The sequence below is a fragment of the Elephas maximus genome, chromosome 13 (genome assembly GCF_024166365.1).
Source record: "Elephas maximus indicus isolate mEleMax1 chromosome 13, mEleMax1 primary haplotype, whole genome shotgun sequence".
NCBI lineage: Eukaryota > Metazoa > Chordata > Mammalia > Proboscidea > Elephantidae > Elephas > Elephas maximus.
This window is the reverse complement of record NC_064831.1, coordinates 57,100,878-57,389,235: the sequence shown is the minus strand read 5'-3', so window position 1 is coordinate 57,389,235 and position 288,358 is coordinate 57,100,878. Positions and strand designations below refer to the sequence as shown.

At 44.7% G+C, this 288,358-nt stretch overlaps 3 protein-coding genes across 15 annotated transcripts in view; 1 reads left to right on the top strand and 2 right to left on the bottom strand.

Moving 5' to 3' along the window:
* The window catches only part of IQCH (IQ motif containing H), a 256,643-nt gene extending 205,652 nt beyond the window's left edge, over window positions 1-50,991 (bottom strand). For all 10 annotated transcript variants that reach the window (XR_007519882.1, XM_049905656.1, XM_049905654.1 and 7 more), the window contains exons 1-4: window positions 50,872-50,991; window positions 42,871-42,993; window positions 41,683-41,777; window positions 10,485-10,602 (exon numbers count right to left, since the gene is read on the bottom strand). Coding sequence is in view for 9 of the 10 variants with exons in the window: in XM_049905656.1 (XP_049761613.1) it covers window positions 10,485-10,602; window positions 41,683-41,777; window positions 42,871-42,993; window positions 50,872-50,964 (429 nt within the window). In the remaining variant the exon portion in view is untranslated. The remainder of the gene's footprint in view (window positions 1-10,484; window positions 10,603-41,682; window positions 41,778-42,870; window positions 42,994-50,871) is intronic.
* AAGAB (alpha and gamma adaptin binding protein) lies at window positions 50,877-103,121 on the top strand. 4 transcript variants are annotated; one of them, XM_049905666.1, is made up of 10 exons: window positions 50,882-51,266; window positions 67,603-67,793; window positions 67,927-68,023; window positions 68,364-68,453; window positions 69,871-69,954; window positions 95,360-95,442; window positions 96,384-96,480; window positions 100,573-100,677; window positions 101,140-101,189; window positions 101,992-103,121. In XM_049905666.1, exons 1-10 carry the CDS (start codon window positions 51,005-51,007, stop codon window positions 102,067-102,069), a joined length of 1,137 nt encoding a protein of 378 aa, XP_049761623.1. In that variant the 5' UTR covers window positions 50,882-51,004; the 3' UTR covers window positions 102,070-103,121. The 4 variants fall into 4 exon arrangements, with proteins under 4 accessions (XP_049761625.1, XP_049761623.1, XP_049761622.1 ...); XM_049905665.1 differs by having other exon boundaries at window positions 50,884-51,266; window positions 96,381-96,480; XM_049905669.1 differs by lacking the exon at window positions 101,140-101,189 and having other exon boundaries at window positions 50,884-51,266; window positions 96,381-96,480.
* A 12,359-nt stretch (window positions 103,122-115,480) lies between these two features.
* On the bottom strand, window positions 115,481-249,046 carry SMAD3 (SMAD family member 3). The gene is made up of 9 exons (XM_049852779.1): window positions 248,323-249,046; window positions 140,781-140,974; window positions 140,485-140,616; window positions 138,295-138,369; window positions 134,209-134,259; window positions 124,083-124,295; window positions 120,451-120,588; window positions 118,140-118,284; window positions 115,481-115,631 (listed from the first exon to the last, which is right to left on the bottom strand). Exons 1-9 carry the CDS (start codon window positions 248,526-248,528, stop codon window positions 115,508-115,510), a joined length of 1,278 nt encoding a protein of 425 aa, XP_049708736.1. The 5' UTR covers window positions 248,529-249,046; the 3' UTR covers window positions 115,481-115,507.
* Window positions 249,047-288,358: the final 39,312 nt, after the last annotated feature.

Sequence of the window (288,358 nt, the reverse complement as noted above, 5' to 3'; positions counted from 1 at the left end):
GAGTTCCTGCCCACATGAACCTTACATTCTTGAAGGAATGTGAAGAATCAGACAATAAACATGTAAACATACATATAAATTTCAGACTGTTGTAAGTGTTCATAAATAAAATAACTAGCGCAATGGGGCAGAGAATGATAGGAGGCTACTTTAGGTGGGGTGGTCAAGGACAGCCTCTCTGTGGAGATAACAGCTGTATTGAGACTTGTGTGAAGAAACTGAAGGAGTCGTGTAAGATCCGGGAATGATACAGGAGCGAGAAATCGATGATGAATGAGAGGGGATAATGGTAGGAGCAAAGGCCTTAAGAGGCTAGCTTTAATAGCAGGATACTTCTTCCATTATGACAAAGGAGAAAACATAGACTATAAATCCAGACATAGAGAAGCTGATGGTTTTGGTGATAGTCAGGTTAGCACGCGACTGAGAACTGGAAGACTATTGCTTAAACAAGATAGAATATATTTCCCTCACGCATATGAAATACAGGGGTAGGCTTTCCAGGATTGGTGTGGTGGTCCATAAAATTGTTAGGGACCAGACTCCTTCCAACTCAGCAAGATGGCTGCTAGAGTTCCAGCCATCGCGGCCTCATTCCAGACAGAGATTAGAAGAAGGGGAAGAAAACACTCAAAAGACACCGGCCAGATATCTTTTAAGAAAGTTTCCTAAAAACTGCTCTCAACACTTTTCCTTGCATCTCATTAACCAGTTGTTGTTGTTAGGTGCCACTGAGTCAATTCCAACTCATAGCAACCCTATGTACAACAGAATGAAACACTGCCCAGTCCTGCGTCATCCTCACAATCGTTTCTATGCTTGAGCCCATTGTTGCAGCCACTGTATCAATCCATCTTGCTGAGGGTCTTCTTTTTCTCTGACCCTCTACCTTACCAAGCATGATGTCCTTCTCCAGGGACTGATCCCTCCTGATAACATGTCCAAAGTGCAAGAGACAAAGTCTTGCCATCCTTGCTTCCAAGGAACACTCTGGGATTAATCAGTACTTAGTCAAACAGTATGTTAACCATCTGCACCATCCCTGCAGTTGTAATGGCTTAACGTTTCTGGAAAAGTAGCTATGGGTGAAAAATACGTAGCAAATTGAATCTTCTCATAGAAGTAATGTTATTAATGGACATAGCCCATAGGGCCCATGTTTGACGCTCATGTTTTAATAGAAACAACTCCATATAAAAAAAAAAACCCACTGCCATCAAGTCGATTACGACTCACAGCAACCCTATAGGACAGAGTAGAACTGCCTGATAGTTTCCAAGGAGTGCCTGGCAGATTCAAACTGATGGCCTCTTGGTGTGCAGCCATAGCACTTAACCACTACGCCACCAGGGTTTCTGAAACAACCCCATATACCATATTTAATCATCTGTTCCATTAGCATGCCTTATGTACACTGTAAAGTATAAACCCCACTAAAGCATATATGTAAGCTAACTGAATGGTAGCCAATTGTGGTAAAACAATATTGCATATGATACATTAGCATAATATATTACATGTGATTCTAATGTGACTTTGTAATTGCCGCCTTTGTATTACTGCAACAAGTCAGAAAGTCACAAGGCCACCTTTAGTCAGGGGCATTGGACTGAGAAGTTTCTTTGGGAAGATTTAGAGAGACATATCTGAAGAAAATTCTGGGGATAGTTAGGAATTTACACAAAATCAGGATTTATTCTGCTGCTTCACCGCCCCCCCCCCAATTATAAATTTCCCTGTGGCAAATACAGGCAGGAGCTCCAGTTTTTATACTTTTAACAGTGGTCAGGAAAAGGCAGATCTTTGAGGGCAAATAGAACTGAGTTTGAATTCCAGCTCTTCCTTTCTTAGCTTTAAATTACTATTGTCTCTCAGTCTCATTTTCCTCATCTGTAAACTGGTGATAGTAATGCTCCCCTCCCTCAAAGTGTTGTGAGGATGAGATAAGATATTACAGGCGTGGCTAGCACAGGCTCCTCGATGTTCTCCCTGCTTCTGCTTTTTGCCCCTCCACATCATATTCGCCACATGGCTGCTGGAGTGACCGTTCAAATCGCCAATCAGTCCTCTATGGGAAGGCCTCCCATGGATTCCCATCTTGCTCGGGGCAATACCCACAGTCCTCACGCTGGCCTGCAAGATCTGGCCCCCTATTATTTTTCCTCTCTCTCTCTCACCCTTGCACACTTCTCTCCAGCTTCCTTGCTGTTCATATTTCTAATTCAGGGTCTTTACATATGTTGTTTCCTCTGCTTGGAATGCTCTCCCCCCAAATACCCAGGTGACTTGCTCCCTACTTCTATCATGTTTCTGCTTAAATGTCACCTTACAAGTGAGGCCATCCCAACACTCCCTATGTTTCTTCCTCAGCGCTAGGGCTCACCAATGAAAACACTACATATTTACTTTTCAATATGTTTACTGTCTCTTTCCCTAATATCTATTCCACCCCACTGAAAGGTAAGGGCCATGAGAGCAGAAAAATTTGACTGATGCCTAAAATAGTGTCCAGCACTTATTAGGTACCTGATAGAGGTTGATTAGTATTTATCAACAAGTAATAAGAACTAATGTTTATACAGTGCTCACCATGTACTGGACACGGTTTTAATATATGTATTCAGTTATCCTTACAACAGCCCTATAAGGTAGGTTCTATTATTATGGTCCCCATGAGTCAGAATCGACTCAATGGCAACTAACAATAACAACATTATTATACCCATTTTGCAGATGAGGAACTTAGGCAAAGAGAGGTCAAGTGACTTGCCAAAGTTGTAGCTAATAAGCGGTGGAGGCAGGATGTGAACCTATGGTTCTATCCCCTATGCTGTCAACCACTGGAGTCTACTCCAGGCCTACTATGTAGGGCACTTGTTATAGCAATGAAGTAAAGAGTCCCTCTGCTTTAGATTAATAGAAACTTAAGAAACAGGATAACCAAATGCAATGGATAAATCACAATATATCCTGGTTGGATAAAAGAGAAGTAAAAGTCATTTTGAGGATAAATGAGGCAATCTCTTCTCTTCACCCTACTCTCTACCATCTGGGTGCCGTCTCATCAGCAGAATTTTCCATCTGATATTAAGCGAGGTACAACTGCAGTGGAAATCTCTGAGGCAACCCTTACTTGCTCAGATTTTTTGCTTCTTTTATCTCCCACCTCATTATTCCTCATAATGTCAAAAATCTTCAAAACTCTAGCTTTGGCCAAATTTGAAAATCACTTTCCCAAGTAGATCTAAATCCACACAATTAAAGATCCTTCCCATCTTAGCCACAAATGTTGCACACTGCTTTTCATACTACATCACAATATATTTTTTATGTCTGTTTGATTGTTAAAGCATCCATTTTAAGGAATTAACATAGGGAATAACTCTCAAATAATGAGGAATTGACTTGACGGCAGTGGGTTTTGATTATCTTCCCTGCCCCACAAACTTACCAAATTATTGTGCTTCAAAATAGGTCCTTTGATCTAAACAGTTTAGGAATTTCTATTTTGAAATTGCCTTCAGACTTAACTTGCCAGACACAACAAGAAAATCAAATACTCTCTTGGCTTATAAACTTTTCCTCCCTCCTCCTTATCTTCTGTTGTTTTTATTTCCAATCTCTTCCTTGACGATTGTGAGTACACGAAAGCCTAAAGCCCAAGGTGCCTAAAGAGGAGTCGGGCTGGTGTTGATTTAGAGCTATGATAGACTATTAAGAAAAGCCATCAGAATGTGGGGTGGCAAAGAGCAAAATGAGAAGCAAAGGACTGATGTGGCAGCTTGGTAGAGTCACAAGGCCACTGGACTAAGAGTCAAGAACCAGGGCTCAAGTCCAACTCTGTCATAACTATCTAGCTGACCTTGGACAAATCACTTCCAATATCAGGGCCAAGGTTTCCTAGTCCATAAAATAAGGGAGCTGAATCAGCTGTATCTAAGATTCCATACAGCCCTAAGAATCTTAAGTTTTTAGGGACAAGTCCCAGTGAGTCTGAGAAGGACAAGTCCCAGTGAGTCTGAGAGGCACAAGTCTCAGTGAATCTGAGGGGGAGGCACATCTGAATAGATATATTTGGGGGCCTAGTTCTATGATCTAAGACAAGTACAGATTATCCCTCCTGTGATTAGAAGTACCCACTGGCTCCTTAACAATGAGTCTAAAAGCTTTCCAGGTCTGAAAAGTACAGAGTGAAACTAGCTATCTCTAGTGACAGTTCTCTGTCACTAGAAATAACTAAAATGAAGCTGATGACTACTTATTGAAGATGAGGCTGAAGGGAGTCAAGTATTAGATACTAGGATGAATTAGATAACTGTTGAGATCCCATCTAAATCTAACGTTCTAAGAGATTCTAGAGTTAGGTAAAGAATAATAGCCAAAGTTGAACACTATTATATGCCAGGTATGGTGCTATCTAGGAAACTATGCATTTACTCCAATTCTGGGGACTCGGCTTTTGGAACTGCTATCAGGGCCTACATCACATTCTTTGGAGTAACTTCACTCTTTTGTTTATGCAAAAAGTTATTCTGAGCTATATCCAGTGAACAAGGTAGATATTCAAGCTGAGCAACAGGTATCGTCTAGACTGAGACAGTGGTGGCACAATGTCTCTTCCATGGTAGCTGGTGTTGGTGTGAATAATGATTGTGCCTGTTTTCTGCAAACATACTGTAGATACTAGGAATATTTTGAGGTGTACAGTTCTTCACTGTGCAGAAAGTCCCCTCATTGTATACCCCACTCCCATTGCATGTCTCACTTGCAGAATGTTCCACTCTCTGCAGAAAGTTTAACATCATGGCCCTGACCCACTGAAGGCCAGCAGTGTCCCTCAAGCATTGTGATCCCCTCCCCCCCCCACCCATTTTCCACTCCATTAAATTCCATGTGGAGAGGAATCGTGCCTGTATCAGGCATCTGTGCATCCCAGAGCCTGTGACAGTGACTGACACTTAACTGGCACTGGGTATTGTTAAATAAATGGAATCAATGTCTCACAAACTGCCTGTGAAGGCAATTAGAAAAGAAAAACTCTGAGAATATTTTCAACACTTAAATTGTTAGATTAAGTGTAAAGCCTCTTTATGATATTTGCTGCATTTCTTCTATTCAGAAACAAACGTTTTCAGGTGAGGGAACAGACACAGTGTAAGACTGGAGAGACATTCAGGGGTAAAGTCAGTAATATCTGAGGGTAAGGGGAGAAAGAAGTCAAGGATAATGCTAAGATTTTGGCTCAAGCAACTGGGCGTGGTGGTGCTAGGGAACAGGGGATGTACAATAATCATGTTTATATTTCAGCTTATTTCTATATGAAATCATCAAGTTTGGGGAAATTAGGTTCTTCACATAAACAATTAAGTCTTGGCCATGAATTACATGGGGTATTAGGTTTCGGCAAGAAATAGATGGTTCAAATTAGGTAATTTGAGGAGAATTTCATAAAAGACCTGTTTCCCAGGGTAAGAGCAGGATGTTGAGAAATAGAGTGTGCAGAATCTTTGGGACTAGCCGTAACAGGACACAAACAATCCAAGGCTGGAAGGGTCAAGGAGAGGGGATGTTGTCAGTGGCCACAGTGGGTGACACTGTCAGAAGGGGAGACATCAAAATGGCTGTCTATAAATTTTTTGTGCAGTGTTTCAGCAGAGATTTATTATTTTTATTAAAATATCCCTGTAGTTAGTTATAACAACAAAACCATTAAAAAAATTTTTTTTTTCCAGCTTACATGTATCAATACACTTACAAGGCTAAAACTCTATGCTGATATATTTTTTGAACCTTCAGACGCTCTCCCGTCAGAGCCGTCATTCTTACCTAGTTACAATGACGTTTCAAATCACGCGGTTTCATCAGCGCATGCTATAAGCAGGCACTGTTGTTTCTGTTGCAGCCAGTGTTTTTATAGTCGCTGATTTTGTCAAAGAAGCCCTGGTGGCTCAGTGGTTAAGCACTTGGCTCCTAACTGAAAGGTCGGTGGTTTGAACCCACCAGTGGCTCCACAGGAGAACAATGTAGCAGTCTGCTTTTGTGAAGATTTACAGCTTTGGAAACCCTGTGGGGCAGTTCTACTCTGTCCTACAGGGTTGCTATGAGTCAGAATTAACTCCACGGCAGTGAGTTTGGCTTGGGTTTTGTCAAATTTTCTGGTGTTTTAGCTAAAATATTGTGGTAATTAGTATTTGTGAACCTATAGCTTTTTTGAGAATGAAGTAGTAATTAAAGGAAAAGAAGGAGTAATATACAGGAATCATGATTTACGCGGAACATTAGTACAAAAAACATTACTCATGGTGTGAAATGGGCGGAGGCCTGGGGGAGAGGGGTGACACCATGAGTTACTGCACTGGATGACACCAACCCTGGGGACACCAATGGATGGTGTAGTGGATGCATCCATGAGTTACTGCACTGGGTGACACCAACCCTCATGACACCCATGGGTGGTAGAGTGGATGTATAATGTGCTGCCCAGATTTCTCATTCAAGACTGAAGCACTCATTCCCCCAACTGCCAGGAATGCTAGCTACTGCTGGCTCACAGCTGAGTCGTTCCCTGGGATCTGCACTGTGCCAAAGAGAATTGCCCAGTCCAAGATTACTCTTCTCCCCAGGGACAGCCACGTCTCATGACTGGTTGATATAACTTTGCCTCAATTTGGGACAAGTCTAAGGGCCATCCCAGCTCCAAGGCTCCCCACTGGATTGGCTGATGACTTAGTTGAGATGAAATCTGTTTCAGTGAAAAGAAAAAAATTCATAACCAACCAAAACCCTATATATCTGCATATGTACTCAGACCATATATATATTATGAACAATGAGAAATATATGGAGCAACACAAACCACGATGTTAACATTGGCTATCTCATGGGATTGGACAGTTGGTAGTAGATGAGGGTAAAATGATTAGCTTTGCCTTTTACATCTTCATACTTTGTCAAGAAGACAAAGTAAAGTATTATGATGACATGTGCAAAGAGCTGGAGGTAGAAAACCAAAAGGGTAGAACAAGTTCAGTGTTTCTTGAGCTGAAAGAACTGAGGAAAAAATTCAAGCCTCGAGTCACAATAGTGAAGGATTCTATGGAGAAAATATTAAACAACACAGGAAGCATCAAAAGAAGATGGAAGGAATATACAGAGTCATTATACCAAAAAGAATTAGTCAATGTTCAACCATTTCAAGAGGTAGCATATGATCAGGAACCGATGGTACTGAAGGAAGAAGTACAAGCTGCTCTGAAGGCATTAGTGAAAAACAAAACTTCAGGAATTGATGGAATATCAATTGAGATATTTCAACAAACGGAGGCAGCGTTGGTGGTGCTCACTCGTCTATGCTAAGAAACTGAGAAGACAGCTTCCTGGCCAACTGACTGGAAGAGATCCGTATTTATGCCTATTCCCAAGAAAGGTGATCCACCTGAACGTGGAAATTATAGAACAATATCATTAATATCATACATAAGCAAAACTTTGCTGAAGATCATTCAAAAATGGCTGCAGCAGTATATCGACATGGAACTGCTGGAAATTCAGGCTGGTTTCAGAAGAGGATGTGGAATCAGGGATATCATTGCTGATGTCAGATGGATCCTGGCTGAAAGCAGAGAATACCAGAAGGATGTTTACCTGTGTTTTATTGGCTATGCAAAGGCATTCGACTGTGTGGATCATAATAAATTATGGATAACTTTGCAAAGAATGGGAATTCCAGAACACTTAATTGTGCTCATGAGGAACCTTTAAATAGGTTAAGAGGCAGTTGTTTGGACAGAACAAGGGGATGCTGATTGGTTTAAAGTCAGGAAAGGTGTGCATCAGGGTTGTATCCTGAGCAATCTGTATGCTGAGCAAATAATCCGAGCAGCTGGACTATATGAAGAAGAACGGGGCATCAGGATTGGAGGAAGGCTCATTAACAACCTGCGTTATGCAGATGACACAATCTTGCTTGCTGAAAGTGAAGAGGACTTGAAGCACTTACTAATGAAGATCCAAGACCACAGCCTTCAGTATGGATTGCACCTCAACATAAAGAAACAAAAATCCTCACAACTGGACCAATGAGCAATGTCATGATAAACAGAGATAAGATTGAAGTTGTCAAGGATTTCATTTTATTTGGATCCACAATCAACAGCCATGGAAGCAGCAGTCAAGAAATCAAAGGATACATTGCATTGGGTAAATCTGCTGCAAGGGACCTCTTTAAAGTGTTGAAAAGCAAAGATGTCACCTTGAAGACTAAGGTGTGCTTGACCCAAGCCGTGGTATTTTCAATCGCATCATATGCATGTGAAAGGTGGACAATGAATAAGGAAGACTGAAGAAGAATTGATGCCTCTGAATTGTGGTGTTGGTGAAGAATGTTGAACATATCACGGACTGGCAAAAGAATGAACTAATCTGTCTGGGAAGAAGTACAACCAGAATGCTCCTTAGAAGCAAGGATGGCAAGACTGTGTCTTACATACTTTGGACATGTTGTCAGGAGGGATCAGTCCCTGGAGAAGGACATCATGCTTGGCAGAGTACAGGGTCAGTGGAAAAGAAGAAGACCCTCAACGAGGTGGATTGACACAGTGGCTGCAACAATGAGCTCAAGCATAACAACGATTGTAAGGATGGCTCAGGACCAGGCAGTGTTTCGTTCTGTTGTGCAGAGGGTTGCTATGAGTCAGAACCGACTCGACGGCATCTAACAACAACAACATTATAAGCCCTGGTGGTGCAGTGGTTAAGCTCTCAGCTGCTAACCAAAAGTTTGAACTCACTCAGGGCTCCATGGGAGAAAGACCTGGTAATCTACTCCCGTAAAGATCACAGCCTAGAAAACCCTACGGGGCAGTTCTACTCTGTCACATGGGGTCACTGTGCCTCGAAGTTGACTTGACAGCACCTAACAACAACAATACAACAAGAATATGGGAGACTTTACATTCCAATTCTATCTTACAATAGTTCACCACTAATTCCTTTTTTTTTTTTAATAAGGAAACCCTTAGAAAGTGAAAGATTAGTGGAAACATTTTTTTAAAATCATAAATGTTTACAAATGTAAAATAAGCTTCATAAACAATTCTTAATTATGATTCTTAATTACAATTGAGCAACTCCTAATTGTTGGTCATTTAACCTTTTTGGTGTGAAATGGAATTCCAAAAGCAGCCATTCACTTGTGGGGAAAGAGAGTTTAAAGAAACAACTGGGGTTTACCTAGTTTAGAAGGTCGGAAGTAGACAATTAAAGGTGGCAATATCACAGTTGGATCTCACGACTGCTTAATAATACAAGCTTTTATGTCGGTGTACTAGGCAAGCGGAGCAGCTGGCAAAACAGTACTGTTTGTCATTGACTTTACAATGCAAAATTAGGGCTATCTCTTGTGTCTGCGGATATGCATTTTTAAGCAGATGTCACCAATATTAGAAATAAAACAACAACAGGGATTCCCGCCCTGGAGGTAAAGTCAGGGTGGGAAACGCTCCATGCCCCTTTCTAAAGGAAGCATGCGGGTTCTCACAGCATTTAAAAGAACTCGAGGTTATACTCAGCACATAAGAGCCTCATCTTTATGATCATTTGCCAGGAATCAAAACTCTTTTGGGTAAATAAATTTCTGCATAGTTTTATTTTTTATGGAACAATTATATCAACTACACACTCTACAGTTGTCCTAATTTCTGGTATTTTATTTCATTGTCTAGATAAACCAGAGACTTCCAGCCTTCCACTTGCAGGCCAACCGTGGCCCTCCTGAGATTCTTGGCAAAAATATAAAATTTTAACTTGAATAACTAGTTAATAATAAGGAAGATGGGACATTTAATCCCCCTTAATCTCAGTATTGTTTTATTTTCATCAAAAACCCACCATCGTCGAGTCAATTCCGACTCACAGCGACCCTATAGGACAGAGAACTGCGCCATAGAGTTTCCAAGGCAGATTTGAACTGCTGACCTTTTGGTTAGCAGCCATAGCACTTAACCACTACACCGCCAGGGTTTCCTCCATTCTAGGGCTCTGTTCAAAAATTTGAAGGCATTATGTTGTTTTATTTTGCTTTCTGAAGAAAGCTCTTTGTCCTGCTGACCATGCCGTGAGCGTCTCTGACACGATTACCGGAGATTATACAAACAGGCCTATCTATCCGCATGCATTTTCTTCTTCATTTAGAAAAAAGAAACAACAAATTTCCTACCTTTACCCTTTAAGAAAAAATTTTTATAACAGCTTTATTGAGATATAATTCACATACCATAAAATTCACCCTTTTAAAGTGTACCATTCAATGGTTTTTAGCACTTTCCCAGAGTTGTGTAAACATCACTACCATCTAACGTTGGAACATTTTCATCATTCCAAAAAGAAGCCTGATACCAATTAGCAGTTATCCCTGTTACCCCCTCTTCCTAGGCCCTGGTAACCATACACCCATTTTCTGTCCTTATGAATACCTGTATTCTTACCTTTACTCTTGGAAAGGTATGTGGAATTGAGCTGTGCTGTTTTTGGGGCCGCCAAAGTTTATCCCCAGATTCCAGAGGGAAAATAAATGATTTCTGATCAATTACTGCTGGAAGCAACCTAAGTAAAATTAAACATAATTTAAAATACAAATTTGCTATTCTTAAAGGGTTCTCAAATTGTAATTTTTGAAACAACACTTTCTAGTTAAGATTACATTTGATAGGAAATATTCTATCGGTAATTACAATAAATTAGACCAATCTTTAGCATTTTTACCACTATAAAACTGCAGTTGTTTTATTAAACATAAGAATTTCCAAGTCTGATAAAGACTGTTGCAGCATGAATAAAAAGCTCTATCTCTGGCTGTGTTTATATGACTAACAACTGACAGAATTACTACACTATAAAACATTTCTTGGTTAAGAAAAACACAGAATGCTGTATTTTGTTTAATAAAATCAAATCCAATATATTCAGAATGATGGTCCCTAAACAGTTCATACTTACATTGTTTAAACCTTTGTTATTTTATATAATTGCAAAGACGTAAGGATCAAAGGTAGTTAAAGGTCTTCCTTATAAAGCAACGGACAGACAGTTCCATAGGGAGGGCAATGTAAAAACAAAACAAAGCTGTAAGAATGAGTGTGTGTACACAATGTTATATCTAAAAAATCCAATTTGCAAGTAGGTTCCAGTTCTTTAAAATGATCAACAGAAGTAAAAGCAAATAAAACTCAACCACCAGTAACTCAACCCCTTATTCTACTATGATGTCAACTTTTATAAAATTGTCATTAAAAACCAAATATCACAGCCTACCGACTTGTGTGATGCACAGGTGCTTCAGTGGGAGAGCCTTCTCCTTCCATTCCCAGCTAGTATACCTCATACGCACCCACCACCCACCTATTAGTGGTGGCTTATGTGTTGCTATGATGCTGAACAGGCTTCAGTAGAGCTTCTAGACTAAGGCAGGCTAGGAAGAAAGGCCTGGCAATCTACCTCCAAAAATCAGCCAGCGAAAACTCTATGGATAACGACGTTCTGATCAGCAACCAATCATGGCAACGATGCAGGACTAGGTACCGTTTCATTCTGTTGTGCATGGGGCTACCATGAGTCAGGGGCCCACCTGACAGCAGGTAACAACAACACTGACTTGCATGTGTGTGTATTTCTCACATTATCATATGTCCTGTATGTGTGTGTGTGTACCCAACATTATCATATGTTAGATACCCTGGTTGGGGTTCTCTTGAATTATGTTTTTTTTTTTTTCTTTATCTTTCTATCGACTAGCCCAGCTAACTTTTAATAACATCTTTTTATTATAAAAGTAAAACTTGTATTCTGTAAATAATTTAGAAAATAACAGAAAATTTTAAAGGAAAAAAAAAATCACCTCTAGTGCCATCGAGGACCAGTCCCTAGAGAAGGATATCATGCTTGGTAGAGTGTCAGCAGAAGAGAGGGAGATGCTCAACAAGATGGACTGACATAGTGGCTGCAACAATGGGGCTCAAACACAGCAATGATTGCAAGGAGGGCGCGGAAGTGGGCAGTGTTTTGTTCAGTTGTACATAGGGTTGCTATAAGTCAGAACCGACTCGACCGCACCTAACAACAGTCCCACCACTCAGACACAATCCCTATTAATAGAATTGGTGCTTTGCCTTGCAAATACAATGACGGAACAGTTGCATTTTGTTAATTTGAATTAGGAAAATTTAAAATACTGATTTAAATATTAATAAAGCATGCTTAGCACACAAGATGTGGAATAATGTAAATTTTTTGTAATTTAAGCCAGAAAAAAAACGAAACCCAGTGCCATCGAGTTGATTTCGTTAGGACAGAGTGGAACTGCCCCATAGAGTTTCCAAGGAGTGCCTGGTGGATTTGAACTGCCCACCCTTTGGTTAGCAGCCATAGCACTTAACCACTATGCCACCAGGGTTTCCATAATTTAAACATTTGCCCTAAATCACTTAATTTCAAAGTTGGCAAACTGAGCAATTTGCAAACAATTGCTTATGCTATTGTCTCGTGGTGATACCCCTTCTGCTGGAAAACAGAAACCTCAGCCAGCCTTCGTCAGGACGTATCGTGTATTATGCAAGTTTTAAACTATACCAGGTATACACGGATGCATCTTTTACTTATGACGCAAATTTCCTGTGTGTATGAGTGCCAGCGGGTTCACGTGTTTGTGTATGTGTATATGGATATGAGTATATGTGCAGATGAGAGTGTCTGTATATGTATGTGAGTGTGGGGAAGAGTATGTGGGTGTGTGTGGGTCGGTATATGTGTATGAGAAGGAGAGTGAATGTGTGTGTGTATGTGTGTTTACAGATATACATAAACTATCCCTTTGGCAAAGCCTCAGTCAAACACAATTTCTAGGTATTTGATTATTTTTTCCTCACTCTTTTGGGGACCGGATAGTATTTTGAAAAATGTAGCACCACGAAAATCATAGATATTGTAGAAAAAACATACAATGTTTGCAAAAGTCTGTCAAACTTCTTCTTGTCCAGAAATTGCTTGCTTGATATTTGATATTTGTGTTAGAGAATATAAAAGGGCTTGACTGTTGAACCTGTCATAAGTGAAGTAACAGAAATAATGACCATACATCACCATGACCCACCATGGCAGCCCCAAATACAGTAAGAAAAGGAGTCAAAACATTGAAGTAACTTTAAAAAGCAAGGGAGTGTCAAAACACACCTAAAACTGCCCTCTGCCAGTATCCACACAGCTTGGCTTTGGGTTGTTAGTAAAATCCTAAGGAAAAGTGAGCCTTGTCAGCTTAGGGGTTCCAGAGTGCTTAAACAAATAAAAGAAACCCTAACTTTGGTTGGTGCCCAGAAACTGTGGGTAATATTTGACATTCGCTAAGAATTATTTGCGAAAGGGAATAAAAGGACAGTAAAAACAAATAAGTAGCATAATCACAGCAGCACAACCTGGGGGTGTACCTACACAGTTTCACCCATTTTTCTTCTTTTATTGTGAAATATAACATATATACGGACCAGTGGGTAAGGCAGATATTCATATTTTGAATAACAATGAAGTACACACCTTGTAACCACCACTCGAGCTAAGCAGCAGCCCATTTCCAGCACCCTAGCAGTAACCGTGCCCCGTTCCCTTCTCCAGAATAAACGCTCCCTCCCCACCAGAGTTAAGCAGTATCCTAACTTTTGTGAAAATAATTTCCTTGTTTATCCATCCCTATATAATACAGTTTTGCTTGTTTTGTCGATTCTATGTGAATTAAAAAGTTGTTACACTGTGTATTCTTTCATGTCTTAAGTCTTTCATTCAGCATTATCTTTATGAGATTTACCTAAGTTGTGTGAAGTTTGTTTATATGCACTGATGTATGCTAATATGCTAACCCACTCACTCTGAGTCAATTCTGACTCACAGTGACCCTATAGGACAGAGCAGAATTGCCCCATAGGGTTTCCAAGGCTTCAATATTTACAGGAGCAAATTGCCAGGTCTTTCTCCCACAGAGCGGCTGGTGGGTTTGAACCACCAACCTTTAGATTAGCAGCTGGGTGATTAACCACTGCGCCACCAGGGCTCCTACTAATATACTATATGATGTATATTAATTGCTGTTGTGCCAATATATTACATGAATAGACCCAATTTATGTATCCATTCTACTCAAGACGGATGTTTGGGTTGTTTCCTATTTTTTATCATAAAAAAATAATGCTGCCATGAACAATCCGGTATTTATGTCCTGGTGTACGTGTGCATGTGTTTATCTAGGGTTGTTCTGTCTAACTCAGTAGCCACTGCCACATGTGCCTATTTAAATTTAAATCCAAATAAACTAAGATTAAAAAAAATTAAAACTCGTTTCCTTAGTCATGCTAGCTAGCTGCATTTCAAGTGCTCAATAGCCCCTGTAGAGATACAGAACATCTCCATGACTGCAGAAAGTTCTACTGGACAATGTTGCTCTAAGGAATACACCTAGGAGTGGAATTGCTGGACCAACAAACATGCACCTTCAGTTTTACTATATCATGGTACACATGTTTCCAAATTGGGTATGCCAATGACACTCCCACCATTACTCCAAATCTCCTCCAACATTTGGTATTGTCAAACTGTTTAATCTTTTCCAATTAGGTGGGTATGTGATTTTTTGGTTTCTTTTTTCACTTGTGAACTTGGGCTAAACCCTGCACCTTTAAGAGTGTAAATTTGTTGAAACCAAACCCGTTGCCAACCTTCCTCCCATTCACATACTTTCCAAAGAATATATTTGATCATTTCAATGCATAACACATTTTATTTCTCTAATATGGAATGTATCAGTATCACATAAAGTTGTCGTTTTAGTTGCCTTTGAGTGACATAAAGTAGTCACAAAATAATTGTGCTATTTCTTGATACAAAAATTTTAATAACATGAACTATAAGTAGGTACTATAGGTTCATAGTTAAGAGTACTGGGTTTGAATCCCAGTTCCACCATTTTTTAGCTATTCAACCTTGGGAAAGTCATTTAATTTTTAAAATCTGTGATAGATGTTGAATTTTATTAAATGCCTATTAGCCACTGAGATAATTACATGGTTTTTCTACTTCAACTTACTAATATGGCAAATTATATTAACACAGTTCTTAGCAGACCATTGTATATTCATGAAATAAACCCCTCTTGGTTTTTGTGCATTATTCTATTAATGTGCTGCTGAATTCTTCCTACTAATCTACACGACCTCAACTGCAGAATTAATAAGAAGAATTGATCTGCAGTTATTTTTGGTGCTTTCTTTATCAGATGTAAACATTAATTATTCAATAAATTTTTATTGAGCACTTGCTATACACCAGGTAATGTGCTAATGCTGAGTAGAGAATGATAAAAATCAAAAAATCAAGCAAAACAACACAAAAAAGACAAGATGACTACCTTCTTGGAATTTACAACTTAGTAAGGGAGACAAACATTAAACAAATACAACTCTCAACTAAATTTATCATTTTACACAGTTACAAGTTGCTAAGAAGTCCTGAGTGCCCTAAGAGATACAGGAGGCGGGAGTCAGGGAACGTGTTTCTGGAGAGGTGACATTTATGGTTAAGGATAAAAGAAAGTAGAGAGTAATGATGAAGGAAGCAAAACAAGTGGTGAGAATAGAGTGTTATGAACAACAGATACACTGTCCAAAGTGTTTGGGAAGGGGATCTCATTTGACTCTATTTATCTCCACGGCCTTGAAAATAAAGCAAAACCCATCATTTGGAGGTAGGTAATCTCTGAAGTATTCTGCAAAAAGACCCTTAGCCCAGGGGTCTGGGGACCAGGGTTAGGGGGACATCTAAGTCAATTGACATAATAAAATCTATTAACAAAACATTCTGTATCCCACTTTGAAGAGTGGTATCTGGGGTCTTAAATGCTAGCAAGCAGCCATCTAAGATGCATCAATTGGTCTCAACCCACCTGGAGCAAAGGAGAATGAAGAACACCAAGGACACAAGGCAATTACGAGCCCAAGAGACAGAAAGGGCCACATGAAACAGAGACTACATCATCCTGAGACCAGAAGAACTAGATGGTGCCCGGCTACAACTGATGACAGCCCTGACAGGGAACACAACAAAGAACCCCCAAGGGAGCAGGAGAACATTGGGATGCAGACCCCAAATTCTCATAAGGCCGGACTTAATGGTCTGACTGAGACTGGAAGAACCCCGGTGGTCATGGCCCCCAAACCTTCTGTTGGCTCAGGACAGGAACCATTCCCGAAGCCAACTCTTCAGACATGGATTGGACTGGACAATGGGTTCAAGAGGGATGCTGGTGAGAAGTGAGCTTCTTGGATCAGGTGGACACTTGAGACTACGTTGGCATCTCCTGCCTGGAGGGGAGATGAGAGGGTGGAGGGGGTCAGAAGCTGGCGAAAAGGACACGAAAAGAGAGTGGAGGGAGGGAGCAGACTGTTTCATTAGGGGGAGAGTAATTGGGAGTGTGTAGCAAGGTGTATATGGGTTTTTGTGTGAGAGAAGACTGAGTTGATTTGTAAACTTTCACTTAAAGCACAATAAAAATTATTAAAAAAAAAAAAAAAGCCTTAGCCATAAATGTTTACTTCATCGCCTCCTGGAATAAAAGCATCATATCCACAAAAGATTTGTTGTTCTTTAGAAAGTTGCCTTGTTTTGCCAAAGCAGACAGGATTCTCAACGATTGGACATGGTGTGTATACTTTAAGGATGAAATTTCATGTTAAGAAAACCTCGCTTAGAGGAGGGGCTCAGTTCCTCACGAGCTGTACGTTCTCTTCCGTAAAAACTCTATCAGGCAGGCAAGGAGTGTAAAGCAGTAAAACTTTCAGCAACGCCCATGGGAAGCTTTCCATACAGCTGCGTGTGCCCTCAACCCAGGAGAAACTTGCTTTGTTTTTCTTGAAAAACCTCGCTTCACTTTTCTTGAAAATATGTTTTTTATTTTCCATTTTAAAGCTTTAGTTTCATAGCTTTAAACTTTAATAAAACCTTGTACAAATCAACCCCTGCCCCATCCTCTGTGGTTAATTTGAGACTTGGAATTCAAGGATCTCATAATTTGTGCAAAAGACCTCTTTAAAGTGTTCAAAAGCAAAGATGTCACCTTGAGGACTAAGGTGCGCCTGACCCAAGCCATGGTATTTTCAATCACCACATATGCATGTGAAAGTTGGACAATGAATAAGGAAGACCGAAGAAGAACTGACGCCTTTGAGTTATGGTGTTGGCGAACAATATTGAATATACCATGGGCTGCCAGAAGAAAGAACAAATCTGTCTTTGAAGAAGTACAGCCAGAATGCTCCTTAGAAGCAAGGATGGTGACACTTTATCTCATGTACTTTGGACATGTTATCAGGAGGGACCAGGCCCTGGAGAAGGATATCATGCTTGGTAAAGAAGAGCGTCAGTGAAAAAGAGGAAGATCCTCAATGAAATGGATTGACACAGTGGCTGCAACAATGAGCTCAAGCATAGTAAGAATCGTGAGGATGGTGCAAGATCGGCCAGTGTTTTGTTCTGTTGTACACAGGGTGGTGCAGTGGTTATGTGTTTGGCTGCTAACCAAAAGGTCAGCAGTTTAAATCTACCAGCCGCTCCTTGGAAACCCTACAGGGTGGTTTTACTCTGTCCTATATGGTCGCTATGAGTCAGAATTGACTGGATGGCAACTGGCTTGGTTTTGGTTTTTTTGTACATAGGGTCACAGTGAGTCGGAACTGACTTGCTGGCACCTAACAACAAGAAAAACAACATAATTTATGCACACATTTATACGTGAATGACACAAATTGTAGGTGGAACAGGAACAATCTGGAAATGCAATTTAATAGCAAACTTTAGGAACTTTAACCAATACAATTGTGCACAGTCTATCATTTTTATAAACCTAATAGATTTTTTTTCCTTGCTCCTGTCATAGTTATTGAGTCCTCCAAAGGGGCCTCAAGGGCCCCTTTCTGGTAGCAATGCCACAGAGGAGGTACTTCCTCCAAGGTTACCATATAATGGCTGAATAGTATCACAGAAAAATTTTAAGGGCCAGGCCTGGAAGTGGCTTATATCACTTTTACCCACATTTTATAGGCTAGAGGGCCTGTGGGCACATGATACCCAAACTAACTTCTAGGGAGGCTGAGAAATATAGCCTTCCCAAGTGCCCAAGACGAGGAAATGGTGAAGTGAACACTTAATATTGCCTCTGTTACATTTCTCAAACATGCTTTGCCAGTTTCTGCCCTGTGCCTTGCTTTTGCTTGTGTTGGCCTGTCACCTGTCCATTTTTCAAAATTGAGATAAAATTTACATAAAGTGAAATGCAAAGCTCTTAAGTGTATAACGTAATGAGATACACAGCATTTTCATCACCCTCAGAAAATTCAACCATGACCATTTCTAGTCTCCCCATCGCATAGGTAACCATTCTTCAGATTTTTATCAGCATAGATTAGTTTTGTCAACTTTTTTTTTAACTTTTGTATTTTGACATAATTTCAGACTTAGAAAAAAGAAGTTGCAAGAATAGTACAAAAATTCCTGTGCCGTTCAACCAAATTTCAACATTTTACATTTGCTTTACCGTTTTCATTCTCTATAGGGTTGCTATGAGTCAGAATCAACTCGATGGCAACGGGTTTTCTTTCTTTCTCTTTCTCTCTCAATATGTATAAGTATTATATGCATTTTTGAACTGTTTGAAAACAGTACTAGTATCCCTTTGGATGATATGCCACAAATTATTTATCCATTCAATTATTGTTATTTGTTTTTTCCCCATTTTTTACTTACCATGAATAAAGCTATTAACATTATCGTACAAGTCTTTTTGTGGAATTGCTGGGCCATATAATAGTCATATGATTAACTTTATAAAAAACTGTCCACACTTAACACTGTAAAACTGTCTATTCTACCAAAAGCTATCTATAGATACAATGCAATTCTGATCCAAATTTCAACCACATTTTTTAATGAGATGGAGAAACAAATCACCAACTTCTTATGGAAGGGAAAGAGGCCTCGGATAAGAAAAGCATTACTGAAAAAGAATAACAAAGTGGGAGGCCTCACTCTACCTGATTTTAAAACCTATTATACCGCCACAGTAGTCAAAACAGCCTGGTGCTGGTACAACAACAGATACATAGACCCATGGAACAGAATTGAGAACCTAGACATAAATCCATCCATATATGAGCAGCTGATATTTGACAAAGGCCCAAAGTCAGTTAAACGGGGAAAAGACAGTCTCTTTAACAAATGGTGCTGGCATAACTGGCTATCCATCTGCAAAAAAATGAAACAAGACCCATACCTCACACCATGCACAAAAACGAACTCAAAATGGATCAGAGACCTAAACATAAAATCGAAAACGATAAAGATCATGGTAGAAAAAATAGGGACAATGTTAGGAACCCTAATACAAGGCATGAACAGTATATAAAACATTACTAACAATGCAGAAGAGAAACTAGATAACTGGGAGCTCCTAAAAATCAAATACCTATGCTCATCCAAAGACTTCACCAAAAAAGTAAAAAGACTACCTACAGACTGGGAAAAAGTTTTTCGCTATGACATTTCCGATCAGCATCTGATCTCTAAAATCTACATGATACTGCAAAAACTCAACAACAAAAGGACAAATAACCCAATTAAAACATGGGCAAAGGATATGAACAGGCACTTCACTAAAGAAGACCTTCAGGTAGCTAACAGATACACGAGGAAATGTTCACGGTCATTAGCCATCAGAGAAACGCAAATCAAAACTACAATGAGATTCCATCTCACTCCAACAAGGCTGGCTGGAGAGGTTGTGGAGAGACTGGAACACTTATACACTGCTGGTGGGAAATGGTACAACCACTTTAGACATCAATTTGGTGCTTCCTTAAAAAGCCAGAAATAGAAGTACCATAAGATCCAGCAATCCCACTCCTTGGAATATATCCTAGAGAAATAAGAGCCTTTACACGAACAGATATATGCACACCCATGTTCACTGCAGCATTGTTTATGATAGCAAAAAGATGGAGGCAACCAAGGTGCCCATCAACACATGAATTATGGTATATTCACACAATGGAATACTATGCATCGATGAAGAACAATGGTGAATCCGTGAAACATTTCATAACATGGAGGAATCTAGAAGGCATTATGCTGAGTGAAATTAGTTAGCTGCAAAAGGACAAATACTGTATGAGACCATTATTATAAGAACTTGAAAAACAGTTTAGACAGAGAAGAAAATATTCTTTGATGGTTACAAGAGTGGGGAGGGAGGGAGGGAGGGAGAGGGGTTTTCACTAATTAGATAGTAGATAGGAACTATTTTAGGTGAAGGGAAAGACAACACACAATACAGAAGAGGTCAACACAACTGGACTAAACCAAAAGCAAAGAAGTTTCCTGAATAAACTGAATGCTTTGAAGGCCAGTGTAGCAGGGGCAGGGGTTTGGGGACCATGGTTTCAGGGGACATCTAAGTCAATTGGCATATAAAATCTATTAAGAAAACATTCTGCATCCCGCTTTGGAGAGTGCCGTCTGGAGTTTTAAATGCTAGCAAGTGGCCATCTAAGATGCATCAATTGGTTCTCAACCCACCTGGAGCAAAGGAGAATGAAGAATGCCAAAGACACAAGGTAACTATGAGACCAAGAGACAGAAAGGGCCACATAAACCAGAGACTATATCAGCCTGAGATCAGAAGAACTAGATGGTACCAGGCTACAACTGATGACTGCCCTGACAGGGAACACAACAGAGAACCCCTGAGGGAACAGGAGAGCAGTGGGATGCAGACCTCAAATTCTCGTAAAAAGACCAGACTTAATGGTCTGACTGACACTAGAAGGACCCCAGAGGTTATGGTCCCCAGACCTTCTGTTAGCCCAAGACAGGATCCATTCCCAAAGCCAACTCTTCAGACAGGGATTGGACTGGACTATGGGATAGAAAATGATACTGGTGAAGACTGAGCTTCCTGGATCAAGCAGACACATGAGACTATGTGGGAGGCTCCTGTCTGGAGAAGAGATGAGAGGGCAAAGGGGGTCAGAAGCTGGCCAAATAGACACAAAAACAGAGAGTGGAGGGAAGGAGTGTGCTGTCTCATTGGAAGGAGAGAAACCAGGAGTATATAGCAAGGTGTATATAAGTTTTTGTATGAGAGACTGACTTGGTTTGTAAACTTTCACTTAAAGCACAGTAAAAATTAAAAAAAAAAACTGTCTACAAAATGGTTGTCCCACTTTTTAGTGGGTTTTACACATCCATTAGCGACATATGAGCATTCCAGTTGCTCCACATACATACATGCCAGCATTTGCTGTGTGGTCAATCTTTTTAATTTTTAGTCATCGTAGTGAATGTGAAATCATGTCTCACTGTGGTTTTAATTTGCATCTCCTGACATTTAATGCTGTTGAACATCTTTTCATAGCACATGGTTTATTGATCATTAAATGAATAATTTATTTTGTAAGGATCACCACAAAGCTGGTTCCTGTGAGGTGGAAGTCAAAGATGTCCCAAATGTCCAACTTTTTCAAATTGCTGTACCATTTCATCATCTCTAACATCAACTACTCCCCGTCTCTTCGTTGGGTCTGGTAATTCGCTGCAATGTCTCACTTACAGTTAAGCGGCTTATTAGGGAAGTAATGGGGTACAACTTGAGATCGGAATTAACTTGAAAGTAACAGGAACAACTCAGGACCCAGTTCCTAGATCAGGACAGCTTCTTTTTGCCCTCTGCCGTTGAGCCTTGCTGGGGCCTTGCTGCTGCTAGGCCCTGCCCGGGGCCTTTTCAGGCAAGTGTTACAACTCTCTTATCTCTTGGGTCAACAAGCCCCACCGCTGCCATCTCGCGCCGTCTCCTGGTTTCTGCTGTCTTGCCCACTACCGCTCTTGCTACTGTTGCACCGCCATTTCTTGTTGTTTTCCGTGTTACAGCTCCAATCGCTCTCTCTTGCTCCACGTTTCCCTTTAGGCCTAGCAGGATGGCAAAACTGACCAATCCCCTTGATAGGGTTCCATACACCATATTTGCATGGTCCCACCCCCACGAGGGTGCCATACATTTTATTTACATTATTAGCAAGCTATTCAATCCCCCTGGTGGGTGTCTTGGACATCTAGTGCTGCTATAGCAGAAATACCTACCACAAGTGGGTGGCTTTAAGGAAGAGAAGTTTATTCTCTCACAGTTCAGTAGGCTAGAAGTCTGAATTCAGGGTGCTGGCTCCAGGGAAGGCTCTCCTTCTCTGTCAGCTCTGGAGGAAGGTCCTTGTTATCAGTCTTCCCTTGGCCTGGGAGCATCTCAGTGCAGGAACCTCAGGTCCAAAGGACGTGCTTTGGTCCTGGTGGTGCTTTCTTGGTGCTCTGAGGTCCCCAACTCTCTGCTTGTTTCCCTTTCCTTTTTATCTCTTGAGAGACAAAAGGTGGTGCAGGCCACACCTCAGGAAAACTTCCTTTACATTGGATCAGGGATGTGACCTGGGTAAGGGTGTCACAATCCCATCCTGATCCTCTTTATCATAAAATTACAATCACAAAATGGAGGACACCATACAATACCGGCTGTCATGGCCCAGCCAAATTGAAACACACAGTTTCGGGGGACATAATTCAATCCACGGGCCACAAGCACCTCATCTGCATAGTCCACCCAGTCATTTGGTGGGAGTTACAAAGACTATGGCTAGAAAGGTCATGTTAAATAATTCTCTGCACCCCAATCATTCATATATTTTCTCTTGTAAAGTGTCTAGTCTTCTGCTCATCTCCTTATTGAGCTCCCTTTTTATTATTGCTTTGTCAAAGTTATTTACTCTGGGAGTGGGACCACAGTTTTTTCTGTAGTATTTGGCTGGGTTACAATGGTTATTGTGTAAAAGTTTTCTGTCTCATTAGGCTGCACCTTTTTTGGTTATTTGGGTAGGAAGAGCAACCTTTTCTTGGGGCTTTTTTTGTCTTACCTCCTGGCATTTCTGGGTTGCTGGCTTCTTCAACTCCAAGTCTGGGATGTATGAGGCAAAATGGAAACCCAGGGAACTCACCTCTGTGTCATTCCTCATGTCCTAAGGTGCCTAGATGGCCTCCCTTCTTCTCTCAACCTTTTAGAGTCTTCTTATGTTTGTTTTATACATAATGCTCAGGGTTTTTAGGTGTACTTAGCAGGAGGCATAGGTAAAAGTATGGCTGCTCCGTCTTCCCAGAAAAGGAAGTCTCCTGGTGTATTTCTTTTCAATTTTCTTACCTCCAAGGATTATATGTTTAGACCTGAATCTAGACACACAGGTAAAGAATTGCAATATAACTTTATATCCTCTTGTTTTTCCCACTCAACATATATGTTTTAGTCATCTAGTGCTGCTGTAACAGAAAGACCACAAGTGGATAGCTTCAACAAAGAGAAGTTTATTCTCTCACAGTGTAGTAGGCTAGAAGTCCAAATTCAGGGTGTCAGCTCCAGGGGAAGGCTTTCTTTCACTGTTGGCTCTAGAGGAAGGCCCTTGTCATCAATCTCCCCCTGGACTAGGCGCTTCTCAGCCCAGGGACCCCGGGCCCAAAGGACACGCTATTTTCCTGGCTCTTGTTTCTTGGTGGTATGAGGTCCCCATGTCTCTCTGCTCACTTCTCTCTTTTATATCTCAAAAGAGATTGGTGAGGCGGAGCCAAGATGGCGGACTAGGCAGACGCTACCTTGGATCCCTCTTACCACAAAGACACGGAAAAACAAGTGAATCGATCACATACATAACAATCTACGAACCCTGAACAACAAACACAGATTTAGAGACGGAGAACGAATACGGGGAAGCAGTGATTGTTTCCAGAGCCTGGAGCCAGCATACCAGTCAGGTATGGCACAAGCACAGAGACCTGCTCCACCCTCCTGAACTAACCCTGGGAGGGGGACCAGCCGGTTCCACGGGCGGCGTGGGACGCAGCCGGTAGGAGAAGTCCCCGGGAGGCAGTGACTGGTCTTGGAGCAGAAAGAGCAGCATCCGAGCCGGGGAACCGTCCCGCAGGGATTTGGACTGGACGCAGGTACGCCATAAACACGGAGAGTTGCTCCATCCCCCTGAACTAACCCCGGGAAGGGGACCAGCCAGGTCGCGCGGGCGGCGTGGGACGCAGCCGGTAGGAGAAGTCCCCGGGAGGCAGCGACTGGTATTGGAGTGGGGAGAACAGCGTCCCAGCCGGGACACTCGGTCACGGCACAAGCACGGGGACCTGCTCCACCCATCTGAACTAACCCCCGGAGGAGGCCCAACTGGTTCTCGGGGGCGGCACGGCCACGCGGCTGGACGGACGAGAAGTCCCCGGGAGGCAGCGACTGATTTTGGAGTCGAGAGTGCACCGTCCCAGTAGGGGAGCCTTGACGCTGGGCGTGGGGCTGGAAGCGGAGGATCTGACCGTGACTCCAGCGGGCCAGACCCCCCGGGGGCAATCTCCACACAGCCAGCACACATAGGCGACGCGCCCGCGGGAATCTCAGATATAATAGTCATTCCAAGCAAGACAAGCAACTCTGGCTATATTCTGAGGTGCTACTCTCCTATCTCTCTGTTCCCTCCCCCACCCTCCCCAGGCGGCTTCATTAACATCTGAATAGCCTGAGCCAGAGGGAGAACCCTGATAGGGATCTGACTGCATTTTTTTTTTAGCGGATTTTCTGGAAAAACTAGTTTCCCAGAGATGGCTCGGAGACAACAATCCATATCAAACCACTTAAAGAAGCAGACCGTGACAGCTTCTCCAACCCCCCAAACAAAAGAATCAAAACCTTTCCCAAATGAAGATACAATCTTGGAATTATCAGATACAGAATATAAAAAACTAATTTACAGAATGCTTAATGATATCACAAATGAAATTAGGATAATTGCAGAAAAAGCCAAGGAACATACTGATAAAACTGTTGAAGAACTCAAAAAGATTATTCAAGAACATACTGGAAAAATTAATAAGTTGCAAGAATCCATAGAGAGACAACATGTAGAAATCCAAAAGATTAACAATAAAATAACAGAATTAGACAACGCACTAGGAAGTCAGAGGAGCAGACTCGAGCAATTAGAATGCAGACTGGGACATCTGGAGGACCAGGGAATCGACACCAACATAGCTGAAAAAAAATCGGATAAAAGAATTAAAAAAAATGAAGAAACCCTAAGAATTATGTGGGACTCTGTCAAGAAGGATAACCTGCGGGTGATTGGAGTCCCAGAACAGGGAGGGGGGACAGAAAACACAGAGAAAATAGTTGAAGAACTCCTGACAGAAAACTTCCCTGACATCATGAAAGACGAAAGGATAGCTATCCAAGATGCTCATCGAACCCCATTTAAGATTGATACAAAAAGAAAAACACCAAGACATATTATCATCAAACTCACCAAAACCAAAGATAAACAGAAAATTTTAAAAGCAGCCAGGGAGAAAAGAAAGGTTTCCTTCAAGGGAGAATCAATAAGAATATGTTCTGACTGCTCAGCAGAAACCATGCAGGCAAGAAGGGAATGGGACGACATATACAGAACACTGAAGGAGAAAAACTGCCAGCCAAGGATCATATATCCAGCAAAACTCTCTCTGAAATATGAAGGCGAAATTAAGATATTTACAGACAAACACAAGTTTAGAGAATTTGCAAAAACCAAACCAAAGCTACAAGAAATACTAAAGGATATTGTTTGGTCAGAGAACCAATAATATCAGATATCAGCACAACACAAGGTCACAAAACAGAACGTCCTGATATCAACTCAAATAGGGAAATCACAAAAACAAACAAATTAAGATTAATTAAAAAAAAATAAATAAAAATACACATAACAGGGAATCATGGAAGGCAATAGGTAAAAGATCACAATAATCAAAAAGAGGGACTAAATACAGGAGACATTGAACTGTCATATGGAGAGTGATACAAGGCGATATAGAACAATACAAGTTAGGTTTTTACTTAGAAAAATAGGGGTAAATAATAAGGTAACCACAAAAAGGTATAACAACTCTATAACTCAAGATAAAAACCAAGAAAAACGTAACGACTCAACTAACATAAAGTCAAGCACTTTGAAAATGAGGATCTGACAATTTACTAAGAAAAACGCCTCAGCACAAAAAAGTATGTGGAAAAATGAAATTGTCAACAACACACATAAAAAGGCATCAAAATGACAGCACTAAAAACTTATTTATCTATAATTACCCTGAATGTAAATGGACTAAATGCACCAATAAAGAGACAGAGAGTCACAGACTGGATAAAGAAACACGATCCGTCTATATGCTGCCTACAAGAGACACACCTTAGACTTAGAGACACAAACAAACTAAAATTCAAAGGATGGAAAAAAGTATATCAAGCAAACAATAAGCAAAAAAGAAGAGGAGTAGCAATATTAATTTCTGACAAAATAGACTTTAGACTTAAATCCACCACAAAGGATAAAGAAGGACACTATATAATGATAAAAGGGACAATTGATCAGGAAGACATAACCATATTAAATATTTACGCACCCAATGACAGGGCTGCAAGATACATAAATCAAATTTTAACAGAATTGAAAAGCGAGATAGATACCTCCACAATTATAGTAGGAGACTTCAACACACCACTTTCGGAGAAGGACAGGACATCCAGTAAGAAGCTCAACAGAGACACGGAAGATCTAATTACAACAATCAACCAACTTGACCTCATTGACTTATTCAGAGCTCTCCACCCAACTGCTGCAAAATATACTTTTTTTTCTAGCGCACATGGAACATTCTCTAAAATAGGCCACATATTAGGTCATAAAACAAACCTTTGCAGAGTCCAAAACATCGAAATATTACAAAGCATCTTCTCAAACCACAAGGCAATAAAACTAGAGATCAATAACAGAAAAACTAGGGAAAAGAAATCAAATACTTGGAAAATGAACAATACCCTCCTGAAAAAAGACTGGGTTATAGAAGACATCAAGGAGGGAATAAGGAAATTTATAGAAAGCAACGAGAATGAAAATACTTCCTATCAAAACCTCTGGGACACAGCAAAAGCAGTGCTCAGAGGCCAATTTATATCAATAAATGCACACATACAAAAAGAAGAAAGAGCCAAAATCAGAGAACTGTCACTACAACTTGAACAAATAGAAAGTGAGCAACAAAAGAATCCATCAGGCACCAGAAGAAAACAAATAATAAAAATTAGAGCTGAACTAAATGAATTAGAGAACAGAAAAACAATCGAAAGAATTAACAAAGCCAAAAGCTGGTTCTTTGAAAAAATTAACAAAATTGATAAACCATTGGCTAGACTGACTAAAGAAATACAGGAAAGGAAACAAATAACCCGAATAAGAAATGAGAAGGACCACATCACAACAGAACCAAATGAAATTAAAAGAATCATTTCAGATTATTATGAAAAATTGTACTCTAACAAATTTGAAAACCTAGAAGAAATGGATGAATTCCTGGAAAAACACTACCTACCTAAACTAACACATTCAGAAGTAGAACAACTAAATAGACCCATAACAAAAAAAGAGATTGAAACGGTAATCAAAAAACTCCCAACAAAAAAAAGCCCTGGCCCGGACGGCTTCACTGCAGAGTTCTACCAAACTTTCAGAGAAGAGTTAACACCACGACTACTAAAGGTATTCCAAAGCATAGAAAATGACGGAATACTACCCAACTCATTCTATGAAGCCACCATCTCCCTGATACCAAAACCAGGTAAAGACATTACAAAAAAAGAAAATTATAGACCTATATCCCTCATGAACATTGATGCAAAAATCCTCAACAAAATTCTAGCCAATAGAATCCAACAACACATCAAAAAAATAATTCACCCTGATCAAGTGGGATTTATACCAGGTATGCAAGGCTGGTTTAATATCAGAAAAACCATTAATGTAATCCATCACATAAATAAAACAAAAGACAAAAACCACATGATCTTATCAATTGATGCAGAAAAGGCATTTGACAAAGTCCAACACCCATTTATGATAAAAACTCTTACCAAAATAGGAATTGAAGGAAAATTCCTCAACATAATAAAGGGCATCTATGCAAAGCCAACAGCCAATATCACTCTAAATGGAGAGAACCTGAAAGCATTTCCCTTGAGAACGGGAACCAGACAAGGATGCCCTTTATCACCGCTCTTATTCAACATCGTGTTGGAAGTCTTAGCCAGGGCAATTAGGCTAGACAAAGAAATAAAAGGTATCCGGATTGGCAAGGAAGAAGTAAAGTTATCACTATTTGCAGATGGCATGATTATATACACAGAAAACCCTAAGGAATCCTCCAGAAAACTACTGAAACTAATAGAAGAGTTTGGCAGAGTCTCAGGTTATAAAATAAACATACAAAAATCACTTGGATTCCTCTACATCAACAAAAAGAACACCGAAGAGGAAATAACCAAATCAATACCATTCACAGTAGCCCCCAAGAAGATAAGATACTTAGGAATAAATCTTACCAAAGATGTAAAAGACCTATACAAAGAAAACTACAAAGCTCTACTACAAGAAATTCAAAAGGACATACTTAAGTGGAAAAACATACCTTGCTCATGGATAGGAAGACAACATAGTAAAAATGTCTATTCTACCAAAAGCCATCTATACATTTAACGCACTTCCGATCCAAATTCCAATGTCATATTTTAAGGGGATAGAGAAACAAATCACCAATTTCATATGGAAGGGAAAGAAGCCCCAGATAAGCAAAGCACTACTGAAAAAGAAGAAGAAAGTGGGAGGCCTCACCTTACCTGACTTCAGAAGCTATTATACAGCCACAGTAGTCAAAACAGCCTGGTATTGGTACAACAACAGACACATAGACCAATGGAACAGAATGGAGAACCCAGACATAGATCCATCCATGTATGAGCAGCTGATATTTGACAAAGGACCAGTGTCAATTAACTGGGGAAAAGATAGCCTTTTTAACAAATGGTGCTGGCATAACTGGATATCCATTTGCAAAAAAATGAAACAGGACCCATACCTCACACCATGCACAAAAACTAACTCCACGTGGATCAAAGACCTAAACATAAAGACTAAAACGATAAAGATCATGGAAGAAAAAATTGGGACAACCCTAGGAGCCCTAATACAAGGTATAAACAGAATACAAAACATTACCAAAAATGATGAAGAGAAACCCGATAACTGGGAGCTCCTAAAAATCAAACACCTATGCTCATCTAAAGACTTCACCAAAAGAGTAAAAAGACCACCTACAGATTGGGAAAGAATTTTCAGTTATGACATCTCCGACCAGCGCCTGATCTCTAAAATCTACATGATTTTGTCAAAACTCAACCACAAAAAGACAAACAACCCAATCAAGAAGTGGGCAAAGGATATGAACACACATTTCACTAAAGAAGATATTCAGGCAGCCAACAGATACATGAGAAAATGCTCTCAATCATTAGCCGTTAAAGAAATGCAAATTAAAACTACGATGAGATTCCATCTCACACCAGCAAGGCTGGCATTAATCCAAAACACACAAAATAATAAATGTTGGAGAGGCTGCGGAGAGATTGGAACTCTCATACACTGCTGGTGGGAATGTAAAATGGTACAACCACTTTGGAAATCTATTTGGCGTTATCTTAAACAGTTAGAAATAGAACTACCATACAACCCAGAAATCCCACTCCTAGGAATATACCCTAAAGATACAAGAGCATTCATACAAACAGATATATGCACACCCATGTTTATTGCAGCTCTGTTTACAATAGCAAAAAGTTGGAAGCAACCAAGGTGTCCATCAACGGATGAATGGGTAAATAAATTGTGGTATATTCACACAATGGAATACTACGCATCAATAAAGAACAGTGACGAATCTCTGAAACATTTCATGACATGGAGGAACCTGGAAGGCATTATGCTGAGTGAAATTAGTCAGAGGCAAAAGGACAAATATTGTATAAGACCACTATTATAAGATCTTGAGAAATAGTAAACCTGAGAAGAACACATACTTTTGTGGTTACGAGAGGGGTAGGGAGGGAGGGTGGGAGAGGGTTTTTTATTGATTAATCAGTAGATAAGAACTGCTTTAGGTGAAGGGAAAGACAACACTCAATACATGGAAGGTCAGCTCAATTGGACTGGACCAAAAGCAAAGAAGTTTCCGGGATAAAATGAATGCTTCAAAGGTCAGCGGAGCAAGCGCGGGGGTCTGGGGAACATGGTTTGCGGGGACTTCTAAGTCAATTGGCAAAATAATTCTATTATGAAATCATTCTGCATCCCACTTTGAAATGTGGTGTCTGGGGTCTTAAATGCTAACAAGCGGCCATCTAAGATGCAGCAATTGGTCTCAACCCACCTGGAGCAAAGGAAAATGAAGAACACCAAGGCCACACGATAACTAAGAGCCCAAGAGACAGAAAGGGCCACATGAACCACAGACCTACATCATCCTGAGACCAGAAGAACTAGTTGGTGCCCGGCCACAATCGATGACTGCCCTGACAGGGAGCACAGCAGAGGAACCCTGAGGGAGCAGGAGATCAGTGGGATGCAGACCCCAAATTCTCATAAAAAGACCAAACTTAATGGTCTGACTGAGACTGGAGGAATCCCAGCGGCCGTGCTCCCCAGACCTTCTGTTGACACAGGACAGGAACCATCCCCGAAGACAACTCATCAGACATGAAAGGGACTGGTCAGCGGGTGGGAGAGAGACGCTGATGAAGAGTGAGCTAATTATATCAGGTGGACACTTGAGATTGTGTTGGCAACTCTTGTCTGGAGGGGGGATGGGAGGATAGAGAGAGAGGGAAGCAGGCAAAATTGTCAAGAAAGGAGAGACTGAAAGGGCTGACTCAAGAGGGGGAGAGTAAGTGGGAGTAGGGAGTGAGATGTATGTAAACTTATATGTGACAGACTGATTGGATTTGTAAACGTTCACTTGAAGTTTAATAAAAGTTATTAAAAAAAAAAAAGAGATTGGTTTAAGACATAATCTAATCTTGTAGATTGAGTTCTGCCTCATTAACATAATGGCCAGTAATCCCACCTCATTAACATCATAGAGATAGGATTTATAACACACAGGAAAATCACATCACATGACAAAATGGTGGACATTCACACAATACTGGGAATCATGGCCTAGTCAAATTGATACACATATTTTTGGGGGACACAATTCAATCCAGGACAATATACTCTGAGAATTTTTCCATGCCATCAAAATTTTTTCAAGAATATCAGTTTTAATAGCTACATAATATTCTATCATATAAAAAAAATTTTTTTTTCTTTTTTTTTATATAGATATGTTATAATGGGTTTTATTGTTGATATTTAAGATGTTTTTAATTTTTTGCTATTATAATATAATGCTGAAATGAACATCTTTATACACAAAATCATTTATATCTTTGCTTATTTCCTAAGGGTAGATTCTTGAAGATACAACTACTAAATAAAATAATAATTTTTGAGATATTCTTAACACATTGAAAATTGCCTTTAACAAGCCAATTTACACCTCACCAGTAGAGTAAAACTATGCCCACCTCACTGCGCCCTCATCAGCATTGAGTATTATAGCAGTTTGAATTATTTTTTGATAATTTCTAAAGCAAAAACACAGTGCTGTATTGCTTACTTTGCATTTGTCTGATGTGCCAGTGAGGTTAAGCAGTTTTCTGCAGTTCATTTGTATTTCATCAGTTATATGACGCATTCTTCACATGGTTACCGGTTATTTGCACTTCTATCTCCATGAATAGTTTGTCGATGTCCTTTTGTCTATGTCAAGCTTTTTTTTCTATTAGTTGGCAAGAGCTCTTTGTATTTAAGAATACTAGCCGTTTTTGTCTTATATCTGTTATAAATGTTGCTTTCAGTTTGCTGTTTCCCTTTTTATTTTACAATGCATTCTTTTTATTAACCATTTCTACACAGCTTGTTCGATGACACTGGTTACAGTCTTCATATTGCATTAGCATTCTTATTATTTCCATTCTGGTTGTTCCATTTCCATTAGCCTACTTTCTCTGCCCCTGGCCCCCACATTCTCATCTTTGTTTTAAAGTAATTGTTGACAGCTTTCTCTGTCCCTGGCCCCCCACATTCTCATCTTTGTTTTAAAGTAATTGTTGACAGTTTGGTACCATATAGTCTTTTTTTGTTTAAAGTAGTACAGTACAGTGATAGTCTTTATTTTGTGAGCCAATCTGTTATTTAGCTAAAAGGTGACCTCAGGGGCTAGTTTCAGTTCTAGGTTTAAAAGAATATCTCAGGGCAATAGTCTTGGGAAGTCCTCCAGTCTCAACCAACCCAGTAAGTCTGTTCTTTTTTTTTTTCCCAAAGAATTTCAAGTTTTGTTTCACATTTTTTTCCCATTCTATTAGGATCCATCTATGGTGGCCCTGATCAGAATGATATGTAGTGGTAGCTGGGCACCATCTAGTTCTCCTGGTCTGAGGGTGGATGAGGCCACGGTTTATGTAGACTCTTAGTCCATGGGAGCCCTGGTGGCACAGTAGTTAAGAGCCTGGCTGCTAATCAAAAGGCCAACAGTTCGAATCCACCAGTCACTCCTTGGAAACCATATGGGGCAGTTCTACTTTGTCCTGTAGAGTCACTATGAGTGGGAGTAACTCTACGGCAATGGGTTTGGTTTTTTATTAGTCCTGTAAACTAGTCACTTCTTTGAGTCTTTGGTTTCCTTCTTTCTCTTTTGCTCCAGAGGAACAGAGACCAATACTTGTATCTTAGATAGTTATGATGTGTTTTTAAAATTCTTTGCTTGAAAAGAATTCAAACCCACAGAAAAATTCAAAGAACAGAGAGCATCCAAATACCCCTTACTTAGACTACCAAATGTTAACCTGTTGTTACCTGTGCTTTGCCCCCTCTCTCCTTGTGATTAGAGTAGATCATATTTTACATAAATTTGGATTTGTGTACTGCATTGGAACAATCCAGGATAGATTGAGTTCAAGGTGCTTCAATAATTAAGTAAAAATATACCGTGAAATGTCTACTCTTCATTTAAGAGAAACCTCTTCTTTCCTGCGCACTGTTTCTTACTGTTATCTATTTGCTTTGTTCCTACTTGTTTTTTTTTTTTTTTTTTCCTCAAATACTAGAACAACAAAGTATAAATGAAGATGTCTGTGCAGTTCTGATAGTGCTGGTACAGATGGCAGTCACCCTCCTAGTGTCAACAAGCAAAGCATGGTCATTAAGAACAGTGTGAGCAGATATCACAAGCAATAAAACCTGTGAAAGCCAGCAATGACAGAGGAAGAACCACACTTTGACACTGGAGAAGAATCATTGCCAAGTGGGGATAATAATATCTACACTACTTGACTTCACAAACCTATTTTGAAAACAATGTGAAAGCACTTTGAGCTCTGTGGAGAAAATATGCCATTTTGATAACGTCATTATCATTGTTTTGTGAATGACTGCTAGGAAAAACCTTGCACTTGCAGGCATCCATTATCATCACTTGTGTACCTACTGGGCTTTTGTCTCTACTAGACAAAGCTACCAGATTTTCCCTTGAGCAAATACTTGCTAAAAAGGAAAACCATCTTTTGTGAAAAGCAGGCTTTTTTTTTTATGGAGTAGAGTACAAGATTATAGACATCTGACCTGAACTTGAATCAGGGCTTCACCACTGACTACCTGTGTGACCTACGACTGGTTTACTTAACCTCTCTGAGCCTTAGTTTCCACACCTGTAAAAGGCAAAGGGTAGGTACTTCATAGGTTTAAAAAAAGTCCTTTGCAAACTGTTGTGTTATCAAGAAATTGACGATGATGATGAACAGCATGATAACAATGACAATGAGGATGATGAGTACTGCATATTTGTTCTAAATAATTTCTAAGGTATACCAGGGGTAGTACTCATTTGGGATGAATAATTCTGAGTCCCTGGGTTTCCGTAATGTGAATCCCCATATATCTGAACAAAGTTGAGTCTTGGTTACTCATAGGAGGTCCACATTTCTTATCGCATGCCTCCCTGCTCAGAAAAAGTTGCTCTTCTGGGACTTTTGGCCTGCGATACTCCATCAGCCCCACAGTTTGTGCAGATATTGGAAATTATTGCCAGTGTGATTGCTAGGTCCCACTCCCGGCTCAATCCCAGTGCAAGATGCTTACTCTGATTCCAGTACTAAGCTTCTGATCATACAGAAGGCCCTCTATGTGGTCAAAAGAATATTGAGTCCAGAAAGCCATGCTTGTTCCAGAGATTCCAAGCACGGATAACCTGCATAAGAAATACCCAGGACCCCATCTGGGAGTCAGTAAAAAGAGAACTGCAAACCAAAGCTTGAGAACCTTTACTCTAGACCTGTGGTCTCTCAAATAGGGAGCCCACACCCCAGGTAATATATGATAATACTCTTTGGTGTGTGAAGAAAGTATAAGAACTTCTATTTACATAAAATAACAAATACACCAAACAAGAAATAAATAATAACAAATTACACTACTATTTAATATGAAAGGAGCCTTGGTGGTACAATGGTTAAGTGTTCGGCTGTTAACCGAAGAACTGGCGATTTGAATCCACCTGCTCCCATAAAGATTACAGTCTAGGAGACGTTATGGGGCAGCTCTGCTCTGTCATATAGGGTCACTATGAGTTGGAATCGACTTGACAGCATACAACAACTATTTAACACGGTGATGGTCACTGGATCCCTCACATGGTCATGTCACCTGCAGTTCTGGAGGAATCCTCAGAGTGGGAGCTCCATACCACAAAGGGGTGAACAGTAGGGCCAACACTGGTACATTTGCTTTGAGAGAACTAAAACATACTGCAGTTTACATGTGTCTAAGAGTGGGTTTACGGATTATATTTAGTTTTAACAAAATTAAACCTGGAAAAATAGGCAAGTGTCTTAATAAGATTCCTGCAAAAACAAATGAGCTGTATTTTGAAGATAATGATAACAAGCACAAGTGAACAACAAAAAAATGGCAGAGCTGACACTTTTACTCCTGGCATGTCTCGCCCACTAGACTCTAAGGTCCTTGAGTTAAGGACCTGCTTTTGAATTCCACAGAGCACCAGACATGTGCTAGAAGACAGTACAAACTAAAACTTTCTGATTTGAATTAAACGGGTTGAAAAGACGATGTAATTCAGGATGTCAAAGTAAGGACTAAAGGAGGAGAGGATGGCCTTTTAGATTCACGGTCTTATCAGAAGTTGGTGGAGCTCTGAAGAGTCAGTGTGCCGACACCATAAAAAAATAAGGATGACAGATACTCTTCCTGCATCATAATATTTATACTATGTGGGTGTGCCTAGACCGTCTTGCTCTTCCAGGTTCACAGGTCAAGATCAGCACTCTGGAATGACTTTTCACCAATTCGCTAAGTAATGCACCTCTTCTGATCACATACCAATAATTTTCCAGGAAGCAGAGGTTAGTTACTTATAATTCTCTCCAACTTTCTAAGAGAGATGAAGGTATTAAATCACAGAGAACATACTCATATCTTCTGAACCTCAAATACAAAACACACAGGTCTAATATGCTGAGTTTGGTTAATTATTCTAATATGTATAAAAAAGATTTCAATTAGTGAAAAGAACATTGGGAGCTGGGGAATCTAGGTTCTAGTTGGGCTCTATTTACCAACTCTAAGTCTTTGGTCAAGTCCTTTAAGCTCTATAATCTCATGTACACATTTATAAAACAGGTATGGTTATTTTAAGGATCAAATGATATAATATATAGATAACATATAGATAAATCTTCATACCCTATGCATAGAACGGATAAAGTATTATCACCAAGAGCAAACAATTATAGAGCCCCTACCACATGCAAGACACTATGGTAAACTGAGTCTACTGTAAAGTATGAGACTTGGTCACTGCCCTTGTTGTTGTTGTTAGGTGCCATCGAATCAGTTCCAACTCACAGCAACCTTATGTACAAAAGAAAGAAACACTGCCCAGTTCTTTCTCATCCTCAAAATTGTTGCAGCCACTGTGTCAGTACCACAAGCAAGACACTATGGTAAACTGAGTCTACTGTAAAGTATGAGACTTGGTCACTGCCCTTGTTGTTGTTGTTAGGTGCCATCGAGTCATTTCCAACTCACAGCAACCTTATGTACAAAAGAAAGAAACACTGCCCAGTTCTTTCTCATCATCAAAATTGTTGCAGCCACTGTGTCAGTACATCTCCTTGAGGGTCTTCGTCTTTTTCGCTGACCTGCTTTACCACGCATAATGTCCTTCTCCAAGGACTGGTCCCTCCTGATAACATGTCCAAAGTACATAAGACAAAGTCTCACCATCCTCGCTTCTAAGGAGCATTCTGGCTGTACTTCTGAGACGACAGATTTGTTAGTTCTCCTGGCAGTCCATGGTACAGTCAAGACTCTTTGCCAACACCATAATTCAAATGCATCAATTCTTCTTTGGTCTTCCTTATTCATTGTCCAGCTTTTGCATGCATATGAGGAAACTGAAAAGGCCACGGCTTGGGTCAGGTGCACCTTAGTTCCTAAAGTGACATCTTTACTTTTGAACACTTTCAGGAGCTCTTTTGCAGCAGATTCGCTCAATGCAATAAACCAAAAAACCAAACCCAGTGCTGTCGAGTCGATTCCGACTCATAGTGACCCTATAGGACAGAGTAGAACTGCCCTATAGAGTTTCCAAGGAGCGCCTGGCAGATTCAAACTGCTGACCCTTTAATTAGCAGCCGTCGCACTTAAGCACTATGCCACCAGGGTTTCTGCTCAATGCAATACATTGTTTTATTTCTTTACTGCTACTTCCATGGGTGCTGATTGTGGATCCAAGTAAAAAGAAATCCTTGACAACTTCAATATTTTCTCCATTTATTATGATGCTGCTTATTGGTCCAGTTGTGAAGATTTTTGTTTTACATTGAGGTGTAATCCATACTGAGGGCTGTAGTTTTTTTGATCTTCATCAGTAAATGCTTCAAGTCCTCTTCACTTTCAGCAAGTAAGAGTGTGTCACCTGCATATTGCAGGTTGTTAATGAGTCTTCCCCCAATCCTCATGCTGAGTTCTTCTGCACATAGTCCAGTTTTTCCAATTATCTGCTTAGCATACAGATTGAGTAAGTGTGTTGAAAGGACACAGACCTGATGTACACCTTTCCTGATTTTCAACCATGCAGTATCCCCTTGTTCTAGTCAAATGACTGCCTCTTGGTCTATGTACAAGTTCCTCATGAGCACAATTAAATGTTCTGGAATTCCCATTCTTTGCAATGTTATCCATGATTTGTTATGATCCACACAATCAAATGTCTTTGCACACTCAATAAAACACAGGCAAACATCTTTCTAGCATTCTCTGCTTTCAGACAAGATCTGTCTGACATCAGCAATGATATCCCTCTTTCCATGTCCTCTCCTGAATCTGGCTTGAATTTCTGGCCGTTTCCAGTTGATGTACTGCTGCAACCATTTTTTAATTATCTTCAGCAAAATTTTACTTGCGTATGATATCAATGCCATTGTTCGATAATTTCTGCATTCTGTTTGGTCACTTTTTTTTGGAATTGGCACAAATATGGATCTCTTCCAGTCGGCTGGCCAGGTAGCTATCTTCTAGATTTCTTGGCATAGACGAATGAGCGAGTGGTTTCAGCACTGCATCCATTTGTTGAAACATCTCAACTGGTATTCCATCAATTCCTGGAGCCTTGTTTTTTGCCAATACCTTTAGTGCAGCTTAGACTTCTTCCTTCGATGCCATCAGCTCTTGCTCATATGCTACCTCCTGAAATGGCTGAATGTCGACCAATTCTTTTTGGTATAGTGACTCTGTATTCCTTCCATCTTCTTTTGATGCTTCCTGCGTCATTCAGTATTTTGCTCGTAGAATCCTTCAGTATTGCAACTCAAGGCCTGAATTTTTTCTTCAGTTCTTTCAGCTTGAAGACTGCCAAGTATGTTCTTCCCTCTTGGTTTTCTAACTTCAGGTCTTTGCACATTTCATTATAATATTTTATTTAGTTCAGCTCTTTTACTTCATCAATTCTTCCTTTTGCTTTAGCTACTTGACTTTCTACAGCAAGTCTCAGAGTCTATCTGACATCTATTTCGGTCTTTTTTTTCTTTCCTGTCTTTTTAATGACCTTTTGCTTTCTTCACATATGATGTCCTTGATGTTATCCTACAACTTGTCTGGTCTTCGGTCATTAGTATTCAATGAGTCAAATGTGTTCTTGAGATGGTCTCTAAATTTAGGTGGGACATACTCAAGGTCATGTTTCAGCTCTCACGGACTTGTTTAATTTTCTTCAGCTTCAACTTGAACTAGCATATGAGAAATTGATGGTCCCTTCTACAGCTGGCCCCTGGCCTTGTTCTGCCTGATGATATTGAGCATATCCATTGTCTCTTTTCACAGATATAGTTGATTTGATTCCTGTGTATTCCATCTGGTAAGGTCTATGTGTATAAGCCACATAGAGTCGATTCTGACTCATAGCGGCCCTGTAGAACAGAGTAGAACTGCCCCATAGAGTTTCCAAGGAGCACCTGGTGGATTCAAACTGCTGACTTTTTGGTTAGCAGCCATAGCACTTAAATCACTTAACCACCAGGGTTTCCTCTATGTGTACAATTACCTTTTAAGTTATTGAAAAAAGTATTTACAATGAATAGATTGTTAGTGTTGCAAAAATTCTGTCATGTGATCTCCCATGTCATTTCTATCACCAAGGCCATATTTTCCAACTGCTGATCCTTCTTCATTTCCAACTTTCATATTCCAATCAACAGTAATTATCAGTGCATCTTGATTGCGTGTTTGTTCAATTTCTGACTACAGAAGGTGGTAAAAATCTTCAATTTTTTTCATCTTTGGCATTAGCAGCTAGTGACTAAACTAGTTAGTTATATTAACTGGTCTTCTTTGTAGGTGTATAAATACTATCCCATCACTGAAAAATTGTACTTTAGGACAGATCTTGAAATGTACTTTCTGACAATGAATTCCTCTTCAATTTGTCATTCCCAGCATAGCATGCAATATGATTGTCCAATTCAAAATGGCAAATATCAGTCCATTTCAGCTATCAATGTTCAAGCATTCCATTTCATTTTTGACAACTTCCAATTTTCCCAGATTCATACTTCGTAATTCCATGTTCTGATTATTAGCAGATGTTTGTAGCTGTTTCTTCTCATTTTGAGTCATGTCACATCAGCAAAAAAAGGTCCCAAAAGTTTTACTCCAGCCACGCCATTAAAGTCAACTCTACTTTGAGGAGGCAGTTCTTCCCCACTGTATTTTGAGTATCTTCCAACCTGAGGGGTTCATCTTCCAGCACTCTATCAGACAATGTTCCAATGCTATTCGTAAGGTTTTCGCTGGCCAATTTTTAAAGAAGTAGATAGCCAGGTCCTTCGTCCTTCTCTGTCTTAGTCTGGAAGCTCTGCTGAAACCTGTCGACCGTGGGTGAAATACCGGTGGCACAGCTTCCAGCATCACAGCCATACACAAGCTACCATACCTAGTATGACAAACTGACAGGTGAGTGGTGACACTGCCCTTAAGGACAATTTATAAGGAATCACCAACATAAGGCAGTAAATGATGTATGAAAAAGAAGTTGTATAGATAGTGAATGCTATGCAAATTTAGAAATGGCTTGAAGATGGTTTAAAACTGGACCCTGGCTGGACCATGAAGGTAAGTGGACGAGTGCTGGGGTAGCAGCCTCCAAGATGGCCCCCAAAGATCTCTATCCCCTGGTATTCACACCTTTGTGTAATCCCTTCCACTTGAATGTGGGCTGCACCTGGTGACTTCTAACAAATACAATACAGCAGAAGTAATGCGGTATCATTTCTGAGATTAGGTTAAAAACAGACGTGGCTTCCATCTTGGGGACTCCCCTTCACACTCTGAGTTTCTCTTAGATCACTAGCTGCCATGTTGTGAAGATATTCAGGCAGCTTAAGAGAGACCCATATGGTGAGAAACTAAGGGTTACCAGTATCATGTGAGTGGGTTCTCCCTCCCCCAGCTGAACTTTTAGATGAGACTGCCCCAGCCAACACTTAGACTGAAGCCTTGTGAGAGATCTGAACTAGAGGCACTTAGCTAAACCACGCCTGGATTCCTGACCCACAGAAACTGTAAGAACATGAATGTTTGCTGTTCTAAGTTTTGGGTAATTTGTTTAACAGCAATAGATAACTAATAAAAGTACCTTCTAGGCAGTAGGAATGGAACTGTGATGAGTGGAGAGTAGCCTGAGAGACAGAGGTTTATGTCTACAGAGAAGCCCAGGTAGACATGGGGAAAATTGTCTCTAACAAGGGATGATGGACATTTGTGGCACTGCCTTCATGTAGCGGGAAGGGAGACAGGCATGATGTATGCCCAAGACTCTGCTCCCCACTACCAAGCGCTGGAAGAGTAGAGCTTTCCATGATTCCTTGTATATACTCTTACCTCCTTTTTGAACATTTTATTGTAGTTTAAGTGCAAGTTTACAGAGCAAATTGGTTTCCCAATCAAAAATTTACACATATGTTGCGTACTATTTCTGAAACTTGGCTTCACTGTTGGCTATTATTCACTTTCACCGGGAATGTATATGTAATCACAAATAAGGATCAATGGCTTTTTAAGCTTAGTTATGAGCTTTATCTATATTCACTCAAATTCATGAGGCCTCTATATTAGAAGGTACAAGGTGAGGCAAGGTCACTTCTTTCTGACTCAATTCTAATTTTAATAAATCATCTGTTAGGACATATAGCGAAACCTGTGACAGCCAGAATTTGACAGGACTGCCTTATTTTTCCAGGTCTCGCACAATTTCCACCTTTGACAGGATGTAGTCTTACCACTTTTCTACCACTTCTTTTAGCGGAAAATATGTTAGTTTCCCTTCTCTGACATGTTTCTGCCTTACACAGCTTCCAGCTTTTACATGTTTTACTGTATTACATGAAGAATATTTCAAGCAAGTTTTATTATTTTTATGTTTTGTTTATACTGGATACTAAAATCATCTTTACAGTAAAGCACATATGACACTCTAAAAACTAAATAAAGTACCATGTGGTCTGAATTGTAAAGTGATGGGCTGCTAACCGAAATGTTGGTGGTTCGAAACCGCTAGCGGTTCCTTGGGAGAAAGACGTGGCAGTCTGCTTCCATAAAGGTTTACAACCTTGGAAACTCTATGGGGTCACTTTGAGTCAGAAACGATTTGACAGCAGTGGGTTTGGTTTTTTTGGGGTTGGATCTAAATTGTATAAACTGATGTACATTAAAATCTTTCTATTGAGGGAAAAAAAAGTAGCTTCAAATCCAGGACCCTGAAAAAATTATCATAGTTGTAAAGCATTAGAACTTGCTAGAAGCAACCCAGAATAAACTTCATTAAAATCCAAATTCTGCCATTAACTTCTTCCGTAAAATGTCCACTGAAATTAGTAGAACAGATGTGAACAAAGCCAAGAAAATTTTGCCTTTACAATCATCTCACCTGAGTGAGGGAAAAAAAATTTTTTTTATAGTATTTACTTTGGGATCTAAAAATGGCTATTTTACTTACCATTTGGAAGCCTCAGGAGAATACAAGTTCTCATCAGTAACAGGAGTCGTTAACACATGTTGGTTTACAACACTTAAATACTTCTCAATGTGAATCTGTTACAGAAAAGTCAAAGTTTAGACCATTAGAGTGGACCTAAGTTATTCAGCTAATTTACTCCATCCCATTAGGTTAACACTCTGAATCATGTAATTAAGCCAAAAGATACAACATGCTATGTGTTTATTACATGCCTAAGGTATCATTAGGCATCTCAAGGCCAAATTACTTTAACTATCCCAAAAAGCACAATAAACAACTGCGACCCAAAGCTTGGATGACCTGTAGCACTCTTCACAAATGAAACTGTGTGTGTACAGTAGTCAGTAAATTGCTCAGCCAGGTAAATTTAATAGGCAATACCGACATGGAGTAATGTCTTTCTCTTACAGGGACTTCATGCAACATCAGAGTAAAGAATCTGGCCTTTAGGTAACAGATTCTTTGAAATGGCTAATCCAAAGACTCTAGCTGGGTCCAGTCCTCTCACCATTAGGTAATATAGGACAATGAAGTATTAGGCTAATGAGGCTACAAAATACCCTGCATTTCTCACAGCCTCAGAGATAACATGGTAGACTGAAAGTCTGAAGCAAGAGCAAAATGCTGACAATAAGAGGCCTAGCAGGTGGAGATGGGACCTTATTTGGAAGATGGACCCCGTAATCTAATGCATTCTTGTTTCATAAATTGTTATTATCCAGTTCTTAGAAGTGGATTCTCCACAGCCTTTAGATCCATTATGACCAAGTCCCTAGATTATCTACCTGATTTCTCTGGTCCAAAATTGGTGTCTTTAGTTTTACCCACGATTATAATATTATAAAAACATATAATCTCAAAATATTTAAGCTATTAGGGAAAAGTCAACTCTTATATTTTTAAAATCACGTTTTAGGGATTGTCACTATGTAATTTTACATAATCACCATGTCCTTAAATTCTTTGTGGAACAAGATTAGATGTAAATCAATCAATCAGTTAACAATCAGCATGACCATTAATAAATGAACAGAATGAAAATGCTGATGGCCACCCCAAGTCCATATCTGTTACAAAATTACAAAATGTCCTACGAGAACCACAATTCTTTTAGAGAAATCTCTATTTCCTTCCAGAATTTTATTTAATATCCAATGTTCTACTTACTCTTAACCCCATTTCTGTCCTTTCGATTGCTGTTTCAAGATTCTGAATGTCTAGAGTCTTTCCTTCTCCCTCAAGTGGGAATTTTGTTAATTTATTCCTTAATTGATAAAGATCTTTATGAACCTGTAGTCATAAAAAAACATAAACTATTAAAAGAATACATATATAGCCCACCTATAACATCTATTTAAAAGGTTTGCAATGTGCTTGAATTACTAGAGACAGTAAAGTTGATTTTATGACATTCATTGACAAGGACTACTTCTATTGTTTGAAGGTATTCTTAATTTATAATATTCCACTCTATCTCTCAGAATTTTGGAAACCTAAGCTGCTATACAATTTTCTCTTTTCCTTCCTCCCATTAGAAGTTGATCCAAGATAAAACTGCAACTCAAATGGCTGCTGCTTTCTCAAGTGGTAAAGCGGTTGAGACAGAGGTAAGAAGTTTGTGCCAGACTCCAATCTCTAAAAATTGGTCAAGAGATAAGAAAACAGAAAACTTCCAACAAAGAGAAGTTCTAGTGGAACCAGTGCTTTTCAAAAGAGTATTCTCTATATGTTGATTGGACCTGTTGGTCTCGTGTGCCACCTCAATCTTGCCCATTTACTCTTCTGAAGAAGCAGGCCTTGTTTTTGTTTATGTAGTTAGAAATGAAAATGATCCACAAAGAAAAAGCAACATATGTTATTATTTTAACATTTTCCTTCAGTTAGTATTTTCCTTGGAAATGATGAACATCTTCTCTCCAATGTCAAGCACCCTGAGAATAAAATGGGCACTACGAAATTAGACAGCAAAAGATTCTTTGCATTCATATTAGAAACCAAACTTCAACAGATAAATATAGATGGTACCAATTATTGTATGGGCTGCTGCCACAGGAAAAAATATTTTGTTTTGCAAATTTAGGAACCGAACACCTGTGTCAGCAATAGTCACACCAATAACAATCTGCAGACTGGGTTGCTAAAGGTACTTTGAAACAGTTACCTTTTGTCTATATCTGGACTCACACATTGATCTAGCCTACGTTATTGATTACTCTCGAATGTTCTCACAGAGCCAAGTATTCAAAAGACCAGAATTTTCATCTTTTCAGTGATGGGCATCACAGACCGGCAGACACATCTGGTCATTTGTACTCTGTACAAATTGTCATGTAAAGCCTTGAGAGCTCACAGATTGAGTCTGAATACACGTACTGCTCGCTTGTAGACACTAAGGATGAAGATGCACTCCTTTCAATTGTTTTGTCCGAATTACTGCTGCAAATGGATTGACCAGAAATTGTCTAAAGGCATTTGGAAAGTACAAAGAGGCAGTTCCAGGTTAAGCCCCTGTCTTAGTCATCTAGTGATGCTATAACAGAAATACCACAAGTGGATGGCTTTAACAGACAGAAGTTTATTGTCTAGTAGGCTAGAAGTCCAAATTCAGGGCGTCAGCTTTGGGGGAAGGCTTTCTCTGTCGGCTCTGGAGGAAGGTCCTTGTCATCAATCTTCCCCTGGACTAGGAGCTTCTGCGTGCAGGAACCCTGGATCCAAAGGATGCACTCTGCTCCTGGCACTGCTTTCTTCGTGATATGAGGTCCCTGTGTCTCTCTGCTCACCTGTCTCTTTTGTATCTCAAAAGAGATTGGCTCAAGACACAATCCAATCTTGTAGATTGAGTCCTGACTCATTAATATAACTGCTGCCCATCCCACCTCATTAACATCATAGAGGTAGGATCTATAACACACAGGAAAACCACGTCAGATAACAAAACAGTAGACAATCACACAACACTGGGAATCATGGCCCAGCCAAATACATACACGTATTTTTGGGGGACACAACTCAATCGATGACAGCCCTACTTGTAGGCCCATGTATTTTTTGTTCTTCCTCTGAATGCACTGACTTTCCCTTCTCTAATATTTGTAGCTCTGTGTGTCATTCTGTAATTATGCCTGTCAGCTGCTGTGGGAATGAAAACTGCATTGGTGTACTTATCGGGGCACTAAAGGTTTGGTTTCTTCATTTGTCTTGTGTGGACAACAATACTTCATAGAGTTTTGAGGCAATATGTGATAGGCCTGGTACATAGGAAGAACTCAAAAAAAGGCGGCTGAAAATAATTCCTACCTCTACAACTTACTAGTTACATGATCTCCATGTCTGTCATCCAAATTTTCTGAACCTCTAGTTTCTTCAAGAGAAAAAAAAAAAAAAAAATACCCTACCCCTCGACGGCACCTAACAACAAGCCCTACCTCTTAGAATTGGAAATCCTGGTGGCATAGTGGCTAAGTGCTATGGCTGCTAACTAAAAGGTCAGCAGTTCAAATCCACCAGGCACTCCTTGGAAACCATATGGGGCAGTTTCACCGTGTCCTATAGGAGTCAGAATCGACTCAACAGCAACGGGTTTGGTCTTAGAATTTTTGAATGAAAATGAGGTAATGTGGGAAAAAATGAATGAATATAGGCTTTGGAGCCAGACAGATACGAACTGAAGTCTTGCTTCTTTCTTTACTAAAATGAGGATAGTCAATAACTACCTCTCAGAATGGTGGTATGAATAAAATGAGTTAAGGTATGTAAAGTGTTTTGGACAGTGCTAGCCTCATAGGAGGGCACCCCAGAATGCTATTTCTCCTCTACTGAATTGTAAAACCTAGTATGCTCCTTATGTATAACTGGTACTTGGTAAAATGTTCATTGAATTGAATTGCTTCCTTAATCCTTCTGAAAAGCTTTTTACTTTACTTGCCGGATATTTTCTTACCCCCTTTTAATAACCACCCATCTGTCTGTATAATTGCAACAGAGGCAAGTACTGTAGGAAATGTTTCACCAGACCTGGGTAGGAAAAAGAGATTGTTAAACTCTAAATCTGTACTTTCGTCAGATAGATCCAATCTACCATATTGAAATTTTACATGTCACCTATCATCTCTGTGATCATCAAATGCATTGCTTTCCACACATTTCCTACTTTGAAGAAGATTCGCACTTAGACAATTTGGGGACAGGGCTGCTTAATAAGGAAGGGGAAAGATTTAATTCTGCAAAACATTTGCTCTAGAATTTAAAACAGCCATGAAACTAGATTCTATATTGTCAGAAGCAGTTTCATAATTCATTTTATTTATTTCTGCTAAAGACAGAGTTTGGCTGAGTCTCTCTCATCAATTTTCTTTATCTTTAATTTCATTTGTTTTTATATTATTTGCATCTGGAAAATGAGACAGACGGATTGATAAGAAAGATAGTGATAATATCTAACTAAGCTGTCAATTAGCTCCAATATTTCCAAGGTTGGAATTAACCTACAACTGTTGGATTTTTGAAATATGATTTCCAAAATTAATTAAAAAGCTAATTTTGATTGCATCAAGCACTAATAAAGACATATTAAAAAGATATCACATTATTATTAATGAAGTACAAAAATAAAGCTTCTAAGAGTCACTAACAAAGAAAACATCTAGGAAACTTCCAGAGAACACCACAATACTTTTTCAAGGTTGTTTCTCAAACATGTCATAATCTGTTCAGGGATCAATATACACTGGTTGTATAACCTTGGGCAAGTTATTTTGCCTCTTTGTACCTTAGTTTCTTCTTCTGTAAATTGGGACTAAAAATTAACAACCACCTAATAGAGTTGTTGCTAAGACCTGATAAAATAATCTAAAGTTCTCAATACAGTGCCGGACTCTCAAGAAATGTTGGCTATTTTAACTATCCCAGAACCAGTGCTGTTGAGTCGATTTTAGTGATGATTATTATGGAAACGCTGGTGGCATAGTGGTTAAGAGTTTGGCTGCTAACCAGAAGGTTGGCAGTTCAAATCTACCAGGCGCTCCTTGGAAAGCCTATGGGGCGGTTCTACTCTGTCCTATATGGTCACTATGAGTTAGAATCGACTTGAGGGCAACAGGTTTGGTGTTTTTTATTTTTTATTATCACTATAGAAAAACCACACTATTCTGGTTAGTTGAGGAAAGATCCATATAAAATCATAAAAAGCCTGAATTATAGGCTTGGGAGACTTGAAAGTGATAAGATATTAAGTAGTTAACAAAATGCTGCCTAGTAGAACTCTATGTAGAAATGGAAATCATATTTCCTGAATTATAAATGAAAATATGTAGTACTTTGATACACGATCTGACAGTAGAACAGAATATGCACCATCAGAACTATCCCAGAAATCTAAACATACAAGGAATATATTTTCAAAATGAGTCACACAAAGAGTTTATTTGTACACAATTTGCAGACATTTTCTCAAAGTATTGCTTTCACTATTAATTTGTACCATCTAAATAAAAAAATATTTTTTTAATTAAAAAAAGGTTTTTCTAAATAATGGTAAATGTTAGTCCAATTCCATTCATTTTTGAGCAGAACAGAAATGACTGGAGACTGAATTAAGGAGCAGATCATTATCCAGTCATCTAGTGTCTATGGGCCCACTCCTGAGCTAGGGATAATCAGATATTCAAAACCCAGCTTGTAATAGGGAGACAAGGCATACCTTGTTGGCCAAATAGCAACACCCATACGTAGAGTTCCAATTAAGAATGGAGTAATTCTGGCTAAAAAGGCAAGTTAAAATAAATTCTTCCTCATCTTCTAGGGACTTAAGAGTAAAAAGCAGCCTAAACTTGAAAAGACACAGAAATGTACCTACACAAAACTAAATAATACAAAAGGGCAAGAGGTCAGATCTACTAATTACGCATATTTATGTGTTTAACATTTATGAATGTTATACTTTACAAGACTCCTATGAGGAAGTTAATATTATCTCCATTTTATACATGAGGGAATCTGAGGTTTAAAGAGGTTAAGTAACCCATGCAAGGTAACACAGCTGGTTAATTGGTGGAACTATTCAAATCGAGGCAGTCTGATTCCAGAGCCTTCATGCTTAACCATTATGCTATCTCTCAGAATAAAGATGTATTAATAAGCATCTGATGTACAAAGTTAAGGAGCCCTAGTGGGAGAACGGTTAGGCACTTGGCTGCTAACCAAAAGGTTGGTGATTTGAACCCACCAGCCTTGGAAGCTCTATGGGGCTTTTCTATTCTGTCATATAGGGTTGGTTTTAGTCAGATCTACTTGATGGCACACAACAACAACATACACAAAGTTAAACCCAAATCAAACCCACTGCCGTCGAGTCAACCACAGTGGGTTTCCAAGGCTATAAATCTCTATAGAAGCAGACTGTCACATCTTTCTCCTGTGGAGCCACTGGTGGTTTTGAACTACTGACCTTTCAGTTGGCAGTGAATTGCTTTAACCATTGCGCCAACAGGGCTCCTTTTTAAAGTCAAAGGCTGGTGAAAATGTAGTGGAAAAGGCAGGCTTTAGCTATTTAGAGGACTGAAAAGGGGCAAGTGAAGACTTTCTTTTTATGCCAAGAATGATGGATTTAAAAAGTTTGAGAAGAATGCTTGTATTTTTTATGCATACGGGGTGACCCACATTACTCACAAACGGCAGGATAGTGTAACGGAGCTTTCTGCCTAGGGTCAATCTCCACCATTTATTAGCTGTGTTACCTTGAACAAATAACAACTCTGGTCAGTTTCCTTTTCATAACATGGGAATGATAATAATAGTACATAGCTGACAAGGTTGTTGTAGGGGTTAAAGGAGTTAAAATACAGTATTTACAGCACTTAAAATACTGCATGATACACGGTTTAAGTACTTTGTTAGCTTTGATTACTGCAATTTTCCTTTGAAATTATATTACAGTTTATATTTTACAATGCCATCTAAAGTAGTGGTTCTCAAACTTGAGTGTGCATCAGAATTATCTGAAGAGCATGTACAGATTCCTGGGTCCCACTCCCAGAGTTCCTGATTCCACAGGTCTGGGGTGGGGCCTGAGAATCTGCATTTCCCACAAGTTCCTAGCTGGTGTGGATGATACTGGTGCTGGAACCACATCTGGAGAACCACTGGTCTAAAGAGTTATTTAACTGAAACACAGACCTAATAAACCATATTAGGGTGAAGCAAGTGGAGATTTAAAGTACCTGTGATTTACAATTATTTGTATATATAAAGAATGCTGGTGACACAATAGTTAAGTGCTTGGCTCCTAACCAAAAGTCGGTGGTTCAAACCCACCCAGTGGCTTCACAGGAAAAAAGACTTGGCAATCTGCTCCCATAACAATTACAGCCTAGGAAACCCTATGGGCCATTTTACTCTGTCATGTAGGGCCCTTATGAGTCGAAATTGACTTGATGGCATACAACAACTTGTATATATACATTTGCCAGAAACAATTTGACTGCCTAGGTTAATGGTAAAGGAAGCCCGTTTTATAGCTTTGGAGAAATTGGGTCAATTTAGAGTAAGAAATGAGTCTAATCCAAGCTATGTATCCTACAGAAAAGGAAATTGAGGCCTACCCAGCTGCGGAGTGCCAGAGCCAGGGGTCTAACCTTAGTACTCTGACTCCCAAACAAGCACACTTTCCACTAGAACTACTGCTTGTTGTCAGCCTGCTTGAAGGAAATCAATTACAGCTCCAGGTAGAAGTGTAATCTGCCCCTTCTGAGAGTGATGCGGTATGCTCACAAAAACTCAGGATTCCTTGGGAGGGTAGGGGAAAGTCTTCCAATATTTTCTCATTATACACATTCTATGTATTACCAGAAAGAATTCTACACTGTATGCAGAGATCAGCCTCAATTAATCAGGCTAACACATAGGCTCTCTTTCTTTACATGGGCCTTCACTTTCCAAGTCCTGAGTAACCTTTTTACGTAAGTGGGGGCACTGAGCCACATGGACGTGACTATTCTTACTTAGCTCCTCTGTTGCATTTTACAATTCAGTGTCAACAGACATTGATTACTGTAATGTATCCTGGGCTGACCAAACAGCTCCCTCTGGATTCCATTCTGAAGTGAAAAGGCTTCTGGCTTTTCAGCTAGAGCACTCTTGTACACAATACCAAACCACAAGGGGAGCAGCCCTGGGAAATACAATTATCTCAAGGGAAGCTGTGAAACTGGCCTGCAGAAGGTCTGGAAGATTCTCCCCCAGATTCTTGTCTCTTTTTTAGAGATGTTCTAGGCCTGGAGGAATAGAGGAAACTAAAGAGAAAGTTAATTGTTCCTGTAGTCAACATGAAGTATACTTCATGGGGAAGAACTGGCTGTTTCTGGACAAGAGTTTCCATTAGTGTTTCAACTGTTTGGAGTCTGTAAAAATGGGGACCGGGTTTATAGGGGATGTTGGGTGAAAGAGAGGATGATAAGAGTGAGGTAAGAGAATTTGGGCATGATTCACAATCGGGAAGTCTATGAAATGGTTGAGTCCCAAGGCTCGTACTTTGGAAAAGGTGAATTTAGGAAAGTTTCTCCCAGATGGGAGGTAAGAGACCAAAATCCTGCCTGGAAGAACAAGTAAACCCGTTGAAGATCTGAGAATCCTGATAGAATGATCGTAGGCAAATCACTTCAAGCCTTATTCAAATGGAGCTAAATCTAAGAGTTAAAAATCGTTATGCATGTGGATGCATTTTAGAACTGGGATAGGTAAATGTGAAAAACGAACAAACAAACAATAAAATGCCTTAACCATTTCAGAAAATTCTGAAATTTGACGTCATGGCTTCAAATTTTTCAGAACATAATACTTGTAAACGGTGTCTCAGTGCAAGATGGATTTTTTTTTTTGCTGTAAACGTTCCGGGTGAGGTGATCTACAGTGTACGGCCTTGGGGTTTTACCAGGAGCAGAGTTTGTGGAACGCGACCTCCAGTGTATGGCACGGGGCTGAGGGGTGGTGCTGGGCTCCTGGACGAGGTCTGGGTGGGCATATTTGGGAGTTCTCTCAGGGGCTGAGGCCCTCGAGGACTGAAGGCAGTCTGGGAGCGGCGCCCCAAACGAGTGGACGCGCGCGAAGCGGCGCTGCTGGGCCTCGCTCCCAGGTGTCTTAGCTGGGCGGGGCCGGGAGAGGCCCATTTCCCACCTGGATTAAGATGGATCCAATGGGGTCGTAGTTTTCAGTCTCCTGAGCCATGGTCAGGGCCGGGGAGAGTAACCTCCCCCCCGGAGGCGCCATCTCCAGGCGCTGAAACCTTCGGCCAGGGGCGTGTGTCCCCATGGCAACGCTATGCGCGGCCCGGCCTATTCTACCGCGGGAGCGGAAGAGGGGAGCGAGGAAGGAGCCGGGGCGGCCTATCCGTTCCGAGATGGCGCCCTTCCTTGAGTGTCTCCCCCGCACGGCGGCGGCTGTGGTACAGCCCAAGGCGGAAGCGGCTCCTGGACGGAACCGGCTCCAGAGCGCAGCCATGGCCGCGGGCGTCCCCTGTGCGCTGGTCACCAGCTGCTCCTCCACCTTTACCGGGGACCGTCTGGTCCAACGTGAGTAGCGAGGCGGCTGGGCCGGCCTTCAACCCCTCAAGCCTCGGTGGGCAACAGGACCAGGGCCTCAACCTGGACCTTGTCGCCGCCGCAGGTCCTCGGCGGTGGCCTGAGGCTCTCCAGGTTCTTCTCAGTTTCTGTCGAGGTCCCTACCCACGCCCCCAGGTGTCAACCCTGTAACTCTTAAACTCATTGCTTTTCTGCCTGCCCGGTGCACTACTGCGTTACTTCCAGCATCTGTAAAGTGGGACTGATCCCTGCCCAGCCCACCTCACGGGCTGTTGGGAGGATTCAGTGAGATGAAGACCATAAAAGACGCTCTGGAAACTGTATTGAGCTACACGAGTATAAGGTGCAGAGACTGTTGATACAGTTGTGGCTTTTATTGCTGTCCCGGCTCCTGAGGTAGGGAGTATGTTTCCTCTGACTTTCGTGTGTGTTCAATTACTAGGTTAACCCTTGATGTATGCAAGACTTGTTCTTGTACTCTTTACTATGTGGTTAGTCCCTGCTTTGCCTTCTGAGGTTCTCCACCAATATTAGTTTTAGAGTATTTCTGAGCCTAGTCCCTTCGCCTCTGGACCCTCATATTGGTTGTCAGATTAAGTAAGTCTTAAACCCTAAGTGAAGAGACCATTGTGTTGGAGAGAGCACAGCACGGATCATAGGCTCAACTCTGCCGCTGAAGGGCCCTGTGAAGTTGGCTGTAACTCAAGACACCTTTTTCACATCCATGGCGTGGTGTCAGAGCACTGACTCTTAGCTGTATGATTGTGGGTAGGTCACTTAACCTCTGCCTTTCAGTCTTCTCATCTATAAAATGGGCACAATTAATCCATCATTTACAAGATTGTTGGGCTTCATTTAGACCTGGGTTCAATTTCCTGCCGCTTCACCTCCAGTGCAGCCACTGCCCATCTGTCCTGGAGGTTTAACGGGTTCCTGTGATGCTGAATAGGTTTCAGCGGAGCTTTCAGACTGAGACAGACTAGGAAGAAAGGCTTGGCAACCTACTTCCAAAAAATCAGCCAATGAAAGCCCCGTGAATCATAGCGGCCTGACCCCATTGTGCATGGGGAATTGATGGCATTTTTAACAACAGCAGTGTTGTTATTAAAGCATATTATCTCAGTGACCCTCAGTTTTCTAAACTTTAAAATGTACTTATTTAGCAGGGTTATCTGAAAGAAAGGTGAGGTGACATTTGGGAAAGCACTTTGTAAGCTGTATAAAGCATCCTACAATTTTATTTTTTTTTTACACCTACCAAATGTTAGAATCAGGCAGATGTCCCTCCAGCACAGATTTTCTATGACTTAGTTATCGTTTGTGATCACTTAGAATGTTCCTTGCTAGGGTAAAATTTTAATTATAGCACTTATTAAATGGCAACTAACTGCCATTTCCTTACCTCTTAGAAGTGCTCCTTCCCATTGTTTTTTTTTTAACGTAATGTTTCTTTGTAAAAGTAGTGGATTCTCATTAAGTACAATTTAGCATATGGAGAAAAGAAAATGTCATAGTCTCATCACCCAAACACAAACACTGCTAACATTTCAGTGCATTTCCTTCCAGTTTTTCTTCTAATGCATACTTGTTTTTAAATAATTCAAATTATATTTCATATGTAATTTTTATGCTGACTTTTTCACTTCATAAAATTAATTTCCATCACAAATTACATCTAGCAAACATGTCATACTTTGTTCAAGATTCTTAAGCCTCTTGGTATATTTAAATTTCCAAAAAATGTATATCCGTTTTAATTCTCATCACTGAACTATGAAAGTCCTTACGGCCAGCCTCAGAAACCTGTGCTAAGTATTCTGATGGCCATGGTGCTGTATATATCGTATGCTTTAAGGAGCAAAAATTTTTATTTCTTTTTGCTACTCATAGGCCTGGGACTCAGAGGCCTTATTTGCAGTATTCTAGGTGGATGTCTGCCATTATATAAAAGGGGCATTACTGATTTCCGTTGTAGGCTTTTAAAGGGAAATGAAGGCTCAGGAGCCTGAGGGACTTTTAGAAGGCTATCTATAACATGAGAGTAAGTCTCAGGGCCAGAACGCTTTCCACCTCACATATGATTTTAACTTTTATTCTGGAAATATTTATTAAGCACAGAGCTAGTCTCTTTGCCAGTTACTGCCGCTACAGTGTTGGCTAAGATACTATCCCTGTCCTCGAGAAGGATGTAGTGAAAACAGGTGTATGCTCCACTTGTGAAGATACTGAAACGTAGATACTTAAGTTTTAACATCTTACTCTGGTTCCCTAGAAGGAACTTTAGATGGAAAAGTTCCTGGAGACTTGTTCAGATTTAAAGTATATAATGCCAACTCAGCAACCATAAGCCATTCGGTTTCTACTGCTAAACATTTGGAGCAAAATTTGTTCTTTTAGTGAAATGTGGGAATTTGAAGATGTTATAATCATAGCAGGCATTTATATGCATATCCTTTTTTTTTTTTTTTTTTTACTGTTCTCAAGCATGTTTTTACATCATTTAATTTGGTACTTGTATCCCTATGAGGGGAGCCCTGGTGGTGCAGTGGTTAAGAGCTCTGCTGCTGACCAAAAGATCGACAGTTTGAATCTACCAGCTGTTCCTTGGAAACCCCGTGGGGCAGTTCCACTCTGTCCTTTAAGGTCGCTACCAGTTGGAATTTACTGTACGGCAACAGATTTGGTTTGTTTTTTTAATCTCTGTGAAGGTAGTTTATTTCCATATGACAGATGAAGAAATTGTAGCTTGGAAATACGAGGTGACTTGCCAAAGTGCTCACCCAGCACGCGCTGGTGCTAGTGTTCATACTCAGGATTTGTATGTATGTGAATGAAATGTATTGGAATTCCATAGCAATCAGGACTTTAAGATGGTGGCATTGGTATAAGAAAATGATAGAGAAGATTAACTCCTAAAAGAAGGTTTTGAAATACGCTGACATTTCCATTTCAGAATGGTTAATATCTTAATTTTGAATGGGGGGGGGAAGAAAAGCTCTGCTTAGAAGACTTATCTTTGAAAAGATCATTATGCATGCTTGATAGTCTGCGGTGTCTGGATTGTTCTTTTCTCCAGTGAGTGAACTTGGAGTAGAGACAGTATATATTAGTCCCTTCTACTTATTTTTAACTTCCAACATTGTAACTCTGCAAGAAAAGAAAAAAAAAATACATCAAACGGTAAAAACAAAAGGTCGTTCCAGGTCATCTCTAACATCCGATTCTGTGGTATAAGGTTAATTACTTAGTTTTATGTTGAGTTCGTAATGGTTCTTCACGTGATGTGGCATTATTAAATTTTTCTCTGTGTTTATTTTTTGAAAATTGAAGAATCAAGCCTCAATTTAAAATTGCAGCAGACACCTCACTTGTGGAGTGGAGAATTTGACTTTTTTGTGTTTAAAATTCAGATGCATTTATCCACAGAAACAATCCGCTGGTAGTCAGATTTCTAATACTGTGGTACTAGATAGCTCACTTTTACGATGAGTAAAATAGGCTTAAGGAGTCCTGGGGCCGCAGTGGTTAAAGCTCTTGGCTGTTGGAACCCACCAGCCACTCTGCAGGAGAAAGATGTGGCAGTACACTTCCGTAAAGATTTACAGCTTTAGAAATTCAATGGGGCAGTTCTGTGATGTCCTACAGGGTCTCTATGAGTTGGAATCTACTCGAGGCGACGCGTTTGGTTTTGAGTTTTTAAAGTGGGCTTTGGGGAATTACACAGGCAAAGCCAACCATCGTTTATACCTCTGTTTCTTTGGGAAAAACACTTCCTTCTGCAAGACTGGGAGTTTTTTCCTAGGCCTATCAGGCTCTTATACTTACAAATGAATTTTAAAATATTTTACTAAGGAGAACATTCTTGTTTCAAAGGTTGTTGCTGTGGTTTTTGGATGCTGTTGAGTCAGCCCCAGATGCATAGCGGCCCCATGCTCAACAGGATTGGACCGTTGTGATCCATAGGGTTTTCACTGGCTGATTTTTCTGACATAGATCACCAGCCCTTTCTTCCCAGTCTGGAAGCTCCACCAAAACCTATTTAGCATCATAGCCACTTGCCAGCCTCCACTGACAGATGGGTGATAGCTATGCTTGAGATAAATTGGCTGGGAACTGAACCCAGGTCTCCCAGCATGGAAGGCAAGACTTCTACCATTGGACCGCCACTGCCCCCGCTTCAAAGGTAGGGCTGTAATACAGCTTAGCCAACATAGGCTGGCAACAGAGTAGAGATAAGAGCTTGGGTCTTCTAATTTGCCTTTTTCTGCAGCTGCTTGAGGTATTCTGAGTGGAGCCTTTGGTTTATTTACTGTGAGCATAAGTAATAATTTTTGCTTAAGCAGAGTTGCTTATTTTGTTGTGGTAGGAGGACTCTGCCTTTGATTGGATTGGGAATTTCCAAGTCTTTATTTTCTTCAAAGAGTGAAAGATTGGGCTAGCAAGGTTTACCACAAAGGCCTTCAGTTGTCATCACAGAGTGATTCAGTAGATGGTCAGACTAAAGCAGTGATTTTAGCGGGTAGTGGGGTAGGAACTGACTTTGATTTGTGTTTAGCTAAGTAATTTAAAAAATTTTTTCAATTAACATTTAAAGGGACTCGACGGCACTGGGTTTAAAGGGCGCCTAAGATTTTATGTTCATTAAAGAAAGGATGTTAAGTCATCGACCTAAAGCAGAGAGAAAGCTTAGATACAAGTTCATATTCTCTGTAGACCCAAGGGGACTTAAAAAAGTCTATGTTACGTTCCAGGGTGTGTGTGTGTGTGAGAGAGAGAGAGAAACAGAAATGAAAGCTCAGTGAAGTTGCGATTTCACAGCTCATAAAAGTTGGTGAGCCAAGATTGCATTCTAGTTCTTCTGTATGTGTGAATTATGGTGAACTTCTGGCAATCCGAGCTGTGTGTATTCAAAGTGGAGGTAGGTATAGGGGTAGGACAAATTACGGTAGAAGATTTGACTGCTAAAATGAGAACTTTAAGAGCTCTCAAAGTATGCTTGCACTTTTTCTTTTGGGATAGTTGGAGCCTTAATAGATGAGCCATAATAAATATTAAATGAAATCACCTCTAATAGTACTCAGTTTGTGTCCTTACTTGTGGAGTAGAAAATTTGACTTTTTGTGTGAAATTTAAGGCTAATCTTTTAATATTATTGATGAGTGACATAATTATAAAATATTTGTCTTTCCAATAAATGGCATTCTTTGGGGGAGGTACAGAGTAGGAAGAGAAATATCCGTTGGACAGTGTTATGCATCAGCCCACGTTGCACAAAACCATTTACGATACGTGGAGTATTGTATCATTCTGGAAGACCCTGAGCAAGTCTATGCTTGGGCCTTTATTTCTGGGCCATCTAACTTGTTTTTGTGTAGCAAAAGGTAAAAACATCTTGAAAGTACTCAGTGGTCATTTGATTTAAACAGCTTGCCACATTTTGCCCTGTATAATTCTTTAGCAGGTAATTATATTCAGTAAATAATGAAATCTAATATAAACCCATTTTTTTTAAAAGGTTAGCATATGAAAATTATTTTAAGTTTGCCTGGCAAGAATTATAATCTGGACACGATGTTATATTTATGTTGGAGCCAGTGCAATAAGATATCATAGGCACATCTCTAATAATTACTTATCCAGGAAGTTAGATTGACGTAGGTTCAACAGATGAGGACAGTTGTGAAACTCTTAAAGAGCCTTTGTGATGTTTTAGGTACAGTAACCAATAACTTGTTTGGGGTTTAATTTTCCACACAGACCTGAAGACTGGTTCTCCAGAAAGGTGGGGAGACATATTGTCATGCTTGGATCAAAGTCAGTATGCTCAGAGTGGGAAAGTGTGATCATTTGGTAATAAATAGAGCGTGCACTGTGATGCTGACCGAGGAGAGTTGCCATGTCTATCTGAATTCCTCCAGGGTTGTTCAGGATTTTTGTGAGGAAAAAATTTTGGATTTAGCACTGAATTCTACCCTCTCACTAGTTAATTTTTCATTCACAAATGTTTACCAAGTATCTTAATATGTGCCACCCATTGTTCTAAGTAGGAGTCCCTGGATAGCATAATTGGTTAGGTGCTCGACTACTACCTTGGTAGTATTTGAACCCACCCAGAGGCACCTCAGAAGAAAGGCCTGACAGTCTACTTCTGAAATGTCACAGCTTTAAAAACCCTTTGGAGTGTTGTTCTGCTCTGCACACACAGGATCACCATGATTTGTGCCTCAGTCACCTACCTCATCAACAAAACAAGAGGATCATCTTCCAGCTTCCATGATTTTTTTTTTTAACAGCATTATTGAGGCATAGCTTACATTCTTTAAAATTCACCTGTTCTAAGTATACAATTCAGTGATTTTTAACATATTATGGAGTCGTCCAATTATTACCACAATATCATTTTTGAACATTTCCGTCACCCCAGAAGGAATCCGTGTGTCCATTGGCAGTCACTTCTCATTCCCTCCTCCAGCTCTAGGCAACTACTAATCTACTTTCTGTCTCTATACATTTGCCCTCTTTGGACATTTCATATAAACAGAATCAAGTAACAGGTAGCCTTTTGTATCTAGATACAACATTATGCCCCTTTCATTTAGCATAATGTTTTTGAGATTTCATCCATGTTTTGACATAGACTTTGTATTCCATTATATGGATAAACCAGATTTTATTTACCCATTCATTAGTTGATGGACATTTGGAATGTTTCCACTTTTTGAATGTTACAGTAATACTATGAACATTCTTATACAAGTTTTTGTGTGAACATATATTTTCATTTCTCTTGGGTAGGTACCTAAGTGTGGGTTTGCTGGCTCATACGGTAAGTTTCTGTTTAATATTTTAAGAAACTGCCAAGACTGTTTTCCTAAGTGGTTGCACCATTTTGCATTTTCACCAGCTATGTATGAAGTTTCCAATTTCTCCACTTCTTTGACAGCACTTAGTATTGTCTATATTTTTTACTTTAGTCAGGGGCCACCTCAAGGGCAGCTAACAGTGGTGTGAAATAGTATTTCATTGTGGCTTTGATTTGCATTTCACGATGACATTGAGAATACTTTCATGTGCATTAGCCATTCGTATATCTACCTTGGTGGAAAAAAAAAAAAAAAACCACCAAACGCATTGCTGTCAAATTGAATCCAACTCAAAATGTCTATTCAAGTCTTTTGCCCATTTTCGAATTATTTGTCTTATTGAATTGTATGAGTTCTTTATATATTATGGCTACAAGTCTCTTACCAAATATATGATTTGCAACAATTCTTACCATTCTGTGGCTTGTCTTTCAGCTTTTTTTATGCCATCAACTTTCTTTTTTTTATTGAACTTTAGATGAAGATTTGCAGAACAAACTAGTTTCTCATCACACAGTATACACATTGTTGTATGACATTGGTTAACAACCCCACGACGTGTCAACACTCTACCTTCTCAACCCTGGGCTCCCTATTTCCAGCTGTCCTGTTCCCTCCTACCTTCCAGTCCCTGCCCCAGGGCTGGTGTGCCCTTTTAGTCTGGTTTTGTTCCATGGGCCTGTTCAGTCTTTGACTGGAGGGTGAACCTCAGGAGTGACCTCATTACTTAGCTGAAAGAGTATCCGGGGACCATACTCTCAGGCTTTCTCCAGTCTCTGTCAGGCCAACAATCTTGGTCTTTCTTTTTGAGTTAGAATTTTGTTCTATGTTTTTCTCCAGCTCTGTTGGGGACCCTCTATTGTGATCCCTGTCAGAGCAGTCAGTGGTGGTAGCCAGGCACCATCTAGTTGTACTGGACTCAGTCTGGTGGAGCCCATGGTAGATGTGGTCCATTGGTCCTTTGGACTTGTCTTTTCCTTATGTCTTTAATTTTCTTCATTCTTGCTTGCTCCCGAAGGGGTGAGACCAGTGGGGTATCCTAGATGGCCGCTCACAGGCTTTTAAGACCGCAGACGCTACTCACCAAAGTAGAATGTAGAACATTTTCTTTATAAGCTATGTTATGCCATCGGAGCTAGGTGTTCCCTGAGACCATGGTCCCCACAGCCCTCAGCCCAGCAGTTCGGTCCCTCAGGAAGTTTGGATGTGTCTATATGGAGCTACCATGACCCTCCCTTGTACAAGTTGTGCTGGCTTTCCCAGTATTGTGTACTGTCTTACCCTTCACCAAAATCTTTAAGCTTTCTTGATGGTGTCTTTAGAAGTGCAAAAGTTTTTCTAATTTTGATGAAGTCTAATTTATGTTTTTTTTTTTTTTCTTATGGTCTTTTGACTGTGTGTTGTCCCATGGTGATTTTATCCTCTTGAAAGATTTTTTGGATTCTGGGGTACTGGATCTGTTAGCTTTATGACACCTTCCAGTGGGCCAAGCTTATTGTCAATATTTGAATACACAGGCTATAGAATATATGTTATCCATTAAACATATTTTTTTTTGGAAAATTTTTTTGGACTTGTTTACCTTTTTTCCAGAATAAATTAGCAGCTGATACAGATAATGTGATCCTGAGCAGATATTGCTATTTCTTGTAAGACTTTATTTGGTTGCTTCTTTGTTTATGAAAAATCACAATTTGAATATAAAAAATTATTTTCATCTCATGATTGTCCTGTTAAGGTTTGTGCGTTATTTCTTCCAGAGAACTACCATTCATTCACCAATTATTTTTAAAGCATCTGAGATTAATTCCCAAATGTTTTTTGTAGTTAAAATAATCAAAGAAGAGCTTGAGATAGCTTTTATCAGGGTGTGCATTCTAGAACTTTTGTGAATACAGTGAAATCAATTCTACCAAGTTCCTTTGCTTTAGATCAGAGTTTCTCAATACCGTTGCCATTTTGGGCCAGATAATTCTTTGCTTTGTAGGACTGTCCTGTGTATTGTAGGGTGTTTAGCGGCATCCTTTGCCTCTATCCACTGGATCCAGTAGTACCTCCCCACTTGTGACAACTAAAAATGCCTCCAGATGTTGACAGAGGATAAAATCTCCTCCCAATTGGGAGCCATGCTTTTGAAGTGTGTTTAGAATTGTGGTTTTAAGTAAATAAGTAATAATAATAGAATTCATAGATGGTCCGTCCCCACAAAATACGGATAGGAATTGTCCATCAGCTGTGCCAATGGGATTGATATAATGGCCTTTGCATTGAGCTCATAGAACTTAGCGGCTGATGGTTCCCACTTGGTCCTCCTAAAACATTTTTCCGTATTCTTTCTCCCCTTCCTCCCAGTATCTTTATGTTCTTCTCTGTCCATGTTTGTTTCTCACTGCCTTGTGAGGTCTTCTAAGGGCAGGCAGAAACTATGCCTCTCTCTACCCTCCCCGTGCCCAATTATTTTAAGAGTAAGCTGTGGCGACCAATTCCAGATGGCTGTTGGGAGAAAGTAAACTTGAGGAAAAGGAGGAGGACTGGGATAGATTTCCTCTGCTTCAACTTTTAAAAGTTTTCCACTCTGATATAAAAAGCCCAAGAGCATGTGGAAATGTGAATTTAAAGTGTGACCAGAGAGAAGGGTGTGTGAGGGAAAGGTAATTAAGTGTCGTAAGCAAACCAGAATCATTGTTAAAGCAGTGGTGTGTTACTTTAACTCAATCCAGTTATTCTTCCTTGGGCAACTTAGTAGTGCTGCAGTGATTGATCTATCACATGGACTGAAACAAATCCTTGCCCCAGGAGGCCCAGTTATGATTACTCAGGGAATCACAGATAGGAATTTCTCGACATTTGTCTGGGTAAAGCCCCAGCTACACCATTGCACTGTTTTACCATTTCAGTGCCACGCAGCCTGCAGAGGCCCCTTACATTACACCATTATGATCTATTCCTAGTCCTTGGGGAATAATCTGAGAGGTCCTAACTGCTACAGAGTATTTGACCAAGTGGAACCCACCTGAATGACATTCTCATCAAGTTGTGGCTATGAAATTGTAACCGGTTGCAACTATATGGACCCATTATAATTTTTAAAGGTTTCTCTTTACCTTTCCTTGCCAGCTAATGAACATTCTGGGTTTTGTATTTTTCCCCAATCACATTTTGCTGAATGCTTTCCTTTCATAATGGCTACTTTCCTCTTCAATTGACGTCAGACTTTGCTGCCTGTAATTTTCCCAATTGCTTTTTCTTCTTCTCAGTATGTGCCGTAACAATGGAAAAAAATTTTTTTGAGAAGGCATATTTTGGGGTAGAGGTCAGAAGTGGAGGGGATGAGCCAGAGCAGCTTAAACCACCCTCCTCCAAAAAAAAAATAAACTCATTTTCATTGAGTCAGTTCCAACTCATGGTGACCCATGTGCTACAGAATAGAACTGCTCCATAGGGCTTTCTTAGCTGTGATTTTTACCAAAGCAGGTCACCAAGCCTTTCTTCCAAGGCGCCACTGGGTGGGCTTGAACCTCCAACCTTTAGGTTAGTAGCCCAGCGCAAACCATTTGCACCAGCCAGGAACCTGAGCAGGTTAAAGGAGGCGGCTCTTTCTTCAGTGTTTCTCTAACCTCCCCTTGTCAGGAGTTCTGTCTTCTGTGCAAAAAATTGAGCTGGAAAAAAGGAAACATTTCCTGAAGGCCTACTCTGAGCCCAGTCCCTATGCTTTCTTATACATTGTTTCATTTAATCTTCAAGAAACTGTTTGAGGAGTGACTTTGTACCCGCTTGCAAGTGAGAAAAAGGAGACACAGAGAGGCTAATATGGCCAAATTCTCACAGAGGGCCAGCATTCAAACACAGGCCTGTCTGACCCCAGACCTGTGCTGTTTCTGTTACACTTGACCTTTTCTGTTCTGACCAACACTGGTGGCGCAAAGGGAAAGCAGAGGCACTTTGGGCCCCCAGCTGACTGGTGGCACAAAGGGAAAGCAGAGGCACTTTGGGCCCCAGCCGAGTGGATACCATGAAAGAGATTCATATCTGAGGTGGGAGGCTATAATGCCTGTTATAAAGACCAATTTCATTTTTAAGAGAAAAAAATAAAACCAATTTTGCATTATCAGAAGAGTTCCGGTTTCTGGAAGGATCATCTTTTTTTTTTTTTTTTTTAATTGTACTTTAGATGAAGGTTTACAGAACAAGCTGGTTTCTCACCAAACAGTACACATTGTCGTATGACATTGGTTAACAACCCCATGACATGTCAACACTCTCCTTTCTCAACCCTGGCTTCCCTGTTACCAGCTGTCCTGTTCCTTCCTACTTTCCAGTCCCTGCCCCAGGCTGGTGCGCCTCGTTAGTCTTGTTTTGTTCCACGGGACTGTTCAGTCTTTGGCTGAAGGATGAACCTCAGGAGTGACTTCATTACTGAGCTGAGAGGGTGTCTGAGGGCCATACTCTCAGGGTTTCTCCAGCCTGTCAGGCCAGCAATTCTGGTCTTTCTTTTTGAGCTGGAATTTTGTTCTATGTTTTTCTCTAGCTCTGTTGGGGACCCTCTATTGTGATCCCTGTCAGAGCAGCCAGTGGTGGTAGCCAGGCATCATCTAGTTGTACTGGACTCAGTCTGGTGGAGGCCGTGGTAGATGTGGTCCATTAGCCCTTTGAACTAATCTTTCCCTTATGTCTTTAGATTTCTTCGTTCTTGCATGATCCCGAAGGGGTGAAACCAGTGGGGTATCCTAGATGGCCGCTCGCAGGCTTTTAAGACCCCAGGCATTACTCACCAAAGTAGAATGTAGAACATATTCTTTATGAACTCTGTATGCCAATTGACCTAGATGTTCCCTGAGACCAGGGTCCCGACACCCTGAGCCTAGCAATTCGGTCCCTCAGGTCCATGTGTCTATGGAGCTACCATGGGTTTGCCTTGTACAGGTTGTACTTGTTGGAAGGATCATCTTTTGACTTGAGGTTGCAGCTGTCACTTTCTTCAGAGTGTAGAAAATATGATTTAACTACAAAGCAACTTCTCTTCCCAAAGAGTGTCATTATTGAAAACCAAACAAGAACAGCAACCAAAAATAAACCAAACCCTTTGAGTCGATTCCTACTCGTAGCGACCCTAGAGGACCAAGTAGAACTGCCCCATATGGTTTCCAAGGAGAGGCTGGTGGATTCAAACTGCCGACCTTTTGGTTAGCAGCTCAGCTCTTAACCACTGTGCCACCAGGGCACCTTTACCTCTGAGAGAAGGAACATTAGGATAGATAGCAGAACAAAGCTGGGCAGGAGAAAAGAGGGCGATGTTGGATTGCTGAACTGAAATGCTGCCTCGGCATACAGCTTTCTTCAAGCCTTTTGAACCCTTCATTTCAGGTACTTGACATGGGATTATAGGAGAAATAAATTTACTAAGGAAGTGAGAGAGCAAATAGTTGTGCAGAACTTGGTCATTATGTACAACAGTTTCTCCTCAAGCAGGGAACCTAGAACTGGGGAAAAGGTTTATACTTGCTACCTGAACTGGATTAAGAGTTAATTTCTCATCTGAAGGCACTACACATTAGCTATTTTAAGCTGTGAAATCAAATTTGCAGTAACAGACTTGGCAATTAATCACCTAGTATTTGTGTCTTTAAAAATGATATATAGCCCAGCACCAGTAGACGGCTGCCAACAATCTGAGTGAGGCAGGCTGAGATCCACCAGGTGGAGGTGAAGCTGCTCTTGGTTTTATTTGTGTATATCCGAGCTGACCACATCAACACTCATTTTTTTGTTGTTAGGTGCCGTTGAGTGGATTCCAGCTCATAGTGACCCTATGTACAACAGAACGAAACACTGCCCAGTCCTGCGCCATTCACACAATCATTGTTATGCTTGAGCCCATTGTTTCAGCCACTGTGTCGGTGCATCTCCTGGAGGGTCTTCCTCTTTTTCACTGATCCTCTACCAAGCATGATGTCTTTCTCCAGGGCCTGGTCCCTTCTGATAACATGTACAAAGTACATGAGACAAAGTCTCGCCATCCTCACTTCTAAGGAGCATTCTGGCTGTACTTCTTCCAAGACGGATGTGCTCGTTCTTCTAGCAGTCCGTGGTATATTCAATTTTCTTTGCCAGCACCATAATTCGAAGGCATCAATTCTTCTTCGGTCTTCCTTATTCATTGTCCAGCTTTCACATGCATAGGAAACAATTGAAAACAGCATGGCTTGGGTCGGGCGCACTTGATGTCCTCAAGGTGACATCTTTGGTTTTTGACACTTAAAGAGGTCTTTTGCGGCCAGACCTCTGTTTAGTGACAAGCAGAGAAGGGAGACCATTGCATGTTTTTCTAAGAAGTCTGGCAAAAACAAACAAACAACAACAACAACAAAAAACCAAACCTTCAAAATCACCATGACTTACCTTTGACATATAAATTACCTGAAACCTATAGACAGTTTTCTGATGGGTAATTGTGCTTAAGGTTCGTACATTCTGGTATCCTTGTTCTGGCCATTACTTTTGGTGTTCATAAAAAAGCAGAGGATACCGTAGGCCCATAGGTCAGTTTTGGCTTACTGCACTTGCTTGTGAGCTAGCTCAGTACTCTAACATGTGATATATATCCATGGTGTAGTGGGAAAAAATGCTGGTGGCCTGAATTCCGTTTTAGGGGCTCTTTTTAGGCAAGTGGCTTCTTTTTTCTGGCCCTCAGCTTTCTTATCTGTGAAATGAGTGAATTATACTAACTGATCTCTAGAAACTCTTTACCATGTGTACAAGTGTTTGGGTGATTGTTTTTTTAATTTGGAAAAGAATAAATTTGTTGTTAAACATTTGAAACCAAACCAAGGAGATGAAGGAGGAAAGCGATATTTAGCATAGACATTTACATTTGTTAAATTAAACTCCACATGATGATATTGATGGTGAGAACTGGAATGAGACAGTCTTCACTATTCTTCCCTGGCTCTAATATAGCACAGATGTGATAATGAAGTCCATATGTCGCCTCGCAGAAACTATCCGATTAGACGTAAAATGTTAAAACAAAAAATCTGATAACTCAACTGAGCTATCAACTTGTTTTAGGCAGCACAGAGAATAATAATAAAAACAACACAAAATGCAGCTACTAAAACAAGTGAAATATGAAATGCTTTTTCCCAATTTATGGGTTCTAGTCCCACCTAGGTTTAGAAAAAGAAAAAGAAAGAAATAGCTCCTTTCTGTGTGTTAAGTAAAATTTTAATCATTTTCAAATCAAAGGCAGTACAGAAATGAAATGTGAAGAGCTCTGAGTAACAAGCATTGGTTTGTTCTCTTGTATTCTAAATTCTAAACATGGTTTGATAACATGAGCCAGCCTTAGTGGATCTAAATATTCTAAATTATAATTAGCAAGTATATGACATTTTAATTGATTTTTTTTATGTTAGTCGAAGAAGCTGATTTAAAAGAAAGCATAAACCAAATTTGATTCCAGCTTTTAACTATACAGCTAGCTTAGGAAATATCAAGAACCGATTGTGGAGATTGTAGGAGTGTTACTCCCATGTTCCTGGTATTTCCCTCCTTTAAAAAAGAATGAATTCATTATTTAAAAAAATTACCCATGATGAGGACAGATTTCATATGGTGACTCCTCCCACCCATTAAAAAAATCAGTATGTACATTCATTGGCACTCTCCTTGGTTTGCTTTGCCTTCTTCCATATGTGTTTTTATTGTTATATTAAGGTATGTGCGTTAGCTGTGCAGTAGTGAGCTCTTGGAAACACAGCCACATATTGCTGTGCCACCTGCCTGAAGTTTTGAAAATTAGCTCTGAATGCAATGTAGTCTTTGATGCAGGATTTTTCTTTCCTGAGACATTTACATGAAAGCAGAATCCTTGATTTTAATAACTCACCTATTCCTCAGGCTTATTTCCCACTGAACTTGTCATATTGCTCATGAGGGACATTGCAGCTGGTTGCTGTGGAACTGGTGGACACTACATATAAGGTTGTGACTTCAGGTAGAAATTTAACAGAAGGAACTGCCAATTTCTTAAAGAAACAGTATAAACTCAGTTTTTTGAATATGGGTGCAGACCTTCTGTTAATAATTTAACAGTAACAGTTCTGGTTTTGGTGAAAAAATGTTTAAAAAGTTAGTTTCACAATGTGCCTTATATCAAGAGCGTACATTTATTTTAAATTCTAGTTTTTCCTTAAAAAAGAAACAAAAAACTTTTCATTTTTTAGAAGACCAGTTCTTCCTAATAACCGCCTAGTAAAAGTTTACCTATAAAATGAACACACGCACACATTTTCTGTATTATTGTACATTTTTTCTAGCAGTCTTCTGGACTAAATCACTTCCCCATACTTTTATGTTGAGCAAAAACTATGTTTCCAAATGTATAATCTTAGCTCTGGAATTTACACTGTAACTTCTAGTTTTCACTCCCCTCCTGGTTGTGAATTTGAGGAATACTTTATATGTTCACTTTAGTATGTGTTGAAAAAGAGCATGTGGCCATTTTTCTGTGTATTCTTCTAAGATAACCCGGTTAGTGGCGGGTCATCTTACTTCTCTGAGCTCATTTCCCATATCTGTATAAATCGAAGGTTATGGGTATAGGTGTGAGAGGTGGAAGTTTGAGTTAGAAAAAATTCTCACGTGTATTCCAGTTCTAGACATTGTATGACATTGTGGAAGTAGAACGTTTTGACGGTTCCATGACCACATCTGTATTCAAATTTGCTCATCATCGATGTGGCTTTTACTGTAAGGAATTTCGTAGTAGTTACACAACCACGCTGCACGTAGACTTCTAAAAGAAGATTTAGGTATACTCTGAAACATTTAATTTGCTTGGCTATTCACATTTACCATTTGCCAGAGATGTCTTTGTCGAACGAGAATTTGTGTTGGCTTTTAAGAATGTGAATAAGGCTGAATATAAATGTAAGTAGGGTCATTTATCAGTATCTGTTCTTTTATTACATTAGTTGAATTAATGTCTAAGCATTTGGCCTGAGGAATATATATGGCGGCTCTATTTTATTAGCCTTAATCCTCTCATCCTTTTACCTTAAAACAAGTACAAAATAATTATGAATTAATGAATATTCTTGTAATCTTCCATCTCCAATGAAGTACTTAAGGAATAAAATTAATAGAGCTGTCATCCTTCCTCTTCTCCTTGTTCTTTCTAGACATTGGTTGGGTAATGATTCTGTTCTCTCTTATTATCTAATCTAGTCACAATAAGTTTTCTCTCTGTGAAGCAAAAAGCCAGTGGCTTAAATTGTGTCGCCATTACTTCCACAATCAAATGCTCAGATACCCTAATAAATACAAGGCCCCTTGAAATCCTTACATAAAGGGAAGCAGCAGAAGTGCTATATTAATCTAGTATCTCCCTGAGAAAATCGACCGAATGTGTATGGGTTTTGCTCTTTTCGTGATAATGTTATATCATTGTGTCATTTATGTAGATATCCTTGGGACAGAGGACCTTATTGCAGAAGTGACTTCCAATGATTCTGTGAGATTTTACCCCTGGACCATTGATAATAAATACTATTCAGCGGATATCAATCTATGTGTGGCGCCAAACAAATTTCTTGTCACTGCAGAGATTGCAGAGTGTGTCCAAGCGCTTGTGATTTACTTTGACAGTACACAAGTAAGACTTTATTTTTCACGGTGCCTTGAATACGCCTGCCCCCCCGCCCCCGCGCCCTGAATTTTCTGTGGGTTCTCTTAATGCCTCTTTTTCTGTTTTTGTTTGTTTGTACATTTGTTTTTCCTCCCTCTAGAAATCTGGCCTGGATAGTGTCTCTTCATGGCTTCCACTGGCAGAAGCTTGGTTACCTGAGGTGATGATCTTGGTCTGTGATAGAGTGTCTGAAAATGGTAAGCTACTTGGATGGTACAGTAGTTGGTACATACATTTGTCATCCCTTGGTAAACAGAATACATTTGTTTCCTTAACTGAGAACAATACATATCATGTGCTAAACTTTATTATTTTACCGAAATATTTCAGCTGTTTCTTTTTGGAATCTTGAGATATTCTTTTTTTTTTTTTAAGGAATGGACACTTTGGAGTTGAGAAATAATTTTCTCTATATTACCTTATTTTAAATACCTTAAGAATAACACCGATATTAAGAAAAAAATATTGAGATTTGTAGAGAGTATTGCAGAGATATTGATGTTTTATTTATAAACATTCTTTTGCATACTGTCTTAGGCATAAACCGACAAAAAGCTCAAGAATGGTGCATCAAACATGGCTTTGAATTGGTAGAACTTAGTCCAGAGGAGTTGCCTGAGGAGGATGGTAAGTGCATGTCGGTAGAAAGCATGGCATTTGGATTCAGATATGAGAGATTATTTTAATTCAAGACAGACGAATCACAGTAAAATTAAAAGAGCATTATTCATTCCCCCCCTCCCCCAGCTGTTTGAAAAGATGAGAGAAAAATTCATTGATGTGGTCTTACCATCAGTTTAATCATCCGTTCATTTGGTCTTAACCACCCATTTTAGGACTTTTGAAAATGTTATTTGTTTGTTTTTCTTATGCATAAAGGTAGAGGACTTCTACCTTAAATCTTGGTCCTTTCCTTAATCCCTTATCCTTTTCCTGCTGTTCTAGGTTACTGAGGACAGGCTGTTAGAGACAGGTTCTGTGTGAACTGTGTTCTGTAGACTCTTAGGAGACTTCTTTTTCAGCTGTACGAAAACTGTGTCTGTTGTTATTTTCCATATGTAGTCTTACAGTCCTCAATACCTGAAGGATTTCCATTTCCTGAATACATGATCATGCCTTCATTGTAGCCAAGGAGGCCAGTTCATTGTTGCTGTGCTACCTGAAATTACTACCCTGTTACTTTACCTTGTATCAGGCAAATTCCAGAAGCAGGGCAATACCAATATTAAGTTTATTATTATTATTATTTATGATCCTTTTCCTGCCTTTTGGAGCCCCGGTGGTGCAGTGGTTAAACAGCTTGACTGCTATCTGAAAGGTCAGTGGCTTGAAACCACCGGTGGCTCTGTGGGAGAAAGACGTGGCAGTCTACTTCTGTAGATTTAGAGCTTTGAAAACCCTGTGATGCAGTTCTACTCTGGCCTGTAGGGTTGCTGTGAGTCAGAATTGACTCAACAGCAGTGGGTTTTTTTTTTGTTTTCCTACCTGATTACAGTCAGACAGTAATTTCACTTCTTACTCTCAAACTATCTTCCTGTGATCAAGAAGTTCTCTGGATATCTGTCATAAAGAAGAGTCATTATTCTGTGGTTCCCAGGAAAAGATACGGCATTTATAGGTTTTATAACAACTAAGAAGACCGTTTCTGCCTTCAGGAAATTCATTCTCTGTAGATAACCAAGACTGGTATCTCTTTGACTCTCCTGGTATTATATAAAGGAAACCTACATTTTTGGGAGAATATGAATGGATTCCATTGGTAAGGCAAGGGGATGACTTTATGTTATTAGCCTCTTATACTGTGTATTTTTTCATTGTTTTAGTTTCTAGAATGTTTTTATTAGGAGCTCTAAGCTTTGTATGTGCTTTATTTTTTTTCAATACATAAATTACAGTGTGAAGTAACAACTAAAGAGACAAGATAATTAAGCCACAGTTATTTGAAACTATGGCTCGGGGACATATTTATACATGTGGATGAAGGTATTTGTATGTATGCATAAGTGTGTGTGTAAATATATATATTTTTCCTCTCCCTAATTAGATGACTTCCCAGAATCTACAGGAGTAAAGCGAATTGTGCAAGCCTTGAATGCGAACATCTGGTCCAATGTTGTGATGAAGAATGGTTAGTAACTTGAGACTAAAAGTCATTTTTTTCTTGTTCCTTGTAAGCTTTCAATTATTCTGATATATGTGGAACTATTAGGATTATGGAAACCCTGGTGGTGTAGTGGTTAAGTGCTACAGCTGCTAACCAAAAAGCCAGCAGTTCGAATCCGCCAGGCGCTCCTTGGAAACTCTATGGAGCAGTTCTGCTCTGTCCTAGAGGGTCACTATGAGTCGGAATTGACTCAACGGCAGCGGGTTTGGTTTGGGTGTTTTATTAGGATTGTGTGCAATCTGTAGATTTGTTCCAATTCTTGGCTCCTCAGACATTTCTAGGAATTTTAAATATATGTTTAGTAGTTAATGTAGTAAGAACTTATAGCATACCTATAATGTGCCTAGCATCGTCTTTGGCTTTGAGATATGCCCCCAAAATTGTCAGACATGGACCATGTCCTTAAGGAGCTCATAATCCAGGTGTGGAATCCAAGTGTGCACATGTAAAATGCCAGGTGACAATGCCAGGCCATCTGTGATGAGTGAAGGATGACTGATACAGGAAGTAGGTGCATAGAGGTCAGAGAGGTGGCTGTTGCCATGGACTTGATTCGACAGAGAGCTTCAAGGAGAAAGCAGGTGTCGATGGTAGTCTTCCTGGGATGGTTAAGTTTGGAGTTGATGAAGGCAAGGGTTACAAACCAAGAAGGAAACTTGGCATCAAGAAAATGGCTGTATCAAATTGACAAAAGCAACTTGAAAGATTAGGTAAGAATCTTAGGAGGCAGTGAGTTTATGTTCATGGGGGACAAACAACTCAGAAAAGGAGGGTAAGAATGGTTGCACAGCTCAAAGAATGTACGTGTAGAAACTGTTGAATTGATGTATGTTTTGCTGTGTATATTCTCAACAACAATGAAAAAAATAAATAAAATTATAAAAAAAAAAAAAGAAGGATTGGTATATGTTCTAGGTTGCTAGAAGGACCTCACCAAGTAGTAGGAACTGGCTTACAGAGAGCCCTGAACGCTAGGCCAAGGAATCTGGGCTTTTTCCTATAGGAATTGGTGAGTCACTGGAAAATTTTTAACAAGGGATTGATGCAAAGAAATTGACATTTTTGGAAGGTTAATGTGATAGGAGTGTGCAGGGTGGATTGGCATGTGAAGGAGGTGGAGTTAAGAGTCAGAAGTCAGGGAGACCAGGCAGCTGTACAGCCGCTCAGGAGTGAGGTGTTGGGGCCTGGGCTGGTGGTGGCAGTGGCCATCAGGTCGAGGGTTGGATATGAAATGTCATCTGAAGAGGGTAAGCTAGTTGGCACTCACTGGAATTGCTGCCTGTATAATGTTTTTTCCTTGTTGTGCTTGGCTGCCTCAACAAGTATGACATGCCAGGTGAAACACTGCAGAAGGGAATGAAAAACAATTTCCTTTACCCCATCTTCCCTGAGATAAAAGGTCAAGTGGAAGACCAGTTTTATAAAAAGAGAATATTTCATCTCAAGTTTTGGTAGACACTTGAATGTTTTGCAAGATTAGGTCCTTTTAGTCTGCCTGAGGTCTGATCTAACCCTTGTCATCACTGGAGATGCTCCTTCTGGCATAGGGTACCCTTTCTTCTCCTCCCCATCCCTTGTTCCTTCCCTCTTCTTTTTTTCTAAGCCCAGTTGCTATCAAGTTGATTCCAACTCATGGCAACCTCATGTGTATCAGTACAACTGTGCTCCATAAAGTTTTCAGTGGCTGATTTTTTTTAAGGTAAATTGCCAGGCCTTTCTTTGGAGGTGCCCCTGGGTGGACTCGATGGCAGTGGGTTTTTTTTTTTTTTTTTTTTGGTTTGCCTAGGTGGACCAGAAACCCTGGTGGTATAGTGGTTAAGTGTTATAGCTGCTAACCAAAAGGTCGGCAGTTTGAATCCACCATGCGCTCCTTGAAAACTCTGTGGGGCAGTTCCACTCTGTCCTATACATTTGCTATGAGTCGGAATTGACAGCGGCAGATTTTTTCTGGGTGGACTCGACCCTCTAAACTTTTAGATAATAGCCAAGTGCGTTAACCATTTGCATCACTCAGGGACTCTTTCTTTCTAGGCGGGATCTAATTTGTCTGTTATATTACATTGCCAAAATATTAGATCTTATATTGCTGTAGCAAGCAAAATAAGGCCCTAATAGGAGATTTAGAAGGAATAAAGAGATTTTAGCCATGTGGCCATCTTCTTCTTACTGATACAAACTCAAAATTAAGGCTTGGTCCTTGCTCATTTGTTTATTCAGCAAATCCTGCTGAACCTTTGCCATAGTGAGGCATTGCTCCAGACTGTCTGCACTATAAAAATAAGTTTAAGATATGCCACATAAACTAGATCAATTTAGAATAAAATTATATTCAGTGGTGCTTGTTATATTTATGAGAATTATTCTCAGAAAAGTTTGTTTGGCTTCAATCACTTTCTGAAAACTCTATCATACATTAAAGAAGTACCACTTCATAATTTACATTTATGGTTATAAATTTAGAAGCTTTACTGAACTTGCTTTATTACTTTGGAAGTATTGTTCAAGGTGTTTTTTGAAAGAAAAAAAAAGCCGTTCTACTTGTTCTAGATACTGAACAATATTCTTAAAAGAACTCCAAAACAAAGAGATACATTGTGGACTTTTCACGTTTCTTTGCTCCGAAGTGTCTGCTTTCTTCTTTTCTCTTTACAGTACTGGTACATTGGTTTAAGCTTCATCCCATGTTTAAGAGAATTCTGGCCTATGTGGCATAAAGAAAATTTACCTGTCTTCTCTCTAGGAAGAGTCCTGAATATGGAAATGCAATCGTGTTTGGATGCAGCGCAGGTCTTAAGAAGCATGAAGGGCGTCCTGGTGTAGCCTGGAATCTGACATTAGAGACAGCCCTGTTTGAGTAGATGTTGGGTTGTATTACTCTTCCAGGGTGACTTGCCTCCTCAGCCTCTGCAGAGCCCTGCGTTGTGGCGGTCTGTCTGAATGCCTGGTGAGCTGTGCGTCAGCAGCCTTTCTTCAGTATCCGAATGGTGTCTGCTAGCCCATGCTTAGACTCATTCATTTGTTTTTTGGGGGGGGGGTCTCTCTTTCTACTTTTTCGTTTTCATTTCCCCCTTTCTCTTTCTTACTTCTTTTGTTTAAACCAAAAAAAAAAAAAAAAAAATTGAAACAAAAAGTTGGCTGACAAACGAACTTATAACAGCTGAAAACTCTCAGAGTCCCGACTTGCACTAAGATCTTTATGATTTTGAAGTCTGTGCATTTAACACACTGTAACCTGTAGCCTTTTAGATTATTTTGTTGTTGTAAAGTTTCGCCTTTACTGCTGTTTCTCCAAAGAATCGAGTTTCTAGTTTTAGGAATGCCACTCAGCTATGGGAACTTAAGCGGATCTCCTATTCTCTTAGTTTTATTTTTAATCTGTAAAATGAGGTTGATCTCCACCAATCAGTGCCTCGCAGCCCTGGCTGCACATTTGAATCACCTGGGGAGTTTATAAAACCTGTACTGCCCACTTGTCACCCAGACCCTTTGTATCAGAAGGGGTGGATGGCTGCAGGATTTTTTCAAGTGCCTCAATGGTTCTAACACCCAGCCATAGTTGAGAACCACTGACGTAAATGATAGTCATCTGGTTCTAACTTGTAAGATTCTGCGCTTACTCCATGGAAGTTAATTAGACGTTTTAGAAGCTGCATTTGTCTGCTGACTGACCCACTTTCTCCTATTCCTAAATCATGTAGTATCTCCAAGTGAGTTCTCTGACTTGCGAAGCCAGGGCTGTGCCCAGCATAGAGTAACTTATAGACAGAGGTGAAAAGAGTGGGCACTGCCCTCCATATCTCCTTTGTACCTTTCTCTAGTATGGTCTGGCATCATGAAAAGGTTACCAGCTGGTACTAAACAGTCTTCCATAAGATCTGAAAGGAATAATACAGCCTTTATAAGTGGCTATGTAATTGTCTAAGGTCATATTTGAGACCCTAGGAGTATCCGGGCCATTTGAGTTCTTTTCTGTGAGCCACACGAATGGCAGCTGAGCCCAATTCAAGTTAGGAAGGTACTGTACTTGGCCTAAACTTATGAGACTATTATATTGGAGAACAATCATATTTTTCTTCCCAGTTTTTTTATGCAATATCTTTTCTAAGTCCTAACCCAGATTACATCTTCTTGTGTTTTATAGAATTTAGTAAGGGACATTGTTTTGTTTTATGATCCAAAATTGTCAACTCATAGTGACCCTATAGGACGGAGTAGAGCTGCCTTATAGGGTTTCCAAGGAGTGGCTAGTGGATTCGAACTGCCGACCTTTTGGTTAGCAGCCATAGCTCTTAACTGTTGTGCCACCAGGGCTCCTTTGGTTTCATAGTGTCTGTGAATTAGCTTGGGGAAGGCATTTAGAACCTGGAATCTGTGCATGTGCACCTGGTATGGCTTTTCAGATGGGAAAAATGAGGCCCCTGAGAAGGAGATGTGTCTTGCCCACAGTCACACAGTCAGTCAGTAGCAAAGGTGCAATCAGACGGCCGGTTTCCTGACTACAAGTGTTCTGCCATTACAGTGTGTTAATTTACATTATTGGCCAGTTAGAAAAATGAACACAGAGCAGTTAAATAATTTACCCAAGTTGCATGGAAAGTCATTGGCAGAGCTGGGTGAGTTCACTGGCTGCAGAACCCCTCAGCCTCGGTGCTTCTGGCATGAGTAAGTTTTTTGTTTTTTTTTTTACTAATTTTTATTGTGCTTTAAGTGAAAGTTTACAAATCAAGTCAGTCTGTCACATATAAGCTTATATACACCTTACTCCATACTCCCATTTCCTCTCCCCCTAATGAGTCAGCCCGCTCCCTCCTTCCAGTCTCTCCTTTCGTGACAATTTTGCCAGTTTCTAACCCTCTCTACCCTCCTATCTCCCCTCCAGACAGGAGATGCCAACACAGCCTCAAGTGTCCACCTGATACAAGGAGCTCACTCTTCATCAGCATCTCTCTCCAACCCATTGTCCAGTCCCTTCCATGTCTAATGAGTTGTCTTCAGGAATGGTTCCTATCCTGGGCCAACAGAAGGTTTGGGGACCTTGACCCCCGGGATTCCTCTAGTCTCAGTCAAACCATTAAGTATGGTCTTTTTATGAGAATTTGGGGTCTGCATCCCACTGATCTCCTGCTCCCTCAGGGGTTCTCTGTTGTGCTCCCTGTCAGGGCAGTCATCGGTTGTGGCTGGGCACCATCTAGTTCTTCTGGTCTCAGGATGATGTAAGTCTCTGGTTCATGTGGCCCTTTCTGTCTCTTGGGCTCATAGTTATCGTGTGGCCTTGGCATTCCTCATTCTTCTTTGATCCAGGTGGCTTGAGACCAGTTGATGCATCTTAGATGGCTGCTTGTTAGCATTGAAGACCCCAGACGCCACATTTCAAAGTGGGATGCAGAATGTTTTCATAATAGAATTATTTTGCCAGTTGACTTAGAAATCCCCTTAAGCAATAGTCCCCAAACCCCCACCCTTGCTCCGCTGACCTTTGAAGCATTCAGTTTATCCCGGAAACTTCTTTGCTTTTGGTCCAGTCCAGCTGAGCTGACCTTCCCTGTATTGAGTATTGTCCTTCCCTTCACCTGAAGTAGTTCTTAAAAAAAAAAAAAAAAATTTTTTTTTAAAGTTCTTATCTACTAACTAATCAGTAAATACCCTCTCCCACCCTCCCTCCCTTCCCCCCCTCGTAACCACAAAAGTATGTGTTCTTCTCAGTTTATACTGTTTCTCGCGATCATAAATTATAATAGTGGTCTTATACAATATTTGTCCTTTTGCCTCTGACTAATTTCGCTCAGCATAATGCCTTCCAGATTCCTCCATGTTATGAAATGTTTCACAGATTCGTCACTGTTCTTTAACGATGCGTAGTATTCCATTGTGTGAATATACCACAATTTATTTAACCATTCATCCGTTGCTGGACACCTTGGTTGCTTCCAGCTTTTTGCTATTGTAAACAGAGCTGCAATAAACATGGGTGTGCTTATATCTGTTCGTGTAAAGGCTCTTATTTCTCTAGGGTATATTCCCAGGAGTGGGATTTCTGGGTTGTATGGTAGTTCTATTTCTAACTTTTTAAGAAAACGCCAGATAGATTTCCAAAGTGGTTGTACCATTTTACATTCCCACCAGCAGTGTATAAGAGTTCCAATCTCTCCGCAGCCTCTCCAACATTTATTATTTTGTGTTTTTTGGATTAATGCCAGCCAGCCTTGTTGGAGTGAGATGGAATCTCATCGTAGTTTTAATTTGCATTTCTCTAATGGCTAATGATCGAGAGCATTTTCTCATGTATCTGTTAGCTGCCTGAATATCTTCTTTAGTGAAGTGTGTGTTCATATCCTTTGCCCACTTTTTGATTGGGTTGTTTGTCTTTTTGTGGTTGAGTTTTAACAGAATCATATAGATTTTAGAGATCAGGCGCTGGTCGGAGATGTCATAGCTGAAAATTCTTTCCCAATCTGTAGGTGGTCTTTTATGAGTAAGATTTTAATGAGACTGAAAGTAATGATTGTATCTGAGTTGTTGGACTTGTTTGCTTATTGCCTTTAAATAAACTAAATAAAACTTTAAATTTTAAAAAGAAGTCTCTCTGAGATGGTGTTGCTATCTATCCCACTGTCTCTGCACTCAATCCAAATTACAGATAAGGCTCTATAGCCTCTTGTACAACAGCCTGCCCCCACCTCCGCCTTTTTTGTCTTTCTTGGCACTGACTTTTTAAAAAAGTCCTGGCCAGTTGTCCTGGAGAGCCCCACGATCTGATTTGTTTCTTGTCCCCAGTGTTAACTGTGAACTGGAAGTTGCTCTAAAGGTCGGGCTGACTTCAGGTTCGAGTTTTGTTTGTTTTGTTTTTGACAAGAACACAGGGTTGTGTGTGTCCTTTAGCATCTACTGGTAGGTGTGTAATGCCAGCTCCTGGATAGTTAATGTAATAAATACTTACATATTACTTTTGAGTGAAATATGGTTTATACTTATTTTGAAATATTTTACTTCGAGTCACAATAGAACTACTCACTTTGAGTTATGACTCTTGTACATAGTAGATGCTTAGTTAATGTGTTTTTGTTACTTAAATTTGAATTGCAAGAGCAAACAGATTAATTATAGTACTACATATGCAGTCCAATTATAATTCTAGAAAGAAATTTATAAATCTTCCTGATATGGAGACGTAGTTTCTGTGTTAACTTTTTTTTTTGATGTTTTAAAATATTTTAATAATGTTACAAATAAGCTGCAAAATGCAAAGGTAAAGGAGCTGGAAATTTGGTTTTGCTGATTGGTAAGGAGCCCTGGTGCGCAGTGGTTAAAGTGCGCGGCTGCTAACTGAAAGGTCAGCGGTTCAAACCCACCAGCCGCTCTGCCGGAGAAAGATGTGACAGCTTGTTTTGGGTTCAGGTCTAAGGAAACAATACCAAAAACATGGATGTTTCCTCCACCTTAACCCTTTCCATCCTAATGTGGTGGTGAAACAAGGTAGTTGCTTTCTTTCCGTAGGCTTGTTTAGTGATGACAAGGAAAGGAGCACAGCCCAGGAGGAACCCAGGAGGTGGCAGGGACAAAATATGGAGTCCATTTACCAGAACATGCTGTCTGAACAAAGTGATGGGAAGTCTGCGTAAAACTTGATGCTAACGGTGAATCAGTGAGGAAAACTTAATTGCTGGAAACCATGACCATGGAGGGCCTGAAAAGTCTACAGAATCTTCAAAGAAGAAAAATAATTAAATGATGTCTTTATAGTTTCTTAGAATTTTTGCAGATCAGGGCCCTATATAACTTAGCATACCCATAGGCAATCTTCATCTGCCAAAGTTAGCTTTAATATCTTTAGCAATAATTTGCATAGCAGTGTACTATGGAAAATACTAACCTGTTACCTGCAATTTTCTTTTTTTTTTTCAATTTTTATTGTGCTTTAAGTGAAAGTTTACAAATCAAGTCAGTTTCTCATACAAAAATTTATATGCACCTTGCTATATATTCCTAGTTGCTCTCCCTCTAATGAGACAGCACATTCCTTCCCTCCTCTCGCTGTTTCCCTGTGCATTCGGCCAGCTTCTGACCCCCTCTGCCCTCTCATCTCATCTCCAGACAGGAGCTACCCACATAGTCTCATGTATCTACTTGATCCAAGAAGCTCACTCTTCACCAGTATCATTTTCTATCCCATAGTCCAGTCCAATCCCTGTCTGAAGAGTTGGCTTTGGGAATGGATCCTGTCTTGGGCTAACAGAAGGTCTGGGGACCATGACCTTGGGGTCCTTCTAGTTTTAGTCAGACCATTAAGTCTGGTCGTTTTACGAGGATTTGAGGTCTGCATCCCACTGCTCTCCTGCTCCCTCAGGGGTTCTTTGTTGTGTTCCCTGTCAGGGCAGTCATCAGTTATAGCCGGGGACCATTTAGTTTTTCTGGTCTCAGGCTGATGTAGTCTCTGATTTATGTGGCCCTTTCTGTCTCTTGGGCTCATAATTACCTTATGTCTTTGGTGTTCTTCATTCTCCTTTGCTCCAGGTGGGTTGAGACCAATTGATGCATCTTAGATGGCCATTTGCTAGTGTTTAAGACCCCGGACGGCACTTTCCAAAGTAGGATGCAGAATGTTTTCTTAATAGATTTTATTTTGCCAGTTGACTTAGATGTCCCCTGAAACCATGGTCCCCAAACCCCCGCCCCACTATGCTGGCCTTCGAAGGTTTCAGTTTATTCAGGAAACTCCTTTGCTTTTGGTTTAGTCCGGTTTTGCTGACCTCTCCTGTATTGTGTGTTGTCTTTCCCTTCACCTAAAATAGTTCCTATCTACTATCTAATTAGTGAAAAACCTTCTCCCTCCTCCCTCCCCACTCTTGTAACCATCAAAGAATATTTTCTTCTCTGTTTAAACTATTTTTTGAGTTCATATAATAGTGGTCTCATACAATATTTGTCCTTTTTCACCTGACCAATTTCACTCAGCATAATGCCTTTCAGATTCCTCCATGTTATGAAATGTTTCACAGATTCATCGTTATACTTTATCGATACGTAGTATTCTGTTGTGTGAATGTACCATAATTTATTTATCCATTCGTGTGTTGATGCACACCTTGGTTGCTTCCATCTTTTTGCTATAGTAAACAGTGCTGCAGTGCACATGGGTGTGCATACATCTGTCCATGTAAAGGCTCTTGTTTCTCTAGGATATATTCCAAGGAGTGGGATTGCTGGATCGTATGGTAGTTCTATTTCTAGCTTTTTAAGGAAGTGCCAAATCGATTTCTGAAGTGGTTGTACCATTTTACATTCCCACAGGCAGTGTATAAGTGTTCCAGTCTCCCCAACATTTATTATTTTGTGTTTTTTAGGTTAATGCCTGCCTTGTTAGAGTGAGATGAAATCTCATTGTAGTTTTGATTTGTGTTTCTCTAATGGCTAATGATCGTGAGCATTTCCTCGTGTATCTGCTAGCTACTTGAATGTCTTCTTTAGCGAAGTGCCTGTTCATATCCTTTCCCTGTTTTTTAATTGGGTTATTTGTCTTTTTGTTGTTGAGTTTTTTTGCAGTATCATGTAGATTTTAGAGATCAGATGCTGATTGGAAATGTCATAGCTAAAAACTTTTTCCCAGTCTGTAGGTAATCTTTTTACTTTTTTGGTGAAGTCTTTGGATGAGCATAGGTGTTTGATTTTAGGAATTCCCAGTTATCTAGTTTCTCTTCTGCATTGTTGGTAATGTTTTGTATACTGTTCATGCCTTGTATTAGGGCTCCTAGCATTGTCCCTATTTTTTTTTTCCATGATCTTTATCATTTTAGATTTTATGTTTAGGTCTCTAATCCATTTTAAGTTGGTTTTTGTGCATGGTGTGAGGTACGGGTCTTGTTTCGTTTTTTTGCAGATGGATATCCAGTTATGCCAGCACCATTTGTTAAAGAGACTGTCTTTTCCCCATTTAATTGTTTTGGGGCCTTTTTCAAATATCAGCTGCTCATATGTGGATGGATTTATGTCTGGATTCTCAATTCTGATCCATTTGTCTATGTATCTGTTGTTGTACCAGTACCAGGCTGTTTTGACTACTGTGGCAGTATAATAGGTTCTAAAATCAGGTAGAGTGAGGCCTCCCACTTTGTTCTTCTTTTTCAGTAATGCTTTACTTATCCGCGGCCTCTTTCCCTTCCATAAGAAGTTGGTGATTTGTTTCTCCATCTCATTAAAAAATGTGGTTGGAATTTGGATCAGAATTGCATTGTATCTATAGATGGCTTTTGGTAGAATAGGCGTTTTTACAATGTTAAGTCTTCCTATCCATGAGCAAGGTACCTTTTTCCACTTCTGTAGGTCTCTTTTGGTTTCTTGCAGTAGTGTCTTGTAGTTTGCTTTGTATAGGTCTTTTACGTCTCTGGTAAGATTTATTCCTAAGTATTTTATCTTCTTGGGGGCTACTGTAAATGGTATTGATTTGGCGATTTCCTCTTAGATGTTCTTTTTGTTGGTGTAGAGGAATCCAACTGATTTTTGTGTGTTTATGTTGTATCCTGATATTCTGCTGAACTCTTCTAGTAGTTTCAGTAGTTTTCTTGAGGATTTTTTAGGGTTTTCTGTATATAAGATCATGTCATCTGCAAATAGAGATACTTTTACTTCTTCCTTACCAATCTGAATGCCCTTTCTTTCTCCATCTAGCCTAATCGCTCTGGCTAGGACCTCTGGCACAATGTTGAATAAGAGTGGTGATAAAAGGGCATCCTTGTCTGGTTCTTAATCTCAAGGGGAATGCTTTCAGACTCTCCCCATTTAGGATGATGTTGGCTGTTGGGTTTGTATAAATGCCCTTTATTTTGTTGAGGAATTTTCCTTCTATTCCTATTTTGCTGAGAGTTTTTATCAAGAATGGGTGTTGAACTTTGTCAGATGCCTTTTCTGCATCAATTGATAAGATCATGTGGTTCTTGTCTTTTGTTTTATTTATATGATGGATTACATTAATTGTTTTTCTAATGTTGAACCATCCCTACATACCTGGTATGAATCCTACTTGGTCATGGTGAATTATTTTTTTGATATGTTGTTGAATTCTGTTGGCTAGAATTTTGTTGAGGGTTTTTGCATCTAAGTTCGTGAGGGATATAGGTCTGTAAGTTTCTTTTTTTGTGATGTCTTTACCTGTTTTGGTATCAGGGATATGCTGGCTTCATAGAATGAGATTGGGAGTGTTCCACCCTTTTCTATGCTCTGAAATACCTTTAGTAATAGTGGTGTTAACTCTTCCCTGAAAGTTTGGTAGAACTCGCAGTGAAACTGTCCGGGCCAGGGCATTTTTTTGTTGGGAGTTTTTTGATTACCTCTTTAAACTCTTCTTTTGTTATGGGTTTATCTAGTTGTTCTAGCTCTGTTTGTGTTAGTTTAGGTAGGTAGTGTGTTTCAAGAAATTCATCCATTTCTTCTAGGTTTTCAAATTTGTTAGAGTACAATTTTTTGTAGTAATCCGATATGATTCTTTTCATTTCAGTTGGGTCTGTTGTAATATCATCCATCTCATTTCTTATTTGGGTTATTTGCTTCCTCTCATGTTTTTCTTTTGTCAGTTTGGCCAGTGGTTTATTAATTTTTTTAATTTTTTCAAAGAACCAGCTTTTGGTCTTGTTAATAACTCTTTCAATTGTTTTTCTGTTCCCTGTTTCATTTAATTCTGCGCTATTTTTTATTATTTGCTTTCTTTTGGTGCCTGTGGGTTTCTTTTGTTGCTCTCTTTCTATTTGTTCAAGTTGTAGGGATCATTCTTTGATTTTGGCCCTTTCATCTTTTTGTCTGTGTACATTTATTGATATAAATTGACGTCTGAGCACTATTTTCATTGTGTCCCCAAAGGTTCTGATAGGAAGTGTTTTAATTCTTTTCGGATTCTATTAATTTCTTTATTCCATCCTTCATGTCTTCTATAACCCAGTCGTTTTTAAGCAGGGTATTATTCAGTTTCCAAGTGTTTGATTTCTTTTCCCTGCTTTTCTGTTACTGATTTCTGCTTTTATGGCCTTGTGGTCAGAGAAGATGCTTTGTAATATTCGAATATTTTGGATTCTGCTAAGGCTTACTTTATGTCCTAATATGTGGTCTATTCTAGAGAATGTTCCATGTGCATTGGAAAAGAAAGTATACTTGGCTGCTGTTGGGTGGAATGTTCTGTATATGTCTATGAGGTCAAGTTGGTTGTGGCATTTAGGTCTTCCTTGTCTTTACTGAGCTTCTTTCTGGATGTTCTTTCCTTCATTGAAAGTCATGTGTTGAAGTCTCCTACTGTAATTGTGGAGCTGTCTATCTCACTTTTCAGTGCTGCTAGAGTTTGTTTTATATACCTTGCAGCCCTGTCATTGGGTGCGTAAATATTTAATATGGCCATATCCTTCTGATGTATTGTCCTTTTAATCATTATATAGTGTCCTTCCTTATCCTTTGTGGTAGATTTAACTTTAAAGTCTATTTTGTCAGAAATTGATATTGCCACTCCTGCTCTTTTTTGATTGTTGTTTGCTTGATATATTTTTTTCCATCCTTTGAGTTTTAGTTTGTTTGTGTCTCTAAGTCTAAGATGTGTCTCTTGTAGGCAGCATATAGACAGATCGCGTTTTCTTATCCATTCTGCCGCTCTCTGTCTCTTTATTGGTGCATTTAGTCCATTTACATTCAGGGTAATTATGGATAGGTATGAGTTTAGTGCTGTCGTTTTGATGTCTTTTTTTGTGTATTGTTGACAGTTTCTTTTTCACACTAATTTTTTGTGCTGAGTAGCTTATAGTCTTTTCCTCTTATTCTTTTTTGTTGATTTTGTTTCTGCTGAGTATGTATTTTTTTTCTTGTGTTTTATTTTGATGAGTAGGATTGTTAGTCTCCTTTGTAGTTACCTTAATATTTACCCCTATTTTTCTGTGTTTAAAGCTAACTTTTGTTTCTTTATATCGCCTTATCTTCCTTTCCATATGAAAGATCTGTGACTACATTTCCTAGTCCCTCTTTATTGTTTTAATGTCACCTTCTTTTACATAATGACATCACTGTTTCCCTGTTTTAAGCGTTTTTTTAATCTTGATTTATTTTTGTGATTTCTCTATCTGGTTTGACATCTGATTACTCTGTCCAGTGTTCTAATTTTAGGTTGATATCCGATATTGATTTTCTAACTAGAGAACTCCCTTTAGTATTTCTTGTAGTTTTGGTTTGGTTTTTACGAATTCCCCAAACTCCTGTTTATCTGGTAATGTCCTAGTGTCGCCTTCATATTTGAGAGACAGTTTTGCTGGATGTATGATTGTTTTCTGGGAATTTTTTTCCTTCAGTGCTTTATATAAGTCATCCCGTTGCTTTCTTATGAGCATGGTTTCTGCCAAGTAGTCCGAGCTTATTCTTACTGACTCTCCTTTGTAAGTGACTTTTCGTTTATTCCTAGCTGCTCTTAAAATTCTTGATTTTTGGTTTTAGCAAGTTTGATTATATGCCTTGGTGACTTTCTTTTAAGATCTACCTTATATGGAGTTCGATGAACATCTTGGGTAGATCTCATCTTTCACAATATCAGGGAAGTTTTCTGCCAACAGATCTTCAACAGTTCTCTCCGTATTTTCTGTTGTCCCTCCCTGTTCCAGTACTCCAGTCACTCGTAGGTTACTTCTCTTGATAGAGTCCCGCGTGATTCTTAGGATTTCTTCATTTTTTAAAATTCTTTTTTCTGATTTTTCTTCAAATATATTGGTGCTAAGTGCTTTATCTTTAGTTTCTCCAATTCTGCCTTCCACTTGCTCGATTCTGCTCCTCTGACTTTCTGTTGAGTTGTCTAATTCTGTAATTTTATTGTAAATCTTCTGAATTTCTGATTGCTGTCTCTCTATGGATTCTTGCAGCTTATTAAATTTTTCATTATGTTCTTGAATAACGTTTTTAATTTCTTCAACTGCTTTATCTCTGTGTTCCTTGGCTTGTTCTGCATATTGTCTGATCTCGTTCCTGATGTCTTGAAGGGTTCTGTATATTAATCTTTTGTTTTCTGCATCCAGTAATCCCAGGAAGGCACCATCCAGAAAATCCCTTGATTCTTTGTTTTGAGAACTCATTGAATGGATCATGGTCAGCTTCTTTATGTGATTTGATATTGACTGTTTTCTTCAAGCCATGTCTAAGTTATTGTATTAGTTTATTTTATGTTTGCTTACTGTATCCTAGCTTCTTGCTTTGTTTTGTTTTGATATGTCCAAATAGATTGCTTGAGTGAGCTAGCTTGATTATTTTCGCCTTTGAAGCTCTAATGTCCTGCCACCATATGGCTAGAGCTGTTATCAGGTGTATGAGCCTAGGAGTCCATTCACTTTCTTGTATGGATTCAGCTCAGGTGTCCAGGTAGTTGGTCATCAAGTGTGTGGTACAATCTCTGTCCTACAGTCTTAGAGGGGCGTGCAGTATCAGGTTGCAGCAGAGGGTCACGCTCTGAATAAGGCAGGGGGCTGACAACCATCCCCCTAGTGTCTATGAGGAAAGCGCATCCCTATTCCCAAGAGTGCACAGGCGGATGGTTTCTGCAGACGGACCATGGGCACCCAGTACTTTTGGTTGTAGGGACCGGGAGGTACCAGTTATCCTTTGACCCCTGTCGCAGGTGGCTGGGTGACCTGAGTGGAGCCACCAGTCCTTAGGCCCCTGCTGTGGGTAGGTTAGGACCCTGTTTAATAGGCAAAGCGTAGTCAAATATGAAACACCCACCTCTCCACTGCACAGCTGAAACAGTTGTAGTCTGCCAACAAGGGCCTATTCTCTTGAAATAGGCCCACACAGGTCCATGCAGGGGGGAAAGGTATTCAAAGTCCACGGACCATTTATGCCTGGATAGGAGCCACTTCTGTCCTGAGCTCCCCAGGTTAGTGGAGCTGGCAGATTTTCTTTTCCCCCTATTGTGAATTTATTCTTTTCCAAGGCCGGGAGAATGGCTCAGGGCGTGCAGCAGGACCTATCTCAGTCCCAAGGAGATTGACAGCCACCGAAGCCAGCTTGGGTGCTGGAGGCGCAGTAAGATATACGCAAGTACTTAGCTTTTGCCGAGAGCACCGTTCTTCTCTGGTTCCAGAGGTGTGAGTAGGCTGTGTGGCTGGCTGTTTCTCCCTGAGGAAACTGTGGCTGGAGCCCCACCGTGGCCAGTCCCGGGAATGGTGCCTGAGGGTTCCCGGCGATTCAGGTCTGGCAACTCCTCTCCACTTCTGAACTGTCTCTCCCTCCCCCTGCCACTCAGTCCACTTTCTAAGTTTGCCTTTGATGTTCAGGGCTCCTAGCTTGTCATAAATATAATTGTTTCACTTGTTTTTTCATGTCTCAGTTGTAAGAGGGTTCACCGGAAGCATCAGACTACTCCGCCATCTTGGCCTCCCCCCCAACATGTTAACCTTTTTTTCTTCTTCCATTTTCTTTTTAAATTTTTATTGTCCTTTAAGTGAAAGTTTACAAATCAAGTCAGTCTGTCACATATAAGCTTATATACACCTTACTACACACTCCCATTCACTCTCCCCCTAATGAGTCAGCCCACTCCCTTCCTCCAGTCTCTCCTTTCATGACCGTTTTGTCAGTTTCTAACCCTCTCTACCCTCCCATCTCCCCTTCAGATGGGAGATGCCAATACAGTCTCAAGTGTCCACCTGATACAAGTAGCTCACTCTTCATCAGCATCTCTCTCCAGCCCATTGTCCAGTCCCTTCCATGTCTGATGAGTAGTCTTCGGGAATGGTTCCTGTCCTGGGCCAACAGAAGGTTTGGGGACCGTGACCACTGGGATTCCTCTAGTCTCAGTCAGACCATTAAGTCTGGTCTTTTTATGAGAATTTGGGGTCTGCATCCCACTGTTCTCCTGCTCCCTCAGGAGTTCTCTGTTGTGTTCCCTGTCAGGGCAGTCATCGGTTGTGGCTGGGCACCATCTAGTTCTCCTGGTCTCAGGATGATACAAGACTCTAGTTCATGCTGCCCGTTACATGTTAACTTTTAATAACTTAATTTTATGTCCTTGGCTCTACCAATGTCTTATTTCATAAGCTAAAGCATGCATTCTTAGTGGGGATGTATGACCTCCAAGGGGGTGAAAATTGGTTCTTGGAGGGAAAAAAAATCGTAATGTTTTTATGTATCATCCGTGGTATTAAAATTTTCAATTGGGTGATTATCATAAATAGGAAAAAAGTATCTGAAATGGCTCTTTCAAACTCATTGCCGTGGAGTGGATTCTGACTCATAGCAACCCTGTAGGACAGAGTAGAACTGGCCCCTGGGGTTTCCAAGGAGCAGCTGGTGGATTCAAACTGCCAACCTTTTGGTTTGCAGCCACATACTTAACTGCTGCGCCACTAGGGCTCTAGGATGATGATATGCAAAAAGGCTGAGAAACATTGAGCGAAGGGTACCAGTAGTATATAATAAGCTCTTTCCTAAAGGAAATCCCCGGATATCACAGGATTCATTGTACAGGTCAAACTTCGAGGGAAGTGAAACGTTTCAACTATGCATTAAAGGCACGACTTCAAAAGGTCTAGGAAACGAAGTGGTTAGGACTGCCTTTACAGTGGGCTGTGCTTTTTAAATGTTCTGGTCTACATCCGTTTGCTTGCTGTCTGTCCTTTCCTATAGTGGCCTGACTTAAATTCTCTTCCCCTGAAAATGTGACTGCAGTCAAGCTACAGCTCAAGGAAAGTAATGTAGATAAAATATCAGCTGCCGGGTTGAACTACTCGTAGCCCCTATCAGAGCCTGACTTGTTGTGAAAAACCAACCATCTGAGTCTAGACTTGTTGTTGTGAAAAACCGACCATATGAGTCTATGTTTTATAATTGATAATGTCTACTTATTATCATTATCATGAAAGAAGAAACTGAAGTTTGTCACATTTTAGAAGTTAATTTTTCCTCCTTTTTGGTTTCCTGTGAGATTGTCTTTTCTTTCAATTGTTCTGGTACATCAAAAAGCCTAGTTGCAGAGTGGTTTATTATTTATCAGATGATCTAGGCATCATGCTTGGTATTGTGCCTTGCACCTGGGAGACAGTCAGTAAATAATAGCTTTTAAGGGCAAGATGGTTAGTAGAATGCCCGATGAGTTTTTTGTTGTTGTGTTTTTTTTTTTTCCAGGTGAGGTTATCATTTTGCTGTTTTACATAGGAAGGTAGCATTATACAACGTGTCCTTGTTTAACCTCAGTTTAGTGTTACTTCAAGTTGCCATATTGGGGCCTTTGACGCCTGAGCACTGACAAGTGCTGTGGAGGGTTTCCTCTGCATTTCATTGTCTGCATTCAAGGTTTTTGGGTATTCAGTGGGTCTTTAACCAAATACCACTGGGGAGTGAGGGGCAAGGAAGGGAAGTTCTGTGATCTTTTATTGTTTCTAATCAGCGAAGGAAGGATTAGACTAAACAAATGCTACAAAGTTGTGACTTTGATCCTTCCGTGGTAAGCAATAATTGTAGAGTTTAGACTTCAAAGCCCTGAGAGTTTACTTTTCCTTTACCTATTATAGTTTGATTTCCAGCAGTGCAAGTAGGTGAGGAGTAAGTGGGATTTTAATAGTAGAAACAACAGGTCTTTCACTTGGCAATTTTCTATGTTTTCCCATCGTAAATATAAAGAATTGATCATCTGTCAATGTGTTTCCCCCTAAAGTTACTTGGTAACAAGATACCATGGCAGAAATCTTAGATTCTAATCCAAGGATTCATTTGTAATTAATGAACAGTGCAGTAGTAAGAAATGTGTACCAAAAACCACAAGGTCTACTGTGATATGAAGGATACTCTACTGAGAAAGTAGATAAATGGCTAATGCCTTTAATATATAATTTTTTTTAGGTAAAAAATAATTTATTTGAGAAGACAAGAACAAGCAAATGTGTAGAGACCAAAGCTTATTAGTAGTTACCAGGGATGGAAAGGAGAGGGAAAAGGGAGATTATTGCTTATGAAGCACTGAGTTTTGGTTTATACCTGTTGCCATTGAGTCGATTTGTAGTAACGGAAAAATCGTATTGATTAAGGGTAGGATTGCATAGCCAATTAATGTAATTGCTGTCAATAAGTTATACACCTGTAAAAAGTTGAATTGGCAATAGGTGTGTGATTTACAACAACATCAAAAAGAGTAGCTGCTGAGGCTGCTCGTGTAGAACCAAACACCTCATGGGATTTGATTTCTTGGTTTGGAGGTGTAGGGTCATGGATTCATGGGACATCCCAATTAATTGGCTAATACCATGTTTAGTGCTTCTATTGTACCTCCTACTTTGTTGCATAGTGCCTGGGTTCTTAAAAGCTTGCAAGGGACCATCCAAAGTACAATTCTCTATTCACCTGGAGCAACAGAGAAGGTAAGAGAGTCAGAAATGGGAAGAAGAAATGAAATGTGTGGCTAATTGTCTCCATGAACAACTGGCTCCTTTGCCATGAGACCAGAAGGACTGGATGGTGCCCAGCTGCCATTACTGAACATTCTGATCAAAGATTCTGTAGAAGAATCTTGATCTAAAGAGAGAAAATATAGAACAGGGTTTCAAATTCTCATGGAATCCAGATATTCTGGAGCCACAGAGGCTGGATGAAACCCTGAATCTATTGCCCTGAGATAATCTTTAAACCTTAAATCAGAAACATCCCCCAAAGTCCTCTTAAAACCAAACCATAGTTTAGCTTAACCAGTGAAGAATTTCTGCCTTGAGCATTGTGCTCTTTTAAGAACTGTCTGTATGGGATCAAACTGACAACAGCAACATGAGAGATTAGATGGGAGACGTAAGGGGCAGTGAGTTCATGTTAATGAGGGAGGAACAACCTTGAAAAGGAGGGTGAGAGTGGTTGCAGTACTGCGAGAATGTAATCAGTGCTACTGCACTGTACGTGTTGAAACTGTTGAATTGGTGTATGTTCTGCTATGTATATTCTCAACAACGAAAAGTAAATTATTCTTTAAAAAGTAAAAAATGATGATTAAGTAAAAAACTTGAACCTAATATAACAACATCAAATCAGTAAGAGGAGGAATGGTTAATGAAGGGTATGTTAGGCTAAGATTCTGGTTGGGTCTCCCTTTGTGGTCGTGGGGAAATGGTTTCATGTCTCTGCACCCCAGTTGCCTAATCTGTAGGATGGTAGTGTAGAAGTGCGTCATACCTAAGATCCCTTTGAATATGTTCTATGAAACTGAGCTCCTTAAGTCAGAGCGAGTTGCTTTTCTTCTTATCCCCGTGCCGAATATTGGGAACTGAAAAAAATGAATAATCTCTGTGAATGTTGCCATCAGAAATATATTCCTTATAAAGAAATAAATATATATCTTTGTAAATGTATATAAAAATACATATCTTATAAGTAAGATATATATTGATTTCTCTGTGTGTGTGTGTATAGAAGGCATAAATTGGCATGGAGATGGAGTCGTAAGAAAGACAACAAGGAGAAGAAAGAATTGTGAAGAATTAGAAAAGATAGGAGGAAATAAATGTTTGAAGAAAGTGATGGTATTTCTTTTAAAAAAGCATCCCCCAAATTATCCATAAGTAAATGAATGGTGGGGGAATGTTTTCAAATTAGTCACCCCAGAGGTACTGCTCTTCTGCCACCACCTTGTAAGACATTTTTGGTACCCTGCTTTGGAATTATTTTTGGAGGTGGCTTTAAAAAATGTTTGTCTTTTTCTTCATAGTGAAGTCTTGTTTTATAGTTCATGTTCTCTATCACATTTGGTTCTGAATCATTTTTTACTTGATTCTGAACATTCCTTTGAGGATTTTCAAAAGAGTGTGCTTCAGGCTCTGCAGATAGGGCTTTATGATGGAACCATTATTGGAATTAGTGTAGAACTCCCTTTTACACTTTGGAAAAGTCAGTATTCATTCCAATGTTTAGCTCAATTTGTTAAGAATTTGTGTGTGCACACAGTTACAGAAAAAAAGACTAGAAGGGCATATCAAACCTGTTGACATTGATTCTGACTCATAGTGACCCTGTAGGCTAGGTTAGAACTGCCCCATAGGGTTTCCAAGGAGCGGGCTGGTGGATTCGAACTGCCAACCTTTTGGTTAGCAGCTGAGCTCTTAACCACTATGCCTTGTTTATTTGGTGATTTAATTTTCTTGCTTATACTTTTTTCTATTTACCAAATTTTCTATAATAAATATATAGTTTATAATCAGGAAAAAGTGAAAAATATAGTCTGATTACTTTGTGGTCACGTTAGTTATATTTTCAGTTATTAGCAGAAACAGTTTTTGATTTCAAACAGGTGTCCCAGGTGTTATAGAAGAGCAGAGGTTCACTTACCTGAATCCAAAGGCAGTAGTGGAGCTAGGTACAGTGTTTAAGGCTATTTCTCTAAATAAACACCATTTTTAATAACATACTTCAAATTTTTTGCCCTTGTCAAGCAGTAGTTTAGTGAAGGAGTATAGATCGGTTCTTCTAATTCTTTTGTGATTTCAAAACACCTTTCAACTCGAATGTAGAATAAAAGTGTTGGCTTACTTCCATTAATACTGGTGAAATAATTTCTGATGAAGTGCTTTCTTAAAAGAATTGTTACCCAAATAGTGTAATGTGATTTCAGAATACAATTCAAAAATAGGTACAGCTTCACTTTGTAAATGGAAATATCTTAGTTGTGGTTATGGTAAGTTTGGGTTATCACATGGATGGAAAAGAACACGCTGATAACAAAAGGAAAATATTTTGGGGGGAGGGAAAAGGAATGTAAAGAAAACTAGAACATGGAGGAAACTTGAACTTCTTCAGATGATGCCAAATGATACTTTAAAGAAGTAAAAACTGAAATATGAGCACAGAAAATACATAACAGGTTATATAAGACATTTTGGGAGTGGGGCCGTGGAAGCTCTTCATATTTTGAATCACATATACGTTTGAATAAAAACTTCTCTGATTTCTGTAGCTTAGCTAACATGCACAGCATTGGTCTGACAGTCACATCAGGCTGTTTCGACATCCCTGCTGTGTGCCTAGCACTATGCTGGGAGCTGTGGAGTATGGAAGAGCCATTAACTATTGTCCCTGACTGCAAGGAGCTTATCATATAGTTGAGGATGGAGATACACTCAGGACAAATATTATACTAGCATATTCTTTGAAAGACTAACTGAAGAGGAAGAACAAAGGCACATGGCACTCAGAGAAAGGTAACTACGAGTTAAGATTGTACAAAGAAATTTCCCAAGTAGGGAGATAGTTCTAATCCTGACAGGAGGTAAAATTAAACCTTTTAAGTGTTTTTATTCTTTATTAAAAATCTTCTTAAGAAATGACTAAAAATCTGAAAATTTTAACCAAAAATGTTCCTATCCTAATCAGTAGATCTGTGTCAGTGATTCACAACCGTGACGACTTTGCCCCCTAGGGCACATGTGGCAGAGCTCGGCTGTTAACCAAAAGGTCAGCAGTTCAAATCCACCAGCCGCTCGCTAGACCCTATGGGGCAGTTCTACTCTGTTCTATAGGGTGGCTATGAGTTGGAATCGATTCAATGGCAACAGGTATAGATATTTGGTGGGCAGAGGCTACTAAATATCTTTAAATGCACAAGACAGCTCCTCACAACAAAGAATTGTCCAGCCCCAAATGTCAGTAGTGCTGTAGTTTAGAAACCCTGGTCTATATGTACTTGAGGGACATTGAAGAGACCCAAACCCAAAACCCATTGCCACTGAGTCAATTCCGACTCATAGCGACCCTCTAGGACAGAGTAGAGCTGCCCCATAGGGTTTCCAAGGAGTGCCTGGTGAATTCAAACTGCTGACCTTTGGGTTAGCAGCCGTAGCTCTTAACCACTACGCCACCAAGGTTTCCACTGAAGGGACATTGAGGCCTAATTACCTATCTGCAAGTAGCAATGACCAGTGCCTCCAAGAGCTATGGGGCTGGACTGGGATCAGTTAATGAGTGGCGTTAAAGCAGTACGTGATTAAACTATTCAGTTTGGACCTGTTCAGCTTAGTTTAATTAAAATCACAGTCTAATATAGGGACGTAACGAAAGATTACTAACAAAAGAAAACTATATATGAATAGAAACATCTTTTTGCACTTGCCCCAAGTTTGTGTCATACCCACTATTCATACATCAAGCATTGACAGTCTCAATCTTTACATGTTTCCTCTTGGCATAATGGAAAGAGCGTGTAATTTAGAATCAGAGACACTTGGAGTTCTAGTTTCAGCTGTGTGACTTTGGACAAGTTATTTCATCTCTTTTGAGTTTTTATCTATTCTGTAAAAGAGGAAAATAAAAGTACCTATCCCAATTAATTGTTAGATGATTAATGAAGGCTGGACAGAGGTTAGCAGTGAGAGCTAGACTTGGCTCCGGCACCGTATACCTTAACGCTTTTGTATCTCTTGACTTTTTGTTCCATGCTCAAAGAGATTTCCTGTTCAAAGAGATTTTTTAAGATTTAATATCTCATTCTAATAATGGATAAAATTATGAGAAATGTCAGAATGGTAGAAAGAGAACTCAGCTAGTGGCCAGAAAACCTGAATTTCATTCTGGCTCTGCCTTCTTGTGTGATCTTGGACAAATCAATCACTCTGTGCTGCAATTTTCTGACCTATAAAATGAGGACATGGAGCCCTGGTGGTGCAGTGGTTAAGCGCTCGGCTGCTAACTGGAAGGTCAGTGGTTCGAACCCACCAGCTGCTTCGCAGGAGTAAGATGTGGTAGCCTGCTTCTGTAAAGATTTACGGCCTTAGAAACCTCTTAGAGTATGGAACAAAAAGTCAAGAGATACATCCTGTTCCCCACTTGTGGGCAGCAACTGAAAAGAATGGGACATTTTCAGTAAACTATTTTGGTCTAAAAATATGCATAAACTGACATTGTATTGCATTGTTCTTCATGAATCGAGTCTGGCCTGCCCAATTTGGGTAACACCTAACGGAGGAAAAAAATAAGCCATGGAATTGGAGTATGGTGAGGTTTGTGAATTGGATTTGAAAATTCCCCAAAGCCTATTATTTACAGTAATAGAAGTGAGGGTTTCTTCTCCATCTGCTGCTAATACTCAGATAACGCCTTTGTACAGACAGCCTAAAGTATATCGTAAGAGTTCTCATGTATGCTCATGCCATGTAAAATCACTGTCTATTGAGGAGCCCTGATGGCACAGTGGGTAAAGTGCCCTGCTGCTCACAGAAAGGTTGGTGGTTTGAACCCACCAGCCACTCCACAGGAGGAAGACGTGGCAGTCTGCTTCTGTAAACTGGAAACCCTGTGGGGCAGTTCTACTCTATGAGTCAAAATGGACTTGACAGCAGTGGGCTTGGTTTGGGGTTTATTGCGTAACTGCATCAACTGCCTTAATATCAATTGCACATCGGCCAAAAGAAAGGACTGTATTGACATTGGAAACCCTGGTGGCGTAGTAGTTAAGAGTTACGGCTGCTAACCAGAAGGTCGGTTCAACTCCACCAGGTGCTCCCCGGAAACTATGGGGCAGTTCTACTCTGACCTGTAGGGTTGCTATGAGTTGGAATAGACTGGATGACAACAGGTTTTTTGGTATGTTGACATTTGAGTTAACACACTGAGGCTCAGTGAAACAGTCTTGTCAGTGTAGGAGGCAGAATCGATCTGTGTCTCTCAGCCCTCTGAGCCTCCCCGTGCTACCTCGATGACCGCTTAGTGCCCTGTTGTGCAGTGGGCACACCCCAGGCATTTGGCCTGGAGGTTCATCCAGAATGAGTGAGTTGGAGGAAGGGGTGCACGGAGGCCCAGGAGTGCATGCACAGCTCTGGTCATGCTGCCAGTGCTGAGGTTGCGGATGGAGCGGGAGAAGCAGGAGGAAAGCAGCAGGCTCTTAGTGCTGCCCAGTGCCCTTGTGGTGCTAAAAGCACAGGCACTGGGCTGATGGTGGCGTGCCCTAGGTAGGCTGGGGTACTGCCTGGATTGAGAGGTCAGGGACAAAAAGGCTGCAGGCTAATGCTCACCTTTCCACAGTTAGGGCTTCATCTCAGTTTAGAAGGCAAATCTCCCCAAGTGAAAGCAAAGAGGAGGGAAACTGCCAACGTTTCTCTTTCCTTGATACCTCTGTATCCACCCAAGTATCTGACAATAGGTTTTACCAGTTAGGAGAAAGGATATAGGAAGTTTGTAGGTGGTTTAGAGAAAGAAATAAGAATGGGTCAGGGAAGAGATGGGGAGAGCAGAGCTGAGGTGGGAGAAAGTTGTCTTTTGAGAGAGAAGTTCTTTGACATCTATGCTGTTAGACCATCGGACTATGGGTTTCATGTTCTACTCTATGTTTTTCAAACTTCTCTGATCCTAAAGTCTCCTGGAGTACTTGCCACAACTTCAAATTCCTTAACGACTGTTCTAGAAATTCTAATGCAATGAGTCTGACGTAGGGCCCTTTGAATACTGGGGTCATTTTAATAAGTGCTCCAGGTCATGATGGGGACCACTACTGGCTCAGGGATGGTGCTTATACTTTCATCACTTCTAGATGTTCTGCTTTAGATTTGTACTCTAAATACAAGCATCTAAAGTATTCGGAGTCTGACCTGTAAATGGCCCATTTATATCAAAATTTGAGCTTTATTTCACAAAGCATGCATGTTCCTTTTTACTTGGTAATAATGCCTTAGGAGCCCTAGTGGCACAGTGGTTAAGAGCTCGATTGCTAACCAAAAGGTTAGCAGTTCGAATCCACCAGCCATTCCTTGGAAACCCTGTGGGGCAGTTCTACTCTATACTATAGGGTCACTATGAGTTGAAATTGACTCGATGGCAACGGGTTTGGGTTTTTTAATGTCTTAACATCCATTTTTTAAAATGTCTTTGATAGTTTAAAACGTGGGAATATTAGTGCATAAACCCAAACCCATTGCTGTTGAGTCGATTCCGACTCATGGTAACCCTACAGCACAGAGTGGAACTGTCTCGTAGGGTTTCCAAGGCTGTAGATCTTTATGGAGGCAAACTGTCACATCTTTCTCCTGAGGAGTGGCTGGTGGGTTCTAACTGCCAGCCTCTCGATTAGCAGCTGAGTATTTAACCACTGCGCCACCAGGGTTCCTTATTTGTGCATAGTGGCTATCAAAACATCAGTGCTGTTAATCTTCAGGGAAAAAAAAAACAAACAGAACCACTCTTTAAAAAAAAGTAGCCATTTGTTTTGTTGTGGTTGTATCAGGGTCTTGCCACCATATTTGACCTGTAATTTTACTTTTTTATTATTCAGAATTGAGAGCTTATGGTAATTGATAGTAACTTTTTTTTAGTAGTTAGTGAGGAAATAGCCATTGTTTCATCATCACAGTCATTTTAACAGTTTAAGAGGTGAATGAAAATTTTCAGTGATCATCTTTTTTCTTTTCAGATAGGAACCAAGGTTTTAGCCTTCTGAGCTCATTGGCTGGAGCAAACCATACCGTTGGGTCAGCAGAGAACTGTTGCTCAGAGGTAAACATTTTTTCTTAGCTCTTTTCTCCTCTTTGGCTTTAATTTCTCCTTGTCATTATGAACCTTTACATCATTTGTCCTTTTTTTTTCTTTCCATTTAAGGGGCAGCAAAGAATATTAAAAATGGATAAAAGGAGGATCTAAAACAGCCCTATTGTGCCTGGCACTTGTTGAGAGAAGGCTAGCTCAGCCCCTTTCAGATGTTTGTGTTTTGGGCTGTTGCATATTTTTTTGCTAGAGTGCTTTTAAAAAATATGCTGGGATTTCCTTGAGGCATAAACATGCTGCCAGATCTTAAGTATAAAATAAAACTTGATTTTTTTTTTTTTTTAAGTATCTTCTGTGTACCAGCCTCTGTACTCAAATGTGGCGCAAGGTCCCTGCCCTCATTAAGTTTTCAGTCCCCTGCCCTCGTTAAGCTTTCAGTCCCCTGTCATGAAGGACTTTGGTCCAAGCTTGCCTTGGCAGTGTGCTAGAACCAAGAGGAAATTATACAGTGCCATGGGGCAGCTCTACTCTGTCCTATAGGGTTGGTGTGAGTCAAAATCGACTCGACAGCAACAGGTTTGATGTTTTTTTTTGGTTATGTTGTCTTTCAAGGGATCTTTTCATCAGTCTCTGAGCAGTTTCAGTTAGGATTGTGTACATTTTCACATTTTGAATACAACATGGATATAAAGCAAACAGATAGTTCTAATAGTCCATAGAAAAATTGTAAGACTTTCTAGTTTTTCCATTGGGGAAAACAACTCCTGGGTTACTGAATTTTTAGGTTTTTAGTTTTTAATGTGATGTTGATCCTTTTTCCATCTCTCCTTGCCTCTAGCTCCTATTATACCTTCGCTACAGCAAACCAAGGAGTGAAAGTGTGAGCTTTTTTTGGATACAGCTCTGAAACAGCCTATTACTAAATTACTGCCTGTGTGTGTTTTCCTCAGCAGCAGCCCCATTTGCCAGCAGGAGATAGGGCTGAATCCCTCTTGGATCATGAGGGCAGTGCATCTAACACAGCAGAAGCCCAGGTTGATAGCATTGTGGGTAAGTTCCTTCTTTAGGTACGGAGAGACAGCTCTGTGAAACTTGGAAAAGGTATCTGCGCATCAGTCATTGAAGGGGAAATTGACTTTACACGTGGAGAAAAGAGGAAGATTGATGGTGTACTCAAAATGAATGTGAGCCTTGCGGATGGCTAGCGGAAAAAGGACGAATATATAACAACTACACGGGCACAATTTTCTCTCTGATGCTCTTAGCAGGGTCTTGATTCAGATCACCTTGGCTAAGATAAGCAGGTGGTGACACTGCGTTGTATTTCACTGTACAACAGTTTTTTCATAGTAGTTAACAATAGCCAGTACTGATGGTGATAAGAATAACACAACTTTATATTTGTAGCTCTTTTACATCCTTTTAAAACTCTTTTATATCCACTTTTTCATTTGATAACAAAGTTTGGCAGAGAGGTTATTTTACAGAGAGGAAGTTGAAGCCCAGAGCAGTTGAATAACTTGTCCAAGGGCATCTAGCAAGAAGGTCCAGGAATTAGAACTGGAATCCAGTCTGCTGTCCAAAAGCCAAAAAGCCAAAGAACTTAGTTGACAGTAACTGTAAATGTTATTTTCTTGGGGAACTACTGATATCCCTGCTTTCCCTTTACACCTCAGAGGGCCCATGTGTAGGAGTGATAAAATTTTAAAGCTGTCTTTTTTCTAATTGTAAAATATGTATAGAAAACTCAAGTTATTGATTATAGTAACACATAAAGAAGAAAAAATTACTAGTAATCTCTTCTCTCTCTAGCGTATTCAACCTTGTCCTCTCAACTGGATCCTTCCTATTGACTTCTAAACCTGCTAAGGTCTCTACCATTAAAACAAACGATTAACCACACGGAAGGGGGTGGAGAACACAAGAACTAACCTAAATAACTTTGGAAAACACTATTCTGACTGGATGCTATAAGGCTAAAGACCTAAAAAAAAAAAAAAAATGAACACAAATATTGAACTCTACTTAATAAATTTGTTTCTCAAGGGGGTATGAGTTAATAATTCTAAAATTACTTTATGTATATATAAGGTTTAAAAAAATACATTGTAGATAATGAGAGCCAGGTTGCTTAGTGTCAGAGAAAGGAGTAACAGGGGAAAGGCTGGGATGAATCCTGTGGTACTGGATTGTACTAGAAGGCGTTAGCATGAGTTTATGGATTTTTAAATAGTCCTACAGGTAGAACAATGGAAAATAAATATAGATATATGTGTATGCATGTGTTTTTATAGATACATATATTTTCTGGTTCTATCCGCTGAGAAGGGGCTAGAGCAACAGCATGCTGGTAGCATCGGGCACACCAAGCACTCAGATCTTGGCTTTTAAATACCCTTGTTCGATAAAAGGAACTAGGACTCCTTGGGGAAGTAGTTTATTCCAGCTCTGGGGGAGGAAAGTGCAAGATGAATCTGGAGCATCTCATGATGCCAGAAAGTAAGGAAGTATTTAAAAATGAACGGTGACTTGTTGAAAGGGTGCCGGAACCAAGCCGAAAGAATTCCCAGTGGCAAAAGCTGGAACAGTTTGACTAAAAAGATTAACTACACTAGTATTGGATTATAATCCTTACAATAAAATAAATAACCATGAGCCCATACTTATATAAATAAATAGTTGAATACATGAATAAGTGGGAGAGAAAGGCAGCCCTTCCTTGCAGAAGAATTCCAGTTAATAACATAGAAGGAATGAGGGAAATAGAAAGCCACCATTAGGCAAACACCACAGTAATGTTGCAGCAAGAGCCGCTGATGGGGTTGCTAAAATTAGTCGGCAAAATTTTGAGGAGAAGCGGAATATTTGCACAGTCTAAAAGTATCTCCCCCAGAGTAGTTAGTTATTACAAAGGAAAAAATAGTAATTTTACACTGGAGAAACCTGGCAGACACTGCCTTATCCAAATGATTGAGGTTAACCTCACCAGTAGTAAGACATGGACATCACCTTCTGACGTGATGCACTGAGAAGGGCGCGTCACTTCTGTGGTAATCCTGCCAAAAATCATAGTCTCAATCTAATCATAAGAAAACATCAGAAAAACCCAAATCGAGGGACATTATAGAAGATAACTGACCAGTACTCTTCAAAACTGTCAAGGTCGTAAAAGACTATCACACACTGGACGAGAACTAAGCAGATTTGACAGCCAAATGCTGTGTAGGATCCTGGATTGGATCCTGGGACAGGAAAGGGACATTAGCGGAAAAACCAATGAAGTCTGAATAAAGTCTGTGGTTTACTAATAGCATTGTACCAACATTAATTTCTTGATGTTTATTATTGTGGTTATATAAGATGTGAACACTAGAAGAAGGGGGGTAAAGGGTATGTGGGAACACTCTATACTATTTTTTGCAACTTTTTTTTCCTTTTTTTGGTAAGACAAAAATTATTTCAAAATAACAAGTTAAAGCAAAAACAAACCAATAAAAACTCCATATCTCCCCCTTTATCTCTTAACTACACTGATTTCCATTCCTTGCCTCCCATTCACTCCCCATCTCACTCCCATCTGGCTTTTGTCCCCATTATGCCACTAAAACAGCTCTTCACTAAGGCCGCCAGTGACCTCCATGCCTCTGCATCTGACAGATATTTTCCAGTCTTCATCTTACTTGACCTCTCAGCAGCATTCAGCATTACAGATCATTCTCTAATTTAAACATTGCATTTTCTTGACTCATCCAGCACAGCGTCTCCTGGCTTTCATCCAGCATCTCTGGTTATTCCTTCTTTGGTAGATTACCCTCCTGTACCCAGCCTTAAATATTGCCATTCGTCACAGCTCCGTGTAAAGTCCTCTTCTGTGTCTCCGTTGAAGTACTAAGTGATTCTCTTCACGTCCACAACTCAGTTACAGTCTATACACAGATAAATCACAAATGTTATATGCTAACTGCCTGCATGACATGTCCGTTGAACTAAAGCAAATTTATTAACCAAAGTGTATTTTTAACATCAAATTTTTTAACATCTTTGTGGTAGATGCAAAGAATTATGTCATCATCCTTGACGTCAAGGAGCTTAACAGTCTAAATGTAGTGACAGGACTTGTAGTGTAAAGGTTCAGGTTATGGGCTTTCAAGCCCTGTACAGCTAGGTTCAGATCTTGGCTCTACCACTAGTGGCGATATGACCTGGAGTAAATTATTTCACCTCTGTGGGCCTTGGTATCTTCTTCTGTAAAAGAGGGGTAGCGAATCTTTCCTGACAGGTCTGTTGCAAAGATGAAATGGAACCATGTAAGTTTTAAAGCACAAAGGAAACTCTCTTACTGTAGAAATATTTATAATAGTAGTGGTGAGAAATATTAGAATACAGAGTAGCATACTCATGTGTCAAGACAGTTCTATAAACTGTTTAAATGTGGGAAGAATTCTAAGGAAGGAGACCTCTGTGAACTGGGATGGGCAGGAAAGACGTCCTAGAGGCAGTGGGCCTGGAGTGGAGAATGAGTAACAATTCTGATTAGAAACAAACTGATAAAGAGGCAGTATGCTGAGGTAGAAATAGTAAAAGATTCGTGGTAAGAAAATGTGGATTTAAATCAGCTTTTGCTCTGAATAGCTGTCTTTTGGGATGATTCCTCTCTCTATAAAGTACAGATGATACCTGTCCTAACCACCTTATATATGTTCGTTCTCAGTATTAGATGTGAAAACATTTGTTGCACAGTAAAATATTGTATGCATTTTAATCATTTATCATGGAATCAGTGTTCCTTAAAGGAAAGAGTCTGGCCTTCAGAGTTGGAAACACCTGAGTGAATCCAGCTACACATGTACAGCTGTGACGTTCATCTTTGACCATTATGTTTCTCATCTCTCAAATAGCCATAGTATTCCTTATCTCATTTGCAGTGTCGTCAGGACAAAATAAGTGAAAGCTACTGTTCATTTGTGAGGATCCGTAGAAGCCAGGCACGTTGAAACACCGCGAGCTTTAAAGCTGATACGCATTAAGAACTCATTCAGTGGTGACTTTCATTAATGCTGGTATTGATTGCCTTAAGATTCTGTGTGTTTAGCACATACATAAATAATGTGTGACGAATAATGTGACAAATCCTTCTTTCAGATCCCATGTTAGATCTGGATATTCAAGAATTAGCCAGTCTTACTACGGGAAGAGGAGACTTGGAGAATTTTGAAAGACTGTTTTCAAAGTTAAAAGAAATGAAAGGTAATCTGCTCCACTGTATCTATCATGTTCCCTTATCAATGCTCCTCTCTTTTATATAGTAAAGTTTCATTTTGTAACTACCGGTTTGGATCCCATGCTCTGGCCTTAGCTGTCTTGAGAAACTTAGTTACCTGGGGGACTGTACCGTCCTCTGTTGGTAAAAATTCTCTGGAAAAAACTTTCTTCTTCATTCTCTTTCCTCTTTCTTTTCCTTCTTCTCTTGCCATTCTCTGTTTCTTTCAGTGTGTCTCATTAACATGGAATCAGTAAGAGCCCTACCAATTTACTCACATCATTACCATCTGGAAAATTTGGAAGACTTCAACTTCCTAATAGCCATAATGACTACACCATAAACATGTCTTTGAAACCCACCTTCCATCTTCTAGCATTAGAACATCCATACATTCCAGACTCTCCTGTACTATTAGACAAATTTCTTAAGATATATTTTCCCCCTAGACAAGGCTGCGACGCTTCCTCACGAGCAAAGAAAGTTGCATGCAGAGAAGGTGAGACAATCAGTCAGGTATTTATTGGGTATCTACCAAAGGTCCTGTGCCATTATACAGCACAGATGTTTGCTTCGAAAGGGTCTTCGTGTGCACTTTCCGTTGGATATTAACTTACAACTGATTAAATATTTATACAATAGTAATATGGTCATTGCAGTCAAACCAAGATTTTTCAAATGTATGTTGAGTGGCATGGAGCTTTTGTTTAGACTCAGGGGATCTTCGATTTTCTAACCGTTGGGCAGAAAAACTCGAGTTTTTTTTTTTTTTTAATTACCAATGCAACACCTGTTCTTTATTCTATTGTATGAAGTTGTCATTATTTATCCACATCTCTTTTGGACAGTTAGGCCGTGTGCAATTTTTGCTTCTATAAATAAGGAGCCCTGGTGGTGCAGCGATTAAAGTGGTCAGCTGCCAACCGAAAGGTTGGCAGTTTGAACCTGCTAGCTGCTCCATGGGAGAAAGATGTGGCAGTCTGCTTCTGTTAAGATTATAGCCTTGGAAACCCTGTGGTCCTGCTCTGTCCTATGGGGCTGCAGTGAGTCGGAGTCAACGGTAACGGGCTTGTTTGGTATGGGCATTTTTTTTATGTACCCTCTTAGCATACATCTCTGATTCTATCCTTAGATAAGGTCTTACAAGTGGAAGTGCTGGGTCAACAAGGATTATCGAGGGCTGGAGGGCAAGGGGTAAAGTGTAGAATATTAGGTCTGTCTGAATCAGTTCAAAGTATGGCATGTGGCAAGGGCTGAAATTTAGCTATTATATAAAACTTGTTGCATGCTTCTCTCCACAGGTGGCTAAAGCATTCTGGATGGCAATTGGGGGAGACAGAGATGAAATTGAAGGCCTTTCATCTGATGAAGAAAACTAAATTATTTGTACTGGGGTTTGACTAGCCAAAATGCTATATATAACTTTTTACCTGAGTTAAGGGGATACTTTCCTACTCAACCTGGTTATATTTTGCTGAAATTCCCATCATGTTGGCCACCTGAGTTATTTATAAAAAAAAAAAAAAATAGTTATTTATAGGGCTCCCTTAATTTTAATTTTTAGTAGGGCTTTAAGGAGAAATCTTTTCTCCCTCGGTGCATTACAAGGGAGTGAGGAGTATAATGACAGTGAGGTGTGAGAGTTTTTTAAATGACGTTTTGTTTTAGGAATGGAGGTGAAATGAGGCTTAGAAGTCTATGTAGTTTGTCCAGGTGAAAGAAGGGGAAGAAGATTGCCAAGCCATTTCTAGTCGACCTTTTAAATAGCATTCCCTGCATCCAGACTTGGTTATCATGGACCTGGAACTATGTCATCCTTCCTGAACCTTGTGGATTCCCTGGCTACACTGTCGCTTTACTGCTACACTGTCACCTTATTGCTACACCATTGCTTTACTCCTGTCAAGAAGTGTTGCTCTGAGCTATGATGCTTTCGAAAGGAGGCAGCTGCAGGTTTGATTTGTGCTCTAGTATAGGTGGGGCCAAAGACAGTGGCCCTCGTGTTAGTCTCTAAAATATGCTTCTGGGCTTTTCATTTGTAAAGTTAGGAGCTCATGATAGAAAGTACTGAAAAGCCAGTGTGAATTTTTAGATTACGGTAAATGAGGCAAAGGTTTCCTACTCTGGCGATAAACTCTTCCACTGAGTTTTTATGGTGTGTGTGTTTTTGAGAGAGAGACAGAACCTTCAGGGATCCCCCTGTGGTCCAGAGAAATGGTATGAAATTGCACACTGAGATTTTTGTGTTGGCATCCTCGTGAAGAAACTCTTAGAGGGCTTAAACCTTAGTGGTCTCCCCTGCTACTTGAGATGTCAGAGCTGTGTTCAGTCTTTATACCCTGAAAACAAGGCACAATTCTCCCTCTTTCTCTTTGAAAGCTAACAGGGAACACTGCCAAAATAGTGACACTAAGGACTGAGAGGTGAAGAAGGACGTGAACTATTAGGTAATGAATTCTGGAGCACCTGGTTTACTTCCAGAGCTTCGTGGCTCCTCTGTGCCCTCAGGACTGCAGCTGTGAGGGAACACCTTTGTTCTTTATCCTTTGAGAGGACAAGGTCATGTTGAGTGGCTCAGTCCCAGGGGAACTGATCACCAAAGGGAAGGTTCCCAGAGGAAGAGTGGAAAGCACAAGTTAAAACCCTAATTTCTGTTGTTGCAGACCCTTTTTCAATGCAGGTCATTACCTTTCTCTGTGGTAGTGAGTGCCCTGACTCTACACCAGCACCAGAGCAGCGGATGGTGCTGGCACACATGGTGAGAATAGGTTCTAGGCTAGTGTGTAGAAGAATGACAGGCTGTTACAAGAGAACCAAGTTCCATATCTGCTCCGAGCACCATCATATAAGCCCTGCAAACCAGAAGTAGATGGCAGAGGAATGGAATGTGCAATGCCTGGCCGGGGCCACCATAGGGAGGAGAAGTGCCAGTGATGGGAACATTCGGAAAGAGGCATTCCTGGGGACATTGGAAGCTATCTTACTTGGTGAACTTTTTTTCTTCTTTATTGATCATTCTTATGATCTGGAAGACTCTAGTTCACCACCATTGCATCAGTATTTCTTTACGATGACTGCATTAGCCATTGATTGGAGATGTGAGGAAAGTTGGCTCTGGGATTGCAAGAGGAAAGATGGAACATGTTTTTCTTAAAACATGAAAGGTTTTAGAAAATATGTCAGGCCACATGGTTAGGGAAACAGACTAGAAAAAGCTGTGAATTTGATTTTGTCGATTTAACAAAGCCAGGAGATTAAAATGTGATTTATGTATAAAGTCTGCTAATGTGTATTATTATGATTTTTTTTTTTTTTTTTTAGTGGGAGGTGTGAGTCAGAGAAACCCTAATACCCTTCACTGGAATAGGCATAAATTCTGAATAGTTAAGGGTCTGTCACACTTACATTTTGGAATCTACCACACACAGGTATGCCATCAGCCTGCTTTCTCAAGACCTCAGCTGTCAGGGGAGATTGGCCACTTCTTGGGCACATGTGGGATAAAGGTACCCAATGGTATCTCCTAAAGGCCCATGGTAAGAAGAGTGATCATGAGCTAATACTGTGGTAAAGTACAGTCTCTCTGAGCTGACCTTTGTACATGGCACCACAAGTTATTATGGACCATCCAGCTGGGATTTAAAATAAGAGACTCAGCTTTTTTTTCTTTAATATCTGTCTATGTGTTTTAACACAGTGTCTGGCACATAGTCGGCCCTTAATGTTGGTTGGGCAGTATGGTTCATATTTCATAGTTTGATGGCAATGAGCACAAAGTTTGAGGATAGTTAAGTGTTGAGAGGTAGGGAGAGACAGAATAAAAATTTTTTTTCTTCTGAGAAAATCATGTGTTATGTAATAATTTTAGAATGATGAAGACATAGATATTTTTATACTTTTAAAATATGCCATCCTGCCAGAGTATGGGGAGATTGACAGAACCAGTTTGCTTGCTCTCTATTTATAGAACTTGGCCACGTCTGATTCAGAGAAGTTAGAGATTCAGGGAAGCTAGACTTAGATGGCTGAGTAATATGGGATGTGGTTCAAGGACCATAGAGCATGTCAGGCCATTCCTGCAAACTTCTTGTAACATGTGAAATGTGATATATGGCCCATTTCATGTTCCCACTGTCGAGAGGTGTGGACAAACATTTTTGCTGTGGTTTGTCAAATTCCCATCACCTTGGGCCAAACTCTTAACAATAGCCATCGAGAGAGCACGTGGAGTGCCCCTTGCCCTGCCCTGGCCTGCCATGGAAAAACAGTCTTATAAGAATCACTGTCTAAGGGTAAGATGAGAGCCCCATGAACTATTCTGAGCTTGAGTGTTTGCTGATGCAAAGCTGAATTTAGCAAATGGTCTAATGTGGTCAGGGGCTCTGATTCACTGAGTTCTGATTGACGGAGACAGAGCTGTAGTGAATGCTCTGATGAGTTAGGTTTGCCCTCCACCCACCACCTCCAGATTTTTCAGACAGACAAGACAATTCAGCTACAGCATCTTATCATTAAATACCAAATCTTATTAGAGGGCAACAGGTGGAAGAAGTGTAAAAAATCTGGGTACGTGTACTGCACCCTGTACCACCCCAGTAAGGGTTTGTCTGGCCACCCGCAGCAGTAACTTCCCCATGGTTTGGATGCCTCATAAAGTAGAATGTGAATGTGCAGGACACACGTCTAGGTTTTGATTTAGATTTCACCCAGGGTATAGTTGAGGATTCATCGTTGCACCTTTGGGCTGTTGACTCTTGTAGAAAAGGTCTTAGTGATTCTTTGTGTTTCACATTCTGAGCATTACCTACGCCTCTTATTAACATCACAGGTCTTGCTCCTAATGTAGATCCCTTTCCTCAGTGCACATATTGCGGTTATTCTCCTGTATAAGGTATCTTACTTGGTTCAGAGGTGTTTCTCTGATTTGTGAAGAATTAACAGGAGGTGACAGCCCTCTGGGCTTCTCATTGGTGCACTTCTGAGCCCCAGCTCTTAATGAGTTACAGTTCTACTTCTCTTCCTGTTGGAAAAACAGTGGTTCAAAACCTGGACCTGATGGTTATTACCGCATCTTTGGAACAGAAGCTCGGAAAAAAAGAAATCTGTTTTCTTCTAAAACCCTTTCATGTGTATCTCTGTGCATCTGTTAATAGGCCCAAACTCTTCCTCCCCACAACTACAAAACTTGGAGGCATAAAGCTCCCCCGCTCCCTGAAAACAAAAAACAAACCCACTGCTGTTGAGTCGATTCGGACTCAGAGAGACCCTACAGGACAGAGTAGAACTGCCCCGTTGGGCTTCCAAGGCTCTAAATCTTTACGGAAACAGACTGCCACATCTTTTTCCTGTGGAGCATGCTGGTGGGTTCAAACCGCTGACCTTTTGGTTAGCACCGTAGTCCTTAACCACGGTGCCATCAGGGCTCCTCTGGAGGCATAAACAGACCACATAAAACCATTCATACCCAGCTTACTGGCCAGGAAGCCTCTCTCGTTCTATCCCATGAAGGGAGGAACCACTCATTGCCTCTGCCCTTTCTCTGTTATCCACCAAATAGCTTTAATGCAATAAAAATGCAGGCTATGTGAGGCTGAGGCCTAGGGTAGGGACTTTGTGGAAGGGCAGTATAGTTTAGCAGAGAGAAGATTCTGTCTCATGTGCAAAGATGTGCTCTGTACCACACAAGTTCCCCCTCTCCAGGAAATCCTCGATTAAAGAATTTAGGTGGCCTGGCAATCTACTTTGAAAAACCAGCCATTGAAAACCCTATAGGGACCCGCACAGTTCTACTTTGACACACGTCGGGTCTCCATGAGTCGGAATCGGCTCAATGGCAACTGGTTCAAGGCTAGAAGGCCTCAAATGTAGTTAAGAAAAAACAACTGTAACTCGTTCTTCCCACCTTGATGAGAGTTGAAACAAAGATTCAGGATTCAGCCCACAATGATTTTGAACATTCTTGGTGCCAGACCTTGAGCTGAGTGTGGAAGAGGATACAGACTTGAGTGATGATGTGGTTTCTCTTTCCAGGAGCTTATAGCCCAGCTTAGGTGGGAGAAGTTGGTGAGCAAGACAAGGTCAGAAAAGATGAAATGCCGGGCAGTGTGTAAGAAGTGCTGGGACCAGCTGTAATTGCCATGGGAAGGAGAGCGCATAAAGTGCATCATAGAACAGTGGTTCTCAAACTTGAGCACACATCAGAAACACCTGGAGCTACCCGAATTAACAATTCAATAGGTCTAGGGTGGGGGCCTTGGTTTGCATATTTAATATCTCAGGTGATGCTCCTAGACCTGGGACCACACTTTGAGAACCACTTAGAGGAAGCAATGCTTGAGTTGAGCCTAGAAGGGTACGAATTTGGACAGAAGATGCATGGAGGCAGCAGAATTCTCAGTGGAAGTTATGGCATGTCTACAATGTAATATTATCTTGCCATAAGAAGGAGGGATGAACTTTGGAAACATGCTAAGTGAAATAAGCCAGACCCCAGGGCACAAATATGTGATCCCATTTAGATGAAATAGAATAGGCAAAGACCTAGAGACATGGAGCAGATGAATGGTTACCAGGGGCTGGGGGAGAGAGGAATGGGAAGGTATTGCCATGGGCGTAGAGTTTCTGTTTAGGGGGTTGAAAGTTTGGGAAGCAAATAGTGGCGATGGTTGCACACCATTGTGTGATTAATGCCATTGGATTGTACACTTGGAAATGGTTAAAATGGTAAATTTTATTATGTTGTATTTTACCACAAAAAAAAAAAAATTTGGAGATAAGCATATCTTATATTGACAAAATCCAAGTACCCCAGATAGAGAAGTGGTGGTAGATAAGGATGGGGTGATGTTGGAGAGGACTCTGAAATACAACCTTGTAGAGCTGGTACCTACTCTGTAGGTAATTGAGGAGGCAAAGGTTTGTGAGCAGAGAAGACATCTAACCATGGCTGCATTCCAAGAAAATCTGGCAGCAGTACTGACCTACACTAATTGATGAGGAGTATCTCCCTGGAGAGCTGTATTGAGGCTTCTAAGTGCTATGATAAGTGATTTTCACCATGGATAGAGAAACAGAGAATGGTGGTAATTTTGCCATGTATTTGCCATCCCTGGACTAGAGGGACACAGATTAGGAGAACACTAGGTCTGATAAAAAAGGTAATCACAAACTGTATTTTGGTGGCATTCCTTCAGTCATACATAAGGGCTTACTGTAGGGATGTTGTTGTGTGCTGTCGAGTTGATTCCAGTTCATAGCGATCCTATATGGCAGGGTGGAACTGACCCATAGGGTTTCCTAGGCTGTGATCTTTATAGGAGCAGATTGCCAGGTTTTCTCCCATGGAACGCCTGGTGGTTTCGAACCGCCAACCTTTTGATTAGCAGCCAAGCTTTTATCCGCTTCGCCACCGGGGCTCCTTTATTATAGGGATAACCCATTGCTGTTGAGCTGATTCTGACGCAGCGACCCTATAGGATAGCATAGAACTACCCCGCAAGGTTTCCAAGGCAGTAATCTTTATGGAAGCAGACTGTCACATCTTTCTCCCGTGGAGCAGCTGGAGGGTTTGAACTGCCCACCTTTTGCTTTAACCATTGGGCCACCAGGGGTCCTCACTATAGGGATAGTAGGGATAGCACAATGGAAATGGATAGAAAAGATGCTGCTAAGGTAGGATCTAGTAGATACAGCTACTGTTTGGCTCATTAATTCAGCAAAAGTATGGCAGCCAAAAGAAGCTGGGGCTACAAGAATATAATGTAAACCCTGCTGTGAAGGAGCTCAGCCTATGGGAAGACAGACACAGTCAACACACAGCTGAGGAGACTGGCGATATAGACATGTGTTAAAGGCTTCCTGGAGGAGAAGCCTCAACCAAGTTCAGAGCATTAGGTTAGCCAGGTGACCTGGTGGTGTGTGTCAGAAAGGCCAGTGGGGTGTAGATGGAGCAAGAGGCTGGCTTTCCAAGGACAGGGAACAGCATGAGCAGTCATGGAGACAAGTGTGACCCAAGGAGCAGGATGCTGGGTGGTAGAGTATAAGGAGTGGTGAGAGCTAGGTTACCTGTTGCCATTGAGTCGATTCTGACTCAAGGCGACCCTATAGGACAGCATAGAACTGCCCCATAGAGTTTCCAAGGAGCAGCTGGTAGATTCAGACTGCCAACCTTTTGGTTAGTAGCTGGCTCTTAACCACTGTACCACCAGGGCTCCAAGAGCTGGTTAGGGGCCAGATAATGAGAGTCAAATGTTCTGTGTTAAAGACCCTAGAATTCATGCTTTGGATGCTGAGGAACCAGCTAGAGTCAGATAGTCACTGAGGGCAGTGTGGATGATACATTTATAGGACAGAATGCTGACAGCCAGTGAGGAATCTAGAGGGCCTGAATATAGGGCGGTAAAAGTGGGGCTAGAACAAAGAAATTAGAGAATCAGGATTGACTAGATGTGGAGAGAGTGGTCTGAGTATAACTTCCGTTGGGTGTAGGTCGGCTAAATGGTGGTGCGAAAAACAAGGCAAAAGACTAGAGGAGTGGGAGGTGGCTTTGTAAGGGAAATGGTGATTTCGGCTTTATAAATCGTGAGTTTGAGTTACTGGTGGCACCTCTCTGTACAGGTATCCAGCAGGCTATCGGATATAAGTCAGAAGCCTGTTATTGATGTCTGAGGTATAAATACCGATTTGGGAGTTGTTAACATTTTCGTGGTTTGAAATCATAAGGTTAGGTGAGACCACACAAGGAGGAATGGCCAGCGTACGTACAGTGATGTGGGAACACCAACCCTGAAGAAGTAGGCAGAAGAGGGGCAGGCCCAAGGAAAAGAGATCGTGTGGAAGGGTCAGGATGAACTGGAAAGCTCAGGGAGTGGGGCCTTTCTAAAGGGGAGGTTTAATCAACGGGCAGCAGTAGCAAAGAGGCCTGTTGGTGTCCTTGGTAAGAGCCATTTCCGTAGAGAGGTGGTGGAGAGCAAGGAAGAGGAATGCACCCAGCTGCTCAAGGCTTAGAGAATGTGAGGCTACTGATAAAAAAAAAAACAGCCAGAAAAGGGAGCCAGCTCAGGATGAGAGAGGAAGATGATTCAACTTGGAGGCAGTTAACATTTTGGATCACAACTAACAGGCAGTTGGAATTTAAAGGTGTGGAACTCAAGAGGAAACCCTGGTGGCCTAGTGGTTAAGTGCTACGGCTGCTAAGCAAAGGGTCAGCAGTTCAAATCCACCAGGCGCTCCTTGGAAACTCTATGGGGCAGTTTTACTGTGTCCTGTAGGGTCGCTATGAGCCGGAATCAACTCAACGACAATGGGGTTTTTTCCTTTTTTTTGGAACCAAGAACAGGTTGGGTTAGAGGTACCGATTTGAGAAGTCATCTAAGAAATTTAGACTTCCAGTAAAACAATGGGAAAGTCATTTAGGGGGCAGGAGGGTAGAAGTGCTGGCCAAAGAATCATCATTAAGGTAGGAATTGGATGTGGTTCATAGAGACCAAATGTATAGGCTCATCTGTGCTCTTGCCATGAAATCTGCCTCCCTGGAGGTGCTGGACTCTGGTGAGGTCCTTAGAAGGAAGACTGCTGTAAAAGCGGCCCCCACTGAAGGGTTATTCCAGCCTCCATTCTGTCCTACTCCCCCAAATTCTCTGTATTTAAACTGTTAAATCCAAATGGCATTTTTACATTTCAGTCATTGTATTCCTTACCCCACATCATCTGGGGTCAGTCTAAGATTCACTCAAGGAAACCGTTCTGAAGTCTCTTTCTCTTTGGCAGTTTTGAATTCAAAATGAATTTTCCCAGGAGCCAACAAAATAATCTGAACTGAAAGGTGTAGTTGTGGATCTAAAACATCTTCCTCCTTGCCTGTGGGAACGTCATCTGGTGGCATTTAGGACGTGGTGGCAGTATGGAAGAGAGAGGCTAGGGAGGATAAGCACAGCAAGAGGCAGCAGGCTTGAGGTCAGCGTGGTGGCACTCAGTTATCCGCCAAAGGTCTTGAGTACATGGGAAATGAATGCTGAACACCATTGCTAGGAGATGTGCCAACTGCAAAACTTATGACCTTTGCTTTGGATGACCCAGGGGCTCCTGCTATGATGAAGGGCTGCCTGGCACTGCAGGTGGCCCTCAGTGAATGAATGAGGGCCGCTGGAGAATACATGAGGACCGTGACACATACAGCCTGGCACATCCTGGGCCAAAGTACATCTGGGTGTACAGTTTCCTCTGCCCCTCCCCCCCCCCAATAGCTCTGAAGCCCCTGGGACCTGTTGGGCTGGTCTGGAAATATTCTCTCCACCCAGAGACAGCAGCAAGAATCAGACGGAGCCCCTGGCACAGGCGCTTTTCAATGAAAATGTTTATTAGAAGGACACTTGGGGCGGGGGGAAGAGAAGACACAGATCTTCAACAATAGGGGTATAATGCTTCAACAAACAGGTGCTCTGCTCTTAAGATACAAAAGTTAGAAAAATCTAAAACACTATAAATACATACATGCTTCTTTACAAAGGTAATAAAAGGTCAGGCTGGCTGAGAAGTGAAGGTATTCAGCACCCCCCACGGCCTTACCCTGCACCCCCACGGCCTTACCCTGTGCCACCACCACCCAACACCAAATCGAGAGTCAAGAACAGCCTAGTCGGGACAGCAGCGGTGGAGGTGAGTGAAGGCTTCTTGGACCAGGGTGCTCCATCCTCTGTATAAAGTTTTTCCTCCCTGAGGAAGGGAGCAGGGGGCATAGTTCAGAAGACGCCTGGGGAAGGTCCTGTATTTGAGTCAGAGCTGCCTGTCTGTACATGCTGCCACTTGGTAAGCCAGCCTGGGTTGGTGTTTCCGGATGCAGAGCCAGAAAAGCCACTACACCCTCAACCAGCATTCAGAACTGGCTGTGCCCACATCTCTTCTCAGCCACTGTCCTTGGGAGGAGAGGCCTTGCCAACTTTCTTCAAAACATTAAATAGTTATCTGTCTGGTTTTAAGAAATTATTACATAAATATAAAAACACCAGAATGCTAGAGTATACATTACTTCAGCATAAAAAAAAATCAATTCCACAATCACTGAGTTTCTCAATCCAGTTTACACAACAGGTGAGTCCATGTTATGTGATAGATGTGTTTTGGAAAAGTTGCCTGTATATCCAGTCACCGTCCCACTGGCTTACGCCTTCCCATCAGAGACGCCTTATTTCTATTTTAATCCATATCCTCCAGCGTACATTTTTCTGCTTTACCCACCCAAGAACTAGCTGATACTCCTTAAAAGGGTGATATACACTGTGAAGACTGTTACCTAAGGTGGTCCTCCAAGGGAGCATTTAGGCCACACAGAAAACAGTATACTTTAGCTGTGTTTAGGTTTTCATCTAGTGAAATGGGGACACATCTATATTTGGGATTAAGCTCCCAGCTCTGCCACTGAAAGTCACACAGTAAGAAGCAGGGCCAGAGCTAAACGTGTGCCCTCTCTTGCTACTGTTAACCCCCATGGTACCAGGCCCTGGAGCAGTCTGCAGACTCCTTTCTGTCCCCCTCCTTTGAAGGCCTAAGGAGGGAGGCTACTGTGAGCTGTGGCCCTGTGGAGACCCTTCATGGAGCCTCCAAAATGGCCACCTGGGGCTAAGAATGAAACCAGATGTTTGCCTTCTCCCCAGACTCCACACAAGCATGCGTGACATGCACACACAAAGAAAACCTCCCCCCCACCCACCCCCATGGTCTGAGTAAAAGCACTTAGCCCTGGAATATGTCCAAACTCAAGGAAGTCCAAGGGAGATGGATGGATAAAAACTAAACAAATTAAGCACAAGATATGTGCTGCAGCTCATGTCAATACATTAATAACGATTTAAAAAATAATCACCACAGTCAATAAAAAAATACAGCCGAGACCACATAAGGACAATGGAGAAGTCTGCCAGCAGCCATGCCCTCATGTGCGTTCCTCCCAAGATAAAGAGAGTCTCCGCTCCTGACTCCAGGCTTGTCTCAAAATGTCAGCTCTTCTACCACCTGCCAGGCAGGTGGGCCAACAGATGATGTTCCAGCACAGGCCTGGAATCCAAACCGGCCAGGGAAGCTACCTGCATCTGTGCTGGAAGGGTCTAAGCTACTAAATAAAGCTGGCAAGAAGCGGGGCGGACAGTGGGGGAGGAAGAAATGGGAATAAAAGCCGGCTCCTCAGGGAGGTGCTGAGGACAGATACACGCCCCGGTGCTGGCTACTCTCGGGTAGGTGCTGGCACAGGCTGCAAGGTGAAGACAGCATGCATGGGGAGCTGGCAGGGGAGGACACACTGGATCATGTTGCCTGGACCAACGAGACTTCAAAGGGCCACCTAACACTGCAGTCTCAGCTCTAGAACTGCTCTTGCCCCTTTCAACTGCCCTTTAAAAAAGGTTTTTGTTTTAATGTGTAAATGCCATTCATACAACAGGATTTTAAGACTTCTAAGAAAACTAGTTTTGTGACTTTAAGGATGGGCACTAATACTACACATGCCCCAAAGCACTCTATGAGGGGAGTGACACCCTCTTCCAATATATTCGGTGATGCCCACAGTGAGCTTACCCAGTGCCTCCTCGCGTGTCCTCTCCATGGCCTACTCTACAAAGAAAAAGGGTTAAGCAGCCTTTGGAAAAACATGACACTAAAACCTCATGCCTCTTGGAAGTAACCTTCAGGTCTGAATGAGCATTGAGGGTTCTAAGACCCCATCCAAATGCTGCCAAAGGTGACCACCAGATCACCAAAATTAGGCGGCACCTGAAGACAGTTTCCAAGTACCTGGAGGATATGTGCCACAGGAAACCCTCAAATGGGACTGTGTAGCAAGTGGAGAATGCACACCCTCAGAAACCACTGCCCACCATGGCTTTCAGGAGAGGCACTGGGATTGCTCCAGCAGAAACCAATGGCATATTTGTGCCCCAGGTCTCAGACCTCGACTGGGAGTCTTCCGGGGGCTTCCTACATTGGTAAGAAGCAGTCCACAGATCACTTCAGGCCCGCAGTACATGGTCTCTCAGGTACAGCCGAGGGGGTTTGTACTGTCCTTGGGTTCTGTGTCAACACCCCCTCAAGAAGATTAGCACAAGTCAGCAAGCTGCTCCTGCAGTCTCTTCCCGTGTCCTCAGGAGGCTTGGGGAACAGCTCTCCTACCCGGAAAACTCAAGGCTAGAGCTTCAGAGGCACAGGATGCTGTAGGGAGCCCCAACATCTTCATATGGCATCAGAGGTTAATACCTGCCAAAAGTTTACACTTTCTCCTCTTCACCTGGAGTAAGACAGGATTTCCATAGGAAACCCCTTTATTTTTCCTGGTATAAATCCATGCAAAAATATGGGATAAGTCATCTCATACAAAAACAGCAGCAAAGAAGAATTAATACCAGTTGCAGGCTGCAATCCTGTCTGCTGTGTTCTGCAAAAGGCCAGTAAAAAGGAAAGGGCTCCTTTCTTTTTTCAATTGAAATAATTTATAGTAACTTTCTCACTAATTGCCACTGGAAGCAGTACTTCTTACACAATAGAACTGCTAGAGTTGCCGCTGATGGTCCTCTACTGTGAGCCAGAGAATCTCAGAGCCCATGGGAAAAATGACAGATCTCTCTGCACCAAGCTTGCAATTGTCAAAGACGTTAAAAAAAAAAAAAAATAGCCCTTTTCATCGGTTGGCCTGAGTTTTTCCCTCCTTATACACTGGCTTCTGTAAATTTCAGCTTCCAAAAGTGCTGGCAGGTGTCTCCTCGACATACCTGGGAAAGCTTCACCTTGGGGGAGCAAAGGTGGAGAAGTTGCTGGCTTGCATACTCCAGTTTCCCAGTCAATGTGTCAACCCAGGGTTTTTTGTTTTGTTTTGTTTTAGATAAAACAAACATTTTAAAAGCATATGATAAAGTTCATTTAATTAGTGCAACTGACTACATAAACCAATATAGCCACGTGCATGAGAATGTAGAGTGAGCTCTTACAGATGACCAGGGGAGACCCACTCCACGTAGTGCTGCCTTAGCCAAGACGCCATCACGTGACAACTGCCCCTTGCTTCATGTCAATACTTAATGTAATTCAAATCTCTTTGAGATTAATGTGATAACATAAGCCACACAGTGCATACGCACAGAGCCTCAGCAGATCCTTCCAACTCTGCAAAGTTAGAAAGGACAAATTTAAGAGTTTCTGAAGCAGGTGTGGCTCTCACCAGCCTCTCCCACTGTCCCCTTGTTCATGTGCTACCAAACACGCTTGCTCACGCCCATCAGAATGTTCTGGGGTGTTGGGGAGGGAGACAGATAAGCCCCTCCCCACGCCAAGTCAATCCAACTCATGAGGCACAGGGTTTGCCGGAGTGGTGGGGCTGGTGACTGCTCAGTTGAAGTGGCATCTGTCAACAGTGCTAGGGAGCCTATGCAGGCTTTTCCCTACCTAGGAGACCCTTCCAAGGTAAATTCCACACTCCAGTCCTGGCCAGAGGAACACTTCCTGCTGGACCATGGCATCCCAGATCGCTGTCACTAAAAAAGAAGGGGTTTGGGGGAGGGGCAGGTGGTGAAATACTACCCGAGCAGAAGCCATTGCTTGTCCTTCAACTGAGGGCTGAAGGACAAATTGGTTCAGCAGATACCGCTGTTCATAGAATTCATCTCTGGGTTTGCCTTTGTGTTTTGGAGAATAGGTTGGTGCCACTTGGGTTGAGGGAGAAAATTTTCTTCTTTCTTGACAACAGTGGGTTGAGCAGAGCTCTGACTTTCTCCACCTCCTAATGGCCATTTTCCCCAAGCCCACCCTTCCCACCCTCCCCCTTCACACCCAAGGTTTCTAGGACACGCTGGAACAGCGGATGCTTGGGGAGCCCATCTGGGTGAGGACCTTGTCAAGCCACTGTAAAGGACCATTCAGGTGCAGCTCGATCCAGCAGGGGGTACTGGTCACTGTCTGTCTCCTGCAAGAAATAGGGGAAGGGGTAGGAGTGGAGGGGACTTATAAAAGGTCTAGAGGGACACAGCAGTCAGAATACCTGTTTCTGCTTTGGTGACACTTTCCCTCCCTAAGCCAGAGGTTCAGCCTACCTTGCTGGATGCTGTCCTGGAGGAGGTAACAATCCTTGCTTAAACTCCTCCAACCAGGAAAGACTGAGTAAATCCTGAGGGGGAAGGAGGTGGCCCTTCAAGAGTTAAATGTGTAAGGCGAATTCCAAGGTACACCAGAGGCTCCCCACTCACTGGCCGGGCCTCCCTGGCTCCCAAAGGGCACCTGCAGCTCTCCCATCTCTAGACCTGGACCCAGCCCCAGCAGGCCGCAATGACGCGTGTCTGTCTGACGGAGGTTTTTTTTTTTAACAAAGCGCCGACAGAGTCCGCATGCTGTTGGTTCCCAATGTGCTGATATAATTCCCATCTATGGCCTTATTTTGGAAAATCTTACAAGTAGAGCGAGCCATGGAACAATTACTGGAAAAAACCAAGGCACGCCACACGTTTCTTTTCCCCAAAGCACTTTGTCTAAGTCCAGGCTGGTTGGTGACGCAACTTGCAGGCGAGCTCCCAAAGGCACCCACTGAGCAAAGGCTATCTGCTGAGGCCGGAATTGCCGGTGCCAGCTGGAGGTGAGAGGCTTGGGCCCTGAGCCCTGCTCTCGGCCACCGCACAGAAAGGAGAGCTGAAACCTTACTCGTCTTGGCCCAAGAGAGAGGAGGAGGGCAAGTCTGTTCTGGGAAGGGGCCACACCTACCCGTCAGGCTGCTGTGCAGCGCTGCCAGCCGGTGGCGGTGGGGTGAGCCGCCCAGGACTGGGTGTGCTGGCAGTGTGTCCTGCGTGGTAATACAGTTCCCCCAGGGAAAGCCTTCCACCATCAAGGAGCCTCTCCCCAGCACTCAGAGCTGGCTCCGAGGGCTGCGCCAGGCCCAGGGACACTCTCCTGAGGGTACCACCCTCCTCAACTGGCCTACACTGCCCCTAAGTTGGGGGAGTTTAGAAGTGGGTCTATTGACCCGGCCCTGAGAGCCTGCCTGATATGGGGTGCCCGCAGGACAGAGCGTGGCCCCCTGCACTGCAGTCAAGGTGTAAGAAGGGCCAATGGGCCTCCCTGTTGCTCTTTTCCACTTGGGTCCATCTTTAAGTACTTCCCTCTTCCTATATTTTCTAACCTTTCTCTCCTGTTCCCTAAGTGATCTAAGCCAGGGCTAAAAGGTTGGCTACAACGTTTCCTTGGCGGGATCTCTGGGCCTGGGCTAATCTCTTCAGGCCATTATAACTGTGCTGAATGTTCTCCTGAGGTCTGACCACTTGGATCAACTGGTCACTCATCCTGGATTTGAGAAAGATCCCAGAGACCAAGCAGCTATGTTTCCTGGCACCGTGGGGCAGACACAAAGGAACAGCAGCTAAAATGCGGTAAATGGAAGAGAAGGATTTTATGGACCGAAATCCTCTAATGAGAATCTGACTTTCCATAAGTCATGCTCATCTGGATTTCATTATAAACAGTGGCCCAGAGCCAAAATTGAAATGGGTTTGGCCTGGGTGCAGAATGACTGCAAAACAAAATGGATTCCAAACATCTGGAAAAGTGAAGGAAAGGGGAGAGTAACTTGCAAGGCACTGGCTCCAGCTGCCGTGGGGGTGCCTCTATAGTTGGTTGTAGGAGTGGGGGCTGGCAGAGAGAAGTGGGGGACACAGGCCTGCCTCTTGGGAAACTCCTGTTTCTGTGGAAAGAAAAGCAACTGGATTTTCTAAACCAAAGCCAGAATGGCCTGAGGAATTACGGCAGAGCAGACCAGGTGGCCCCCTGGCTGTGACTGGAGCCACGTTTAAACCAGCCTCCAAAATTCCAGGAAAAAATCATTTCTATATAAACTCTGTTCTTTTGCACCTTCCTTTATGACTACCCAATCACCTTTTCCCTTTCCGGGCCTCTCAGTTTTAATAGTCTAGGTCCTCAGGGTCACCAGACCCCAAGTCTGAGATGGAGCCTCAGAGGAAGGGATGAACAATGAGACAAAGTCTTAACTTTCCAGAGATGGTCATTCTAAAACCATTTGCTCCAAGTAGAGAATGAGAAAGAAGCTGAGGGCAAACTTCTAGGCTCTGCTTTTCTACTACTGAGGGACTTTGGGCAAGCCACTTTCCCTCCCTGGGCCTTAGTTGCTTCATCTGTACAACGGGGATGATGCCAGTCAATGTTTCCTCCCAGGGTTGTTGTGAGGATGAATGGGACGTGTGTATTTAAACTACTTTATAAACTGTTAAGTGCTGGGTGAACACTGGTCTGCTTTTCTGTTTCACTTGAGTGCCACCTCAGCCCCTCTGGGCCTGCCTGGCTCTGGCCTCTCTCTGGTCTTCCATCTCTCAGGCTCTACACCAGCAGGGCTGGTCTAGCTCATGTCAGGAGCCCCTGCTCTCTCTTCTGAGCCACCTGGTTGGTCCCCTCACCTCTGCAGCCCCAGACTGACCTGTACTCCGCCCCCCAGCCCTTGACGAAGCTCATGCGGATGGTGCACATGCGCGTCAGCTGATAGACGGCCTCGAAGCCCTGGTTAACAGACTGAGCCAGGAGGGCGGCAAACTCCTGGTTGTTGAAGATCTTCAGGTTGCATCCTGCCAACAAAACAAAAACAGTGCTTGCGGTGATGGGAAGGTTTAGTGCCTGTTGCTCCTTCCTAGCGAAGGGGACCCCTCGATCACCAGAATGGCACAGTTCACAAGGCCCAAGTGGCACACAATTGTTTAATGCCTTAGCTGCACCCCATGCTCAGCACTGTGCTGGCGACAGGCCAACTTGGCCCCTCACCACCTCATCGAGCAGATGCAACTGTGAGCGGAGAGTTAAACACTGACCAGAGAGCACCTGTTCCCAGAGCTGTAGAAGGCTGGGAAGAAAGAAGAAAAGGTGGGCTACAGACCACAAGGGGGATGGTTTGGAGAGGTGGGCCAAAGGGACCAAGGCAGGACTCCAGGGCATGAAGACAAGGTCCCTGAGCCAGGGTGCCCATGGTGGTGTGGGGTATGGCTGACCACCTGCGGAGGAAAGCTCTGCCAGGCAACAGCAGGGAATGCCAGCAGAGAAGGGCCACTGGAAGGCTACTGTACCCTACTCTACAGCCACTTCAAGAAGCAGCTCCACAGAGGGTCCTGGGTTTCTTCCACTCAGACTCCTCTGACGAATCCACCTTGTGCTTCGGCTAGGAGGGAGCCAGAGATTTGGACCACAGTGTGGCCTCTAGGCACAAGGCTGGGTCTGGGTGACAGTCACAGCAAAACGAAGGTGTGTGTCTAATTCTCCAGATAGTAAAACTCAAGACAGGACAGGCACAAATAAAGTTTAAAATAACCCTCTTGTTTAAATTCTTACTGCTGAGTGCCAGGAATGTGTCAGCCAGAAAAATAAAGACAAATGCACATGCCGGAAATGCCCAAAAGGTGAGCTGAGGCGACGCTTATCCGTGGGCCAACCCTGGGCTCCTTCCTCATCTTGCTGTGTGACTCTGGGCTGGGCACATTCTCTTCCTGGGCCTGTGTCTCTCTGTAAAATGAGGGACTGGACATGGGGGTCCTGCCAGCTCTGACATCCTGTGAGGTAACAAACAATACCAGAGGCAACTCAGCCCTCAATAAAAAAAGATGGGGGTGGGGAAGGGAGTGGGCGGAATGCCAAGAATGCAACTGCCCTTCCTTTTCGCACTTTCTCCAAGGGGGAGGGGGTGGTGTTGGCTAGAGCCGGCTCTGATCCCCAGCAGAGCCCAGAAGCAGAGGAGTACTAGACTTCCCTGACCCTGAATCAGTCCTGACTCCGTCCTGGCTCAGCCACTTGTAGCTGTTATGGATTGAATTGCCAAATTCAAAAGATAAACCAAAGTCCTACCCCTAAAAAAAAAAAAGTACCAGTGAAAAGTGACCTTGTTTGGAAATAGAGTCTTTGAAGATGCTGTCAGTTAACATGAGGGTGGGCACTATAATCCCATCTGAGTTGATGCCCCTTATAAAACAGAGACAGACAGAGGGGAAGACAGCCACATGAAGATGCATCTCTATGCCAAGAAACACCTGCAGCTGCCAGAAGCTGAGAGAGAGAAGAGTCTTCCCCCAGAGTCTACAACATGGCCTGGCCAACACAGCGACTTGGGCTTCTAGCCTCCAGAACTGCGAGACAATAGATTTCTGTTCTTAGAAGCCACCCACTTTGTGGTACTTCGTTTCGGCAGTCCTAGGAGACTCATACACTAGATGTGTATCCTTGGGCATGTGGCTTAACCTCACTGAACCTGTCTCTTCACTTGTACAGCCAGAAGAGCGAGGGCTAAATGAGATCAAAGTTGAAATGTACCCTGTAAATGTGACCTGGAAGCATGGAGCACTTTATCATTCCAGACTTTATGCCTTCTTAAATTTACCCTGCCCAAGGTCCAGCCCTCCTCTGTCATCTGCACTCAGCCAGCAGGAGATAGCATGCCACAAAGGCAACCACCTGACCCTGGCCACACCCTGCTGCCCAGGCTTGGCCCTGTCCACACTACCCAGCCCAACACACCCTTCTTGAAGGACAGGTGGGCATCATCAGCCCCTCTGGGAAAACCCTCGCCGGCTCCCCAAAATAAGCATAAGAGACAATAAGGCGAGAGAAAACCCAATCAAGGTGCCTCCAGGCTGACACTACTGTCACTGATGGGGAGGAAAAGGTAGGAAAGATGAAACCTCTCCAATATTCCAGGCAAACGCTGTCAGGGAGGGAACCTGTGGGTATGGTGGGGGTGTAGGTGGCATTACCTGGTGGGATCTTGCAGACGGTGGCCGGGTGCCAGCCATAGCGCTGGTTACAGTTGGGAGACTGGACAAAAATAGCGCTGTCGCTGAGGCATTCTGCAAAGACCTCCCCTCCGATGTAGTAGAGCCGCACGCCTCTCCCTAGAGAGATTCAGGTTAGGCTGCGCCAGGGTGACTTTGCCCACACACGATGGCCCTGAGACGAGCTGAAGCTAGCCTAGCAAAGGGAGGCCAAGGGGCAGCAGATGTTCCAGGTGACAGGCACTTTGCCATCTTCACCAGGCCAACAGGACCCAGAGTCCGTGCTTAAAACTCACAACAAAATGATAGGCAAGACTGGGTTCCTAAAGCTGGGGGTGGGGGCAGATGACAAGAGAAAAGAGCACAGGGCCAGTCTCAGTGACAGCCTCTGCCACTGACTAGCCATTGGCCTCAGTCAAGTTAAAAAACAAAAACTCACTGCTGTCAAGTCAATCCTGACTCATAGCGACCCTGTAGGACAGAGTAGAACTGCCCCACAGGGCTTGCTAGGCTGTAACTTTTACAGAAGCAGACTGCCACATCTTTGGCTAGTGAGTTCGAAAGCCGACCTTTCAGTAAGCAGCAGAGCACTTAACCACTGCACCACCAGGGCTCCTTCAGCCAAGTTACTCAACCTCTAAGCCTCAGTTTTCTCAGGTGCAAAATGGAGACAATAATATAGTGAAACCTGTGAGAGCTGGAACTCGATGGGACTGCCTTGTTCTTCTGGATCTCCAAGTTTTCCACCTTTGACAGGGTGCAGTCTTACCACTTTCCTATCATTCGTTTTAGTAGAAAATATTTGAGTTGTCCTTCTCTGACAGGTTTCAGCTTTCAAAAGTTTTACTGTACTAACTACCTCATAGTCTTGTTGAGGACAACCTGGTGGCAGTGATTAAGAGATAGGACTGCTAACCAAAAGGTCAACAATTCGCATCTACCAGGCGCTCCTTGGAAACTCTCTGGGGCAGTTCTACTCTGTCCTATAGGGTCGCTATGAGTCAGAATCAACTCAACGGCAGTGGATTTGGTTTTTTTGGTTAGGGTTGTTGAGATACACAACCTGATAAATAAGTGTTAGCAGCAGCAGCAGGGAAAGCAGAGGAAGATAGTCAGGCACAGAGAAAACCCAATCAAATCGCCTCCAGGCTGACAATGCTGCTGCTGCCATTACTACTGCTGCTCCTGCTGCCATTACTACTACTGCTCCTGCTGCCATTACTACTACTGCTCCTGCTGCCATTACTACTACTGCTCCTGCGGCTATTGCTCCTGCTGCTATTGCTACTGCTGCCGCTGCTGCCATTACTGCTGCCGCTGCTGCCATTACTACTGCTGCTCCTGCTGCCATTACTACTACTGCTCCTGCTGCCATTACTACTACTGCTCCTGCTGCCATTACTACTACTGCTCCTGCTGCTATTGCTCCTGCTGCCATTGCTACTGCTGCCGCTGCTGCCATTACTACTGCTGCTGCTGCTGCTATTACTATTACTACTGCTATTACTGCTGCTCCTATTACTACTATTACTGTTGCTGCTGTAGCTACTACTGCTGCTACTGCTGCCATTACTACTACTGCTGCTGCTATTGCTACTATTACTACTACTGCTGCTGCTACTACTGGTATTACTACTGCTGCTGCTGCTATCACTACTACTACTGTTGCTGCTGGAGCTACTACTGCTGCTGCTACTACTGCTATTACTACTGCTGCTGCTGCTATTACTACTACTGCTGTTGCTGCTGGAGCTACTACTGCTGCTGCTACTACTGCTATTACTACTGCTGCTGCTGCTATCACTACTACTACTGTTGCTGCTGGAGCTACTACTGCTACTGCTATTACTACTGCTGCTATCACTACTACTAATGTTGCTGCTGGAGCTACTATTACTACTGCTGCTGCTGCTATTACTACTACTGCTGTTGCTGCTGGAGCTACTATTACTACTGCTATCGCTACTACTACTGCTGCTGCTGGAGCTACTACTTCTACTGCTGCTGCTACTACAAGGTCCCTTCCCACTCCCAGACTCAGAGATGCATTCAGCAAACCCACTGGGCTCCTTCTGCAGCAGCAGACACCCCAGCAGCAGTCACTGGAGGGACGGCCTAATGCTAGCCCCCGTACCTTTCTCCCCTCAGTGCATTTTCTCAAACATTCCTTAGGTTTATGCCATTTCCTTTTTCTTTATCTTTTAAATTCAGCCCAGATGGACAGAAATTATTTTTAAATTGGCTCTGCAAACCCAACAGTTATATAAACACTTGAACAACGAGCTTTCTGCTCAGCCAGGGGATGTTCCCTTCTCCTGCTGCTGGAGAAGAGGCCCCGGGGGTTTGAAAATGGAGCCAGACTGTCCAGGCCCAACAGCCAATGGGATGGAAACCAGGTGACCAACTTACGGGCCACTTGATGTTCCCTCCCCAGCCTCCTGGTCCCACTGCTGTTTCCATCTCGTCCTTATTTTGGTCCTAGGGGACTTGGCGTCTCACAGACATGCAGAGCCCTGGGGACTCCTGGTCTACAGAGCGGGGGGCTGCCTTCCTTATCTCAGCCAAGTGCCAGGGGGCTGGGGCAGAGATAGAGACCGAGGACCCAGACCAAAAGAGAAAAAATGTCTTAATTGTAAAAAATGATTTTGAAATATGGAAACAGTTATAAAAACAATAAGTAGACACCTGTGTATGCCACCCAGAATTGGCATCTTTTTAAAGCAAGAAATCCAGGGAGGTGTGTGGGAAGGACAGGAGTCTGGCGGTCGGGACAGTTTCATCCCTGACTCACTGTGTGGCCTCTGCCACTCTCTGGGCATCAGGTTATTTTGTGCAAAAAGGAGTGTACCAGCCTCGGCCAGTGCTTTCCAAACTCTTCTCTCTTTAACACTAAGATTCCTCCTCCAACCAGAGCCGAGGTGCTCTGGTTCCATGGGGCAGGGCCCCTTGGCTGCCCTGTCCAGCTTCTGAGCTTACCCTGGAGCCCTCTGCCAACTCTCAGGGCCCCAGGACAGGTTTTGAGAATATCCCATGACACCACCGCTACAGCCGTCCTAAGCCTGGACATGGTGTAGTTCTGCATGGTGAAATTACGAAGAGCCTTAGCATAGTCATTTTATGTACAATTCAAGTGATACATAACAGAGCCTCATCCTCCCTAACTTAATGAAGCCATCTTTTATTTAGAAAGCAGGAGGTTCAAAGTCGTAGTGTCTGGGCGATTCCTGTTTTTCCACCTTCTCTAGTACAATCATGCATGAAGGACAGACTACCTACCAACCTATGTACTTGAAGAATATTTTTATTAAGACAACTGCATATGTTGCCTTTCTCACAGATTTCCGTTTCCTGTCCCCTTAGGTGAAGCGTTTTTCTCTGGGGCTTCCATATTTTCAGAGATCATACCTTTGAGTGGGAAACACCAAGCATCCTCAACTCTACACGTCTGGCCCCAGACCAGGGCAATATGGAATTTGGGGGCTGGAACAGAGACAGAGTACCCTCCCCAATTTCCAGCAGGAGGCACACGTGGCTGGGGTGGGTGGGGGTTCTGTGCAGAGGCAGCATGGGGCAGTGTGTGGAGTAGCGTGGGAGGAACGTGAGGCGCCCCCTACCGATGTGCCTCCTGGTGAGCTCCACCGCAGCATTCCTGTTGACGTTGGAGAGCAGCCCCAGGCAGAAGCGCTCTGAGTTGGAGGGATCGGTGAAGCCGTCTACTGTCATGGATGGTTGGGAGGCATGGAAGGTCTCCCCGACACGCTGGTTCAGCTCGTAGTAGGAGATGGAGCACCAGAAGGCCGGCTCACAGTAGGTGACTGGCTGCAGGTCTGTAGAGACAGGCCAGGTGACTGGGTCAGTAGGTCACCCCAGCCCCCTGCTCCCTGAATGGGTCCTTTGGATGCCTGGAAAACTGTTTCCCCACCTGGCCAAGGGCATTCATGATTCCCCACTTCCATGCCTTTTATGACAAAACTTGTAAGGCCCAATGGGGCCAGATACTCAGGTGAGTTTAGAGAAGGCTGGAGCCTTCCACAGCCTTGCCGCTTTATGCCTATCACTTATTATTAGCTCAGCGGCCCAGCCCCACTTGCCTGGCCTTGACAAGGGTTGAAACAGATTTCAAAGAGTTCTCAGCCAAATTGCAGAGGGCCAGGCACCAGTGGCCCCTGGACAAATGCACTGGACACACCCAGAGTGTTCTCCCTGTGGGGCGAGCCAGGCCACCTAGGTAGGTCACCTCCAGCCACTCGCTCAAGGTCCCCAAAGTAACTCATACTAGTCTCTGCTCCCAAAAGGGCCTTTCTCTATGGCCTTGGGCAAACCTCTTAGCCTGTTGAACTGCAGTTGCCATGTCTGTAAAGTAAAAAAGGAGGAGTCTTGGCTGCACAGTGGTTAAGGACTCAGCTGCCAACTGAAAGGTTGACAGTTTGAACCCACCCATAGGCTTCGTGAGAGAAAGACCTGGTGATCTGCTCCTGTAAAGATTACAGCCTAGAAACCCCATGCAGCAATTCTACTCCATCACATAGGATTGCTAGGAGTTGAAAATTGACTCGATGGTACCCAACAACAACAAAGTAAAAAGGCCAGACCAGCTCCATGGGTTCCAAAGTGTGCTCAGTGTCTGTGAACCCACACGTTCACCAGGCATGGTCTACAGACTGAACCTGCCTCCACATCTCTTATCATAGATACTATTTCCAAATGTTTTTAGATGCCGTTGGGGTGGCTAAGACACCAACTCACCTACAAGAAATTCTGAATTTGTCATAGTCTCAATCAAGGGATCCTACAAGTAAAACTGCCACCTTGTGAGGGGCTGTTCTCTTTCTCAGAAGAGTTGAGAACCCCTGAAATAGAGGTTTCTCCTTCCTGTGATCCCATATCACCTTTCCACTTGAATTTCCTATGACTCCATCATGGTCCTCTCACCTCCAGCCACAATGGCTCCACACCTGCCCAGGTACCCCGTACTCTCCACCTGCACACTTTGATCACACTGACCGTTGGGCCAGGAGTGTGGAGTCCACCACACCTTGTTTGACCGCTGGGCCAGGAGTCACAAGTCCACCACACCTTGCTCACACTGACTGCTGGGCCAGGGGTGCCGAGTCCACCACATCTTGCTCACACTGACTGCTGGGTCAGGGGTGCTGAGTCCACCACACCTTGTTTGACCACTGAGCCAGGAATGCCAAATCCACCACACCTTGCTCACACTGACTGCTGGGCCAGGGGTGCTGAGTCCACCACACCTTGTTTGACCACCGAGCCAGGAATGCCAAATCCACCACACCTTGCTCACACTGACTGCTGGGCCAGGGGTGCTGAGTCCACCACACCTTGCTCACACTGACTGCTGGGCCAGGGGTGCTGAGTCCACCACACCTTGTTTGACCACTGAGCCAGGAATGCCAAATCCACCACACTTTGTTTGACCGCTGAGCCAGGAGTATCAAGTCCACCACACCTTGTTCTCTACCTGTGTGACTTCCACCCATTTGTTGAGGAATCAGAGAGCCTCCTGCTCATTCTCACGCCTCTGTTTCTGACCTTCAGCTTGGATCAGTCACTCTGGGCCCTATTTACGTTGGGAAATGCTTGGTTACTGAGCATGCCCTGACTGCCCCACTAGACCATGAGGTCCCAGAGCCCAGGCTCCCTCACTTTAGCCCTTGGAACGGGGCTGTGAATGAGAGAGGAGAGGAACACCACCATGCCCAAGGGTCAGCACTGGCCAGAAGACCCTGCCCCTGCCCAGCCTCTCTGCTCACCACATGCCCGTTAACTTCCGGGAGCAAGACCCCACAGAGGATCTCTGCTCACCAGCCCTTTGAGGTGTGCAAAGCACAAGAGAGAAAAATGAGAAGCTGCTCTGCCCTACCAGGAGGGCCTGGGTGCCGCTGACGGGACACAGTGGCCCTGACCTCCCCCTGGGGTCTAGGTGCACAATCTCCTCTCACAGTGAAGAGTAGGTTATCATGGCACTGGAGATGCCAACCATAATGATCCTGCACTAAACACACCTGGACAGTGTCATCTGGAGGGTCAGGACACCTGGATTGGGGTTCTCAGCCTTGGCACCACAGCTGCCTGAGGCTGGAGAGTGTCGTGGGGTCTGTCCTGTGCATTGTAGGATGTTTGGCAGCCATTAGACACCAGTAGCACCCCCGCCCCAAAGCTGTGATGACCAAAAATGGCTCCAGACATTGCCAGGTGTCCCCTGGGAAGCAAAAAACCTACCCGAGTGGAGAACTACTGCCCTCCAGGTCACGGAGCACAGGCTTTAATGTCAGAAGGGCCACAGTTTAACCTTAGCCCAGGCACTCTCTAGCTGTATGACTAAGAGAAAACCAGCTTGACTCTCTGAGCTTCAGCTTCCACTTTCCCCTCCTCGAGCCACCAGTGTGGGGGATTCTCTTTACCACTTGGGGCTGTGTGTGGGTAGACTGAGGTAACTCATGTAAAGTACTGCAAACAATGCAGGACACCTATCAAGCCCTCAGTATATGGTGTTAACCACAATAACCTTGACTATATGAACTTGAGAATGAACTTAACATCCTGCTTCTGTTTCAACCTCCATCTGAAGAGGCTGCAAAGCAACCTTGCCCTATTCCACTCTTCCCAGCACGGATCAAGGAAAGATGATGAAAGCTACTTAGTGGGGCAGGGAGGCAGGCCCAAGGACAGGGTCAATGTGGCCATGCCCTGGCCCTGAGGGTAGACTGAGCCACGTTAGCCATGTCCCCCTCTGACTCTGTGAGATGCTCCAACATTCCAATGAGATAAGCTATATTCTAAACAATGTGGTCACCAACATTTCAGCTGTGTTGCTTTGGAAACTAAAAAAAAAAAAAAACCAAGAAATCCAAGTGCTTTCCAAGCATTCAAAGCAGCCAGGCAACATGTCAGAGCCAACAGGTACTGTCGAGGGGCTGCCAGCCACCACCACCCAGGCGATGACCCGATTCTACCTCAGCCTCTGCTGACCCTGCTATGCGACCCTGGGGGCTTCCCCTCTTTGGCCTCAGTTTGCTAACCTGTACCATAACTACAGTGTCCTAGAAGACATCTAAACCAGGCCATCTAGGTCACTGTGCTTCTGGTAATAGGTCAGCCTGAACAGGCAGGTTTGGCTGATCTGGGCTGTCCCTGGTTTCCCCTAAGCAATATGCAAAACAGAGCACAGAGTCCTCACCCTTAATGATAATACCCTGTCTAGCACCCCCTGGTCTTGGTCCAGGCAGGAGAAAGTGCTAGGTTCCCAGGAGTACTGGCATAACCCACCCATCAGAATAAGTGGCAGACCGCTGGTTGGGTAGCATGGTGCCAAAACCACGTTCTGAGAAGGTGTGGGCTTCAGGAAGTCTGAGGAACCAGAGAAGAGCTTGGGGTCCAAGGCCAAGAGGTCCTCCCAAGCAGATGTGAGCTCTGATCCAAACATCACTGCAACTCACAGACACACACTGGACAGACAATCCCAGTGTCGCAGAAAACTGGACGCAGGAGCCTGACACGTAATTAGGAAGATGCCACTTTGGGGAAGCTGTGTAGTCAGGCCAAAGGCAACGTTTGAAGGCTGCCGCTTCAGAGTGCTGTTTGAATGAGCAGACCTACATGCAGATGCGGGAATGAGCTGCGACAGCACCCCCAGCCAAGCGTTTACTATTCTCTGTAAACAACTGAAAGCCAGCCCTGCCTTTGCTTGCCTCCCCCACCCGCCTTCCATCACCCCTCAGCTGCTTCCCCAGGGCAATTCTGTGACAGGAACCCTAGACCAAAACTTACGACCACTACCTCTGCATTCTGCCTTGAATGGCACATTTTCTTTTAACCGTTTGTATGCCCTTATTTCTTTCCCACCACTTACTCACACCAGAGTCAGTACAAGAAAAAGAAAAAAATCAAGACCCCCAAAAAGCATGGCCATAAGCAGGACAACTGAGAGACTATAGCTACTAAAAGAACACCCAACTTGGCTCTGAGCCTCCTAGCAGACAAGGCAAAAAGGGAACATAATATGCTACATGGCTTTGGTTTGTGAATGGACAGTGCTTACTAGTTCTCCCGGGAAACAAAGCTTGTCCTGGCACTAAATCTTTAGGAGAAATCTCTCGGGGAACCCCCCCACCCCCACCAAAAGGAAGGAAGGAAGGAGGAAAGAAAGAAAAGAAAGGGATGGAAGAAAGCAGGCAAGCAGGCAAGCAGGCAGGCAGGCAGAAAAGCAAAAAAGAATAAAAAAAAGAGAGAACGCGCACTCACAGGCAAGCAGGCAGGCCCACTCCCTGCCCTGGTTTCAAGAGTTTTACAACGGATGCAGGAGCAATTTTACATAAGGCTGCTTCTTAAAATGGACCTGCAGACAAACCATCAAAAGGTCCTCTGGGAGGACAACTCTACAGCCTGAAGGACTTGCACACCTGAGATGGTGGACGATGGCACGTATCCAAGACCTCCCCTTTAAACAGCCCTCCTCCTAGCCAGATGCGTGTGTCTGTGTTCATCTGTCTCCTTCCAGCAAAGCTGTTCGCCTCAGGAACCTCCAGCTTGGCCGTTCTGGGCCCCCGCCCCCACCCGTGTGGTGGTGGCCAGATTCTCAAGTGGCATGGGGCACTTAATTCATGGCTGGCCCCCTGCTAGCCTAACGCACTGACTGGCTGCAGTTTTGAGCCCCGTTCCAAGCTGGCATAGACTGACTGTTTTGTTTAAGGAAAAGAAAACAGAATAAAACCCAGAAGGAAACACTTGGATTAGGGGACGCCTATTAAAAACATGTGCAAGAGATCCAAATTTGGTAAAGGGAAAGGGGGGAGGCCAGCGAGGGGGAGGAATTAACTTTCTACTAGAAATCGAAAGCAGGGAATGGGCAAAGGCCAGATGCACCACAAGCTACAAGGCTAAAGGTCAGAACGTAAATTGGCCTGGCTTGGGCTGGGCCCTCCTTGTCTGGAAAAAGCAGCTCCACCTCCACGCTCCAATTCCCATGTCCTTTCACTCTGCCACATCTTTGTCCTTGCTGTTCCCGCCATCTGGAATGCCTCCCCCACCACCCTGTACATGCGTTCACTCAACGCGCTCTCCAGTGCAGCCAGGAAGCCTCCCCGCCACCTCCACGCAGGACCAGCCTCTGGTGTCCCAGGCACCTGTGTACCCGGGTCTCCTGCACCAGAGTGTTAGTTCCCTGCAGGTCTAAACCCAGCTCCGTCCCCAGCATCAGGGGGACTAATTCCAACCTATCTCAAAAGGATCAAAGCCTCCAACTAAGTTCTGCCCAGAATGCACCCCATGCTCTTGCTGCCTAGAACCAGTTGCCTGCAACCCAACAAAAGGGACAAATTCTAAGAGCAGGACCCTTGTGTATATGAAAGCACCCAGCAGCTGACGTCCTGATGCTGCACAAGCTTACGGATGATTAGAGCTGGCGGAGGCCTTGGGAAACAGCCTTGTGTAGCAGCATGAAGATACTTGGAATGGGGAAGGCCTGGGACCTGGACCACTGGCCTGTCTTCGAGGGCAGGGGTTTTACGACTGCCCTGCAGCCCACCTCTCTCTCCTGGCAGGAGAAGAAGCCACACCTGCCCCCAAGCACTCTGGGAAATGCATCACCTCTTTAAACTGCAGCTCAGCTGCTGCTCTGGGCCACTCACCAGTACCTTACTTTCTTCACTCAAGGCCTCTCCCTAAATGCCTCACTTTAAAGCAGGAACAACTTACTCATCCAGCAGGATCCAGCTCGTTATCTTTTCCTTTCCCCCCACCTCCTTCTCCTCCCCCTCCACTTGCCACAATCCCTGACTTAACTGCTTAGGAAATTCCAGGTGAGTCACCCAGCACACTGTGTAATAACAGGAACGTCACCTGCTCATATCCCCTTCTCTGCAAAACAAAGCCTGGGGGGTCCCCCGAGAGCCTGCTTTGGGCCAGGTGCTGGGCTGAGTCTCAACCACACATCTGGGGGACCTCCAGAGTCACTGCTCCTGGAGTCACTTTTTTGTGGCAGGAAGCACAACCTTCCCAAGCCTCAGCCCCAGGGCAAAGGCTTGAAGGAGGGAGGAAGTAAAAGAAGGAGCGTATGTCTTATGCTTTATACCTTTTCCTATGATAATTTCAAAATAACTTCTTATAAAGAAATCATCAAATGTCCTGAGGCAACTCCCCCATCTTCTTCTAGGAAGCGCTCACTGTGTACCTGATTCTGTCCCACCAGCGTGGGACATCCTGGCTGCGAAGAAGAAACGCACAGGCTGCCCCCACGTCCCCACCTTTCATTTGCCCTTCAGCCCATTGCTGACTGACTTTGGCCCCCTCCTCTCCCTGCAGGGGTTTCCTCTGACATCTCATTGCAGCTGGGCAGAACCTGCCCGCTGGCACCACAATGCCAGCTGTCCTTAGAGCACGCCTTGCCCTTTCATATCGTTCCTTCCATCTGCAACGTCCTTCCCTCTATCTCTGTCTCACAATATCGCCCTTGTCCTCCAATGCCCAGCTCCCAGATGTCACAACCTCTCTGAGGTCTTCCCCACCACATCCGGAATGTTCCTCCTTGGCATGGCAGGTCCGCCCTCCTCTGTGCTTGCTCCCTTGGCACCTGCACTCCGCAATACAGTTGGACGTGGACATCCCCAGCCACCCCAGGCCGTGAATGCCAAGTGTTCACCCAGCTCTGCATCCCCAGCATCAGCACATGCTGAGGGAATAATACATAGGAGACAGCCAAGAAGGCTGGATTCGTGTTCTAGTGGAAGTGAACCCTCAGAGCATGTCATCTGTTCCTACTTCTTGTTTTATGGTTATTTGTAGTCCCAGCAAGGTCATAAGCACAGTGATGGCAGGATCTGTGATTCTTCTTCAAGTCCCCCGCTACCTGGACTGGCACACAGTGAAATGTCTGTGGAATGAACGTATGAGGAAGACACAGGCAGCCATGGCTCCCACCCAGGGGCCACACAGGACATACGGTCCTCAACCTGACTTTTGTCCCCAACTAGACATTAACAAATGCCATTCTCTGAGCCTTGTTTTTCTGAGTGAGAAAGGGAGGAGCTGGTTGAAATGACCCAACAGGGCAGGGTCATGCTGCAGGTGGGAACATGTGCTCTGGACCCCCCAAAGGCCTGAGTTCAAAGCCAGCTTCCCTATTTACCAGCTGTGTGACCTGGGATGAGCTAATTAACCAGTCCATCCTTCGATTTCATAATCTGTAACACGAAAAACCATACTACTATTACCTTCTACCACTACTACCTTGTAAGGTGGCTGCGGGGTCGGCGGGAGGGGGGGTACAAACGGTTAAAACAAGAGCTGAAAGGTTGGCAGTTCGAACCCACCCAGAAGCTCCTCGGACGCTTCCTGCTTCTGAAAGGTCGTAACCTTGAAAACCCAATGGAGCAGTTCTACTCTGCACACATGGGGCCACCATGAGTCAGAATTGACTCAACAGTAACTAGCACCAATACATCTACGGCACCTCATAAGGTTATTACGAAGACTGAGTTAACATGCAGGAAGCACTCTGAATAATACAATACTCAGCAAATAGTAAGTAGGTGTTCAGTAAATGTTTGCCATCATCATCACTCTTCTCTTCCAGCTATCCCCTAGGAGTCTATGTGATTTTTCTGGGTAGGGATGAAGCCAATGGTTGTGAATGGGCTGGAGGTGGGGGTGCAGGGGCTTGTCAAGCAGAAAGGAAGTCGGGCCTGTCAGGGTCTGCATCTCACTGTGAGTCCTAACCCTGACTCGGTTACTGACTCGTCCCCCGAATCATCCCCCGATTCAGATCTTCCCAGCAGAAGTGTAACTAGATTAGGACAAAGTGGCCCCCACTCTCTGCTGGCCAGGCTCGGGAGCTGTTCCTTCCTTTGGGAGGAGTGACTTAAGAATTCCATCTCTTGGATGAGCAGCTCAAGGACAGAGCGGTGCTGCCAGAGAATTGCACCAGTGGGGACCCTGCCTTGAGTTCAAACTCAAGAACCCACCTCGTCATCCTTGTCCACACAGTCTAGAGAGAATTCACAGCACACCCTCCACTGGACAACTTTCAGTCTAAACCACTGTGTGGGGGTAGCTGCCACCTCCAAGTTGACCTCTGGGGTTCCAACGGCAAGTGCCTGCTCTAAGGTTTGATGACTAAAAGTACTGCCTTGGCCACTGTGGGGTAAAATGGCTCAGAAATTAAATCTAAACCAGTCAACCTCAAAAGCTCAAAGTCAAGTTTACAAGCCTGGCCTTTAATTTCTCAAGTGTTAACATAGCTTCTAACCTACAGAGTTTGTTTTTAATAACTCAAACAGTCTCTTCCATCAGGAATGTGACCTTCCTGCTGCAGAGCCCAGCACTCAAAGTAACATTATTTTACAAAGATGCTAATACAGATCTCCCCAGTCACATCTCCTGCTGCCCACCTGTCAGTTTTAAAAGGGCTTCAAGCACCTGCCAATATTCATTCGTAAGGATGAATTTCTTCATCTAATGCTATCAGTCAGGGGCTGGAAGCAAATGGGCAACAAAAGCCAGTCCAATCCACTCTTACTCACCAAGCTCAAGGAGTAACTATGTCTCTTCATGAGCCACAAACTAAGTCCCAGCAATAAAGGCTCAAACAAAATCAAACTCACATTTTCTAAAAGTACCAGACCAGAACATAAAAAAAAAACTCCCCTTAATAAAAACTAAACAGATTCTCCATTTGTTTTTAAGCCTTTGGTAAGCTCAGTGCCAAAGCCACGAATGAGCGAGACGAGACCTCTCCCACGCTGGAGGGCTGAGGGACTCTCCTGGATTATAAGACAGAATCTCAGAAAAATTGATCCAGGACTCTAACCACCAAGGGGTGGTTATGGAGATCACGGTCCAGCCTCTCTAATACCTTGGGACAATTCAAAATGATAAACCAGAAAACCAAACCCGGTGCCATCGAGTTCATTCTCATGTGTTAGAGAGCAGAACTGCTCCATAGGGTTTTCTTGACTGTAATCTTTTTGGAAGGAGATCACCAGGCTTTTCTTCCACTGTGCCTCTTGGTGTGTTTGAACAGACAACTTCAGGTTAGTGGCCGAGCGCAAACCATCTGCACCGCCCAGGGACCTCAAAATGATAAAACAGGACATCTAAATATGGAGACGCATATACAAAATAATGCAAAGGGAAAAAATGGATCTACACTATGATTACGATGGTATGGTGGACCTCTGACCCACAAACATCAGAAGGAACGTGATAAAATAGAAACAGTTATACTAGGGTGGTGGGATTATGGGGCATTTCCTTCTTTTGAAATTCCTTTTATGTTACTGTTTTAATAAAAAAGGACACAATTTTAAGACGCACTGCTCAGATAAAATCCAAGTAAGTGTACTTGGAACAAGTCTCTACAAGTTGGGGGGCTGGAGTCTACACAGCTGCTGTGGCTTTGCATCAAACCTCACATGTATGCTTCGCTGACCACAGACCCTCTCTCTCGGGCATAAGGTTTGGGGGATTTTCATTCACTCACGTCTAACCAGCACCCAGGGGAAATACAAACCCAGCATACGGTTACTTTTCCTGCCACCACTGTTCTCAGGTTTCCTCGTTCTGTGGGTGACCCCAGAAATACTGTAACCAAAAGGGGCTGAGCTGCACTGGTGGGGGAAGAGGTAAGAGCCTTACCTTCAGCAAACCCCCCACTCACCACTGGCCAGCAGGCAGGGCTACTGCTAGAGAGGGTTACAGTCACAGGGACAAGGAGATACTCACCCAAGTTATTGTGTGCTGGGGACATCGGATTTGGGGATAGGTTTGGAGAACCTGCAAGATGAGACACAGTTGTGAGACTTTGTAAAAGACTCTTTGCCTGGAGTGCCAAATTACTGAACACGTCCATCAAGATGGGGTGGCTTAACACAGGAAGAGTAAACCCTAGACGGAGACTCCGAGACCCAGAAGAAGGCCTAACCCATGATGTTGCCCTTAAGTTCCTTCTCTGGGCCCCAGTTTCTTCATCTGTGAAATGAATGATGAGTGGATGATCTCAGAGGTCTCTTCCAGGACCTGCTGTTTGATGATCCTAACCAAGACCCACAGCATGGGGATGCTTAGTTCTCAACTAAGATGGATGACACCTTCTTCCTCCAGCCTACGCAGGCCCGCCCTGTTCACCACACTCCCAGGAAAATAAAGGGAAATGGGGAGGCCCCTCTCTCAGCTGCTTAAAGGCCCAGGCAGCCCAAGGCCAGCCCTCCAGACAGGTGGGGCTTGAGGCTGTTCAGACCTCACCAGTCACGGCTCTCAGCTGGATGCTGCAGCGGCTCAGGCATCTGAAAATACCAATTTCCCACCCTTCCTTTGGGTTTCAGGAAAAGCACAAACCTGCCTGAGAAATCCTGCAACTCAGCAAAGAGACTGACATTCTATGTAAGACATCATTGGGCACGTGGGAAAAAGTTCAAATATACCTAATTCTTTGTACTCTCTCACCCTTTCTAAACTTTCCACCCCCCCAAAAAGAAAAACATCCCATGGCATCAGCCTTTAAAAATATATATATACATATATATATATGTATGTATATATATGTGTGTATATATGTATATATATAAATATATACACACACACACATATACACACGAGTGGCTGGCTTTCCAGAAAGCAACCATCCCCTTGTCCTTCATCTGTTCCAGGTACTCAAGTGGCTATGGAGAGATATTTATTAACACCCTGGCAGGGCTCAGCTTAGCTCCCTGGGTGGAGTAAACGGTTTGCGCTTCGCTACTAATGGAAAGGTTGGTTGTTAGAATCCACCCAGTTGGGGAAAAAAAGGTATGGCTATCTACTTCCGTAAAGTTATAGCCATCGAAAACCCTATGGGGTGCAGTTCTACTCTGACACACATGGGGTCGCCATGAGTGGGAATCAGCTCCAAAGCCTCAGGTCTGGTTTGTCTGGGGAGACCCAGGTTGGTCACGCTCCTGATTCCACCAGCTCCAGTGCCTGATGCCTGCCAGCCCCTGCTGGCTGGGCCCTGTATCTGGCCTCAAGCATGACTGCCTTGAACTGTTCATGGTGCTCTGTTTCTTCTCCCCAACTCCAGTGTAACCTCCTTGAGGGCAAGGAATAAGTCATGAATTTCTTTTTCTTCCCCAAGAGACCTAACCCCTCAGGGCATGTTGGAATAATTGCTGGAGGGAACAGCTTTAGAATCAGTCACCACTAAGTTATGGGACTAGCATAGTCATTTAACTTTGAGCCTTGTAATTTTTTTTTTTCCTCAGATATGAAATGGGGATATCATCATCCTACATGTGATGATATGAAGCCCTGGTAGTGCACTGGTTAAGAGCTCAGTCTGCTAACCAAAAGGTCAGCTGTTTGAATCCACCAGCCACTCTATGGAAACCCTATGGGGCAGTTCTACTCGGTCTTACAGGGTCGCTATGAGTCGGAATTGACTCAATGGCAATGGCTGTGATGATATGTGAAAATTAAATAAGATTATGCATATAAAAATGCATAGCACTATGCCTGGTGCACAGTAAAAACTGAATAAAACCAATCCACTGCCATCGAGATGATTGCAACTCATGGTGACCTCACATGACACAGCAGATACGCCCCATAGGGTTTTCTTGGCTGTAGTCTTTACAGGAGCTGATCGTGAAACCTTTCTTCCAAAGTGCTGCTGGGTGGGTTCAAACCTCCAACCTTTGGGTTAACAGTCGAGTGCAAACCATTTGTGCCACCTAGGGACCTACTGCTATGTAGTGGTGTTGTTGTTAGGTGCCGTCAAGTCAGTTGCAACTCATAGCACCACATAAGACAGAGAGGGGTTGCCCCATGGGGTTTTCCAGGCTATAATCTTTATGGGAGCAGATGGCCATGGCTTTCTCTAGTGAAGCCGCCAGGTGGGCTGTAACCACCAACCTTTTGGTTAGCAGCTGAGCACTTAACCGTCGCAATACCAGGGCTCCTTTGCTATGTAGTAGTCACTCAATAATGATGGTTTCCTACTTAGTAGCCCAAGTCACGAAGACTTTGGAAGGCTGTGGACCCTCTCACTGGTCTAGAAGGGTATATATGTGTCAGAGGAGACACACAGTGGACAAGGTGATTCTTCAGCCCTGACTGAGATACCGCCACACCTCGGCTGGCAGGGAACCAAGCCCTGGAGCAGTTGGACTGGTTTTCAAGTGGGCAACTTGGCATGGAGAACAGAAAATAAATAGGAGGAATCCCACCCCCTGCCACCCGCAGGGGTTGGCAAGGATCCATACAGCTCTGTCTCCACTTTAGATAAACCATTAATGTTCACAGCAGGACCCTGCAGATATACTTATGGGAGGAAAGAGGAAGGGAGAGGGGACAGAGAAAATGGGGCAGAAAGGAGGAAGAGCAGCGAGAAAAAACGAGAGCTGAGAGAGTGGAAACATGGCTGCCCGTCCAGTAGACAGACCTTTTGTTTTGGTCTGTTTTCTTTTATAACAATAATCACTCTGCAAACATGAAGAGCAGCAAGGCGGGACGAGAGAAAGAAGAGTGAAAAGAAATACGGCATCTGGAAAGACGCTGCTTAGCTGGCCTGCTTCCCATGCCAGCATTTAATAGCTGCAAGCTTGCAGCGGTTGCCTGGCATCGAACACAGGAAGGTGTTCAATGCATTCCAGATGGGCTCACACTGCCAGCCACTCATCCAGGGGGAGAGTGCTAAACCCAAGAGTGCCACGATGCCCAAGACAGATTTCAACTGACCATGATTACAATGTATATGGGAGTCTCTTTCATTCTTCTTTCAGGAACTACACAATCTCTTTCAGGCTATGTGTAAGAGCATGTGGCTCTGTGTGTGCAAGGCATGTCCAACATCATCGGAATGGAACATCTGCTTGGCTCCCTCCTCCTCACCCAACCACACACAACGCAGAGCACATCCCATGTGGCAGCTGGGGTGCAATTCAAGAAGCTGCTGGTTTGGTGCCAATTTGGTCCCGTAACAAATGACATGGGAACATCTGGAGGTGTGGCTGGAGAGAAATGGGCCAGATCCCTCATGGCAGGAGCACATGGGTCACATTTGGCCACCACACAAAAACAGTTGGCTTCAGGGGTCCTCCCTCACCATCAGCAAAGACCTTGCCTACATCCAGGCTCTCCTCTCACCTGAAGTATTTCAGCACACTTCTTACCAGTTATGGAGCCCATGGTCCCCCCGTCAGCCCACCTTCCTCCCTACTGCCAGCCAACAGCTCGCTAAGGCACAGATCCTGCTAAGAGCCTGCAGTGGTTCCCCATCAGCCACAGGCTAAATGCCAACTTGTCTGCCTGGCTCCCCAGCCCTGTGTGATGGGCCCTCCCATCTCTCTCCCTTTGTAGAAGTTGCTCCAGCCCAAGTTCTCCTGCCCATGCCCTCATGACTCCACCTGGCATACCCTCTGCCTGCCCTAATGGCTTGACCACCACCTACACATCTCCAAGACTCGGCTCAAGAAAAACCTACACTACAAAGCACTGCTCCGACTCCAGTGCTTCCTCCCTAGACTGGATGAAGTAGCCTGCTCTGAGCCCCTGATGCCATGTGACATCTTCCATCAGGGCAGATGAGACTGTACGGTAACTGCTGGTGGTCTTGTCAGTCTCCTCCATAAACTGAACAACACAGCCTCCTCTTCTACCCCCAGCACCTGGCATAGTATCTGGCATAGTGGTTGCTCTGTAACTACTGGACAGAGGAATAGAATGAAGAAAGGGAGGGAGGGAAGAAGGGAAAGGAGGAAGAGAGGATAGAAGGATGATGGATGGGTAAAAGGGCAAGCCACTTAGTCAGTGAAGATTACACTGTGTGACCCTCACCTGCATCCATGCTGTGGTTCATCTGGTGGTCACTGGTTTCTCCATCTTCACTCAGGTAACCAGGGGGTGGGGTTTCTGGGAATCAGAAAGAAGCTGGTTCATTAAATGGACTCCATGGCTTGGGGTCTGAGACAACATCTTGCACATTCACGCAGCTATCCCAACGGCGGGTGCTGGAAGAATGAGGTCCTGCCTTCTGCTCACCTCATTCCTTCAATCTCTCAGCTCCCCACCTGATTGTAACCACCTCTGTTTGCACCCTCCCCGAGTCAGAAATACTTGTTCCTAGAGCCTCTGCCAGGCTAATCTCTCCCCATCCTTCAAGGTCAGGTTTACTAAGTTCCAACTTCCCTGGGAACACCTCTGGACTGACTTACCTCAGCTCCAGAGGCTTATCTACGGAAAATAGCACCTATGGCAAGCACGGAAATTGTACCCCTGCAGAGCTGTAGCACGTGCCCAGGGGCAATCTCGAAGTTGCACCACCACCCCCACACCCCATTTCAAAATGAACAGATGTTGATACTGGTGACAAACACCTTACTCCTGTCCTGCCCAGCTGCCTGAGTCAGGCACCTTTCACATTTGTTTTGCCATGCCTCATCTGGCACTTCCTTGGACTTGCATCCAGGGGCAAGTGCCCCCCTCTGCCTCTCCTCTCGCCCACATACACGCCTCTGCACCCTGTCCAAATATCTGACACCTATTTTTCACATAACTGTACCATAACATTACTCAAAAATACAAGTCAAGCTCGTTAATCTCTGACTTAAGCCATTATGGCACTACATGAAAATTACAACTGCACTTTCCTTGCTTTCACTGGTGAAAACTAGTCTATGATGGGCTCAAAGTTATTTTTTCCAGTTTCTTCTCTTCCTATACTCAGCAGAGCAAGATCACACAGTCTGCCTTGACCCATGGAGACTCTCAAATATGAGAGAATTAGTTTTAACTTGCTGACTGATCTCTCACAGCTGGCTGGCCATGGAAACTGCGATGGTTAACCAAGACTTCTCGGTGGTGTCGCCCTTCAAGTAGCGCCCAGGGCACATGCCAACCTGCTGTGCCATAGACATGCTTCTGCAGTGAGTCTGCCCTCACTGATCTCTGTCCTCTGAGAAGCTCCCACCTCAAACCTGCCCCTTGATCCCGCTATCTTCTCCTCTGCAGATCTGCTGCTGTTCTTATTTGCTGACTTTTTAGGGGATGCGTCTTAGCTTCCCCATTAGGCTGCACCTTCAATGACAGGCAGAGACTGTGAAATCTATGTCTCTGAGCCCCCTCCACCCACAACCTGATTCTAAGTCTTGCTGAGTGAGTGCAGGAGTGGATGACTTACCCTCCAAAGAACGGCACTACCTGTGGAAGGATCTGAAAAGTCCGGTGAGAGGGAAGTGCGGCCATGAGCCCAGCCCGCTTCTCCCTGAAGCTTTGACCCAGATCACAGGCCACTTGCTTTAAGCCCAACCTCAGCACAGTAAACTAACGCAGGGTTAAAGTCCTGGCCAAGTTAGAGCACGCTAAAAGGAATGCAGCATCGTGATTATGCCCCAGCCCAAGCGCTGTCAAGCAGAGTTCCCCAAGACTGGGGAGAATGGGGAGAGTCACACACTATTTGCATGTAAATGACGGGCTTCCGAAAACTTTTAGACACTTACCTTTGCAGAGTAAAGAGTCTTGAATTCAGCCTCAGCCCCCACCCAGATTGTAACCTGTCACCAGGGCCTGAAGTAAGACCGCCCTAGCCAGCGAAAAGACCCGCCCCAGGCTTACTTACAGGGCTCGCCCGGCACCCTGCCCGGCCCCCAGCTCACCCTGGCCTCTCAGGCTCGCCGCCACCCCTGCAGGCCTGAGACTGTCGGGGATCCTGCCTGAACATCAGCACCAGACCCCGAGAGAAACAGCGTCCCTATTTCCGCTTCCAAAATAAATGATTGTGCTGAGGCCGGGCGGAAGGGTCACGCCACTCCTCCGTGCCAAGAAAAGCATCATTAGCCAGCGGGGAGCTGAGGCCACGGGTCCTCTCCCAACAGGGATGTGGTTCTGAGTCAGGGCCCCGGGGCCTGGCTGTGCACAGACATGGGGTGAGCCGGTGGGGTGCAGGGGAGCCGGCGGGGGGGCACTGTCGGGCTGTGGCGCCACCCCTCGCCTCTCAGGTGGGCAGAGCCGCGCTGCGCATGTGCATACCTGGAATATTGCTCTGGGGCTCGATGCCCGCGGGGAAGTTAGTGTTTTCGGGGATGGAATGGCTGTAGTCATCCAGCGGGGGGAATTCGGCCGGGATCTCTGTGTGGCGCGGCACTAACACAGGAGGTAGAACTGCCCAGGAGAAAAAGCAGAGGCGGTCAGCGCTGATGCCCAGCTGGCACCAATGGCCCTGCACCCCAAAAATGCACCACAGCCCCCCTTCTGCTAGGAGGAGGGCAAAGGGTGGCGGCGGGGGGCAGGGGGCACAATAATCCCTTGGCCGACAGGAGGCGTACCTGGGGTCTCTACTCTCTGATAGTGGTAGGGATTCACGCAGACCTCGTCCTTCTTCATGTTGAAGGCGAACTCACACAGCTCCATGGCTCGCAGCTCGTGGTGGCTGTGCAGGTCCGGCCATCGCCACAGGCGGCAGTAGATGACATGGGGGAGCCCTTTCCGATGGGACACCTGCAGCCGGCCATCCAAGGACCTGGGAGGATAGAGGGGCAAAAAGAGACAGCAGAGTGAGTCTGGCTTGCCTTCTCTGAGGCCCTGCCTGTGAGTTTGCTGGCAGAGGCTCAGAAAGCATTCCCCTCCCCTCATTTCTCTCAGACATGGAGGTCTAGGACACCAGAGAATCACTGTTAGTGCTGGAAGGGATCCCAGAAGAAAACAGAGGCCCACCAAGGAAGCAAGAGGGCCTCCTGCGGCTGGGCTGACAGACTGGGCCTTGAACCCACCAGACCCCAGGGCGAGGGAGTTCTCCAAAGAGCAGCACACCCTGTGAAAGGGACGGCACTTAATCTTGCTTGGAAAAGGTCCCCGAGCCACTCATCTGATCCCAGCCCAGGCAGAAGTGTGAAGGGAGACAGGACCAGCTGAGGGGACCAAGCAAGAAAAATTAGAGAGTTTTTTAGCCACGGAAGTAAAGACCACAGGGATGCTATGAAGGGCGACAAAATACACATTAAGCACACCAAACTGAAAACCAAACCCGCTACCATCGAGTTGATTCCAACTCTTAGTGACTCTACAGGACAGAGCAGAACTGCCCTATAGGGCTTCCAAGGAGCAGCTGTGGATTTGAACTGCCAACCTTTTGGTTAGCAGCCACAGCTCTTAACCACTATACCACCAGGGCTCCCTTAAGCACACAGCCATCTCTAATTGCTCTTAATCAATGTTCATCCAGTTCCTCCCCCAAGATAGCTCACACATTAGAAACAAATAAAAAACCCTCTTTTTTAGTTGTTATTTGTGGTGAAGCAGGGAGGGAAAGGGGGAAGTTTCAAGGGAATTAAAAAGTCTGCACTATAGACCTCTACACTATAGGCCTCTCAGGAAACCCTGGCGGCGTAGCAGTCAAGAGCTATGGCTGCTAACGGAAAGATTCGTAGTTCAAGTCCCCCAGGTGCTCCTTAGAAACTGTATGGGCCAGTTTTATTCTGTCCGATAGGGTCGCTATGAGTCGGAATTGATTTGAGGACAACGGGTTACGGTTTTACGGTTATAGACCTTTCAAGGGTTCCTTTCAGTTTGAGGGCTGTCTGCAGGTTGACCAAGGTGTAACCGTTCACACTTATCTTCCTAGAGCTGAAGTCTAAAGGCAATGGCCTGCAGTGGGCAGGAACAGAGGTTGCAACTCCACACCAAGGTTTGTTCTGCAACTGGCCCCGTGGCAAATGTCCAGTGCCCCGTTCTGGTGCAAAAAACGTCCTCTGTGGTAATTTGGCCTCCAAGCAGCTGTGACTGGTGCCCCACCTCTCAGGCCAGGCCACTTGGGCTGTCAGATGGCCCCCAGCCACCTCCACCTCCTCACACACACACACACAAAGATGGCAGCTTTAAAGCAAGACAATGAATGATTCTGTTCTCACTGTAAAAACTGTTACAACATCAAAATCCAATCCTCGAAGCACAGCCTGGAATGAGAGGTGACCAGATGCCACTCAGTGGCTGGGAGGTCTGGAGAAGGCTGCTTCTCCCTCCCAGGCTTGAGGGCTAAAACCCACCAAGGATCTAGAGAGAGGGAAGGGGCTGAAGAGGGAAAAAGGCCTGTTTATTGAGAGTTGGTAAGGCACCAGTTACTGTGTGACGCATTTTCCCATTTAATACGATAATACAATTATCCTCATTTATGAGGAAATTAAGGCTCAGTAACTTGTACGAGGTCTCAGAGCCATAAAGCTGTAGAAGAGAAGGGATGGCCAAGGGTTACACAGCTGGCCTATCAAGTTATTTCCTGGCAGCTATGTGAAAACATACCACAAGTCTTGGCCTATTTCTTTTCCTGTCTAGGTACCCCACAGGATCACCTCCAAGACTGATGCTTCAGGTAAAACGTGTGACCCACAGAGAAAAACTAGAAATGTGGTTTTATATTATCTATTACACATACACAGTATTTTATATATAGTCAATTCACATCTGTGGTAGTTATACCACATTTCTAGTTTTTCTCTGTGGGTCTGTGGTAGTTATGGAAACCCTGGTGGCGTAGTGGTTAAGTGCTACGGCTGCTAACCAAAGGGTTGACAGTTCAAATCCACCAGGCACTCCTTGGAAACTCTATGGGGCAGTTCTACTCTGTCCTATAGGGTTGCTATGAGTCGGAATCGACTCGACGGCACTGGGTTTTTGGGTTTGTGGTAGTTATGGCGTATAAAGTTGCCAAAAAGAGTGAATTAGTGACTACTAATCTAGCCTTGTTCAACCTCAGCTGGGCACATGAAAGTTGCCTGGTAACTCAAGTTTCTTGCCACCCTGTGCATGCACACAGATCTATGGAAGACCGTGAAAGCATCACAAGTACTCATTTGGGGGTTACAAATAAATTTTATCAAGTACACAAACTGTAAATATGGAATCCATGAATGAGGATTGCCTTTTTTGTAGAGCCAAAGGCAAGTTCTTATTTGAACGATACATACTTATTGTCTATAACACCAAGCCATGTGGTGGATTCTATTTTCCAAAGACGGTCACGACACTATCTCCCATCCCACCTGCTCTTCTTCTCAACACTCCTCTCGAGTGGTAGGTCTATGTCATCTTTCCTTGAACCCGCGTGGATCTCTGTGGACCCTGAGCAACAGAGTATGGTAAAAGTGATACTGTGTGATTTGCAAGGCTAGATCATAAAACTATCACGCACTTCCACCTCGTTCGCTTTGAAATGTTCCCTCTTGGAACCCAGCCACCATGCCATAAGGAAGCCCAAGCACCCACATGGACAGGCCACATACAGGTGCTCTGGCTGAGAGGCCCAGCTGAGATCCTGGCTGACAGTCAGCATTAATCACCAGACATGGAGAGAAAGGGCAAGTCTTCAGATGATTTCAGTCCCCAACTATTGAGTCCTCCTGAGTCTTTGAGTATTCCTAGCCAAGGCTCCAGGTATCATGGAGCAAAGACCAGCCATCCATGCTATGCTCTATCCAAATTCCTGATCCATGGAATTCATAAGCATACTAAATATTTTTATTTACAAAGTTTTGGAGTGGTATGTGGCATAGTTACCAGAACAGCGCAATAGAGAATCCTGTGTGGGTCTTCTCCCTTATATAATAGGTATGTTCCTAGACGGTATGGATCCTGCCTTTCTCGTCTTTCTATTTCCATGACCATGAACTAACTGAGCAAGGATGCCGGCCCTCAAGGAGCATATAATCCAATTAGGTAAACAGGATATTCAAAGTGAAGCAACAGTTACCAGGAATAACAATAACTGCTCTAGTTTATACAGCACTTCAGATTCTCACAGCTCTTTCATGGTAGTTTTCTCTTTTGACTCTTACAGTCATGCTGAGAGATAGACAAAAGTTATCAGGCCATTTTACAGATGAGGAAACTGAGGCTCGGGGGTTCAGTGACTTGGCCAAGACCACAAAGTTCTAAGTGGCAAGCCTAAGGGGAGACCCAGGTCTAATTTCCTTCCTACTAGAGACTCCTAGTCTGATTTCCTTCCTACCTACTACCTCATTTCTGTAATACAAGGGCCATGAAAGTAGTAGAGACTCATGCTATTCCTTCTCAAAGTGTGGTCCCTGGACCAGCAGCATGGGCAACACATGGAAGCTTATTAAAAATATAGGATCTCAGACCCCACCCAACCTACTCACTCAGAATCTTCATATTTATAAGATGGTTAGCACAACAATCAAGTTTGAGCAGCTCCATAGGCCATGACAGCTGAGATGCTCAGGAGTGGCAGAAAGCATTGCCAGCTAAGAGTAAGGTAGGGAGGCTTCTGAAGGACATGAAATTTAAGATGATGTCCAGTTTTAGAAAGGTGCAGAAATTCTATTCATCTGTAAATCCATGGGTATGTTAATTTATTTAGCATATATTTTATGAGCACCTATTATGTGCGGCATTAAGGATATAGTGGTGAGGGAAACAGACCTGGTCCCTGCTCACATAGACCTTACAGTCTAGAATGACATTCATTAAATAATCAAAGAATTACTGACAATGAAAGGGTCCTAAAGAAAAAGTACAGGAAACTTAGGATTATATGACCATGGGGACCTCACTTTGCTAACGAGTTGGACGAGGCATCTCCGAGGAAGTGATGATTGAGTTTGAGAGGGGTGTGGGAGAAGGGCATTTCAAGTAGAGGAAACTGTGTGTGCAAAGGCCCTGTGGAGGGCAGGGAGCATGGTAAGGTAGGAGGAACTGAATGGAGACCAGAGTGATTGAAGCAGAGAGAGAAACTGGATATAAGATGACGACTAAGGGCACCCATCTGTCTGAAGAAACAGAATTCACGGGCAGTCCGTGAGGTGCAAGTTGGATGCTACCAGATGCATCAACCAGAGAGAGAGAAACAGAGAAATCTGATCAAACGCTCTAAGATACTGGCCTGGCAGAAAGGAAGGACAGACAAAGGTCAGAGCTGGGCTTGGTCACAGGGACCTACTGGGAGCTGCTGACTAAGGGCATCTCAAAGGATGTAATTACCTCCTTCCCGTGGGGCCCCAGACCAAGGAACCCCTAAAGCTAAAAAAACACTAATTACTAGGCAGAACAAGAGAGGGCTAAGGACAGCCTGGGACTTGTTCTTGAAGTGTAAAAGGAAGACTGCCGGTCTAGAGTCATAAGACCTTGGGTTAAGCTGTGGTTCTGCCCTCTCCTAGCTGTGAGGTGCTGGGTAAGTCATGTGGTCTCTAGGGCCCTCAGTTACCTCATCTGTGAAATGGGGAATTCTGCCACTCTGCTGACCTCAGAAGTTCTGTGGCCATTTATACATGTGAAAGTGCTTTGTAAAACCCCACACAGATGAGAGTTATCCTAAATTACAGCAGCCACTCTCCAACCTCGCCTTGCACAAATGGGGTGAGTGACAGGGTTTCAGAGGAGAGAAAGGGAGAGTGGGAAGTGGTGAAGAGAGAGTATAAGAGAATTATTCAGTTGTTCCCATACCCTTGCAAAGCCGCTGAGTGCTCACAGATTAGGGAAGTGACACATTTGTTCTTCAGTGTCTGACAAAAGCCCCAACAAAGGGCCAGCTGGACATCTGTAGCTGCCTCTGCAGGGGGAGGCCAATGGTCCCTTGAATGTCTGAGCCTGCCCAGGATGCCCTGGGGAAAGGCTCAGGCCAGCGACAAGAAGGACTGGAGCTGTGGAGGAAGCCCTCAGCCTGGGTGATAAATCGGAGTGGAAGGACGTGGTGTGGTATGGTGGCAGACACACAAGAAAAGGGTCTCAGTTTCCACAGGGCAGACAGTCAAGAGGGTGGGTGAAAGGCCTGGTTCTGTTCAGTCCTGGAGCAAGACTTAAGCCTTCAGGAAGCGAATGGAGCAGGATGCTCGGAGTGGGCGTGAGGCTCTGGGCACACCCCCTGGTAGAGAGGGATGCTCACACACGGCCCTCAGATTCAGAACGGGAATACAACCAGCCAGGCACCTTATCCAACAGAGGTCCAGGAAGACCCAGGGCCTCACACCTGCTTGGGAGTCTGCAAGGGAAAAAGGGAAGTCACGATGAACCTGGAGCTCTGGCAGGATGTGGGTGGTTGAAGCCAAAGTCTAGGTATGAGGTGGAGTTGTGATGTGGTCGTTACAGGTTTTGTAGTAGAGGGATGGGAAGGTGAGAGACAAGGAAGTAGTGAAGAAGGACAGAAGGCTTATTACTTCCATAGGCAGAAAACCTCAGTTTCCTGATTCCTCATCCCATCCTTTCTATGTGGCATGGGCTATTTCCTTTCAAAGCCTGAAGCACTTGGCTATCTAGTGGAAGACTTATGATGCAGTAGAAAATTTCAGGCAAAGAAGGAGGGGGGATAAAGGGAAGAGGAAGGGGTAAATGGAGAGGGGAGGGGGGAACAAAGGGTATGGGGAATTAGGAGGAGGGCAAAAGAGAATGGGGAGAGGAGGAGACAATGCAGGGAGCAGAAGAAAACTTCCAAACAAAACAAAACGCTATTCTCAGAGAGATAAGAGAAAATACTGTATTCCTAAAATAGCAAAACTAGCAGACTATTGAAAAAAGAACTCTTGGAAATTAACAATAAGGATAGTATTAAAAAAAAAAAGTTCAAGAGACAATAAAGTCCAAAGTCACCTTGAGTTTTTAAAGTATATACACACATTATTTTGATAATAATTAAAAATTTAAAACACAAAGGAGCTACAGTAACTGAGACAGGGTGGTAATGGCATAAAGACTGACACACGGACCAACAGAACAAGAGAGAGAGTCCAGAAATAGACCCACACATATATCAGCAACTGATTTCTGACAGATACAAAGACAATTTCAGGAAGAAAGGATGGTCTTTTCAACAAATGGTGCAAGAACAACTGGGTATCCATATTAAAAAAAAAAAGCTTTAATCTATACTTCATATCTTATATAAAAATTAATTGAAAATGGGTCATAGAACTAAATGTAAAACCTTACACTATAAAACTTACAGAGGAAAACACAGGAGAAAATCTTTGTGAACCTGGGCTAGGCAAAGATTTCTTAGGTAAAACCACCAGAAAAACATAACCTATAAAGTTGATAAGTTAGATTTCTTCCAAGTTTAAACTTCTGGTCTTTGAAAGACACTGTTAAGAGAATGAAAAGATAAGCCACAGACTAGGAGAAAATATTTGCAAAGTATATATCTGATAATTTGTTTTCCAAAAACATAAAGAACTCCTAAAACTCAATATTAGGAAAACAACCCAAAACAAATAAAAACAAAGGGTTTGAGCAGGTATTACAGGAAAAGATACAGAGATGGCAAATAAAGCGGAAAAAGATGCTCAACATTATTAGCCGTTAGGGAATTGTAAATTAAAACTTCAATGAGATACCACTATGCCATTACGTACTGGCATGGTTAAAATTTAAAGATTAAACATACCATGGGTTAGCAAGGACAGAGAACAACTCAACTCTCATATACCGCTGGTGGGAATGTAAGATGGTACAAATACTTTTGAAAATAGTTTGGCAGTTTATCAAAAAGTTAAAAACATACAGCCATTTATATGACCCATCTGTTCCACTCCTAACCATGGGTTAGCAAGGACAGAGAACAACTCAACTCTCATACACCGCTGGTGGGAATGTAAGATGGTACAAATACTTTTGAAAATAGTTTGGCAGTTTATCAAAAAGTTAAAAACGTACAGCCATTATATGACCCATCTGTTCCACTCCTAAATACGTACTCAGCAGAAATGCGAGCATATGTTCGTGCAAAGACTTATGCATAAATGTTCATCACAGCTTTCTTAGGAATAGTCCCAAACGTTAAGTAACCCACCGTTCATCAATAGGTGAACAGGTAAACTGTGATAGAGCCATACAATGGAATACCACCCAGCAATAAAAAAGAATGACTTATTGATACACCCAACAGCACAGACACATCTCAAAATGATGATGTTGAACGAAAGAAGCCAGACATGATTCCATTTATGTAAAATTATGGAGTAATTTAAAGTAAAGTAAAACACAAACTAATTTATACTGACAGAAAGCAGACCAATGGTTGCCTGGAGACTGGGGGCGAGAGGCGGGCAGGGGGAGAGAAGGGGGAGTGAGGGATTACCAAGGGGCACAAGGACTTTTGGGGATAGTGGATATGTTTATTATCTTGATTGCAGTGGTGGTTTTACACGTTTATACACGTGTGTGTATGTATGTATGTGTGTATATATGTACATAAGTATGTCAAAAGTTATCAAATTATATACTTTAAATATGTATATGTTAATCGTATGCCAACTATACCTCGATTAAAAAATAAAATAAGGAGGCAAGGGCTTTGAACTTGGCTAAATCTAGACTCACATCCTGACTCTGTGCTTGTTAACTGCAAAAACTCATTGCTGCGAAGTGGATTCTGACTCATGGCGACCCCATGTATGTCAGAGTAGAACTATGCTCCGTGAGAGTTTTCGATGACTGATTTTTTGGAAGATCGCCAGACCTTCCTTCTGATGCTAACTTCATGTTGTTCTTGGCTACCATTGAGTCAGCTCCGACTCATGGCAACCCAGTGTGTGCAAAGCAGAACTGCTCCATAGGGTCTGCAAGGCTGTGATTTTCCAGAAGTAGATCACCAGGCCTGTCTTCTGAGGTGCCCCTGGGTGCATCTGAACCACCAACCTTTTGGCTAGTAGTTGAGTACTTACCTGTTTTCGCTACTCAGGGACTCCTATTACTTGCATAACCTTGAGCAAATCACTTAATGTCTTAATTTTTTTCATCTGAAATATAAGCCCCCTCACTGGATTACTGGGACGACTAAATGATACTCTGAGCAGAAGCCCCTGGCACATAGTAAGAACTCAATAAATGGCAGCAATCTACTGTCATTGTTATTGTGTAACTGTCACTATCTCCATTACCATGACAGTGCCTGGTAAAGTAAGGTACACAGTAGGTGCTTCAAAAACACCTGTGCCTTCCCCTACTTCCATGTCTGTGTCCACCGACAGGTGGGCCACAATAAGGCCTCATGTCTGGTGCTTTTCATTTTTACAAGGCATCTGCATCCCTTGTCTCAGATCATCCCTACCACCAAAACCCAAAACCAAACCCACTGCCAACGAGTCGATTCTGACTCATAGCAACCCTAGAGGACAGAGCAGAACTGCCCTATAGAGTTTCCAAGGAGCAGCTGATGGATTCAAACTGCCAACCTTTTTGGTTAGCAGCGGAATTCTTAACCACTGTGCCACCAGGGCTCCATCCCTACCATAGTGCTGCAGTAATAAGGCAAGCCTTGTAATGGTCGCGCCTCTCTGATGAGAACCCAGTGAGCTGAGGGATAAAGCTCCAAAGCTCCCATCCCAGGCTCATACAGCAGTCTGCAGCAAGGCTACAGCTACAGCCCAGCTCTCCTGGCTGTGAGTCTGGGTCCTGCTGCCCCTGCTGGGCTTGGTGCTCTGATGGCAGAAGACAGGGACACTCTTGCCCTTCAGTCTGTGGCCCATGACTGCCATCTGATGTCACAGTATTTTCTAGAAACCATCAGGCCCATGCCCCTGCTCCTGGGCCATAAACCCCAGACCCAGTGCCCTCGAGTCGATCTGGGCCATACAACTCCCAAACTCACAGCAGGGAGGGGATCTCATTCACTACTTCTTCTGTGTCAGTGACGATTCCTCTTGGTTCAGATTCGAAGCTGCCGAGAGCCAGCCGTGGTTTTATTCCTTCTTCCTCCCCATGTCCCACTCAAAACACACACCACTGTTTACCAAAATAATAGTGAGATGGGAGTTTTACCTGCTAGATTTAATTTAGCCGATGTGTCTGGTACACACCCTCCCAAGCCTGCAGGGCACCAGGCCCGTTTTAAGTAAATCCAATAAATAAGTCTTAATTCTGGGCTGATGTCACCATAAACATGCTTAGCTACAGAAAAGGGTCTATTTATGACCCACTCTTCTCCTTGACCCAGCCCTTCCTCCTAGCCCAAGACCAGCTGCTGGGCTAAGAGAAAAATCCCAGGGACCTGCCTGTGGGCCTCCTGCTCATTTATGACTGAGATCTCTTCCCATATGCAGTGGCTTCCTGATGAGACCCCCAAAAAAGTCTTCCTTCAGCAATTCCCTCAAGTTCCTTTGACAGACGGTTTTAATCCTTAAAAATACTCTTCACCCGCCGGACCATTTCCTGTGGTAGGAAGTTAAGGTTTCCTCCCATTGGCTCCAAGTGGGACCTGTAAAGTGTCCCAAAATGGTGGTGGGGGCCACAGCCAAGGATGTGGACTTGCCAGAGTCCAAAGCCGATGGTCAAAGGAGAGCCTGCCAGAGCCTCCCCAGGAGGAGAGGAAGGGTTCTGGGCCCACCTCATGCCAAACGCCACTCACTCCCTCTGCTACCAGTGATCAGCCACCCACAGTCATCTGGGGGCTGATATGAAATACTGGTGGTGGATTTGGGCACAGAGGTTAGAGGAGAAGGTTGGGAACGGAGCTGTTAAGTTCCAAAAAGATGCCAAGATCTATTCAGCACAGACTATTTGCCAGGCATGCTGCTACACGTAAGAATGCAGAAATGAGCAAAGCCCCAGGAGACGCTGCCCTCCCTGGTTCACAGGATTTTAAGGGACTTGCCCAAGGTCATAAGGCTTGTAAAGGGTAAAGTGTGAATTCAAACCCAGATCAGTGCTAAAAAATGGGGCGAGGTGTAACCAGTGCTTTTCCTGTTATCTCATAATATATCACTACCAGTGAGATGGACCACTAAGCACCTACCATATTCCGGGCACAGTATGAGTTACCTGGGATAAAGAAGGGAACAAAAATATGTTAACCCTAACATGTTTCAGTTGAAACTGATTTTATTACTCTCTCAATACTAAGCTTCTTAGACTCAAGAGACAGGCTTTCTTTTTTTTTTGGCTTGTCTACTAATAAAAATAACAGTAGTGGCCAGAAATTACCACCATTATGTGCCAAGCCTGTGTTGGTCACTTCATGGCTGTGACAGGTTGAATTAGTGAAATCAGTCCGTCACCCCTCCCTGTATCCATACCCTCTGCCATGTGGCTTTGCTGCTCCTCCCACCATGGGTATAGAGTACCTCCCTGTCCCCTGACTTTGGATTAGTCTGTTGGCTTGCTTTGGCCAATAGAATGTGGGCTGAAGAGAGAGAGAGTGCCATCATGTGTTTCTGCTTGCCCTCTTGCACCTCTGTCATTGCCATGAGAAGAGCTTCTCCCAGGCAGCTGTTGCCCCTAACCTGTGCTGCAGAATGAATGCACATGCAAAAGACTTGAGCCGGACCTGCATCAAGGAGTCAAGCCCAGGTGAGCCACAGAAGCATGAGTGGGTATCAACTAAAATGGTTATTTTATGCTGCTGAATTTTAAGGGTGGTTTGTTACTCAGCACTAGCTGACTGATCACTCACTCTACCTCCAGTCTTCCCAATAAATTTACAAGTATCATTATCTTTGGATAGTGATGGAGAGATAGAAAGCCTGAGGTCCCAGATTTAGTATAAACTGAAGCCAGGATTTGAACCTAGGCCATATGACTCAGGCTCTTTTTCTAATTCTAAATGGGGCATACTGTTATTTCCTAACCTTGAATATGATACCAATCTTAGTCTAAACATTTAGAAAGACTTTGTTTTTCTTTATGGAGAACAGCCTATCACAGGCTTTTAGGGTCAATTTGCATAAAATGTCAACTTCCCACTATACCCAATTAATGTCTTTTTTTTTTTTTTTTAAGAGACCCAAGCAGAACCTTAATAACTTAAAAACCAAACTTTTGGCATTCATTTCACCTCAATTTATCCTGTATCTTTACCGTTTTTTCCCTGACATCTGCTACACTAATACCATGAACCCACACACATACTTCCCAGAACATAAATGTTGCAGCTGATATGTCTATCTGCCCTGAATGTTTAGTCCATTTCCCCTCCCACACAAGTGGAGTCCAAGGCTTTGAACCAGTTTGGACTGGTTCAGTAACAGCTGACAAAGCAAAATCGTAAGAGACCCGAATTTTTACAATGTGGGTGACCCGGAACCATAACCAGAATGGGAAAAATTATGGTTCGGAGACCTGGAATGGGAGGCTCAGAAGAGGCATAGTGGGCACTTTCAGGAGCCTAATGTGTGAGATTAGATTACTGCCAGGACTGAGCAGAGCAATGCACATTCAAAGGGGCACGGCAGGCCACCATCTTTGAGCTGGGCACTGCTGTTTCTGACTCTGCGCAAAATCCCAAGGGCAAGAGATTTTGGTTGCTATGCAACACATACGCTACCCTTGTTTTCTAAGAGGGAGATTAGGTTTCTAGCAGGGCTTCAATCTGTAATTTTTCCCTTTCTAGTTATGATTCCAGTTCACCCAATTAAAAAAAAAAATTTTTTTTTTTTAGGCTTGTTCCGATATCACTTCCTCAGCCTTGATTGAACCGGAAAGAACCAGTTCGAAATCCTCGCAGAGCCCTCACTCCTCTCTCTTCAATAACAATCATGCCATCCCACTATCTTTGTGTTCACATGCCTACAACATAATTTTTATACTGCACCTTCTTGAGTTTTGTTTTAAATGTGAGTTTTATTTTTGTTTCTTCTTCCATTTTAATTTTTTTTTTTATCCTTGTTTAAAATAAAAGAAAGACCAAATGACTTCAAGTCTGGGTTAGGTGCTCCCTCATCAGACCTCCTAGGAAAAGAGAAAAAATCTTGCTAGAAACTTAAAAAGACCCCTTGCCTTCATTCCATTTGGCTCTCAAGCTACAGTGGTCCACCCTGAGCTCTCTTTCTGCTGCTCTTCATCACACAAGTGCTAGAGCATTCCTTTGTTTCCTTCATGCAATGGGCAGCAACATGACCAACTACTTAATAGAACAGCAAATATGAAAACCCTGAAGACACTGGTTGCTGAGAGTGACGTTAGACATTAGGGTTCGTCTGGCATCCATTGCCTTTGATAACACAGTCAAATCCAAAGCATCCTTCATTCTGGGCATAAGTTCTCCCAGGGGTTATGCACTGAGTCCCCTGGCTACAGCTGATGAACCACAATGACCCAACGTCCAGAGAACAAAGTGTCCTGGTCAGCTGCAGCTCTAGCTAACTATGTCCACCTAAACTCCACCTAAAAATCTGCTTTGGAGAAACGCAGACAGCTGGTACTTGAGAATCCTTTCAGAGTGGGATAGTCCAATCCCTTTACTTTGTGGCTGAGGAAACAGACTCTGAGGCATTAAGCAACCCGCTTAAGTTCAACCAGTAAATTCATGCACAGCAGGAGTGAAGTCTTCCAACTGAAGTCTTGCTCTTTCACTGTAACCATGCCGACATTGTAAACCTCACTGCTTACCATTATCTTGCCTTTGAACATCAAATACAACGAGACCATTTTTCTTTGTTGTACTGAATCTTAAGTTGTCCGAAGGTCTCACACTTCAGGACCTTTTTTTTTTTTTTTAATGGGACTGTTGACTCTGAGTAAAGGATGTATACCATAATTCCCGTCCTATAATTGCAACTTTCTGAGGTTGGAAGTTATAGTAAAACAAAAAGTTACAAACAAAAAGAATTTGGGCTGTACAATGAATATACAACTCCTAGACATTCTCAAAGTTGTTTTTTTGGTAAAACTCCATTTCCAACCGTAGCCTGTTCCTGTCATTCGGTGCCACAAAGAAGAAATTCAACTAGGTGAAGTCTGTGGTTGGGTAGGTTCTAGACAATTGAAGTTTCATCATTAAGCTCTACCACAGCGACCATAAGCTTTACCCCAGTTTCACAAACGTTTTCAACAAGTCCCATAAGTACACTAAGCACATCTTTTAATGGTCCAGTTTAGACTGGCCCGTGAGGAACTGAAAACAAGATTTCATAACCCTTGATACCAGTCACTGAACCACCTCCACCAAGAACAACTCAATTTCTATCTGAATATGCAAAGAGACAAAATCTGATGCTTCGGGCTTTAATGCTGCCAATTTGAGGGGAAACCAAACAAAATATCAGGCTGAAGACCCTGTGCCATCCTCTACACCAGCAGCCCGTCTCATCTTCACTCTTTTTCGCTGTATTTACGCTTCCCCCTCCTCCCTGCTAGTTTTTCAGAGCAGGCTACGAAGTGCCCTCAGCAAAAGGTCACAGGAGCCACCTAGGTAGACCCTCAGAGGAGGAAGCCAGGGAACACCTCGCCCTGCCCTTCTGGGAAAGCTGGATCCCACAGGAAACACAAAGATCATCTGGATCTCAGGGCATTCAGCCTCCCAAAGGACCAGGGGTAAACATGGAATGTGTATTTTCTGGAAAAGGTGAAGGCTTATTTATGGAGAAAGTTCGACTTGATTTTTATCATCTGTAATGCACGTGTACACTGAGAACTTATCAGCAACGGGCTGTAAGGCAAGACTAAGGGTTTCTCACAACCTCAGCACTACTGACATCTTGGGTCAAACATTTGTGGTTGTGGAGGACTGTCCTGGGCATTGTACGACGTTTAGCAGCATCCCTGGATGCTATCCACTAGATTCCAGTAGCACCCCCACTCTCCCCACCTCCCCCCCTCCCCCGCCGGAGTTGTAACCACCAAAAAATATTTCCAAACATTGCCAAATGTCCCCTAAGGGACAAAATCACCGTCCTCTACATCCGCTTGAGAATCACTGGGTTAGTAACATGCTCTGGGCCGACAGGCACAGATGGGTAAAGAGAAGCGATTTATACCTTCAGAGCAAGTGTATACCTCCCATTTCTCACTCTATCTCACTGAACACAGCGATCCTGTTGGGTAGGAATCATCACTCCCATTTTAAAGATGAAAAATCCATAGGATGTTGGGTTGACTTGGCCAAGTCACTCAGAACAACAAGAAACAGGGCCTGGCCTTGAACCTGGGTGTGTTACACTCCAAAGCCAGTTCTCTATGACTGTTACACACACTGTTTGAATCAGCAGAGAGTCTCCTTTTGCTCTGGTGAGAAAATCATCCTTCTCCCCTCCCCTCCCCCATGAAAAGAAGGTGGTTAAATCTAAAATCAAGAGAAAAAAAGAAGAAAGAGAGGATATTTCATTTGAAACCTTTGTATTTAACAGCCTGGGTTTTCACAAAGCCTTTTTTTCCTCCCAGCATCAGGTTGATGGGAATTGATTTTTCTGAGCATCAGGAGAATCACAGAACTTTCAAGTTGCAAATGGAAGATGCTACTGAGATCTAGGTTGGCCTCCAGTTACTGGAAGAAAAAAAAAAGTTACTAGGCTCTGTAGAAACTTCTGGATAGCCTGTTCACTCTGCTGGAAAACTCTATTGCTTAAACATTCGCTGGGAGTAGAAATAAGCCTGAAGATCATTTGTTTGTTTTGTTTTGTTTTTTAAGAAATCACTCATGGAACAGTTAGGATACTCATAGTCCTTGACACTGTTCTGATGAGCTTAAGGGCCAACTCTTATTTCTAAGGCCCCCTCCTTCACAAAGCTCACTTCTTATAACACGGAGCTTGAGGTGGAGCCGTGCAACTCGGTAGGCTTGGATCTCCTTCTCACTCTAGCGGGTGATTCAGGCCTCATGTCGCCCCTCTTTACAGCAGAGTTCCCCATGTGGCCCACCCTCAGAAGGTCTGTTTACAAACTGCTCTGGGAAACAGATTAACTTGCTCTGTAACATCACACAGGACAGAAAGGATTCCTTTTCTCCGGGACAGTAAGATGCTCCACGTAGAGAAACAAAAAATGAGCATTTAGGATAAGTTATTTACCAGCCTCAAAAGTCTGACGTTGGAGGGAGGGGGAAAAAAGAGGTACCAGAGACTATGATATAATTATCTCATCTTAGGCTCTCTCTCATGCAGAAGAGAAAGTCAATGCTCAGCAGTGTCAAGGCAGAACTGAAATACAGGGCTTGACCTTCTACTCATAAATGCCTTAAAAACTAAGAGATATCTTTGTTCTCTTAAAACATAAGAAGGGCAGGGCACTTAAAAGTCACCGCCCCTGACAACTGCAATTTCTCACGTCTTATCTGCTAGGGAACTTCAATGTTTGCTCACTTCACTAAACAAACAACTCTTATTACAGCACTCTTAGTCACTCTGTTTTTCACTTTCTTCCACAAAGCATTAAGGTCTGAGTATCCTCTCTCTGCCCTCTTTTCCCAGACCCCGTTCCCAGCCTCCCACCCTCCTGCCCCTTCAGGTTCCATGAATCACTTCCTGTGGGCAGACTGCACGTTTGGGTTGAGGTTGTCTTTTTTTTTTTTTATTTCTGGAGGGGGGAAGATTCTCATAGACCTTTGGGGTTAAATAAGTGGAACCAGGCAATGCTGATGATAACTGGTTGCCTTGTTCTATCAAAACAAATCTTGAAGTTTCCAAAGACTTCAGAGAAAATGTCAGGCAGGCATTCGTGACTAGTGGAGTTGGGGCGGGGGGGGTGGGGGCGGCAAGATGAAGAGGGCAAATAAGGAGGTTTAATGTTAATTGCACAGTTCTGACTTCCTTAATTATGAGTCACTGGCCAGAGAGATAAAATAATGTCAAAAGTGCTTCAGAACATGCAAACCGGACAACCCAGTGGCCTTCAAACTGAGAGGTAGCACTTCTGCAAAGCACTCACCCAAGTTCTTATTTTATAATTCCTAGCAAAATACTGTACAACACAGATTGAGAAAGGAACATTCTCGCATTTCACTCTGACCACATTTACCACTATTTCCCGGTTTTTAAAAGAGCCCCCAAAGCCTTCAGGATTTTCCAACCTTTAGGTTTAGTCACTGTGGGCTGAGAGTAGGGGAGCTGGAGTAAGGGAGGGTCCAAAAATGACTACATCACTAGAAAAATTTTGAAAGCCATGGAATTAAACAACTACCTTTGAGTGCAGAAAACGCAGCATTTGTGGAACGTCAACTGCAAACTCTGGGACAAATACCCTGGCTCCTTTCTGGACCAAGCTTTACAAGCTTTACCATCTGAAATGGTAACAAAGAATGGGTGCCCTGTACATTCTGGGCATCGGTGTCCTGAGGACGGTTAAGCAGCCAATTAGCATTCCTTTCTGTTTAATGGTACAGACTTCTTATTGTACCTTAACAAAAGGTTCTGGTTCATTGGGGGCAATTTCACCTAAGACAGCAAAGAACCCCTAGGGGCAGGAACATAGGAATTCCAAGTAAACAAGCAGAGAGGACTTCAGAAAAGCCAGGCAAGCACTGACAATATCAGGGTGGTAATAGCCCTCAGTGCTTAAGCTGGCTCATCAACTAAATGGCTTCTGGCTAAAGTCGCATTTCTAAAGCAGCTACAATCAGGAGCACTGAAAGGTTTCCAGGTGAGATTCCCACCCACTGGGTCTTGGACACTTAAAACTCTCCCGCCTATACCCAGCCCATCCATTCCCAGGAGTGATTCGCACAGTACCTGCCCACCCACCACCTCATTGGACCTGTACTTCTGAGAGTGCAGACAGTTGTTATGAGGCCCAAATGACAGGTAACCCCAGTGCCATCGAGTCGATTCCGATTCATAGCGACCCTATAGGACAGACTAGAACTAGTACAGTATCCAAGGAGAGCCTGGCGAATTTGAACTGCCAACCCTTTGGTTAGCAGCCATAGCACTTAACCACTACGCCACCAGTAGAGCTCAAAATGCTTAACTAGCCCAAGCTGCAGAGATAACACGTTGCAACCACAGCATTTGGACATGGGGCTTCTGTGTCCCCAAGCTGGAGACCTTCTAGTGGCAGCATGCTGAGATGATGTACAGGTATGGGGGCTCTCTCCAGCCCTGGGATGGGTCCAATTACACCACCAACTCAGACGTTATCCCATTCTGTGGCTCCGTCTGCCCAGACTGACCCTTCTCCATGCCTTCTCCCCCGAAGTCTTACAGTCCCTACTGTCCTCCACTCATCAAACTCATCATTTAGCACCAAAGGCCAGGTAGGGTTACTTATGTGTTTCCAGCTGCCCTTCCCAACTAGGCCAGGCACTCCTTGAGGGCAAGGAAACCCAGCTTAACTTCTCCTGTACTCCAGATGGAGCACAGGCCACGCATGGTGCATTTGCTCAGGACTAGGTGATGCTGACTGAATTTTTACTTTGTGCATCGACAACTGGCTAGGCTACAGAGTGTCTATCAGAAGATGTATGTACCAAACAAAAACCTCATGCTGTACCCTGGTCTTCTGAGCCCAACCAGGAACTCATGCCTTGGAGCAAGGGGCAGGGAACCACAGACAGGCACTACTGCCAGAGACCCAGATGCCAAAAATGTTCTTTAAGCAATCAGCTGGTGTTGAGAGGTACAATTAACAGCAGGGCGCTGGCACAACCACAGGTGCCTGATAGTTAAAGCAGCCAGTGGGGAAGTGCAGGAAACTAAAAGGCTTTTGAACGAGGAAGTTGCGCCTGCTTCCCTTGCCATACCAGAGCCACAGGTCAGTGGAGGTATCTGAAGCTAATGTTGTAGGCAGATATTAGACAGAGGGCGCAGCAACAAATCACTCCGTAAGTATTTGCTGAATGGAGACCGGATCAGGGTTGACTTTACCAGAGGAGAGCATGGAGATACCTGATGGTACACTGAGGGGTGGGCTGAAGCACTGGGCTGCTCTTTAGGTGACTGGTGTTTGTAGGCCTCGCTCTAGCAGTGCTGCTGACTAACAGAGGGAGGGTAAGGAGGCTAGGGGAGATGTCTCTGTGTGTGAGTCGTCTCATCTGTAAAATTATGGGTTCAACTAGATCTCTACTTTCTCCTCACCTTCTAGCGCTGACATTCTATATGCCTATGAGATAGGCTCACTTGCAGTGGGAAGTCAGGAGGGCTGATTCAGTGGTAAAATTCTCACCTTCCGTGCAGGAGACTCGGGTTCGATTCCCAGCCAATGCACCTCAAGTACAGACACCACCCATCTGTCAGTGGAGGCTTTCGTGTTGGTACGATGCTGAACAGGTTTTAGCAGAACTTTCAGACTAAGACAAACTAGGAAGAAAGGCTTGGCAATTTACTTCCAAAAAACCACCAGTGAAAATTCTCTGGATCACAATAGTCCAATCCACAACCAATCATGGGGATGATGAAGGACCTGGCAGCATTCCATTGTGCATGGGGTCGCCATGCGTCGGGACTGACTCGACAGCAGCTAGCACCACCACCAACACAGTGGGAAGTAGCTTAAAGGTGTCTGTGTCTATACTTTCCATTCCTTCACTACCTTCAGGCATTTAGGGCTTTGGAAAAAACAAACCTGAATCATTAATAGCAGCAGAGCAAACAGATGACCAAGAATGTGGACTACCAACAAAAATCCCTTTCTTCTCTACTACAAGTGGAACAACAGAGAGATAGAGGGTGAGAGAGAAAACTTCAAAACACTGACCTTCTGCAGGTTAGAGGCAAAAAAGAAAACAAACCCAATGGGAACAACAGTAAGTGACAGTCACAGCTATAATGTGATATAAAGGAATTAAATTGATATCAAACAGCTGCCAGGAGAGAAGGTTGCTCCAACCCAGAATGGTGAGGGGTGCTGCAGAATTGCTGATTTCAAAAGTCAGAGGTCGTGGAATGAATGAAATGGATCACAGACATGCTCCTATCTGTGACTGGCTTTGGTGGAAATCCATCCTGACACAGCAAGTGAGCACAAATGACCATCTGTGATCTCTCCCAGGCTCAGGAACCATAGGACTCTGGCGCTGCAGGGTGAGGATGGGCTCTAGAGATCAGCCATTCCACACACCCGCTTTCCCTTCCCCATACATAGGGAAGGAGGCCCAGGAGGGAAAGAGGTTTATCCAAAGATCCATCTTTTTTCTACTTCAGGAATCCACGATCCCAACATGACCTGCGTCCCAGAATGGAAAACTCGGCTGTTGCTGTAACTGAACAAAGAACAGGAAGAACAGAGCGGCTTCTGTGAAGCAATTTCATTCTAGCGCTCCCCAACCTCCAGAGGCCCAGCTGTTGGGACGCACACACCATTTTAGCCTGTCTTTCAAGTCCGCAGGGCCCATCCCTCCGGGATCTGTAAACAGTTCCAGCCCTCTTGCCCTCTTCAGCCTGAGTAGCCGAACACCATACACCACTGGGGCTGGATTGTTTGGTAACAATGACGGGGGAACATTAAACAAGAGCTGAAGACGGGAAGTGAATCACTGAATTCTCAAACAGGCTCCTTGGAAGGAGCAAAGAGGTGGGAGGGGCTGCAGGGAGGCTCTCCACATGCAGAAGGGGGGCGCAGTGTGAAGGAGTCTACCGTAGGCGTCTCTTCTCATCCCCAAAGGGGGCCCTCCAAACTGCCTGTCTCTGACCAGGTAGCGGCTTCCAGGGTTATGTGTTATCTAGCTCCCAAATCACCCACTTCCTGAGTTATCTTGGGTGTTCCCTGTGTCACGCTGAAGGAGAATGAAGATGAATGCCTCTCCTTTGCACTTTGACCCCACTTTGACCTCAGCCAAAAACCAAACCTGTTGCCGTCAATTCTGACTCACAGCCACCCTATAGGAGAAAGTAGAACTGCCCCATAGTTTCCAAGGAGTGCCTGGAAGATTCGAACTGCTGACCTTTTGGTTAGCTGCCATAGCACTTAGCCACTACTTCACCAGGGTTTCCACAACCTTTAAAAAGCCTGAACCTGATGCAAGGCAGCTGCCGGTTAACCCAGCAGAGGAAATGGGTTCAGTCTATACATATACACACACACACACACACACACACACACACGAATGCTGTGTGTGCAGAGCATCAACTACTTCAATGGAGATGTCTTCAAAGAAAAATACCAAACACAGGTAGAGGTGGCTGAGCAGGACTGATGAGATTCCAAACTCCCCTCCCAAGTATGGGAATCTCCAAACCCCTCTCTTAAGTCTGCACTGACTCCCCCCTCAGCCCCGAGAAGGTGTGAGCCACCAATAGCTATCTCCAAACTGAGAGCTCTATCCCTTCCCCTCCAGGCCTGACCTCCACTGACCCATAGGTTGCCCTGGTCATCTGCCCTGTACCTCAATATCACCTTGAAGCCTGGTCTCGAGGATTTTGTCCAGTTTTGTTTAGTGTGTTCGGGTGTGTCTGGGGTGTGTACAGGCACACACACTCTGCTTGAGTCATCTGAAGGGAGAGCGCTTGGCCAGCCAGCCCACATTTATCGAGAGTCTACTATGTGCATTTGGTGAGCATGTCGGTCTTAACTGTCTTTGCAAGGGATCAAAGGCTAATGGCCCAAACAGAACACATTTAACATTCTGTGCAGAAGAAGAGCAGGTTCAAGGGCACCCTATGGTATATGCATATCTGTCCTAAATTTCCCTTTATAGGCTCTCTCTTCATAACTGGCTTTTCCCACACCTGCCGCACCTTCATTAAGAAGGTAATATCTACCAGTTGATTCCTATGAGCAAATTCTGTACTAAGCACTTTACATGTATATACTTTAATCTTGTAGATCTGGTCCCCTTTCCATAGGAGGGCAGTGAAGCTCAGAGAGGTAAAGAGTCTTCCATGAGGTCACATGGTGGACAAAAGGGCAGAGTTAAACTCTGAACTCCAGACACGAACACCCAGGCTCTTCCCAACATACCATGCTATTATTGCCCTACACCCGCAACCCGCCTTGTAGGGAAATGTAGTGGAAAAAACTGTGAGATGTGAGAACATTCTAGAAACATTTGGGGGGACTTTATCTTGTCTCTCTCTCTTTTTAATGGTACAAGTGGCTTTGAGCACTGATTAAGAGATTTAACAATTTCTTTCCCAGGCCCACCAAATTTTGTCAAGCCTTTTTGAAATTCTCACCCCCACAGGCTGTGAGAGTGGCAGTCTACAGTAGTGCCTGGGTTCCCAGAGTCCCAGTTCTGCTCTCAGTGGATATGTGTGAGTTACTCCCACTCTCTGAGCCTCAGCTTCCCCATCTGTAAAATGGGCACGATGGACCAGATATCTGCAAGGCCCTTCTCTGATAACCTGTGACTGTGAATCACAGATGGGCTGGCTGGATTTCTCACCTAGAAGACTCCCTTCAGCAGTACATCACTGAACAATGAGAAACGGAGCACGTCTCCAACTCCTCAGCAACACCATCAGTCCAATCCTGCTCCTGCCGGCAATTGCCCCAATGATGCGAACAAAGCTCCCCTGGGAAACCCGCACCATCCCTGTGCACATGGCTCTGTGTGTACAAGGGAATCCACGAGGTTAACTTCCTGCCTGCACCCCACTCTCCCAGCACAAAAGGCTCTGCTCTTCCCTCTCCAACAGAGCAGGAGTCAGAGAACTGCAGGAACTGCAGCCCTGAGGGTCTATCCCCACTCCTGCCAGGGAAAAGTCAGAGCAGGGGAAGGATACTCGCTGTAACACGTGGCACAACTGGAAACAGTATCCAGCCATGGGAAGAGTGTGGAAGGCAAGGCCAACATTTCTGCAAAGATGGCAGAGTGATGGATCTAAAAGCCCCGCAGCTCTGTCTCCTGTAGGATGTAGTGCCGCTGTTTAATTGCCGATAAAACCTCATAAGCAAACCAACTCCTGGCTGGGGCATGAAATCCTTTCTTCCTTCTGCGCTATGTGAGCCCAGACTGCCTCGCACATAGTAAATACTCACTAAATACTTATCGATTTAACTGAGTAAAAATTCAGGGCCAAATGTGTTCTAAATAAATATTTATTCTTTCAAAGCACGTTTAAAAAAATACTCCCCCATAAAAGACTTTTAAAAGGAAACAAACGAAAAAAGCCCCAGTTTCCCAAGTGACTTAATATTTTAAATGATTGCTTACTTCTAATATTCTAACTTAAAACTTTTTGCTTCAAACCTGAAGATTGAAACTACTTCCTTTTATATCCATACAATGAAATATTATTCAGCAATAAAAAGAAACTACTGAAGCACGCATGAATCTCAAAATAATTGTGCTGTATAAAAGAAACCAAATCAAAAAAAAAGTATATACTGTATGACCTCATTTATATAAAAGCCCAGGAAATGGAATCGAATGTATACAGACAGGAAGCAGATCAGTGGTGGCCTGGGGACTGGGCAGAGGGTAAAACAGACAGGAGAGAAGGGTTACCCAGGAGCAAGAAGAAACCTTTGGGAGTGACGGGCATGCACATTATCTTGATTCTGGCTGATGGTTTCACAGGCGTATACCTACATCAAACTCATCATATTGTATATTTTAAATATGTACAGTTTATTGCATGTTCAATTATACCTCAATAAAAAAGTAAAACAAGCTTCTAACAATCTGATGGAAAGGTTATCTGAACCTTGCTTTTAAAACACAACAGAGCTAGCAAAATGCCCAGGCAGATACTGGTCCAACAGATTATGTCAAAGGTATCCTCCTTTGTTTACTGAATGACAGACTCTGAAAAGAGCCAATATTGAAATCATTAATGTACTGGATTAACATGTTCTTTTTTAAAAAAGGTGTGACAAATATACATACTAAAGTCTTCATTGGAAAAGTAGTTATAGCATATCTGCTACCATTAATTCCTTAGCTCTTTATTGTGGATGCAAGAGTGTACACAGATTCATTGACACCTTCAAAAGTACCACTGTGGGCTGACAACGCACATAACAACTGTGCCTCAATGAAAAGCCCTGAAAGGTGAAGCACCCCCAAGTGGGTCACCAAGTTTCAAGCTGGCATTAGAGAGGACATTGCACACAGGGACCCACCTCCTGCAGTTGTCTCTGGTGCACACGGACCTGGCTCTCTCATACAAAGTCTGACTAGGCCGGGAATGATCCACTGGGCAAAGGGACATGCCAGAGAAAATGAGGACGGCATTTAAATCCAGGAGTGACAAGTAAGGTCCCTAACAGATGCTCAATAAAAACGTATGGCGCAAATGAATAATCGATTGAAGCCAAGTCAAGCTCCTCTCCTCTTCCCCACCCTCACCAGTGGTCAATCAGGGCAACTTCCTCAAGAAACTTTCCATTGCCAGGATTTGGAGACACAAAAGACAGCCAGATTTTGAACAGATGGGTGTGCCAGCTGCACACTGTCTCCTGCACATGGACTCAGGTACCCGTGCTCCAGAGCAAGAAGGCTGTGCTCACTTAAACCATGTGGCCCCTTTCATGAACACAAGCCTGCTTTGTGAATTCCTTTCTCCTTTAAATTGCGAGGTCACTATAGCTTCACAGCTATTTGCACAGTGATTTTCAAATGTCTTAAGATGTTGGCAGCCTCTGTAGTCACTCAGGCCTGCAGGCTCCACTAGTTCAGTCCCCCATTCCAAAACAAAGCAGATATTGGCTCCAGGTCCATAAAAAAGCATGAGATGTCAGGAGGGGTGCAGATCGAGGGACTTGTCTTAGATACCTCCTATCTAGGGCACTGAGCAGAAAAGGCACTTAACACACGTAAGATTGACACTAGGGGGGGAAACAAAGGTGGAGGGCAGCACTTACAAGGTGAAAAGCAGAATGTTACCGTTCCTGAAGGAAACTCTTTCCAACGCGATGGTGATTTGTCCTCAAAAGTTAGCAGAAAAGCCTAGTTTTCTGCCAATCCAGCCCCAGGGTCGAGTGTTTCTAGTACAATTCCACACAAACCATGGATGCTCAGTAAACGTTCACAGATGGTGATGAATTCCTACTTCAGGCCAATTGTACAGGGAAAAAACCCAGCTATTAAAAGCAATAGGGAAAAAAAAAAGAACACAAAAAAATGAACATACCAAAAGGAAAAAAAAAAAAGCCATCAGTTTAGTATCATGGGCAAAAGCACAGTGAAAGCCAGATTACCTGGTCTAGCAGTCAGCTCCTCAGTGCCTAGCTGTGTGACCTTAAGCAAGTTACTTACACTCTCTGTGCCTAAGTTACCTCAAACAATCCTCTGAGGTAGGTATCATTACCCCCAATTTAAAATTCATGGCGCAGGAGACTAGAGAATCTGAGTGACATTTTACAGTATCAAGAGCTGCTATCCCTCCCCTCCCCCCAATCTCTCCTTTCCTTTCCTTCCCATCCCACTCTACTTCCCAGCAAACTGAAGCCCAGGTAGGCCTCTGCTACCTGGATCTGTTATGATCTGAGTTGTACTGGGCTCTCTGGGACACCTAACCCCAAGAACAGCAGGCAGCACCTGCTAGGAGCCTGTCAGAAATTAAGACCCATGCACAGAGAGGGTTTAAGCCTAGGAATCCAATGGGTACACAAGCTGCAGGCTCAAGGTATAAGATGTTCCAGGTAGCGAAAGTCCAACGTAGAGGTCATCTAATCCAATCATGATGCAGAGCTCTACTACAAAGTTCCACCATACAGGGAGCTAAATGCAGTCCGTTCCTCAGTGGCTTCTGCCTACCTGTCCTTGTACAACCTTCAGGCACCACGCAGGACAGATGTCCCTGGCCGGGCTCCCTCTGCTCTAGGCTCCAAATCCCAAGGTCTTTCCTTAGCTAAGGATCCGTCTCCTGGGGACTTCTGCGGGGTCAAGCTGACATCCCATGAACTTTTTGGGACCTAAGAACTGGACTCCAGGTCCTACCTGAGATTTTTCCCACTGTACTCAGCCTGTTATAGTCCCTTAAAAGTGGCAGAGAAGCACAACAGTACATGATATCAAGTGCCCACCAGCATGAGTAAGACACAACTCCTTCCAAAATGTTATAGAGAAAACAGAACATAACAGAAAGTGCTCTGAACATAACAGGTGCTCAATAAATATTTACTGTACAAATGAATGACCAACGGAAGCCAAGTCAAGCTCTTCTCTCCTCTTCCCCACCTGACTAGTGGTCAATCAGGGCAACTTCCTTAAGAAACTTCCCGTTGCCGGAATTCGGAGACACAGAAGACAGCCACCAATTAATCGGTCTGGGCTGGAGGTCGAAAACAGGCATCAGCCCACAGATGTTGTGCTTGGCCTGCACCGTGTTTTTTTTAAACTTTAGATTAGTTGCCAACTTTTAAAATCTGGGAGATTTCTTATGTAAATCTAGATTCCTGGCTTCTCTTGAAAAAACTCTGAAGATCTGGTAATACTCAGCCACCGGCTGGCACCAAGTCACCTATGCCTTCTTAGGCGGGGAAGGAACAGTTCCGCTCTGTTCCTTTACACCAGGCCCTGCTTCCCCCACTCTGCCTGGCCCTGTGAGCATCCGAACTTGCAACCCTGGCCTCCGCTGCCAGTGGGGAAGCAGCACCACTCCTTACAAAACAAAATGGAACCCAATGGAACCAGGGATGGGCCTTTGGGGGGAGACCGTAAGTGGCAGTTTGCTCGGGACAGTCTGATACACACGTCTTGTCCTGGTGTGATTATTAATGGCATCTCTTTTCATTCTCAGAGTTGCTGTTTGGGTAGTAAATTGTATGGTCTCTACCCTGAGCCTAGACCCACCTGGCTCCCACTAAGGCTTCTGCAGCCAAAGCCCTAAAGAAGCCTATTTATTCTCTGTGTAGTTTTCCAACCTGAAGATTTCAAACTTCCTGCAGAGTCAACGCCACAATGAGTGCGCCTTCACACACCCTGCAGAGCTTAGAGAGAGCCTGTGATGGCTCTGTGGAGGCTGTGGCAGGGGCCAGCCCCAGTGGGCCTGCAGCATTGAGTGCTGGAGGAGGAGGGGAGGCCCAGACAGGACTACGCAGTCTTCTTGGGGGTAACATAGGGTGTCTAAGGAGTGGCTGGTAGATTTGAACTGCTGAGCTTTTGGTTAGCAGCCAAGTGCTTAACCACGGTGCCACCAGGACTCCCCTGGTGGGGGTAGGTAGAGGTGAAGAAAGAAAAGAAAAAGGGAAGGGAGAAGTAGGGAAAAGACAGAGAGAAAGAGAGAATTCTCTGTAATTATCAACCCTATTTTCTCTTGCCTAAAGCCTCCCCCACTTTCAGGGGTGACTAGGGTGACCCACAGAAGATGAGCGGAAGCAGCTTCAATGGTGAGATAAATCGTCAGTCATACTTGCTAGGGAAGGACAAAGGGGTCTTCTCTAGAGTCCTCCACCCTCTTGGGTCAAATACAATCATCTGTCAGGGTGAAAGGTACACTTTGCATCCAGCCCTGCCCCCTGCCTACTGACAGACCTACCAAACCTTTAACTGGCTGAAGTTAGGTTGGGGGAAAAAAAAACCCTAGTGACCCCACATTTTTGATCAGTTAACATTTCCCCGGGCCCTTCCAGCACAGCTGGGGTAGTACCTAGCTTTAGAGAAGGTGCTTGGAGAAGGCACAGCCTCAGGAAGGGATGCAGGTAATGTAAGCTGCTTTTCCTACCAAATGCTAACCCCTAGGCAGCCCCAGGACATACCAGGTTTGCTGCATTCTTACGTGTTTCCTAGTTGTTTTTAGCTGCTGCTGAGTCGGCCCCTGACTCACGGAGACCCCATGCACAACGGAACAAAACACTGCCCAGTTCTGTGCCATCCCCGAGATCCGTGGTGGATTAGACAACTGTGGTCCACAGGGTTTTCACTGGCTGATTTTTGGAAGCAGATCACCAGGCCTTTCTTCCTAATCTGTCTGAGTCTAAAAGCTCCACTGAAACCTGTTCTGCATCACAGACAGCAACGCGCAAGCCTCCCCTGACGTGCAGATGGTGGCTGTGTAACAGGTGCATTGGCCGGGAATCAATCCCAGTCTCCTGTGCCGAGGGTGAGAATCTGACCACTGAACCACCACTGCCCCCATACACGTGTCCTCACACACTGTAATTCTGGTCTGGACCAATAGGGACGTTTTATATTTATCCCTCAAATCAAATGATTCCCTTCCCAATCTCTAAAGGGTTAAAGACCAGGAAAGGAATGATTTCATTGAAGGAGGAGGGTATCAGAATGTCCCCCGCCCCGAATTAAAACCCTGGCAAAGCAGCCCCAGTGTGTGAGTGGAAGGAAGCAGAAAAATCAAGTATTGCTGTCTAGACACTTTTATAAGAAAACCTGACATACTTGGATACATCATAGAGCATCAGAGGTTTGTCTTTTCCCTAATATGATCAAAAAAGAAAATCTGGTTCTTAAAATTCTTAAGGACCATGTAGTAAACTTAAATCCCTAACCCTCTTCTTTTCCAAAGTGAGAATAATATCACACACGAATCGCCTCTGCCAGAATCTGTTTCTAAGTTTCCTCTGGTAGCTGCCTCAGAGAACACCCAGGCCCGTTTTATGGGGCAACAGAGAGCTAATATAAGGCAAGATCTGTGTCTAAATGCGTTTCCAACTCTTCAATCTCTCAAAGGTAATTTTGCAAACAGATACAGTGAAGGGCTTTTGCTTTGAAGTGGGCTGGAAATCAGCTACAGTTGCTTAAACACTGATCAAATTCCAGAAAAAGGATAATGAGAAGACATATTCAGAGGAATGTTATTTTTCCATCTTTATCAATTCAAACAAAGAGCTTTGGGTTTGGAGGGTTTATGGGACAGAGTCTGACGTCTAGTGGGGAGGAGAGTGGTTGAAGGGTATTTATAAATTCTCATCTGGAATCGAGGCAGGACTGCCTTTATTGATCTAGACAAACACAAATGATGATGCTTGGCATGACTTGTATATTCAAATAGCTATCCGAAAGCGGTCACAGGACTCAGTAAAGGAGACTGCAAGAAATCAAAGAGAAAGAGAGAAAGGAGGAACTAGAAATGCCCAGACCCACAGAGCAGGATTCCAGCTGCCCTGAGAGCCTGAGCAGGGCTTTTCCTTTAAGGGGAGATGGATGTTTATTTACACAGATGAGTTCCATTCCCTTGGGTTCAATTGTCCCAGAGAATCACTCAGCGCAGGATGATTGGAAGGGAACAAATAGCTCCCCTCCCAGCCAGCCGGCTCTCCTGGCATGTCCTGGACCCTCTCATGCTGATCTGCTGCTAAGACAGGCTGGGCCCTGGTGTCGTGCGGGGGCAGCCTCCCAGACTGGAACCGAGCACAGGGCCATGAGTAACGTCTCTGCTTCACCGCCTAGGGAGTTTCTGCAGAACACTGGCTTCCCAGGCTCCCCAAGAGCCCCCACCCACCCCCAGAGAATGATAAAGCCGGAAGTCAACGGCCCTCAGCAGCAACCCCATGGACCAATGGGGAAACCAGTCCAAAAGAGGAGAGGACCTGTCCACTGAGTGGGACTTCTAACCCCACACCCACTGTCTTTCCTGGTGTACCAGCTGGTGCTGCTCAGGGTACAGGCGCTATTGTGACTCCGGGAGGTCACAAGGCAGAAGGGAGGCAATCTGATGATAAAGACAACACAGTTCCTTCTAGGAGAGGTCTGGCCCCTAATGCCAATAAAACAGTTACCAGTGAGCAGATTCCAACTCATGGCAATCCCATGTGTGCCAGAGTAGAACTGTGCTCCACAGGGTTTTCAATAGTTGATTTTTCAGATGTAGAGTACCAGGCCTTTCTTCCTAGGTGCCTCTAGCTGGACTCGAACTTCTAAGCTTTTGGCTAGCAGCCAAGTGCATTAACCTTTTGCAAAGCCCAAGGACTCCTCTGACCCTTAATATCTCCCATTTTCTGCTGCTAAGCGAAAGTCCTGGCAACACTCAGAAGGAGAAATCCAAAGAGAGAATAGAACTTGGCAAGCCAGTACCAAACTCTTCAAGAAGGAACTGAGACATTTTGACTTGCCATTCTCACCCCACAGGCATTCTGATTGCCAGGAAAAGTTAGACTTGAGAGAAATAATCAACCGCAAACAAAAATGACAATGGCTAAAATTACACATCTTAACCATTTGTTAATGATTAAAAAGCAGACTGAAGAATCACGTCTTTTGGCAATACTGCAAAATGGACCTGGGAAAAAATTAACTTCACAGAAAAAATAAATAAATACAAAATGAAACTGAAAACAGCTAAAACTGCAGATGGTAAAAGTCAACCACTGAAAACTGATGAAATAATGCAATAACTCAGATACATAAAATTTTACCCAAGAAAACTGACTTGGTGGAAATAATGGCACAGAAGAAAGCTCCAAGATGGCAGAGGCTAAAATTAGCACCAAGAGTAAGCATACAAACAAAATCAGAATCAATTTTTTGTTGTAAAATGCACGTGGAAAAACAGTTCCTAATGAAAATAATTTCCATTTATAAGACAAAAAGGAAGAACTCGAGAACAGTTTGACTATAGGACCCAGAAAGTGGACCAAGGTATTCAATTGACTTCCAGTGCTGGTGCAGTTTTGGTTAGTATTTGTATTAATGAACTGAGTAAGGACATTTATTGAGTTAAAACGGCAAAGTGAAAAATGTCCTACACTCTTTCAGAAGAGGTGGTCAAAGTCAGTGTCTTAGTTTTCTAGTGCTGCTATAACAGAAACACACAAATCGGTGGCGTTAACAAATAAATTTTCTCACAGTTGAGGAGGCCAGAAGTCCAAATTCCAGGCGTTGGCTCTAAGGGAAGGCTTTCATTCTGTTGGCTCTGGAAGAAGTCTGTTTTGAGCTTCTGCTCCTGGGTAAGCTTCTGGTGACCTGGCATCTCTCTTCCCCCATATCTGCTTCTTTAATCTGTTTTATATCTCAAAAGGGGTGGACTTAAGACACACCCTACACTAATATTGCCTCATTAGCATAACAAAGAAAACCCATTCCCAAATGGGATTCTAACCACAGATATAGGAGTTAGGATTTACAACACATATTTTGGAGGACACAATTCACTCTATAACAGTCAGGCCCAGGCAAAAACCACACAAGCAACCTGGTCTGTTACTACACTTCCCAAATTCCCTAGAGAGGGAACCCAACCCCTCTGGTGGGAACATGTCACCATGCTTAGATCAGGGTCAGGCACCAGGGAAGGATTAGGCCCCAGCTTGCCAGATGGACACGATGGGGAAAATGCCTTCAGCAGCCAGGAGACTGGTTCCAGCTGTCCCACTGATTCCTCCCCCAGGCATATGACTGTCTCTCCCATCTTGGGGACACACACACTTATTGTGAAATGGGGGTCAGACCAGGCATGCTTAGGGCCATCTCCTAGGAAACCCTGTCATACCGCAGTGCTGGCCCCCACCCTGAGGAAGCCAGCAGCCTCCAGTTCTCCACCCTTGGGGGAGATGAGAAAGAAATACCTCTGTGGGGGTGGGAGGGCAGTGAATGATTTTAATCTTCTCTGTATATTCCAAACTTTCCACAACAAACGTATATTACAGTTGTAATTACGGACAAAAGCTGAAGCACTCGCTCTGAGGACAGCTGACTCCAGGATATGCTGACTCATGCCAAGAGTCCGAATGGCCCCGGAAGCTCAGGAGGGCACAAAATCATGAATTTATCTGCAATTAAGTATAAAGGAGGTGGATGTTAAATTTTAAGTCAAAGGCAATGAATTTACAGAATTTTGGAATTTCAGTCTGCAGGCAGACAGGTCTGTTCTGCCCTCTGAAGTCACCCCCCTGGCCTTGGATATCCAGGCTGCTTCTCTCAAATGCTGATCATCTGCTTTAGTGGTTTAAACACATTCCAAAGGGGCTATTTGGCTTAACAAACAATACAGTAAAAAACCTGGCTGGGAAGAACACACAGTTTCAGGAGAGTAAATACCTTTGTCAAGGGAGGGAGAAGAATGGGAAGGGGAGAGGGTAACAAGGAGGCTTTCACCAGAATTTTTAAATCAAGAAGACATCACAAGTATCTGAAGCAAATATGAAAACTATTGACACCTGTAAAACCCAGGTGGAGGTACAGAGGTAAGTTATAATATCCTGCCAGTTTGTCATACGTAGCTTGCATCTTGCTATGATACTGGAAGCTATGCCACTGGTATTTCAAATACCAGCAGGGTCACCCATGGTGGAAGGTTTCAGCAGAGCTTCCAAACTTAGACAGACTAGCAAGAAGGACCTAGAGACCTCCTGCTAAAAAAGCTGGCCAGTGAAAACTTTATGAATAGCAGCAAACATCATTTGACAGACTGCCAGAAGACAACCCCTCAGGTTGGAAGGCACTGGAAATACAATGGGGAAGACCTGCCTCCTCAAAGTAGAGTCGGCCATCTCAAGAACAGATCTGACACACTGAACCCTAATGACCAAAGACCAGATGAGTTGTGAGATGACATCAAGGACATCATACATGAAGAAAGCAAAAGGTCATTAAAAAGACAAAGAAAGAAAAGACCAGAATGGATGTCAGAAGAGAACCTGAATCTTGCTCTTGAATGCAGAGTAGCTAAAGCAAATGGAAAAAAACGATTAAGAAGAAGAGCTGCACAAAAGATCTCAAGGGGAGGATCGAGAAAGTAAAGTATTATAATGACAATGTGCAAAGACCTGGAGTTAGAAAACTGAAAGGGAAGAACACACTTGACATTTCTCAAGCTGAAAGAACTGAAGAAAAAATCCAAGCCACAGGTTGCAACACTGAAGGATTCTATGGGTAATATATCGAACAACGCAGGAAGCATTAAAAGAAGGTAGAAGGAATACAGAGAATCACTGTACCAAAAAGAATTGGTTGATGTTCAACCATTTTAGGACGTAGCATATGATCGAGAACTGAAGGCGCTGAAGGAAGAAGTCCAAGCTGCACTAAATGCACTGTCGGAAAACAAGGCTCTGAGAATTGACGGAATACCAACTGAGATGTTTCAACAAAACGGATGCAGCGCTGGTGGTGCTCACTCATCTGTGCCAAGAAATTTGGAAGACAGCTAGCTGGCCACCAACTGGAAGAGATCCATATTTGTGCCCATTCCGAAATATGTGACCCAACAGAATGTGGAAATTATCGAACATCATTAATATCACACACAAGTAAAATTATGCTGAAGATAATTCAAAAATTGTTGCAGCAGCGTATCAACAGAGAACTGCCAGAAATTCAAGGTGGATTCAGAAGAGGATGTGGAACTAGGGATACCACTGCTGATGTCAGGTGGATCCTGGCAGAAAGCAGAGAATACCAGAAAGATATTTACCGTTTTACTGACTATGCAAAGGCATTTGACTGTGTGGATCATAACAAATTAAGAATAACACTGCAAAGAACGGGAATTCCAGAACACTTAATTGTGCTCATGCAAAACCTATACATAGACCAAGAGACGGTTGTTCAAACAGAACAAAGGGATACTGAGCAGTTTAAAGTCAAGAAAGGTGTGTGTCAGGGTTGTATCCTTTCACCACACTTATTCAATCTGTATGCTGAGCAAATAATCCAAGAAGCTGGACTATATGAAGAATGGGGCATCAAGATTAAAGGAAGACTCATTAACAACCTGCGTTATGCAGATGACACAACCTTGCCTGCGGAAAGTGAAGAGGGCTTGAAGCATTTACTAATGAAGATCAAAGACCACAGCCTTCAGCATGGAGTGTACCTCAACATAAAACAAAAATCCCCAAGTGGACCAATAAGCAACATCATGATAAACAGAAAATAGCGAAGTTGTCAAGGATATCATTTTACTTGGATCTGCAATCAACACCCATGGAAGCAGCAGTCAAGAAATCAAACCATGTGTTGCACTGGGCAAATCTGCTGAAAAAACCTCTGTAAAATGTTAAAAAGCAAAGATGTCACTTTGAGGACTAAGGTGCACCTGACCGAAGCCGTGGTGTTTTCAAGCACCTCATATGCATGCGAAAGCTAGACAAGGAGTAAAGAAGACATAAGAAGATTTGATACCTTTGCATTACGGTGTTGGCAAAGAATGCTGAATACACCATGGACTGCCAGAAGAACAAACAAGTCTGTCTTGGAAGAAGTACAGCCAGAATGCTCCTTAGAAGCAAAGATAGTGAGACTTTATTTTGCATACCTGGGACATGTTATTGTGAGGGACCAGTCCCTGGAGAAGGACATCATGCTTGGTGAAGCACAGGGTCAGAAAAAAAAGAGGAGACCCTCAATGAGATGAACTGACACAGTGGCTGCAATAATGGGCTCAAGCATAACAACAACTGTGAGGATGGAGCAGGATCGGGCAGTGTTTCTTTCTGTTGTACACAGGGTCGCTATGAGTCGGAACCAACTCGACAGCACGGAACAACAACATAACTTTTTATGTTTTAAAATTTTTATAATACACTGAAAATATACACAACCCCAGCAACAACAGGTCAAGGCAGGGGCTTGCTTCTGGCATCTTGGAGAGGGTGTCTGAACCAGCTGAGAAAATCAAACTTCAAAGTACTTTGGTATGTAAACACTTAGAAAATTCTTGGCCTGAGAGCATATACAGCAACATACTGGCTTGTCTCTGGCTTCTAAAATTTTTGTTATAGTAGGGGGAAAAAGTTATCCGTAAAATAAAAAAGAACCCCAAACCAGTGCTGTCGAGTCGATTCTGACTCATAGCGACCCTATAGGACAGAGTAGAACTTCCCCATAGAGTTTCCAAGGAGCGCCTGGCGGATTCGAACTGCCAACTCTTTGGTTAGCAGCCGTAGCACTTAACCACTATGCCACCAGGGTTTCCAAAATAAATAAGGGGAAGGGAAAATAAGAACTATTACTTAGAGGGCCTACTTGGGACCAGGCACTTGGCAAGAAGTTCTCGGTATTGACACTGGTGATGACTGGACAATATCATTAATGTAACTGGTGTCACTGACTCGTACACACAGGAAAATGATGAATTGGTAAATGTGTTGTGTAGATATATTTTACAACAATTAAAAAAAAAAAAAAACACAATTACAAAGAAATAAAATAGGTGTCCCAGGTATCATGTCATTTAATCTTAACCACAAGGCAGGGTGGGTTCCTTTCCCAGATGAGGAAATTCAACTTCCAAGGGCAAAACTGGTGGCCCAAGGTCACACACTAGCAAGGGTTTGAGGGGATGTGGAGGTCAGCTGGTCAGAGGCAGGCTGCGCCATGGGACTCTGTGCTGGGGGGCTGCCCCCTGGACTGCTCTGTTCTGGCACAGGAAGGGGCTCAGGGGTGAGAGGGGCTCACGGAAGCCAATCTTTCTTACCCTCAGTGTGGGTCACCCTCATCCTCTACAAACCCACCATTCACCCCTCAAAGCTCCAGAGGCCCAGACTGCCATTCCCTGGAACAGACAAACAATCTTCCCAAAACACATCCCTTCCTGCCACCTCCTCTCCTGCTGCTGCTCCACAAGCACGCCAGCTCCTTCCCTAGCCTCTCCATGCAGGCTCCATCACTCAGTTCCCAGTGACCCTTGTGCCTCCTCTTCTAGAACATCTACCTGTGACCCCCATCTTTCCCTGGCAGGTCACTGGAGGCTCCAAGCCCATCTCCACCCCTGCTCACCAGCTCATTAAACTTCACCTCTTGAAACCTCAGTTTCCTTGTCAGTAAAATAAAAACATTACGACTCCTGTTTCCATGCTTGCTGGGAGAGTTAGATAACACACACAACTCCTAGATCAGGGCCTGGTACTGAGTCACTAGCCAATATTTATCATCAGTACAATGGTCCTTAACAACTCTGTGTAAATACAGCTTTTCTCGATACCTGGACTTAAGATTCGAGAGCAGGAATTCTGCCTTTAGTAATTTCCAACCTCCCTCCACAGCTCCTGAATAATAAGCCCTGGTGGTGTAACAGTTAAACCGTCGCTGCTAACCAAATGGTGCTTCAAACTTACCCAGCTGCTCCCTGAGAGAAAGACCTCGCAATCTGCTCCTGTAAAGATTACAGCCTAGAAAACCCTATGGTATAGGGCAGTTCTATGAGTCAGAATCTACTGAAAGGCACCTAACAACAACAGCTGCTGGAGTTGGGAGGGGGAGGGAAGAAAGCTTCAGGAGCTGAGGTGGGGTCATGTGTCTCCAAGGAAAGAGAGCTGTAGAACTTGAAGGTAGGACTGCTCTGGGCCCTTGGATACCCTGTTAGTAAGGAACACATTTGAAGCAAGGATTCTGAGCTCTCAGCAGTGGCTTTTCTGCCAATTCAGAGTCTGTCTGACACGCAATCTGGTGCACGCGACCCGACCCGGGGAAATGACATCACAGGGCTTCACCCCAAATGCATCAGGGGAAATGGCATTTCAGAAGATCTTTTCTGTATCCCTCCGAAGGCTGCATGACATCTTACGGCCCCAGTTCCTCTGAGCTTAGGGAATCGCAGAAAGACCTCCCACTGCAAACATCGAAACACTGACACACATTTCCTGCTAATTAGCCACAGGCTGATTTCATTCATAGAAGAGCAGACTCTAAACGTACTGTGGCAGGCTTGGCTTGGGGGCTGAGCTCTGGAATAATCACCAGGCTACATAGACAAGGAAGAAACCACAACTTTCTCCCTTTTAACCCACGGTACACACCAGCGCGTCCGAACCCTGAGTACATGGAAGGCGGTGACTCTGACCAGATCATTCCATTTCCTCCACTTGAATGAGGAACATTACTATAGCCATGAACATCTGAAATCTTCTGGGTGAAGCTCAAGTGGTAAACATGAAAGACACAAGCACACAGAGAGGCAGGGGGTAGTGGCAGCCAGAGCACCAGTCAGGAGGCAGAAGTCTGGCCTCTGGTCCCAGTTCTGACCAGGCTGGCTGTGTGACTTTGGGCAAGTGGTTTACCCTCCCTGAATCTTTCAGTTGCCTCATTCAGAAAAGGTCAGGTCATTCCTAAGGACCCTGCCAGTTGTTAAATGGTTGGAAAACCACTCTGCTGGGGGATATCTGAGTCTGTCTTATTCTCCCAAAGTCACAGACAGGAATGAAAACCAAAGCAACTTCTTGGGTGTCCCCTCCCATCTGCTACTGCTGGAGTTTTGAGTGTTGGCCCCTAAAAAGCTCTCCCAACCCTTTTCTAATTTGTAGTTAATTATAAGGAACTGCACTTACATTCATTTTGGGGTTCACAAATGGAAAATTCTAATGACTTTGCAAATTAATTTCAGATTTGGCTCCATAATTTCTGGCAGTGAGATCATACTTTGTTTTCCTCCTGATTGTTTTTAGAGGCAAATGGAAACACAGCCCGTCCCCCCAAAACACATTAAAAATTCCAATTAAGTTTTTCTGACAAAAACGGCAATATAACATTGGCATCTGGAGCAAACTTGTGCGACGGCATGAAGAATGGCAGCTATAAGCCTGAAGTGCTCAAATGTGTGCGGTGGGACACAGTTCTCCTCTGGCAGAAGGAGAGAAGAGAGATCCAGGGGGCTTTTCCCATTGCCACCAGCAGCTCAGCGAATGTCATTGAATTCACCCTTCCAGAAAGTTGGACTGTCACAGCGACCTGCTGGAAAAGAGGCCTGACTCCACACCAGGGAGGCCACGGTCTGTCTTTGCTACTTTGGCTGGCTACTGCATGCCATCCTGGGTGTAACACTGGACGAGCCATAAACAAGCAGGATTAAGTGTTTAAAGGGGAGTGACCAGGACAGCGAGGGGGAACAGATGAGGAAACTGATGATGCTTTGCTGGGGGCGGGGGGGGGGGGCGGCAGCAGAAATCTCAGAGCAGACACGGCAGAATGTTCCAAAAGAACGTAAGGTTTAATGGTGTCTAAAGGGTTGGTTGGAGTAGAAGTTACAGGGAGGCTGATTTCTGCTCAACTCAAATAGGAGTTTATTGGAACAAGAGAAAATACAAGTTGAGGGTGCCAGCAGCTTGTTGATAATAAAAAAAAAGAAGTGTTAGGTTTAACTTATGCTCCCCCAGTTTTTCAGTACTGTTATGCATATACCTCATTTGATTCATGCAACAGTTCTATGAGGACAACAGCTCAATCTATTATGAGTTTATCTTCTTAGGTATGGGGGCTCAAAGAGTTGGGGCCATGCTCCAAGCTACACAGCTAAGAAATGTAGAGGCACGGACCTGAATACAGACCTTTTGCCCAGTGCTCTTCCCCCCATAATTCCTCCATCCGAGAGCCTTGGGGCTTTTCTGCCTTTCAGATCACAAGGCTGGGCCTGGGAGTCCTGTCTCCCCCACTGCAGTAAGAAGCAAAAACGGAGCAATGTGATCTAGCTTCCATCTTGCCTATGGGAGAGACATGCAGATAGATGCCCAGGGAGCCAGACGCCATGCAGTGTGAATCTTCCTTGATTTTCCACCTCCGAAAAGGGCAAAATAGTGAGGTTGTTCCTCCTGAAGTCCCCCGGCAGGGGAGGCAGAGTCAAGGTCATCCATCAGCAAGTGTTACTCCTCAGCATCCACCACCAGTAAGTACGGGTGAGGGTCACGGTGAGGCTCCCAGCATGGGAGCTGGACATTCAGGTAGGGAGGTGAGACACAGCCTCAAGTACTTTAAATGCAAAGTTTCTCCCTCTATAAGGTAAAGGGTTTGGCTACTTATTCTAGGACCTCTCAGATGGCCACCAACTTTGACTGGATTCTCTGCAGGTCACCTTAGGCAGTTGGTTCTATGGATGATGATTATTCAAGAGTCCTCTCAACCTAAAGAGAACCATGACCTGAGCTTGCTCTGCCTTAATGGGGGAAGAGGAGCAGATCAGAGGAACAAAGAGATACCCTTTGGGGGCTTGCATACGTGTAATCTCTCTCTCTTGCTAATGCGGTGACCCTGGCCAAAGATGGTCTTCAGAGCAGCCTGATTCCTAAAAAAAAAAGGTAAGCTGGCTGCCCCTGCTCCCATTTTACATTTGAATAAACTGAAGGCCAGAGAGAAGACTAGATCTGCCCAAGGCCTCACAAAAAGGTGTAGACAAGGCTAGGCCTTGTTTCAGTGATGTACCCAGGTTACCAAGAGGCAGGGCGGAGAAGTGGCTACGTCAGGGCTCTGGAGACACAGGCTGGGGTTCAAATGCTTAGCTCTACCCTAGCTGTGTGATCTTCAGAAAGTCATGTGTCTCTGAGCCTCAGTTTCCTCCTTGTCAAAACAGAACTGGGAGGAACCCCTGAAGCCAACTGGGACAAGCACCCTGCACCATGCCTGGCAGGCAATAAATGTAGGTTACTCTTCAACACCCAGTGAGCTGTGATTGCTCTTAAAAATCAAACAAAACAACACACCAAAAACAACCAAAAAATTCTGAAAACATAGCTCAATGCCTGGCAAATAGTAAACACTCAGTGGTTGCTTCCTGGAAGGCTGGGCAGACAGACAGATGGACAAATGAGTCAAAGCCCTTTGTTCTGAGGCCCTGCATCTACTATTAAGTACCCATCTGACCTCCTGCAAGGGGCCTCAACTTTCTGAACCTCTTCCTGGACTGTAAAATGGGGATAAGGCCGAGTACTCAGGGAGTTGTTGGCAAGGCTAAACAAACCACTGAGTGGGACACCACAGCACCCTGAGAAGTAAAAGGCAGTATCGTTCACGACATGGTAACAGAGCAATAATTCTTGCCTAAAGCATGTATGCAACAAGCATCTGGTGGCTGAGTGAGTGAGTGAGTGGCTACATGTGCATACATGCATTTAAGAGCTTGCTCAATCTCGCCCCCTGGAGGTTCCCCAAGCAGAAAGTCTCAGGGGCTTGGAGCCTCATGAGGTGCGTGGAATTCCCAGGCAGAAGGGAGAGCACGGCCCAGCTCTCCGGGCTCTGCAATTGCTGCCCACCACCTCCTCCCCACCTCCGCCACATCCCCCACTAGGTATTACTAGCTCTCCCACCACCCATTGGCTTAACTTGTCTGCCTTTGGGACGGAATCTGCGATTAAATGGAATGCTGCTTTTACACACACCACCTCAACCAAAGCAGATGCAGGCCTTCTGAATTGACACCCCCAAGTCTTTTTCCCTGCTATCCCCTGGAGCTTGCCTTGAGCTCTTGGCCTACGCAGCTGTATAAGAATCTGCTCTCCCAGTGTAGGGAAAAAGAGGACTGATATAAGGGAAGGCACCTGACTCTGGAGTCATCGGGGCGTGGTCCAGGTTCTAACTCCACCTCTAACTGTGTGGCTTTGGGTAAGCTGCTTTGCCTCTCTGAGCCTCGGTTTCTCCATCTGTAAAATGCACATGGTATCCATCCACAATACTAGGCTACGGTGAGAATTAAATGGAATAATCAAAGGTAGTGTGCCTAGCTCAGAGCCTGGAACATGGTAGACACTCAGCAAATACATGTTTCCCTTCCTCATTAGTAGAGAGAAGATCTGAGCTCTAGTCCCACTCTGCTCCTTATGGGCTGTGTAACCCAAGCAAACCACAGCCTCCACGAGCACAATTATTCACTTCCGAAACACAGACAATATCAACTGACCTTACAAGGAAATCCTACAGCTGCATTGTCCAATATGGTGGCCACCAGCTACACATGGCTACTGAGCCGTGAAACATGGCCAGTCCACATGGAGATGTGCCCAAAGAGTGTAAGGATACACTGACTGCGAGACTAGCATGAACAAAACATAAAGATCTCATTAACAAATTTTTATGTTGATTACATGGTGAAATGACAGTATTTTGGATCTATTGGATTAAGTAAAATAAATTATTTAAAACTAATGTCGCCTTTTTGTTTTTACTTTTTTAACGTGGCTACTAGTACAGAAATTTAGGAACCCTGGTGGCATAGTGGTTAAAATGACCTACTGCTAACCGAAAGGTCAGCAGTTCGAATCCACCAGTGGCTCCCCGGGAGACGTGGCAGTCTACTTCCGTAGAGATTTACAGCCTTGGAAACCCTATGGGGTTGCTGAGTCAGAATCCACTCAACAGCAGTGCGTTTGGTTTCGGTAGTAAAGAATTTAAGGAGCCCTGATGGCGCAGCAGTTAAGTGCTCAGCTAACCAAAATGTCGGTGGTTCGAATCCACCAGCCTCCCCGGGGGAGAAGAGACCTGGCCATCTGCTCCTGTAAAGATTAAAAAACCTGTTGCCATTGAGTTGATTCCAACTCACAGTAACCCTATAGGACACAGTAGAACTATTTTCAAGGAGCATATGGTGGATTCGAACTGCCTACCTTTTTGTTAGCAGACGTAGCGCTTAACTACTATGCCACCAGGGTTTTCCCTGTAAAGATTTACAGCCTAGGAAATCCTATGGGGCAGTTCTGCACTGTCCTATAGGGTTGTTATGAGTCAAGACTGACTCAACAGCACACAACAATAACAGTGGAGAATTTTAAATTGCATATGGGTTCACATTATATTTCTAAGAGGCAGCACCACACAAGAATTCTAAACAAACACAAGTTATAGCTGCAAGTGTTATGCTCTCACCAAGACGACTCCCTTCTTGACCTCCATTAGCTCCTACTTTATTCTTTCCATAACACTTAACGCACAGTGCTGAAGGTATGCACCAAAATACTCTCAGGAATCTCATGAATAAAATCCTAAACTTTTTAGAAATTATCAAGCAGTCACCACACTTCATGAACTGTGCCTGTGGGATTCAAATACAGCAGGTTATTTAATTCTTACAAGAACCCAGGAGGTAAATTTTATTACTTTCATTTTACAGATGAGGAAACTGAGGCTCAGAAAGGTTGAGTGACCTGCCCCAGGCTACTAGATGGTCAGTCAATGGCAATAGCTGGGATTCAAACCCAGGACTCTTGACACCACGTCCAGACTGGTCTCCATTACCCACAAGACAAAGCCTACAGCCTACACTCCTTGTTCTTGGGGTGCCCTCTACACTGCAAACATCCTAGAACTCCAGCCCGAGAGATTCTCTGCTTCCCATCCCCGCCCTCCCTCCCACCCTCCACCGCCGGCAAAGGATTTCCCAGCAAGTCAGAAATGACAAACCACAAAACGGAGTCCATGCATAACCATATCCACGTCTGGCCAAGGCTCGGTTAGCTCAGAATTAGTCACACTTTAAAAGGGGTGAGTGATAGGGAAGGTGGATTTTGTTTTGTTGCCTGTGAACTTCCCGGCCAGGGTGCAGGCGGGAACCTGGGAACGCAGAACCGGTGAGCAGAGCAGCGCTGCTGAGAGGTTTTTTCAGGGGGAACTCATTAGTAAGGCTGAGGACTCCCAAGCTCAGCTCCTTCCAACTCCATTAAAAACAGCCTCCTCCATCCCCACTCCCAGCTGTCCTCTGGGCTCTGGCCTTCCGCTCCAGCCTGAGACATGCACTGCCTTAGCACCATATGGGAAAGGCCCTGAGCCACACAAGATAGGCCAACCCCAATTCTCTGTTGTTGGATGGTGGGCAAGAGATGGAAGGACAGACCAACAGATCAATAAAGGAATAGTTTTATAGAGAAGACACAGCCTTCAAGACAGGGTACGAAGGACATGAACAATGAAAGAACGATGTAAAGAGCGCCGCCTAAAACAAATTACCAACCTACAACTAATTACCAGTATCACATTATCTGTAAAGGGGAGGAAGGAGATGGAGGGTGGGTGAACATTCCTCCCTTCTGCTGAACCAGCTCAAGTTTGTGGGTAGAAGGCTGCCTGCAGGTTGGAGCTCAGAGAAGGGACAGGTCAGGAAGGGCCCGGTCACTGGGGAAAGCTTCCTGGAGGAGCAGGGTTTAGACAGGACTGGCGGACATTCCAATAGTGGGATGTGTCAAGCCAGTCACTTAACCTCTCCACCTCTCATTTTCCCTTCTTAAAGGGGGAGGAGCAGCAAGCAGAGAGGGAGGCAACACAGGAAAACAAGACGCCTGGTTAGATGGTTCACATTCAGCCTCAGACAGGGCAAATATTTACTCATCCATTCATGAGCCTGGCTCTGGTACGCGCCCTCGGTCCAGGCCACCTGGGTTTATGCTGGTGTCTGGTTTTGATTTGAGGCCTGAGGCAGCCAGTGTTCAGCCTGTGGCACTAAGTCCAATCTTGCACCTTGTCTGTCTGTGAGCTAAATTGATCCTGTTTGAGGGCAGTGGAAAAAATGACCGCCACGAGTATCCCACTGCTCACACCAAGACACCAGGCAGTCGCAATAAGAGCTTCCTTCTGCTGGGCGCCCACCTTGTCTGCCACGTCTGAGGGTGTGTGTGTGGGTACTCCCCTTCTCCTCCCCAGGAAGCTGTAAAGGAGACACCTTGCCCTCCATTCCACGGATGAGGAAACTGAGACTCAGCAAGCCCACACACCTTACTCAAAGGCACACAGAAGGAAACTTGAACCAGACCTGTCAGACTCAATTGTCAGAACTTTCCCACACTCACCACAGAGCTGAGGAAAATACTCAGTCGTTCCACAAATACTGACTGAGGGCCTACTGTGTGCCAGGCACTGTCCAAGGCACTGGGGATACAGCCATGGACAAGACAGGAATGGTTCCTGCCCTTGGGAGCAGGTATTCAATGAGAGGAGACAGGCCTTAAATAGGGAATAAAAAATTAAGGGTAATTTCAGTCGGTGATAATTACCAAAACAACACACAAATTTAATGTCCAAGGAGGAAGGTTTAAGCCAGGTTAACCCTGGGTCCCTTAAACTTGAGGGCCCATAAGAATCACTACAAAGCTAGGTTTAAAGTGCATATTCCCAGACTGCACTCCAGGAATTCTGTTAGTGGTCTAGGAAGAGGCCGGGAAATATGCGCCTTTGGGATCCCGGTGGCGCAGCGGCTAAGCATTTGGCTGCTAACCAAAAGGTCGGCAGTTCGAATCCATCAGCCACTCCCTGGAAACCCTATGGGGCACTTCCTCTCTGTCCTATAGGGCTGCCATGAGTCGGAACTGACTCAATGTCAATGGGTTTGTTTGCTTGCTTGTTTGTTTTTTAAGGAGCTCAAAAGCAGGCAGGCGGTCCCAGACCCCTGGTAGCCTGGGTCCTGGCATAGTGCTCTGGTGCTGCCCCACCACTGATGAAACAATTGTTGGGTGCTGTCAAGTCGATTCTGACTCACAGTGGCCCTGTAGGACACAGCACAACTGCTCCATAGGGTTTTTCAGGCTGTAATATTTACGGGAGCAGGTCGCCAGGCCTTTTCTCCTGTGGAGCTACTGGTGGGTTCAAACCACCGACCTTTCAGTCAGCAGCCGAGTGCTTAACTATTGTGCCGCCAGGGCTCCTCATGGAGTGATAAACCCGTTGCTGTGGAGTCGATTTCAACTCATGGTGACTCGACAGGACAGAGTAGAATTGCCCCATACGGTTTCCAAAGAGCGACTGGTGGATGTGAACTGCTGACCTTTTGGTTAGCAGCCAAGCTCTTAACCACTGCACCACCAGGGCTCCTCACAAAATGATAGTGGACAAGAATCGCAACATGTGCCTCAGTCACCACATCTATAAAATGGGTATCCTGGCATCCTACCTGACCTGCCTCACAGGGCGTCAGCTGAGACTCAGAGAAGGCCCTGAAGGTAAATTGTAAAAGGCTAAACAAATGTGACTTGTGTACGTTCTTAAACCACACTGCTGGTAAGAGGGGATTTAGCAAAAAGGAAAAAAATAATTAAGCAGCTACCCAGGGACTCAGGGGCTATCAATCAAATGCACTTTTTTTTAGGGACAAATACCTCCACACATACCCCACACCCTGCCAAAAAGATAACTTTTATTTAAGTGCAATTGCTCAACCAGTGTGTGGGTTTCCATCCCCTTCTGTGGGAACCGTGTTCACCAGGGGCATGCCTGCCCCCGCGTGTGGGGTTCCTGGTTAAGCAAGCGGCTGCAATAAATTACTCCGCCGCCGGCGGCTCTTGCCCACATGTTGCTCTTATGGTCAGCGCACTTCATCCCAGCAGTGACCTAAGCCCAGCCCTGGCTAAGTCAGCAGCAGCCTCTTCTGTCCCCTCCTTCGGCAAGTGCAAACTCTCATTTCAGGCCCTTCGCTTCCCTGGGCATGACTCAGAGGAGTCAGTTGGTCTTAAAAAAAAAAAAAAAATGCTTTTCATATTTCAAATCAAAAATAAATACCACGCATTCTGGATGGAAGCCACGACAGATGTCTCTGTTGCTGTTAAAGTGAAGCGGTCTGGGAAGGCCTAAAAAGTGGTGACTTTGTATCATCTTCTCCCTACAGTCTTAATGATGGTGGGTTGGAAAAGTGGGCTAGAGGCCAGGTTTCAGGACTGATATCCAACTTGACCGTTAGCAATCACGTTAAGGGTTCATGCATTCATTGGGACCAGGGAAGGTGAAAAGTAAATACTGCACAGGGTAATCCCCATCCCTTGCTTCCAGCAGAAAATGGAAAAAATAGCAGAGTGTCCTCAGAGTTAAAACTGTAAAAGACATCATGGACCTGGGCAGAGATAAGCAAAGTCACTTCCAAGTGTCAACAATGGCTCCCAGGCCAGCAGTACTGTCCACAGGCTGGGGCAGGTCTCCAACTCTATAGAAAGAAGGTGTCTACCAGGAAGTGGTGGTGGTCGGCAACAGCAGCCATCGGTGTAGGCACTGCCCAGCAGCAGGCCAGCCTGTCCAGCACCCAGGAGTGCACCCAGCTATCAGGGCCCGATGCCTTCAAGGCATTTGCTTCCCATGTCTCCCTCCTCTCCTCCTCATTCTGAACCACACAGCCACTGACCATCTGGCTCCCTTCCAGAGAGAACACCCCGGTTAGAACCTCACAGTGGTTATACTTTTCAATATCAGCACATAAACTAGTGGACTGGTTTGTGCTACAGCTTTTTGCTGGTTTGTGGGAGAGTCAGCAGTCCTGACCCCAAGCCTGGTGAAGTGAGGTTTCTGAACTTGTAAGGCCGTGCCCATCTCCCAGGTAAATTCACCTGATCTTGGTGGCCACAAGCCTGCCCCTGGCTGCCATCTTTCCTCCCACCTCTCCTCCAGATGCCTCCTCATTTGAGCCAAGTGGGTGGGATTTGCAAGGTGCTCTCAAGGTCAAATCTAGCCATACCTTTGAAAGCGGAAATTAAAAGCTGAAACCTCACTTTCAGCCCTGCTTAATTCCTATTCAAACATGGCCACAGTTGAGGCCTTCATCAACTGTGATATTTGGTAACGAGGCATTCTGATATTCCAGTTACCTAAAAGAGAATCTAAAATCTTTTGTTTTTTTCCAATTCCTGTTGAAAATATTTCTAGGAAATATCTGTCTACTCTTTTGCCTCAACGAGTTCATTTTTTCTAAAGATAATAGATTCTTTTTCTAAAGACTGCAGAAATCTTCCAGCCCCTTAGGCCAAGATTATGCAGTGAATTCTCACCACACAGATGGACAGGCTATGTAAGCTACGTGGCTGGGCCACGTAGACACCCCAGGACAGCCACCAGCAGTGTCTTCTTTCAAAAGAACAATAGCCTTAAAATAAAATCAACAGCACTTATTTTCCAGTGATTTGTTTTAGTCTTTCTATTCTACCGGGTATCCAAAACGTTGAAAAACAGGATACACTGTTTTCCCTCTGTTTCTAGACTTTTTGGACACCATGTAATGTACTGCACACTTTTTCAGATTAGCTTTGGGTCCATTACTTTAAATTTAGAAGGCTTTCACCTGACAGGAATTCCAAGGACTGTAGAAAAATATTGAACACATTACTTAGAAACGAGACTGAAAAGATTATTTCAAAATAAATTCAGATAAGTTTATCCTTTGTTTCCCAACTTTTGGGACATTTTGTGTATCTGAAGGCCTACTATGTGCCAGACACTGTGCTATAAAATTAGAATGCTAGGAGGAGGCCATAGTGCCATCATGATATGCATGGCTACCATTTAACCAGCATTTTACAATATGCAAGGAATTCTGTTAAATCTCTCACAGATGTTACAGCCTTAACTTTAAATCTGATCCAGTGAGATACTTCATCGCTATTGTACATGTGAAGAAACGGAGGCTCAGAACATTTAAGGCCTGGCCCAAAGGACCGTAACTTCTGAGTGCCAGGCTCAGGATTTGAACCCTGGTCTGTATCAGACCACAGGGAATGTCACTGTAGCACTGTGACTAAGTGTTTTTCTCTCCAGGAAAAATCACCTTCCTCTACAGTGATTACTTTCTTAAGATTATCAGATAAACCCAGGTTTGAAAACAAAAGTTTAGGAATCGGCTCATAACTACTTGTATGGCCTTCAAAGTCCCTTTACCTCTCTGAACCTCAATGTTCTTGGCTATGAAATTAGTACATTATCTCTGAGGCCCGTTTTGGCTCCACCAAAAGGTCAAAACCCCCAAGAGATCACCAACATCCATAAATCCTCAGATAGGAAACAGGCCAAGGGATTATTGTGAGAAAAGCAGTCGCAGCTTGCTTATTCCTAAACTCTGGCTGGGAAACCAACAGAAACCAGCCACCCCCATCTGGAATAGGCTTAGGGAAAAGAGAGGACCCTCGCTGTGCCCCCAAACTAACTGAGGAATCTTTGAAGCCCACTGATCAATTTCTCTTCTGTAAGAAGCGGGGAAAAAAAAGGTGTAAGCTTCAGTGTTCTCATTTTAAAATGAAAATGTTTCCACAAAGAACTGGTATATGAATCCATAGAAATATAATCAACATGTCTTGTTTAAAAAAAAAAAAATAGGTATAGAGGCTTTGGAATATGGCAGATTTGGATCAGAACTCCAGCTCTGACACTTACTGGCTGTAAGTGGTCAAGGCAACCTAACCTGAGTGGACTCAGTTTGCTCATCTATAAAATGGGGATGGAAATCCAGATCTTAGAGCAGCGCTGCCCATAGAACATTCTGCAGTAATGAAAGTGCCCTACTCTATGCTGTCCATTGTGACAGCCCGAAGCCACATGTGGCCACTAAGCACTTGAAATGTTGCCTGTGCAACTGAAAAACTGGATTTTTATTTAATATTAATTACCTGAAATTTAACAGCCACATGTGGGTGGTGCCTACCATATTTGATAAGACCAACTTAGGCTACTGTGATAAGAACTAAACAAAATAGTATTTGTAAACTATCTAGGACATAGTAAGTTCTGAGGGAAAAACACATGAATGTATTATGGTCTTAGCAGTCGAGTTAGTAAAAAAAGACTAGAATATCCTCACATCAAGAAATGGAGGCAGGGTAGATATAGACAGACAAAAATGCATATTCTACAAGGACCTAGAGGAGTCAGGAACACTATCGGAATTGTTCCCTTAAGTGTGTAAACTGAACGGCTAAAAGACTGCTGTTTTGTTTTCTTCACAAATGTTCTGGCAAGCAGATAAAAAGAGCTGTCTGAGGCCAACACGGGTTTTTATAACCCTAAATGCCCAGCGCAGACTGCACGCCCCATGAGCAAGCTCTCACTCCCAACACCACCTTCCGTCCTAACTCGGCAGCCACCCCAGCTCATCTGCAGAGCCCTCCCCAGGCCCCTAGGGAGCCACCCACCAGAACAAAGGGAACATAGCAGAGACAACAGGACACACCCTGCCCAGGACACCTCCACAGTGGGTGAACGTACCCACTGTGCCCTCAGGCTCACAGGCGGACTGGCTGGCAGAGGCTGGGGCCGGGAGTGCCCACCGGTCCCTGCTGGCAGCCAGCCTGCGTCACAGCCCAACAGGAAACGAGGAGAAGACAACACTGGGGCTGCGTGGAAATCCCCACCGGGCTCCACGCCGGAGTATGACTCAGCAGCTGCCCTCACACCCCCGGGCCAGGACATAGGGGGCTGGGCCGCAGGAAACAGAGGCTGCCCGCCTCTCTGTGCAGACTAAGACACCCAAGTTCTTAACGTTATTAATTACGTTCCAGATACAATCATGCCCTGCCTGGAAACATGCCAACACATCAGGTAGGGATCTGAGGCCCTTTTACAATGGCAAAATCCACTCTCGAAAGGAAGGTCTAAGTGCAAGTTCTGACGCTGCCTCCAAGCTCAAGAAACCCATTTAACCTTTCCAGGTCACCTGTGTCCTGCTGTCTCTGCTGCCCAGGTTGAGAGTCCCAGCCTCTCCACGAGGCGTTCCCAGGCCTGAACTGGTTGGGACCTCAGGCCAAGTCTACTCCACAGTACCTCCTCCTTCCTCTCAGCCATCTATCTGCCCCTTCCATACCACCCCATTAGCACTGACTAGTCTTTGACCTGTGATGTCAATCATCATCAACACGGACTATCCACCAAGCCTCCCCCTTCAGCTACCAAGCGTCACCAGGGCAGAGGCCAGGCCTCGTCCCTCCACTCTGAGGTTGATACATGAGAAGGGTCTAAGGAATTACTCATGTGTTGATTCAGAGAGACAGCCCTCAGGCTTAGACTCGTTATCCTTGGCGCTCCCACCTCCAAGTCCTCTGTTCTCCACTTTCACATCAAGGAACTTAGACCAAAGTCTGTCCCGTGCTCTTGTTCTTTCCGCCATAAACCACCCAGTATTCCCCAGGGGTGCATGGCTGAGCTAAGCAAAAAGAAACAAGTTTAAAAAAAAAAAAAAAAAAGGAAAGGGGTGGCTGTTTGAAATTACTAGAAAAATCCAATCTATGTTATTTCCCTTTAAACCTACCAATTTGCCTTGAGTTTTTACTTTCAGAAGCTCTCTTAGGCAATTTTACCTCTGGACTCTAAGTTTCTTACAAAATAATCCATTTGCCCCATTCTCCTGAGTGGGTATTGATCTGAATTTGATGGATATCTTTGGGAAGTCTGAGATACAACTCAGCCAGGGCTCCAAACAGTACTTAATAAACAATTCCATCCAGTAGGCCCTTGAAAGTGCTCAAGGCTCTCCCCACCCCACAGAGTCATTCTTAACCAGGTTCCTCTCTGGTTCCCACCCTGGGCCTCTCCTCCCGCACAGGATGAACCACTGGCAGGAGTAACTACCGGCTCATTTCCACTTGCTCACCTCCCGTTCACTACACAACTCCCTGCAATGGGCTTCAACCCCCAGCATACCACTACAACTGCCCTTCTAAGGCCACCAGTGACCTCCAGTTTACCAGGGCAGATTATCCAATAAGCAAACACAGTGTTTACCAGGTCTTCTGTAGTGCTTACCAGATCATCTATGGTAACAATTTCCCCACATCAAAGATGTGGTAAAACCCATGTGAAATTGTTCGCTACAGGTTAGTAAGTAAACACAAGTAAGCCTGTGCTTACCTTGCTTACTGGGTCATCTACCCTGTCAGGGATTATAAATTTAAAAAGAGGCTTTGATTCTGTAGGAAGGTGCTGTGGGGTTGGGAGAGAGACAGATGCCAGTCATACCTAGAAGCAGAATCTTTGATGTGGTGAAAAAATGTGATAATTGTTCACTACAGATGATCAAGTAAGCAAGATAAGCACCGGGCTTAGCTTGCCTATTGGATAATCCACCCCCACAGCTTAAAGACCCCAAACACCACACCTTCAGGCCTTATCCCTGTGACATCTAGCACTGCTGTTCACTCGAGGGTCTCACTAACCCTGGCTTCAGCATTATTGTGTACCATCTTGCTTCTCCTCTCTCTCTACCCACCCCCTAAATGTGGCTGTTCCTCAGATGCTAGTCTGGACCTTCTTCTCGTCCCACCTACCCATTCTCTTCAAACACAGGATGATGACTCACAAACGGAATTCTCAGCTCAGATCTGTCCCCAAACTCCAAACTCATCTATCCAGGTCAGGGCTGGATTAAAGCATGTGAGGGCCCTAAACAACACTAATAATCTGTGGTGCCCCTCCCCTGCTTATTCATGCATTAGATGGGATATGCGATATATATATATATACGTACATACACACATATACACACACACACACATATATGTGTGCGTGTGTATTGCTGGCCCTCCTGGCTGGAGTTGGTGGGTCAGCAGACGTGAATGTACAAGACAGTTCTCTCAAAATGGATCGGAGGCCTGTTATCTATTAATATAATCCGTCCTCGCCCAGTAACTGCTCATGTTGGATCCAGTTGTGTATTGAGTGAATGCAGCAAGAGCTGGGCTTGAACCAGACTTAATGGTCTGATTGAGACTGGAGGGACCCCAGAGGTCATGGCCCCGGGCTCTGTTAGCCCAAAACTAAAACCATTCTCAAAGCCAACTCTTCAGACAAAGATTAGACTGGACTATAAGACATAAAATGATACTAGTGAGGAGTGTGCTTCTTAGCTCAAGTAGACACATGAGACTATGTGGGCAGCTCCTGTCTGGAGGCGAGATGAAAAGGCAGAGGGAGACAGGAGCTAGTTGAATGGACACGAGAAATACAGAGTGGAGAGAAAAAAAAGAGTTGGGCTTGAAAGCCCACCCCACTTCTTGTTTATTAGAAAGAAATATACTCCCAGGAGACCTGCTGAGATAACCAGTTTCAACTACACAGAAGAGAACCACAGGAGGCAGACGTCAACGAAGGTGCTGAATGGGTAGGGACCTCACAGCTTAAACAACCTCGTGCATGAGCATCCTTGTGACCCTACATAAACTTTATCTCTGGCTGGTACGTTCTCACACACTAGAGCTGGTATCAGTTTCATTTAGTGCCCTGCCAATTTCCTCCCACTGAGGTACCCGGTTTTCCTTCTGTCCTGTCTGCTTGGCATCTATGGGTCTTTGCTTTAGACAACTGGTATCCCTGTCTTGTTGATGCCCTAAGTATATGCTTACCTTGCTTACTGGGTAATCCGTAGCTGCACGGTTTCTGTCGCGTATAACAAAAAAAAACATTGCTGTCAAGTTTGACTCACAGTGACCCTACAGGACAGAGCAGACCTGCTCCACAGGGTTTCCAAGGCTGTAAATCTTTACAGAAGCAGACAGCCACATCTTTCTCCCGCAGAGCGGCAGCTGGTGGGTTCAGTTGCCAACCTTTTTGTTAGCAGCTGAGAGCTTTAACCTCTGTGCCACCAGGGCTCCTTGCATATAACAGGTGCTCCATAAATGCTGACTGTTATGTTCTCAATTTAAATGACATATGAACGTATATACTAGAAATGTGTGCGCCAGCATTTAACGAAGACCTACTTTGTGCATGCTCTGTGCTAGACACTACATGAGATTCAGGTCCCTGTGCTCTGGGGGACATAATAACAACAGGTTATGGAATATTGGAGAGTGGGGATCTGGCTGGGGATCCCAAGGAAGGCACCACCAGAAGGCAGGTGTGTCTCAAAAGACTACGCAGAAAATCAACATTTTTATCCCACACGATGGCGTATTTGCAGCAAGCACCCCCTGCTCTGTATATTAGTTGTCTTCAAGTCAACCCCAACTCATGCTGACCCCGTGTGTCAGCGTAAAACTGTGTTCCATAAGGTCTTCAGTGGCTGATTTTTCAGAAGTAGACTGGCAGGTCCTTCTTCCAAGGTACCTATGGGTGGACTTAAACTTCCAACCTTTAGGTTAGCAGCCAAGCATGTTAACCATGTGCGCCACCCAGGTTTCCTGGTTTTATATATTATCACTATGTTGGGGAGCACAGAGCCTTAGCTGGCTGTTTTACAACTAATGAACTGCCTCCTTTGTTGGGCCTAAACCTCCTAGGGAAAGGCATTTTCTAAGCAGAGCTCCATTACAGGTGCCTTTTGTGACCTAGTGATGGTGCTTTAGTGATAATATAACTTTAGTGATCAATACACAATCTTTTTCACCTCAAATTCTAGTCTGATATAAAGGTGACTTATTGGATCTGTGTCTGGTGACTCCATTCCCACCCTCACTTAGTGACGGGTATTATCTGTTGGGCAAATATCAAAACCACCAGAAACCAAACAAAATGAGAACTGCCACTGATTGGAAGAAAATACACTAAATCTGCTTTACTCTAGCCATGGTAAGGAGCGCTCTAAAGAGGAAGGCTCTAAGCATATTCTCACATATGCTACCCAGTCTGCTTTTGGTCCTCTCTCAGCCACACCGGACCACCCTCACTGGCTCCCCCACGGCAATTACCACCCTGAATTACCTGTGATGTACCTGTTTTCCCCCTACTCCATCAGTCAGAGGCCACCAACTGCTGGCTTCCTAACCACAGCACCAAGCACCATGCCAGGCATGGGGTCAGCACCCAACACTAGCATGCTGAAGGAATGAATTTCAGAGGATTAACCCATTAACCCACTGCCATCAAGTTGATTCCAACTCATGGTGACCTTTTAGGACAGAGTAGAACTGCCCCCATAGAGTTTCCAAGGCTGTAATCTTTATGGAAGCAGACTGCCACATCTTTCTCCCATGGACCAGATGGTGGGTTCAAACCACCGACCTTTTGGTTACCAGCCAAGCACTTAGTCGTTGTGCCAACAGGGCTTTATAAATTGCATCTATATGTTGTGTTTAGTATTACTTGCTTTGTATAACCCAAACCCATTGCCAACAAGTTGATTCCAACTCATTAACAGCCCTACAGGACAGAGTAGAACTGCCCCATAGGGTTTCCAAGACTGTAATCTTTATGCAAGCAGACAGCCACATCTTTCTCCCACAGAGCAGCTGGTAGGTTCAAACCGCTGACCTTACAGTTAGCAGCCGAGCGCTTAACCACTGTGCCACCAGGGCTCCTTCTTGCTTTGTGTATTATCACTAAAATATCACCACTAGAACACATTTCCAGGCATTTTTAAGTTAACATCAGCTTCCTAAATAAAGCTTGAAAACCCATGCTCAACATCTCTTTCACAAGTTTAGAGGGATTCCCAGCAGAAATGGAAACAGCCTCACACCCACCAGAATCTCACACCTGGCACCACCTGCTCAAACCCCACTTGGGGACCTGGTGACTTCCTAGTAATCAAAAGGAGATGGCTGCTCTGGGCAGTGCAGACTCAGAGGGTCTGAATTCATGGTTCCTCTTTTATAGGGTCACTATGAGTCGGAACCCACTTGATGACAACAAGTTTAGTTTTTTTGGTTTTCTTCTGTAAAATAAAGGAAATGGACTTACAAACTCTGAGGCCCCTGATGATTCTGACTGCCAGGTCTGGTCTACCTTCCCAGCTGGGTCCTCCTGGGCAGAAACCAGGGTCACCACAGTGAATGAGGACAGTGTGGTGGCAAAACCTTGGGTTTGAGGTCAAAAAGACCTGAGTGTATGTCCTAATTAGCATTTTCAGCCTGTGAGACCTTGGGGAACTCTGGCTTGACCCATTCCCAGGGTGCCGTGAAATAATGCATTCAAAATGGATTATTACTGCTCCGATTATCCTGTTGAACAGACCAGCCACAGCCCCTGACCTTAAGGAGCTGACCCCCAAAAGGCAAGGCAAAGAGACACTCAGACAAATGCCCATTTCTTTGTGCATTTCAGTGATGGGGAGCTGGAGGGCTCGGGAATGACGAGAACTGGGTGGGGTCCAGAGTGGCTTCCTGGAGGAAGTGAGTGTAGGGATTTCCAGGCAGTTTACAACTTTTTTTCCCAGATAAACATTGCATTTAACCATTTTCTCACCTCCTGACCATTGTCTTGGAAATCTGATATGCCATCCTCTCCACTCACAAGATGTTTAAAAGATTACGGAGCAGAAAGCTGGCTAGGTAGTTTCCCAATGGCTGAGAACATGTGTACACTTTCTACATGCCTAATAGATATGCCTGGACCAATAAGCAACATTATGATGGGTGGAGAAAAGACTGAAGTTATTAAGGACTTCATTTTACTTGGATCTACAATCAAAGCTCATGGAAGCAGCAGTCAAGAAATCAAACGATGCATTGCATTGAGCAAGTTTTTTGCAAAAGACTTCTTTGAAGCGTTAAAAAGCAAAGATGTCCCTTTAAAAACTAAGGTGTACCTGACCCAAGTCATGGTATTTTTCATCACCTTGTATGTATGTAAAAGCTAGACAATGAATAGGAAAGACCAAAGAAGAATTAATGCCTTTAAATTACAGCATTGGCAAAGAATATTGAATACACCATGGACTGCCAAAACGAACAAATATCTGCCTCAGAAGAAGTACAGCCAGAACACTCCTTGGAAACGAGGATGGCGAGACTTTACCTTGCATACTTCGGACATGTTATGAGGAGGGATCAGTCCCTGGAGGACATGATACTTGGTAGAGTAGAAGGAGAGGGGGACCCTCAATGAGATGGATTGACACAGTGGCTGCAGCAATCGGCTCAAGCGTAACAATGATCATGAGGATGGCGCAGGACGGAGTAGTATTTTGTTCTATTGTACATGGGGTCACTATGAGTTGGAGCCAGCTCAACATCTAACAATAGCAACAATACATATGGCAGGAGCCCCAGTGGTGCAGTGGTTAAGGGCTCAGCTGTTAATTGAAAGACTGGCAGTTCAAATCCATCGAGGGGATCTGCAGGAGAAAAGAACTGGCAATCTGCTCTTATAAATATTACAGCCTAGGAAACTCTATGGAGGAGCAGTTCTATTCTGTCATAGAGGATTACTATGAGTCAGAATAGACTTGACAGCACACAACAATAATAGGTAAGCCACAACCATGGGTCTTCTTCATTTCCTGATTCTTGGTTTACTGCCTCCACTCGTCAGTGTCCACCTAGAACACTCCTCCTCTCTGCCCATCTAGGTCGCACCAATCTTTCATGGACCTGTTCAAATCCTACAAACTCTGAGGACTACTCCCAGCACAGAGCAACCTCTCCTGACTCCCCGAGCAACTGTCAAGACTAATCTTATGACTGTGAATTTCTCCAGCCAGGCATTCACTCAGCACATCACAGTCATTATCATGGCAATGCCCACACAACCCTATGAGATGTGTCCTACCTTCATCCTCATTGTGCCAGCAATGAATCCAGCATTCAAAAGCTTAAGTTCCTTGCCTGAGGCCACATGGTTAGTCTGTGGAGAGATTTCCAAACAGCCTTACCTACTAGGACGTGCTCTAACATCAGCATGGATCTGCATCCTAGGGCACCAATGTCCAATGGTCCTCTCTGCCCATGCTGTACCAGGCATTGTAAATGCAGAGATGCATATGGCAGGCTGTGCCTTTGAAGACCTTGGCCTCTCATTGGATGCAGCCCATCAGCCATCAACTCTTGACGCATCTGGGAGCTGCTCATGGGTCGTGTTGACCACTGCCATTTCATGTCCCCGGTACCTGATGAGACACTTGACACCTACTGGGGTTCAAAAAAGGCTTGCTAAATTGAACTGTAGAGGAGATGGTAGAGAAAGACACATACCGAGTGTGCCAGGTGTATGTTCCTCTATTTGTCCAATGTGTCTGGTTCCTCCTAACTCGGAACCTCCCACCCTCAGGACTCCTGCACCCTGTACTTTCTGTTCCCTCACTACCTACCTCTTCTCCTGGTGAACTCCTATTCACCCTCTGGACTCCAGCTCCAATGGAACTTCCTTGGGGAAGTCTTCTCTGACCACCTCTCCTTCCCCACATGGAATGAGAGCATCAGGTCTCTCTGCCTATAGCTCTCGGAGTCCCTGTACTGCCCATTTGGACTCCTGCTGTCTGCAATGATTTGTGGTTACAGGACCCCCAAACCACAAATGCCTGGAGACACTTTACCAAATGAGGAAACCACAGCTCAGAAAGCACAGTCTCTCACCTGGGGCCAGGGGCACAGTCATGGCTATGATGGAAGTGTCCCAAAGGCAGCCACAGCTCTTTCCTATAGGACCCTCTGGTATCTAGCAAGGCTCTGGACACATAGATGTTGACTTATTTGGATATCCAAGCAGATGGCAATAGCAACTAAATGGCCTCAGAGGCGGAGCCAAAACAAGTTGTTTTCTTTGCTTTTTGTTTAGAGTCATATTTCCATCATAGCAGATTCTGGAAGGAGGCCATGCCCCATTTGCAATTTGATTCTCTTTTAGCTGCTCTGTTCTGAGAACTCAGCTAAGTGCTGGAGAGACACAAAGAAACCTGCGGGTGGAGGTGAGACTTCAACTCCGTGGGAGAAAAGAAGACTTTCCTATTGTCTCATCATCTAGGTAGTGAGTGCTAAACTGCTCCTCTAGGCACCCAAGAACCACTTTAGTTCCAGGAATTCGAAGCTTGTCTGTCTGGGCAATTTGATAAACATTTGCTTGAGGGCCAAGGCAGAGCACTGCGCCAGGAGTCAGACCTGACTTCTAGGCCTGCCTCTGACCCCAACCAGCTGGGTGACTCTGGACAATTCAATGCCCCTATGGAAATCATGAAGCCCTGGTGACGCAGTGGTTAAGAGCTTGGCTGCTAACCAAGGGGTCGGCAGTTCAAACTCACTAGCTGCTCCTTGGAAACCCTATGGAGCACTTCTACTCTGTCCTATAGGGTTGCTATGAGTCAGAATTGACTCCACAGCAATGAGTTTGGTTACGGACATCATAAAGTACATCATATGGTAAAGCAGAGGTTCAGTGAAAATGAGAGAACCCCTCAATGGGATAGACTGACACAACAGCCGCAACAACGGACTCAGACATACCAATGGTCATAAAGAGGGCACAGGACTGGGCGACGTTTCATTCTGTTATATATAACGTCGCTATGAGTCGGAGTTGACTCAGTGGCAACTAACAACACGACAACCACATGGCCTATTGGGATACCAGCACCCACCCTGCCTTCCTCACAGGGCTGTGGCCAGGCTCAAATGAGACGGCAGGTGTGAAGAGTTCTGTGTGAGCCACTGGCAGAAATCAGACGTCTGGTATTATTACAAGGCCATTCCTACACCCCCACATCCCTGGCACAGGCTGGCAATGCAGAAGGTGCTCCCTGAGGGGCTGACTGTTGACAGCTTTGAACATGGAGGCAAATGTAACTTTTTAAAGGAAACTGCACTTACCTGCCCCATATGCTCAAGACAAGAGAGAATGGCAACCTTTCATATCCCCTGAATTAGAAAAAGGCGGAGGCCAGCAGGTGGAAGAGGACGGAGAAGATGAAAGTCGAAGTCAGAATTCCCTGGGCTAGAGTCACATCTTTGCGTGTCACTAGCTGCAAGATGCGAAGCAAGTGCCTTAACCACTCTGGGCCTCCATTTCTGTAAATGGTGAAATAATGGTAACTGCCCTCTAGGTTGGTGTCTGAATCTAATTTCAAAAAATAGAAATAGAGAAGGATGCTATTGAAAAACAGCAAAGTCCTTAAATAGGAATGGGACAGGGAGGGCCACCCAACACGATATATGTAGTCAGTCAAAGGGAGCTTGCTCCTTGCCCCCAGCGAGGGAGCCTGTCTGGGTGGGCCTTCATAGAGTGGCTAGGCCCATGCCAAGCACAACCATAGGTAGCAGTGGCCCCAATTCTACAAGAAGCTGTCCAGTTTGGGCCAGGACCTACCTCAGACATGCTGGATTTTTCCATTAGGCAAGGAAGCTGGAAGGCATGTCAGAGAGAGTGGGCAAAAGAGGACCCTCCAGCACTGAGGAGACCGAACAGTGGGTGGGCTCCATAGCAGGTGAAGCAATGCCACCTCCTTTCTCTCCAAAACCACTGCCATCTCTCAGAGCAGAGGCACACACACCCATCTGCCCAACATTTACTGCCTCTCAGCTGGCTCTCAAGAAGCTGAACACTAGAAATAACTTCTCAAATGCAGCCAGAAGGGCAGCCATTATTACCTCCCTGCCTCCGAACTGGTCCCAAATAACCTCAACCTGGTGGTAGAAATACTGCCAAAGAATCGAGAGTTCAGAAATAAACCTTTACATTTATGGTCAACTGACTTTTGACAATGGTGTCAAAATAATTCAGTGGGGAAAAGGCAGTCTGATCAATACACGGTGCTGTGACAACTGGATATCCACATGTAAGCAAATGAGGTTGGACCCCCTACCTCATATCATATGCAAAAACTAAATCAAAATGATCAAAGACCTAAATGTAAGAGCTAAAACTATAAAACTCTTAGAAGAAAACACAGGAGTAAACATTGGATTAGGCAATGGTTTCTTAGACACAGCACCAAAAACACAGGCAACAGAAGAAAAAATAAATTTTAACTTCATCAAAATTAAGAACTTTCGTGCCGCAAAGGTCACCACATCAAGAAAGGGTAAAGACAACCCACAGACTGGGAGAAAATATTTGCAAATCATACATCTGATAAGGGAACTTGTATTCATCATTACATAAAGAATCCAACAATAAAAAGACAACCTAATTTAAAAAATGGGCAAAGGATCTGTAGATACTTCTCCCAAGGACATATGTAAATGACCAATGAGCACATGAAAAGATTCTCAACATCATTAGCCATTAGGGAAATGAAAATCAAAACTATAATGAGATACCACTTCACTCCCACTAAAAACCAAAAACCAAACCCGCTGCCACTGAGTCGGCTCCAACTCACAGCAACCCCATAGGACAGAGCAGAACTGCCCCATAGGGTTTCCGAGGAACCGCTGGTGGATTCCGACTACCAACCTTTTGGTTAGTAGCCAAGCTCTTAACCACTATGCCACCAGGGTTTCCTCACTCCCACCAACAAAAAAACCAAACCCATTGCCATCAAGTCAATTCTGACTCATAGCAACCCTACAGGATGGCTAAAATAAAAGACAGGCAACAGCGAGCGCTAGAGATGAGACGGAGAAACTGGAACCCTCACACATCGCTGATGAGATTGTAAAATGGTGCAGCTATTTTAGAAAATAACTGGCAGTTTCTCAGAAGGTGAAACATGAAGTTACCAAATGACCCAACAATTCCACTCCTAGGTTATCTACCAAAAAGAAATGAAAACATAGACTTATATGTGAATGTTCATAGTAACATTATTCATAATAGCAAAAAACTGGAAGCCACCCAAATGTCCACCAGCTGATGAATAAACAAAACGTGATATATCCAAACGGAATATTATTCGGCAATAAAAAAAAAGGAATGAAGTACTGATACACGCTACAACCTGGATGAACCTTAAAATATGCTAAGTAAAAGAAGCCAGTCACAAAAGACCACATATTATATGATTCCATTTATATGAAATGTCCAGAAGAGACAAATTCATAGAAACAGATTAGGGGCTACAGGGGCCGAGGACCGGGGTATGGGGTATGACCGCTAATGGGTATGGGATTTCTTTTGAGGGTAATGAAAACATTCTGGAATTAAGATGGGCATACAACACTGTGAATATACTAAAAAGACACTGAATTGTATACTTTAAAAGAGTCAATTTTATGGTATGATAATTACGTGCCAACAAAGCTGTTATTTTTTTAAAAGTTCATTAAATAAAGTCTGGAGTGGTGTTACTAGTAATTTACTGATGTTGGCTTCTTAGTTTCGACAAACGTACCGTGGTAACACAAGGCGCTGGTGGTTCAGTGGTAAAATTCTCGTCTTCCACGGCCGGTGCACCTCATGTACAGCCACTGCCCATCTGTCAGTGGAAGCCTGCATGTTGCTCTGATGCTGAACAGGTTTCAGCAGAGCTTCCAGACTAAGGAAGAATAAGAAGAGAGGCCGGGCAATCTACTTCCAAAAATCAGCCAATAAAAACCCTATGGTTCACAATGGTTCAATCTGCAACCTATCGCAGGATGGTGCAGGGCCAGGCAGCGTTTCATTCTGCTGTACATGGAGTTGCAATGAGCCAGGGGCCAACTCAATGGCAACTCACAACAACCACCATGGTAATGTAAGGCGTTAACATTAGGGAAACCTGGGTGAAGGGTACACAGGGCCCTCTCTGTGTTATTGCCAGACTTTTCCCATAAACTTAAAATTACTCCTAAACAAAAAGTTGATTTAAAGAAAAAGTTGATCATGTAGAGCTTACTAACATGTAGCTGTTTAATTAGGCTTACATGACTGTAGTCCACCTACCCTTCTCAACTGTAAGCTGCTCAAAGGCAAGAGGCACACATCACATACAACCCGGGCAGCCCACACAGGGCTGTGCATCACAGATGCTCAGTGAAGATCCGTGGAGGGTCTGAACTAACAACAACAAACCCTTGCATCTGTGCAGCATGGAACAGTCTTTTCACCTCTCACTCTCTCCTTAAGCTTCTCAACAACACTGTGAGGTTGGCACTGTCATCACCATCACCCAGGAGAGGGACAATCACAATCCTGTTAACACCTATCACGTCCCTCCATCTCCTGCCATTTACATACACACACTTCCAAAAGGCCGGCTGTTCGAATCTACCAGCCACTCCTTGGAAACCCTATGGGGGATTCCTGTAGGGTCGCTATGAGTCGGAATTAACTGGATGGCAATGGGTTGGGTTTGGGTTTTGGTTCTGTTTTACCAAATCTTCCAAAATATCCTGTGCTGTGAGCTGTGGGTCATCAGAAAACTAGACAGGCATTTCTTGGCCTTCTCTCCCTAGCAAAGGTGGTAACTCTCAAGTTTTCCATGGGGCCTTGCAAATAGTTTGATTTGAGCCTTCGATTTGTTTCCCCCAACTAGCAAAGAACTCCAAGGACAGAGACAATATCTCATTCATCCCCATATCCCAGTGTCTTACAGGTATATGCTCAAGCAATGAATGAGTTAACTCATTAAGCGATGACCCAGAAGGGTTCAGACACCACTAGGTAATGCAGTCACTGATTTCAAGCAGAGAACCCCTAAGAAGGCACACTTTTTTTGGCCAGCTCATGCCTGCAGCAACATTGCAAAGGCTGGGGTTCTGCTTTCTGAGAAGCACTGAGTTGGCTTCCCACTCTGACTAGCCCAGGAGCCATGGCTTCTTGTTATCTGGAGACACGGGTGGCTTGGAACTGGGCCGTGGATGAGCAGGCTTTGCATGCTGTACCAGGCTGCAGGCGGCCCCTGCTTCCTGTGGGGCCATGGCCCGCTGACATCACTGAGAGTCAGGGGGCACGCGGGTGTCACAACTGCAGGCGCACGCAAGGTCATGTGAAGTTCAGCTCCGGGATTTTCTCAGTCTGTTGGGTTTTACTCATTCCCGGTTGGTCCAGCGTGTTTTCCCCTTTCTCTTTTCTTTCTTTGTGTCCATGTGTGTTTTAATTATTCGAGGGCTCTTGGCTTGCTTTGCTAACCCCACATTAACATTCCCACTGCTACTGGGAAACGAGGCATTCTACCCGCTGGAAAGCAGTCAAAGAGGCCAGAGAGGATTCCAGCTCTGTGTAGGAACCCTCGGGGAGAGGGTCGGCTTCTAATCACCAAAGAGGGAGATGAAGGATGACACCCAGCAGCAGAGCAGTACCTCTCAGCAGCCACGTGGCCCACCCCACCCCTACCCATTTTACAGATGAGGGTCACAAGTCCCAGAGGGCTGGAATGACTTGCACAAGAACAAAATGATTCGATTTTTCAAAACTGCTGCCACAAGGCATTTTTCAGCCCAGGCAAGCATTCCGCATAGAAAGCATTCCCACACACAAAGAATTTACACTGGAAATCGTGTCTTACAGATTCACAAGCCATGGGAATTTTCTAATCACTGAGCAATTAAAAAATACCGAAACACATATTCATCCCATGCATTCATCCAGCAAGTATTTAGGAAGTGACCGCTCTCTATCAGGCACCCTGCTAGGCTCTTGGGACACCAAGATGAGTAAGAACTAGTCGCTCTGCCTTCAAGGAGAACCCCATTGTGAGACACAGACTGACCCCTGGAAAATAGGCCTATTTCAAATGAGCCTCCATTTAGGTAATATTCAAAATAAGTAATATCTTCTTTGATCTTCAAAATTTTATCTTAAAGCCACTCCTGAAGCCTACCCTTCAGCCAAAGAATAGACAGGCCTATAAAACAAACAGTAACGCATGTATGGCGTATGCTTCTTAGTTCAATCAAGTATACAAGACCAAATGGGCAACATCTGCTAAACGTAAAGATGAGAAGGCAGGAAGGGACAGGAAACCTGGACAAATGGACACAGGGAACCTGGAGAGTAAAGGGAGAGTGGGAGAGTGCTGACACATTGCAGGGATTGCAACCAAAGTCACAAAACAATCTGCATATAAATTTTTGAATGAGACTAATTTGCACTGTAAACTTTCACTTAAAACACAATCAAAAAAATTTTTTTTTAATCTTAACCTCCAAAACCAAAAACCCACTGCCATCAAGTCAATTCTGACTCATAGCGACCCCACAAGACAGCACAACTGCCAGACCAGTGAGATCTCTAGATTCCCACTACTTCCAAAGGAAAAGGAAGCTTCATCTGAATATATTCAGCTGGAGACGACATGGCAGGATGCAAGGGCCAAACGCTCACTGTTACCACCAGTGCAGAGCAGAGAAGGGCACAAAAAGGCAGGGACCACCTGTGAGCCAGGGGTACAACACTGTCACGTGGATACCAGCTTCCCACCCAGAGGTCCACCCCACAGAGTCCCTGCCCTCAAGGGGCTCCCTGTCTAGGACCCAGAAACGGATGATTTCAAAATATAGCAGTAGAAGTCAAGACCTAGGTGTGCTCAGCCCACTGTGGACACAGAGGGTACTTTGAGGTTACTGGGCGTAGGGCATAAGGGGGTCTGAAGGCTACTCCCTAGAGGACGTCAAAACGGAATTAGGTTTTGGAAGAAGCTGGTTGAATAGGCTCCGGAAATTCCAAAGCAAGGAGGCAAGAAATGGCCTGGGACAGGGTGGGGAAGGCTCACAGGACTCCCATATCTTCAGAGTGGGACTGATTCTCAACCAGTTTAACAAAGAGTGATCGGTTTTCATTTCAGCAATGTTCACAGACCTGTCCCCCAGTGGCAGCTGTACTTGAAATCACTTGCTCACAGACAGTGCTCAGTGCCTGCATGAATCCCTGCCCATTTGCAGCAAATAAGCAGCCTCATGGAATCTGTAGCCACCAGGCTGGAAAGCTCCAAACCAGGGCCACCAAGGGCGAGGCCGGAGCCCAAAAAGGTGGGAGGCATGGTCAGCCCTCATGAGACAAGCCAAGTTACTGCAGAGGCACTAGGATTCACAGATGGGTTCTAAACACAGAGGTACCAGGACGAGACCTATCCTTTTGGCAAGATTACTCTGGGCACGTGGGGAGCGCTGACACAGGCGAGTGGAGGGGAGGGTGAAAGGGAGGGCCGGGGAAGCTGCTCTCTCTCAGGGATTGTTGCCACTCCTTTGCTGCCTCACCTGCCTTACCCTGCAAATGACCACAACCCGCATTAGGTGGGTGGGAGAAGGCACTGAAGACACGTTTCCCCACATCAGACACCTTGAAAAACAAAGATCTGCTAAACCTCGTCATGGGCAGAATGTCAGGACGCTTATGTAGTGTGATGGATGTTGTTAAGTGGGAAGATATGGATTTAGGGGCTCTGAAAGGCTAGCCCCACTCCCCCAAGTAAAGCCACCACTCCTTGGGCTCTGGGTGGGAGAAAAGGGAGACTATTGAGGCTCGGGAGCTGAGGCCAGGAAGGGGACAGAAGCCAAGCTGCGTAGACGGGGCCTTGTAAACTCGGCTAAGAAGAATGGACTTATAAACTCGGCTAAGGAGACTGGACTCTTACCTTGGACAAGCTGGGAAGTTACTGAAGGGTTTTTAACCACCTGGGGAATGATATGTTTTGATACCCTCATTTTGCATCCCGTGGGGTAATAAACACTATGTCATTAGCACCGTTAACACCTTAGTGTGAATTAGGTAATCAGATGAAGTGTCACCTTGCAAAAGACTGAGATCTGGGACTGATAAGTTTTAATGCCAGAGCAGTGAAGCCAGAGTCAGTGGCCACTGCAGTGGGGACTGGAGAGTGAGGCATAGAACCCAACGAAGCCTGGGTACCAGGGTGACGGCAGCAGAAGCAGACACAACCTCCACACAGGATTCATGACTCCAAATATTCACAGAGCTCTTCCGTCGAGACAGTCCCTTCCCAGGGGGAAATGGACAATAATGATCACCCAGATTTATAACTACAAGCTGAGGTGACATCTCTCAAAGAGAAGAACAGGGTACCGTGAGACAGTGTATCAGGGGATATAATTAACAAGGAGTGGGGAATCAGGTGGGCTCTCTTAGGAAATGGTGTTTCAACTGAGATCTGACTCCCGCTAGCCAGCTGAAAAAAACTGTGGGAAGAGCATTCTAGGCAAAAGGAACAGCATACACGGAAGCCCTGAGGAAGGAAAAGTAAGACCAGAGAAGAGCTGAAGGCCCGGCTGAGAGGGAGGCTGGAAGGGCAGGATGGGACCAGATCCCACAGCTGTGTTAGGGATTTGGCTCCTTACCCTCTAGGCAATGAGAAGTCCCTGGCTGGTTTGCAGCAGATGAGCCGTAAGACAGGACATACAGTTCTTAGAGATCACTTCCGGGTGCCCAGTGGAGAATGGGCTGCAGAGAGGTGGATAGAGGCAGGGGGACCAGTCGGGGGGAGGCTGAGCAAGAGAGACCTTGATTTGAAGGAAGGAAGCAGCCGCAGAGACAGGGAACACAGATGGACTTAGATATTCTGGTGGCAGGAACTGACAAGACTTGGTGATAGAGATGAGGGAAAGGGAATAGAGGGTGACAGGGATCGCTTCCTGAGGTCTGGCTCACGTAACTGAGTGGCCAGCAGGGCCCTTCACTGAGAAGGGGAAGACTGGAGGAGAATGAGCAGAAGGTGGGAGGGGAGGACAGATCAAGGCTTGGATTTGAGACATCCTGAAACAAGGTCCCCACAAGGCGCCACACAGAGATGTGAACAGTGGACTGGACATCATCTTAGGAGGCCCTGGCCATCCCTCAGGCAACAGGAGGCCTTAGCACGCCCTATGCCGCTTCAGGCAGACAGAGGTCACCAGCGGCTGAAAATCCCGTGAGATCTCTAGCCGAGACATCAGGGTAAGAGGATTTGTTGGCATCTGCACTTGCAGACACGCATTCCTGTCTGACACATATTCCCGTTTCTCCATCTGATGGCCCGTCAGGGAGGAAGGCTTTCCCCTTTTCTGGAAGAACCAAAAATCCAGCACAGGAAACTCCTTCTGCTGCCAGGGTGACTAATATTTATCACTGGTATACACAGTAGCCCTTCTTCAAAGCCATGAATTTCTGCCCACAGTAGAGCCACAAGCCTCACAGCTGCCCTGCCCAAGCTCAGGCATGCCTCAGCATTCCACAGGGCTGAATAACGTGACGTGCTTTCCGCAGGGGCTATGCTTACCGTACAACCCAGCCTCTTCTCAGCTCCCTGTCCTTGCTGCCGGTAGGTCAGGGTTCAGAATCCCTGGGGTGGTCTCTGAGGCACCCCATTCTACCTACCCCCCAGCTTTAGCTCCCCCTGCAAGACAGGGGCAGCTCCTCCTACCCTGGAAACAGCAGAGAATGGACACACATGGAACTTTAGCGAGTACCTCATCCAACCTTCTCGTTTTTTAAAGAGGAAACTGAGGTTCAGAGAAGTCAAGTGACTTGCCCCAGGTCACACAGCACAGTGGGGACAAAAACTTCAGTCCAGGGCTCTTTCTGTGGAGTCTTGGCCATCGGGTCAAAGGCAGCAGGGCCTCCTCACAAAAGGCGCCTTCTGCTCAGGTAGGTAGGATGGAGCAGTGGGCAGCCTTCACACTAAGAAAGCCTTGGGAGAAAGACAAGGAAGGCAGGCCAGGAGAAGCGGCCACCGAAACACCTCAAATATCGCATTCTCACAGAAGTTTGCACATGATATGCCATGATGTCTGTCCTTCCCAGACAATTCTCAAACAGGAAATAGGTATCAGCTAAAACTGGGAGAAGAATTGGGCCTGAGGAGACAGACGAAACAGATATGATTTCATTCAAGCAATGCAGTTTATGAATCTATCTATGCCCAGAGGTCTCTGTGAAGGGAAGGCAGTATGGGCAAAACCCACAGAGCAAGTACTTTCTTATGTGACAATGCCCATCGAGGAAAGGAGATAACACACTGGAACACAGCAATCCAGTATAAACTTGGCCACTTGTGCCAACCCCCTTGCCAAAGTCATCTGCCTTCAGCCACCTGCCAGAACAGAGGGGACTACTGGGAAACCAGGTGGAAAAGGCAACTGCCCACAATCAGTAGGAATATTTATCATTTACTGCATGCAGAGCACAACAAAGTTCCCGCTGGGAACAGAGGATAAAGAGAGCCTTTACTCTTTGCCAATCACAGGCATTTCTGAACTCGGGAGTAATGAAGGTAGCCACGAAATGCAGAAGGATGGAGGACAGGACAGCTTCAAAGGGAACACCAAGCAATCTTCTCTTCCTAGAAGCTCGTTGTCCTCTCTAACCAGTTGGATGAGAATCAGCATAAAGCTGATTCCCAGGAAGCAGAGATGAAGCACATCCCACTTTTCTATTATTTCTAACACCAGCTGCCCACAAGACACCCTCTCTCTTTTTCCCTAGCCATCCAGGGTTAGGTCAGACCTTACAAGTTAAGAGGACCTCGTCCTCGGGTTCGTTCGTTCACTGGAATGAGTCAGATCATACTTAAGACTCCCGCTTTTATTATAAGATATAAATCAGGGTCATCATAAGGACGAGATGCACAGGTGAAGTCTGGAAAGCTTCCCCATCTAGAACTGCCATGTCTCAGAGATGGGACAACACCAATCAGGAAGCTCTCAGAGCCTTAATGCTCCAGGCTTTGCTTGCCAGTCCCGCACAATAGGCTAAATCATGTCTCCTGAGGCTGCTGATACATACAGGCCTCCCAGGGGAAGTCTTTTCTGGTCCAGCCAGCCCTCACTCACCAGTACAAATCCTCCAGTATGGCCTGGAAGTCCCAGACCAAAGCGCCTCAATTACTCTGAGGATTATTTCTTCAGTGCCAAGGACACAGGCCGCAAAACTGAGGCTTAAACTAGGTCCTTTCACCCACAACCAGACACATGAGTTAGTATTTTTTAACCCGCCAGACTTGTCACTAACCATGACTTTATGTATACACTGACACTCTACAGCTGTGATGAGAACTAAGAAGTCATTCATTCAATCATTTACTCATTCATTCACACGTCTGAAATACAAAGCATTGTGTTAGACATAGGGGTTAAAAAGTTGAAAAATACCTAGTCCCTGTCCAGTCCTGCCCTGGAAAAGTGCTCAGCCATCAAAACTTGTTTGTATGTGCGTGTGTACATATGTGTTTGGAGGGGGAAAGGGGTAAGAAGGCTGATCTTATCTGTCTTCCTGCCTTTGAACACCACCACCACAAAACCAGCAGAGGCAGGCACTTTTAAAGTATGGGCCTGCTATACACGCTTTCTCAGCTACTGGCTCCGTTCCTTCCTCCAGGTTTCCTGTTCCCCTTCCACACAGTACCCCCTCAACCACCTTTAAATGTCAACACCTCCAGAATAGGTGAAATAATTCTGCCAACTGAAATAGTGCCAACAGCGTCTACAATCAACCAAGGCACAGGGATCCAGAAATAAGCTGGTACAAAGAAAGAAGGCCCAGGGTGGTCACTCAAGGTGACATCACAAGCCAATAAAACGATCATCCCAGGAGCACAAACCACTGGAAGGAACCCTCCACTTGTTCTGGCTGAGGCCCAGTTCCCTGCTGACCTGGGCACTTGGGAAAGCCACGCGGTAGTGTGAAGTCCACCAGGCCCCCAAACCACCAATGCCAGAGCTGGACGGGCAATGGAACTGAGGAAATGGAGGCCCAGGGAGGGTGACAGAACTCAGGGGTCCTGGTCTCCAGGGTATTAGGATACACATAACGCTTGAAGCCAGACCCAGCAGTAATGTCAGGTCCCGGGTACTGAGAGCCTACACACAAGGAAACCATTGATAACTCACACATGCCCAGGGCTTTGCTGTGTTCCAGAACTCTGTCCTACCTCTCACCCTCTCCTGTCCACCACGGCAGCCTTCTGATGCAGGCAGGGTAGGGCTCACCTGCCCCATGTCATGTGCTACTGAGTGAGTCCTGGGGAGGTTGTATACCTTGTCTGAAGGCCTTACCACACCTGGTCTACTCTCGGCCCCTAGGGTGATGGCCAGGGGGTGGGAAAAGAGTTAAACAAGCACGAGACATACCTCTTGTACAAAGGAAGCTGACATTCAGATCTGGGAGAATAAATAACACACAGACTGATCACAGAGAAGACGAAATTAACATATTCGAAAGTACTAAGCACGGACTGTTTTGCAGACCCAGGAAGTGATTCAGTAGGCCACTCAGAGGACAGTGACAGAAATCAGTGTGAGCTGGAATAGTTCAGGACTACTTGAGAGAAGAGGTGGGGCTTATTTTAAGACAGAAAGGTAGAGAGGTCTCAAAAAACATCCCAGGTGGGTCCAAGCATGGTAGTGTGGGTACAGATACAGAAAGTTGGAGGGTGTATGAATGTCCTAAGGCCACCATAACAAAGCACCACAGACTGGGTGGCTTGTAGGGAGAGAAATTTATTGTCTCAGTTCTGGAGGCCAAGAGTCCAAATTCAGGGTGTTGGCAGGGCTGTGCTTCCTCCAAAGAAGACTCCAACGGCTCTTCCCCAGAGCCTTTCTTGTCTCCCCGCTCTCCCCCAACTCCCGGGTGCTGGTAGTCCCAGGCCTTCCTGGCTTGTGGCAGTATGGCTCCAATCTCTGCACCCGTCTTCAAGTGGCTGTCTTCTGCCTGACACTCTGCTGCTCTTTTATATGGACACCACTTATATTGGCTCAGGACCCACTCTAGACTGCTATGAGCTCAGTGCTGATAACACCTCCAAAGACCCTGTTTCCAAATAAGGTCACTTTCACAGGTACAGAGGGTAGGACTTCAACATATCCTTTGGAGGACACAATTCAATCTGTAAGAAGGAGGAACTGAGGTGTGCCTCATCTGGCAGGACCAGAGGGTTCATACAGAAGAGAAATCCAGAAAGTGGTCAACTCTGGAGGACTGAGAATGCCAGGCTAAGGGGACTGCACACCCTGTCTACAGCATGCGGTGTGTCCAGCTCTTCTCAGCCCATCCTGGCTCACTCCCAGCTACTGGCCAACCAGGACCACCCAGAAAGTCAGAATGCCACCTGTTTAACAACACCACAGGCCCTGCCCACAACACACAGAGCCCAGGTCTACACACACACACGTCAGCGTGGACCGGCCATGAGCTTGCATCATGGGCAGACATAAAATTCCTGCAGATGCGGAAGGCTGTGTCTGAAGAGTTACAAATCCATTCCGTCACTCAAGAGAATGTGGGTGTAAGTCATACGTTCAAAAGGGCTGCATTTCACACATTTTAAGTGGTTTTCACACGTTTCTGAGCAAGCGCATGACTGCTGTGTGTGTGTGAATATAACGAGTTTCAAAAGGGAAAAAACAGCGGTTTAATCTGACTCATTCTGCTTTCCTGGCTTTTTTATCTCTCTCAACACAAGCTCACATGCACGTGCACACACACGTGTACACACACACAGCATCTCTCCCAAAGCTTGGACTCGAACAGCACCGTGGGCCTGGGGGCCTGGAGGATTCACTGAATCAATTTCTCTCACTCTCAACATGCTCACCTTCCCTGTGACCCATGAAAACAATTCAACTGTGAAGTCCGGGAGGCCAGGGACTGGGTTGCATGAACATTCTCTTAAACAGAGCAGGTACCTCCCAACCTTGCTGATTGATGGCAGGAATAAATATCTGCTGCTTCCCATGGATTAGGCTCCCCTGAAAATGAGGCAAATTCCACTCCACAGAGTACAACCCCAACATAAACCCGTCTACATTACTACACACCACTACTGCCAGGTGCTCCTTGGAAACTCCTATCAGGCAGTTCTACTCTGTCCTATAGGGTCGCTATGAGTCAGAAGCGACTCGACGGCAATGGGTTTTTGTTGTTGTTGTTATACTACTACTATTACCAGTTACCGTTGAGTTGACGCTGACTCATGGTGACCCCAGGTGTGTCAGAGTAAAGCCATCCTCCACACGGTCTTCAACAGCTGATTTTTCAGAAGTAGATCACCGTGCCTTTCTTCCAAGGCACCTCTGGGTGAACTCGAACCTCCAACCTTTCAGTTAGCAACCAAGCATGTTAACCATTCGCACCACCCAGGGACTTCCAGTCTAGTTTGTCATTATTCCTTTTAGTCCCACCTACCCTTTGGTTTCAGAAACCATCTCTATTAAGAGTCTCAGCAACTAACAAAGCATTTTAATGCCCATTATCTCTCACTCAGATACACCAACCCCATGAGAGAGGAGAGGTCAGGGACAATAATCACATTTAAAGACAAAGAAGCCAAGGCTTAGAAACTTAACTCAACTTTCCCAAGGTCGCATAGCTAATAAAACTCAGGTCTAATAATTCTTGTCCACAGATCTCTTACCTCAGTTACTGAGAATACAACTAAACTCCCAAGATTCTGAAGCTTTACTCAGCTTCTCCTAAGGATCATGTATACATTTAATTCAATTATAGCTCAGCCTCCTTTAGGAGGTGGTGACAGCAGCATCGTGGTCATCACCACCATCGTCATCACTAGGTCGGCACCAACCATGACAGTATGCTAGATCAGACTTCAGAAAGAAAGCAAACCTACCCACTGCACAGCCAGAGGGTGGGCGGGCCAGGGGACTGGCTTCATGTGAAACCTTTTTCTGACATCCAAGCATTTAAACAGTTCATTGACTCCTATACATAAATATTTCTATAAGCTATAGTTTCATTTACTCTGTGCTGGAGCCAAGAGGGTTTGAAAGCAGAGTGTGGGCAAATTAGGTACTGGAAAGTTTCTTATTTCCTGCAGTGTCAGATGTTCACAGTCGAAAAGCAGCAGCAGTGTCACATGGGAAGTTGCCCATCACATACCAAACGCATATGTTGACACATAATTGGTTCCTTTTGCTAAATGCCCAACATGGGCAGGACAACTGGAATTGTTGTAGACACATACGGGGACATACTCCAGACCTTTGGCTATTTCTACTGAACAGAGCCTCCTGACAGCAGGCTGTGGGGTCAATTCTGGGTGGCTGTTCCACTGGAGTGGGAGAGACAGCTTCCCCAGACACCCAAAGAAGGCACAAAATACCAAGTAGGACACAGCTGAACCTCAGCAACTCAGAATTTACACAGCAACATAAAAAAGCCAAAACACTCTTTTCCACTGTGAGTTTCCTAATGGAAAGTGAGGAGGCTAGACTAAATCCCAACTCTGGTACCTTGTTCTTATGCCTTTGGGCAAGACACCATCCCTCACTGGGTCTCTGGTCCTCATGAAGGGGTAGGCTTGAATTCGAAGGTCCCAACCTTGTTCCAGCCTCCATACACACATCAATGAGCCCCCCCCCCACTCAACACAGCATATCAGAACCCAAGGCACTGAGAAAGGCACCATTAGAGGAAAACATTTAATCAATTGGTACATAAATCATTTACAAACTTCAGTGCTATTAATCATTGGTGCTGGGCATACAGTGAGCAATCGGCATTAGCTTCATCATCATCATCATCAACAAAAGTTCCTTGCCACACCACCTCACTGGTGGTGTCTCCTGACACCTGGCTTGGGAATCACTGGACTGGATGACCCCTGAGGTCCCACCAGCTCCCAGCTTCTCTCAATGTGGGAAGTAAAACATTTCTGCACATGTACGATTTTTTTTTTTTTACGACACCTCCTCCCAGTTCTCCAGCATGTGTGAATCTGACTTCTTAGCACCTGAGTAGTAAATCATCTGTTATGGATTCAATTGTGTCCCCAAAACATATGTGTTATAAATCCTAACCTCTATAGTAGTGGTTATGAAGCCCTGGTGGCACCACAGTTAACGCGCTCGGTTACCAACCAAAAGGTTGGCAGTTCAAATCTATCAGCTGCTTCTTGGGAAATCTATGGGGCAGTCCTATTCTGTCCTATAGGGTTATTTGGAGTCAGAATCAACTCAACGGCAACAGGTTTTATAGTGGTTATAATCCCATTTGGAAATGGGTTTTCTTTGTTATATTAAAGAGTCAGTATTAGTGTAGGGTGTGTCTTATATCAATCTCTTGAGAGATAAAAAAGCAGATGAAGCAAGCAAGTGCAGCTGGGGGAAGACAGATGTCATACCACATGAGATCTCCAAGGAGTCAAGGAACAGAAGCTGGAATGAGACAAGGACCTTCCTCCCAGAGTCAACAGAGAAAGAAAGCCTTCCCCTAGACTTCTAGCCTCCCAAAACAGTGAGAAAATTAATTTGTTTATTAAATCCACCCACTTGTGGTATTTGTTATAACAGCACTACATAATTTAAGATACCATCCTTGTTGCTGTGTGCCATCAAGTCTATTCTGACTCGTAGCGACCCTATATGACAGAGAGAACTGCCCCATAAGGTTTCTAAGGTTATAATCTTTATGGAAGCAGATTGCCACATCTTTCTCCTGAGGCGCGGCTGATGGGTTTGAACCGATGATCTTTCGGTTAGCAGCAGAACACTTAACCACTGCACTACCAGGGCTCCTTAGGCCATCCTCCTGCAGTGATAATCATAACCTGGCAACACCATGGAACCTGTCTTTAAGCAATCTGGCCATGTGAAATTTACAAAAACAGAAAATTGCTGAGGAGAGTCATTCTTCATTTTTCAAAACAATTCACAATAGGATTCCTTTAAATGGTTTGCCCAATAGGTTTAACACGTAATTCAACTTACACAACCAACGTTGCGGCAATATTCCTTCCCCACAAAACAGTATGCAGCTGTTGGAGCTGGGTTCCAATTCTGGAGGGCTGTGATGTCTACAAGAATAGGAACTCATGCCTGCTTTCTTCTCCATGTAGTTGGCACACTCGATCTGGAGGCTAAAGTCCCGAATCTTTATGCCACTTCCCAGCCATGTGTCTTTGCACAAAAACAGCCACCTCTTTGAGTGTCTGTTTCCTCTTAGGGAGTATGGAAGTCACATTCACTTTCCATAAGGCCGGTGCAAAAATCAAAAGGACAGTGCCACAGAGAGGTAACTCTCGGGACACAGGCTCTGCCTACAATTTGGGGCAAAAGTACAATTTGTGAAGCATTTCAAAAAACACAGTCCCATCTTCCTGGCAGCTTGAACTGCTTCCACACTGGTCCCCTGCCTCCATCCTCATCTGGGTCTTGGAGCAAAGCAGCAGTGAGCCCCGGAGAGCTCCACTGGGGACCCTGGGACCCCCAGAGCCCACTTCCACCTGCCTTCTGCCCTCCACCAGCCTCCACCACCAAAGCATCCTCCCCAAGTGCTCTGTGGCCAGTTTTCTCCCAACTCCCGAAGCTTGTTTTCTTTAATTAGCTCACTGTGGCAGAAGAAAAACGCAGCCCCACCCTCGAAATGAGCAGATCTGAGCCTCAAATGTACTTTGTGGTTTGCCTCTGTGCTGCCAAACTGTTAGCCAGAGAGTAACAAGCTACCAGGGCTGAGGAGGCAGGGGGTAGGAAGAAAACCCTGCTACGTTCCAATGGGCCCTTCTCGTCCCAGCATCTGACGTTTCTCAGACCACAAGGCTGGACTGCACCCCTTCCTGAGTCCAGAAGCCTGCGATTGTGGTTCCAGTTAGTGGACAATTCCAAATTCTGCTGGGTTTCTTTTTTTTTAAACCTGCTCAGGAGGGCAGTTTATGGTACATCAGGACAGGCAGCAGTTTTAGAAATCAAAATGCCATCCTCTCATCTCACGGATGAAGAACCGAGGTCCAAACAGAGGTAACCGCTTCTTTTCTCCCTTGAAAGTCTCAATGGCAAGAGTTAAGTAAACGCTGAAGATTCACTACCGTCCTTCCTAACATCAGCAATGTGTACAGAAGTTTACAGAAGATTTCTGCATCTGTCATCTCCACTGAGCCTCGTCCTGTAAGGCAGACAGGTCCATTATTACTCCATTTTACAGATGAAGAAACAGAAGACTGGAGGGGATGTGACCTTCAAGGTCACATGACTAGCAAGTAGAAGACGGGGAGAGGACAAGGATTCAAATCCTCTAATGCTAAACACTACTATTTCTCTCCATTCCAGTAACTTCTAAAACAGTCTGAAGAGCCGCTCAAGTTTGAGGCAGAGCCTCTCTGGATACTCACAGAATCTCCAAAGTCAGGCCTGACAGCTCACATGCCCAGATGACACTATTTTGGTCCTACCATCTCCAGGAATTGTTTCTTCCCCTGCCCCTTGTTTGCTGTCAGGGCCACTGCTAGCTTTTATTCAACACCAACAGTACGAGAAGCCATGTTAACTGCTTCTGTTATGCTCATTTAATCCATGTGACTACTCTATGAAGAAGTTACCATTATCTCCATTTTATAGATAGAGAAATCGAGGCTCTAGGAGGCTTGAACAACCTCTCTAAGGTCACAAAACTAGTTAAAAGGTCAAGGTAAGATTCAACCAAGGATTCAGCCTCCAAGTAGCCCATGCTGTTAACAACTAGATCACAATCAAGAAGCTGAGGGTCACCTGATTCAGCCACTTCATTTTACAGATGAGGAAACCCATCCTGGAAAAAACAATTTGCCCAAGGAGACCCAGCCAAATTGGGGCCTCGCTCTCAGTCCATTGCTGGATCTGCTCAAGAATTCACAAGAGGGAATGTAAAGTAGCACCTGAAAATACCCCCAACCAGGGTATGTTGCAGCCACTGAAATTCTTCAGCTGTGACTCCCATCAACAGACCCACAATCACCTGAACACCCTGGACTCTTTGGTGCAAGCGCCACTGCTTACTTGCTTATGTATTGTCTCTTAGCTCTGCAACCCAGACTGTGAGATGACCAAGGGTCCACACGTGCAAGACCAGCCTGAGACCTCCAGCCTCAGCATGCCAGCCAGGCCTGGCTACATAATTTGTGAGGCCCAGTGCAAAATAAAGATGCTGGATTATACATTCAAAGACCACCATCTGTCAGTTGGTTTGTCATGGCTTGCATGTTGCTGTGATGCTGGTATGCCACCGATGTTTCAAATACCAGCAAAGTCACCCATACTGGACAGGTTTCAGCAGACCTTCCAGACTAAAACAAGCTAGGAGGAAAGGCCTGGCAATCTACTTCTGAAAACTGGCCAACAGAAGCCTTCACAACAAAACACTGTCCAATTTGCTTGCTTTGGACATGTCATCCAGAGGGGTTAATCATTAGGGGAGGATATCGTGATTCATAGAGGGTCAGTGAGGTTGAGGGAGACCTTCGCCAAGATGGACTGGCACAATAGCTGCAAGATGGACTCAAACACACTGGCAACCATGAGGATGATGCAGGACCAGGCAACGCTTCATTCTGTTGTACATAAGGTCTCCATGAGTTGGAGTCGACTCGATGGCAGCTATCTACCCATTTATCATCAATGAAGAGGGAAAAGGTACCATTCAAGGTACTAAAATTAAGTTTTCACCCTTTCTTTCACAGTCTCTCTTTCAACTTGTCAGAGAGGGTTTTTTAATTTGCTATTTAATGTCATTCTAAGTAAAAAAAAAAAAAAAAATTAATTTTTTATTAGCCATGAATTTGATTTTTCACCTTTATATTGTACAATGACAGTTTTAGGCACACATATAAGAGCATCTATCTAGTAGGTGGAATCACCAAATGTACACAACTTGTATTTCACAGCTTATACGTGCAGATGGATTTCGTTCTCACCAGAACCGTAGAAACTGCACGAAACTCCCTCAAACTGCTTTTCCTTCACTTCTTGATACGCTCTCCCTTCTAGTTACTGATAAGTAAGGAGGGCCTAAAAGGAAAAGGAACCATCGTTGCTCTGTCTTTCCCTTTCCTTCCATAGCATCATTTTCAGCATAAGTGGTCGACTAATATGGGGAAATAACATGAGTAAAAAAAAGAGATAGTGGGGTTCATTGGTAATGCATGTTTCTTAGAACACCATCGCCGCCTTCCCGGGTTTGAAACAAAGAAGTTCTGGTTCAAATGGAAATCATGACCTCTAGAGACCGTCAGTGGCCCTGCTTACTCGGTTGCAGATACAATGTGCTTAGCCAGCACTCACACTCACTCTCTCACTCAACTCCCACATGTGTGGGGCCACCAGAATTCTGTGCTCACAGGACACAGCAGATGACAGATGTACACAGAGCAGCAAGAACAGGGGACACACACGGTGCAGATCTCCTCTACTCGACCACATGCTCCACTCCAAAGTCCAAGTTCAGAGATAAAATGGAGAATTTCAAGACAGTCACAGCAGAGCATTACATCAAACATAGGGTATTCTGTACATGGTACTCCACGCTCATGAAGCTGGCCCTGATGCCAGCCACACCTGTGTCAAAAAGACTCAAGACATGCTCCCAGGGCTGCCCTTCCCCAGGCTGGACGGATGGTCTATAGCCAAATTAGCTCAGGACGCCACACTCAGTGGCCCTGGGCCTGAGAAATGTTGACTGAAGACTCCAACGCTGAAATGCAAAAATGATCGGGATTAAAATACTTACCTACCTTAGTGCCTGATGGATTGGAAGACTTCACTGGCATTTTTTTTTAACCTTTCTGAGGCTGCCATACTATGGGACAGCTCGTTGGTCAACCCAATAAAGCAACCAGCCATCCTTCGATTTGGTTAACTCCAAGGGGGAGGGGAAGGAAAGAAGGGAGGGATCAACCAACCATTTGCCAGCTCCTGGTAAGGAGTTCCCATGAGTTGCAATCAACTCAACAGCAACTGGTTTACTGGTTAGCAGGGTGACAAACACTTAGCTAAGCTTTATGCATGCATTAACTCAATCTTTCAACAACCCTAAAGAGACAGGAATCATTATCCCTACTTTACTGCTGGAGAAACTGAGTCTCAAAGAAGTGACTTGCCCAGCCAGCTCAGCTGAGTTCTCTCGACTCACCACACTGCAGACCACCCTGCTGAGGCCCCCTCATGCAGTCCTGCCCCCAACCCAGGGACTGGGTGGTGAAGTTGGGTTAAAACTCAAGCGCATATACTTCCAGGGAAGGAAAAAAAGAGAGAAGACCTCTGACTCCAAAAGTTCTGATATATCTAAGTCAGGCACTTTGGCAAACCAGGTGCAAGCTGTCAGGGTTTAAATAAATAATTAAAGCAAAGGCCTCTTTGAAACACCTGTTGAATGCACATGGCCACATTCCTACCTAGGTTGGTACAGCCCCATGTGTTTGTCTAAACGCTTGTAAAGCAGATCTCAGGTAATTATAACTCTCAGATCTGCCCTGGCTACATTAGAAATAACGTATATTTATTTAGTCAAAAGCTCAGGTCCTGCCTCCAACACAGTTATTTACAGTCATTAGGACCTGCCCGAGCAGGCCCTGAGTTCCATGTTATCACATTCCACTCTGCCTTGCCACAGCCTTCTCCTCAGGGTAGCAATTTTGAGCAGAGCTTGAACAATAAGATTGTTTTATGCTGAGTTTGCCTTAGACAGGGCTTCAAATCCGTTCTACCCAGTTCAATCATGGCCAGTGAACCAAAACCGGAATAGACCTGAATTTTTTAAATTTGGGTGAAGCAGAACGATAATCACAATGGGAAAAATTACTGGTCCAAGCCCTGCTAAAAACTTAATCTTCCTCTTAGAAAACAGGGCAGCAAACACACTGCACGGCAACCAAATCTCCTGGTCATTGGATTTTGAGCATAGCTGGCAACAGTGGTGCCCCACTCAAACATGGTGGCTACCTGCTCAGCTCTGAATGTGTGTTGCTCTCCACAGTCCTGCCCATGATCCAGTATGCCTCCTGAAAGGCTCACAATGTCTCTTCTGAGTCTGCCATTCCAGGGCTTCAAACCATAATTTTTCCCCTTCCGGTTATTGTTCCAGTTCACCCAAATTTTGAAAATTCATGTCTGTTCCGGTTTCACTTCATTGGCTGTGACTGAACCAGTTCAAAGCCCTGGTCTTAGAAGGGGGTCAGGAAATACCCTTGGCCTTCCCCAAGAGGAGCCACTAGGTGGGATGGTGCCTGATGACTCCCAAATGTGGGGTGAATGGGAGCAGCTGGTTCTCTCATCCCAGAAGCTTTGTCTCCCAGATCAGTGTCATTTCCAGTTGCAACTCAAACAGAAAGGTAGCAGTTGTTAGTTGGACGATGACAACGTCTTCTAATCTAACATTCAGGCTGGTGAGGGGCTCAGAGAAGAGACTTGCCCAAGACTTGCCCAGCCAGCTCAGCTGACTTCTCTGGACTCGTCCCATCACAGACTACTGCCCGCCCAGAGGACCCATACAAGGATGGATGCGAAAAGGCTTGAAAAACTGCAAAAAGTCGGGAAGCATCTTTTATTCCACCCACAATCCTTGCAGACCCAACATACCACGGCAAATCGGCAAGAGCATTTTACCCGGTTCCTATTCCCCTTCTTAGCAGCAGCAGTGTGGATGGCTCAGAAGCAAACTGGGCCTCCATCTAACCCGAGGATCAGGTTTACTCACATCTTTCCTCTTAAACTAGCGGAGCCCTGCTTACTTCTTGGAAGACTCCCTTCTTGATAGGGTGGTTAGGAGGATGAAGAGAGAAAAATGTGTGTAAGACCCTTTACTTGGTTCCTTCTGCGTGGGTAGCTGTTCAATGGCCCCACCATCTCTACCTTCACTGACAATTGCATGTTAAGCACCTTCTAGGCTGAGATTAAGGAGCCCTGGTGGCGCAGTGCTTAAAGTGCTTGGCTGCTAACCAAAAGGTTGGTGGTTCAAACCCACCCCGCTCCACAGGAGAAAGATGTGGCAATCTGCTTCTGTAAAGATTTACAGCCTTGGAAACCACATAGGGCAGTTCTACTCTACCCTATAGGGTTGCTTTGAGTTGGAATCAACTTGGCGGCAGTTTTGGGGCTTTAGGGCTGAGAGTAAGGAGGCCTGGTGGCAGAGTGGCTAAAGCACTTGGCTGCTAACCAAAAGATCAGCAGTTCAAACTCACTTGCTGCTCTGCAGAAAAGTGATGTTGCAGTCTGCTTCCGTAAAGATTAACAACCCTGGGAACCCTATGGGGCCATTCTACTTTGTCCTATGGGATCACTATCAATCAGAAACAACTCGATGACAGCGGGTTTGGTTTTAGGGTTTGGGCTGACAGTGGAGTCCCTGGGTAGTGCAAATGGTTAAAGTGCTTGGTTGCTAACCAAAAGGTTAGAGGTTTGCGTCCACCCAGAGGCACCTCAGAAGAAATGCCTGATGTACTTCTGAAAAATCAGCCATTGAAAACCCTAAGGAGCACAGTTCTACTGTGGCACACATGGGGTCACCATGAGTCAGAGCAGACCCAACAACAACTGATAAATGGGCACAATGGGGCACTGGTTCACTAACTGGGTTGGGAATAGAACGAGAGGCTTATAAAGGCGGCAAGGCTGGAGATGGGCCCCGGCAGAAGCCTGAACCCCAAAGGCTTTATATTCATGGCACCTGCCACGGTTTTCAAGGTAGTTTTCATGTCTATCGTCCCATCTGATCTGCACAATGGTTCAATGAGGGAGGCAAGACAGAGGTTTTGCAGATACAGGAAGTGTGGCTCCGAAAGGTAAGAAATACACTCAGACATACAAAGCCAGTGTGGGAAGCTGGGGGTCTTGGTTCTAAGACCAGGGTTCTTTCCACTCCACCAAGTGGCCAGACAGGGAAGGGGAACAAAGATAGTGACAATCATCCAAAACCAGAAACCAAACCTGTTGCCACTGAGTCGATTCCAACTCACAGCGACCCTAAAGGACAGAGTAGAACTGCCCCATTGGGTTTCTAAGGAGCGCCTGGGGGATTTGAACTGCCAACCTTTTAGTTAGCAGCTGAACTCTTAACCACTATGCCACCAGGGTTTCCACAGGGTCAGGTTAATACCATTAACAAAAACGAATGTGAGAAGGGAAAGCTTGGCTATTGATCTCAAACTCTCAGTATCCCTGTTGACTCATGGCACGCGTGTGAGCCTCCTAGGTGTACATCGCTGGCTTTCAGATCACACATCTCAAGTTCTGACAAGACATGGGCACCAGGTGTTGCTGTCATCATATTTCCTTCCCCAAACCTCCAGGAAAAGACCAAGTACACAGGAAACACCATGCGCATTATTTCATTTAATCCTCACAACAACCTCCCAGTCTGACATTCTCAACTGTTCAACCGAAGAGGAAAGAGAACCTCAGGGAGATTATAAGCAAAAGGGTGAGACTTGGCCTGAGGGGTGGGTAGTCCTGGTGTCTTGCTCCTTTTCTGCCACAACACATTGCCTTGGGAGCTCTCAGCAGGTGGTGGGAATCAAGGACAAAGACCCAGACCACCAACACCCAGGGCAGCATCACCTGTTAACAGAGGTCCTCAAACTAATGCACATCTGAATCCCAGGAGAGCTTGCTGAAACACAGACTGCTAAGCCCCACTCCAGGGGTGTCCAATTCAAGAGGTACGGGGTGGAGCCTGAGACTCGACATTTCTAGCACCTTCCCCAGTGATGCTGATGCTGCTGGCCAGGAGACCACACTTTGAGAACTGCTGATTTATGATCATTTAAAGCACTCATCCAACAGTTGGGGAATGGTTAACTGTGGTACATCCGCTTGATGAAATAACACCGACAATTATGAAGACCACGTGAAAACTTGGGAAAATGGGGCAATGTCAAATTAAAGCATTAGGCTTGCACCCTGAGCTGCTCCCAGTCTCTGGTTGCTCTCATTTATTCCTCATCCTCCTGTGTTCTGCTCTGTACTCCCAAGGCCAGCCCCTGACATTCCAGGTCCCATGTCAGGGCCACCTGATTGGGTTCAGACAACAGTAGGCACTCATGGGAAATGAAGGGCAGGACAAAGGGAGAAGCCAGGGTATTTCTCCCCTTCCTTTCTATGTCGGCAGTTGTTTCCAGAAGCAGCTGCATTTTTCATCTAGACAGGTCCACTGGAGACCCTGACCCTGGGCTCTGGGAATACTACCTTCTCCTTTTGTCCCTCCAGCCTAAACATGGCAGTGGCTTCCTGCTGCTAAGCTCAGTGTCGCCTCACCTTCCCCTGTTTTGGCTCCTCAGCTCTTATCACCTGTGTAACCAAGGCCCCCTATTAAAGTCCTCCGTGGTGAATACTTGATGTAGTTACTGTTTGCCTGGTTAGACCCTGACTGTTTCACTCTGATTACAATTATATGAAAATACTGATGCAAACAGACCATTCTACAAGTCAACGTGGAAAAATTAAAAGAGGTAAGATCATGGCAGGTTTTTCTTTTTCCCAAAAATGTTAGAAGAGTGTCAGTTATTTATCGTTAACTGTAAATACAGGAAACCCTGGTGGCATAGTAGTTAAGAGCTATGGCTGTTAACCAAAAGGCTGGCAGTTTGAATCCACCCAGCGCTCCTTGGAAACCATATGGGGCGGTTCTATTCTGTCCTACAGGGTTGCTAGGAGTCAGAATCAACTTGATGGCAACGGTTTTTTTTTTTTTTTTTTTGGTTTATAAATATATAAAAATTGATACTAAACAAAAGATTTAAGAGACATCAAAGGTGTCTTTGATTGACCCAGGAAAAGGTTGGGGAGTCATGGATCCATGACAACAAATCTAAGAATGCTAATCCCAGTGTTTTCATCTCTAAAAACACCTTATCTTGGAGAAACCATGGCCACAGCTACAATGATACCGGCAGTTCCCTTGAAAGTACTGGATGGTTATCTGTGGGGTGAGTGAGTCACTTGTTAGAGAGGTCACATAGTATCTCTCTGCAATGCCGGGTCATCAGCCACTGGGGAAGGGCAGGTTACTGGGCAACACCCCAAACCACCTCTAGCCTTTGTTACCATGGAGGCGCATTTGTCTCTCAGGTCAGCCTCTGGCTTAGAGCCCATCCAGGAAGCCCCTTCAGAGGAGGCGGGCCAGAGACTACTGGGAACAGGAATAATACATGAGGATGTTCAAAGAATAAGAGAATTTTGCTCAGCCACATCCACCAAGCATCATGGCAGCAATATCTCACACCTGGGTGGGATGGTGCCGTTATGTTCTCTTTCCACCATTTGAAGGGTTTTTCTCTCCCTAGGGACACAATTAAAACTAAAAGAAAAGTCTCCATGAAGCCAGATGGTAACAAGACAATAAATTGTACTGGATTCCCTGTGCTGGAACTCTTAAACAGGCCCGAAATAAACAGTCTCCTCCATGGAACCCAAGACTGAATGTTGTGGCAGATAAGTAAATGCTCAAGTTGGGAAGGTTCCTGGCCTCGGACCAAACATGGCCCGGTGGTCTGTTTATAATATTGTAACCTGACAGTGCTGCAAAAGATGGACTGGGAGGCTTCCCACTGTAATGGGTTACTTTCAAATAATCCAAGCCAAAAATGATTTAAAGCCCGAGAGAAACAAAGGGTGGGGGAGGTGGGGAAGGGAGGGCTGCAGTGGAGAAAAACATTTTTAAGGGAAATTTAAGTCTCATTTCCAAAACTGAGTGGAATGTCTCGGCATTTGAACTCTGCTTATCATCAGGCACACTTACAATGGTTTACAATCAGACTCTGTAAGTGAGCTTCGAAAAGTGTGTACCACCCGCCCCATTCTTCCACCTGTTCTCCTCTCTCCAGGAAGTTGAGATCAGTGGCCATACACTTTCATACCTGGGTGCTAGCTGACTTCACCCCATGATGATAACTACCTGCTCTGGGGAAATGCCTGTGAACTAACAACAACAAAAAAAAAGCACCCCCCAAATCATGCAAAGCGTAAGCAAACAAGCAAAAAACTCGGGCATGGCATCAAGAGACCTGGTCCAAGCTCCAGCTTTGCCACTGATTCACTGTAAGATCTTGAGCAAGTCACTGCACCTCTCTGGGGCTCAATTTCCACATCTGACAGAGGAAGGGCGTTGGACTAGATGACCTATCAGGTCACTCCCAACCAGGGGAGAGACTATTATATGACCCAGACTGTGCACCCCACTTACTGTTCACAGCTTCTGAGAGAGATATGGGTGTCACCAAGCTGAGGTTCAGGGTTCAGGAGTCTGAACCAAGGTCCTGCAGATAGTAAGCAGCAGAGTTGAGATTTTCAACAATGTCTGACTCCAGAGCCCCTGGTCTTCCTATTGCACCAGGACAGGGCCCATGATTCTAAGTCCTGCCCCCTTCAAGCCACCTCTCCGTAATGCGAAATAGGAAGATCCCACCCTGAGCAGGGTGAACCCCAATTCCAGCCACTCCCCATGCAGCCTGTTACCATCCCGACCCCACCCTTGACATGAATGTGCCTCCTCCTAGTGCACACTGGGCCAGGCTTCCCCACGGGGTACAGATGACCTCTGGGGAGGATCACACTGAGGAAAGCAGGACCCTGCGTGGCTTCAGAGGCCAGCCAAACCCAATGCCGTCCATCACTGGGTAAACCACAGACTGTTCCACTCAACCCTCACTTGCCCATCCACAGCATGCAATGGGTGCCGTCCACTTACCACTGAGCCACCTACTAGCTGTGTGCCCTAGGCCAAGTCACTCAGCCTCTCTGAGTCTCCATTTGCTCATCTAGACTAGCATCTACTACCAGGGGTTGTCATGAAATAAACGCAATCATGTATAAGATGTGTTTCGTAAACTGTAAAATTCCATACACTGGAAAGGTCACGGCGGTGGTGTTTCTGCTTTCCCAGTATCGGGCAGCTGAAAAACAATCCATAGTTTTCTAAGGGATATATAAAACACAAGGAGCCCTGGTGATAACAATGGTTAAACATTAGGCTGCCAACCAAAAGGTTGGCAGTTCAAGCCCATTCAGGAGCTCCTGGGAGAAAGACCTGGCCATCTGATCCCGTCAAGATTACAGCCTAGAAAACCCTAAGGGGCAGTTCTACTGTCACATGGGTCGCTATGAGTCAAAAATCGGCTTGACGGCACCCAACAACAACATTTATTTTTAAGGCAACCCAGTGTTAGAAAAGAACTCCGTCAAGGAACTGGAGGGCTGGCCTCAGTCCCTAGCATATGAAATGTCCCTGCACATGTCACCTACAGAACAGGGATAAGACCACCTGCCCTGTCTCCACCCAGGGCTGCTATAAAGATAAAGCAATGGGAAAGTTGAGAACACGCCAAGGTATAAATGGTCTTCAGGCAGCAAGAGCTGACTAGGGTCAAGTTTGGGTTTTGGGATGTCTCATCCCTCAGGGGTCTCCTAGCCTGGCTTCTTCAGAACCAACAGCCCAAAGCAGGCACTCCTCTCCCAACCCCCAAAAAAGCCACTTTTGGATGGGAAAACCTCTGCGCTATGCTCACACTCAGGACAGGGTGGGAGCGTTTTTTCTGGGGACTTCCAGAAGCTCTGCGGGTCAGAGTGCTGAAGGCCCTTGGACAGGGCCCCTCCCTTCTGGGCCCACTACGCTCTCTCCCTCTGGAGGAAGGTCACCCTGCCAAAGGTATGACCTCAATCCCGTCCACTCCACGTGTCCCAGCACTGACGGACTCCAGGCGTGAACTGCTCCCCTATTACCCCAGAACAGCTGCTCCTGTTCAAGGGGGAAGTCTGAAATACGCCAAACATGCCTTCATAGCAGCGCTGAATTGAAAGTGGTGTAAAACAGAAGAGAAACAACCTGCGCTTCCTTTGCTACTACCTCCTCCACGCGGGCTCAGGCCAGCTTTGCTGCTTTCTGAGTTTGTATCACCCGCATCCCTCTCTTAGCCCCTCTCTTTCACGTTTTTTCCCAGACAGATGCACCCTTGCTCTCCACCTAGTGTTTCTATGGTGGGCTTCCCCGAGCCCACCCTGCTTCCTCCAACCCAACAAGCCAAGAAAAAAAGTATCATCCACCAAGTCCATCAGGAGAGGCCCACCTCCACTTATATACCACACCAGCTGTCATCTAGTCGACTCCAACACATGGAGATTCCACGTGTCAGAGTAGAACTGTGCTCCATAGGGTTTTCAATGGCTGGTTTTTCAGAAGCCCCTCTGAGAAGACTCATATTCCCAACCTTTTCTTTAGCAGCCAAGTGCGTTAACCTTTTACACCACCCAGGGACTCCACTTGGAAGCACTAGTGGTGTAGTGGTTAAGAGCTATGGCTGCTAACCAAAAGGTCGGCAGTTCGAATCTACCAGGGGCTCCTTGGAAACCATATGGGCAATTCTACTCTGTCCTGTAGGGTCGCTATGAGTTGGAATCGACTCATCGGCAATGTGCTTTCTGGTTAGGGACTCCACTTAGCATCAGCTAAGCCTAGAATGCATCCACCCTCCAATCCACAATCTTCGAGGAGAATTACCTGCCGTTTTGGGGCTCCAGGGCAGTTCTGACTTCCAGAGCGAAGGCCTCAAGATAGGCAAATGGGAAACAGAGGGAACAAACCCCAGATGAGAACCACAGCAGAAGTCTCCTCCAGGGAAAAAGGTGATAACTGGACGATAAACTAATAAACGCATATCCCCACCCCCCTGGTGCTCGAAGCTGCTATTTTTATTCTTCTAAACGAGCTCCAATAGTCACATCTGAGCTGACAAATCAGCTGGGCCAGAGTAATTCTAAGAACTCTGATTTAAACCATGGCTTCCAAAGGGCTTGGCTTGCTCTGCCCAGTTTAGGCGGGGCTGGCATAAGAGCAAAACAATTTCAAAGCACACAGACCATAAACACAAAATTAAAAAGCAAAGTAAAAAGGAGGGGGATGTTTACTGGAAACTTAAGTTCCGTTGCCCAGAAAACAGAGGTCTTTTTTAAACACACATATATATAATGCCTCTGCTCCCTACCTTAAGAAGTATGTACTTTGCTCTATATATGGCTTTCTTATCTGCCCCTGATGACACCCAACTCATGACCGTGAAACCTGGAATAATTACCCACAGAGAACCGACAGCCTTGGCCACTGCCCGGGCCTAGCAAAGTCAGTCCTCTGCACAGCACACACGAGTTTTCTGACGCACATATAGTCACTCCCATCCATACCTGAAATGCAGCCACCACAGGGAACATGCCAGGTGGCCACTGGAACCAAGAACAACCATGTTACATAGAATTTGGGGGTCCAGAAAAAAAAGATCATCCAACTGAAACTATGCAGGAAATGAGGGTGGGCAGATGGTGATCATCAAAGCAGGGGTCTGGCAAAGACCACCCCTCCCTTGCAGGAAAAGAAAAAAGCTGCAGCAAAATTTACTCTAGAAAGCAGAAGACTGACATGGGGCAAGGACATAAAAAGTTACTTCAGCTGGTAATGGGGTGCCCCCTCCCCCAGGGACAAATGACGTCCTGTTAGAGGGAGAAGACACACATTTATGGACTGTGGACCTGGTGTGTCTCCCTGTCTCTAGCTCAGGTCCACATTCCTTGATGCATTGGTTCCTCCTTCCTCCTGAGCCCCCATAGTACTCACTGTGCAAAAGAGGCACAAACCACCTTCATCAGGATCCTCCCACACTTCCCCATTCCAAGCCTCAGTAAGACTGTAAGCTCTTTGGGGGCGGTGGCCATAGCTTCCATTGCTTGCTCAGCTTCATAAATGTTGACTGACGGATTCCTCATTTACCTGGAAAACTGCAACCTGCCCCTGGCATACATGTCTACACTGCATCCCAGCCCTTGTCATTTTGAAAGTTCTTCACATCCCTTCTGTGAAATCCTTCTGGGCTGATCAGAACTGACACGTTTCCTTCACTCCTACGACTCAGTTCACATCATCAGGTATTCACTTTTGCATTGCCGTTGTATGCCGTCAAGTCGATTCAGACTCATAGTGACCCTAAAGAATACAGTAGAACTGCCTGTAGGGTTTCCTAGGCTGATAATCTTTACAGGAGCAGATCACCAGGTTTTTTTCTCACATGGAGCCTGCTCATGAGTTCGAGCCTCCAACCTTATGGTTAGCAGTCAAGCACTTAACCACTGCGCCATGAGGGCTCCTTCCCTCACTTCTGCATTCCTACCAAGGAAATATGCCCACACTCCCTCTACCTGAATGAGATACTCGCACTTTGCTACCCTCTCCCAGTTTGGTCTTTTCCATCAATATTTTAATTGGGACAGCTGTGCCCCACCAGATTCCTTAGTCTATAGGGATCAATTCCCTGCAGGATACCAAGAACCAGTGAAGACAATCGGGAGTATTTAGATGCTACGGCTGAAGAAGTGGCAAGATGCTTTCAATCGAAGGCAGTGGCACTTTCACCAAAGCACAGGAACCAGCCAAGGGCGATTAGCCAGTAAATAAGGTACGCACAGGCTTACAGTAAGCAAGGTACTCATGGTCTTAACTGTCTTTGAAAAACAGGTGAAATTGTGCACTACAGATTAGTAGGTAAGCACAAGTAACCCGTGTATACCCTGCTTATTGCGTAATAAGTTCCTGGGACCAGCATACACTCCTGCAGCCTTTCACAGCCCCTGGAATCCACAAGGGCAGTGCCAAGGATCTGACACAAAGTTTTGCCAGCCTTGGCTGAGGCCCCTTGGTTTCATGAAAAAAAAAGTGGGGGTGTGTGTAATGGCTTATTTAATCCACTCCTGCTCTACTCCTACTCCTGCTCCACCCTCCCTTAGAATCCTGAGCAGGAATAACCAACTACAGATGGTTCCATTACCTCAAAGATGTTGAAAAACCACTGACCCAGAGATACGAGAGAACTGGAGTTGCAAACCTCAGGGCAACTGTTGTTCACCAACGGCAGCTGTGATTACCAAGTCAATACACTTCCAGAGTCTAGAATCGCTTTATCTCTGTGTGCATGTATTTTTGTTTTATTTTAAACCAACCACCCAGAACAGATGCCTGTAAGACTGAACCACGGTTTTACGTAAACATCTACGGCTGGGATTCTATATAAGCACCTACAGTTGTGATTCTCAAGCCTGACTTCATACTAGAGCTGCCTGGGGGGGCTTTAAAAATACTGATTCCTTGGGCCCCACCTGTAAAAACTATGAATTAATTGGTCTGAGGTATGGCCTGGGCATCGGAATTTTTGTAAGCAGCCAAGGCTGAGAACCTTCTACGGTGACCCCGACAACCAAATGTCAATTATTAGGAAGCAGGAGTACAGCTACCACAGCTTACCTTGAACCCCACACCTCTTTCCATCCTGTCCTCAACTGCAGAACCCAATTTCTAGCCCCCAGAGTAATTGTACAGTGATTCTGAAACTACCTAAATGAGTAAGAGAATCATTTCTTTGAATGCAAGCACAGGAAGTAGAATTTCTGAAGTGGAAGAAACTTAAGAGTCCTGCTGGGCCAATGCCTTTGGTTAACAGAGGAGGAAACAAGGGGCCAGGGAGCAGAGTGACTCATCCGAGGTCACAGAGCTGGTTCACAATGAACCAGGCTGATAACTCAGGTCTTCTGCCTCTCATTCTCTCTCCCCCACACCACCGAAGAACCCCTTAGGGTGAAAGACTTCCCACAAAAGCAGTGTTCAAAGGAACAGTCAGTCATTTGTGTATCTGTATGCTTTCAGAAGGTCCCTGGACTGCGCACTTGACTACTAAAGGCTGGTGGTTCTAACACACCCAGCAGTACCATGGAAGAAAGGCCTGGTGATCTGCTTCCGTAAAGATCACAGCCATTGAAAACCCTATAGAACAGTTCTACTCTATAACACATGAAGTTGCCATGAGTCCGAATCAACTCTATGGAAGTGACTTTTTGTTTTTTATGCTTTCAGATGTCATCCTTTAAGAGCTTCATCTCTAAAAGTCTCAGTCTCTTCATTGGCCTTCAAGCAACACGGGGCAAAGATGGCACTTCTCTTTAAAGATTCCTGAACACACCGGTCAAATCGTAATCCTCAAAGAATATACTTGTTGGTGGGCTGACGTCCATGGAAAAAGCCATTAGCAAAGAGAGTCTAACTCAGTTTTGAAAGAGCACTCTGTGAGAGGCTGGTCTGAGAGACTGAGAGCTGGTCGTGGATTCTGGTTTCTTGGGGATAAGAGAGCTGATTGTTGGTTTCAAAATATCTAACCAACCTGTGAACACGTTTCCCTTCCTTCCCATATTTTTATGGCAACAGAGTTGGAACACAGCTGGTGTCTGGAAGCATAGGTAGCTTGTGCTATGGGCCAAATGAGAATTTCCTTTGCCTGCACACTGATTTCCCCAGTCTGGGAATAGCCTGTCAGCGCAGTGAGAGCTGGGCTACGTCTGTTTTAATCACCAGTGCATCTGCAGCTCAGGATCTGGCACACCATCACCACTAATCACCACCAAACAAAAAACCAAACCAGTTGCATTCAAGTCAAATCTGACTCATGGTGACCCCATGTATGTCCCAGTAGAACTGTGCTCCGTAGAGTTTTCAATGGCTGATTTTTCAGAAGTAGACCATTACGCCCTTCTTCCAAGGTGCTTCTGGGTGGACTCGAACCTCCAACCTTTCAGTTAGCAGCTGTGTGCGCTAACCATTTGCACCACTCAGAGGCTCCTTACCACCACCACCACCAACTAAAGGTACTCAGCCAATATTTGGTAAATTCAACAATGACTACAATGGAATTAAATAAGGTCACAGAGGAATGGGCCTCCTCTGAGGGTGGAGCACCAGAAGGTAATTTAGATTTGTCCAGCAGGAAAATGTATGTATAAAGAAATTGGCAAAAGGCAAAAAGCCCGGGGCGGGGGGGTGGGGAGGGGAGGGGACAGAAAAGTAGCATGAAATATTAGAGCTGATATAGACCTTTGAGCTTTTTCTCTTCAAGTCTGTCACTTTGTCAATGGGCAGAATGATAGCCAGAGAACCAAAAACCCACTGCCATCAAGTCGGTTCTGACTCATAGTGACTCAACAAATTTTCCAAGGCTGTAAATCTCTAAGAAAGCAGACTGCCATCTCTTTCTCCCACAGAGCACCTAGTGGTTTTGAACTGCTGACCTTTCAGTTGGCAGTTGATCACTTTAGCCACCGTGCCACCAGTTGATTTTCCCAAAGTCATAAAGCCACTCTCTGCCTCAGCCTCACTGGAGAAGCAGGACGCTAAGATCACGGCTCCTTCATGTATCCATTTGTTCATTCACTGGTTCAACATGTTATGGAACTTGGTGACTCCAATACTGAGGACAGTGAAGACCATGTTAGGTTTTAGGAGGGAGAAAAGAAACAGCACAAGTTCGGTTTCAAATGTAGAATGTAAGGTGTTGCTGGGATGCCCAGGTATTGATGTCCAGAGAACAGCTGGAGCTGGGTGGGTGGAAGTACTACAGATCTGAGTCACCCCACAATGCTCACAAATGAAACCCAGCGAGAGGAGAAGTCTGAACTGCAATTTTGACTCAGCCCGGCTAGATAGAACGACATCCAGCATATGGTTCAGTTTTCTCATCACTGAGTGAAGACAGATAGACAAAAAATAAAAATAGAAAACACAGTGGCCGAAAGGTGACATTCACAAAGCTCCTGGGATCAAAGCCCCTTTGTGAGTACTGTTATTTCATCCCCCTCCTAACGGTAACCACTTCCCACAAGAGGCCCAGCAAGGCAACTGCACAGCCCACAAGAGAGATAGAAATATGACCACACTTCCCACTTATAAACAGGCAATGGTAAACATCTGAGACCAATGGTCCACACCGTGGTTAAACAAAGGGTTGGGGGAACCCAGGAATGGCTGCCAGGACCCCCACCTCCCCACATGCTGGCTCTCCCTCCATGAGCGGTAAACTTGCGCCATGAACTTCAGAGCTGAAGTTGATCAAACAGAACCAGACTTACCCTGGACAACTTAGTTGGATTTCATACTCAGGTTCACCTGACCACTACTCATGGGAACTCAAGGCTCTTCAAGGCAAGTAGCTGCTTGGGTTCCAGGCCCAGCACTCTTTGTGCTGGACCACACCAACAAGGCAGAGGACGACACCACATGTTTACTGATGTGTGCAACTCTCTCCCCCGTCAGTGGTGGTGATGGACTTTTTTTCAACAATCAAAGCATAAACTGTAACTCTTTCAACCATGCAGGCAAAAATAGGAAAACCTCAAGCAAACATCTTTAATTAGCTCTGAAATGTTCCCTGGGGTCCCAAGTACCCCAGCTCCTAGATCAATAGCAAAATAAAACAAGAGACCTTGGGGCAGGCTCAGTTTTCTCTGAATTGGAATGAAAATGCACCTGCAGACCTGAAGTCACTCATTAGCTCGCCGTGGCAGGAAGACTCCAGGGTATTCCGCGTCTGCAGAAAGTTCCATCAGAAAATATAAAAAAAAGTATACATCACCCAGCGCTTTGTTTTTAACCACTGAACATTTATAGAATTCTTATTTCTTCATCTACATGCTTTCAGAGAAAGTTTCCAACAGATTCAAAGCAAGCAAGACACACAAAGACACTAAACATGCAATGAAATTGCGTATGGTTTTGAAGCTAGAATACCACAAGAATCTTTAGAAAATTTCCCCGAGGGGGAGGAGGCTCTTAGCTCTGTACCCCGCCCCCCTCTATACTCAAGGTCAGGTTTTTATCGTCATTCTGTCAACAGGAAAACAAGACTGGTGGAAGGGTGGAGACAGAAATTTGAAAAGCCCAGGCCTGGATCACAAAGTGTACTGTCCTAAGCATGGTATTCAGAGGCCTGAGGGTCCCCTCTGGGAGTCTCACTTCCATCTGGTCTCCCTGAGCCCAAATTTAACACCTCTTCCCAAGCTGCTCCATGACAGTCTGCTATACCCCTTTAGATGCTCCAAGTTCAACTATATAATTGTCTCTCCACCCAGCCTATAAGCTCCATGAGGGTAGGAGCTGTTCTCTGACAGCTTTACTATCATATCCTCAGAAATCAGCAAGACTTAAAGTGGTCAGGAGTCTCCATCAGAGAAGAAGGAAAACAGCAATCAACGAGGATGTATTAAAATTTACCAAGTGCCTAGCACTATACTAAATGCCATAACAAGTCAAAGAAATAGCACGGGTCCTTGACCTCAAGACGTTTATTATAACCAGTGATCTTTGCCATTGACTGCACGTGATACACCACTGGCTTATGGGATACCCAGAGGCTTCTGGGAAAGGTTTTCTTCCTGGATTAAGAGACCTCCAAGGAAAAATGGCCCTTTTTAGTCCCTGCGTGCAACCATGTGAAGAGGGAATTACCTGGAGCAGCTGTGGTCATCTTTGGACCATGAAGGGGCCAACTTAAGACAAAAATTCAGCAAGCTGAACACGGCGGGGCTCCTGAATCCTTGCTGATGCCGGAAACCTCCCTGCCTCCAGACTTCTTAGGGGAGATAATAAGCCCCCATACAACTTAAGCCGTTCATTGGGTTTTAGGTTACTTGCAGCCCAAAGCATCCTGATACACTGAGTTTGGCCCCAGATACAGACTGTGGGGTGGATCAGAGAGGGAAGGGATCAACTAGTTGACTGAGTAATACAGGCATGAGGCACTGAGGGCCTTCTAGCTGACTGAGGAATCCAGGCGTGAGGCACTGAGGGCCTTAGCTACGGAGGACAGGGTGGCAATGGTGAGGAGAGCTGGAATTCCAGAGACACAAAAGCAGATTCCCGCCTTACCCACAAGATGGCCCAGTCATCCCCGTGGAGCCTGGGGCTCAGTTCCCACGATGACTAGCCAATGAACTGGAACATAAACACTTAGTACCCCCTGTCCACACTTAGACACACACATGCCTACATGTGTCTCTGGGGTAAGAAAGGGGAAATGCATCTTGTTTTATTTATAAAACACAGCAGAGCAACAAAGGCTGATGACCGGAGCACCGCAGTATCAGCTGAAGTTCTCGAGGAGGGCGCCAAGTTTGGTTTGAATTTACATTTCGCTTTTCTCGGCCTGTAACCGTTCCTCTTTGTCACTCCAGCTGCTCTCCTAGGAGGTCAACAGACAGGGCCTCGCCCACGGCAACTGTTTGGTTGGAGAGTTTAGAGAATCCAAGCCCTTCTCCAGACTTCCAATAAATTATTTAGGGCAAGAGAAGGAGGCCTGGACGCTGCACAAACAAACCCTGAGAGCATTCAGCCGAGTGAAACATGCAAAGTCTTTACCTGTTCTCTGCAGAATTCAGTTGGGGGTGGGGGGTTATTTGGGGTCACGTGATCCACAGCAGCCCTGGCACATTCATTTACCACAACCAAAGAGAAAGAAAAGGCAGGCTTGCTGTTATTTTTAATCCCTTCCTCAATGCTTTCCAAAATTCTTCAGCAGAAAGGATTACCCACTAAACTCAGCAGCTCGCAGCTCCCAGCCAGTAGTATCTTTGAGGCTTCGGTTAAAATGGAGCAGGGAGCAGGAGAGATTAGCTCACAGAAGTTGCTGCTCCTAGCCATTAAGAGTCATCCAAGTTGCACTGGGCCTGGCAGATCATGGTGGCATCTCCTGGACTTCAAAGGGACATGGCCTAATGAGGATGCAGACATTCTAGAGTCAGGTGACAGCCCCCTCACACCCCAACACCACTCCCCCATCCTCCTATATACACCCCATCTCCACCTCCTACCTCTATCCCCCTTCCTTCAGAGTGCAATCAGCATAGCTAAATGTTCCCTAATTCCTAATCCAGTTAACTAACCTCTAATGCTAACTTTAGAATCCCGGGGTGGTGCAAAGGATTAACATGCTCAGCTGCCAAATGAAAGGCTGGCAGTTTGAGTCTAACCAGAGATGCCTCAGGAGAAAGGCCTGGAGATCTACTTCTAAAAACTCAGGCACTGAAAACCCTCTGGAGCACAGTTTTACTCTGACACACGTGGGGTCGACATTTGGAATCAACTCTACAGCAATTTGTTAGTACTATATGATGTTAGATTATCTCTAAGTTCTCACCCAGTTTTAAAATATTATGCTGCCAACTTGCTGCATGACCGTAGGCAAGTTACTTCACTCAGAAGAACAGTGACTAATTTGGACTGTCCCTTACACTTGAGCAATGGCACGTAAACTGACTGACCCAATCCTCCCTGTTACCTTGGGAGGTAGGCGGGTCAGGTATCGTGATCTTTGGTGTGGAGAGGCAGGGAGATTTAGGGTGACCATGCACCCGGGTTTGCCTGCACACTCCAGGTCTAGCTCTACTCTCCAGGCTTCATTATTAGCAGCGCTGCCCCTTTCCACTCTCGAAGGTCCTGGTTTGTACGAAAAATTATACAGTCACTCGATTCTAGAAGGGGTAGAAATTCAGAAGCAAATTCAGCTCTGCCTCCTATTAAGAGACCTAAAACAACTTGCCTAAGCAATCTGAGTCTCGTTTTCCTCACTTACAAACTAAGGATAACAACGCCAATTTCACAGATTTTCTTATGAGGATGAGAATGGTAGCCCTTTCATGGGGGGAAGTAGGGCAGAGCTTAGAGATCCAGGGTCGAGAACCAGAGACCTGGCACTGACCCTCAATGCTTCAGCCTTCCCCTCTGTAAACATGATAACCCACCCTCCTCAGAGCACTCTAGAAAGGTAAGAGAAGTAAATCGCCTGCCCGGGTGTCTGGCTGAGCAGTGCAAATGATCGATGTGCTTGGCTGCTAACTGGAAGGCTGGCAGTTCGAGTCCCTCCAGAGATGCCTTGGAAAAAAGGCCTGGCAATCCACTTTCAAAAATTCAGCCACTGAAAACCCTATGGAGCACAGTTCTTGTCTGACATACCTGGGGCCACCATGAGTCGACTAGACAGTAACTGGTGGTGGGGGTAGTGGTGTGGTATCTGGCATGTAGTCGGCACTCAGCCCATGCAGCAGGTACCAGGATCACCCCACCTGAGGGGGCTTTGGTGACCTGTCAAAGGTCAGCACTGCTGACTCAACCATCTTCTGTCTTCAGCTCATCTAGTACGTGGCACTGACAGCACTCGGAAGTTCTCTTGAAGCGAGAGCTTGAGCTCACACACTTATTGAATTTTGTGTATTATTTATGGCTTCCTATAAGGTCTCTGTGAAAATCTGGGTGTGAATTTTAAAGCCTTAACTCCACCTCTGCCCAAAAGAGCATTCAGCCATACTGCAGAGTTGAGTTTCATAAAGAAATAGTGAGCAACCTTGCATAACACTTTGCAGTTTGCAAAGTGTTTTTAATGAATAGCTCATCTACATAAACAGCTTCATGAGCCTACAGAGGGAGGTATTATTTTTCCCATTTTACTGATGAGGAAAAGCAGGCTCAAAGACGTAGGTGACTCGCCCAAGGTCACAAAAGCAGTAAAGAGGAGAAGAGGGATGTGAACTCAGGTTTCTGGAATGTAAACCCAGGTTCTTCACTGCGGAATGCTGTCACTTCATTTCACCTTCAGCACTGGGTATTTATCGGTGTTTCCAAATATGGGTCTATGAACTAAAACCAGTTCATGAACAGAAACCCTGATCTTTTAAAAACCTACAAACCTAAATTAACGATAGAAAGCCGGATCCAGATAAGGCAAATAATATCCAATCTCTAAGTGGTCAACGCAATTTGTGTTTGATTTTGGTGATAAAATAAACGAACAAGACCTATTTAAATTACTTTACTCCCTTCTTAAGGAATATAATCTGTTTTTAGTACACCTATATCATTCTAGAGAGTCCCTGGGTGGTGCAAACGGTTAAAACTTTTGACTGCTAACTGAAAGGCTGGAGATTCAAATCCATCCAGAAGTGCCTTGGAAGAAAGGCCTGGCAAACTGCTTCCCAAAAATCAGCCACTGGAAACCTTCTGGAGCACAGTTCTACTGTGACACACATGGGGTGCCATGAGTTGAGGGTGGCTTGACAGTAACTGGTTATAGCATTCCAGGAGAGTCTGCAGTAAAGAATTTTGCTATTTTCCCCAATTGCAGTGTGGTCTGGAATTTTTTCTTCTGGAATCAGAAAGTTTGGCCTAGACAATCATCGATAAATAAATTAAAAACACTGACCAAAAATACTCCAAGTAAAGGCCAGGAGAGATGCCAAGATTTGACCTTGAGAGATGCTGAGATTGAGGCCTCCGCTCGAGGAGATGGGTATCTCCCTGGAACCCTGCAACACTCTGCTGCATTTCCCAAGGAACCCGTGTCAAGAGGCTGACGTGACTCACTGGCTAATTACTGAACACTTGGACTCCCAGAGCCCTCCTGGCTGGACAAGGCATCTTCTCTCCTGACAGTGAACAAAACACCATTTTCACCCTAGTCCAGACATAGTCTAAAGCTGTCCACATGGTGGTGTATGGATTATGACTCTGACCTGGATAACTCAGGCAGAAAATCTGCCACTACCAACCACGGGGTGAGGGGAAGGAAATGAACTACGAACGGAAGGGTGTCTTTAGCCATGCTACACTCTACTTAAAAACCTGCTAGACACTTACAGAGCAAGGTCCAGTGCCCTTGGCAACTTCCGTCTCCAGCTCCTCTCCAGCTCTTCCCCTTTTCCACATTCTGGCCACCCTGAGCTGCCCTGCCTTCCTGGACACCATGCCTGTCCAAGCAATGTCTGGCCTGTCCTCCATGCAGCCCCCCAGCCCAGTCCTACCCATCTCTCGAGGTCTCACTGAGGTATCACCTCCTCTGTGAAGCCTTCTGACCCCCAAGAAAGAACGCTGCTTTTCCCCTGGGCTCCCAACGACACTTTGTTTGACCTTTACTAGAACGTCCCTACCATGAGTCCATGGTAACTGTGGTTCGGAGCATTCCTTTTGGCCTCCAAGCAGTTCAGAGACAGGATTTCATCTTTATATTCCTGATGGTGGTGTTTTTGTTGTGTGCCACTGAGTCAGTGCCAACTCATAGTGACCCTCTATGAGACGGCAAAACTAGCACATAGGGTTTCCTAGGCTGTAATCTTTACGGGAGCAGATTGCCAGGTCTTTTCTTTTGCAGAGTTGCTAGCGGGTTGGAACCGCCAACCATTCAGTTAGCAGCCAAGTGCTTTAACCACTGTGCCACCAGAGCTCCTATATCCCTAAACCAAACCAAACCAAACCCAGTGCCATCCAGTCGATTCCGGCTCACAGCAACCCTGTAGGGTTCCCAAGGCTGTAAATTTCTACAGAAGTAGATTGCCACATCTTTCTCCTGCAGAGCTGCTAGTGGTTTTGAACTGCTGACCTTTCAGGTTAGCAGTAGACTGCTTTAACCACTGGGCCACGAGGGCTCCCTATATCCCTGATACCCAGCACAAAGTCAGCGCTCAGTAAATCTGTCCAACAAGCAAATACACTAGTCAGTGGCCCAGCTCTCTGCTGCATTTTTTGGGTGCACAGCTGGAGTATCTAACGCCTTCTCCCTGATCTGCATTTAATCCGTTCTGACCTGGGTTCAAGGTGACAAAAGTCAATCCCTATGGAAGTCTCCATGGCCCTGTACCATATAATGGTACCACCTGGGCTGGGCCTTACTTGTGGCTATACGCCTGAGAGGAGTTGCTAAAAACAGACCTGCCCCTAACATTGGTGGGTCTTGTCCATGAGTCCATGTTAAGGCCCACATATCACATGTCATATATAAAAGACAGAAATCAAGGTAGCTAACTGTTTAAATAGAGCATGTTCTGTCTTCCTACCTTGACAAACAGACCTTAAAATAACCCAGAAGGCCAGGTTTCAATTTAGAATTCCCTGACCCCTTGGCTTCCCACTGGAATGTAGCGGCCCAGGGAGAACCTGCCCTGGGTCTCAGCTGTTGCCTGAACCATCCCACACTGTGAGGGGTCTCGTGTATGCCCACGCAGATACCCCAGGCAGCAAGTCGGAGCTCCATCAATTCCCCGTCCCCCTGCATCCTCTGCCCAGCCTTTGGGCCTGGGGGGCACACACTGTTGCTGCGGTCTACCCTCAGGTAGATGGGCCCAGGCCCACACAGGTCTCAGAAGCAGGCTTGAAACCCCTGAGGCAGGGAATCAGAGGGCTGGGTTGCCAGTGTAGTCTGGGAAGGAGGTATAGGATCTAGATGGCCCATTTCCTGGCCCTATAGACTCCTTGTCCTATGAGGAGGAACAACCAGAAGGAAAGCCAAAGCAGGGCCCTCTACATGTGGGCCCCTCTTGCCCGTGTCTAGGGACAGAAATGGGTACCACCATCCACATCCAATACATTTCAGGGCCATGGGTTTCTGGAGCTGACCATTTTCACTGACAGCCAAGCCAACCGGTGAGGTGGTACTTCAGGGTGAGCCGGAGCTGCCTTCCAGCGGGGCCTCAAAAAGGCACCAGCAGCAATAAACATCATGCACTTCCACGCACGGACTATCAGTGACAAGCGCGTGAGTCATGGCGTTTCTTCTTCAGGATCTTACCCATCCCCTGCCCCAGGAGCACTGATTCATCAAAGTTTGTTTTCAATACTATTATTTTTAGTCAGCCGAACAATTTAAAAAGTGACGGCAGAGAAGGTGAAGGGGGAGGGCAGTACCATCTACAAAGATGTATTGTTTCTCTTTCAATAGCCCGCCCAGCACTAAATCAACAAGTGGCACTGTGAGTTTGGTGACTATGTTGGAGACAGGGCCCTTTACCACATAAACTGAGGTTCTCCAAATGGAGACTTCTGAGAGCGAGGGACGAGGGGTCCTCCTGGGATCATCTGACACCATCAGTCCAATCCCCCCAACCCCGAAAGGACAAATGAGTGTTTACTAAGCACCTATTATGCACCTGAGGTTGCCACATAGCTAGTAACAAGCTTGTTCTTCCAGCCCCGCTGGTGGCACAGTGGTACAGAGCTCGGTTGCTAACCAAAAGGTCAGCAGTTTGAGTCCACCAGCTGCTCCTTAGAAACATTATGGGGCAGTTCTGCTCTGTCTTAAGGGTTGCTATGAGTTGAAATCGACTCAACGTCAAGAGGTTTCGTTTATTACGTGCTATTATAAAAAAAAAAAAAAAAAAGAACCGGCCAACTGCTTGATCTATCTTATCTCATTTAGGTTGATTTATATGAGGTAGGTGGTCCCATCTTCAGTTTACAGATGAGCAAACTGGGGTGCAATAAACTGAAGCAAATGTACCTGAGGTTGCCACACAGCTAGTAACAGGCACACTCGAACCCAGGTCTGTTGGACTCCAGGGCCTTTTTGTTCTTTCCACTTTACTGTGCTCTTCCTCTGCCCCCTGCTCCCCGAGTAATACTTTGAGAACTTGTTTGGGTAGAGATAACAGCTACACACAAGACTTTAAGCAGGAGCTGAACAAACTCCAACTCACCCAGCCCTCCCACACTCACAGAGAAATAAGATACACCTGAGCCCGAATTCAATGACGGCGTGAGGGACAGTTTACAGCGGAGAAGATCTGAAGCAAAAGGAAAAACCCAACTTTCAACATCAGCCACTTGTAACTACTCAAAAAGTGCTTTCTGGATCCATTACTCCACATTTGGGCTTAGCCCAGAGGTGATTTTTTAAGGAAAAAATGCCTTTTGGCATTTTTGAGCTGTGACAGCGTAGAAACAGACCTTTAAAAACACACACCCAAAAAAGCATTACTACTTTCAAAAGTCCAGTTTAAAAAAAGGTGACACTTCAGAGCTACAACTTGGCTTGGCAGTTTGTGATGTAATACGTAGCAGCAAAAGCCACCAGATTTGTAACTCTGTAGGTTTCAAAAGCAAACACAGTGTTTCTTAAACAATAGGCTTACACTCCCGGCAAAGCATTCAGGAGAAAAAGCTGCCAGATGTTAGCGGAGGGAGCCATGTGATAGAGAAAAAGTACTATTTCAGTGCAAACCAACTTTTCATTTCCTAGCTGGGGTTTAAACTGGTAGCCTCCAGGCTGCCTAACAAAAGGCTCGTGCTTACGCAATCAAGCATAGCCTTTCTTTATATAGATGCTCGAAAATAAATAAAGGAAGCTTCCTGGGTAAACTCTGACATATGAGCAAACATTTTCCACAGGTATCCTCTATAGTGTCTACCTCTTACACTTAACCATTTTTAGGTTTTTGTGGTCATTAGTTTAAGTAAACTTCCTGCTCTGAGAATTGCCAAAAATAGCAACAAAAGAAGAAAAATTGCTCACTGCATCTCAAGACACACAGCCTCCACTTTTTATCCTGGTACTCAGTTATTTTTAAATTCCTTTGTAGTTAAATTTCACTGATTTTGACTCAAAGGGTCAAAGGGAGGCAAGGAGGAGGAAAGAGAAAAAGAACCAAGATTAAAGACTCAATTATCATGGCATGACTTTCATTTATATAAATTAACTGGCCCTGGGCTGACAGGGTCTTAGGACATTAAGGATTACAAAAGATGCATGTAAATAGAAGCTCTGAAATGTTCGCACAAGAAGCACTTTAGAGTTAGAAAGACCCTCAGGAAGAGTTTATCTAGCTCATTTTCCAGTTAAGAACACGAAGCACAGAGAGGTTATGCAACTTGTCCCAGGTCACACAGCTAATCAGAAACAGAGCTAGATCTAAAACCTGTCCAGGTCTGCTGATCTGTCTCTAAAATGATCCCCAAAACTTTATTTCTAATTTTTCTTTACAGTATTTATGAGGAGAAATGGCCTACTAAGAAAACGTGAGCCTAGTTCAGAATTAGCCAAACTTCTTAATTAATAGCCTTCTACAGTGTTTTCATTTTAAACTGAGCCTCTCTGTCAAAACCTTCTGCAGCAGTGTGCCACTGTGGAAGTCTGCTATTTATAGCAGGAACCTCGGCTAATCAACAGTGGATATTGTGACTTGTGCTCTGCTGTTGTTGTTGTTAGGTGCCACTGAGTCAATTCTGACTCACAGCAACCCTATAGGACAGAGTAGAACTGCTCCATAGGGTTTCCAAGGCTATAATCTTTAAGAAAGAAGACTGCAGCTGGTGGGTTCGAACTGCTGACCTTTCGGTTAGCAGCCAAGCACTTAACCAATGTACCACCAGGGCTCCCTACTCGGGCTACAGATTTGTTATTCCCACAAGTGTTAACGAACTCGAAGAATAATGTTACACACACACACACACACACACATACACGTATAAATGCTATCCTTGTCAGGAGTCAATAAACTGCAGAGCTTGGGGAATTTGGTTTTCTAGCACCAAGAAAGCAGTATTTACAAATTGGCTAAAGAATGAACACAGACGCCATTATTTACAACTCCAAAGAACCCAAGTCTAACAGCCAGCAGACTAGAAGCTACAGAAGGGCAGGGGCTGTATCTGACTTTATTCACTAGTTCGACTCTGTTGCCTAGCCCAGGACTTGGCACCTGGTAGGTGCATTGAAGGAAAGCAGAAAATGAATCGGATAAGTTCTCTTGGGAATGTCTTTGTTCGGGGACTTGGAATAGAATAAAATTAGAAATGAAACTTGGGGGAATAAGGTTGGTATGACAATTTCCAACTGTTTCTAGGAATCACTGTGCTTGGGGGGCAGGGGAGGCTGAACGTTCTATGGCCCAGAGACCTACCAATGGTCAAGAGAAGATTCTCAGTGCTCCATGGCAAGGAGCTAGCCCCATCCAACCCTGCACCAGCCACTCTCCCGCAAAAGGCTGGTAACCCAACCTTCTGCACGCCCAGCTGCACGGCTACCTTCAAGGACACCCTTTTTTAGGCAGTTCCCTTCTCAGCCACCCAACACTACCAGATGTGAATTTGGGGATGGAGTAGGTTGATTTTTTATTTTAAATAGGGCAGTACATCAAAGGAGACAAGGACAAAAGTTAATGGAGACTATTCATAAGCCTTGTTGATTGAGAAAGCTGCATTCCAACCTTAGAGAATTTAATCACACCTGTTGGGGGGAGGGTAGCTGAAAAAGGTGGGAGAACAAGGTAACAGGGAAATAGAAATTGATTTCAATTTAAAGCAAGCCCTGCTTGGTCCTATTTATTTCAGAGAGGCGCTCCTACAGAACAATGGCTTACTCGGCATCAGATGGCATTAAATTCTCCTAATAAATTAACCGGTGAACATCGATGGTTGCTCAGTCCATTAAATCTTGTTAATTTTATTTCCATTATAATAATACAGCAATCACAAGTTTACATTATTAAACCAATATTTATTCTTTAAAAACTCTTTTTTAATTGGATTCCTGATGTGATAAGCTTGAAACAAATTCTCTTGATTTCATCAACTTCTTGCATTTTTCAGCAGAACCAAATGACTATTGTATTCATTGACTTGTTTTCTTATTATTAACATCGTCATTTAAAACTTTATGTTTCTGCACAGACTTTTTAAAAGCATTACTAAAAGCTCTTATGCCCAGTCAGCAACACAAGCTTCTAGGATTTATTTTCAGCAAGTGTTGATCAGAGAAAGGAAGAGTTAGGTCACACCAAGACCCTGAAATTCTAAGCATCCAAAATCATCTCCAAGGTGCCCACTTTTTGTTGACACTTTGTGATATTCTGAGTTAGTATACTTCAAGTCTGTTCCCACCAAGGAAACCAGAATTTCAGGTTTGCAGTACCATAAAATTGCTTTTCACTTCAAAGAGAGAATACTTCACAGTAGACTAATACACTACACATAGGTCACTAGCCTTTCGGTGCACATTGCAAGAAACATTTTTATAGCCAAGCTGAGTTTATAGTAAAAGGAAGAAGATAAAGACATCCTCATTCTTGTAGGCAACTATTATCACCATGTACCGAAAAAGTTCCCATGACCATTTTGTAGTCTCAAACCTTCCTTCAGATTATAACTCCTGTCCCCGCTTTGGTTTTCCACCTCATCTTGACCCCATCCTCTCCCCACCTCCTCTCACAGAATTAACTGCCCATTTACTGCGTTCCTGTCACTTGGTCCATCCTCCAGCTGCATCTCATGCTCCATCTTTGTACAAGTCTCTCTCCCGCTCTTGCCACGACCTCCTTGAGTACAGGCACCTGTCTTGGTCATCGTAGTTGTTGCTGTCAGCTGCCAGTGAGTTGGCTCCCAACCCATGGCAATGCCACAGACAACAGGATCAGGCCACTGTGATCCATAGGGTTTTCACTGGCTGATTTTTGAGAGCTGACCACTAGGCCCTTCTGCAAGCTTCACTGAAACCCATTCAGGCTCACGGCAACACGCGAACCTCCACTGCCAGATGAGTGGGGGCTGCGCTTGAAGTGCGCTGGCCAGGATTGGACCCCAGGCCTCCTGTGGAAGGCAAGAATTCTACCATTGAACTACCACTGCCCTCTGGTCATTGTACTGGGAGCTCAATAAACAATCGAATAATTCCACAATGAATGAATAATACAGAGGACTAAATATAACACATCTGTCAAGCTCCCTAGTTCACAAACACTTGCACAGGCCTTGTCTCATCCCAGATTTATAGGTGTAGGCACGGAGGCTCTGAGTCATTAACTGGCCTCCCAAATCCATCCAGGTAATAAGATGGCAGGTCCAGAACCTGAATTCTGTGCTTTTTTCCCAGGAAAAAACAGAGACGGCGTTCATTTTTTTATTTTCTAACATAGTTACTTCTATACTATTTTGAAAGCACACCATAGTTTCCTCTCTCACCCAAAAAACAAAAAAATAAAAAAGTCACACCATACTAAATCTCACACTTCTTCTGATGGCTGGGAATAAAAAATAAATATCAGTTAGGCACTCAAATAATGCCCTATTAATGTTTCCCTGGGTGGCACAAACAGTTAAGTGCTCCACTACTAGCTGAAAGACTGGCGGTTCAAACCCACCCCTGAGGTGCCTCAGAAGACAGGCCTGGCGATCTATCTCCAAAATGTCACAGCCTTGAAAACCCTATGGAGCAGTTCTACTCTACATACAGGGGGCCGCCATGAGGAAGAATCTACTTGATGGCAACTAACAAAAGCAACAATGTTCTCCCTACTGGAAAGTAAGTTACTCACCAGCAGGGACCATCTCAAATTGACCTCTGCATCCCTCTCCCAGTACCTGGAATATTAACTCACAAGAGGAGGGAGTTCAACAAATAAATTTAAAAAAAACCTCAATTCCACAACATGAATTGTTATATTGTATCATCTGCAACATAAATCAGGCAAACATTCAACTTTAGGGTACAAGCAGCAAATATTCTTCAGGTTCACACGTCAAAGGAGCACCATGTGGCTTCTAGGTTCCACCACAGCTCTGAGCCAGCCCTCTAATCAGCTACCATTGCCCTACAGGACGCTGTGTGGTGCTCTCAAGATCAAGGTTAACCAGCAGCAACAAGAGGACGGGCCACTTCCATGGCAGCCAGAAGTGGGCTTGCTTCAAATGTCTAGAATATCCTTCTGGGCAGCAGCTCAGAGAGATGGGGGACAGGAGATGCTGAGATCTAAAGGGCAGTGAAAAGGCCACTCCTGTGGCCTTGGTAATAGGTCCATCCCTAGAAGTCTGAGAAAGGGGTATGAAAGACGAGATCTTCTTCCTTTCTCCTTAGTGACCTGGTAAAGTCCATGTAGACAACAGTGGGGGGGTGGGTTATACTGAAAAAGCAGATGCACAGAAAGAAAGGAGTTGCCATGGATCGTGTCTGGTGTTTAGTCCAGTTCTCCTACTCCCTCTGGACTTGGTGCATGACACTTGAAAACCCAAATTCCCTTCCAAACAAGTAAGGCCTTAAAGTTGGTCCAGCTTCCAACAACTGGGCCAAAGCCTGGATCCCATCAATGGGATGAGAAAAGTAACTTTAGGTGTGCTGGGCTCCTTAGCACTGACGTAATGTACGTCCACTTTCTGTACCTCTCAGTGGCAAATACGATGACTCCATTCCTATAAGCTAGCAGCAAAGATACCTGCAGCTTTACTCAGGTACTCAAGCAGGTGAGGCATGAGATGCTGTTATAAAACTCTACCTTCTGCCGTTTTGGCTAGACCCAGGAGTATGCAGATAGGTGGTTGGTTGTTATATCTAAACCAAGCTCTCCCCACTTCCTTGGCACTGATCTCTTTTGTTTTCTTGGTATCAGTAAGTTTGTATCACTCCCATTCTACTGATAATTGAAACAGGTTAGAGTTGGTAGAACAGAGAAGCAAGCATGTGGGCTGGGAGTCCCTAGTATAAAGCTATAACTGCCAAAAGTTTCTGTTGCTGCTCATTATTATATGTTAGCCAAAACACACTTGTCATCATCGCCTTAGGCCGAAGCCTCCTTAAACCCCAGGCTCCAGATCCTGCAGTGTCTGCAAGCACCCAGTGTTCCCACCGCAGTGAGAGAACTCAGGGAAACATCTATCTACTTTCCAAACCTCTACTTCTGAAAAATCAGGGAGAGAGCAGAGAATTAGACAAGTAATGACACAACCTAAGGGGCTTAGCAGATACACATGTGACATGAGTCCAGCTAGACACCTACCCAAGACGTGGCCTTTAGTTCTCTGCCCACGACCAAAACAGCAGCAGCTGTTGCCAAGGGAAACAAGGTGACCCAGAGGCATGGGCACAAAATCCGGGGATGGAAATCCATTTTGTCTGGATCCACCCAAGCAACTGGGTTTCGCTAACTGGGAAAAGATGAAAAAAAAAATCCACCTTAGCATCGGGTCCTTGCCAGGCGGGTAGGAGATGCCCCAGTCTAACAGAGTCCGCAGAAAGCCAGGGAGAAAGAAAGAAAAAAAAAAAAAACAGAGTCCGAAGAAAGCCAGGGAGAAGGTTAGCTTAAACTCTCAGAGACATCCAAAGCGTTCACATGCGTTGAGCTACAGAGGATCCTGAAATCAGAAAAGGCAGGCCACACACAGCTATGTCTCCACAGAGGGCAAGCTCCCACCAAGGCAAGGAAAAGCAAGGCTTCTCCAAGCTGTTATCAGCCAGACGATACAACGAGAAGAGTAATCTTTCCAAGGAAACATCCACAACCTCCACCCAGCTAACCTTGCTTTAAGCATTCAGCAAAGGATTTATCCAGAAACTTCCAAGTACACAGCAGCACAGAGTAACAGAAAGAGTACCAGGTTTGCTGAGAATCCCAAGCCCTCTATGCCAAGCCTTTTCACTTCTCTCCTCCAAAGTTTTCTCAGCTTTAAAAATGAGATAATCTTCAGCATAACTGCTTTATTTTCCAGGGGTTGGTTGGTTGCTTTCTTTTAAGTACTTCATAAAACCATGTGAAAGTGCTCTGTAAACTGTAAAACACTTTCTCGGCTATAATTGCTACCTTTTCTCTGCTTCAACTTGTGAGAAGGTGTTCTCAGGGCACCCTGGACAGGTAAGGAGAAGGCAGGTTTTGCAGAGCCGTCCTCAGATAGGAGAAGTAAGACACCCTCCCCCAACCACAGGAATAAAGAAGAATTCAGAACCGGAGCTGGGAGCAGAACCAGGTCTCTCCGACCAGCCCATCACACCACCTCCTCTGAAGTCAGTTCTGGCTCCTGATCACACACCCAGCACACACTTCCCAGACAGCACACCGCCTTCCCTCCCCCCTTTATTGACTGGATCCACCCAGTTTAAAAAAAATTATTTTTTAAGTCAGCGCTCCCACCATATGTGGCATTTATTTCCAGAGGAGGCCTGCTCTGGGATTCCGTGGACAGATGTTGCTTTGTGCCTGCCTGCCACGGCTGGCAGCCCTCGCACAGCTGCCCCAAGCAGGTGGCCAAGGATGGAGTCCACCCCTGGCCTTGACGCAAGGATGACAATCCATCTGGGACTCTGGTCTTGGGGCCCTCAACTCGTTCCTCTGCAGCCTGGGGCTCCCCACAACGCCCCACTACCCCTACACACACACACACACACACACACACGCACACACACACACTCCCCAGGCCCTTGCTCAGAATCAGACTTCAAAGGGGGCTGGGAGGGAGAGACGGGAGGTCAAGCTGCCGCCCCCACCCCAATTCCCTGCCAGGCGCAACTAAGCTAATCGAGGGTCCAGGAAGTGGAGAGAAGTCAGTGACCCCTTCTATCAGCCATCTGTGAGCTCCCGCCCGACACAGCGAGCGCGATCCGGAGGATAAAGGAGGTCCAGACAGATGGTAAAGCGCTTTGGGAAAGAGGGCTCTGCAGGAATGCGAGGGCCTTGCGAGGCCCACTTTGGGGTGCGTTTTGTTATCTAGCCGGCTCTGTTCTGCAACGACCTGCAATCTGCTAGGCTAAAAGGAGGGCAAAATCAGTGCGGGGCCGGGCGGTGCAGGGCGGGGAGAGCAGGACGACCCTACTCTCCGCCACTGGTCTCTCCTACTGGAAAGTCAGAACAGCGCACTGCAACTAAGTGCGTGTCTGCGTGCGGAGGGGGCGGGAGACTGGCACAACCGAGTCTAAAAATACTCGATAAAAATGCTAATCCCGAAGGCAAACAGAGAAAGAAGAAGGAATCTGTCAATCACGAGCTCCTGCTCCTCACCCACAGCCCCGGCTGTACGGACTGCATTCCTGCTGAGGAGGAGAGGGGGGACAGGGCTGAAGAAAAGAAAGGGAGACACACCACCACCTCCACGAGCGCGGGCCGCGGGGGCGGGAGGCAGCGGCAGAGGAGGGGCTCCGGCCCGCCGAGCCGAACAAAGCGGGCCTCAACTTCCAGCCCGCAGCGCCCCGGGGTGGGGGCGGCCAATTCCAGCGGCACCCCCTTTTCCGGGAGATGGAGAGCGAGTGTGGAGTCTGGAAGCGAGAGCGCCGCGTGGAAGCCCCAGGCTCTGAATCTTTTGCAAAGCCAGAAAGGGTTTTATTTGGGGTCCCCTCACCCCCTTCCTGCTGGCGCCCCAGCCCCCCCCTTACACACACACACAAACACACCCTCTCCAAATGCACCCAGCCGACCCTGCGCAACAAGGGGCTGGGCCCGGCGCGCCCCCCGGGGCCCCGGGGCCCCCACCTGGGGATGGTGATGCACTTGGTGTTGACGTTCTGCGTGGTGATGGCCTTCTCCAGCTCGTCCAGCTGCCCCGTCTTCTTGAGTTTCTTGACCAAGCTCTTGACCGCCTTCTCGCACCACTTCTCCTCCTGCCCGTTCTGCTCGCCCTTCTTCCAGCCCAGCAGGCGCTTCACGATCGGGGGGGTGAAGGGCAGGATGGACGACATGGCTGGGGGGTGGGGACGCGCGGGCGGCCAGGGGCGCCCCCGGCGGGGCTGGACGCGGCGGGACGCCGGGGGCGCAGAAGGGAGTTCTGCCGGGGCCGGCCGCGGCCGCCCAAACTTCGCCTCAACTCTCCGCGAACTTTCCCGTGTGCCGGGCCGAGCCGCGGCGCTGCAGCCTGCGGGGCTCGGCGCGCGGCCCTGCGCCCCGAGCGGCTCCCACGGCGGGGAGAAGGGCGGCAGGAGAGGCGGGCGGACGACAGCGGCACCGGTTTGAGCAGGCCCCGAACGCGGGGCAGAGGCGGCGGCCGGGAGACTCGGAGTGGCAGAAAAAAGTTTGGGTTTCCGCACGGGGTAGCAGTTTGGGTGCCGCCTCCGGGAAGGAAAGTCCAACCCCCGAGCCAAACTTTGCACTCCTCGCTCGCTTTGATGCGCAGATCCCTCCGCCTCTGCGGCCTCGCCTCCCGGCTTCCCTCCTCCTCCGTACTCGCTGCGCGCTCGCTGGGCCGGCCGGTGCCTGCGCCGCGCTCCCGCTCCCGCCCGCTCCCAGTCTGTGTTTCATGCAAATCCGCGTGCAGCCTCCTTTCCAAACCCTGTCACCGCCCCCTCGCCGCTGGGGCTCTCCGCCTCCTCCTCCGCGCCCCACCGCCTCCTCCCCGGGCGCCCTACCCGCCCCTTGCTCCGGGGAGGGCGCCCAGCCTGCCCCCGCCCCGCGCCTAGCGAGCCCACGTGGGCGACCCGGGCTGCCGCGGCCCCGGCTGGAGCGCGCGGGCGTCCGCGCGGCCGCGACCCGAAGTCGGGCAGGCGCCGGGAGGAAGTCGTGGGAAAGGAGCGGCGAGAGGGACCCCAGGCGGGAGGCCCGGGCGCCGGCCCTGGCGTCCCCTCTCGGAACCCACACTCGGGAAGCTCTGTTGGAGTTGCCGGCCGGAGAGGGCTGGGCTTGCAGCAAGTTGGCGCCGTCCCGCCAAGGGCTAGCGGTGCACCCGAGGACCCGGCCCCGAGAGGGGACGCACGTAAGGCCGAGGCCCCGCGCGCGCTGATCCCGCTCCGAGGCCTTGGCCGGCGCGGGCGACCCGGGTGCTGTTTTTAGTCTCTCATCGGTGAGATCACACCAGCTGAGAGTCCCGAGACTGAGTGCGGAGGCGAGAGCTAGGGGGTAGGAGGGGACTCTCAGAAGTGGAGATTTGGGGACCTCAGGGACTCCTCGGACTCTAGCTGAAGCCAAGGGTCCCTTGGGCCCTGGGAACCAAGTGCCCGATGGAAAGGACCTCAAAGACATCTATCTGCTGAGTTGATGAAGGAATGAAAGAAGACGGTTTAGAATTTACCTTTAGGGGGAAATTGCTTTACAAGGTGTTGTGGAGTCTTACACAGAAAGATCCGAAATCCAGCAACCAAGAAACAGAAGACAGCTTTGTTTTCAAAGCAGGGGCCTCAGAAAAAAGTGGCGCAGAACGGGAGTAGTACCCCAGAACTTTATTATTCAAACTTATCCTGGGTGGGAAGCAAACAAACTCTGGGGGAGCTCCGGGGCTTTTCTCGCCACCTGAGTGATTCAGGGACGTTTGACCACAGGCCCCTCAGCCGCTTTCAGGAGTCACCACAGTTCCCCAATGCCTACGGCCTTCTCCCCCGACCCTGCCCCTAGCCCGGTGTCTAAAGCCTTTGTTTGTTTTTAACAGCAGGAAACGCCCGTGGTGAGAAAGAAGTTATCTGCAAACCCTCAAGCGGGTGGGGAGTTACAAAGCCCAGTGAGGTGTGGCCGCATCCACAAAGTCAGCCCAGAAGGTGCAGGGGCCCTTGCCTTGTCACAGAGAATGGCTTCACCCAAGCCTGTGGCTTCTGCTCCTGGGTACTGCTCTCTGTCCTCCCCTCCTTCCAAAGCCTGCCCTGCCCAGACCTTAAAGATGCCCTGAACCCCCACTGGAACTTAGCAACCTGGTTCATGTTCCTGGTTGGTCCTCCTGCTATAATCCACTGCCACTGTGGTCTTAGGTTTCACTCCCTTCTTCCCAGCCCTCAGTTTCCCCATGGAGAAAGAGAAAGAAGGAAGACAATCTACTTTTTTTTTGTCAACCCAGGTTGCTCAGGTGCTGCCGTCTGATTTAATCTTCAGGACAACTCTTGAGGTCGATCTCACTGTAGCTCACAGGAACCTGAAACACAGTGAGCTTGCCATGCTTCCTAAGCGTTCCAAGTAGTAGAGCTGGGATTTGAACCTAGTGCTTTGTGAGACCTCAGTCTACATTCTTGCCACAGCACCCAGCTGCCTTAGGAAGTTATGGAAGGCAAAGTCACATGACTGGAGGTGCTCTTTGCACAATGAAAGCTCTTTACAGGGGCACACTGTTGTGATACCCCAAGAAATGTTTGCTCACCTGTAAAATGAGCCTAGAAATACCTTTCCTCTCAGCCTCCTAGAATGGTTGTGGGAATCTAATATGAAAAAAGGCTTTGCATATGGTCAAGTGTTACAAAGCGGTAGAGCCAACATCTCAGGCCCACAGCTGATGCCATTAAGAGGGGGCAGGTTGGGAGCTCAGTTCATTAGTCAAGCATCTATTGAGCACCTCTGTGTTGCAGTCCTCCTACCTAGTTCTAGGAGAGCCCAAAGGAAAGATGAAGGTCCCCAACCTCAAGGAGCTCACAGCCCAGAGAAGCACCAAAGGGAGGGGTGTGCCTCCGTGGGCAAGAATGGGAGTCACCATCTCCCAGTAAAATGATCCTTTTTTCCTGAACATCAGACCAAGCAAGTCCAACCTTTAAGAGGCAGCCAGATGAAGTAAAAAGAGGTCATACTCCATCCATGACTAACCTGGTTCTGAATCCTGGCTATCTCCCTCCCTTCACTTTGCTGAGCGTCTGTTCCCTCAGCTGTGAGAATGGACCAGCGAGCGGTATTTATTGTCCAGGATGGTGAATCTAGAAAGTGTTAAAATCCTTCTTCAGTGCAAACCCCTGCTGAACGGAGGTGTTGTGCACTTTGGAGGTAAGTCTCAGAGGCAGGAATAGTACTCTCTTCAGGCTGCTATGTCCCCACCTGAGAGATTTGAGGACTGAATGTAGGAGAAGGGCCTGGCAATGTACTCTAACCCTTATGGGAACCCACTGCCTTTGAGTAGGTTCTGACTCATAGTGACCCTATAGGACAGAGTAGAATTGCTCCATAGGGTTTCCAAGGAGTGGCTGGTGGCTCTGAACCAACCTTTTGAATAGCAGCCGAATGCATAACCACTGTGCTGTCTAAAATCATGGCATTGGAAGGGGCACTTGTTCAGCCTTCTTCGTTTCCTGATGGGAAGAAATAACTAGTCAACCATCTAGTTGGTGTGGCTGCATCACACTTTCCTGTGCCTCCTCTCCGTTCTGGTGTCCGTGTGGCAGGGATAGCTGTGCTTGCAGAAAAACTACTGGACCCACGTGTGAGTCCAATAGTGATGTTTCTGGGCTAGTTGTTTCTCCCCTGACCTGGTTCTCCATCTGAAGGGTTGGGAGAATAAGCCCAGTTTCTCAAAGCACTGAGGAGGGCCGAGAAGTTGATTCCTCCCAGTGCTGAGAGCCCCCTGTGTGCTTTCTTGACTCTTGGTGATGAATGGGTGGGCGGCTCGCAATAGATACGCACCCTGTTCTGGCACCCAGTCTCCTGGGGCCCAGCCAGGCCTGCTTCTGCAGAGGTTGCCCTTGGAAGAGAAACATTAGCCCGGTTAATATTTCATCATGGTGAGTGCAAAGTTCAAGAGAGGTGGGTGGGGGCAGAGGCAGCAACTCCATTTTCCTGGGAATACTTAGTTCTATTGGGGAGGAGTCTTGCAAGCAGGGAGCAGACATGACAAAGGGCTTTCATGTCTTTGGAGTGGCTCCCAGGTGCAGTACTGGAAAGGAACAAACACCTGACTTCTGATTATTTCTCCATTAGTGAAAGGATAGTTAACCAATAAGTGGTGAATCTAGAAAGAGCATTAAAGTTGTTCTCCTCCAGTGCAGGCTTCTCGTTTTACACAGGAAGTAACATCTGATGAACGGAGGCCTTTTGCACTATGGAGGTAAGCAGCCGAGTCAGGACGAGAACTCTGTCAGGCTCCGTCCCCTCACCTAAGAGAGAACTTCTGTCTTCAGTTAGATTTCTCTCTGTGAGCTCTCCGGTGGCAACAGTCAGATCTGGGTTAAGCTTCTAGTGCTACCACGTCTAGCTGTGTGACTTTGGGTGAGTTACTTAACTCTCTGCGTCTCAGTTTCCTCATTCATAAAATGGAAATAGTACTAACAGGATTGCTTAGGATTGCTATGAGAATATAATGAAATAATGCATGGAGAATAGCACAAGCACACAGTAGGGACTCCGTAGACATAGATGTGGTAAATGCATACCACGGGGTACTTTGCAAAAGTTAAGCAATGGGTGCAATGTACACAGAGCAAATGGATGGATCTGAAAAACAGTGCCAAGTGAAAAGACAGAATGAAATAAATAATAAATACTGCTACATAGGTAAACTTAAAAAAAAAAAAACCCAAGCCCAGTGCCATCCAGTCCATTCCCACTAAAAATACTTACACACTCAACTATTGTATACAGTTTGAATTATAAAAAGAAAAAGTTACACTCAAAACACAGCAGAATGGGTGTTTAAGAGTGAGTGTGTAGGGATTGGGGGAAGACTAACAGGGACATAAATGAAATTGTAGATCTATCTATAATGATATGTACTGAGGAGCATGAGTGACTTAACCCTCTGCTCCAGAGTTGCAGTGTTAAAAAGGTGCTTGGCACAAGTTAGTCAATATACTAATTCTCCAGTTTGCTCAGAAGACAGAACCTTTGGCTCCCAGCAGTTTCCAGCTCAGCGATCCCGGTATCTCACATTTGAAGAACCCAGTCAAAATTGTTCAAAAAGCCTGCCTCAAGGCAACCGTTAGGGACAGCCAGGCTTAGGCCTTGCCCTATCTGACAGCTTAGGAAACGGAGGGGCAGGAGACTAACACCATTTGTGGGTCTGCTGTATGGCAGGTTCTGGGCTGGGGACTTCAGAACTGTGATCTTATTTAAAGTTGGCACAGCCCCTGCAAGATGGTTGTTATTGTCACCTCGTCACAGAGAAGGAAGGAGAGACACCGAGAGCTCAGCTGCTGTTGGTAACCTATGCTGGCTTGAGGACTGCTGACCCCTGACTGCCAAGCCAGCATGGGCCCCTGCCAACGTCCCAGGGCCCCCGCAGGGTTTCTGTGTGGATGCCAGAGCATCCCTGGGAGAAAAGGGGCTATGGCGGAAGGAGCGGGCCGAGGCGCTGCCCAGGGAAGGTATTGAGAAGGAGCCCATTCTGACTTGGAGAGCTTATTTGGGGCAGGGGATTGGATGTGGGGTTTGGCACAGTCACCTCTTGGGTGTGCACAGGCTGAGGCCTGGGCCCAGGGCAGTGGCGGGGGAACCAGGTGGGCCTGTGAGTGGCAACTGGAGCTCAGGGCCAGGTTCAAAGGCCTGTTCTGAGTTCTCCCACAGGAGCACCTTCCCAGCGCTCAGAAATTGTATGCGGGTCAGGTAGTCAGGGCGAGAGAAACCTGGTATGCGTACAGTGTTGTGTGTGTGTTTGATTTTACCATCTGTGTGTGTTTTGGTGTGTTGGTCACTCTGTATACACGGGGGTTGTTGGGATTCAGGTGCGTGCGGTGTGGTGTGTGTGTGTGGTGTGTATCTGTATGTGTGATTGTGTGTAGTGTGGTGTGTATGTGTGTGTGGTGTGTGTGATTGTGTGTAGTGTGTGTGGTGTGTATGTGTGTGGTGTGTATGTGTGTGTCTGGTGTGTGTGTATGGGGTGTGTGGTATGTGATATCGTGTGTGTGGTGTGTGTGATGTATGTCTGTGTGGGGTGGGGTGGGGTGGTGTGTGTGTGTGTGTGTGTGTGTGTGTGTGTGTGTGTGTGTGTAGGAGAGATGTCTCTGCCTGTGCCTCTGAAATCCATCTTGCTCAGATCTCACTCGTTCACTGAGCCCAGGCCTACTTGTTTAAGTGAAATGGGTACATGATGTGCAAATTTATTCCTTGCAGGTTGTGTGCGTGTGTGTACATTTATATAGGTCACTGTGTTTTTATATAGGTCACTGTGTTTTCCCTCTTCTGTTTTCTAGGATAATAAGAGTCACACATGCAGCCTTGGAGCAGGCCCAGGATCTCCTTCAGTCCAGGGTTTACTTTGCAACGTTGACCTAAAAAATAGTAATTGGAAAACTGTTGGTTCATTAGAATTGCATTTATTTTTTTAAAAAAACGCACATGTATGTGGATGGCCATCAAAAAATGGTGTACCAACATGAAAAAAAAAAATAGTTCTAAAGGCAGTGAGACCATATGTCCTTAAATTATTTTAATATATTGGTATCTTATTTTTACATTAAAAAATGAAAACACCGTACTGTATATGTTATGCCTCAATTAAAAAAAAATGTTTCAAAGAAAGAAAACAATGTGTCAGGTGAAAGCCAAGTTAAGTCTCCCCAGTGTGAAAAATGTGATTCTACTGTGGAATGGAAAGAAGTGATGGTTATTTGGATAGTTTGGTCAGGTCTGAGCAAATTGCTGACCCTCCAGGGGTAGCCTGTTAGTGTGGTCAGGTACTGGGCATGTGGCAGGGGAAGGAGTGGGGGTCCCCACCTCTTAAAATAACATGTTTTTCTAGTTGCCATTGAGCCCATTCCAACTCACGGTGGCCCCATGTGTGCTGAGTAAAACTGCTCCCTAGGGTTTTCAAGGTTGTGATCTTTCAGGAAGCAGACCACCAGGCCAGTCTTCTGAGGCACCTCTGGGTGGGTGTGAGCCACCAACCTTTCAGCTGGTAGTCAAGCATAGAATACCCTGCACCTTATATACAACCCAGCACCCTCTGCCCATGGGAACATCCTGTGGTTGACTCAGACTTCGAGTGAATGAATAAAAGTGAGGGAAACAAGAGAAAGCTGTCCGTGTCCCAGGCCACCCAAAGGAGGGATGCTAGCTTAATGATTCCCAATTTTCCCATCACGTTTAACAGAAACTCATTGTCCCCTAAGCAGTGAGTCCCCCTTTTCTCCTCAGCCCCTGATAACCATTAATAAACTTTGGTCTCGATACGTTTGCCTATTCTAGATGCTTTAGATAAGTGATAGCATAAATATTTGTACTTTTGTGACTGACTTATTTACACAGCATAATGTTTTCAAGGTTTATCCATGTTGTAGCATGTATCAGGACTTCATTCTTTTTACGGCTGAGTAATATTCCACTGTTTGTATGTACCACGTTTTGTTTATACGTTCATCTGTTGATGGACATTTAGGCTGTTTCCATCCTTTGGCTATTGTGAGTAGTGCTGCAGTGAACACTGGTGTACAAGTCTGTTTGTGTTCCTGCTTTTAATTGTTCTGGGTATATACCTAGGAGTGGAATTGCTGGATCATCCATGTTTTTGAAGAACTGCCAAATTTTTTTCACAGCAGCTGTAACATTTTACAATTCCAGCAGCAATGGATGAGGGTTCCTATTTCTCTACATCCTCGCCAACACCTCTTGTTTTTTGTTTTTTTGTTTTTTAAATCTTAGCCATCTCAGCCTTTACATGAACAGATATATGCACACCCATGTTCATTGTAGCACTGTTTACAATAGCAAAAAGATGAAAGCAACCAAGGTGCCCATCAACAGATGAATGGATAAATAAATTATGGTATATTCACACAATGGAATACTATGCATCGATAAAGAACAATGATGAACCTGTGAAACATTTCTTAACATGGAGCAATCTGGAAGGCATTATGCTGAGCGAAATTAGTCAGTTGCAAAAGGACAAATATTGTATAACACCACAATTACAATAACTCAAGAAGTAGTTTAAACAGAGAAGAAAATATTCTTTGATGGTTACAAGAGTGGGGAGGGAGGGACGGTGGGAGGGAGGTATTCACAAATTAGATAGAAGACAAGAACAATTTTAGGTAAAGGGAAAGACAACACACAATACAGGAGAGGTCAGCACAACTGGACTAAACCAAAAGCAAAGAAGTTTCCTGAATAAACCGAATGCTTTGAAGGCCAGTGTAGCAGGGGTGGGGGTTTGGCGACCATGTTTTCAGGGGACATCTAGGTCAACTGGCAAAATTAAAATCTATTAAGAAAACATTCTGCATCCCACTTTGAAGAGTGGTGTCTGGGGTTTTAAACGCTAGCAAGTGGCCATCTAAGATGCATCAATTGGTCTCAACCCACCTGGATCAAAGGAGAACAAAGCACACCAAAGACACAGGGTAATTATGAGCCCAAGAGACAGAAAGGGCCACATAAACCAGAGACTGAGACCAGAAGAACTAGATGGTGCCCGGCTACGACCGATGACTGCCCTGACAGGGAACACAACAGAGAACCCCTGAGGGAGCAGGAGAGCAGTGGGATGCAGACCTTAAATTCTTCAAAAAAAAAACCAGACTTAATGGTCTAAGACTAGAAGGACCCTGGGGGTCATGGTCCCCAGACCTTCTGTTAGCCCAAGACAGGATCCATTCCCGAAGCCAACTCTTCAGACAGGGATTAGACTGGACTATTTATAGGATAGAAAATGATACTGGTAAGGAGTGAGCTTCTTGGATCAAGTAGACATATGAGACTATGTGGGCAGCTCCTGTCTGGAGGGGAGGTGAGAGTGCAGAGGGGATCAGAAACTGGCTGAATGGACATGAAAATAGACGGTGGAGAGAAGGAGTGTGCTGTCTCATTAGGGGGAGAGCAACTAGGAGTATACAACAAGGTGTATATAAATTATTGTATGAGAGATTGACTTCATTTGTAAACTTTCACTTAAAGCACAATAAAAATTAAAAAAAAAAAACAAACATAGCCATCTCAGTGGGTGTGAAGTGATGGCCGACTGTGATTTTCATTTGCATTTCCCTGATAACTAATGACGTTGAGCATCTTTTCATGTGCTTGTTGGCCATATGTATTTCTTCTTTGGTGAAATGTCTATTCAAGTACTTTGCCCATTTTTTGATTGGGTCGTTTGTCTTTTTGTTGTTAAGTTGTAGAAGTTCTTTATAAATTTTGGATATTGCAGTGTGATGGATCCCTCAGATATGGCTTTCTAGCTATGATCTTGGAATTCCCATCAAATGATTGGGTGGGACTATGTAAATAAGGTGTTTGTGGCACACCTAGGGGATTGGACAGCTTTCTAATAATGCAAATAAGGTACATGGCACCCTTGTGGAGATTGTTGCTGTTGTCGTTAGGTGCCATCGAGTTGATTCTGACTCATAGTAAACCTATGTACAATAGAATGAAACAGTGCCCGGTCCTACGCCATCCTCACAATCATTGCTATGTTTGAGGCAATTTTTGCAGCCACTGTGTCAATCCATCTCATTGAGGGTCTTCTTCTTTTTCTCTGACCCTCCACTTTACCATACATAATGCCCTTCCCCAGAGACTGGTCCCTCCTGAAAGCATGTCCAAATTACGTGAGATGAAGGCTGTACTTCTTCCAAGACAGATTTATTCATTCTTCTGGTAGTCCATGGTATATTCAGTATTCTTTGCCAACACCATAATTCAAAGACATCAGTTCTTCTTCAGTCTTCCTTATTCACTGTCCAGCTTTTGCATGCATATGAGGCAATTGAAAACACCATGACTTGAGTCAGGTGCACCTTAGTCCTCAAAGGGACGTCCTTGCATTTTAACACTTTAAAGAGGTCATTTGCAGCAGATTTGCCCAATGCAATACATCATTTGATTTCTTGACTGTTGCTTCCACGGGCATTGATTGTGGATCCAAGTAGAATGAAATCCTTGACAACTTCAATATTTTCTCCATTTATCATGATGTTGCTTATTGGTCTAGTTGTAAGGATTTCTGTTTTTTTTTATGTTGAGGTGCAATTCATACCGAAGGCTGTAGTCTTTGATCTTCATCAGTAAGTGCTTCAAGTCCTCTTTGCTTTCAGCAAGCAAGGTTCTGTCTTCTGCATACAGCAGGTTGTTAATAAGTCTTCCTCCAATCCTAATGCTGCATTCTTCTTCATATAGTCCAGCTTCTCGGATTATTTGCTCAGCATACAGATTGAATAAGTATGGTGGAAGGACACAACTCTGAGGCACACCTTTCCTGATTTTAAACCAGACACTATCGCCCTGTTCTGTTCAAATGTCTGCCTCTTGGTCTATGTACAGGTTCTGCACAAACACAATTAAGTGTTCTAGAATTCCCATTCTTTGAAATATGGGGGTGAGATCATGTAAATAAGTTGTTTAGAACCCTAACAAGAGGGTTGGTCAGTTTTGTCATCCCAATAGGCTTAAAATGAGCCATCCCAGAAGCAGACAGGGAAACCTAACTACCACCAAGCAGAAGAGACTGGAGTGGAGTGCATCCTTTGGACCCGGGATCCCTGTGCCAAGATCCTTCTAAACCATGGAGACAGAGAGAGAGAACTATAACACTGGAGAACTGTAAAACGTGAGAAACGTCGCAGAGAAACTGCGGCACAAACAGGAGACTGGCAGGAAATGGCACAGTGAGCTTCCCAGTCCATGGGGCAAGAAAGCTGAGCACCTTTAGGCAAGAGACCTACTGGCAGAGTGGGGTGCCTCTGAGCCCTTGGTAGAGCTATGCGCACTGGCTCATGGAGTGAGAGAGCTGAGTACCTTCAGACCTAAAGCTCATTGGCAGAGTGGAGCACTCCCAAGAGGCCGGGCCAAGGGCCAAAGAGAGGCCTTCCTGTGGGCATGGCTAAGAAAATGCTGTCCTGATAGAAGAACTATATCCTGAGTCTTTTCTGATCCTGAATTGTAACCTGTTACTTCCCTAGTAAGCCCCATAACTGTGGGTATGGTCTGTGAGTTCTGTGTGGCCTTTGCAGTGAATTATCAAACCCGGCAAAGGAGTAGGGAGTACCATGGGGGGGCAGCCGGTATGAGAATTGGTAAAAAAGTTGGAGAGAGGAGATATGTCTGACCTCTGCCTCATAGGGATCAGCCTTGGGCTGTTGATCTTGATCCTCCTTCCCCTTGTGAAGTTGGAGGAGGTCAGGTGCCCCTACCATCGCACCAATTTTTATAAACATTAAATGCATATCAGATATATGGTTTCCAAAAATGTTTTCCCAATCTGTAGGTTGTCTCTTCACTTTGTTGATAAAGTCCTTTGACAAGTGAAAGGTTTTTATTTTGATGTGGTCCCATCTGTTTTGTCTTTTGCTGCTCATGCTTTCATTGTCATATCTAGGAACCCGTTGTTTTTCTCAGCTTTTTAAAAAACCTTGTCGGCGAGCTGCTATCGTCTATAGCAGCACCGTCCAAGAGAAATATAATGCGAGCCATACATGTAATTTTAAATTTTCTAGAGTTCATGTTAAAAAAGGAAAAAGAACCAGGTGAAGCTAATTTCAATAACATATTTTACTTAACCCATCTATCGGCATTTCATCATTTCAACATGCAATCAATATAAAATTATCAATACTTTACATTCTTTTTTTATACAAAGTCTTTGAAATCCAATGCTCATTTTACACTTACATCTCAGTTTGGACTAGCCACAATCAAGTGCTCAGTAGCCACATGTGGCTGTTTGCTGCCAGGCTAGACAGCCCAGGTTTAGAGAACAGAATTCACAGTCCTTGTGGAATAGAAGGCACTGACCAATTACACTAGACTTTAAGGTCCTTGAAGTCAAGGACCTTATCTTGTTTTTTCTAGCTCCGACACCCATCACAAGCCTACGCCCATCTGAAGTGCTTAATCAATGTTTGGTGGATGAATGAATCAATAATTAGGAAACCAAGACCCAGAAAGTTAAAGTGACTTGTCCAAAGACTCGTAACTGAAACTTGGTGTAAAAAATGGGGTGGTGGAAGTGTCTGACCTCCTCCAACCTCACCAGGGGGAAAGAAAATCATTATCAACATCAGCCAAAGGCTGATTGCTATGAGGCAGAGGTCAGATGTGCTTCCTCTCTCTGGCCTTTTTACCAGTTCCGACACCAGTCATTCCTCCTCCCACAGCGCTCTCTACCTCTCTGCTGGGTTCAATAATTGGTTGCAATAGCCACACAGAACTCATAGACACTACTCACAACTATAGGGCTTATTAGGGAAGTAGCAGGTTGCCATTCAGAATCAGAAATGACTCAGGATACAGCTTTTTGATCTGGATGACCACTTCTCAGCCATGCCTGCAGGCAGGCTTTTCTCTAAGGCCCTCTGTCCCTGGACCCCTTGGCTCCTCGGCCCCTCGGCTTGGCCTCCGCCCTGCTTGGGCAAGTGTTACAAATCTCTTTAGCTCTGCCAGTAACTACCCAGGGCACCCCACTTGGCCAGTAAGCCTTGGCCCAAAGGTGCTCAGCTCTTTTGCTTCATGAGTTGACAAGCCCAGCTCCACCAACAACTGCCCAGAGGCATCCCACTCCACCAGGAAGCCTCCTGCCGGAAGGCGCTCAGGTTTCTTGCTCCATGGGTTGGCACACTCACTGTAGCAGCCTTGCTCTGTGAGCCAAGAAGCCTGCGGCATCATCTTAAGCTGGCTTCCTGGTCCTGTTGCTGCTGGTTCTCTGCTATGTTTACCACTGCTTCTTGCTGTCTCACGCCATCTGCAGTGTTACAATTCCCTCTGTGTGTCTCCGGGTTCTAGGAGGTTCTCAGCGCAGGGATCCTGGGTCCAAAGAACACATTCCACCCCTACCTTTTCTTCTTAGTGGTAGTGGGTCCCCCTCTCTGCTCACTTCTCTCTCCTTTTGTCTCTTATAAGATAAAAGATGTGACTCAAGTAAGGCCATGACTTGAATCAGGGTAGTAAGGGTGGTAACTGGGGTAAGGGTGGTAACTTGAGCCATACTCTCTAGCAAGGCAGTGACTCAAGATATATCCCACCCTAATCCTTTTTTTTTTTTTAATCCTACCTCATTAATGTACAGACAACTCATTTTCAAATGGGGCCATGACCACAGCCATAGATGCTAGGATTTACAACACATCACTAAATGGAGGCTAATTACATCAGATCACAAAAATGGAAGATGACTACATCATTACATAATTGTCAGTGAAAATCATCAGACAGCCAAGTTGACACATAACCCTACTATCACAGGTTCCATATACTTTATTTGCATAGTCTCACACAATCATTGTGTGGGAGTCACAAAGACCATGGCTAGAAGGGCCATTTTATGTAATTCACAGCACCACAGGCCACCCCTTGGCTATTCTAGTCATTGGCCCTTTCATACATGAAGGATTAACTTCCCTTCCCAATCATTTTACCAGTCCAAAAGACTCATTAACAATTAGTCCTCCGGTAGGGAAACCCTGGTGGCATAGTGGTTAAGTACTACAGCTTCTAACCAAGAGGTCGGCAGTTTGAATTCGCCAGATGCTCCTTGGAAACTGTATGGGGCCATTCTACTCTGTCCTATAAGGTTGCTATGAGTCAGAATCGACTCAACAGCAGTGGGTTTGGTTTTTTTGTTTGTTTGTTTGTTTAGGGCAAGAGAGTCCTCAGGGTGAGGTTACTCAGGTACCAGCCATTCAGGTCTGCTACAGATGTCCATCTGATCTGATCAGGTTCTCCAAAAGTCATCTTGGCATCATCTTTTCTGCCTTCTGATAAAATTTAACTGAGAAAAGTTTATTCCCTTGCTCTGAGTCTCTCTCAAGGTGTCAGCATAATGCTAGATTTCTCCCTTTGCATAACCCGTTTATTCTTTCCTTTACCTTCAGCTAATATTTCTCCTTCCTTCCATTTGAAGTTATTTTTACCCAAAATTTCCACCTTGGGAAGGGACATCAGGTTCAGCTACTGTGCTAGTCCAGATTGCTGGTAGCAAGACCAGTCTAGCAAGTGCTCACCCTCAGTCCACTTCCATTCATGTTGAGTAGGGTTACACAGGTACAACATGAGGGGTATCTCGACCACTAGGCAATACGGCAGTATCCACTGTCAACCCCAATTTTGCCAGATGGGGGGAAGGTAAAATCCATCCTATCAGTTCCTTGGTAATTCTGGCATACAGGTTCAGGGTTATAGTTACAGCCTTTTGCTTAGGGATCACCCCTGCTTCCAGCACCCACAGCGGTACTTCTGGTCCTGGGACCAAAGCATTCGTCAGGAAAAAAGCAATTTTAGGTGATGTGGGGAAGAACTGTACAGTGGCACCAGTGTCCTCCCCCACCCCCTCTTCCCCAGGACCCCCAGAGAAGCATAGGAAAGTGTCCAGTGGTGATCCTCCCTTTGTCCCCCACATGTTGAGTGTGAGCACACACTCATGAAGGCGCATTTGCTGCCCTTCATGCCTTTATCTCCCCATTTTAGACAGCAGGTATTTCAACTGCCCATTCCAACTCTCTATCCAACCATTATTCTCAGAGTGGTACACAACATGGTATGTCCATCTAATATGATGTTTCTTGGCCCACTGCTGTACTCTGCGGGCTGTAAAGTGTGTTCCTTGGTCTGATGAAACGTAACTTGATGACCCAAATTGGTACAGTGTCTTTTGTTCTAATCCCTTTGGTGGGCCACAAGCACCTTAACTTCGTAGTCCCACCTAATCATTGTGGGGGAGTCACAAAGACTATGGCTAGAAGGGCCATATGAAGTAATTCACTGCACTGCATGTGGCATCCTGACTTACATCCAGGCTCTCAGCCCAGTGCTTATTTGGCCACTGGGCTCAGGGATATCAGAAAGCTTCTTGTGCAGGGTATGCACAGAGGATTTGCGCGAAGGATGGTTTGAGAGGACAATTGCTAAAATCCAGGTGGTTGGGCCACGATCCTACTATTTCTGTTGTGAATTCAGCTTCAGCTGCACCATATTTAACTGCCCTTGAATAATTACTAGGAAATGAGGGGGCTCAAATACGTAGGGTCATGGTGTAGGATAAGACACAGCTTTTGATCAGTGCTGACATTACAGAGATGAAGAGGGTGACTGTGCCCTGGGCAAAAATTCCTTCTGTGGCAATGTATCTGTTCCTGCTTGAAGGCTGGGTGAGTAGCATGGGAGTTTACTGACGGAGTGCCTGGGGTTCTGGAGGATCTGGTTCTATCAGTGGACCTGTTCCTGCCATGAACCTTATTTACATCTCAGTCTCAGGTTTTTCCTTTGTAAAATTAAGGGATTGGACTGACCTTGTCGTTGTTAACTGTCATTGAGTTGGCCTCCAACTCATGGTGACCCCATGCACAGTGGAACAAAACACTGCCTGGTCCTGTACCATCCCTGTGATTGGCTGTGTATCAGATTGTTGTGATCCATAGGGTTTTCACTGGCTGATTTTTGGAAGTAGATCAACAGGCCTTTCTTTCTGGTCCATCTTAGTCTGGAGGCTCCACTGAAACCTGTTAAGCATCATAGCCACATGCAAGCCTCCACTGACAAATGGGTGGTGGCTATACATGAGGTGTATAGGCCAGGATCAAACCGGGTCTCCTACATGAAAGGCAAAAATTCTACACTGAATTTGGATACTGTAAATACATGACTCAGGTACCACTACTCTCCCCGTTAGTACCCATGGTAGACACTACTGCTTTCTCTCCTACCTTGGAATCCTTGTTTAAACTGTGCCATCTAGCTGGCATTCTTCTGACTGAAACTTGTTTGTCATGAGACTCTTCTAGCTCTGACCTTCTCATTTCCCTGATCGAGACACATTCCTCTGGTCTTTGGGAGCCCTTTTACCAGGCTGTGGGAGAGTGACACCTCCAGTTCTCATCAGCTTTAATCAACAGCTAAACTCTTGGGACTTGTTCCTGCCAAAGGCCACCCAAGAGACTGAGGAGAGAAGAACAGGAGAGGAGGTGGTAGAAGGGAAGAAAATCTAGCTCCCACCAGGGCATGAGGGTACACAATTTTACTGTTAGTTGTGAGTCTATTGGGCTGGTTGCCTGAGCATCCACTGTGGATACACTTGCCCAAGGTGCTTTCTAGAAGAAATGCCACAAGAGCGTAACCTGACCTCCTGTCCTTGGGTAGCACGCAATTTAATGCAGGAGCCAGAGAGTATCAGTTCTCTTCCCACTAACTTGAGTAGATGAAGTAGGAACTCATTTACCTAGTTAGTGGCTATGTGGCCAAGTATCTAGAACAGTGCCTGGCACAAAGTAGTCTCTCAATAAATGTTTGAATGATAAATGAAAAATGAATATACATAAGCACAGACAAGGGAACAACTTAGCTGGGTGAGGTAGAGTTGAGCTCCCAGCCAGCATGGAACTCACTTTCACTGCTCCCTCTCTCCTCCCCTCAGATTTTTCCAAGCGAGACCATGTTACCTTAACTTAATGTCTAAAACACACACAATTATACACTCTCCCTCAAACCCAGACGCCACTTTCTGTGGTTTTGTGGTGTGTAACACATTCATTAAGATGTATTTTTGCCATTGTTGTTATTTTTTTAAGCAGATCTAGGCTGGGCTTAAGTGGGAACTCATTACCCAAAGAAGGGCATCAGCCTGGGGCTGCCTCAGGACATCCTAAAATCCTGGGGTGGAATTGTGTCTTCTGTGAAGCAGGGGTTCCAGGCCCAGTCCTTTGTTTCAGGGTTAGTAGCTGATCCATCTGTGGGAGACTGGCCCACAAAGGGTCAATCAGCTTCAGGGGAGGGGCCTGGCCAGATGTGGAAACTCCAAATGCATATTAATTATGAGTGAGAACAACATGTTTTTATTTCGCTGTTCTTACCCTGGAACTGAGGAAGGCTGCTGAGCCCACACACATTCTCTCTCCGTGTGTCTCTCTTCTCCCCTCTCTTTCCGTGTGCGTGTGTCTGTGCCGGACTGGCTCAGGCTCCCTGCCTGTGCTCCAACACAATACTGCTTGTACTTGGTCTTCTTCTGGGGAGTAGACACACCTCACTCAATCTAGAAGACATAGGCTGAGCACCTACTAGGTGCAAGGCCACTTTGGCAGCCTGGGTAACCCAGGAGGTAAAGCCAGCAGGCACTTAGGTCAGCAGCAAAGCCCCTGCCTTCTTGCCCCACTCCCAGCCCAAGGAGAAAAGTTCAGTTTTATTGCACTCATCCAGGATTTTGCTATCAGAATCTCTAGAAGGAAGCTATTTTGAGTTCAGCACACATGGACGGGCAGCATTTTTTCAGGGTTAGAACTGTTTTTGCTTGAATTTCATATGATGAAGGCCCTATCTTTCAGGGCTCAGGGCATCTAAAGGTCTCAGCCCAGCCCTATCCTAGTGGCAGGTCCTGGGCGAGTACAGGGATGAATCACACAAGGTCTCCAGGGCAAGGTCTGCTCAGCACAGTAACTACAGCCTCTGTAAACTCAGTTCTGTTGGTGAGAAGCCAGTAAAGAGGAACAAGGAAACCCTGTGGCCACATAGCCCAGGTCAGAAGCCACATGTCCGCGTTCCTCGGGACCAATGTGAATCGTGGTCAGGAACTAGAGTTGGGCACCCTAGAAGCATTCAGTTGAAACCAGAATCTGATGAGCTGGGAATCAGGTTCTGTTTCCAATTCTTCCAGGATCTTATGCCTGAGAGTCCTCTGCAAACCCAAACCCCACCTTCTGTGGTTTATGATCAACTCAGGGAATCCCTGGGTGGTGCAAACAGTTAAGCACTGAACTACTAGCCAAAATGTTGGCAGTTAGAACCCACTCAGATGTGCCTCAGAAGACAGGCTTCGCGACCTGCTTCTGAAATGCCACAGCCTTGAAAACCCTATGGAGCATGGTTATACTTTGCACACATGGGGTCACCATGAGTCAGAATCAACTCATGGCAACTAACAATAACATGATTGAGTCATCCTTGCGACCTCGAGCACGTCATAGAGCTTCTCTGAGAGCGAGATCCTCACCTATAAAATGGAGTAATAAACACACCTGCAATGATGGTAGGCCAATATAAGCAGCTGTTATCATCATCTCCCTTTCCCACCACTCACCTAACCACCTGTCTCCTCCACAATAATAACAACACCTGTAACCTACCAGCCAGTGAGTGAAGTTACACATATCCTCATTTACATAATATCTCCTTAAATCCCTCCCCTAATCTCAGAGCTGTCAAGCCAAAGATTCAATTCCAGAAGTTGAAGGCATTCAGTTAAATGTGAGAAGCAGGTGTTGCTATCAGGGCTTGTTTTTGTTGTTGTTAGTTGCATTCAAGTTGGCTTCAACTCATGGCAACCCCATGTACAACAGAAGGAAACATTGTCTGGTCCCATACCATGTTCATGATCCTTGGCATGCTGCAGTCCATTGTTGTGGCCACTGCGTATTTCAAGTGCCTTCCAACCTAGGGGGCTCATCTTCCAGCACTATATCGAACAACATTCTCTTGTGATCCATAGGGTTTTCACTGGATAGTTTTCAGAAGTAGATTTTCAGGCCTTTCTTCCTAGTCTGTCTCAGTCTGGAAGCTTTGCTGAAACCTGTCCACCATGGGTGACCCTGCTGGTATTTGAAATACTGATGGCATAGCTCCCTGCATCACGGCAACACGCAAGCCACTGTGTTAAGATAAACGGACAGGCGAGTGGTGGACAAAAGGCCTGAGTAGAGAGTAAAGTAGAGGTCCCCTCCTCCAAGGGTGTGCTTGCCTCTTTCCTCAAGAAGGCCAGTAAGAAGAGATTGGGCCAGCAGAAGAGTAGTCTCCGTTCCACCCTTGGAGATTACTCGCCCCCCTTCACCAGTCAGAGATGGGCTCTGTCTTTCCTCCAGGCGCAAAAGTAATCCCCAGGCTTGGGCTCGGGAGTGGAGTGCCAAGGAAAGTAGGCTTTGGGTTTTGCTGACCTGGGTTTAAAACTCCCTTTCCCCATTCATTCTACCAGGTTGAGAAACAGTTTAAATGTAAACGACTTTCCCATCTCTGGGCCAGGCTATCACAAATAACTTACACATGAGTAATGTGACCATGTTTGTGCAGGGTTTGTTTAGATAAGAAAAACAAGCCCAGGCCTCCTGGGAGGGGCTGTTCAGCACTGCAGAGCCAACCCCTTTCCTGGGCCTGCCCTGGAAGACCAGGCCTTCAGGCTGCGGGTTGGTGGACTTGACCAGTCAGCCTGCCACAGCGGAGGAAAGTGAAGGAAGGAGCAGAGGACGGGGACGGGGAAGCTGGGAGCTGGGCATGCGTGCAGCTCGGGCTCTCAGTCGTTATGTGACCTGAGTAAAACACATTAACACTCTGAGCTCTAATTTCCCCCCTCTGTGGGGGAATAATAACAATATTAGTAAAATCTACCCCACAGAGGAGTTATGAAGATTAAGAGAAACGATGTAAGAGAAATCACTTTGTAAACTGCAAAGGCCAATGCCTGTGTTAGCTATTAATAAATGTCTGGACTGAGCCTGTGTTTTCAGGCCACGCACATGAGTGGAATCAGGACAATGCCATGGTCTGAAGGTGTGGGGTCCAGGTCCGGAGTCTGCTGCCTACCAGTCGCGCGACCTCAAGTCTTCTCACCTCCCTGAGCCTCATTATGTCTTTCTGTGAAATGGGGATAGTCATTCCTTCACTTTGTAATTCTTTATTGGCTTGCTTGAACAGAAGGAAGGAGCCCTCATGGTGCAATGGTTAAGCGCTTGGCTACTAACTGGAAAGTCAGCAGTTTGAACCCACGAGCTGTTCCACAGGAGAAAGATATGGCAGTCTGGTTCCGTAAAGATTACAGCCTTGGAAATCCTATGAGGCAGTTCTACTCTATCCTGTAGGGTCACTAGGAGTCGGAGTCAATTGGACAGCAACGAGATTGAGGGGAGGATAGATAGGAAATTGGTTTGTGAACAGTAAAAGGTACAAATACGAAAGGGATATAGTGCCAAGCTATTCAAAAGGTTAGTCATTAATCCATCCATCCACGAATGCTTCATGAGCAGGCCAGCTGAGGATACAGAAATAAGACTCTAGCCAGGGAAAAGAGAGAGGACAATGACAGCAGGTGAAGAATTAACTAACAATCCAACGTAGCAGTGAGGCACAGACTGGCCTGCCTGAAGGGGGAATCACTCATCTCCTCCTGGCTGACACCATCCTAGTTTACCTGTAACACTTTGTGAGCAACGCCTTCACTCATTCCCTCATTTCCAAATCTTTTTTTTTTTTTTTTTTTAAAGCAGAATCCATTTCTCAAACCAAGAGTTTAACAGAACCCCAGGTCATAAAACATGAAAGCGAATCTGTCTGCCTGAAATGGGGGCCAGGGCCCAGAGCCAGGCCTTCCCCCACGCCCCCACGCCTGTTCCTCAGCAGCCCCTGAGGCTCCTCCTTGGAGTCCCGAGTTTCTACAGCTTTGAAAACACAGGTTTCTCTGGGAGGTCCATACCCAGGAGACATGTTCACACAAAGCGGCAAGTGCCTGCACGTTCATAGCATTGTTTGTAATGATGAAAATGGAAACAATCTAAAAGTCCATCAGCAAGAGGAAGATCGTGACATATTTATGCGGTGTAATTTACTCTAGTGCAAGGGAACGAACAAGAGCTACAGAGATCAAGATAAATCTCATAAGTAGAATATTGAGTGTAAAAAGTAGGTTGCAGAATATGTGTTACATATTATTTGTATAAAATCTAAAAATATACAAAACAATACTGTATATGCTTCCCGATGCATATACATATAGTTAGGGTACTGAAGGTTGCAAGGGAAATAGTAAAGCCTCTAGAAGGAATCGTAGGTGAATGTCTCCACGACCTTGGGGTGAGCAAAGATTTCTTAAACAGGACACAAAAAAACGCTAACCATAAAAGAAAAGATGGATAAATTGAATTTCATTACAATTAAGAGCTGTTCATGAAAAGAGACCATGAAGAGAGAAAAGAAACAAGGCAGTGAGTAGGAAAAGATATTTGCGATACATACATCCTGTTAAGGAACTTATCCAGACTATATAAAAGGCTCTTACAAAGCAATAAGAAAAAAGACAATTCAGTTAAAAAAAAAAAAAAAAATGGGCGAAACACCTGAACTTTATAAAAGAGGATATCCAAAGTACAATAAACATATAAAAAGGAGTTTGACATCAATAATCATCAGGAAAGTGCAAACTGAAACACAATGCCATACCATTACACAACCATTAGAACGGCTGAAATTTCAGACTGACGACATCAAGTATGACCAGTGATGTGGCTCAACCAGAGCTCCCATGTTTTGCTGGTGGGAATGTAAATTGGTGCAACCACTTCACAGCATCTACTACAGTTTGACAGCATCTACTACTGACTGTAAGTAAACATCTCCTAAAAATATTACTCCTAGGCATATACTCAACAGAAATGACTGATCAAGTCCACCAAGAGACATGCACAAGAATGTTCATATCTTCACACATTCGTAATATCCTCAAGCTGGAAATAACCTCAAATGTCCATAATCAGTTGAATGGATACAAAATAGTACATTCCTGCAATGGAATGCTACACAGCCTTGAAAAAGAATAAACTACGGCTACACACAGCAACAGGATGAATCTCATAGACAGGGACAGATTACCCAGCAAGCAGGGTATGCACAGGCTTACTTCTGCTTATTTACTAATCCGCAGTGCAAAATTTCACCTGTTTTTTCACCACAATGTGAAACTGTGCACTGCAGATTACTGAGTAAACACAAGTAAGCCCCTGCGTACCTTGCTTACTGGATAACCCACCCCTGCCTATAAACAAAATAAGCCAGATACAAAAGAGGTTATACTGTATGATTTCATTCACTGTTGTTGTTAGGTGTTGTTGAGGCAGTTCTGACTCATAGCGAACCTATGTACAACAGAACGAGACACTGCCAGGTCCTGCACCATCCTCACAATCATTTCTATGTTTGAGGCCATTGTTGCAGCCACAGTGTCAGACCATCTCATTGACAGTCTTCCTCTTTTTCGATAACCCTCTGCTTTACCAGGCATGATGTCTGTCGTGGATTGAATTGTGTCCCCCCAAAATATCTGTCAACTTGGCTAGTTCATGACTTCCAAGATTGTAGGATTGTCTACCATTTTGTCATCTCATGTGATTTCCCTATGTGTTGTAAATCCTATCATTGTGACGTTAATGAGATGGATTAGTGGCAGTTATACTGATGAAATCTATAAGATTAGATAGTGCCTTAAGCCAATCTCTTCAGAGATACAAAAGAAAGAAGTCAGCAGAGAGACATGGGGACCTTATACTACCAAGAAAGCAGTGCTGGAAACAGAGTGTGTCCTTTGGACCTGAGGTTCCTGGGCTGAGATGCTCCTACACTAGGGGAAGACTAATGACAAGGACCTTCCTCCAGAGCTGACAGAGAAAGCCTTCCCCAGGAGCCGATGCCCTGAATTTGGACTTCTAGCCTACTAGACTGTGAGAGAATGAACTTCTCTTTCTAAAACCATCCATTTGTGGTATTTCTGTTACAGCAGCACTAGATGACTAAGGCAATGTCCTTCTCCCAGGACTTCTTCCTCCTGATAACATGTCCAAAGTACCTGAGACAAAGTCTCACCATCCTTGCTTCTAGGGAGCATTCTGGCTGTACTTTTTCCAAGACTGATTTGTTTGTTCGTCTGGCAGTCCATGGTATATTCAATATGCTTCACCAACACCATAATTCAAGGGCATCAATTCTTCTTTGGTCTTCCTTATTCACTATCCAGCTTTTGCATACATATGAGGCAATTAAAAATATCATGGCTTGGGACAGGTGCACTTCGGTCCTCAAAGTCACACCTTTGCTTTTTAACACTTTAAAGAGATCTTTTGCAGTAGATTTGCCCAATGCAATACATCGTTTGATTTCTTGACTGCTGCTTCCATGGATGTTGATTGTGGATCGAAGTAAAATGAAATCCTTGACAACTTCAATATTTTCTCCCCTTATCATGATGTTGCTTATCGGTCCACTTGTGAGGATTTCTGTTTTCTTTATGTTGAGATGTAATCCTTACTGAAGGTTGTAGTCTTTGATCTTCATCAATAAGTACTTCAAGTCCTCCTTGCTTTCAGCAAGCAAGGTTGTGTCATCTGCATATGGCAGATTATTGATGAGTCTTCCTCTAATCCTAATGCCATGTTCTTCTTCATATAGTCCAGCTCCTTGGATTAGACTCAACATATATATTGAATAAATATGGTGAAGTACAAAAGGAAATAAAAAGCCAGTAAAACTAATCTAGAGTGATAGCTAACCCAAGGGTTGGCAGTTCAAATCCTCCAGGTGCTCCTTGGAAACTCTATGGGGCAGTTCTACTCTGTCCTATAGGGTCGCTATGAGCCGGATTCAACTCAACGGCTCTGGGTTTGGTTTTTTTTTTTTTGGTTAGATAGAGGCCAGACTAGTGGTACTGGGGGTGGGGGATGATATTGACTGTGAAGGGGCATGAAGGAACCTTCTAGAGTTTTGGAAATGTTCCGTATCTTGATCTAAGTGGTGGTTACCTGTTGCTGTTGAGTCAATTCTGACTCAGAGATGTTATGGGACAAAGCAGAACTGTCCCCTAGGGCTTCCAGGACTATAATTTTTATGGAAGCAGGCTGCAATGGAATGGCTGGCGGGTTTGAACTGCCAACCTTTCGGTTAGTCCCTGAGTGCTTAACCACTGCACCACTAGGTCTCCTTAACTGGTGGTTACACAGGTGTATTCACTTGTTAAGTTTGTCAAGTTTTATGTTTAGGATTTGTGCACTTTACTTTTTGCCATGCATTTTTACAATGCAAAAAAATGTAATGAGAATGAAAATTACAAAATTCAGGATAATTAGGGTATTCAAAAGTGTTTGCTAGTGTGTCGGGGGGGGGAATCACCTTGGACAGGGAGGATCTAAAGCTTCATGGAAAATGTGGGCTTTTAATTCAACCTTAAATAACTCGCTACATATGGGGAGGAGGGTCATTTAGCTGCAGAGAGGAGAAAGCACAAGATGAGCTGAGGAGACAGAGAGAAAGAGGTTGTGGCTGGTGCAGAGGATTCAGGTCAGGTCAGGGCAGAGGAGAGAAGAACACCAGTAGTGTGGTGGAAGGAGGCTGAACTTGGGTCTCGGGTCTAGGTTCAATTCTAGCTCTACCACCAATTAGCTAGCTGTGTGACCTTGAGGATAGTCACTTAACCTCTCTGAATCTCAGTTTTCTCTTCTGTAAAATGGGGATTGATCTGATATAATGCATCTAAGCTGCCTGGTGTAGTGGCTGGCATTGTAGGAGGTAGTGCTCAAAACACATGAGTACCCCGTCATTATGACAACCACATTAGGGGGCTCTCCTAAAAAGATGCTACAATGGGGCCTTTGCTTCTTTATCTCCACTGACACCCCGAAGGCTTGGAATAATTCAATAGGTGCCAAGAACCCTCCTATCTTAAAGCAAAGGCCTGGGCCGTCTTTGTGGGACATGCTAAGAGACTGTGAAACCTTCTGCCAGCACCTCCAGGGTTGCAAGAATGGAAGTGAAAGAGGATAGTTGTGAGAAGTTCTTTGAAGAGAGTTCCAGATGTGTCATATGTTCCTGTACCTGCCCGGGGCCAGAGGAGGCACTTGAAGAGATCACCTGGAGAGCTTGGTATGTGGCTCCAGATTTTGGGGGACAGGTGACTGGTGTCCCACACATGCCTGAGAAACGTAAAGATAAGACTGGTTGGACAGATTGGAGCGAGGAGAGAGGGGAACACCACATTGTTGTCTCAACAAGGGCAGCCCAGTTGGGGTCTTCTAAACTGGATTCCCCTCAGAGGACACCTGGAAGGTGGAAGGGACCCCAGCAGAGTGGTGCTCAGCTGAAAGCCCAAGGCTGAGGGAGGTGGTAAGTAGCCACCCACTGGGAGAGAGACAGGCCCACAGCAAGGGAGCATCAAGCTGTCTCAATAGGAGGATAAGCACAATGGCAGGACACCACCACACGTTCAGGGGAGACCTTTCCTGCCCCTCACCTCTGCACCCCTGCGCTTGTCCTGCAGGAGGAGCAACAACCTGTGGAGAAGGCAGGGGTGGAATGAAGAAAACAAGTGGCAGCCATGCCATCTACCCGCCCCCCTCTCAAGTCTAAAGCAGGCCTGGGTTAGAGGAGAGAGAAAACTTTAACTGGATAAGAGCTTAGAATCTTGATGTTACACTAGGCTAGATTTCCTTTTACCTGGGGTGAGAGTCTCTGGGGGACTGAAAGGGCCTAGAAAAGCTGTAAAGTCCAGAGAGCAGGCTCAAAAAGACAGAAAAAAAAAAAGTGAAGTTGACTTCTGTTTGCATGCTGCTGAATCCGGCTGGCACCATAAAATGGCTACATTTGTGTAAAAGTGTCTGGCACACAGTAGGTACACCTACCATTTTCCCTAGGCCATGGGAGAAGCTGCTTCTCAGGCAGCCCTGGCCCTGCTCCAAGCCCAAGAGGTGCTTCCCACTCCCAGGAAGGCCTCATGTGAGGCCAGAGGCTGACAGGGAGAAAACGCCTCTGCAAAATGTTGCTTCAGCCTCCGGAATTTACACTTGCCCCACTGCCGTCTGCTGAACATTCCTGCCTGAAATTCCAGCTGAATGTATGAAACAACCGCTCTAGGAAGGCCCCTGGACTGGCAGGCCTCTCCCAACTTCCGAATTGCTGGCAGAAGCTATGACCTCACTTCCTTAGCCCACTCCAGCATGAGCCTCCTCAGCCTTCCTGAAAGCTCCGTGGAAAGGAGGGCAGCCGCTGGGCTCTGGGAGGGCCTGCTCAGGCCTGGGGGAGGTGGAAGGGGGGGGCGCTGAGCGAGGCCTGGATAGGCTGCGGCCATCTCTGACTTCCTGCCCATATACCCTTGTGCAGAGATAAACCTGCAGAGGAAATCTCCCATTCCGGAAGAGCTAGAGAACAGGGATGTTCTACTGGCTCAGCTTTCTGGATTAGTAAAAAGGAGGTTAGGAGCTGCCGTTTATGCAGTGCTTGCTGTATACCAGACCCTGTACCTTACATGTGCTCTTATGGACTCCTGAGAACAACCATGTGATATAGATATTCCTATTCCTATTTTACATATGAGAAGGAGGAGGTCTGAGGGGTTAAACGACTAGCAGATGGTGTGACTGTCTTCTTTCCACGGCATTACACTACTCTGGATATGGTAACGATCTCACATTAATATGTTCTTCAGCACTTGTAAACTCAGCAGTTTACAAAGTTTTTTTTTTTAAATTTGCTATATAATATATATATATATTTTATATATAATATAGAATGGGGTCCTATGGTGTTAAGAGAGGGGAAGTCCCTGGGAGGGGCAAATGGTTAAGTGCTCTACTACTAACTGAAAGATTGGCAGTTTGCACCACCCAGAGGGACCTCAGAAAAAAACCCTGGTGATCTGCTTCCGAGAGGTTACAACCTTGAAAACCCTATGGAGCACAATTCTACTCTGCAACACATGGGGTTGCCATGAGTGGGAACTGACTCACTGGCAACTGTTTGTTTGTTTTAGTGCTAAGAGACAAGGGCTGGAGTCAGCCTGCCTGAGTTCCACTGCTTATGAGCTGTGTGCCCATAGAAGGGTTATTTAACTTCTCTGATCCTCAGTTTCCTTATGTCAGGAATTATAATAATAATAGCGCCTTCTTCATAGTTCTGTGAAGATGACAAGTGATCGTGCTTGGAAAGCATTTCGTCAGAACTCAGCATGCTGTGTGTGCTTGGTAATCACTCCTTGTGATTAACCTTATCACAGCTTAGGGGACAGGGTTATGGTTACCCATTTTGGCAAATGATTAGGACTCCCAGGTTCAAAGATTAGATGGTATCCAAGGTCACACATGTGGTTATTGAAATGGCCCTAATCCCTGGCCTGCGTCTCCTGCAGTGTGCCAGCTCTCACAAGAGCCCCCACCCACTTCTGGAAGCCTCCCCTAGGTGTCTGAGCTTTTGCCAACATGCTCTCCCTTCACAGCACACGCATGGCGGAGGCACGAGCTGTGTGCAAAGCCGAGGAAGAATGTGTAGGTGGCCGGTGTTGCAGGCTACCAAAGAATGCCGGTTCTGTGTGCTTTGTACTCTGGGGAGCAGTTTGCAGGGGTGGGAAGAGGTGGCTGCTTGGAATAGACAGAAATTACAGAAGCCTCCCTGGACAAAAAGTTCTCCCTCACAGGGCCTTCCACTCCTGCTCCAAGCCATTCAAGGCTTCTCTGCCCTCAGGATAAAGTCCTTAACATAGATCCTGTTAGGTTAAAATTTCTCATAGCTCCTTCCCAATTTGATCCCTTTGGAGCATTGTATTCAGCTTCTATACCTCCCTCATCACTCTCCTGCCGCCCCCTAATCACGCTCATGGCACTCACTTTCACACTGCAAGCTCAGTTCTCCCGAGCTAGGCTGGGGACCCCTCTCTCACCTCAGGTGGAAACCATCTGGACGTTTGCGGCCTGGACTCTGGAAACAATAGCAAATCTACACACCAGCAGAGGAACCCAGCTCGCTCTGAGTAAAAATAACCCATCAAGTCAATTACAGCGACAGAACCAATTAGGATGACCGGCAGGGAGTAAATATGCAGTGTTTAACTTAATCATCTTTCTGTTCCGTCGGCCCACTGGCAGGGCTGCCTGACGAAGGCAAACAACTATTACATAAACTGATATTTTTATTCCTTGCCCCTTCTCTTCAGAAAGAGAAGTGGGAAAAAAGGAGGAAAAGAAAGAAGACTGTCTCTGGACTTACGCAGATAATGGGAAAAAGTCTAGAATCTTCTACCGTTAATAAAGAAATGAAAAACTTCTCACTTGCTTTGTGACCTTAAGAAAGTCACTTCTCTTCTGTGATTCTCCAGCTAGGAAGGGTTGGATTTGGACTTGGTAAGCAACAAAGGGCCATCCTTTCAAATTCCGACTTGAAAATTCTTGAGGGCCAGGATGAGGTCTTACTCATCTGTGTTACCCAATCACTCCTGGTACAGTATCTGTATACTCAGGTGCTCAATAAATAAATGCTTGCTAAACTGACTGATTTTACTCTTCATTTCGACACCTCCTATGGCTAGGACATTTGCTAGGCACTGGGAGTTAGACAAGGAGCCCTGGTAGCGCAGTGGTTAAGTGCTTGGCTGCTAACCCAAAGGTCAGTGGTTCAAACCCACCAGTCACTTCACAGGAGGAAGGTGTGGAAGTCTGCTTCTGAAAAGATTACAGCCTTAGAAACCCTGTGTGGCAGTTCTAGTCTGTCTTATAGGGTCATTATGAGTCAGAATCTACTTGACGGCAACAGGGTTTTTTTGTTTGTTTGGGAGGCAGATATCCAAGTGGTAAAGAGAAGACTGTCCTCCATTTGAGGGAGGCTAGATATGCCTCTGAGAAATGCCAGAGTCTTGGGTGGCATGGGCTAGATGAGTGCCATATGTGGGAAATGCTCAGAGAAGAAGGACATTTCTAACCCTAGGGTGGTCATGGAGAACTTCCTGGAGGAAGTGAAATTTGGGTTGGGCCTTGAAGGATGCTCAGAATTTTGATAGGTCATTAAGGTGAAAGATACTCTAGGGGTATCCGTAGGAATGGCCTATACAGAAGTGGGGAGGGAGAAAGGCCAGCAATGAGTGGTTTGTATTGGGAAGCAAAGGAAAATAAAGCTGGAAAGGTATCTTGGAACCAGACTCTAAAAGCTTTGGAGGCCAGACTGAGGAGAGTGGGTCAATGGGAGAGGGAGAAGGTGAAATGAAGCCTCTAAGAGCAGTAGTGAACTCACCATTTGGAATAGTTAGAGATGAACTCTGATATCAGCCCTGGGGAACAGCCTAGAGGTCTAGGGTTGTGAGGAGGGGGCAGAGGGTTGTCATTAATTGCAGAGGCCACAGTCTTTCCACTGTGCATATCATATCAAGGTCCTAAATTCCCTTACTTTGTCCAAGTGTACACTCCCAGCTTTTCAAAACTAGAGGAAATTTAGAGGTCAGTTATTATAGCAGACACTTTCAGTGCCCCACTGTAGTCCCCTCACCACTCACCTCCACACTGAAGGCTGCTCACTTGCACTACCTTTGAGCACAGCTGGCCAGCATGGGGCAAAGCCCAAAGTGTACAGAGTTAGTGGCCCTGGAAGCAGCCATCATTGATGAAGGATGCATCCTCCGCTTCGTCACCCCTTGGACAGGCTAGCTCTAAGGTTAGCTGTACACTGTCTTGTTCCCCAGGTAGACTGAGTGCCACCTGCCCATGGTGATGACCTGTTCAACAACATACTGTGTATCGGCTTCCTTCTTTCTCTGCCTCACTTCCATGCTCCTTGACCTGGATTTCCAGGGATCACCTCCCAAACAAACTACTTACACTTGACTCCTTGACTCAAAGTCACTTTCTAGAGGAACCCAAATCAAGATATTTAATGAACTCTCTCACTTTATAGTTGGAAAAACTGAGGCCCGGAGAAAGGAAGGTAATTGGATCATGGTCACCACACAACTGGCTGTGTCAGAGCCTGGGACTATAGGCCCCCATCCAGGGTTTATCCACTAGACCAGATGTGTCTCAGATTAGTGCTTCCTCCTGGCTCCTCCCCCAACTGAGGCTCTGCAAAATCAGAAGTCAGCAGCAGAAACGGTTCTTCCTCCACTCCTATTTGAACAGAAAGCAAGAGGCCTTAGCAAGGGGGAAGCCGCGAGGGTCTGACGCTCCCAGATGTGGCTGTCATTATCAGGGAAAGTGTGGTTTTGTCTCTGTGGTAACCTGGGCAGCTGCCCCATTTATCTGATTTCGGCAAAGCAGCCGCATCCTTTGCTTCCAACTGCTGAGGCTTAAATGGCAGGTTTGCAAAGTAAAGTTTTTAGTCCTTAAAAAGGAGGAGGAAGGTGTTTCTCCTCCCTCTTCCCAGAAATGGACATAAAGCTTGGGTTTTTTCATCTCAGCATTAAAGAAGAAGCGCGACATCCACAGAAACGACTTTGAGGGTGGGCTAGAACACATCCACGTAAAGGTGGCGACCAGAAAATGGCATTTAGATGGCTAGAGTGGTGTCCTCTTAAAAGCAAGCAAATACCTCTTATAAAGGGGGAGCTGTTTATTGTCAGTGAAAGGAATCCAAGGGGAATATCACTGAGGAACAAAGACATTTTCTGTCTCTTTAAATAACTCAAGGCAGCTTAACATCTTAGTCAACAGAGGGAACAAAGATGTTGTGTGCTCAGGGAAAGGAAACTATTTTTCTCTTGAAAAGAAAGCAGATGTTATCACCTAGCCCTGGAGAAGTTTGAGGAACCCAAGCACAATTGGACACTTTGCCAGGTTCAGTAAACAGTGCTTTGATATACTAACAGCCCCTAATGAAGCTGGTCAATTAAATGAGCTAACCTTTAGGCTACTAATAAGATTGTTACGACAGCTTGCCTTTCTGTGTGTGTAGACCCCTGGAGCAAATCATTCTGTTCCTGCCTTACCGTGGAGAATTTATGAAGGGCTAATTGCAAATCCATCCATCCATCCATCCATCCATCCATCCATCCATCCATCCATCCATCCATCCATCCATCCACCCACCCACCTACCACGTTCGTTTTTACTATCTGGTTGGAGATATAAGATATACACAGATGATATATTAAGTTGGTCACACCTGTAATTATGCAGTGGTCATAAAGGTGGCCCAGAGCATCAGCGTTGAAGGTAGGGCAGGGAAGTATTACTGGTGGCTGGGGAAGGAAAAGGAAGATATGATTCAGATAGAGTATCTTTTTCTTTGACCCTCACATGGAGAATGTGAATAAATAGGTGGAGAGGACTTAGCAGCTTAGCTGGGGCAGAAAGCATATATGGTGTGGAGTTGGTGGAGATGAGGCCGGAAAGATAACTTAAGTCCCAATTTGGGAGGACCTGAAATGCCATTCTAAGAAGTCTAAGCTTTTTCCTAAAGGCAATAGGGAGCCACTGAATGTTCAGGATCATATTGGGAAGGAAAACTGAGCCCAAGATGTTTGCTTAACTACCCCAAATGGCAATAATTAACCTCCTTGAAATGCCGTTGATATGATGAGTCAATTATGAAGCCATTCAAACATGGCTAATTTTCTGGGGTGGGGAAAGGGGAAGAAGAGAGATAAGTTATTAAAGATTTCAAATTCCAAAGAGGAAGAGGAATCTCCTGATTGGATCAGACAATGAGGACACACCCTCCCTACTGGAAAGGAAGACCCAGCTGGGCCCAGTTCTGGAGCAACTATGGAATTACAGTGGCTCCCGTTTGAGCTGCTGGTTAAAATTCCACTGGATTTTCCATGATAAACCATCAGATACTTAACATTTTTATAGCTCAGCCACAAAACTTTTGCTTCAGGCTGGACCTCACTCAGCCTGTTACTTGCTTAATTAATTTCTCTGTCATCCCTCCACAATCAGAGGGAGTAAAACTTCAGCAAGGAGAAGAAAACAAGAGGTCCCTGCATTTCTGAATGATGTGGCTTTTTCCTCTTCTACTGCTCTGAGACCAGACTTTGGAAATGTGTGTTTCAGTCAATACTCTATTAAGCAGAAAGCTCAGGGAGTGGGGGATACAGGGGAATGAAATTTTCTGGGTAATGGAGGGTTCTGTTGATAAAACTCAATTTGTTTCAGCCCTCTTTGCGGCTGCTGGTTATTAAAAAAATGCCCGACTTCACTTTTTCTGCCCTCTGATTGTGATTCAATGGATCCTTGCTGAAGAGGGTTCTTGCGTGCCACAGAGAAGCACTGTGGTCCTCAATAACTGCAGGCCAGGACTGGAGAAGAGGATGGAAAAGGATCAGGACATGGGCCAGCCACTTCCACCCCACATGGCTCCAGGGCACCATGGGCACTGAGGACCCTGCTGCCACACCCCTCACTCACCCCTCCACCACCACCAACCCCCTCACACACACAGGCCAGAGCAGGAAGTAAGCTCAAAATCACAGCCTGATTTTTTTTTTTTCCTTGCCTAATCTTTACCTGACTTTCATGAGAACAGGACAGATGTTGGGGGAAATACTGTTAAATGGATTTGTCTCAAATGGCAACTTCCAGGGGTGGTCCCAGGGGTCTGGACACCCTAAGTCAAACAGTGTAGGAGCAAGAACACTGGCCTGTGAGCCAGAAGAGCCGATTTCTCATCAGGCTCTGTTATTCATGACCTGTGTGGCCTTGGGCGAGTGGATCTCCTCTCTGGACCTCATTATCTTCCTCTATGAGGGGAGGGTGCTGGCCTGCGCTCTGCAGGGTCCCTTCCACGCATCTAAAAAATTAGGATAATGACACCTTTCCTGCTCACCTCAAGGAGGTGTGAGGAGATCAAAATAAAAAATGATTAGATATTCTTGGTAGGTTGTAAAGTGCTCTGTAATTGGGAGGGGTAAGTCTCTATGAGAGGCTCCCCTCAGCAGTCAGGAATTTCTTGATGCAAACCAGGTGTTGGTATAATCAGATCTGAGATGGAAGGGGGCCTGGGGAGACACGTGGCTAGGGGGGAAGTAAGTGGGCAGCCTGGTCTCCAGAGATGCCTTTCAGGCAGGGCTTCCTAGGCCTCCCTCAGTCTCTGTACCCAGCAGGAAACCCTCCTCCCCTCCCTCTGCCCTGCTTATGCCTTGCTCTGTAGTGAGCGCCCCCTTCCTTCTGTGATTCTTTTTCCTGGGCTCTCAGGACCCCCTGGCAGGAAAGCAGACAGAGATCCCCACTCCTCTGCCCAGATGTTTGGTGATGGACCCGAAGTCCCCCAGCAGGCCCGAGCCCTGACTAGACCCTGGTCCATCCTTGGTACTGTGGGGAAAGCATGGGCTCAGAAAACAGGCTTCTTATCCCTGCTGGGCCAATGACTCACTTGCTAGCTGTGTGACCTTGAGCAAGCTATGTAACTTCTCTGAATCTTAGTTTCAGACAAATCTGGGAGGCCTTCTGTATGCTTCTCAGGAGGTTCCAGCTGAGCTGAGTACCCTCTTTTGTCCACTACAGTAACCTCAACAGCACACCCTTATACTGGACAATGCCTGACACTGGAGGGGTACTTACAAATACCAGACGCAGCTGAAGCATTATTTTCTAGATGGCTTCCATCTAGAACTCTGAGAACCTAGTCTCTGGCATCCGTCACCATGCAGACCCTATCTTTATAACTGGGGCCTCACTAAAGTCCATCCTGACTCCCACCCAGCTTGTTCTTCACTCCTCAAGGTTTTGACCTTGAGACTCATCTGTTCTCACCAGAGGGAGGGTAGATCCACAACTCTGGCATATCATCTCTCCTCAAAGATGCAGGGAAGTTTTCGGGAAGTAGGACTTAGAGGGAGTTTTACTTTGGCCAAGAGGGTTGTGGTTTAGTCCCTGGAGCCTGGGGTTTAACTGAACCTTAAGATGCATTTGGCATCTGTGTGAAATCTCTGCTGTGTCCCCAGCTGTAGGACAATGAGGGCCATTTATAACTTTGCAGATGGAATGAGAACATCTGGTTCAAATAACACACGCACACATCCCAACAGGAATACATTACAACAGAGATAGTCGCTCTCAAGCTGAATGTACTCTCCTGCCTCTCAATTCAGAGGCCATGGGAAACAATAAATAAGGCACATCCCTGTTCTGGAGGACCCACAGACATCATCTCATCTACACTCCTAGCCTTGAAGCTAGAGAATCTGAGATGGTGAGGAAATGGTTCATGTGAGCACATGTGCAAGGCTGTGTTGGGGCAGTAATCCCCATGGCCTAACTTCCAGGCTTCAGCGTTTCTCCAGGTCCTCAGGTTTGTACTTCTTTGCCCAGGGGTGAAAAAGCCACGAGGTCAGAGGGCTCAGCCTTTAAGATCCCCACTCAGCAGATGGCCTTTTATCATGTGCGGCAAGGCCATCAGTGCAGCCAATCCTGACGCTGCAGCCAAGGAGGGACCCCAGATTCAGGGAATCTTGGCGGTGAGGGTCTCCACGTTGAGCCAGGGCAGGGTCACAAACAGCAGGCCACCCAGGACCTGACGAGGGGCAGCAGGTACGAGCAACGCTGGGCTCACGTGTGGGCTCCCGCAGTGTGCGGGTGGGGCCCGGCGCTCCCGGTGCCCATGCCCAGGGTGCTCAGGTCGGATTCTTCCAGAGAAGGCCGGTCGGGAGGACCGGAAGGAGTCTGGGGTTGAGGGATGCGCGACGGTGGAAGCGGGGGAGCGAGGCCTGCAGACACGGGGGCAGAACAACGCCATGAGTCGAGTTCCGGGCATGTCTGCTGGAGAGGTGGTGGTCCGAGCCTCTTCCTCGAAGGCGCTCTTTCTCTATGGTGAACCGGCCATCCTTTCTTGATCTATTTCGTTCTTTCTTGATTTTTTTTTAGCTTTCTTTCATCCCAAGCGTCTCTCCATTAGTGTTCGGCAGCCCTTCAAGATCCCTGCATGGAATTTTCTCTGGGGAGGGGACGGAATGAAGGTGTGGAGAGCCCCCTTCACCGGACCTTTCTTCTTCTTGGAGAAGTCGGTGGTTTCTGCGGCCCTGAGGGAAAAGAAAATGTCCCTGTATCTTTACCCCATTCTCAGCCTTCTTTTTATTTTCTCTCTGTGTTTCCCCAAGACTGTCATCCCCACTATGACCCCATGGCTGGCTCCTTTAAAACCAAGCACCGGCCACCCCCCCCCCCCCCCCCGCAAAAAGTACAGAAAGGCCCAGGGAGAAAATCCATACGGGAGAATTCTGTCTTCCTGCACGCACCTCCCATCCCCTTTTTTCTAATTATAGGACTGAAGAACTGGAGGGATCTCAGAGTCGCCGGCCCCAGCCCCTTCATGTAACAGGCAAAATAGAACAGTGGTTAAGCATACAGCATTTAAGCAGATTGTGCCCTGGGACGGGTCTCTGCACCATACTTTCTAGACATGTAACCTCGGACAAGGTGTTTTATTCATATGAAAAACACCTACTGAAAATATACCATGTTCTAGGCAATGTCCTTGGCATTGGAGACACAACATTGAACAAAAACAAGACCCATGGGATGACAGAACTTACATTCTATTCTAAATGGAGAGATAGACAGTAAATACATATATTCATCCCAACCAAAAAACCAAACCCACTGCCGTCGAGTCAATTCTGGCTCATAAGGACCCTATAGGGCAGAGTAGAACTGCCCTGTAGAGTTTCCAAGGAGTGCCTGGTGGATTTGAACTGCTGACCTTTTGGTTAGCAGCCATAGCACTTAACCACTAGGCCACCAGGGTTTCCATATATTCATCAGGTGGTGATAAATGTTAAGATGAAGAATGTAGCACAGTAAAGAGAAAGTGTGGAAGGGGCTGCTATTTTAGTTAGTGTGATCAGGCCAGGGCTCTCTGACAAACTGACATTGAGCAGAGGCCTAAAGGAAGTGAGGGAATAGTTATCCAGGTGATAAGAGTATTCCAGGCACAGAAAGCGGCAAGTACAAAGGCTCTGAGGCAGGAGTTTGAGGAACAGTGGCTGGCACAGAGTGAGGAAGGACAGTGGTAGATGAGATCAGAGAGGAAGCGAGGGGTACAGATCACATGGGGCCTTGTAGGTCAGCGTAAGTGCTCTGGATTTTATTCTGAATAAGAAGGAAAGCCATTGGAGGGTCTTGAGCAGAGGGGTGACGTGATATGGCTTATATTTTAAAAATTAAGACCGTGAGGGGACAAGGATGCAATCAGGAAGTACGGTTAGAAGGCAATTGTAGTAATCTAGGTAACGGATGATGGTGGCTCCAACCAGGTAGTAGTAATGGAGGTGGAGTCTGAATATGCCTCCAATTGGATTGGATATGGAGTATGAGAGCTGTGTGGAACAGCCAAGGATGATACCTACATTTTTTACCTGGACAGCTAGGATGGTATTGCCATAACAGTAGTCCCCCCTTATCCACGGGATGGATATGTTCCAAGACCCTCCGTGGTTGTCTCAAACCCAGATAGTACCAAATCCTATATATACTATGTTTTGACCTATAGAGACCTATGATAGTTTAATTTATAAATTAGGCACAGCAAGACATTATAATAAAATAGAACAGCTATAACAATATACTGTTATGAAAGTTATGTGAATGTGGTCCCTGAGTGGGATGGAGTGGGAGGGTGTGAGATTTCATCACACTGCTAATTTAACATTTTCAAACCACGGTTGACCGCAGGTAACTGAAAGGGCGAAAGCAAAACCGTGGATGAGGTGGGACTACTGTAAGTGAGATGGAGAGGTCATGGGTGAGACAGGTTTGGGCAAGGTGTAGGCAGATCAGGAGTTCCATTTTGGATATGTTTAGTTTGTGGTGCCTATTGGACATCTAAGTGGGAATGTTCAGACAGCAGTTGGATATATGAGTTTGGAGTTCAGGCGAGAGGTCTGGTTGGGGAGAAAAATTTGGGAGCACTCAATATAGATGATTTAAACCCATGAGACAGGAACATGTGACCTAGGGAGTGAGAGTTGTCACTCTACCTCTCCTCTCTGAAATGAGGATGACAAGAGAGCCTTTCTCATGGGGCTGTTGTAGGGAGGGAATGGGGTGATGACTGTCGGGTGTTTATAGGCTTAGGTACCTGGTGCCTGATATTTGGCAATTATTAAAGATTATTATTACAGGGAGGCTCAGGAAAGAGGGTGACTGTGGGCCTTAGCAGAGACTTTGAGAAGGGGAGATTTCACATAGATTATTAATGGTAGAGCCTACCAATACCCAATTTAGAGTGGGATCGCTGTCTCTGTAGAGATCTGATTCCTAGGTTCCCCCTGCTCCTTTAATCCAGGCTGTTTTACTGATGAGTAAGCCATGTTTTTTTTTTTTTTTTTTTTTAAGCCATGTAGCCAACACACAGCTAGAAGGAGGTCTGGACATCCCATCCCTGAGAGGGCAAAATCCAGGCCCTGTTGCCTCATGGTCACCTTGCTCCAGCTATATTATGGTGGTTCCCTGGCTCTTGATTGCTGGGGGCTTTCTTTCTTCCTGCCTGACATGCTTTCATTGGACCTGGCCACAGATCTGATCTGCCTTCCACCACTGCATCATCCTATCTCTCCCCTCCCCTCGCCTCCCCTCGCTTCCCCTCCTCTCCCCTCCCCCCCTTTCCCTCCCCTTCTCTTCCCATCCAAAACTCATATATCCATTTGCTTTCTCAGTTCTGGAGGGATCAGAAAGCCAGAAAGAGATTTGACAGCCTCATTGTATCCCCATGAGGAATCTTTTTTTTCTGTTTAAATTGTGAGACCTGGAAAAGATCCCAGAGGCCATCTGGTCTACCTCTTCGGTTTTTATAGATAAACAAGTTGAGCCTCAAAAGAGGAAGTGACTCGCCCAAGATCACACTTGGGATTAAACATCAGGGTGCCTGTGGCTTAGTACATGCACTGTCCACAATGTCACAGCTGCTTTTGTGAAAGTAGGGAGAGCGGTGCTCAACTCAAACAGGAGTCTGACCTCTTTACCTTCCTGTTTGAAATTATTTATGAGTTCCTTATCACCTTAGGATAAAGTCCAAATTCCCTGAAGGATAGATAAGTCCCGCCTACCTTTACCAACTGCATCTCCTATCACCCTCAGGGATCCACTTATACCAAATCACTAAAAACAAAAATGCCTTTGAGTCAATTCCAACTCATAGTGACCCTATAGGACAGAGTAGAAGTGCCCTATAGGGTTTCCAAGGAGTGACTGGTGGATTCGAACTGTCTTGGAAGAAGTACAGCAAGAATGCTCCTTAGAGGCAAGGACGGCGAGACTTCATCTCACATACTTTGGACATGTTATCAGGAGAGACCAGTCCCTGGAGAAGGACATCATGCCTGGTAAAGTAGAGGGTCAGTGAAAGAGGAAGATCTTCAATGAGATGGGTTAACAGTGGCTGCAACAATGAGCTTAAGCATAAGAACGATTGTGAGGATGGTGCAGGACCAGGCAGTGTCTTGTTCTGTTGTACATAGGGTCACTATGAGTCGGAATCGACTTGACGGCACCTAACAGCAACAATGTAGGGTTTCCAAGGAGCGGCTGGTGAACTCGAACTGTAGAACTTTTGGTTAGCAGCCAAGCTCTTAACCGCTGCGCCACCAGGGCTCTACCAAATCACTAAAAAAATGTCCCTAAATAGACCCTAGTATCCCACACCTCCAGACTTTTGCACAGGCTGTTATGTCTGCCTAAATACCTTTTCCACTTTCAGCTCTTGCTAATCCTTCAAGTTTCAGCTTAGATGTCCCATTCTCCAAGAAATCTCACTAAAAACTTCTACTCGATCTGGACCAGGCACCCCTCCTCAGAGTCCCATAGCACCCTGCCACCACATGGCATTATGTTTGTCTATTTTTTAGCAATTGTACGTCTCCAGAGCTTGGTAAAGTTCATGGTTTGAAGAACAAGTGGAATGATGGGGTAGGTTACAAGTGATGAGATTTTAGGATTAAACCAGTAAAGAAAATGCCCCATCCCATGTCTAGTCCAATCCCCAGAGGAAACTTTGGAGCAACGGTTTTGGAATCAGGAAGGCCTGAACTCAAATCCCAGTTCAGCCAGTTCCTAGCTATGTGACCCACAATTCCTTACCTATAAAATGAGTTAATCGTACCTACTTCATGGGGTTGTTGTGAGGATTAGTTGAGGCCAATCCTGGAATAGACTAAAAAAAAAAAGCCCAGTAGAAGCTATTGCTTCCCTGGAGGAGGAATCACAGTGCTAGTTGTGCAGTGCAAATGTGGGAATGGAAACCCTGGTGACGTAGTGGTTAAGTACTACAGCTGCTAACCAAAGGGTTGGCAGTTCGAATCTGCCAGACCTCCTTGGAAACTCTAGGGGGCAGCTCTACTCTGTCCCATAGGGTCGCTATGAGTCGGAATCGACTCTGACGGCACTGGGTTTGGTTTGGTTTGGTTTTAATGTGGGAACACGTGACATAATGTGGAACTTGGTAAGTGCTCACCAGAATGCTGCCCAGAACACTCTTGGGGTTGGAAAGAGGGGATAGTGAGGGGGGAGGCCAGGCTTTGTTTGCAGAGGGTCAAAGTTGTGAGCATTTCCTCAGGAGGGCACCGAAATTACTTTCAAATATACAGTGTGAACAAACCAACAAAGCTTTGACAAGCAGGGCCTGGAGAAGCTGCTTTAGGAAGAGGTGAAGCTGACTTGCTAACACAGCCCCATTATAAAGCAACAGCTGCTTCCCCAGCTCTCTTCTGTCCTCTGTCTCTTTCCTCTCCTCCACTGCAGTCTCTCACTCTTTCCGCATTATACCCTGGCTCACCTCTTGGCCTTTGGCGCCGTTTGCTTCACCCTGTTATAGACCTGAGATACAATTAAGGCTTTGGCTTTTAGGGGAGAAGCTTTGTGACCATGAGAGGGAGGCCCCATGAGAGTCCCGTGTAGGATCTTCCCACATTACCCCTGTTGTCATGCCAGCCACCTGGTCAGATGCCTGCTGGGTGTACCTCTGGATCCAGACTCTAGTGTCCTCCTCACTCTAATGTGGCATCCCCTGGATGGAGCTCATCTTTAACACTGGCCATCTCTGCTGGCTGGGCTTTGGCCTTCTGCCTCCTCTGGGCAGTAGACCTGGGCCCAGACCCCATTTCACCATCGCTACTGCTATCTCGGAGCCCTGGTGGCATAGTGTTTAAGAGCTCAGCTGCTAAACAAAAAGGTTGGCAGTTCGAATCCACCAACTGCTCCTTGGAAACACTATGGGGCAGTTCTACTCTGTCCCATAGAGTTGCTATGAGTTGGAATCGGCTCAATGGCAATGAGTTTGGGTTTTTTTTTTTTTTTTTTTTTTTGGTTTACTCTTATCTCAGCACCAACAGCTTACAGGGACCCCTTTAACCTCGCCCTTGGCCTGAGGTAGGATAGACCCTACACTGCCAGTCTTCAGGGCTCAGTGCAGCCCCATCTCTTTTGTGAAGGCGTCTCTCTGCTCCTGAGTCCTTGCTGAACTCCCTTTGAACTCTTAAAGCCTTGCCCTTTTCTGTCATGAGTAG

What these genes read in the sequence shown, in the direction of transcription:
- AAGAB (XM_049905665.1), top strand. Translation starts at nt 51,005, where the DNA reads ATGGCAACGCTATGCGCGGCCCGGCCTATTCTACCGCGGGAGCGGAAG. An exon ending in TGATAGAGTGTCTGAAAATG is followed by an intron (nt 68,024 to 68,363) that starts GTAAGCTACTTG and finishes ATACTGTCTTAG; the next exon opens with GCATAAACCGACAAAAAGCT. An exon ending in AAAGTTAAAAGAAATGAAAG is followed by an intron (nt 100,678 to 101,139) that starts GTAATCTGCTCC and finishes TTTTCCCCCTAG; the next exon opens with ACAAGGCTGCGACGCTTCCT.
- SMAD3 (XM_049852779.1), bottom strand. Translation starts at nt 248,528, where the DNA reads ATGTCGTCCATCCTGCCCTTCACCCCCCCGATCGTGAAGCGCCTGCTG. An exon ending in GCCCCAGAGCAATATTCCAG is followed by an intron (nt 138,370 to 140,484) that starts GTATGCACATGC and finishes TCTGATTCCCAG; the next exon opens with AAACCCCACCCCCTGGTTAC. An exon ending in GGCTGGGGGGCGGAGTACAG is followed by an intron (nt 115,632 to 118,139) that starts GTCAGTCTGGGG and finishes TATTTCTTGCAG; the next exon opens with GAGACAGACAGTGACCAGTA.